Source organism: Peromyscus leucopus, chromosome 9 (genome assembly GCF_004664715.2).
Source record: "Peromyscus leucopus breed LL Stock chromosome 9, UCI_PerLeu_2.1, whole genome shotgun sequence".
Classification (NCBI taxonomy): Eukaryota; Metazoa; Chordata; class Mammalia; order Rodentia; family Cricetidae; genus Peromyscus; species Peromyscus leucopus.
The window spans coordinates 75,841,186-76,067,473 of NC_051070.1; the positions used below are offsets into that span (position 1 = coordinate 75,841,186).

The window sequence follows — 226,288 nt, forward strand, 5'->3', positions numbered from 1 at the left end:
CTGAAGCTGCCCTCTGACCTCGGCCACATGAGTGCCGTAGCACATACAACACCCCCCCCACACACACACACACACTTACATACATACACCAAAAATAAATGAATGTATAAGTCACAATAATAATAAAATCAGTATTTTCTGAAGTATATTTGTCTCAGAAATTTAATTAGCGTCTTACAACTGAACATGTATTCATGTTGCTTAGGCAAATGGAATCACTGTAAGCATCTATATGAGCAGGAATTTCGCCTTATTTTGAAATGGGAGCTTTTTGTTTACAAGTTTATTTAAAAAACTAAAAATTTTCTGTAGAAAGAAATAAGAAAGGAAAGAAGAAGAGCAACCCTCTCAAAAGTTACCTTTTCATTCCCAGAAAGTGGGGGAGGGGGGCAATCTCACTGGGCGAACACAACGTGACGCAGGTTGAAGAGATCCAATGCAAGAAAGTAGCAACAATGTCAGAAACACAGTGTCAGGGCGACCGATGACTTTTGAAACAAAACTATTGCTCCAAAGCCATTGAAAGCCACATCTTACTCTCACTGAAGAACTTTATGGGCTCGATTGCCCTCTCCCTGATTCTAATTAGCAGCCTCAACTTTTATGTGTCTCAGGACTGCATCCTGGGCCAGCCCTTGATGATTATAATCCCGTGCTCAAGCCCGTGGTGCTACCTTTCAGATCACCTGGCCTTGTACAATACGTGAAGGAGCAGCACCTTTCAACACTGGTGGTAATGTGCCCTCTAAGGTTTCCTGAACCTGAAGATGCTGGGAACCAGGGAGGACGAGGATTTCATCCTTGCGGAGAAGAGCAGCTTTGTCCCCAGCAGGGAGATGCCTGGGGACCTTTAATTTTCTTGTCACATTGAGCTTCTCCCTGCCCAAGCTCTTGTCATTCCCTGTGAGAAGAGCTGGACCTTGGAAATTTAAGCAGAAACTTCTGTGTGGAGAGTGTTGGTGTCTTCGTTTACTACTAATCTGATTGTCCTGACTTATAAATATTCCCTGGGTTACAGGTCAACAGAAGAGTGGTTCCCCCAAAGGGGAGTCCTGGGTGGCTAGGAGCAAAGGATGCAAAGCTTCTCAGGCTAGAGCCTTTCAGAAGGGAATCCTTGGCATCTCCTCTGGATAAACTGTTCCAGCTTACTCCTGTCCCTTCCAAGGGGGAAAACTTTACCAAATAGAAAAAAACAAGCAGACAGAAACCAGCCAAACATACACCATTTCCCAATTGGCTCCATATTCAAAGGAAAACAAATATCTGGAAACATTGTCTCAGAGCTGAAGGGCCCTGAGTTTTCCCGAAAAGGTTGATCAGTTTAAGAAGGACCACCTTTTAAGTTCAAAGCAGAGGTGGTGGGGGAGCCTGGAAGCTCTGGCCATGCGTTCCTCCCTCTGAACTCTGCGTCCCCTGACTGGTCCAAATGCATCATAGAAACCAAAGAACTTCAGCTGCTCAACACGGTTTTGCTAGTGCCTGGGAATAGACAACACTTGTTCAGCAAGTGACTCTAGGTGGCAAGTGCCATGAAGGCCATACTCGAGGATGGAGGTTTGGAGTGAGATGGTGGTTGAGAAAGGTCTCCGCCGGAAGGTGGCGTTAAAACAGAAATGTGAATGCCCAGAAAGAGCCAATCATGCCAATATCTGGGGAATGTGACATTCCAGGCAGAGGCTATCAAACGTGATCCTAGACAGGAAGGGAAGTGAGCATGGGATGGCAAAGCCCTTGAAGGGGGAGATGAGAGGTGAAGACCAAACCATGGACAGCCAGTAAACACCGAGTCTTGTGGAGCAGAGAAAGGACTTGGGCGTTCAGTTTCTCTGGCTCTCTGCTCTCTGAACAGATTATGTGTATCTGTGGTCAGAATGTGTTCCCTGGGGTCCATTAATAAAAGCATAATAGCAACACACTGGGCCATTGTCACCAGGTAATGGCTTCCATCGGTGGGAGCAATGCATTTATTTTTCCACACCAAAGCAATTGATCATCCTGGCAGCATTCAGGAGCACTGATGGCCTTTGCACTGGGCCCCATGATTAATGCAGATTTAATCAGCTTATCTGATGGATATTAGGGCAGAGCTGTGACAGCGTCTCACAGGACCACACCACATGGACTAGTGTGCACAGCAGAATGATTGTTTGGCTCAGGCAAACAAGAACCAGAGAAGTCCATCCCCCAGGCCCTGCGCTGCTATGAATAAGCAGCCTGCTCACTGGTTAACAGAGACGAGACTGCTAATTAATTTTGCCAGTGGATAAAGTTTATCTCCGTTGATCAGATTCAATCAGTTGGCCTGAAACACATGCCATTTAACAACACCACGTTGCTTGGGAATATTCCTGGCCTGACCTGACATGTGGCAGGCAGAGGCTAAAATGAGCCTTCTCTGCCAAGACTCTGACCAAAAAAAAAGTCAAATTAATGCAGAACAGTGGAGGGTTCGCCAGACACAGCAGCTGCTATCTGCCTGCCCTAGCACATTGCCATTCATCTCTGAAAACTGCGTCCCATCAATTATGACAAGGGAGTTTGCTGAAATGCCCGCTGTGCATGAAGACAGGAAGTCTCGCCTCTAGCTCTCGGGCCACCTTCCGTTGGGAGACATTGTATTCTATGTGTTAAGGATTCCTTCTGCCTCCGGCCTTCTGAAATTTGACCAGATGAAGTCATCCACAGTCGTATGGTTAAAAAAAAAAACGGGGGCGGAGTTTACCACATACACTCACACAAACTACCAAAGCTTAGTAGGTGTTTCCCATTCATGTCACAAATTTAGACCTACCACTAGTAAAGTGTGAGCATGCTAAAGGAAACCGTGCCTCATTAAGAAAGAGATATAAATAATTTGTTTCACCGGTGGGCACTCCTGGTAGAAGCTTATCGGTTTCTGTGTCACAGGGGACCTCGTTATGAAACAAGCGCTGTCTGGAGTGCTCACACATAGGGGACTGACCCCATTTTCTATGCTCTGGGTGGGGGGTGGTGAAGAAACCTAGAATGCTCTAGTGGCAAGCAGCTAGAACTGAAAGAAAGCTGAAGAGACAATGGTAACCCAGCCAGCTGCTATTTGTAAGATCTAAGTGATTCATAAATATATGTGTGTGTATGTGTGCATACTCATATATGAGTATAGCAGACATGCATATACTCATATGCACATATTTTAGGCATACTTGTACATATATCATAATATATACACATATACATACACACACTGATTCAGCACCACGTAACCCTTTTCCAGAAGACTGACCTTTCCCAGGTCTTCTCCCCTTTAGAGCAGAACCTTGACCTGCTTCCTCTCATCACGGTTTTGCAAACACTGATTCCATCACCGACACAAGTATGACAGTTTTGCCACGGGTCTTGATTTGAAGCGGAGAAATGATGGTGCCGCGTGTGACTCAGGAAGCTGACTTTGAACTTTCACGAGGCAGCCCCGTTTTCACAGCCAGGTGCCTCGCCCACAGAGGCATAACCTCCAGCCCATAACACTCAAAACACGTGAGCACACTGTCATCTTGGTGACTCCACATCCCATGAGGGAAGCCGAGGGCAGGGCCTCAGCGTCCCTGGAACACGGTTTAGAAGGCTGATCTCTGTCTCAGTTCAGGGGTCGGAGCTGCTGCTTCTCTTTTCTCTCAGGGACTCTTTTAAATATCCTCCTCTTCTAGCTTCCTTGAGGATTTGAGCACATCCCTCAATGATAAAATGGGGTGTAGGAACTTGGGAGGGGAAGCTTTACCTTGTGCAAGATAGGTTTCCTTGGCAAATAAGGGCCAAGAAAGAAATCTGAATCCCCTGGGTCAGGGACACAGTAAAGAAACTAATAGACTGCTGGCAATGGCCAAGAGACAGCCGGGACTGACCTACTCTGGTGATGGGATGGCCAAGCACCCTAATAGTCATGCCAGAAACCCCACCCAAGGACTGAGGAATCTGGATGCAGAGATCCACGGCTAGGCCCCGAGTGGAGCTCTGGGAGTCCAATTAGTGAGAAAGAGGAGGGTTTATATGAACAAGAATTGTTGAAACCAAGGTTGGAAAAAGCACAGGGACAAATAGCCAAACGAATGGAAATGCATGAACTATGAACCAAAGGCTGAGGGGCCCCCAACTGGATCAGGCCCTCTGAATAGATCTCTGAAGTATTCGAAGGCCACCTGGCCAAACATCCCAATTGTCATGCTAGAAACCCCATCCAATGACTGAGGGAACCGGATGCAGAGATCCACTGTCAGGCCCCAGGTGGAGCTCCAGGAGTCCAATTGGTGAGAAAGAGAAGGGTTTGTATGATCGAGAATTGTTGAGATCAAGGTTGGAAAAAGCACAGGGACAAATATACAAATGAAAGGAAACACATGAACTATGAACCAATAGTTGAGGAGCCCCCAACTGGATCAGGCCCTCCGGATAAATAAGACAGTTGATTAGCTTGATCTGCTTGGGAGGCATCCAGACAGTGGGACCAGGTCCTGTCCCTAGTGCATGAACTGGCAGTTTGGAACCTGGGGCTTATACAGGGACACTTGGCTCAGCCTGGGAGGAGGGGACTGGACCTGCCTGGACTGAATCTACCAGGTTGAACTCAATCCTCGGGGGAGTCTTTGCCCTGGAGGAGATGGGAATGGGGGGTGGGCTGGGGGAAGGTGGAGGGGGGCTGGGGGTGGGGGTGGGAGGGGGGAGAAAAGGGAATCTGTGGCTGATATGTAAAATTAAATTTAATAAATAAATTTAAAAAATGAAAAAAAAAAAAAAGAAAGAAACTACCAACATGACCCCTCCATTGTTAGGAGGAAGGTTTTTGTTGTAAGAGAGAAAATATATCCAGAGGCAGCTGGAAGATTCCAGGGCAGAGAAAAAGAAGTGGACTGGACCTGGCCAGGGTGCAAGTGTGGTCTTAGAAATGTATAAAAGGTACTTGTGGGTAGGGACTGAGGGAGCCTGGAGGTCAGCATGGCCTTTGATAGGCAACCACAGGTAGCCATATGTTCTTTCTGTCAGAGGTAAGGAACCGACTCCCTCTGGGGGTCTCAGGGCGGGAGGGGGAGTGCTGGGGGTGTTCTTCACAAGTTCCTGAGGAGAGCTAACTAGCTTTTCTCTAACCAAGAGAAATCCTTCTATAGTTGGCTTGAGCTCGTTTCTGGATAGGACTTCCTGAGACCCAACTTAGACCAGATGGTAAAGAGCAATCCGCAAATCACTGTGTGTCCTGAGAACGACAGCAACAAGCCCAGAGCACAAACTATCACTAGTCCAGTCCCCTGGGAAAGAGAGGAGCTGCAGCCAGGGAGCACGGGCAGCCCTCAGTACTGGGGAGGCACCTGCCGGAGGTAATTCAAAGACAGGGTCAAAGGGCACCCCAAAGCCCTGGAGCACAGCTCTCCAGGATGTCGGCAGGACCACAGTGTTTTTGAGTGACAGGCAAACTTTCCAGGATTTCAAGGAGAAGCCAAATTGCTTTCTTTTCCTTGGTTAGTTAAAGGAACACTAGAGTAGGTCTCACTCTGAATTTCACAGAGCACCCAGGGATGGAAAATGCTAACTCCAGTGGGTAATTATCTGTTACAGAACATGGTTAATGATTATGTTCAGAAGATGTTAACAATCAGGCTTAGGGAAAGATTACAAGGGCTTCAAAGGGGTCCCTTTCCAGATCATGTGACTGTAATGTGGCCTGAGGAGCCGACTCTTAATGCAAATGCTTGTTGTCATGGTGACACAATAGCACCCCCTCTGTTCCCTGGCACCACACACAAAAGTCCCCTATTTGGGCACAAAAAAGCTTTTAGCTCAAGATAGACTTCACAAGTAACCAAGTATGGCCAATAATATCCTACATGATCTTATCCAGCCCTGTGAGAACCCAAAGTTCTAAGTGTGAATCTAATCCCAGGAACAGTGGGGCACAGAGAAGAAACAAGACCCTAAAATCTCACTCCGCTCCCCATTTTCTGCAATCCAACAGTTATTGCTAGCAGAACTACCTCTAAAACACATCATCATTGACTTCTTATTTCTCCTATTTCATTGAAAATAAAGGAAATAGCATTTTAAATATTTGGGGATGCTGGAGAGATAAATGTTCAGCCAAGGTGAGGGATGATTTATGAGAGTCAAGTCATAAAGAATAGGAATTTCATTTATTTTATTGCCTGTTTACCTCCTCGGGGAAGAGGCAGCTGGTAAATCATTTTGTGAGTTAGTAAACTGGGAGGCCTTTGTTGGGTCCAGGAAGGACTCACTAGATAGAAAAGAATCCAGAGGGTGTCTCCCAGGCCCACCCCCTCTGAGCAGGGTGTCATGAAGAGATCAGAAGATGCTATGACCTTTTCTTTTTAGAAACTCCAGCTTTCAAATTTTAAAAACAAAAGCCAAAGAAAGCTTTGACTCTTTAATCCTTCTGAGCTCAAAATCCTCACTGTGCCTACCTAGAGTTCCCTGGCTCCTTCTTGCCAGTTCTGTCCAGCCTAGATCACAGCTCGTCTAGATTCTACCAGAGGCTGGATTTCTGGTTAGCTCCTGAAGGAACCCCGGAGCATCTTTGTAAGGGACCCCCAGCCAGTCCTTGGGGAAGACAGGGACCTTTGTGTCTTCCTAGCAAGCTCACCATGTTCTTTCACCACTTCATGCTACCTTGGAGCTCAGCACTCAACAAGGCGACCTCATCTTCTCCGTGATCCAGGAAGGACAAAGGGCTGTGTTATTTTGGAACTCTACCGCTTTACCAGATCCTATTAAGGCCCACTACCTCCTTGCCCTTCATCTACCTGCTCTGTGAGGAGCTCTGGCTGATGTGAGGAGAGCTACCACTCAGGAAGAGCGGCCATCTCTATCCCACATCTCGGGTGAGTCATTTTGTAGGTCAACTACCAGGAACATGTTTGCCAACTGATGTGTAAGTGTTCATGTGTTTAATGGGCCACAACAGAATTTTAATTTTTAAAATAGTTGGTGGCAATGTTTCGTAAACAGGAACTTTCCCTGAGCTTAGATTTCAGGTGCTTCTTGAGAGATAATGAAGATGTTTGGATGACTGTCTCTATAGCCCAGAGAAGACAGACGTTTCTCACTGCGGGCTCCTCCTCCCCTGAGTGGGGCCTTCCTAATCTATTTTTCTCAAGTTCTCAGCAGGCCCCACTGCCTCAGACCCTGCCGCTTAGGCTTAGCTCAGGGTATCACCCCTGACCGTTGGCTCATTTCTTTATTGTAGCTCGGGACGTGCTCTCACAGCCTGCTGACATCAGCCTTCTAAATGGAATCTTCATTTCTCTGTGTTGTCGAGCCTAGGGTCTACTCATTCCCAAGAACAGGCATCGTCTACACTGCCCAGTGCCTCTCTCCACTGGCCCCTAATGAATACACAGGTTTGGGAAAGCCTTTTCTCCTGTGACGGCCTCTTGGATCCTCACTGTGCTCGCAGGCTCTGTTCTAGCCAGTGGCCAAGGACCCATGGCTCAGCAGAGAGCGGATAAGACCCTTGAGATGATCACTTCAGAGGCTCCCTCTCCTCTTTTCTCCCATAGCTCATTGAAGGGTACTAGGCCTACAGAGCTGTTGGAAAATGAAAACATTACAAGAGCCCCCAGGAAGAAACTGAACAATTGGTTAGAGCTCTAGAGAGAAGAAGCGTCCTTGGGACCATGCAAGAACTTCCAACAAGCCTTGAAACACATGCGCACCAGTGAGCCGAAGCCCTCACGTGGCAAGAGAGTCCCTGCTTCCTCCTGTGAAAGCACTGACTACTTGTGGTCTGTCACAGCCCAGGCTCCCTGACAAGCATGTCCTGAGTGGCCTAAAGGTGGGTGCTGATTTCCTGGAATCTGGAATTTGAGCTGGTTCTGTGACTTGTTGAAGAGGTAACGCGGGCTGCCGTCCCCCAAGCTTGTTCTTGGGACAAGTGTTCTTGGAATGCTCCCTCTTGGAAGGCAGCCACCATGCTGTGCTGTGAAACACCAGGGGATAGGAGAGGCCATGAAGACAAAAGCCAAGGCCCCCCAGATGAGCTTCCCGCAGACAGCCAGCACCAACTGTCGGCCATGTGAGAGACAGAGAGGACTAGAGCAGAAGACCTGCCCAGCTGTTACTGATTTAAGCTCCTAAATTGGGGTGATCTGTCACGTGACAGTAGGTGATTAATGAGAACAGCTCCTTGAGCCAGTGATGATTCAATGGATGAAAGTGCTTGCTCTACAAACCTGATGGCGTGAGTCGGATCCTTGGATCACATGGTGGACAGTGGGCTGGCTCCCTCTGACCTCCAGACGTGCATCATCTATGTAACTTACCACATTTACAGACTAATAAAACTAGCTCCCAAACTCCTATCTGTCTGGCTCAAAGACCATCTTCTCAACCTATCTCAGGGAGTCTGAAGTTTATCAGAGTCCACCACAAGAGGCAAACAAGTAACCAGCGTCAGAACCCATCTATAGGGACAACTCTGTTCCAAGTCCGGACAATCACTCAAGAGCTGAGAAATGGCTTTACCTCTGACTAACTGAAAAGAAAGAAAGAAATCAACTTTTGCCTGATTTTAAAAAGACACGTGAGCCAGGCGGTGGTGGCACATGCCTTTCATCCTAGCACTTGGGAGGCTGAGGCAGGTAGATCTCTGAGTTTGAGGTCAGCCTGGTCTACAGAGTTCCAGGACAGCCTGTGCTACACAAAGAAACCCTGTCTTGGAAAAAAAAATATGGAGGTAACCCTAATCTGATTCTGACCACATCAAACTTCCTGTTACTCTAAGGAATAAAAAGATAAAAAACCGTAGCCTGGGGTGGGATCAAGGGATCTCCTGTACTCAGAATCTGTCATTGTGAATAAAGTTTTATTGTCACACAGCCATGTTTATTCATTTACATGTCTTGTGTAATATGCTCCCAACACTTGGCAGAGTTGAGTAGTTGAGACAGAGATAGGTAGACCTACAAGGCTTAAAAGGAAGCTGGCCAAGCCTTACTCTAAGGCAGCGGTCTTCAGACAGTAGCATTATCAGGATTTCCTGGAAGGCTTGTCAGAGCACACACGTAAGTGCCTAGTTCTAGAGTTTCTCTTTCAATAGGTCTGGGATGGAGCCCACTGGTTGGCATATCTAACAAATTCCCAGGAATGACGGGTGCCCCCTAAGATGACCAGCAATCCACACTTCCTCCTGGTATTTACACAGATATGGAACACTCTCCTGAGCGAAGGCTGGACTGCTACCTGCTTCTAACACCTACTTACTACGTGACAGAAGTGGTGGGTTTTGGTGGCACACAAAGCTCTGTAGTGTGACTTCCCCTCCCCCCTCCCCAAGGGAACATCTGCTGCCATGTTATAAAATGAAGAAGCTTGTGTGACAATGGACTGAGACTTGGAAGTGAATCCTGGTCTGGCAGTGCACTCCCACACCAAGTAAAGCTGTCAGATGGGACCACAACCCTGCAGACAGCTTGACTGCAACCTCATGAGACATCTTGAGCCTGAGGTTTCCAGATGAGCCGCATCCAGATTTTTATGAGCTCAGAAATATTTGCTGTTTGAAGTCACTAGTTTTGAAGTGGATTTCTAATTAGCAGCATAGAACTACTACTGGCTGGGATAGGGATGCGGGTCAATGAAACTATGCTTTGAAAACACTGACTCACTCTAGAAGCTGGAGAGGTGGCTCAGTAATAAAGAGCACTGCCTGCTCTTAAGGAAGACCTGAGTTCAATTCCCACCATCCACATGGCAGCTCACCTCCATCTGTAACTCCAGTTCCAAGGAACCCAATGCCCTCCTCTGGCCTCTGAGGGCACTGCATGTATATGGTTCATAGAGGTATGTAAAGGTAAAACACGCATCTGTATAAAATAAAAATGAGTAAATCTTTAAATGAGAAAATACTGGCTACTAGAACAGCTTTTATGATCTTCTGACATAGTTAGGCAGGATAACACTGGTCTTTGATATCTGTGAGTTCTACAATGTTCTAAGAGTGTCCTTCTAGACTCCCTCTACTATCGTGCTGGCAGAAATAAACTGAACACATGGGCCCAGTCACTAAAGAGCCTTACCTTTTCTTGCAGCTGCTGGCAAGTGTCAGGACATTGGAGTTCCTGACTTTAAAAGATGCAGTCACCACAAACATCAAGTCTTTGTGTTTCTTCCTAGCTCTCTCCTGCTAGGCAGCCTTGGGGATCTGCCCTGTACCTGGCACTTTCAGAGCTAACAGAAGGAAGGTATGGGTACGTGCCATCCTGTCCCTCTGCACAACCCACAAGGGCAAAGATCTTCCTTCACCTGTCTGGTTCCTAGAGCCACGACTGACATGCAGAAAGGGCTGTGTGATAATGACCGAACTTAAGACCCACCCCCACCCCAAAGGCAGCCTCCTATAGACCAGAGCAGGAGTTCAACCGAAGACCCACCCCCCAGAGTGACTTCCCATAAGCCAGAACTGGCATCTCCCCTGTCCTTCTTCCGAGCTCAGGTAAACCGGGAAGGACTCAGCTTAGTCAAATCCCTAGCACTGTGGAGATGGGGGCTGGCACAAGAGCAACCCTCCGTTGGACTACCCTGTGCTACCAAGACAGGGACTGCTGTTTGTGCCTCAGCAAAGAAACAGACACATGGAGACTCCATGAGACATCCCTGTATACGCTTCAAGCCAAAGGCCTCCAATATGGACCATCTTGGATCAAGATCCAGCAGGGGACTGGAAACAGTGAGGCTCTTTGGTGCCCGGCAGCAGGAACCCCCACCATACAATATGGTATGTTTTGTACATGCAGCAGCTGACCTAGGGCCTCATTCTACAATTCCAGAGGACAATAAGCAGTGTTTGTTTAACGGACTCCGTGGAAGAATGCCCTGGCACTCTGCCTGACACCCAGTCAGCACTTAATAAATATTTATTGAATGAATAAACAAGGCCTTAAGCGCAGCCATGTATTTCTTGGCAGCAAGTAGAAAAAAGTAAAAATCTTACTTGTGAATCTCTGCGCCACATCCCCCTCCCCCAGCCATCATCCCATTGCCCCACGACACAACAGAGCAGAAGGAAAGCATAGGAAGGTGCCGTCATGCTTTGTGACTTGAATCAAAACATTTAACCTCTCTGGGCTAAAGCAATTCACAGCGCCCTGTCCTGAAGCCTATGGACGGGGCTTGCCCGCAGGAGTGCCCGTCAGCCTTTCCCCGGGCAGGCGCCACTAAAAAGGGCCATCATTCAGATCATGGAAGTGACTGTTTCTGCAACCTCCGGCTTTGGGCAAAGAGACTAGACACCTATTTGAACCTAGCATGTCTTCATCAGAGCTGGTTCATAGAAGCATGGGGAAGAGGTTGAGGATAAGAGAGTTCTGGTGGGAAATCTCCCCTTTGGGGAGTTAGAACTGTGCTCACAGCAGCAGAAACACGCTAAACTTGGAGAGCAATGGAGGTACAGCGGGCAGCCAGGATTCTACCCTGTAGAACTATCCACCTCTGGCTACTGGGGATGAAACTTCTGACATAAGGAAGGGGAAAGGGCCAGCCAGCCATCTGACCCCTGACCTTGTCTATCCAATCATGCAGAGAGTAAAAACTATCATTTAAATTTAAAAAAAAAAAAAAAGAAGAAGAAGAAGAAGTCAGGAGGTGTGGTGGTTTGAAAGAAAATGGCCCCCAAAGGAAGTGGCACTATTACAAGGTGTGACCTTGTTGAAGTAAGTGTAACCTTGTTGGAGGAAGTATGTCACTGGGGGGGGGGCTTTGAGGTCTCTTTTGCTCAAGCTTCCCTTAGTGTGACTTTCAGTCCATTTCCTGTTGCCTGCAAGATGTAGGACTCTCAGCTATTTCTTCAGCACCATGTCTGCCTGCTCACCACCATGCTCCCTGTCATGATGATAATAGACTGAACCTCTGAACTGTGAGCGAGGCCCCCTCAATTGAATGTTTTCCTTATAAGAGTTGCTGTGGTTACGGCATCTCTTCACAGCAACAAAAATCCTGACTAAGACAGGAGGGAATGGGTGGAAGCGAACTATTAATGAGCTATATATGTATTGGAAAGATGATTCTACAATTAGGATCACTTACTGCTCTTGCAAAGGACCCACCCTGGGTTCCCAGTGCCCACATCAAGCAGCTCACAACTGTTAGCATTCTGAACCCCTTCTTGGGACCCGCCCAGTGTCCCGACGTCATCTTATGTGAAGTCCCCTTTAAGAAAACACTCCTCGCCCTTCGCTCTCTCTTCTCCTTCCTCCCTTTCTTGCCTTGAGGTGTGCACACCTCCACTTTTCCTCTTTCCCCTCCTTTTTCTTTCCCCCCATCTCTCTATTATAATAGACTTCCACATGAATGCTGTGCCTGGGGTGTGACACGCCCCCACACATACACCACATCTGCATGGCATGTCTCCCTCAAGCACCCGGGCACCTTGGCCTGCCAAAGCCTCCTGTGTGCCATATCATTACAACAACCACCTGTAACTGTTTCCCAGGAGATTCCACATCCTCTCCACGCCCTGTGAGCACCCATCACAGACACACGTATACACTCACATTTAAAAAATAAAAGAAAGAAGCTATGTGTTTGTGCAAATAAAGTACTCATTCCCATCTCCTGCAGGATGTGTGGCCAAGGCCTTGTTGAATGAGCAGAAGGCAAACAAATCAGAACTGAAGCCAGGGGATTGACAGGATGTTAATAATAGAAATCACAAGAGGAAATAATTCTTACTCAAATTTGTTCAGGAAATCATTTCTCATGTGACATCTTGGGGGCCTTTAGTAATAATGATGGACACTGTGACTTCCTTCCCCTGGACAACAGAGCTTCCAGAAGACCTCTGGGGACCACTGTCTTAAGGATAATATCTCGCTCCTCATATTTGGAGGCAAATCATGCGAAACAAAAATCAAATTGCCAGCTATAATTTCACGAGGCAAAACAAGATCAACACAGGTTTCAGATGATCCCTTTGAGAGAGTGGGACTGAAACGTTTGTTTCCATATTGAACCTTTGCGTTGACCTTAGAGGCCAGAAGACCTCAGACTGACGAGCTGAAGCCCTCACATTGAAAGCAGCCATCCCCAGCTTAAGATTCCACATTAAGGGAGATGGACTAAGGATCTGAAACACAAAGTGAGGACCACCATGGTAGAACCTGTACTGTTCGACGACTCTACATGGATACACAGAGAGATCAATTAATGCTGTCTGTAGAGTACTTATTTTTATACATATTTATGTTTATTTTTCTATTTAATCCTTATTTCGTGTGGGGAACTATAGTTAGAGTTGTTTGTCTATAAGACAACTTAAGTTGAGAACATTACTTACCTAAGGTTATGCATATAGTTAATCTCTCAGCTGGGGTTCACAGGCAATAAGACAAACTGCCAAGCCCCCTTCCTCACAATGGCACCACACTGTCCCCTGCAAGTCCTTGGGCATTGGCTGTACTGACACGGACCCAAGGAGCGTCAGTGCAGGACAGATATGCTTTACATGACTTCCAAGTATTGCCTGAACTTTTCCTGTTGTGGTCTGAATAAAAATGGCTTCCATAGGCTCTTATATTTGAAAGCTGAGTCACCAGGGAGTGGCACTGTTTGAAAGGATTAGAAGGTGTGGCCTTAGCTGGGTGGTCGTGGCGCACGCCTTTAATCCCAGCACTCGGGAGGCAGAGCCAGGCAGATCTCTGTGAGTTCGAGGCCAGCCTGGGCTATACAGTGAGTTCCAGGAAAGGCACAAAGCTACACAAAGAAACCCTGTCTCGAAAAAACAAAAACAAAAACAAACAAAAAAAAAAGAATGTGTGGCCTTATTGGAGAAAGTGTGTCACTAGGGGTGAGCTTTGAGCTTTCAAAAGCCCACGCTAGGCCCAGAGTCTCTCTCTACCTGCAGATCAGGGTGTAGCTCTCAGCTACTGCTCCAGTGCCTGCCTGCCTGTGTGCCACCACGCTCCCCACCATGATGATGATGGACTGAGCCTCTGAAACTGTAAGCCAGCCTCGGTTAAATGTTTCCTGTCATTAGAGTTGCCTTGGTCATGGTGTCTCTTCACAGCAATGAAACAGTGACCAAGACACCTGTATGGACACCTGTACGGACATTCGCTCCCCTGCCAGGTAGGAATATAGCACCAGAGAGGGACCAAACAGTTCCACCCAGGTCTAGTCACGAGCCGATGAGTATGTGATGTGTTAAGCTTACTGACAGGAGCGTGTGTGACATCAAAACAGCCAGATTACCAAAACATTTCACCCCTGTGGGGATGACGTCTTCCCCATAGGACCGCGGGTGGAGTCCCTCGGTTAATCTTCCACCCTCCTAGAATCTCCAACAGCACTTAAGGCCATGTGCAACTGGGAAGTACTGAGTACAGCTTGGAAAGAGGTCTAGAAGGGAGGGACAGGAATCTAATGACCTGCCCTACACCTTCTTATGGGGGGGGGGCGCATGAAAACAATCACAGGCGCTCTAATTGGGACAGTGATGCTGGTGTGGGCGTGGTGGCAGCTGCCTTTAGTCTCAACGCAGAGGCAGGCAGATCTCTGCATGTTCGAGAGCACTCTGGTGTATGTGGTGAGTTCCGGGCCATCCGGGGTTACATAGCATGACTCTGTCTCAAAAAAAAAAAAAAAAAAAGAGTTCCACTACAACACCATTGTTTCTAGTTTTCCAAGAATATACATAGACTATAAAAACCTTGAACTTACTTTTCAAAAATTTACTGACAGATATGTGCCTTGTATTTTAAAGGAAGGAGTCAAAACTATTGAGGATGTTTCTGTCCTCCAGAAGCTTATGGTCCCCTCTCTGAGGTGACATAAAGTTGGTTCCCAGGCTCTGTAAGTCTACAAGCCTGCACTGCTAGCAAGTGGGTCAGACCTCAGTTGCTAGTGCACCTGAAGGGCCCATCTGTGGGCCTGCACTGGATACAGCGCACTGGATACGGTGCAGACCCCTTCCTATTGGCACGCCTCCCCAAGGCCTTATGATGGCTGTTGGTCATGCTGTCTAGCTTCTCAAGTCTCTTTTCTGTTTTCTCTGAACAGCAGTTTAAAAGAAAAAAAGGGAGGGAGAGAGGTAATGAGAGAGAGAGAAGAGAAAGGAAGGAAGGAAGGAAGGGAGGGAGGGAGGGAGGGAGGGAGGAAGGAAGGAAGGAAGGAAGGAAGGAAGGGAGGAAGGAAGGAAGGAAGGAAGGAAGGAAGGAAGGAAGGAAGGAAGGAAGAGACAGCATGTGATGTCAGACCTCTGGCTGGCAGCTTCTATGACTCAGCCTTTGGGTTCTCATGACCCATTGTGCTCCCACAACTCACAGGACAAGCAGGGAGATCTGAGGAATGTCACTTCACCACCCTCCCTCTATGTAGCGACCCTCAGCCAATGTCTGTCAACCTTGCTCTCTTGCCCCTCGGTGGGACATCTGAGGTTCGTGATCTGCATTGTCTTCCAGGATTCCCCAGAAGAATCACACTGTAGTCACTCACAGGTAACTGGTCTGATAACAGCCCTTCACTGCTTCGTTTCCTTCCCTGAGCTCCCCATCCTATCACCAGTGTTCTCTTGCATTGTCTCCTGATAACTTCTGCTCGAAACCTCACTCCAAGGTTGCTTCTGGGGGACCCAACCTGAGACCACTTGATCTCCTGGCAACTGGGGCCTACAACTTGAGCCTGCTAAACTTAACATGTTTCCATTCCAGCTAGCAGAGAATTCGGAACAGTCTAGATTGCAAACTAGGGCCATCAAGAAGGTTCTCCCAGTGACCAGTGAGGTGGTAGCCTAGGCACCAGCTGCCCAATCTGATGGGCAACATAAGAACGGCAGTGACGCCGGGTGGTGGTGGCGCACGTCTTTAATCCCAGCACTCGGGAGGCAGAGCCAGGCGGATCTCTGTGAGTTCGAGGCCAGCCTGGGCTACCAAGTGAGTCCCAGGAAAGGCACAAAGCTACACAGAGAAACCCTGTCTCGAAAAGTCAAAAAAAAAAAAAAAAAAAAAAAAAAAGAACGGCAGTGACTTCTCACCAGGCCGTCCCTCGGGCATGATGTTGACCGAGATCTCTCTAATACGTTCCAATAATTCTTTCATTTCCTTCTATTATCCAGAAGTAGATTATCCTGCTGTTATCAGTATTAACAAGAATCTATTTTACAGGGTGTGTCTGAGCCTATGCCTTATAAGAGACCAAACAATTTTAGAGTCCAATTTTTATCCCTAGACTTTTAGGTTCGGAGAGGACATTTGAGGACATGCAGTTCAGTCTCTTGATTTATGGATGAGAAACTGAGGCCCAGCAGAGGTGAGAGTTGCAGAAGAAGAGGAACGAGGCAGATACTCTTACCGTAGCAGTTGAGAGCAGTTGGAAACCCGAAGACAGGCGTCTGGGTGTAAAGCCCCAGGTGCTGCTTGTATGGCCTGGGAAAAGTTACTCCAACTCTGTAAGTTCACATTTTCTCAATAAGAAGCTCTAAGAGCCAAGTGACATGGTCTTAGTATTTAGTATGGCCTTTAGTAGAGTGCATTTGGCTCAAGTAACATAAGACCCAACTAAAAATATCACCAAAATATATATGTGATGAATTTGCTGTCTCCAGAGGACAGGAAGTTCCAGGGCTGTTGAGCAGATTCGGTTTTATTTTGAGACAGCATATAACTATATAACTGAGGTTGGCCTCGAACTCATGATCCTCCCGCCTTAGGCTCTTAAATACTGGGATAACAGGCATATGCCATCACACCCAGCTTCGTAAAGTGTTTTAATGTTCCCGAGGCTGAAGAAACTCTCATTCTCTTTTTCCATCTTCAATTGCATCCTTGCTGGATGCAGGGTGGTAGAGCAGAAGCATGTCACGTGGCAGCCAGCAAGGAAGCAGAGATGCAGATTTTCCCCCCAAGAGACCGTCTGCTCTTGTCTGTCCCTCTGAGGAGTACTGGCCACTTCGAGACCTAAACCAAACCCTGCACAGAAGAATCCACATACGATTGAATTAGACCAAGGCAACAAGCACCTCTCTCACAGTGGGGCACAGAATGTGGAGCCAACAGGGACATCAGTGCTCCACCAGCGTGGAGGTGGCGTGGACTGACTGCTGAGTAAGGAAAGAGCAAAGTCAGCCATGGTTCCTGAGTGATCAAAAGATGCTAAATAAATGCTGTAGTGTGCTCTTGTTTGTGAAAAAAATGCAGCTCTTTCTTTGGTTTAAGGCCACTTGTTCTGAGAAAGATTATGTGGGGGAGTAACACCCTGTGTTAAGAATAATTTTTACCTTTCATCCAGTAACTGATGGAAGCAGATGCGGAGATCTACAGCCAAGCACCAGGCCAAACTCCAGGAGTCCAGTCAAAGAGAGAGAAGAGGGATTCTATGAGCAAGTGCATCAGGATCATGATGGGGAAATCTACAAAGACAACTGTATCTGGTGAGTTTCTCTCCAGGTCCCACCAAGTCCCTACAGTCCCCAAGTCCACTTATAAAATAATCACGCAGACACTTATATTACTTATAAACTGTATGGCCATGGCAGGCTTCTTGCTATCTAGTTCTTATATCTTAAATTAACCCATTTCTATAAATCTATACCTTGCCACGTGGCTCGTAGCTTACCGGTATCTTAACATCTCCTTTGCATGGTGGCAGCGGCTGGCAGCATCTCCTGACTCAGCCTTCCTCTCCCCAGAATTCTCCTCTCTGTTTGTCCCACCTATACTATACTTCCTGCCTGGCTACTGGCCAATTGGTGCTTTATTTATCAATCTATCATAGCAACACATTTTTACAGCATACAGAACATCCCACAGAAGACAACCAAACCAAGCTAGTGGGAACTCATGAACTTTAGATTAACAGCTGTAGAGCTTCCATGGGACTGGACTAGACCCTCTGCATAGGCAAGACAGTTGTATAGCTTGATCTGCTTAAGGAGGCCCCTGGCAGTAGGATCAGGATCCAACCCTGGTGCATGAGCTGGCTTTTTGGAGCCCACTACCTATGATGGGACACCTTGCACAGCCTTGATGCAGGGGGAGGAGCTTGGACCTGCCTCTACTGAATGGATCAGGCTCTGCTGACTCTCCATGGGAGGCCTTACTGTTGTGAGATATCTTCCTGTACACTGTGAATATGTGTTGCTCTGATTGGTTGATAAATAAAACTGCATTGGCCCTGTGGCAGGGCAGGATGGAGCCAGGCAGGAAAATCCAAGAGAGATAGTGAGAGGAGAAAGGAGAATAAAGGGAGATGGCAGCCTGCCACCCCAGGAGCAACATGCCAGCAGACCGGTAACACCATGGCCATGTGGCAATACATAGATTAATAAAAATGGGTTAATTTAAGATGACAGAGCTAGCTAGCAAGAATTCTTAGCCATAGGCCATACAGTATGTAAATAATATAAGCCTCTGTGTGTTTACTTGGAACCAAGCAGCTGTGGGACATGGGTAGGAGAGGTTTGTCCCCACCACGGGCTGGTTGGGACACAGGAAATCTTTCAGCCACACCTTACCTTGCCAGAGGAAGGAATGAGGGAGTGGGTTGTGGGGGGAAGGCTGGAGGTGTGGGAGGAGGGAAGAGAGGGGGACTGTGGTTGGTTGGTATGTAAAATGAATAAAAAAATCTTAATAATAAATTAAAATATTATTTCCCAATTTAAAAAAAAAAAAGAACCATTTTTACTTCAGTACAGAGGAAAATGTTGTGGAAGGGAAAGGTGGCTGGGGGAATAAATGGAAGCATAAAGGAAGAAGGAAAGAGGGAGACAACCCTGTCACAAGCTTCATGGACATCATGGCTGCCCCCAGCTGGGCTTTCAAGAACGGATTTTTCTTTCATTCTTCTTCCTGACCCCCAAATTCCCACTTGTACCAAAAGACTTCTAAGTAGACAGCTAGTCAGAGAACATCCTGCTTGAGGCTCTTGGCCCCTTGTGACTGGAGGTTGCAGGCTGAGGACTTGTCTGACTGGTTTAGTCTGCCGGGGTTTAGGCAGCCCTTCAGAAAAGAATCAGGACAGAAATTGGCTCTCCAGACTCACTGGGTTCTATGTTATCCCAATTCCATTGTGTCCACTTGACACAAGCCAAAGCCATCTGGGAAAGGTACCTTCAGCTGAGAAGATGCCTCCATCACATGGCCAGGAGGCAAGTCTGTCGGGCACTTTCTTGACTAATGATGAATGTTAAAGGGTGGTACCTTTTGATCACTGTGGGTGGTACCAACCCTGGACAGGGAGGTGGTACTGGGTGCATAAGAAATAGGCTGAGGGAGTCATGGAAAGTAAGCCAGTAAGCAGCCTTCCTCCATGGCCTCTGCTTCAGTTCCTGCCCTGACTGCCCTTCGAGATGGACTGTGAAACACACCTTTTCTCCCTGAGCTGCTTTTGGCCATGGCGTTTATCACAGCAATAGAAAGCAATTGGAGGTGTGTCCTGAATGCAAATCCTGACCCTTAACAAACATTTCTGTGTATTAATCCCTTGTTATTTCCGCATCATATCCCTGTAGCTATATTTATATACACCACAGCCTGAGAAAACCTTCTAGATTTGTGTATGTTCTATGATGCTCACCCAACAGTACACTTCCCAGAATGTGTCTCTATTATAAAACCATACGTGGCTGTGGCTGGCCTGGTGACCCAGTGCCCCATGAGACCTCTCTGTACCTGCCCAGAGGACTCCTCCAGGTCATAAAGAGACAGGCACCTTCCTAGACACCAGGCCTGGTCAGCCACAAGTATCCTTGAACTCCAACTCATCATGGCCCAGAACAGTTTGCTCCAGGTTACATCTGTCCCTGAGACCCCTGAGTGGGATCCCTGTGCCTTTTATCTCACTGTGTCCTTGGCTGTCTTCTCTGTCCCCTCCTTCCTACAGAGGACAAAAACGGGTCAGTGCTCCCCCTTATCACATCACTATCAAGAAGGGGACATCACCATCCTGCAGATAGGAACATCTGGAATTACCCAGGGTAAGCCACGACTTTGCCACCCATTTTCCTCAGCGAGCCTAGGAGTTCAGAACCCCAGATGAGCGTTCCCAGCCCCTGGGTGAGGTAAGACTGCAGATACCCCCGAGAAAGTGCTGGCATGCTCACCCTCTTCAAAACCTGAACGAGGTAAGGCTTCAAAAGTGGCAAGGGGAGGGGCCTTGTTCCCACAGCCAATTTCCTGCAGGAAGAGGTGGAGAAGACAACTTTGAGACGTGGTGCTCAGCTGCTACCTCTTCCCAAGTTGTCTTAGGCCCAGGTGGCCAGACTCCTTCAGAAGTACCAACAAGGACTCCTGGGCTGTGGGCCGTGTGGCCTGAGCAGGACAATTTTGCTTCATCTTCCACTCCTTCATCCTCATCACCCAAGAAGACTGCGAGTTGAATATCCCGCGATACAACACTGTGAGGTACCCGCTCTGGACTCCACATGTAGTACATGCTAAGGACACAGCCTTCTGAACACGGCTGTCATCATCTCATCAGCCCCCGGCCAGTGTGCCCAATGTAGCCAGGGCCACCACAGAGCGGAGTCAACCGTTTCAGCCTAAGAGCTGGCTTTGCTTGGGTAGCGGCTCTGAGATTCCTAGGCCAGTGCCCACGCTGTGTACCTAAGCTCACTCAGCTCTACTGACCTTCTAGACTGGGTGACTTGTTAGTTCTAGTGGCGGCCCTGTGCCTTTGGGAATGTTTAGCAGCATTCCTAGTTTCTAAGCATAAGACAGCAGTCGCCTCCTCTCTAGTTGTGACAGTTAAAAATATCTCCAGGTGTTGCCAAGTGTCCTCCGGGAGGCAAGACCAGGCCAAGCTGAGAAACCCCTGTCTAATGAAATGTTCATAATGGATTTCGTAGGCAGCATCCAAGAAGCCACTCAGAACTTCTGGTTAGAATCCAACTGCCCTGTTTCCACACATTTCATAAGCCTTGTGGGGTAGGGGTGCTGGGAAACATAATTGAACATTTGCATTTATTTATATGAGTACTTCGCTCTATAATAACGTGTCCTGGCTACTGACTTCTGTTTGATAAAATGCCAGTGGGGACACTCAGGGAGGACGGGCTATGCCTTGGACACAGACCAGATGTTCACAGGATCCCCTTGCCCTGGGCCAGCATGCTCACAAGGGCCAGCAGACACAGACAGCACTATTCTTTCCAAAGCTATTTATTAATCCCTAGATCAACACAGCCGACACACCATCCCCTCATCTGCAAGGGCCCTTTCAAAGGAGAGTAAATTACCACGATAAGTGAGCAGAAGAATGGCCAGCACGCAGGCTGTTCCAGTCACCTTCAGCTGACCTGTGTGACCCTGACTACCGAGGGTTGAGGCCCCACATCAACTACCCATTCCTCGTTTGAAAGGGATTGGGAGGGGAGGGGTCACAGAGACACAGAGCTGGCCAGGCATGTGTTAGCTCACTGCTGACTTTAGGAGGAGACCCTTTTAAAAGTTCCAGAATCCCTTGGTGTCTCAGAAACCGGGCCCACAAGACAGAAGCTAGGTGTGTCCATTGTAAAGCTCACACGGTTTGCACACCAGGGTTCTCAGCCCAGCTACTCGGTTAAATCACCTGAGAAGCTATAGGAAAATGTGCCACTGGTGCCACCAATTGAATGGAAATCCCGGTGGTGAAGCATCCTACAACACACCCCAAATGTCAGCAGCTCCAAGGAGACACCCTGCTATAAGGGGCAATCATTTACAGGAGGCAGACACGAAACCTTGCGGATCACTTTCTCCCTTTAGAAAGCTGCCCCTGACTAGCCTTTTTCAGAGTCACTGAAGCAGGGTGAGGCTGTAGAGACATCCAGTCTGCCAAAGGCCTTGCCAGGTTTTCAAGACTCTCCTAGAACAAAGCCACATAATATTTACAGAAATCACATTATAAGAGCTTGCTGGCTTGACTTCCAGCCTCAGCCGGGCACAGTAGCAACATGCCAAAACCTGATATTCCCCGCTGAAAATTCTTAGTCCCTGACTTGACAAATATTCGTTAAGTACCTGGTAAAGCTCAGGAAACGGTACCCAATTTCCAAAATGAACTCGTTGCGCACTGTGAGATGGGCCCCTTTGTACTGAAGCCATCTAGACAAGAGTCCCCGGCTCAGAGCCCTGAAAAAAAAAAAATCACCCCCTGCTGAGACACGATGACTTTATTGCTTTCTGGCTCATTGGGTAACTTGACCACCTGGGAGCAGATCGGCACAGAACCAAGGAAGCGCATCCAAGCAGGGGCTGCAGAAGGACCCAAAGGCAGATTCTAGACATTCCTCCCATCCTTGGCCAGGCCTGGCTCCAGCCACCGCCACCTACATTAGGCTAAAGGGCAACGAATTCCACCCACGACATAGCCAGGCGGCCTCCCTCACCTCCTCTCCAAGCCATTGCCCTGTTTCAGAGGATAAAATGTACTCTATTGTAACTTGCCACTGAAATTGAAACTGCTCAGGGGGAAGAAATTGGGAACATTTTGTGCTCTGGGGGCCACAAAAGATTTAAAAGTCATTCTTCCGACTGGAGGTCTCATTTAGACAAGGCAGAAACAACAACAAAATAAACTCCTGTCAAATGGATTGTGAAATACGGAGCCATGCTGAAGAGGCAAACCCCGAGGACCCGGAGGAAAGGAACAGGAAGCAGTTTCCATTTGAGAGAAACTGAGGCAGGCTCAAAGCGCTGGTGGCGCTGGCTGGAGGGGGGATGGGGAAGAGTCCTCCCTGCTTCCCAGCTCCCGAGACAGCACTCCTCTGCACATCAAGGAACACGTGACTGCCCAAATCAAAACTCCGGCGTGTCTGTGTGCCTGAGACCACGAGGGAAGATAGGCCAGCGGTACAGTGGCAGGACCTGTAATCACCCCCATCTTTTCACACGACTTCCTCCTGAGTCTTCAGAATTCTGAGAGTCATTCCTCAGGGGAGTTTCCTCTAACCCCAGACTCATTCATTCACCCAGCAAATACTGACGGATGTGTATTACTGAATGGTACCCAAGTGTTACATGCCTGTACTGGCATCTCCCCTAGCTAATCTCGTTTACCTTTTAACACCGAATGATTGTGATCCATTAGCTACCCGAGGAGCTATTTCTCACGGTTTGTTCCCATCTGTCCTTCTAGGCTATTGAGCCACTTGAGAAGAGCAGACGAATCTGACTGGATAAACGTTTGGCTGAAATCTCCACCTCCACCCCAGTTCTCTGTCTCCAAACTCCACCCTCTCAGAAAAGCCTCTGGGAGTCCAGTTCCTCATTGCTGGTGTGGGTGGCAGCTCCTCCCCCAGGCTGCTAGCTGCTCAAGACCCCGCCTACCATGATGGGACACAAACCTGGGTTGTAGAGGACAGGTCGTCGCCCCCCCACACACACAGCCCTTCCTCCGCACACCCCTCTCCCCCAGGATATTTAAGCCTCTCCTTCAGAGCACCCTCCACCCCACCCTCGTCTCTGGGGGCTGGAGGACTCACCTGGGAGCGCTTTGCCCAAATATACCGGGTCTTTTACACTTTTAATTGTCTTGATCTAGTTTACTGCGACGGTTTCTCCTATTATTGGGGTACAGAAAACCTATCAATAACAGCTGTGCCGTCAGAGTCTAGATACTGCTGGCATTTACTAAAGGCTAGGACAGGTTGTGTGAAGGGAGGAGCAACAAAAGGAACAAATTGTCTAGACCAGGGGCTGGAGAGATGGCTCAGAGGTTAAGAGCACTGGCTGCTCTTCCAGAGGTCCTGAGTTCAATTCCCAGCACCCACATGGTGGCTCACAACCATCTGTAATGAGATCTGGTGCCCTCTTCTGGCATAAAGGTGTACATGCAGATAGAGCATTCATACATAAAATAAATAAAACTTTAAAAAGAAAAAGTTGTCCAAACCAGTGCCACTCAACGAAAATGCTAGCCACAAACTCAAACCACACTTATTTTTAAATTTTCTAAAATTACATTTTAAAATTTAGAGAGGGAGAAAAAAAGCCAAGTGTAATAGAATCTCAGTTACTCAAGAGGCTGAGACAGGAATGTCCCTTGATCCCCTGAGCTCAAGACTCACTTGAAACAGGGAGAAATGAAGAGAAAGAAAAGAGGAAAGAGGAGAGGGAAGAGGAGGGGAGAAGGAATTAATTGCAAATTATATGTTATTTATCTTAATACACAGATGCTCCTCCACATATGCTAGGGCTATATTCCAATCACCCATTGGAGGTTGACAATGATAAGTTGAAGTTGGTTGACTGCCCCTAACCTTCGGAGCATGCTAGGCACAGAACACTGTGGAGTCTCAGTTCCTTGCCCTGTGACCTTGTGGTTACTAGAAGCTGCAGCTTAATACTGCTGCCCAGCCCCAGTATCAACATTCCAAGCAGAATTCCTGCTGAGGGTGTACTACTTGACAGACTTATAAAAGGCTTACTTATTGGTTTTATTCTATGGGTATGAGTGTTTTCTGATTTTTCTGCACTTAAATGCACCATATGCTTGCAGACAGGGCATTAAAACTGCAACTGTAGTTTACAGATGGTTGTGAGCCCCCGTGTGGATGCTGGGAACCGAACCCCAGTCATTTGCAAAAGCAACAAATACTCTTAACTCTTGAGCCATCTCACCAGCCCCCAAAATTCCATGACCTTCTATTCTTTTATTTATTTTCTCTTGAGACAAGTTCTCACTATGTAGCCCTGGCTGGCCAGAACTCTCTGTTTAGACCAAGCTAGCCTCAAAATCACAGAGCTTCCCTGATTCTCAAGTGCTGTGGTTAAAGATGTGTGCCACTGTGCCCTACTGGCACAGATTTTTAAAGGTGAGAAATTGTAAATGGAACCATCATAAATCAGGGACAAACTATCTTAGTCAGTGTCTTATTGCTATGAAGGGACACTATGACCACGGCAATTCTTATAAGGGAAAGCATTTAACTGGGCCTTGCTTACAGTTCCAGACATGTAATCCATTATCGTCAGGGATCACGGCAGGGAGCCTGAGAGCACACAAGCAGACCTGGTAGCTGAGAGTTCTACATCTAGATTAGCAGGCAGCAGGAAGAGAGAAAGACACTGGGCCTGGCTTGGGTCCTCAAAACCTCAAAGTCCAACCCCAGTGACACACTTCCTCCAACAAGGCCACACCTCCTAATCCCTCCCAAGTAGTGCCACTCTCTAATGACCAAGCATTCAAATTATGGGGGCCATTTTCATTCAAACCACCACACAGATAATACCTAAAAATTATTATTTAGTTAGCCATCAGGGTTCTAGCCTGTTCTTTTAGCACTAGGAATGCTTGGTCAGGAAGAAGCCTTCACAAGAGGCAGCCTGGGCTACGTGGTAAGATTGTCAAAAAAGAAAAACGAAAAGGTAAAAGTTCTTCATTTCTGAACATGGCGGCAGGATTTCCCATGAAGTGGAGGAAGAGCAGTTTTCAGCTCCACCCCGTCAGCACGGCTTTGCACATTACTGAGCACTCTAAGTCTTGGTTTCTTTATTCTGTCATGTAGACAGCAATGATTCCTACATTGTAGAGCTGTTGTGGAAATTAAACAAGGGTAATGTATGCCAAAAGCCTGGCACAGTTCCCAATGATCATTATTATTGTTATTATTGGCAATTTAAAAATAAGGGCATGCAATTAACCAGGCATAGACTTGCATTATTGCAAAACCCCAAACCCTAGCTCATTACTTGAAAATTGAGCTTCCCAGAGCCCTTAGAATACTGGGAAGACTTCAGGTGAGACTTTCGGGGGACCAGATGGCAGACCACTGAGCCTCATCACGCTCTCCTTCAGCTGTCTGAGGGGAGCAGCTCCTGTGGCTGAGACTTCCAAATGACTTATCTTCCTCATAAGAAGTGTGAAAATATTAGTCAGTTTGCCTAATGTCTTTGTGGCCAGATCATTTGAATGCCCATACCAAAGTCTGTAGTCATTTTATCACACAACAAACAAAAAGAAGACAATGAATTGTTTGTCAAGATGACTGACGGCACCCAGCTCCTAAGATGACTCTACCTTTGAACATGCCCGGAGTCTGGGACCTGTGTCAAAAGTACCTGCCGCACTCTTGGGGCTCTGGCCTCTTCATCTACAAATACACCATGTATTTAAGTGAGTACCATAAGTCATAGCGCTTGGTCTAAAGTAGCTGATGACTACTTCCTTGGGGAAACAATCTGATGTCTATGCCTTATGAATGACGTCATGGTGGTCTCGTTTGAAAAGTCTTTTTTTTTTCCTATTAAAGCTAAAGATGTGTTCTAAGTCTGCCCTAATTTGATCATATAGTGACCTCAAATATATAAGGGTGACCTCTAGTGTCTTCCCCACAATACTTCTTTTCCAGACAAATATTCCAAGTTCCTCCAAAAAAGAAAAAATTTGACACCTCTGAAATAACTGTAAAGTCTGGGTGTCTGGTGGAACGAGGAGCACAACAACATCAATATCATATTTGGAGACTCCAGGTTTGGTCTTGCAAACTACCCATGATATTCACCGCTTGATTGATTAGCTTACTGCCTTCTCCATCAGGCAAAACTCAAAGCCAGCTCCCAGCACCATTAACAAGTACTGTTCTGTTTGAAGGGGGTTGTTGTAAGATTAGTACGTTCCTCAGAGTTGAAAATCAGTTCCTGGCCTTTGAAGTGACATTTACTGCAGTCTTAGGGAAGGTTCAGTGGAGGTGAGCATCTGCAGCTGAGGGTGATAAATCAGTTTAAGAGCAAACGAATCCCCCAGTCAGCCAGTTCCAGCACCTTATGGGTGGGTGGGTGGAGGTGTCACATCAATGGTGACAGGCTGTTGAATAGGGACAGTCTCTGCTAAGATGACCCTCCAGCTTCCATCCTCCGCTTAAACTGGATACTTTAAGCTACTGGCTGAAGGGGGGGGTCCCATTAGCCAAGACATTTCTGACTGACTAGAATCACAAAGCCTTCCCTAGATGGCATTTGAATGTCTGTTTTTCCACTTCCTTGTCTCAGGAGCCGCCTCAGGCAGTGCCGAGTCAGGAGGAGGCTGACATTGCTGGGTCCACACAGTGGCTGCGGCGCACCAGCCACAGGAGGCCACTGAGCACGTGAAATCTGGCTATTTCAAGTCAGGATTGCTCTATGTGTCAGATCATACAGGATTTCAAAGATTTCTCACAAAGATTCTCTTTTAATAATCTTTTAGGATATGATGGGGTTAGGAGGAGGCTCAGAGGTAGAGTACTTGCCTAGTACAGAGTGGGGCTCTGGCTTTGATCCTCAGCACCACAAAAGGAAAAAATTGTCTAGTAATCTTTTACCTTGACTAGATAGTTGGAATACATTAAAATGAACTAATCACACACTGAAAGTAATTTCACTGATTCTTTTGTATTATCGTTGTTTTTAATTTTTATCTGTGTGGATACTTTGCCTGTATGTGTATGTGCTGTGTGCAGAGGCCAGTAGAGGGTGCTGGAGCCACAGTCCTCGTGGTCATGAGCCGGGTGTGGGTGCTGGGAACTGAACCGGGTCCTCTCTCGGTAAAGCAGCCAGTGCTTTTAACCGCTGAGTCGTCTCTCTAGTCCCAACCTGGGAAGGCAGAGACACACAGATCTCTGGAGCTTGCAGGCCAGGCAGACTAGCCAAATTAATGAGCTCCAAGTTCAGTGAGAGACCCTGTGTCAAAATTAAGAGGAGAACATAAAAACAAAACAAAAAAACATGAAGTAGGGACCTGTTGGGAATAAAAAAGGATTCACTGGGAGGTGAGTGGGAGGGAATAACCGGAGGGTGAAACTGACCAGAATACATGATATTCATGTACAAAATTGTCACACACACACACACACACACACACACACACACACACACACACAAAAACGTTTTTAAAAACCAAGACAGGGAGAAATAGAGGAGTGTCTGACACCAGCCTCTGGCCTCCACATTCACTCCAGCATGTGCAGGTACATGCACGCACGCACGCACGCACGCACGCACGAACGCACACACACACATACATATACACACTCATATGCACACACACACACACACACACGCGCGCGCGTGCGCGCGCGCATGCACACACACATATACACACACTCATATGCACACACACATACACACATATGCATACATACACATATACACATATGCACACATATACACATACAAACACACATATGCACACTCATATACACACATATATGAACATACACACACACAGCATTATCCTTGACGCTCTCAAAGCCTGACTGGGGGCCAGAAACTGAACCTATAATTTTATCAGCAGTGGTAGCCAATTTTGGTTGATAGTACCACTCCTGTGTTAGTCAAGCACTTTCAAGCACTCAACCTGCCAGAGACACAGATGTTTCTCGGCCTGTGGTGGGGTTCCGTCCCAGTGAACCCACTGGAGGTTGAAAACACCCTGTTGTTGTATAGGCCTCGCCTGCTGACCATCCTAACGTCGTCATCGGCGGCGGCATCTCTCCCTGTGATGTGGTGGCTGACCCGGAAGTGCTGTCGCTGTCGGGGACTGTACCACCGTCACCACCAACCTGGGGAAGATCAGATCGGCTATGGCTTCTGAACCTTTAGAAATTCAAACACTCCACGCCAGGCTGTCATAACTTGGGAGTCGTCTTGCTGAGAAATGATACTTACCCAAATGTAAGTCACAGACTAAACATTAGTGATGGTTCTTTTTACATCAGAAAATAAAGAACACGTGGCGTTTTCTTTCTACCTCCCAGTAAATCATCTTCAGCCCATGGAGGACCCTCACTGAACTACAAATTACACTTGTGTTTGCATCCTCCCCCTCCGCACTCAGAAGAAGCCTATTTATTTTCAGGCTTCAGCTCATGAATCTTCTTTGGGCGGCTCTTCCAGACCCACCTCCCTCAGGTGGAGCTGAAGGCTGAGCCCCAATCTGAGCACGCCACACAGATGTTACTGCTATTGACTTACCATGATGAATTGCAAATGTTTGTTTAACCTGTCAGCTCCCAAATCCTGGAGACCCTTTATCCATTCCACCTGTGCCTTGCAGACGGCTCCCGGAGCACAGTATGAATATTGTTTTAGTGTTTGGGGGGGAAAAAAATGAGCAAACTCATGCATGCAGTTAATCAATACTTTAAGGGAGCCATTGCCTTCTCTGTGGAAGCAGATTCATCCCACTGCCTCACGGGAAATAACCCACACAGAAAAATGCAGTGCAAAAAGCCGTAGACAGCCATGTGGACTTTACATTTGCGTTTACACCAATCCTAATTTACAGCAGAGCTAGAGCTGGAAGCCAGTGAACAGCCTAAACAATCAACAGCAGAGAGAACAGAGTGTGTGTGTGTCGGGGGGGACCTTTTTAACTGAACTTTTTAATTATTCAATTGTCTTATAATCAGGACCCTTTGGCCAAGTGATAATGGGTGGTCTCTGAGGGCTTGGTGAGTTGTTATGAGGCAGGACAAAGGTGGGCAGAGACAGGAAGGTTCGAGAGTATTACAGTCAAAGACTAGCTCTACTCAGGTCTAGTTAAGAATCACCTAATGGAAGCGCCAGGAATTATGTGGCTATAAAAAGAAACTTTGGGAAGCATGGGTCGGACATACGGTATGTGATAGCAAGTGTCTGCCCTTTGTGAAGTTCAGGTTGCCTGGTATCTTAGGCACTTTTCCCTCAGCTCCATCAGACACACTGTGATCTTTCCCCAGCTGTCTCCTAGGCAAGGCCACCCTGACCGGAAGAACCCACAAGGTGTGTCCTTCCAAGCAGTAGGGTCCAAGCGGATGAAATAAATGTCACGTGGCCTCCTTGTTGACACAGAAGCTTCCCCTCCGAAACGAAGTTATGCATGATAGGTTTAACGTCTCAGAGCCAGTTAGCAGAATTGGCCCTGTGGTTTGTTAGAAAGTAAAATACCAGTCTGCACTTTTTTGTTTGGTTTTTGTTGCTTTTTTGTTATTTGGGGTAATGGATGAGTAGCAGTAGCAAGAAGAAAGATCTGATGTTGTTCCCTAAGAGGACTACTGTCAAAGTTAGCTGATAAAAGTACAGAATGCCCAGCTAAATAAGAATGTTACACAGACAATGATAATTTATTACTGTACCTAATAACTGAAATACTGCACACACCCTCATCTGGCAAACATCTCAACAAGAAGAGGCTCCTTGGGCTCCTATGGGAAGAATTCCTCCCGTGTCTTTGCAAAAATAGCTGAGGTTATATTAACGAAACTCTAAGCCTGAGAATGGAGATGTCTGAGTTCTCTTCTAGCACACTCACTAATGGCTTTATCATTTTGCATTCTGAATATTTCCTGCCCATCACTGTGTGCCAGGTTCTGGGTTCACTACTGAGGACTCAAAGTGGAGGAGAAAGGCATAGTCTCTGTCCCTGGCCCTCTTTGGCCTCATGATCACTCCATGAAATATATTAGTTGACTCTTTAGGGACTGTCCTTTGTATGGTGTCATCTAAGCTAATAAATATCTTACCAAAGGAATTTGATGGTCAGAAAATAGTACACTTAAAGTCAACATTTTGCTTTAAGGTTTTTGGCTTTTTTTTTTTTTTTTTTTTTTTTGTTTTTCGAGACAGGGTTTCTCTATGTAGCTTTGCACCTTTCCTGGAACTCGCTTTGTAGACCAGGCTGGCCTCGAACTCACAGAGATCCGCCTGCCTCTGCCTCCCGAGTGCTGGGATTCAAGGCGTGTGCCACCACCACCCGGCGGTTTTTGGCACTTAATGTGCTCACTCACTGCCCTTGTTCTCCAAATGCCATCACACTCTGGAGCTGTCTCTCCAAGAGCATTCTGGGAATGAGAGTGCTGAGGAACAGACTTGGGGAAGTTTCATAAATCTGGCCTCACATGATTCTGTGTTTGACTGTTTTCCCTTCTCTGTCTAAACTCTCCTTCATCCTCAAAGACCCTTCCAATGTCCCCTGCTCTGTGATACTGTCTCTTACAGCATCTCTCCATTTCTACTCCTGTTCCTCACACCCTCCACAGCCAAGCAAGGATGACACCCACTTCTGCATCCCAGCACTGAGCCCCAGGCATGAATTATGTCAGTGAATTTACTTGTTAAGGAATGACTGTCTAATCAGCTAACAAATTCTGCCAATGGGACTTGGGCCTTTACCTTCTCATCACATTCTTGTGTTGTTGTTGTTGTGAGACAATTGTTTCTTCAATACTGGAAATCTTTTGAGAACAGTGAAGAAATATTATGAATAAGGCATGCCCAGGATATAAATCCTAGCACATGATTTGCTCTGTGTAATCAACAATAAATTGCACTGATATCTTACTCTATAACACACACCCACAAATTATTTTATATAGGCCTCATGACAATATCATAAAAGGTATTATATATAGCCCTGTGGATTGGCTCACACATCCCCTGTTCTGGAAAGCTAACAACCATGTATGCCAGCTGCCTGTGGAGGTGAGATTTTGCAAGCAAGCTGGGTTTCACCCATCAAAAGCATTTCATAGGCTTAGGAAGGTATGAGAGGTAGAGACCACTGCTTATCCTGTTTCATTCTGGGAAGCATGGAAAGATGGGGTTCTCTGCAGTGGAATAGCAGCCTTTCTCCTGCTTCCTGGGCACTTGAAGCAGAAGTCATGACAATACATTTCTGCTGCATGTTCTTGACCCGACTTTCCCCTGATGGTGGCTTCAGAGGCAGTAGTTGTCCTGAAAGTCAGTTATGGGAAAGGAAGCAGCTCTGAGACGTGGGCTCGAGCGATGGTTCCCCCAGCTGTTTCAACAACTGTGCAACTCATTTCTACACCAGACCCCTTTCTGCGGACACACTGAAGAAATTACTATTGCGAAGCCCCTCTCCAGAAGAGAAAACTAAAAGCACAGAGAGATCAACTTAACTCCCCAGAGTCCCAGTGCATTAAGTGACAGGCGAGACTCCTAGACAAGATTGCCAGGGCAGAGCTGATAGGAGAACCCAAGAAGAAAAGTCTGGCTTTATTTATCAATTAACAGCCACTCAAGGTGCCTAGTAAAATAAAAACTGGCTGCAAGAAACATAACATAGTCACAGGATGGCAAATTACACAGCATTAAAAAGAACAGTATACAAAACAATAATAACCAGAGGAGATGATATAGAGTTCTGTAAGACAAATTGCTAAATTCTTATTAATAAAAAAAAAAAGCCCAGAGCCAGATATTGAGGTTAAAACTGAGAGATCAGAGGAATATGACAAGCCATAGCCAACCTCACCTTACCAACCCTCAACCTCCAAAGAGATCTACTTCCTGTATACTCACGCACTTCCTGTATACTCATGCCTGTATGCCTTTCTGTCCCTGCCATCTCACTTCCTCTCTCCACCCAGCTGCATCACTTCCTCTTTCTGCTCAGCTTTATCACTTCCTATCTGTCTGTACAGACCTCCAGACTGCTGTGGATATCGCTCTGTATAAATAAAATGCTGATTGGCCAGTAGCCAGGCAGGAAGTAAAGGCAGGACAAGCAGAGAAGAGAATTCTGGGAACAGGAAGGCTGAGTCAGGAGATGCTGCCAGCTGCCACCATAAGTACCAACATGTAAGATACTGGTAAGCCATGAGCCATGTGGCAAGGTATAGATTTATAGAAATGGGTTAATTTAAGATAGAAGAACTAGATAACAAGAAGCCTACTGTGGCCATACAGTTTGTAAGCAATATAAGTCTCTGTGTATTTACTCCATTGGGTCTGAGAGGCTACAGGACTGGCGGGTGAGAGAGATTTATTCTGACCATGGGCCAGATAGGACTGGAGAAAACTCCAGCTACAAATGGTGCCCATGTTGGGCACCAGATATAGCATGAATCTTAAAAGTTCTTATTAATAAAATCAAACCTGAAGCCAGGTATTGGGCTGAATGAAGATCAGAGAAGCAGAACAAGCCACAGCCACCTCACCTTGCCAATTCCTCAGCTGATCCTGTTTCATCAGACTGGAAGCCTCTGAGTCCTTATCCAGAATGAATCTCAGCTGAACTGCTGCTAGAAGCCTAAAAGCTTAACCAGCTCTAGTTACTGGTCTTCACACCTTAAATACCTTTCTGCTTTCTGCCATCACTTCTTGGGATTAAAGGCGTGTGTCACCATGCCTGGCTGTTTCCAGTGTAGCCTTAAACTCACAGAGATCCAGACGGATTTCTGCCTCTGGAATGCTAGGATTAAAGGCGTGTGTGCCACCATTTTCTAGCCTCTGTATCTAGTGGCTGTTCTGTTCTCTGACCCCAGATAAGTTTATTAGGGTGCACAATATTTTGGGGAACACAATATCACCACATCAGACCTTTATGGTTAACAAGTATTAGAATTTAAGGCGTGTGTCACCATGTCTGGCTCTGTTTCCAGTGTGGCCTTGAACTCACAGAGATCTGGATGGATCTCTGCTTCCTGAATGCTAGGATTAAGGGTGTGTGCTACCATTGCCTGACTTCTATATTTAATATAGCAGCTGGCTTTTTCTTTTGATCCTCAGATAATCTTTATTAGGGGACACAATACATCACCACAGAGTTCTAGGTAAATTCAAGTAATTTAAGTGAAAGAAGCCACTGAGAAAAACAATCACTTCCCCTTTCATATGCAGAAACTATATCTTACAAATATATGTATGCCATGGAAGAAAGAAGGGGGGACTCAGCAGAGGGAGCAGAGAAGAACAAGAAAGGGTGCTGGGGGGAAAGAAGACAAATATTCTATGTCTTCCCATACACACACAAAATGGGGGAAGGGTGAGGGGGCAACAATGGAGAGTAAGTGTAAACAAAATATAATATACACACATACACATGAAAATGTCAGGATGGAACTCATTTTGTACACTAAGCAAAAAAAAGTGTGTGTGAACCTGTGTGTGCAATCCTGTGTGTGTGATCCTGTGTGTAATTGTGAGTACCAATCAGATATCAACCACAGCATCACTCCTCAGAGATTGGCCATCTTGTTTTTTGAGTCAAGGCTTCTCACTTGGCCTGGAACTCAACAATCATGCTGGACTGCCTGGCCAATGAAGACCAGGGATCCATCTCTCTCCAGGGCTGGGATTACAAATTCATGTCACCTTTGTGGTGGCTGATGCACTTAGCCGAGAGAGAGAGAGAGAGAGAGAGAGAGAGAGAGAGAGAGAGAGAGAGAGAGAGAGAGGTGTTAGCAACTATAAAGCTCAGCATCAGCCATTATTCTGGTTTCTACGATGAACCAACATGATGCCAGCTAAAATCCTCAATGACCTAAGCTTCCTCTCTAGATCTGTGCCAGTCACAGCCTGATAATCAGCACAGTCGTGACCTGGGGAACGTTAATCTTGTTCCCTTCACACTCTGTTAGCCTAGCTTTCCCCTAGCCCATCTTCCAGCAACTCCTGGCTCCTGGCCTCCTCAGGACCAAGTTCTCAGGCTGGCCAGGTAGATACATAAAGCATGTTTGCTTTATAACATAACAGCTTTCCAAAGATGAAATGTCTTCCTTCATAGGTGCAGAAACGGCAAAGAGATTTGAGCTAATAGTGTGCTTTCATGTGACTTTCTGACCCAGCTGGGCCCTTCGAAGCTTGTAGTTCCCACCACTGCCTGTGCTTAAAGGCCCTTCTGCATCTGCCTGGAGCCGGCTTGTTGTTCATTTACAGATTGAGGAGAAAAGGGCACTACAATGTGGAATGGAGCGATCTCAGGGAAAGACCTCACTCAGCTAAGCTTCCAATCTGTGGAAAGAAATTAAAGAACAGCTTAGGTTCAGGCTGGTGGTACACACCTTTAATCCCAGCACTCAGGAGACAGAGGCAAGCAGATCTCTGCATTCAAGGCTAGCCTGGTCTACAGAGCAAGTTCCAGGACATCCAAGTTTAGGCAGTAAAGGAAATCATCAAAACCAGAAAGCTGATGAAGGTGTAATTGAACAAGGAGGCCATGCTCCAGCCACAGCCAGCAGTAAACTTGGCAGCTTTAGCCACATGGTTCTGGCTTTAGAATCAAGGATAGAAGAAAGGGGTTATGGAACCGATGACTAAGGAAAGCCACTGAGGCCAGATGTGTGGCAGGGATGTCCCTGCATGGAGGCCCAGAGAGGCCGTTGTGTGAAGCTGTGAAGTTGAAGTCTAGATTTCCTTTGGAGACTCCAAGACGTTAGAGATGCCAGAGCTGTGGGATGTCTGCCAAGGAAAGCTGGTAACAGGAAATGGAACCAGCCTAAGAGAAAGAAGTATGTTGCAGTCAACAAAGCTAAAAGGAGTTGGAGATCTGAAGAGCGTTTTGACATCAGACATGGAGATGAAGAGTTTGGAGTTTGCCCAGCTGTTTTTAAGTCTTGCTTTGGTCTAGTATTTCCTCACTATCCTTCCTTATAGAATGGTAATGTATATCCTGTGCCATTGTATGTTGGAAGTATGTGATTTTTTTTTATTTTGATTTTACAGGGGATTACAATTAAGAGACTGCATGAATCTCACTTTTTAAAAAAAAGATTTATTATGTATACAGTGTTCTCTGCCTGCATGCCAGAAGAGGGCGCCAGATCTCATTACAGATGGTTGTGAGCCACCATGTGGTTGCTGGGAATTGAACTCAGGACCTCTGGAAGAACAGCCAGTCCTCTTAACCACTGAGCCATCTCTCCAGCCCTGTGAATCTCACTTTTAAACATTGTTGAGACTGTGATAGACTATTGGAACTTTTGAAGATGGACTAAATGCACTTTGCATTATGGTATGGCTACAAGCCTATGAAGGCCAGGAAATATAATGTGGTGTTTTGAATAGGTATGGCCCTCATAGACTCATGTACTTGATTGCTTAGCCTATAGAGAGTGGCACTGTTAGGAGATGTGGACTTGTTAGAGAAGGTATGTTACTGTGGAGCCAAGCTTTGAAGTCTCATATGTTCAGGCTACATCCACTGTGGCACATAGTCTCCTTCTGCTCCCTGCAGATCAAGATCTAGAACTCTCAGCTCCTTCTCCAGCACCATGTCTGCCTGCACGCTGCCATGTTTCCTGCCATGATGATGATGGACCAAACCTCTAAAACTGTAAGCCAGCCCCAATTAAATGTTTTCTTTATAGGAGTTGCCATGGTCATGGTGTCTTTTAACAGTAATAGAAACCCTAACTAAGACATCCATCTTCATGTTCTAATTGGTAAGACCGAACTCATAGCCCCCCTGGGCATAATGCTTCAGGGTTCTACTAGAGTTCCCTTAACACACTTTGCTAACTGCTGGTTTTGAGTGAAACTTAAAAAAGAGAAGTAGGTTACTACTTTGAAAAGAAGATGCTGGGATTACAGGAAGTTACATCCTAAATATTGAGCTAAATGGCAGTAGAAAACCCAGTGTCTACTTCAGAGAACTTACAATTGATTTTGTGTGCAGTGGTGGGTTATACTGCATCACTGTTCAAAACACTTGCTGTCTGTCTTACCACACGCTTCTTGCTGAGCTTTCATGGACACACTCTCATTGGAAGATTAAACTCTCCCCAAATCCTTATGTTTGGTCATCTGACTCACTGGCTTGCGGCATGGGAAACAATGACAAATGGCACTTCTGGGCAAAGAGCCGCTGTGTAATAGTTTCCTCCAAGATGGAAGTGTTCCATCCTTCAGGGAAGCTCCTTAAGTAGGGGGGTAAACAACTCAGAATAGCTTCAGGAAGTCCCTGAAACTGCCCAGATTCTCTAGACCGTGGGAGCTAAAGATGACTGTGTAAAGGTGACAACAGACAACCTGATAGAGTATCGTGTCCAATAAAGGCTGTTTTCCCTTCATCTTTCCCACCCTCCCTAAGAGTTGGGGTTCTAATCTTGGCTCTATGTAGTAGGTTTTCAGTTCCTTTTATAAAATTTAGTATACATCTTGCACTCATCAAATGGTTATTGAATGCCATTATCCATATTTTACAAATAAGAGATTCAATGAGAGACTTAATAACTTTCACAGGTCCTAATATTGGTACATATGTATTTATCTCATTTTCAATGTTTGACAATATTCAACAATATTGACATATTACAACTTACCTTGACATTCCCATTTTGATGACTATTTCCAAGTTATGTTTATATCTTTACCACAAACAAGAAACACCCTCATAAAACTATCTTTATACATTCCAAAGTCTGACTACATCTGTAGGATAATTTCTTGGCATTGGATTGCAAGGTCAAAGAGAATAGCAATTCAAATTACGGTAGGTACTATCCAAAAGTCTCTGCAGATGTATCCTCCTGCCCCCACGATGTGACGTTGGTTACCCCTTCCCCAGGGCTCCCTCCCCACACAGTTGTGGAACGTCCCTAGCTTGTGCTTCCAGATCGGTGTTCATGAAACCAAGTTCCCTGGCATAGTCCACGGGGCCCTGCCTTGACCAGGCTACTAAGCAGATGGCTGGTTGGTTTTGTCCCTGCTGAGTTAAAAACTTCTTTCTCCGCTTCTACACATGGTGCTCTGGAGGAAGCAGCTGGAAGTGGGCTTTGCCCTGCTCTGAACTACCCAGGAATAATTCATCTATCTCAAACGGAACTTGTATATTGATCCAGAAACATTGCAGTAATGTAGCTGTTTCATTGATTATTTGATAATGGGTTATTTCATTTTTATCTACTCCAACCTCTCTAACTCAGACTTAAAAAAAAAAAAAAGTAGGTAACTCTGAGCACATAATTCATCTCATTGGAAAGCATTTTGCTTGCCAATTCACATTAGCTCACAGGATGACCCTATGAACCTCCAGTTCATTCACAATAACACAATGCAGGGATGGCTCCTCTAACCTGCCTCATTTTTGTTTAATATTTGGGTAAGAAACTAAAGGAGTACTTGATTTGAAGTAAATTGCTTCTCATATCATCTTGGAATAAGGCAAAATCAAGTCTGCAGCATCTTCCAATGGAGCAAATGCACATGGACTTGCTGCCTGGGTCTCTTAGCCAGCTTACCACAGCAGTCATTGAATTAATAACGATCATCTGGGACTCAGAAAGGCCTAACAGCCAGGGCGCCATTCTGGGGCTGCTGGCCTGATGTTTAAATATTTATTGATGATAATTGGGTGACAGATAGGCATGAGCTGAGCCAGAAAGAAATTCAATCTGCCTTTGCAAGCAAAGTCACATCCTCAGCAGGATCTCCCTTAGGCCATAGGGCCATAGTACAAAAGACTTCAGAGGAACGTGGCAGTAAAGAAGTTAGGTCGTAATTATTTTTCTGGTTAGAAAGACAAACAGTTTTACATCATGTGCTTTTGTCTGCCTGTTTTATCAGATTATCATCAAAGAGAAGAGAATTTGGAATTCAACCCTCTGCTTCCTCACGTTCTGCATCAACCTCCTACTTCTATAAATAGCCAAGCACTACCATGCACCAGGTGTTTGATTGGTCTACAAGTCGTTAAGATTTGGAATTCAAGATCTGCCAGGCTCACAAGAGACATATAGATCAAGGGAATAGAATAAAGGACTCCAAATAAGCCTTCACAGCTATAGCCACTATATTTTTGATATCAGTATCAAACACATACAATGGATTAAAAAAAACCTCTTCAACAAATAGTGCAGGAGATTACTGGAATCCACATGCAGAAGAACAAAACTAGATCCACATCTCTCACCTTGCATAAAAATCAGTTCAGCCAGGCGATGGTGGTGCACACCTTTAATCCCAGCACTCGGGAGGCAGAGCCAGGCAAATCTCTGTGAGTTCGAGGCCAGCCTGGGCTACCAAGTGAGTTCCAGGAAAGGCGCAAAGCTACACAGAGAAACCCTGACTCGAAAAAACAAAACAAAAAAAATCAGTTCAAGGGAATAGGCACAGGCGAGGATTTTCTGAACAATAATCTAGTAGCACTGACTAATAGGATTATACTAAATTAAAAAGCTTCAACACAGTGAACGAAATAATCAAGCGGAGAGGTAGCCAATAGAATGGTAAAAAAGGTCATTATTAGCTATACATCAGATAGGAGATTACTATCTAGGGCACATAAAGAAATGCAAAAAAAAAATGGACACCAAAAATCCAAAGCTGCTTATTTATGAACAGGTTAATGCACTGAGAACTGTCTAGTTTTCAAAAGAAGAAATACAAATGGCCAACCAATATTTTTGAAAATGTTCATTAGGGAAATGCAAATTGAAAGTACCTTGAGTTCCCATCTCATCCTTGACAAAACGGCCATCAAGAAAACAAATGGCAACAAATACTGGCAAAGGATGTTGGGAAAGAGTAACCCACATACCCTCCTTCTTTGGTAGAGGTATAAACTGGGGAACCAGTGTGGAAGTTTCTCAAAAACTAGAACTGCCATGTGACCCAACTATATCACTGCTGGGCACACGCCCAGAGGACTCTAAGTCCCACCATAGTGACACCTGCACAACCATTGCTCACTCCTGCTCTAGTCACAATAGCTAAGAAATGGAACCAGTCTAGATATCAATAGAATGGATAATGAAAATGTGGTGCAAATACATAATGGAAATTTATTTCGCCATAAAGAAATCATGACATTTGCAGGAAAATGGGTTGAAACAGGAAATCATATTAAACAAAATGGCCAGACTCAGAAAGACAGTTTCCCTCATATGCAGAACCTAGATTAAAATTAAATCTAGAAGCTAGATTTAAATTAGTGTGTGTGTGTGTGTGTGTGTGTGTATGTGTGTGTGTGTGTGTGTGTGTGTGTGTGTGTGTGTGTGTGTGTGTGCGCGCGCGTGCTGATGAAATGAGAAAGGAAACCATGGCAGGGTAAAGGAGGGATGGAGAGGGAATAATGGAATATGTGTGACAGGAAACAGACACAAAGGGGTTAAATGTTGGAATGAGAGGACCAGCCAAGTGCCCGGAGCCAGGGAAGGGGTTGAGGGAGGGAGACAAACTAGAACAAAGTATAAACGGAAATGCCACAGTGACACCTATTACTTTGTGTGCTAACTTCAAACAAATTATTTAAAAAATACTTAAAAACTAACAAAAAAAATTTTCCAAGTTATGCTGCAGTAACAACTCCAACATCTTACGGAGTGAAATCACAAAGGTTTCTGTCATGCTCTGTAGGTCTGTCTCAGGCATGGCTCTCAGTCAAGGAAGCAGTCTGATGTAAAAGCCTGTCAGGGCAGCAGAGGGAGGAGGAATGCTCTGCAGACTGACATCCTGTCAGCAACAAGGTGTTCTGGCCTGGAAGTCTACAGTGCTGCTGAGTGCCTCTGAGTCTGACTAAGGGTAGATCTGGTTTGTAATTCCCCTGCTACTCACCAGCCTTATGAACTTGAACTGGCCACTAAAATCCTTGGAGGCTGATTCCTATCTAAAAAAAAAAAAAAAAAATGGGAATAATATAATTTACTGATTCACTTACCAAGTTGCCCTGAAGAATAAATGATATAATAAATATATAGATCCAAGCACATAGTCTCAGTAAGTAATAAGACTTGGCTTTGTGCTATGTTAAAAGTTCCATGGAAGTTGAGCCTAGTGGTATATACCTTTGTCCCAACACTCTGGAGACAGATGAAGGAGGATCTCTGTGAGTTTGAGGCCAGCCCGGTCTACAGAGCGAGTTCCAGGACAGCCAGGGCTACATAGTGAGAGCCTGTTTCGAAACAAAAAAATAGAAAAGCTTCCACGGAGCACAGTGGGCTGAAGAGGACTCTGCTTTTACTTACGTCTCCTACATTTCACACAATATTCCTGCAAGTGTGCATGGACTGTGCGCACATGCACCTCAACTCGCTCACTGCCAGGGCTGTGCTTTCTACATAGGGAAGGTAACCCACAAGTGACTGGTGAATTAACGCCAAGGTTGCTCCTCAGTTCTGAAGATGCAGCATCCAGCTCTGGCATCCACCACGATCCTCCAGAGCATTCTGTATGAGAGGAAAGAAGGAAGGAGAGTGTGCTGTGCCCAGCACCCATCTCTGCCGGCTTTTAGACAAGAACCAGCACGTTAGCAGCTAGATCTGGTGGCAGACACTTGTAATCCCAGCTCTCCAAAGGCTGAGGCAGGAAGCTGAGAACCTGAGGCCAGCCTGGACTGCATACTGAGACCCTTTCTGAAAGGGTGGCGGGGTGGGCAGTATTAGTTCTTTTCTCACTGTTGTGATAAACACCTAAGAGCAATGTAAAGATATTGGGTGTACTTTATCCCAGTTTGGGGGTACAGTCCATCATAGCAGGGGAGTCATGGCAGCAGGAGGCAGCTGCTCACACTCTGTCAGCAGTCGGGAAGCAGAGGCAGGGGGATGCCATTGTCCCTCCCACTCCCTTTATTCAGTACAGGTTCCCAGTCCATGGTGTGATGCCATCCCCATCTGGGTAGATCTTCCCTCCATCAAACCACTCTGAAAACACCCTCACTGACATGCCCACGGGGGTGTTTCCGCGGTCATTCCAAATTCAGCTGTTGCCAAAATTCCTCCCCAGGAGGAAATGTAAGCAGGGTCTTCCCCTCCTCCTACGGTCCCAGTGGCAAACCAAGGCAAAATTCTACCAAAGTTTATTCTGAGGAGCCAATGACTTTTGGGGGCTTTCTTACAGAGCACAGTTGAGGGGTTGCCTACAGAAATGTGGTGCTCCTCCCACAAAAGGTCACACCAGAAAGCCTTTACCAACAGGGATGAGTCTTCCCCAGGGCTGCATAGCCTCCACTCCCTACTCTTCCCGGGCCTGTATACTCCAAGCCCTCCCCAAGGCCACATGCAGGTAAAACAGAGTCTCAAACAGTAGGTGGTAAGGAGCAGGAGTGACTGGATACTCAGGTGAGGGTCTTGTGGTCCCCCCACTCCTCCCTGAGTGGACATAAACAGTCAACAAGCCCAACTGGGATGATCCTCTTGCAAGAAAGCGCAACTGAAATACTCAAGATGGTGGTTGCTTGGCTCAGAGGAGCGGCACCACCAGCAGGCTGACAATGAAGAACCATCATCGCCTAGGGGTGTCTTAGGGTTCCTGTTGCTGTGGAGAGACACCATGACCACAACAACTCTTATAAAGGGAAACATTTCCTTGGAGCTGGCTTACAGTGTCAGAGGTTTGTCCATTGTCGTCATGGCGGGACAAGGCAGCGTGCAGGCAGACATGGTGCTAGAGAAGGAGCTGAGAGCGCTACATCTTGATCCTCAGGCAGCAGAAGGAGACAATGTACCACACTGGGAGTAGCTTGTGCATAGGAGAACTCAATGCCTACCTCCAACAAAGCCACACCTCCTCCAACAAGGTCACACCTCCTCCAACAAGGCCACACCTCCAAATAGTGCCACTCCCTATGGGCCAAGCATTCACACACATGAGTCTACGTGGGCCATTCCTATTCAAACCATCACAAGGGGTATTGGCATTTATATGTAGTAATAACTGTGCACAAATGCATGACTATCTTGATAACTGAGGAAAGTTAGAGATTCAAAAATGATTATGATTACAACTACAAGAACCATATTAAAGGTTGGTGTGCTAGATAGTTTTGTATCAACTTGACACAAGCTAGGGTTATTTGAAAGGAGGGAACTTCAACTGAAAACATGCCTTGGTAAGATCAGGTTGTAGGCAAGCCTGTAAGGCATTTTCTTAGTTAGTGATTAATGGGGGAGGGCCCAGCCCCCAGCCCATTGTAGGCCACCCCTGGGCTGGTGATCCTGGGATCTATAATAAAGCAGGCTGAGCAAGCCATGGGGAGCAAGTCAGTAAGCAGCTCCCCTCCATGGTCTCTCATCAGCTCCTGTCTCCAGGTTCCAGCCCTGCTTGAGTTCCTGTCCTGACTTCCTTCAGTGATGAACAGTGATGTGGAAGTGTAAGCTGAATAGACCCTTTCCTCCCCGAGTTGCCTTGGCCATGGTATTTTACCACAGCAATAGTAATCCTGACTAGGACAGCTGGCTAACATTCTGTATGCTTTTGAAGGATCATCTCATCTGAGCCTCTGTTGTGGAATAATCTTTTTGTACACTGTGAAGATGTGTCACTGATTGGTTTCATAAAATAGCTGAACAGCTAATAGCTAGGTAGGATTTCCAGGCACAGAGGACTCTGGGAAGAAGAAAGGCAGAGACGCCAGGAAAGGCAGAGCAAGTGGGATGGGCAGTACGGAGATGAGGTGATAAAGTCACAAGGCAGAAAAAAGGCAAATTAATAGAATGGGTTAATTTAAGTTATAAGAGCTAGTTAGAAGCAAGCCTAAGCTACTGATCAAGTTTTCATAATTAATAATGTCTCTGTGACATTATTGGGGAGCTTATGGTCCCAACCAAAAAAGTCTGCCTACAAGCCTCATGTTTTAGGAGAAAGAACCATGGCATCATGAGCTCAAGATTTCCTATACATTCCAGGGACAGTGGGAGAGGACAACACCGGACAGAAAGTCCTCCATCTTGTGTTCATGCTGAGGTCATTCCAGCTTTAACTAGAATCTGATCTCCTTGGTGGAGAATCCCATGGAAAATTACCTGCTCTACTCTAGGACCCAAAGGTCAGGATGTCCTAGCTAACCTAGCTTCTGTTGAAACCATCTGTGCAGAAGCCCCTCCTCACCACCCCCAATCATTTGCCTTATTAGCTTCTATGAAAATCCCTTACATCTGTGAAGCCCCCTGCAGCTGCTGAGGGAGATGCCAGGATGTGGTTTCTGCCTTTAAAGCCCCTATGTTCTGGATACTTAAGACTATATACCCAGGTCCCTGAACACTTGGGTGAGGTCCCACCTGACTGGAATAAAGACGTTCTATTGGCTATACACTGTAGCTGAGTGGTCCTCTCTGGTGGGCTCCCTATAACAGCAGAATCAGAATTGAAGCCAGACTGTTTTATCTGGAAGCTTGTGTTCTTAGCCTCCTCAATATGACTTTCACATACAGGCAGTATTTTGAAATCTTAGTGAATGGGAAAGGCACATGAGTAAATGCAATTGGTCCACTGTTTAAGATTGTCCTAGGAACTGTATGCTCACTCACACATACTGTTTTACTCCCATCCAGGATCACACCCAGCATCTCTCTAGCAATAAACAATTAACTCACAGGTACACACTTGAGCAAGTAAAGACAGACCAGAAAAGTGGGGTAGATTCTAACCCATAGACTGCCATTTGATGTTTATTGAATGGATGAATGGCAAACCACCACCAGTTGAAAGTGGTGGTTAACAACATTCCTTTCATCACGAGGTTCATTGTCCCATGTCAACCCTTTAACACAAGACACTCCTGCCAGACCCCACATCTCGAACCTCATTACAGCACTGCCTTCTTCGGGACCCAGGATCGGTTTGGATGAGAATGTTAGAGAAATGTCCATGTAGAAGCAAAGCAGGGGGTGTTGGGGACCCCACAGATGGGGCAGTGGACTCTATCCAGTCCCACATTTACTATCAGTGTTAAAGGACCAAGGAATGGAAGACACAACTGAGTATGTCTTATTTTAACACACACAAAAGAAATATTTGAATTCTATATTTATGTATTTGTCAAGTAGGACCCAGTAGCTTACACAAACCCCAAGATGTCACAGCTATACTCTGTTAAACAAAACAAATCTCTTTATAGGTGAAAAATACATTTAATGTAATTCTCTGTGTGTTTTAGATGCATAACCATTAACAGTTACTCAAGGATGAAGTAATAGAACTTGCTGGGTTTCCCTTCCTGAATTCTCAGAAATATTTGCAGTGAAATGGGATGGAATTTATTAGAGTAAGCCCATGAGCCATTTCTAAGTCCATAGCTTTATTTTTTTTCTCTCACATGATAACATGAGCTGAAAGTTATAATTTTGTGATCATAAAGAATGGTCACTACTTTCAAGTGAAGGCTGAAGATACAGTAGCAGCTTTCCAGAGTAGGTTAGTTTATTAGTCCCTTTGCTATTGCTCAAATAAATACTTGAGGCTGAAAAGAAAAGAGGTTTGTACAGTTCATGGTTTTAGAGATTGACAGTCCATTTGGCCTCTGGTAAAGGCCCACACAGTATCATGGCAGATGGCATCACGGTGGGAATGGGTGTAAAAATGAGATACCACTGTGAGATGGGAAGCCAGAGATGCTAGGAAGGGGCCATGTTGCCCCTTTATAACGGCCCAAGAGCTTTCAAGACTGACTCAGTGCCTGTCCAAGGTGGTACCCCCATCACCCATCTGTCTTGCACTGAGGCCCTCCTTTTAAAGGCTCCAGCACATCTCACATTGTCACACTAGAGTGGAAGCTTCCTATGCATTAGTATCCAAGACAGACTATAAACCATAGCAGTGAGAATCCCACACAGGCTCGTCGGTCACAACAACATGTGACACAGCCGCTCCCCGGCTCCTTAGCTATGTTTATAGAGAAAGCCTCAGCAACCAGCGTGCTTGGGGAGTAGTCTGCGGACCCACGAGGACTGTGAATTGAAAACTCCGGGAGACAGAACTGTTGGGGGAAGTTGAGACATATCTAAACACATACGCTCTAAAACAATTATGTAAGTTGTCAAAGCTACCACTTTGCTGTCAATGCCCTTCATGGCATCCCCTGTGACACCACGGAGCTCCTATGGCTTTTGATTGTTACAGATCTTTGGTTCAGAAGAAGTGATGGGCAAAACTTCTCTCTTTGCACTCGGAGCAGACTTGTAGCTTCCAAGAAGTCATCCTTATGCTTCTGTGGTATTCTGAGCTGGGACACAGAGGCTGTGGTGGAAATGGGTGCCTCTATCACCACTGTCCACATCTCTACATGCCCTTTATAGAACACAACTTGTCACTTTCTTCTAGGGAGCAACTAGCTCTAAGTATCAAATGGCTTTGTAGAGACTAGCACTGGTGTTGGTGACACACTCACACGCTTTGGTGAAACCAGAGATCTCTACCTAGCCTTAAACAGTGTCATGATCTGGAAAATGTCTTCCACGTTTCCAAGCACAGTTCGAGCTTTCCACCGTTCTGCAGGTGTCAGGTGCTGCGGAAGGGCCTGTGGAGCGCTGCCAAGAGAAAGGGGACAGAAAAACGTCAAAAGGCTGGAAAACCTGCACACCCCCGTCCCTCCATCTTCTCTGTTGAATGTACAGGGCTGTTTGAAAATCACTGTTCCAGGAGGTGCCTGCGAGTTGAAGAGATCAGCTTGTATCGAGTGTGACCTAAGACAGAGAAGCAGCTCCCTTACAGAAATGTCTTGAGTGTCATTTGTGAAGGACTTTCCCGTCTCAGCACTGACCCTTGGTACCCCATCAGCACCCCAGCTCTCCTGGGTGCCTTGATAGCCTAACAGAACCCTTACTCATTCACCTACCTGAAAAGGAAAGGAAATGCAGGAAAGAAGTCAGGGAGAAAAGAGAACACACAAGTCAGAAAACCACCAAAATTGGGACACCATAAAAAATGCTGTCTTGTCCCTTGCTTTCTGAAACTTACCCAGTCTCCTCTACAGGGATGGCCTGACCCAGCTATCACCAATACACACAGAGGGGAGCAAAGCAGGAGAAAGCGGCTGAGGAGATGCTGTGTCTGCATTTAGAAGGCCTTTGGGGACCATCAGCTCATAGTCCTACTGTCTACCGAGACAGAGAAACCAGACCCAGGCTGAGTAATCTGTAGTTAATTCTGGACGCAGCTCCCAACGAAACAGCAGCCAGACTCCCTGGCACCAGAGATATGACCAAGAAAATGTTGAGGACACGTCTCTGTTTACAAGTCTGTGGTCCCCAAAGAACCCTTTAATAAAAAGTCTTCGATTCCAGATACTTCAGTCTGCCTTAACCTTGGTTGTCCCTGGAAATAGACATGTGCCTTTCTTATGTTCATCCCTTAAGCAAAGTAGTATCTACCATGGAGGAAGGGGATTCTCCTTCCAAAAAAACCCAGACTCCTGAACCTAAAAGGATCCTTTTGATCCTAGAAGCCCCTACATGGGAACCATTCTGTCCACATGGCTCCTAAATTTATCCTGTCTCCTTTAGAAACCAGACAAAGGGAGTTAAACAACCCAGAGAGGTAAATCTGCATTAGAGTTGGCAGTAGATGGAGAAAGAGACCCAGGGCTTGGGCAGTGGGGCCTTGGAACTCAGCCTGCCTCTAATTTTTTTTTTTTTCATGTGGAAACAGGTTTAAATCTCAGACATCCTGGGACATCACCCTGTTTCCCATCCCCCATTACACCCCCTGCAGTTCTAGTAAATGCTTCTCAGACTGGGGCTCCTTAGGAGACTCCACAGAGGTCACAGCTTCAGGAGATGCTCCTAGCTCTGTTCAGAGGGCCTGGTTCCCACCCAGCTTCTCTGAGCTGACTGCCTGAGATTTTCAGGTGGATTGTGTACTGTGGCTCGCTTGCTCTGACCATCAAGGACCTTTTCCATCTTGCTTCTGATGGTCATTTTCCATCTTTCTCTGATCATTGAAGACCTGTTCCCACCCAGCCTGAGGGACCCCAAAGTCGTAGACTAATCCTTCTTCTTCCCCAAATAAAGCAACTTCTATCATTGCAAAGGCTCAGAGTGGAGGCTCCACAGCTTGGAGACAGAAGGCTCTTCTCCGTGTTTTCACTGTAATATCTCAGAAAAACTTGGGGCTATTTTCTAAACTCCAAAGGCATGTACTGGGATTTCAAGATTCATGAGCTCATAAAATCCTAGGTTATGTCATTGCTGTTCATAAGCCAATTGGAAGAGATCTGAAATATACATCTCTACTAACCCCACGGCTCTTCACAATGAGACTGCTCCATAGTAGGGCCAGTGCGTGACCAAATGTCGAGGTAAGAAAAGGGCAGTGTCCTTGTATGGTTCACTCTCAGCACCCCTAACCCAGTAGACTCAAAGTTCCAATTTTCATTTCTGTCTGTTGACAAAAACACTCATCTGTCTGGAACTCATCTGTGAAGGATCTTTCGGGAACTTGGCAGTCACATCAGAGCAGAGGAACTCATTCAGGGTGATTAGAATGGAAAGTTACGACCATAACTTTCTAATACCACCAATTCACAGCAGGGACCTGAGATCCCGGGGGACTGAGTCACCATTTTACATATTAGGATGGAAAAACACAAAGCTCAGCCAAAGGAATTTGGATCCTCTTGACGCAATGCCATGTGAAGGCTGAGGGCATGCCTCCAAGTGCGCAAAGAAGAAAAAGTGAGGCTACCAAACCAGCACTGGGTAAGCAAGGAATGAAAGACAGTAGCCAATGTCACGGTTTTCACCATCCCACTCAAACTTGCCGTGAAGACAGTGGAAATAAGGGCCCGTGCAGAGATCATTCCTTCCACATCAGAGGTACTGGGCTCTGCTTCTTCGACAGCTTGACATTAAAACAGAAAGGTATAGGACAGAAGTCTTGAATAGAGTTCAGACAAAACTTCACTCTGAACACTAAAGCCCATGCCGATGACTCCCCACTCTGGATTTCTTTAAAACGTAGGGGAGCCAATGCTTTAGGATATAAAATGAGTGACAATGAAAGGGAAGGGAGTGGGGGAGTCGGGCAAGGTAGGGAGTTTGATGTTTCATTGTGCTGTCTGCCATTTCCCAACAAGCCTTAAGGAGATGCAGCTATTTCTTGGTGAGTACACCTGCTTAGTCACACACGTCATCGCTGGCCAGACTATAGAGAAGGAAAAGGCAGCATCAGACTGTCCATCCAAGGGAAGACTGGAGAGAGGATGTATTTACCCATCCTCAATCTTGTTGGGTAATTTCTGAGTTGCATCAAATGTCCCATTGTCCTAGAGAAGCCAAGATCCCGCACCCTGTGGCACGATGCTCATTCATGTCCAGAAGGTAGCAGAAGCAGAGACTCAGAGCATTAGCTTCAGGCATCAGCTTTATATCAGAGCTTTACCAGAATCAATCTTCATGACCGAGACAGTGCAATCCTTGGAGAACTGAGAGGCAGCAGATATAACGACAGGACACTTGGCAAAAGGAAACCATTTACCCTCAATCCCAGACAGCTATTGTCAACATAACTGTTTTCATCTTTTAACCCGTCACCCAGATGGACAGAGTCTGAAGATTGGTGAGCAAAGGCTCCTTGTGTGTCTACCTCTCTAGGCTGATGCTTGCTTTCCTGTTGCCATGGTAAACACCGACTTAGGGGACAAAGAGGTTTACTTCAGCTTCCGATTCCATTACTGACAGACATCGGAGCAGGAACTCAAGGCAGGAACCTAAAGCAGAAACCATGGTCTTTGTCATCACCATCATCTGTTAGCTCAGACTATTAGGTACAGACTGAGGCTCGATCATGAGGTGAAGATGGAAAAGGAGCCACTGTAAATCACTCTCTATCCTTGTCTTCAATAGGCATCCAGGAGAACAGGGCAAAAATAAAGGGCGAGTCTCACAATCCTGAGAAACCAAGCAACCCAAGCAGGCAAAAGCACCTTGGCCTGAGTGTTGGCATTTTGACTTCAGACTCTCTTATCCGCAGGGTGAAATATAGTTCAGGTTTCCCAGCTCCCCTACAGCTTGGGAACCTTCCAATGGCTGATCCACCTCCTCCTTAAACCATAGAAATAGTCGTCATACATCTTTAGTTCTTTAGAAACATCATGGCCATTCCTAACCACAGAAGGAACAAATGGATCTGATTGGTCGGACTGAAAGGCTTGCACTGTATCTCTAAATCTTGATTGGTGAAAATTGTAACCATAACTTGACAACAAATGTTTGTGATGTTTGTGCTTATAAACCCCAATTCTGCTCCTGCTGGGGCTGTCAGGAGAAACAAGGCTCCTGAGTTTTTGTCCTGCAGCCCTGATCGATCAGTGACCTGCTTATGTGGTGAATTATTAAAATCTTTGGAACCCATAAGTGTTGTCTCTCAATAACTATTGAGGGCTAGGGGTAACAACATACATAATTATTTTTTCTTTTTAATTTTTCCTTTATTAACCAAACTGTAATTTTGAGCATGGATATACTACTACAATTTACTCAGTTTTCCTTACACTGTTCTTCTGATAATGGCTCAGACAATAGTTATTTGCTAATCTCTTGTAATCTGGGGCAGCTTTTGTCCTTTATACCACTGACTTTTTTGTGATCATAATACAATTAGATCATTTCTCCCTTCCCTTTTCTCCCTCCAAACCCTCCCATATATCCCTCTTTGCTCTTTCAAATTCAAGGCCTCTTTTTTTATTTATTGTGGCTATATGCATAAATGTGTATATATATTCCTATATATACAGTCTGTATAACTGTACGTTGTGTGTATGTTCTGGACCGTCTGGTGGTGGGTAACCAATTGGTGTGTTCCTCCGCGAGGAAGACTGTTTCTCCCATGCCCAGCATTCACTCCTTAGGCACCTGTAGTTCTTTGTGCGGGGTCTACCCACTTTTATCTACTTTGACAAGTCTGTTGTTGTCTTTGTTCAGCTCATGTTTGAGCAGTCGTGTGGTTGAAACATGGTGGGTGTGGCTTCTGATATTACTAGGAGACACAATCTCACAGCAAACTCACTGATCCTCTGACACAATCTCTCCGCCCCCTCTTCCTGAGTGTTCCCTGAGCCTCGGGTGTGGGAGTGTTCTGTAGATGTATCCATTGGGACTGTGGCCCACAATTCTGCATTTTGATTGGCTGTGGGTTTACCCATGACTTTTTGAAATGTCTAAGTCAACTGTTATTTTTCAGAATATCCCTTGATTTAGATTTATGTAATTGTTTCTTCTTGATTCGGTTCAGATTTGTCATTTGGGGCAGGAATCTTCTGCAGGAAGTGTTGTGTCCTCACATGCCACACCAGAGGTGTGGACTTAGCCACCACTGAAACAAAGTCTGGTCATTTAAGTAAACGGTATCTGCCAGATTTCAACACCACAAAGGGCACCTTTTCTTGTGTAGTTAGTAAGTTATCTACTAGGCAGTACTTTGAGACAGAATATGCTGTTCCGAACAATCTTTCACTCAATGACTTTAGCATCTATTAAAAATTCCTCTCCTGAATTATTATAATGATGATTGGTGTTTTTCAATTCTACCATTCCTTTGTATCATTAACTGCCATTCCTCTACCAAAGGGGGGGGGGAGTGCTTTTCAGGGGCTGAAGAGCTGGCTCAGTGGCTAAGAGCACTGGCTGCTCTTACAGAGGACCAAAATCCAGTTCCCAGTACCTACAAGGTGGTTCACAATGGCCTGGAATTATAGTTCCAGGGGATCCAGCACCCTCTGCTGGCTTCTGTGAACACTGCATGCACCTGGTGCACAAAAATATAATTCTTTATTTTAAGGAGGTGTTCCCTTCTCTCTTCCCCTTTTATTTGGTATAAGTATAGACTGATAGTTTTGTTTGCTTGGCTAAAAGAACTCCTTCAAGCTAATCCTACACCCTTCAGTTTTGAGCACATTATAGTGGTACTTAAAATAAAAGCAAGAGCTTGAAGGACCATGAAGAACTGACAACATAAGAAGCTATAAAAATACCAACAGGGACTCATCCTTGGCCAGAACCATGAAGACAGGCCTGACCGTGGTCTGCATGCATGCAAAGTATCTATAGGTAGGCTTAAAAATGCTATTTGCTTGGCAAATAGTCCAGAAGGCTATGGGAAGGTATGACCTGCTGTAGCGGAAGTGGGAAGCAGGCACAACTACTGGATCCTTACTTGTCATTCTGACTTCTTTTCTGTTGCTGATAAAAACACTGACCAAAAGCAACAGGGAGAGAAGGGTTCATTTCAGTTACAGTCTGTCACTGAAGGAAGCCAAGGCACGCAAACAGGAACCTGGGTACAGGAGCCACAGGAACACTGCCTGCTGGTTCACTCGGGCTCCTGCCCAGCTATTTCTTTTTTTTCTACAGCCCAGGACCACAGGCTCAGGAAAGGGTACCACCCACAGTGGGAAGGGCTCTCCTTCTTCTTCAACAGTCCCCTAAAGACATGCCCACAGGCCAATCTGATTTAGGCAGTTTCTCAAATAAGGCTGTCTTAGTTAGGGTTACTATTGCTGTGATGAAACACCATGCCTAAAAGCAAGGTGGGGAAGAAAGGGTTTATTTGGCTTACACTTCCACATCACTGTTGACCACTGAAGAAGTCAAGACAGGAACTCAAGCAGGACAGGAACCTGGAGGCAGGAACTGATGCAGAGGCCATGGAGGGGTGCTGCTTACTGGCCTCCTCAGCCTGCTTTCTTATAGAACCTAGGACCATCAGCCCATGGATAGCACCACCCACAATGGGCTGGGCACCACCCCAACAATCACTAATTTAAAAAATGCCCTACAGTGTGATCTTATGGGGGTATTTTCTCAACAGATGACTCTAGCTTGTGTCATGTGAACATAGGACTAAAAGCACCCCTCTCAGGTGCTGTGGGAGGTCTTTCTGTACACTGTAAATATGTGCTGCTCTGATTGGTTGATAAATAAAGCTGTTTAGCCAATGGTGAGGCAGAATAAGGTTAGGCAGTGCATTCCAACTGGAGAGAGAGGAGAAGGAGAGTGAGGTAGATGCTTCGAGCCGCCACCAGGAGAAGCAAGATGTGAAAGTACCAGTAAGCCACGAAGCCACGTGGCAATGCATAGATGAATAGAAATGGGCTGAGTTAAGTTGTAAGAGCTACCTAGCGAGGAGTCTGAGCCAATAGGCCACAGACCTGGTAATTAATACAAGCCTCTGTGTAATTATTTTATAAGCAGCTGCAGGACCCCAGGCCTGGGTGGGACTGAGAGACGCCCTCACTGTGGGGACGGCTACACTCAGGGGACTCCCGGCTTTGTCTAATTGACAATTAACCTAACTAGGACAATTGTCTGGGGAGAGCAGGTTGTCAAGGCAAAGATCTGGGGCCACTATGCAAGGTTACCTCTGCTAGCCCTGAGGTGAGAAAGGCAACCAAGAGGAAGCTGAGCCCTGCAGTTCATGAAGGCTGGAGCAAAACTGAGTCCCTTCATTAAAAAATTTAAAAAACCACTCTTCCCTCGGGTGGAGCAGCCTGTTAAGGATTGGATATCAGTGTCCCCCAAATTCTAAGCCCCCAGTGTTAGGCCTTGGGCTGGGTATGGTATCACACATCTTTAATTCCAGCACTTGGGAGGCAGAGGCAGATGGACCTCTGAGTCTGAGGCCAGCCTGGTCTACATAGCAAGTTCCAGGACAGCTAGGACTACATAGAAAGAACCTGTCCGAAATAACAAAACAAAAACAAATCAAAGGAGAGGTGTGGGCCCTGGGAGATGAGCACATCCTGAAAGCTGAGCCCTCATCAGTGGGATTGGTACCCCTGTAAAAGGGGCCAAGTGTTCTCTTACTTTCTTTTCAGCACATGAAGAGAAGTGGTCTGGGACACCCATCTTCATGGACACGAAGCAGGCCATCTGCAACCCAAAAGAGGTCCTCACCAGAACCTAACCACGCCTGCCCCAATCTCAGACTTCTCACATCCAAAATGGTAGGGAATACACTCCTGGTGTTTACGTCTGTCTACAGAATTGTGTTGATAGCAGACCTAATAGACCAGGAATGCTGTGATTTTCGCTCAGGAAAACCACAGAGGAATCCATTGAGGCTGGGGTTGGGGGGAGGTCACACGTATCTGGGGGAGCAGAGCAGTCCCCACAGTGAGGGCGTTATTCACAGAAGAACTTTGGAACTGGCCTCAGGAAACCCTTGAGGAACGGAGGAAACAGAATGTGGCCAACCACAGTGCTACAAAGTAAACAGCCTTTTACTTACAGGCCGACAGGTTACCTGAAGTTACGACCTCTCCAAGAAAGGCATGGCAGGGGTCTGCCGACCTCGAGGCCAACTAGGCACTCACTGGTTGGTATTACAGACCTGAAACATGGTCTGGCAATTCTTTCCACCAGGCAGAATGGAAATGAAGACAGATGGAATCTCAGAATAATGGAAAGAGAGAAGAACAAATTCCCATAAGAAGAAAAGTGGGGATGAGATGAACTAGAAATATCCAGCATAGTATGCAAAGTATCCGAACAGGCCAACCTCAGAGGCCCCCAGGGGAGTCACATGGAACTTTGCAGGCCAGTTGCAGGCTCAGATGGCAATGGGATGGGATGGAGAGGGCGAGGCACCCCAGAGGAAACAGAAACCACCACAGGTAGAGCCCCACAGGGGAGCTAGGCAAGAAGTCAGAGTAGAAAAAGGCTGTTGAGCCGACATACTGGTGACAGAGGAAGCTGCCTTTGTGTGACCAAAGCTCTAACCTCGATGAGGAGGGCAGCCAGCCCTGAAAACAAACCTCTGTTTACCTATGCTAAGTCCCCAAGCATCACTTGAAAAAAAAGACTTTCCTTCCAGGACTGAGTTTGCTTATATGCATTGTCTATTACCTCCCCCTAGTGACTGAATATGTGAATGTGTGAGAGGAGCTGGAAGTTAAAGGACCCCATGATGGATGACGATGGTGATGCTGATCATGATTGTGGTGGTGGTAGTGGTGGCCGCGGGGCAGTGGTGGTGAGACTTCTTTTTGCTCCTGTGCTGTGGCAGACCCCTCGGTGTGCTTCTGCAGGTAAGCTCGTGCATCTGGACAGCTCTGGAGAACAGGATACACTCTCCCACCAACACATCTCACTCGGGCACTGCTTTAGACTCGGGCTTCTTCAGCCTTTTGATATCAGAAGTCAATATTCTCATCTACAAATTCACACTTGAGAACTGTGCAGTCAAGCTCCAAGGGAAAAAAAAATCACAAACATGGGCTGGAGAGATGGCTTGGTCATCTAAGGGCACTTTCTACTTAGAGAGGACCCGTTTGGTTCCCAAGACCTGCATCAGGTGACTGCTCCAACTCCAAGGGATCTGTGGCCCTGCCTGGCCTCCAAGGATCATACATGTACATGGTATACAAACATACTGTGGTAGTATGAATGTAACTGACCCCCATAAACTCATAGGGAGTGGCACTAATAGTAGGTGTGGCCTTGGAGTAACTACATCACTGTGTGATAGGCTATGAGGTCTCCCTTGCTCAAGCTTCGCTCAGTGTGACAGTTCACCTCCTGTTGCCTTGGGATCAAGACGTAGACTCCTCAACTCCTTCTGCAGCACCATGTCTGCCATGTCCCACCATGATGATAAAGGACTAGGCCTCCAAACTGTAAGCCACCCCAATTAAATGTTTTCCTTTTTAAGAGTTGCCATGGTCATGGTGTCCCTTCACAGCAATATAAACCTTAACTAAGATACATACACTTAGGCACATACACATAGAATACATTTTTTTAAATTATTTATTTATTTTTATTTTATGTGCATTAGTATTTTGCCTGCCTGTATGTCTGTGTTGGGTCTCCCGAAACTGGAGTTACAGACAGTTGTGAGCTACCATGTGGGTGCTGGGAATTGAACCCGGGTCCTCAGGAAGAACAGTCAGTGCTCTTAACCGCTGAGCCATCTCTCCAGCCCCTACATTTTTAAAATATTTTAAATTGCAAACAAAACCTCTTAATGTTTGCATGTGTATATGGTGTGATGTGTGTACTTGCTACTTTTAGAGTGTGCAGGTGTGTGTGGGTGCACGTGGAGGCCAGCGGTGGGCATCAGATGTCTGATCCTTTTTTATCACTCTCCACCTTTTTTGTTGTGGCTGTTATAATGTGAATGGGTGTTTTGCCTGTATGTGTAGCTGCACCATGTGAGTGCCTGGTGCCCTTGAAGGCCAGAGAAGGACAATGAGTTACAGACAGTTGTGAACCACCAATGTGAGTGCTGAGACTTGAACCTGGGTCCTCTGGAAGAGCAGCCAGTGCTCTGAACCAGAACCAGCTCCCCAGTTCCTCCATCTATAATTATTTTTATCTTTTTTTATATTTTTTATTTTTATATTTTATTATTTCTTATTAAGATATTTTCTATTCATTTTACATACCAACCACAGATTCCCCTTTCCTCCCTCCTCCTGCCCCCCAGCCTTCCCCCTCAACCCACCCCCCATTCCCACCTCCTCCAAGGCAAGGTCTCCCATGGAGAGTCAGCAGAGCCTGGTACATTCAGTTGCGGCAGGTCCAAGCCTCCCCCGCACCCCAAAGCTGCACAAAGTGTCCCACCATAGGTAATGGGCTCCAAAAAGCCAGCTCATGCACCAGGGATGGGTCCTGATCCCACTGTCTGGGGGCCCCCTAAAGAGTTCAAGCTAAACAACTGCCATCTATAATTTTTGAGACAGGTCCTCTCACTGAATGTGAGCCTCACCAAGTCACCTAGGCTGGTATAGTGCTTTTGTTTTTTTTTAACTTTTTACTGTTTGTGAATTTCCCACCATTCACCCCAATCCTACTCATCTCCCCAGCCCTCCATATCTTCCCCTGCCCTTGCAACCTCTCCCCAAAGTAAACAAAAACAAAATCAGTTAATTAAAATTAAATTAAAACAGACAAAAATCTCGCCATGGAAGCTGGGGTGTCCCAGTGTGTCACACAGTATAACTTTTCGGCCAAACAGCTTTACTTGCAAATGTTCACTGCAGAGTCATTGGTCTGATTTGAGGCCTCTGGCTTCTGCTACACCATCAACACTGGATCCTTCCCGGGACTCCTCTCAGAGGTCCTGTTGGTGCCTCGTGTCTTGGAGACCCTGCAGCTTTGGTTCTGCAGGACCAGCCCCTTCACTCACTCCAGCAGTTCTTAGATGGGGTAGATGTTGGGATGGGCCAACTCAAAGCCCTGGATCTGGGCCCTGGTAAGGGGCAAGACCAGTTCACCCGAATACCAAAGCTGGCAAGTGGGGGGCATCTCTCCTGTGCCCCACACCCCCACCCAGCTGATAAGGGGCGGGGCCAGCTCTGCACAGTCCTCGGACATCAACATGGCCCCGGGTTGCAGCCCAGACCAGGGACATCCACATGGCCTTTGGTGGTAACGTGGGCCACGGACATTGACCCAGACCTCCCCTGCTGCAGGGCCATGGACCCAGACATGGCCCTCGGCAGCAGCACAAGTTGGGACATCTCCATGGCCTCAGGTGGCAGTACAGGCTATCACATCAGGCTGTTCCTCGCCACCTCTACGCTCCAGTTCCACTTCTCTTCATAGTGCACAAACTGGTCCACTTCTTCCTCTCCCATCTCTCAACACATACTTGCTCATCGTAGCGGCACCATGAGCCATATGGAAGCAGAGGGCCTCTCTGGTGTCGTCTTCTGCTCTGCCCAAGCCAGGTGGCTGCAGGTGGGGACATCTCAGGTGGTGTAGTAGTTTTGATGACAATGGCCCATAGGCTCATATATTTGAATACTTGGTTCCTAGTTGGTAGAACTGATTGGAAAGGATTAGGAGGTGTGGCCTTGGAGTTGGTGTCGCTTGGGGCAGTCTTTGAGACAGCGTAGCTCTCTTTCTCTGCCTGTGCCTGTCGATTAAGACATGAGCCCTCAGCTATGGTTCCAGTGCCAGGCCGACCTGTGTGCTGCCAAGCTCCCCACCTCGATGTTCACAGACTGGTCCTCTGAAATAGTGAGACCCAAACTGAATGCTTTGTTTTATAAATCTCCTTGGTCGTGGTATCTTATCACCACAACAGAACAGTGACTAAGCCAGAAGTTGATACCAGGGAGTGGGCTACTGCTGCGACAGGCCGGACCATGCTGGCTTTTGGAGAAAGAAATTTTGTTGTAAGAAACTTTGGACTAGAAAAACAGCTGAATACTGTAAGCTGGGCTTACCAGGCCAACCTGATAGGAACTTATAAAACAACAGTGCCAAGAGGAGTGTGAACTATGGAGGCCAGCTCAGGAGCTTTCAGAGGGCAACAATGTTAGTAGTTATTCTAGAGACCATTTCTGTGATATTTTGGCAAAGAATTTAGCTGTTTTTTTTTTTTCTCTAAGAATCCGTATGAGGCTAAAATTTTAAAGTTTTGGATTAATGTTGTTGACAAAGGAGACATCTCTATACTTAATATTGACCATGTCGCATGGCTGTTATCACAATAGAAAAATAACTAAGGCAGCAGGGTAGCCAATGAGGTTCAAAGATCCACATTTCTCTTTGTTCCACCTCATCCCTCAGCATTAGGGATACAGGAATGGACCAAGTTGCCTGGAATTTTTTACATGGGTGCTTGGGATTCAAACTCAGATCCTCATGCCTGCATGGCAGGCACTTCACCAACTGAGTTAACTCCCCAATCCTCCCATAATGTTTTCAGTAAGTTAACTATTTTAATGTCTTGAGCTACATTCTAACCATCTTCTCCCATGTTTAGCCTATGAGCCCACAGGTTGCACATGCTGGTTACAGCCTACCAATCAAAATGGGAGAAGGGAAAGCACCCTGGGGTTTGAAGCCCTTCTGGTACCCGAAGCATGGTGAATTGCTGATAAATCCTGGGCCCTGCAGGGTGAGGCCACAAGCTGGAGATCCAGGAAGATCTCCAGTGTTTGAACTTCAAGAAGGCAGGGAAATACAGTGTCCTCATTCATCACCAGGCAATAGGAATTCCTTCCTATTGGAGAAAGCTGTCCTTCCTCTGGTCAAGCTTTCAACCATGTGTGGAACCCACTCTCACTAGTGTGGAGTGTTAAGGCAAACAGTCCACCAACTTCAATGTTTGTCTCACCTGGACTCAGCCTGACAGCAACACCCAGAATAACACACCCCATGTTCTAGCCTCATGTGCAGTAGGCTTTCCTCACTAAGCTATGCCTCTGAGCTCCTCCTGGCTTCCTTGTCTTCAGCTCAGGACAGCAGCCATGATGCTCTGTTCCTTCTGATTACCAGGCTTCCAGATTGAGGGTGAGGCAAGAAGGTCCTTCTGTAATCAGATGCACAGACTGTCCAGATGAACGTCTGTGCAGCCACACTATGTACTGGAACACAGGAAGAGGAAATGGATACATCTGGTGGCCACATGCACCAGAATTCTGATTCTACCTCCTCCTGGCTGGTAGGCGTTAATCTAATCCTTAAAAATGAGCATCATAATCCGTCCACCTACAAAAGGGAAATCAAGACCAAAGCAAAACCCTTGACCCTCCGAGGACCTCAGTAAAGAGAAGCTTTGTCACTGTCCCCAGTAATCCTGTTAGGGGCCTCTGATGTCAGCCTTCAGGAGCGGCCTCCCCTGGCTGTGTCACCTGCCTGGCCCTGCAGCACCCACCCTTTGCTGCCTTGTGGCTAATGGCCCTCCATCATCACTCTTGTTATCTAGCGGCTGAGCTTCATTAATTGTAGAAATCTGCTAGGCACAACCCTCTCGAGACTTCTACCGTGCCACAGAATGGCGTGCAATTCTTCATATTAAAACTGAATGTGCCTGACTCTTCTTTTCCTACCCCAAGCCTCCTGGGACACATGAAACTATAATCAAAGCAGTATAAGCAGTTGGCACAAGCCAACTAAAGACAGGCTGCCTCTAATCCTGTTTCTCTTAAGCTTGCTAAAAGGCTTCGGCTCACTTTAAATGAAGTCTTTCTTTCCACAGATGGAGAGGGATGCTTAACATCCTGAAGTTACTCTGCCGGCTCCCCTGAGCTGGGCTCCCTGCTTCTGTGCATGTTCACCCTCCTTTCCATAACCTGCACACTTCCCTACTATCTTGCCCTAAGTAGGCGTGTGTTGAGTGTGAGCATGTGTGGGTTGTGGGGGGGAGGGCTGTTAACATACCGAAAACTTGCTGTGTCCCAGGCACAGGACAAGCATTCTGTACACAGTGCATTCTCCTGCCATTCACTCTGCAGAGAGGAGACAGAGGAACTCACATGGCTGAAGAGCTTGCCCTAGTCATAAACTGCTGGATGCCCAAACCTACCTCATTTTCAGGATCTGCCAGCTATCTCCACCCTGTCGATTCCTTTACCGGCCTCATCCCACCCGTCTCTCTCATGGTGGAGGCTGGTTCTCTATGGCCTGGGCTCACTGACACCAGTGCCCCTCCCCCATCTCCTCGATGTCCTCCACAGGACCACATTTACTCACTCCACAGAGCACTAGTAAGTTGCTGGTCTGCTCTTCCAGTCCAGTCACAGTAGTAGACTTTTTGGGGGTCACCAAAATGAGTAAGATTGTCCTCGGTGCCAAGGCACTCACAGAATCGGGAACTCGGTGACGTTCAGTGACAGGGATGGAAAGCTGCATCCGTGAAGATTAGGCAGACCGGAAGGACTGGAGTCCCCCAGTGCGGCACGGCAGGACCGGGTGGGGAGAAACCAGGGCTGGAGTCCCCCAGTGCGGCACGGCAGGACTGAGTAGGGCGGAAATCACTATGGTCTTTGTGTTTTGTTTTGTTTTTTTTTAATTTTTTTCTTTTGCATACCCTAATGTCTGGAGGTGAGACAAGTTTCTAAGCTGGGACATTTTCAATGACTTATTCTGCAGATTTGGGCCCTTTCCTTCAGGGACACTGGATAGCTACTGCATCCATATCTAGTGGCCCTTCTTTCTTCAAAGTCCTCATCTGGAACTTTCCAGTTCCTTCTGTTGTCACTTAACTGTCTTTGAATTCCCCTCCCTCTTTCTACATTTAAAGGACTCCTGTGATTTCACTGCTCACCTCACCCCTGCCTCCTAAGAATCCAGAATCATCTGTCAATCATCTTAATTCTACCTACAACTTGACTTCCCCCTTGACATTTCACAGGTTTTAGAGATTAGAACACACATATCTCTGGGGTCATTATTGTCTGCTCTACAGGAAGTCAAGAGATACTCTTCTACCTCTGAGCTGGCAGTTAGGTGAGGAAGTTTACCAATGGGAAGCCTACCATCCCCTGGGCTGGGAGCGGACACTCAACACTAGTGAGCACCAGTGTACGCCTCCCACACATGCTGCTGAGAGCTGCCGTCCAGGAGCGAGGAGATGGACGACACCAGAACTAAGAGAAGGCGCTCCCAGGCCACCTGCCTCCTGCTTTGTGCTGACACAGCTTAGTCAGGGCTACGGCTTCGGAGGAGGCTTTGGAAGACCCAGCTCTACCTTTCAGTGAGCAATGGAAGGTATACACAGAACTAACATGTAATAAAAGTGGCACCAGGGGCCTAGCATTTGGGGAGTAGGCAGGGATGGTGCTCCGTGAAGCTGGTGAGCTCACCGCTCTGAGTGTCCAGAACTCTGGAGTAGTTGCGACAGAGCTGGAGGCTTTGACAGTGTGCAGCTGATCTAGCCACCCTGTGTGGATGTATCATCTGGTGCATCATAGTCTAAGCCATACCCAGTCAAACCAGAACCAAAGATTTGTTAGGCTGGGTTCTGGGGAGCAGCAAAGGCCAGACTTGTGAATCACACCTAATTCACTAAGGACTTTCCCCAACACTTAAAGATCCTAACGCATCAAATTACACTCGTTCTCACTCCTAGACTCTAGCCCATGTGGACCCATTTAGTCCAAGCAACAATCACCAGGAAATGCACTGGTTCTATTCTGGCACACAAGAGTCGTAACCGCAAATCCTCATGCTCATCTTACAAGCTAACTCAGGTTTCACCTAAATGCTGTAGTCAGGAGTCCTTTGACCAGCCCTAGAAGCAGAAGAAGGTAAATATGATCCCGTTAGACAGGCTGGGAGCCAGGTGAGCTCATCAAGTGTGTTAGGACACAGATCACTCAAATACTTCAAATGAAAGACTATGGCTGCCATGAAGATGGTGGAAACAGAATCGGCCATCCTTTCCTTCTGAATGAGGTAAAGGACTCCGCGTTGGCCCAACTGTGCCTGCCGTCAACATTCCCGGGCTGTTCTGTCCATTACTTAGGCTTCTTTAGGAAGGGTGCGTTCCCCCTCGAGGCTCTGTGCCTGGCATCTGACAAACAGTCAGGCTCAGAGGAACTATACTGAAAACCTGCTGTAGCCGGTCCTACCATGGTCAAGGAAGTGGGTGCTGGGATCTGAAGTAGGAAAGGGAGCAGAAACGACACCTTAGTGCACAGGCCTGTGAGGCAGGCGAGCCTGGGGGCTCAGCTGCCCGGCCGCTGCCTGCCTTAAGCTCCAGACACACCCTCCCAATAATGCACTCAACAACCTGGGACTCCACCGGAGGGGAGCTACCTGCACACGCCCTCTCCAACCAAGCAATCGGGTCACTCCAAGCCTTTTTGTGGTCAAACAAAGCCTGAAACATTCTAAAACTAGGGGTAGTGAGCCAGTGCAGACTGGTTTGGGGTGCATGCACAATAAGGCAAAATGAACTTTAAGAGAAAGCCTATTTAGCATCTTATGCCTATGTATAATGGGCCATGAATATGATTAAAAGCAGATGCATCATGGGAGAAGATGTGTACAGTGAACCAAGGTTTAGGTGACCCAAACCTGTCAATAAAAACAGACTACCACCAACACTCTTTCCCTACTAATCTACTTCTCTACTAATCTACTTCTCCTCCTGAATCCACAAAAACCAGCTCCGGGCAGCAACCACAACTCTTGCATAAATCAGAGGCCCCTGCTCTCTTACAGAAAGCATATCAGTCCTAAATGCTTGCCTTGCTCCTCTGATACTCACATGTATTTCAATTCTTTGACATCAGGTCCAGACAGACCATCAGTAATGCTGCTAACTTTCTCCTGGTTCAGAATCCTGCCCTTCTCCAACCCCACCCCTCCCAAGCAGGATAAGGATTCTTATCTTTTACCCTGGGTTTAAACAGGTACTACAAGAGCACTAGGAACAAAACTAATACGCCCTGAAGGGCGACTCTAGACATTTCATGAAAGCTTAGTGCTGGGTTGTACCTACTTAGTTATACATAAGTCTCATCTATAAATGCACTAGCTTTCTCTGTAACAGCCCAGCCTGGGAGGAGAGAACCTCAATTGAGTAAATAAGTTCATTAGTTTGTCCTGTAAGCAAGTCTAATGTAGGAGGGTCCAGGTCCCCATGGCCAGTGCCACCTCTGGGCACGTGATCCTATGAGGTATAAGAAAGGTAGCTGAGCAATGAGCCTGATCAAGTCAGTAAGCAGTGTTCCTCCAGGCCTCCTGCCTCTGCTCCTGTTTGAGTTCACACCCTGAATGCCGTCAATGATGGCCTGTGATCAGGACATGTAAGCCAAATAAGCCCTTTACACTCATGCTGGGTTTGGTCATGTGTTTATTACAGCAACAGAAAGCAAATTAGAACATAGTCAAACCTTTATTCCCAGAGGGAATAAGCTCATTATAATAAACAGTATATACAGTACCATACACTCAGAAATATAAAGAACTATGTTTATTACTCTGAGTCAAAGGAGCCAGACAAAAGCTGTACCTGCTATATATTCCACTTATATATTAAATACAAGAAATTTCAAAGTAATCTGAAGTGACAGAAAACATATGAGCTGCCTGGGAACAAGGAAGTAGACACACAGAAATGCTTTGCAGTTAATGGTTTTGTTCATTTTCATAGGTATACAGCAGAATGTGTCCAAGTGTAACATGGACTACACAGAGCACTGTTGAACTCGAACCACAGGCGTCTCAGCGCACTCCCACTGTACTGACAAGAGTACTCTAGATCAAGCATGGGAGAACAAGGGAGCTCCTGCTCACTGTCTGCAGTGTGAACTAACACTCCACAAGCCATCTGACGGTCTTAACAGAACTGAGCAAATGCTCACTCTACAAACCGAGAGTTCCATTTCTAGGCATGGAGCCTTAAATCTACCGCTAACCTAAGCGAACGGCAGAATGGCTTAGCATTTTGAAGGCATACAAAACATTTGTTAAGTAAGAGTATGTACATAGTTATGTGGCTACATGACAACATAAACAACACATTCAACTTCACCCTCGGTGCAAGGGCTATATCCTAGCCAAGGGGGAGACGGGGCCAGAAGGTCACACAAGACAGTCCAACCACAGGTTGGTTGTGGAAGTCAGGCAAACATGTTAATAACTGATAAATGACAAAAGCTGATTGCCTCTTATTTCCTACAGGCTTGAAATATTTTAATATATTCCAAGATAACAAATCCCTATGCATAAAAATCTGTAACAAAGTAATCCAGAGGAAAACTTACAGCCTAAAATGAATTTATTGAAAACAAATTTTACACAAAAGTTGTCAAAGAGCAAAATGGAAATTATAAAAATATAAAATAAGATGTATTTTTTTAAAGTGTGGATAATTGCCAGATGTCATTATAAACTACAGGAAAGAAACAGTAGGCAGAAATAGTGACTCTCCAATTTTTGGTCTCAGAATTCCTTTAGATTTAAAAATCTTTGCTATTTCTATCAATATATAATGTACTAAAATTAAAACTAAGAAAAAAAATTATTAAAAACTTTTTAACATATCTGATTGTGCTTTCCCCTTTCCCAAAGGCCTCCCAATCCTCCCCATCTCTCCATGCACCCAACTTCATACCCTCTTTAAAAAAAAAAGTACCACAGACACACACACACACAAAAAAGCCCCACAAGAAACAGAAGCCAAAGTATGCAAGCAAAAGATCAGTAGGACACAAAAATGCCCAAACAGAAGTAAAATGAGATAGAAATTCTACAAAAATATCACTGGGCCCATTTTATGCTGGTCAAATACTCCTGGGCATGGAGCCTGCCCTGAAGTGAGGTTTTTATACCCAGTTAGACTCCACTGGAGAAAAGCAATCTTCCCTTTGCCAGTGGGTATCAAGTGCAGATTGCTTCTTGGTTAGGGGTGGGAGCCTGTGTCCACTTCCCCCTAGCAGTGCTGGGACTCCATCTGGCATCAACTTGTGCATGCCGCCAGGCTCTGTGAGTTTATATGTGCATCGGTCCTGTTGGGTCTGGAAGACACTGTTTTCCTGGAGTAGCACAAATGTCAACACAGTGAAAAAGGCAGATGGTATCTTATCAAAGTGGTTTTGACCTTCAAGACCCCTAGAAATCAAGGGTCATGGGGTGCCAAGTGGTCTGAATGTCATACTTCTGAGAACCACTCAGGAGACAGTCCCTTAGAAACTATCAAGAGAAGACAAGAAAGGCACAGTGGTAACAGAACAAAACCATTTTTAAATTACTCTTTTCTACACAATCTTAAACTTTTCTCTAGCTACAATTACATACACATCATTACACAGATGTATATGTAGGCATGTGTGTGCTCACATGTCCGCCACAGGCCAGATGGCTTAGGCTGAGGACTGGCTCTCCTGAGTAGCCAAGACAGGTTTTCACATCTACAGTGGAGAAGATGACAGAAGTATATCCCTTCCCTACCTCAATATAATCTAGTGAAGAGTCAAATGTCCAAACCAAGTAAATGCGTTTAAGCTAGTTAGCAAATGATGAATTGTGCGTGATATTATTACATAACAGAATTCTACCAATGAACTTGAAATGGTCTACGTTTCTAGGGAAGCATAAAAAGCAAAACTTGAGTGAAATGAGACACACCGACCTGAACTCAGTCCTCTTTGCCGGTCGCTCCCCACGTTGCCTGGTGCAGCTTCCTCTTGTCTTATGTAAAGCCTGCCCAGCCCCCACAGCTGCAGTGCTCTAACCAAGAGACTGTCTGTCCTTCCTCCACTGTCTTGTCTTGGGGGGGGGGGAGCCTGAGAATGGAATCTCTGGGTGGAGGGGTGCTCCTGGCAGCCTTCTCCTGGTGGTCTCTGCTCCTCCCAACCACAACCACCACCTTCCATTGCTGGACCTCACAAAATCCACTGGTTTCAGTCCATTACTGGCTGACTTCACTGCTTGGGGCCTTACAGAGCATCATGCCCGGGTTGAGTGTACGGTGCAGGCCAGAACCCTTATACACAATCACCAGGGCCACCAGCTGCAGAGGAGTCCAACACAAACCTTGGGAGCAGGGAAATTGTGTTTCATATCCGTAACACATACCATCTAGGGGAGTCCTCATAGCATTGGCCCCAAAGCTCCAATTCTGTGGGAAACACAACTGTTCCTCTCACTTGTAGCTCGAAAACTCAAGACAGCTGAAGCCTAGTCTTTTAGACAGTATCACTGACTTCTAGGAAACGGATGAGCTTTCTCACACCAAGAGAAATGGGCTGCTTCATGGGCATTCCCATCCCACCTCTTCATTCTCTTTGAGTATCAAGTCCCCTTTCCAAATATGTACATTGTTAAGACAGTGGAAAGATGAGCATCGGGACCAAAAGGCGAAGTGTCTAGCAAGGCCTTTCACTATTTGTATGACTGAAGCTCTAGGAATATTTAATCTAACGGCAGAGACTGAGAGCACAGAGCTACAACTGTCCAACTGAACCATCACTGAATGGGAGTATGGTTACCTTTCCCTATGTTACTCCAGAGTGGAGAGGCTGGCTAGACTGACAGACCAGGGACAAAACTTCTAATGTGATTTCATACAGGAAGTCATTAAAAATTACTCATGTCTCAAATAGGGATGAGCAGTACTGCGAATGTCCCACTACTTCAGAGGCAAAAGACGCTTGAATGTTTGGTTATGACATTGAGGAATGGGCACAAAAATAACAGGGATTGAGCTGACATTTAAAACAAAAGAGGCCATTGTTGTTTTGTAATTGAGTCTTGCTTTGTAACCCAGGCTAGCTTCTAATTCATGATCCCCTTGTCTCTACTGACCAGCTGAAGTCTCATGAGTGCTATGGTGTTTTGAATTGGTAAGGCCCCCATAGACTCATGTGTTTGAATGCTTGGCCCTTAGGGAGTGGCACTATTAGGAGGTAGGGCCTTGCTGGAGGAAGTGTGTCACTGTGGGGGCGGGCTTTGAGGTCTCATACGTGCTCAAGCTACTCCCAGTACACGGTCCACTTCCTGCTGCCTGCAGATCAAGATGTAGAAGTCTCAGCTTCTTCTCCAGTACCATGTCTGCCTAAATGCCACCATGATGACAAAGGACTAAACCTCTAAAACTGTAAGCCCCAATTAGATGCTTTCCTTTATAAGAGTTTGTCACGGTCATGGTGTCTCTTCACAGCAACAAAAACCCTAACTAAGACATATGTATACCACTAGACCTACTTCAAAAATAAAACAGCTCTAGACAGAAGGAATACAAAGTGTAAAACCTTTGTGTGGTAGGAGCATGAATTTGTCCAAGAAATATCAATAAGGGCAGGAGAGACACCTCAGTGGTTAAGAGAACTTCTGCTCTTCCAGGAGACCTGGGCTGGATTCTCAGCAACCACACGGCAGCTCACAAGTCTTTAAAGTCCAGCTCTAGGAGATTCAGTGGACACTATACGTATGTGTTTCACATCATATGCATACAAGCAAATCACTAATGCACAAAAAATAAAAAGAAACACCAATAATACTAAAAGGTACTTTAATACTTAGTGGTACAAGATACTTGTCAGTTGTTATTGCCATTTGAAGAAAACAGTGACACCTTCCCCAAGCGCGCGCGTGTACACACACACACACACACACACACACACACACACACACACACACACACACTTTTCAACAGAAAAGAGAATGTATACAACACAGTCTCTGGACAGGAAAACTTAACAATAGTAATAATAGTAAAAAGAAAGCAGAGCCCTCCTCATGATGGAGGGAACCAAACGCCTGCAGGATCCTTGCCGCCCATGTCATAGTACCTGACACAGCCCTGACCCACAGAGGACACAAGGTCTAGTCAGGAGGTTGCAGGAGCAACAAGACTTTTGGTGGTTGCAACTAGAACCTGCATTCTAAATGATCTGAATGCTGATGACACCTGTTCAAACTCAATGAGAAGTAGAGTGACTCGTGTTTGAATAATAAGTGTCCCTTTATTTGCTGATTACATTAGCAACAAAAGTGTTTCCTTGAGTTGATGTCAGAGGCAGTTACTTCCCAAGTGTTAAGTAAAGCAGTGTACAACATCAGTATTAAAATGTTAAATTTCACGTTGTCTACACCACTTTGATCTTCTGAACAATTTAATTGACCAAAATAAGGTAAAAGATTACATTTATTTGATATTTAGGAATGTAAAGGTCTAATTATTCAAACAGTTTTATTATAAAACTAAACTCTGGAGGTGTCTACAGAGTTGGCTTTTTAAAGTGTTTTTAAGTCAGTAGTCTAACAAGGGTTAGAAAAGACAAAACTGTTCAGTGTCTGACAAAGTAGAAAGGGTAAAACATAAATAAGGCTTTAATTTGGCAAAATATAATACAACGCCTTCTGTTAACTTCTAACGAGTAATTTCCCAATTACTTCACTCTGTAAAAGATAAGAAAGCAATCCATTTAGAACAAAGTAAGAAAGGTACCCTGAGTGCTGTATCCCACACATACTTCATGAGATCACCCTGGCACTTTCAGGGGCACCCAGAGCAATATGTTCTGATGGTCATCAACATGAAAAGAGTCTCAACATTCAGAAGAAGATTTCAAGGACATATTTTAAAAAGAGAACAACCCTGAGAAGTCATTCTTATTAGTGTTGCTCAGGATATGTAAACCTAAGGTGCCAGTGCTGAACAGACTGAATTTACAAACCCCACCACTAATAAGCACAAACAAGGTCTGAAGCCAGCAGGAAGTAGCCAATCATCTCAGGACTTGTTTAAAGCTCTCTAATAATTAAGCCCTTTTCATAGCACCAAGTCGGCATACTTGGCGTATTTTGTCCAGACTTCCAGTACCTATGCCATTCACTGTATGCAAAGAAAAGCTTCAGTAAATCATTAATGATGTTGGCAAAACAGTTTTAGACAGACATTATTCTAGAGTAGACAGAAATTACAGCAAGGAAAGAAAAAAACACACTGAGAAAAATGTCTTCTTGGGAACACTTGTTAAAAAGTAAAATAAAAACTTAGACTGGTGAGGCAACGGTGGCGCACACCTTTAATCCCAGGACTCGGGAGACATAGGCAGGCGAATCTGTGTGAGTTTGAGGCCAGCCTGGGCTACAGAGTGAGTTCCAGGACAGCCAGAGAAAGCCTGTCTTTTGTTTGTAACAAACAAACAAAAATTTAAAAAAAAAAAAAAAAAAAAAAAGTTTAAAACAAACAAAATACTTAGACTGACAACATGCAGGAAAAACAAGATTAAAGGAAGGGTCGGGCCATGCTCACAAGACAGGAAAAAAAATGTCAGGCTGAAGCTACAGAAAGAAGTGAAATGCAAGAAATTCTCTATGAACAGAAAGCAAAGCTGTCTGCCATTTGGAAAAGCCAAGTGCCAGAAACATGACTTCAGGAAATGGGGAAAGGAACTTATACTGGAGAGCAAGTCAAGACTGAGATGGGTTCACTGTGCCCAGTCTTCTGAGGGGAGGTTAGCATTTGTAAGAGCACGAGCTCAGGGAGGCTAAAGGAGACGTATCATAAACACAAAGTGTGACACTACATGCCTGCCACATGACAAGAGAAGCCTGTCAACCTTGCCACAGACTTCCTAACCTATCCCTGGGGCCTTTGATACGGGTTCTGAATGGCAGTTTCAGGTGTCCCTTTGTGCCGACAGGGTATCACCATTATTTTGGAGCAAACAGCCTCAAAAGGTGAATATCCGAAATATTCTGTGTATACTCAAATGTTCTACAGGTAGTATGCTTTAAGTCATTTATAGAAAGCAAAACATAGATAACAAAGCCTCCATTCAGCAGCAGGAACACAAGGCATTTTTAAATGCTGCTAATGCTGAGCTTTCTATAGTCATGTAGGCAACAAGAGCTCACAGCATGATCTAATGATGAATTTGTTATTTCTCCTAAAGCACAACTCGCACTTCAAGCATAAAAAATTAAACTTTTTAGATTATCTACAAAAGCAAACTCAAACAAAACACCAACTTGGTATGGTGGTGCCTCTGTAATTCTAGCACAATGGAGGCCTCGCCTACCACTACCTGAGCAAGTCACCACAAAACAAGAAACAGGCAAAACAAAATGCCAAGCCAGCTTCCAATCTACAGCAATGGTGTTAATCTAATACTCCTCCCATCTTTAGATAGACAATAAACGTTGTATACCTGTTTCATGTTACAAAGTTATGATGGTTTCATTTTCAGTCTGGCATTGATAAAACAAAGGCAAAAGCATAAAGGGAAGGAAAATGTCACATAGACACTTGCCCTGAACTAGGATCAGAATCAACTAATGGGCAGCTGAAGACATCATGCCAACAGACCAACCCAGGCAGGCAGTCAAGTCACAAAGCATCTGCCCAACAGAGGCTGAAGTAACCACACCAAGATGCTCTTCCTCTAGACCAAGGACTGCAAAATATGCGCAGGCAGGAGAGAAACCAAGCAAGAAAAGTCAGCTATGGAAAACTGGGAGAGGGATGAAAAGGTAATCTTTTCTACAGTGAAATGAAAAGTGACCTATCTTACGGCGAGTATGTATTTTATATGTACTTCTCCCCGACTATGTTACGGATAAAGAAACAGCAGTACTTGGTGTCCCTACCCCGCAGCCAGAATCACTTCTCCTTCATGAGTTGCTGATTTACTTCCTGAAGCAACTGCTGTAACTGTGTCACAGTCTGATTGAGACTCACAGACATTGTCTCTTTCTCAGGAGACCCCTGAAAAGAAGGTGGAAGGGATAAATAATTTCAAAAACCTCCAAACACAAAGACCAAGAATGTGCAACCAAAAAGGGAAACTGATGTTTTTAAAATTGTAAAAGAGGAAAATCTGAACATTCATTAAAAAATATTAGCAACGGTAAAATGTTTGCTGAGAGCAGCACAAACTGGCACGAAAAGAAATGCTGCATAAAATGCTGGCCACAGAGGGGAAATCCAGTCTGTGGACATGGTAAATAATGTGTTGTTTTCCTTTCAGAAGACAAAAAATGACTATATTAAAAAAAAAAGGCTTGTCCAGCAAAGGAGAGCATACCTCCAAGAGTCCCAGGCACAGGTGCCACCCACAGGGTTCTTAGTGGGTGCCAGAGCTGCCCTCTCTTCAAGGTATTTTACAGGGCACTCAGTTGTTCCTCTGACAACCCAGGACAGGAGTTATTACCATTTTCTTTTATTGAAGCAGAGCAACTAGGTAATTTCCCTTAGACCACACATGAAGTTAATAAGCAGCACTACTCTATCCTCAAGTCGGTCCCCTTCCCCAGACATGGAAGCACAGATTGGAGCCAAAGACCGGTCTTGCACATGCTTGTTCTTCAAAAAGTTTACAGGGCAATTAGCCTAGAATCTTGCGGGTCAAGGAAATACACACCGTTTCTGAGGAAACAGCACTGTTCTCAATAACAGTAGAGTCTCCAGCAGCTTTTAGTGAAATTCTTGAATGGATGAAGTTCAGTGACTGTTGAGCCTGTACCAAAAGCAACAAGGAGCAAATACATCAAAACACACAAAAGAAATAACTTGAGTATGTATTTTGCACAATGTACAACTTTTGTCACCAAAATGAAAATAGCTACATCTCCCACGGTGTTCACACTGTGTTTGAATTATTGAAAGTATCTACACTTTCAATAATTCAAACACAGGAACTGTATAAAGAAATTAAAACTAGGAATGATCACACTGATATTTAAGTTTTAGTCTAGATTACAAGTTTGCCAAATCCCACCCACAATCTGCCTTTTACAGCTCACATTTAAGAATAGGTTTTATGTTTTTAATTAATTTTAAGATAGCCTGATAGCTCAGATTGGCTTTGGACTCATTAAGTAGACAAGGGTTATGTTGAACTAACGATCCTCTGGCCCTGCTGCCCAAGTAGTTGTATTATAGGCATGTGCCACCACACTTGGACTTTCTAGTTTTGTTTTTGAATGAAACACATAAGAATATCACACTCAGACCACTGAGTTTGCTGACTACTATTCTGAATGCTTCTAGGAACATAAAACACATTTAGAGAAAACTAGCAGAAACTTTGATATGAATGGGCTCCAACAACATACTTTAGTTTTACACTCCAGGTTTTACAAAATGTTGTGTTAAAACACTTTCAGTCCATAAATATTTACGTGCATTTCCAATCCCAATCAAGTACTCCTATAACATAAAGGTAGGTGACTGGCACCTATCCTTGCCATTTCCGCCATCACACTTACCATGGCCTATCTACATTTTTAAAATCCTGAAAGTACTGTCTGAGAAATTGCATTGCCAGGCTAAAATTACATCTTTTATATTTTGATTCATGGGCCAAAATTTAAAATAACATACCAAATTAAAGTAAGAGTTTGTACTCTCTCTGGGCATGGTGGCACACACCTTTAATCCTAGCTCAGGAGGCAGCTTGAGGCAAGCTGGTCTACATAGAGAATTACAGGCCAACCAAGGCTACATAGTGGGACCCTGTCTCAAAATAAAACAAAAAAGAGTTTGTACTCTAACATAAACTTCCTGAATTCTCATTTAACATTTCATCTGCATTTAAATAATCTGAAATTTTTCAAGCGTTTTTTAATTCTTAGTTTTCTGTATTAATAACAATAAGCTTTAAGTTTGAAAAGAAAAATACTTTTCATATTCTTAAGAAATGATATGGCATGATATTTAAATGATAAATTTTTAAAAGATCTGTTAGCATATTAATATTTAAATGTTTAGTAGTACCCAGTAATTGGTACAGGCATCAAAATTTAAGCTGTGCAAACCCTTGATTCTGCAATTCCAACAGAGTGACATATGTAATTTTTCTGATTAAAAAAACCTTCATAAATACTAGCATAGTTCTAAGCCAACTTTGCTTTCAAGAATGCAAGAACAACTACAAACACAGCACATCAGACTGGTAAATAACCTGTTAAACAAATGCGGAGTAATAAACACAATCCTAACAAATCATCAATTTGAATGTGAGAATAAGAAAAACATTTGTGGTCCGCATGGTGGCACACACCTGCAATCCAGCAGTCAGGAGGCTAAGTCACTGAGTTCAAGGCCAGCCTGGGCTACATAGTGAGGCCCTGTCTCAGAAGAAAGAACAGGGTGAGAGAGGAGGGGAGGAGAAGAAACAAACACTGGTACAAAGAACTGAATGAAAGGAACGAACTTCTAAAACTACAGGTATTTCCACACTCTTCCTTTCCATCAACAAAAAGAAAGGCACTTTATAAATGACAATGGCAAATCTTATTGTAAAACTTGAGAGTGCTGGAGAGGTGGATCAGTAGCTAATGGCGTGGCTGCTCTTCCAAAGGACCTGAGTCCAACTACAGCACCCACATGTAGCTCATAAGCATCTGCAACTCCAGTTACAGGGAGTCCAAAGCCCCCTTGAAGTCTCCAGAGGTACTAAGTACCCATGTGGTATACGACATACATGCCAACAAAATATCCATACACATCAAATAATAATTTTAAAGAATTTTCAAAAGTAAAGAAATAAAAAGTAAAAACTTTAACTCTAAATGGGGAAGCAAGTGAAAATTTTTGTCCCAGCAATCAGCAGCCTACACTTCTAAGGACCCAAAAGGACAAGAGCAGTTTTACAGTGTGTCTACTCAGGACGCGTGCACAGCACAGGTTGGGGATACTGTCTCCAAGCCAAGCAGCATCTTACCTTATGCAAATCATCAGCTACCTTCTTTCTCTCACTTTGTTCATTTTGAAGTTTTGTGAGTGTTTCATTTAATTGTGTCTTCAACTGTAGAAACACAGGAACAGAATGATTAACTTCATTTGCATGCCTATTTGCTAATGCAGCATGAACATAGAATGAGCTCTTAACAGCCAATATACACAGTGGATTAGCTAAGAGCTGGCCAGAGGTATAGAGGAGCTGGCAGCAGAAGTCCCATCTGCAGAGCAGAACCGAAGAGAAGCTACAGAATGAAGAGAGTTTAGTGTAGAAACTGTCAACCCCAAACCAGAGTCAAATGCTAGCAAAGTGCCTTTGAAAGTTACTCTTCATAGTTATTGAAATTATTCCAAATCAAAAGGAAAATAGAAATTTTCCAACCAGCTTTAAAACACTCCTTTAATCTAGAGTTCTCTTAAAAACTCTATTTTGGGGGGGCTGGAGAGATGGCTCAGAGGTTAAGAGAACTGGCTGTTCTTCCAAAGGTCCTGAGTTCAATTTCCAGCAACCACATGGTAGCTCACTACCATCTGTAATGAGATCTGGTGCCCTCTTCTGGCCTGCAGGGATGTGTGCAGGCAGAACACTGTATACATAATAAATAAATAAATCTTAAAAAACAAAAAAAAAACCCAACAACTCTATTGTGGAATAATCGTTTTGTACACTGTGAAGATGTGTCAAGATGTGTTACTCAGATAGGTTTAATAAAAAGCTGAATGGCCAATAGCTAGTCGGGATTTTCAGGGCACAGAGGAGCTGGGAAGAAGCAGGGTGAAGTTGCCAGCCAGAGGCAGAAGAAGCAGGAGGAGAGATAACAGCCACAAGCTAGGTAGCTGGACATACGTTTAAAAAAAATGGGTTAATATAAGTTATAAGAGCTAGTTAGAAACAAGCCTAAGCTATCGGCTGAGCTCTCACAATTAATAAGTCTCCATGTCATTATTGAGAAGCCGAGGAGGGTCCTGATGAAGAAGTCTGACTACAAATGGTATCCAACGTGGGGACATGTATTTCCACACAAGACCTAAAAACGTTCTAAAAAAGGTTCCAAACAAACAAAAATGGAGCCAACAAAGCTTCCGAGTCCCACAGTTCTCCCGAGGCTGCAGTACAGAGCACATCTCCCACCCACTGCCTGTAGGCAGCGCACCATGAGCTAAGCTGCATGGTGGTTTAAGATTTTGATCATGCAAACAGAAAAGGTTTCAAATAAAAGCAGGGTCAGACAGAAAAACACTCTAAACGGGTTACAGTGTGTTGAAACTGTGTGTGGGCTAAAAAAAAAAGAAAAGAAAATGGGTGTAGATAGTTACATAAACAAATAGTTTATAAATAATAAGATAAAGTCTTTAAAGAAAAAAAATACAAAAAATACATGTAGAGGTGAAAAATGCACAGTCTGGATCTTGTATGGTGTTGTGTTGACTTTACATTTTTTGATTGCTGCTGAGCAAACAATAGCTGCTGAGTGACATTGGATTATAAAAGCTACTATTTTTAAAATGTCTTAACTTCAAAATGGAAGTCAAAAAATACGTTATGTTGGGGAAGAGGTTATGCTTGTCTCCACAGAAAACAAAAGGCTATGGATTCATTCAAGGCTGATAGAGATCAGGTTTGATCAGGGGAGACACCTGAAAATCCTGGCTATAAACAAAGAAACATAAAAAAACTACAAGACAGGTGACATATATTTTACCTGCTCAAACATAGAAAAATCATCTTTAACTGACTTGTGTTCACTGCACATTCCATACTTGTGTTAATGCAGATATGCATGTTACTTTTGAAAGTTTATGGGTTTTCAGAGCAAAGGGACCAGACACCAATGAAAATGGGTGGCCCAGGTGATCCAGCCTCTCAGATGCCTCTGTTGCAGTTTCCTCAGAGTTCTGCATCCAAAACAGCTTCAAGGCTGCTGGCTGAGATGGCCTAGCCTCACAGACTATAATAGCCAGGACTTGACCACTATCCTAATTTTCTCAGGGTTCCTCAAAGATGCTAGTGCCCAGCCAACAAGAAGCAGACTAGAGAACAAAACGCCCACATTCCCAAGAGATCAGGTGGGTAGTTTTGGTCATTTGGTGGGTTATGGATGTTTGTCATTGTTTAGGGGGAGGGGAACCAGTTACAAATTATTATTGGTCATGATGAAGGAGATTAGATTCAGGGATCTCTTTATGAAAAGAAAAGAGAAGAGAAATATTTTATATTGCTATGGATTTTTGTATATTGATACAAATATAAGGTTATTTTTGTCAGAACATACTATACACACATTTCTTCTCTTGTTTAAGGTAGTGTAACTATGCATCTCATTTAATGGAAATTTCTAGTCCTTGAAAGTTATTATTACAAACTATTTAGGATAATAAAGAAATGCAGGTTAGTAGTTAGTCATCTATAACTTGTAGTCATGTTAGGTATATTTTCAAGGTCAAACATAGATGTTTTAGATACATGGTCTTCAAACATTTCAAAGACTGATAGACTATGGCATTTAAAATATTTTTAATAACATAAGCCTTTTCATGACAGTTAGACTCGTCTGCTCCTGGCAGTGCCAATTTACTTCAAAATAGGATGATGGGCATTGAAAATACTCCATATGGATTTTGCTTTCAATGTGGCAAAACTAGCCATTTGGGCAAGAAACTGCTCTTGTCCTGACTGCTGATAGTACACTACACAAACTGGACAAGCAAGACACAAAGGAAAAAGACCATTGAACTTTGCCAAGATAAGGCAGGATCATCCTTAAAAATTCCTGTTTCATAGAAAATTCTGCCAGACATTTTGCAGGACATACAGGAAAGTGACTACCAAACTTTGGTGAAACAAGGTGGGACAGTCCTTCAAAATTCTTGCTTCACAGAAAAGTCTGTCAGATATTCTATGCCTACAAGCCGAAGATGGTGCTCCAACATTGCAGAGGAACCTTGGAGTGACAGTCCAGGAGGCTAGATGTTTCTGTCATTTCTTAGTCTTGGAAGTGGCTTATTCTGCACTTTCTGTTTACTCAGGTAATATATCCTTCTCGGGTCTTTCATGGAGTTGAAGACGATGTAGGTTATAGTTGCAATTTTCCTTAGTTATGATAGAAGGTAAATTAGGCACACAGCTTTAGACTCATTAAGATAGAATAATGGAATATTTTCTCCTAATATGCCAAATGGAATGGACATTGTAAACGTAATTCTTACTTGATAATTATTCTTATTTTATATAGTTTCAATACCTTCCCTTTCTATTTAGACAATGCCTAATAATTGTTCTTACTGTATATAGTTTTACTATGTTACTATGTTAGACTTAAAACCTTTCCTTTTTATTTACACAAAAAGGGGGAAATGTTGTGGAATAATTTTTTTTGTACACTGTGAAGATATGTCACAGAGACTGGTTTAATAAAAAGCTGAATGGCCAATAGCTAGGCAGGACTTTTGGGGCACACAGGATGCTGGGAAAAGCAGGGTGGAGTTGCCAACCAGATGCAGAGGAAGCAGGATGTGCAGGAGGAGAGATAACAGCCATGAGCCATGTGGCAGGTCATAGATTAATAGAAATGGGTTAATATAAATCAGAAGAGCTAGTTAGAAACAAGTCTAAGCTATAGGTCAAGTTTTCATAATTAACACTAAGTCTCCATGTCATTATTGGGGAGCCGATGGTCCCAATGGAAAAGTTCGACTACAAAAGTCAGTTGGGGTACTGAAGAGTTGGCTATGTTTAAGAGCACTTGTTCTTGGAGAGGACATTGGTTTTGAAGCTCAGCACCCACATATGCTGTGGGATGTCTTTCTGTATGCTGTGAATATGTACTGCTCCCACTGGCTAAAAAATAAAGCTGTTTTGGCCTATGGCAAGGCAGCTTAGAAACAGGTAGGAAATCTAAGCAGAGATACCGAGAGAAGAAAAGAGAGGAGGGAGATGCCAGCCGCGACCCAAGGAGCAACAAGATACCAGAATGGTAACCCCATGGCCACGTGGCAAAACATAAATTAATAGAAATGGGTTAATTTAAGATGAAAGAGCTAGCAAGAAGCCTGTCATAGGCCATACAGTTTGTAAATAATATTAAGCCTCTGAGTGATTATAAGCCGCTGCAGGACCGGGGGCCGGGTGGGACCGTGGGGCCAGGCAGGAAAGGAGAAACTTACTACTACACTACACACGTGCTGTCTTTAACTCCAGTTCTAGGGGATACAATGCCTCTTCTGGTCTCTGCAGGTACCAGACATGCATGTGGTGCAAAAACATACAGATAGGCAAAATACCCATACACATAAAATAATAAATCTAAATTTTTTTAAGAGAGAAAACTGCTTATCACTTTAAGACAATGAATAGTTTAAGTAATTTTGAAAACAGCTATGTAAGGTCACTCTAGCCTGAACTGCACCATTAAGAAATGCTAAGATAGAATTCTCAATAGTCAACTTGTCAAAAACAGGTTGTATATAAACCCAGTATCCATGTATAATAACTCTTTTCTTACAACTGTTTCAATTAGATAGAAAGGAAATTGTCCACATTACCTAAAGAGTTAATGTTAGGCATGGTGACATACACCTTTAATCCCAGCACCTGGGAGGCAGAGGCAGGCAGATCTCTGAGTTTGAGGGCACCCTGGTCAACAGAATGAGTTTCAAGACAGCCAGGGCTACACTGAAATCCCATCTCAAAAAATGGAAAGAAAAAAAAAAATTACTGATTTTGCCTCCCAGCCACAGGCATGACCTTCCAAACACTTTTAGAGACTTAACAGGAGTAACAAGTAAACAAACAAATACACTAACATTTAAAAGGGGATGGAGAATCCCCACTAGGACAATTTATTTGGAGAACTACATTTAAATGCCTAAAGCTTTTGCTTTTTGTAAAACTTAACTGAGAGTTTTGTAAAGCTTTGGCAGAGAGGGTCATCTTTTGGCACAAGAACACAACAGTGTGTGTATGGCCAAGCAAATTCATTTTATTTTAAAATAAAGCAACTATTACAATCACTTCAAATGTTCTCCTGATAGCAGAAGGAACCTTCTAAAAACATACTACAGGCTAACAAGGGTGGCATACCACATGCCTGACAGGTGCAGTAATATAGCAAATACATGCACAAAACTCGTCTTATACTGCACTGGAGATGGGTCTACTTAAAACAAAGCATTGGCCAATGAAACAAGATTATGAAGAACAGTTTGTATGTGTGTGTGTGTGTGTGTGTGCGCGTGCGCGCACGCGCGCGTGCATGTGTACACATACATACAATACTCTTTATTTCTCCTCATACAACTCTAAAAACTAATTCTCATAAATCACTGTCATAATGGGCATCATGGTGCACACCTGTAAATCTCAACAAACTGCAATACTCTGCAAGCTGAAGCAGGAAGACTGCTGCCAGTTCAAGGCTAGCCTGGATTATATAACCAAGGACGCCAACTAGGACAAATCCAACTAGGCAGAGGGAACAGGAAGACAGGGAAGGTGGGGAGGAAGGGAATGCTGAGATACATGCATGAAGATGCTTGATGAAGTATTGCATGTTAACCTAAAAAATGCTTTAACACTAGAGCAAAAACTCCAGATTTAATAAACATAACTGCTGTAAGAAAGAGTGATCAGAAATGAGAATAAATAAGTAAGTTCTCCTTGTACATGTGCAGTGCTAAATGAAACAACTCTCAACTAGCAGGACTGATTTGGAGTAAGGAAAAACTTACTGTCTTCTTCCTAAAGTATGCTCAGATACTTAAAAAAAGTTAATCTGTAACATTTTAAATCACAAGAAGTTAAGATGATTAGTGTATAAAACAGAACAAGACAGCTGTATCTGTTCAACAGCTCAGCATGTCAACAATCCACATAAATCCCTAAAAAAAACGACAAGAACAGGAATGCAAGAGGTCATGTCTTAAAACATGTAGCTGCAGCTAGGCCTGGTGGTGCAGTCCCCGCTCCTTGGACAGCCTGGGCTCTAAAAACTCACAGCTACCTTAGGCAATTTAGAAAGACCCGTTATCAAAACTAAAGGGAAAGGCTGAGGATATAATTCAGAGAAAGAATGCTTACCCATTATGCATTCCATCCTAGGTTTAACTCCTAGGACCATGAGGGAAGGAGGGAGGGGGGAGGGAGGAAGTCAGGAAGTCAGTCAGTCAGTCGGTCAGTCGGTCAGTCAGCAGTCATTTTGGGTTATTATGTGTTAGGTAATATATTGACAATAAACACTGGCTCATATCTGTAATCCCAGCCAAAAGACAGAGACAGAAGGATTACTGAGTTTGAGATCAGCCTATGTAACAAACAGACCCTGTCTCAAAAGAACAAACAGAAAGGAAATTACTTTAAAAAGTTCTGAAATTTACTTTTAGAAAGACTAGTGAGAAGCTCTGGTTGGGTCACTCCCTTGAATGAAAACCATGTGTGTAAGCGTCAACAAGCTTCCTCCAGGTTACAAACTTAGTCAACTATGAGAGTTCGAGAAAATAATCCTTAAAACTCCACCAATCTTTTGCTTCTTTGTTCACCAAAAGTAGCACTGTTCAAGAAATTAGGCTGTAAAAGGCAGAAAACATTGAAACAGCTGGAAGTCAAACATGCCATTATTAGGAGAAAAGAAGAACCATCCTCGGAGACCTCAGGAAAGGAAGGCTGGCTCTAACCGAACCAAAGTGCCAAGCTGAAGGGTTGGTTAGCCAGGGGAAGCCTGGTGGGCCTGTGCGCCAGCACACGTGGCTCCAGACAGGAAACTCAGTGGAGGGCAGGCCGCTTACCAAGTTAAGCTCCTCATTCTGTCTTACTGCTTCAGAATATGAGTCATCAAGTTTTTTCTGCAATTCAGTCAACAGATCTTTCAGCTGCAATGAAGTTTAAAGTTTAAGATTGATCTCCACGATGACCCATACTTGGTAGCTACTGGGAAGCTCTTCTACAAACAACTTCAACGGAAATACTTTAACACTGTTGCAACTGAATGTGAACTGGAAAGCAAGACCTTCTGTCATGAGTACCTCTCTGACTTCTGTCACGTAAGTTGATCGTTCCATCTCTGCCTTCTCCAGCTCCATCTCCAAGTGTTCTCGTTCCCGCCTCAGCTGTCAGCACAAAACAAGGAATCAATACACTGAAATGTCCTGTCCATGGTTTTTCCATAATGGAAAGTTAGGAGTTTAAACTATTAACTCAAACTACTCAAGAAAATAAAAACATAATTAGATCATTAGACATAAAAGTAACATAATGCTAAAAGCAAGTTACAAGTGTAGCCATCAGATAGCATACATTTTCCATATCTTTGTTCTCTCTTCTCAGTCGCTCCAGCTCTTGCTCTGAGGATGTGAAGGAGGACTGCATCTGAAACGTGAGACAGCAGAGAAGAGAACACTGAGGACAGGCATTCAACCTGCAGAGAGGACGGCAAGACACGCTCTACCCTCATGGTGGCCTGGCTGCTCCACTGTGACATGCACGATATACAGATGTTTGGGCCACATTCACCTCTGTCTTAGACCACATTCACCTCTGTCCTAGGCCACAGGCTAGAAATTCACCTTAAGAGATTTTTCTAGTTCTGCTTTTTAAATTTTTACTTATTTTATTCGGGGGAAGGGCAAATACAAGCCCCTGTACATCTGAGGTCAGAGAACAACTTGCAGGAGTCAGTTCTCTCCTTCCATGTGGAATCCTGAGGATGGAATCAGGTTGTCAGGTCTTGGCAGATGCCTTTATCTGCAAGCCTTTCATCAGTCCTGCTCAGAGGTTTCAAAGCTGTATACCATCCTGAACTGTCAATTAAAGCTCTCAAAAGCTCACATGTAACTTCATTCCAATAATGCTCAGAACCTACCCATTTGTATGATCCTCTATTAAAAGTCAGCTAGAATCACTTGATTTCTGGTGACATGAACAGATAATCACTATATTTAATCACCAAAGGTATTAACACAGAACACAACTAGCAACCTACAGCCTGCATGCACACACTGGCACAAAAAATAAAAAATATCCCATGCAGCCGGGCGGTGGTGGCGGCGCACATCTTTAATCCCAGCACTCAAGAGGCAAAGGCAGGTGGATCTCTGTGAGTTCGAGGCCAGCCCAGTCTACAAAGTGAGTTCCAGGACAGCCAGAGCTGTAACACAGAGAAACTCTTGTCTCGAAAAACCACAAAAAAAAAAAAAAAAATCCACCCCATGCATCTCTTCCCCACATCCATGAAAATGGCAGGAAAAAAAAAAAAAAAAAAAACAAGATGAACAGAATGACTTAGCTTTTTCTTGACTGAAAACTAATTCTGAACCTGGGGTTCTCGACCTTGTTATCATATGTGGGATTATCACTTTCAAAGCACTGGGCCTGCTATCCTACCCATCGGTCACTCCGATGGGTGGTTTTCAAATGGGTGAACATCAGAATCACCCAGGCTCCTTCACACAACCCACTTCCCCTGCACACGTGTAAGACACAGGTGATGTATCACTGGTGTACCCCAGACGGCACTAGAGGGGATCACATGCTCAGTACAGCTGCTCTAAGCACTTCCTTAAATACCTGCTTAATAGTCCTTCGTGACTCGTCAGCTTTAATCTTCCATTTACTTTCTTCTTGTTCCACACTGCGCTGCAGCTTCTGTAAAATCCCTTCCTAGAGGCAAAGGCAGAACTATTCTGAAAAATCTGTATTCTGATGTCAAGATAAAATCACTTAGGCCAGGAAGAAATAAGTCAATGATTTAAAAACAAAACAAAACAAAACAAAAAACCCGAAATGTAAACTCAGTCATTCCCTACTGTTTCTGCAAGGACGGCTTTGTATTTTTCACACTCTAGCTGTAGCAGTGTGTGCACCTCGTCAGCCTCTTTCAATCTGTGTTCCAAAACCTGTGGTGACAAAATGACAAAGAGGAGGGTTGCAGTTTCTATTAGTTCAACCTCGAGTGACATAATAAACAGACAGAAATGACTTAGGACGGAACATTACATCTCAACCTTCCTAAGCAGCAATGCAGTCCGATGGCCTTTTGGTCACATGGTGTCCATTTGTGACACTCTTTTAAGTCCATCACACATTTACAGCAAGGATGTTACTCTTTATACACGAGGCAACATCTAAGGAGGCCCATAAATACACGTTACAATGCTTAAGCCACACAGAAGGAAGGAAGATTTTATTCCTGCCGCCTAGGATTCAGAACAATCATGGGTCTGCACACTCATGGTGGTCAAGGGTAAGAAGGAAGCTAGTTCCAGAGTGCTGCTGAAATTATCTGGGGGTGCTTCAGCAAGCCAGAGAGACCAGCTACATATCTTAGCTGAGCTTTACTTTGAAAACTTAAGCTATAAAGAGATGAGAGTAACTAAATTAAACATTTGGTTTTTAAAATGCAGGCACCATATTCTTTTCACTACCCAACTAATAATATATCCTTTTATCAGTCAATGTTCCTGAGAACAAGTTCTGATTTGCTCCACTTCACAGTTTGTTTAAATACATAGTTCATTTCCTGAACTAACCTTGACTGTCTCTGCATCCGAAGCTCCAGCTACACATGCTTTTGCCTTCTTTTCAAAGCCACGTAACCATTCAGTGTAAGTCTGTAGAGGAGAAAAGTCCAAGGCAAAGATTTTTTTAAAAGTCTGAATAGTAAAAGAAATAATCAAACATTTAAAAGCACCAAATCAGATAATATAAAAAACAACAACAAAACAAAACAAAAAACCCTACATACATTGTCATTATACTTTCAGAATTTCAGAGGAAGATATAACTTTCACAGACTGAACATGATCCAGTTTTAAAAAACAAACAAACAAACAAACAAACAAACAAAAAAAAAACCACTACAAGCCAAATGATGCTACCTGCCTATAGCTACACAGCCTAGGAAGCATGAACAGGAAGATACTGAGTTCAAGGCCAACCTGGGTTTACATGTGAGTTTCAGGCCACCCACCCTAGGCTATATAGGGAGACTATCATTTAAAATAAAATAAAATCAAAAATCAAAAAAAAAAAAAAACCTGAGACAAGGCTTCACTATGTAGCCTGGCCTTGAACTAAAAGAAATCCTCCTGCCTCTGCCTCCCAATTACTGGGATTAAAGACAAATGGCACCATGGCCAGCAATAAATAAGTAAATAATTTAATGTACATTAAAAATTAAATATACACACATTACTATCAAAATAAGATACTTTTTAATTCATATCAAATTATTTGCAACTGAATTTTGGACTCCAAGACAGTAGACCTCAGCTCAAACTTCACATTCTAATGCCATGAGACGTACTCATGAGTAACAGGCTACTAAGCTCAATCTGTGAAAAACTCAAAATCTAGATGAGCAGCTTTTTCAAAAACCTTTCCAGGTAAAACAATTCTTAAAATGAAGTAGAATTCAAACATTCAAAGACTAACTGAGGGGGTTCTGTTCAGAGGATTTCAAATTCTTTGAAGGTACTCCAAAGTTCCTGAAAATACTTCACAAATTAAAAGACAAAACATGTATTATAAGCACATTTTAAATCATAATGGGGGATGATACACACATATTTATTTAACTCCAACACAAAACTGGTTTCTGTTTACAGGTCAAGTAAAGAAAACAATACATGTTTTAGCCATTATCTGGAACTTTAGAATAAATTACAGATTTTTGAAGCTTCTTAATAGAACTTTAAACTGTGGTAACAGTGTCTAATATTTTAAAATCAAGTTTCTTCTTACACTTTTGGTTTAGTTTAATTGATAAAGAAAGTGGATAAATGTTTACTAACTCTATAATGTAAAGCTTCTGACTTATGTAGCTGGATCAGGATGTCTTACAAGTACCGCATGAGAAGAGTGAGTGATGCTGAGTCATGAGTCACCTCACGGCACAGCGTTCAATGTCGTGCTAGTGTTCAAAGCCTCTATCCATTTAAAAAGAACGGCATCCTCACAACACATGCGCAAACCACATCTCTGCACACTACTAGACTACTCTAGGCTCAAATACCGGAATCCAACATAATTAAAACCCGATGAAAAGTTCCTGTCTGGATCTGCTTTACACAGTGGCAACAGCAAGCACTGAAAAGCTCCGCACAAAAGCCCCTTCGTGTTTGATCGTGACGTTCATTTATCCTGATAAGAATGAGGCTTAAGTTAACTTGGTGCTCTTTTTCTCTTGTATGTAGTCCTCGCTAGTCTGTTACAGAGACCAGCATGGCCCACCTCTGCCTCCCTAGTGCTGGGATTAAAGGTGTGCACCACCATGCCTGGCTAAATTAAGAAATTCTTTTAAAAATCTAGAATACTGCCAGGCGGTGGTGGCGCACGCCATTAATCCCAGCACTCGGGAGGCAGAGCCAGGTGGATCTCTGTGAGTTCAAGGCCAGCCTGGGCTACCAAGTGAGTTCCAGGAAAGGCGCAAAGCTACACAGAGAAACCCTGTCTCGAAAAACCAAAAAAAAAAACAAAAACAAAAACTAGAATACTAATCTCTTAACTAGCACATGAAAAGTTTAAGACAACATGATGCAACATTCAACAAGTACGTGAACAAAACACAAAGAATATTGTCATGTCTTATGGTGATTTACAAATTTTTACAGAGCCTTGAAGATTTAGTTTTTGAAGGTCAACAGTAATGCCATTAAGAATAAATTTAACCAGGCATGGTGGCACACACTTGTTTGTAATCTCAAGCCAGGATTCGGAGGCAGAAGAATCAGGAATTCAAGGTCAGCCTGAGCCACATGGCAAGACTATATCCCCAAACAAATGAGCAAGTAATAATAAGATAATCAATAGATCTGTTACATTAAAAGAAAAACTGGGGGCTCAAGAGATGGCTCAGTGGTTAAGAGCACTGGATGTTCTACCAGAAGCCCTAGGTTCAATTCCCAGCACCTACATGGCAGCTCACAGCTGTCTGTTACTCCAGTTCCAGGGTACCTGACACCCTCATACAGATATACATGCAGGCAAAACACCAACGCACATAAATACTTTTTTTTTTAATTAGAAAAAAGAAAAAGAAAAAACAAAAAACAAAAACAAAAAACAAAGAAAGAAAAAACTGGCAATTTTCTACAATCTTTGAAGAACAGAAACTAGATATCTTCAGCACTCTTGGCTCATAAATACTGTCAAATAAATAAATCCACCAATAAAACATACAGTAGAAACAAAACCAGATTATGACCACAGAAGAAAAGGACATGAATGTATTAACACCCTTCCCTCTAGGTTATCTCTCTGTCTAATATAAGACATTTTTCCAGTTCAGATGGCAGTAACACCTGCTATTCAAGCCTGTGTACCCTCCTCACAGCTACAAAGGAAACAGGAACCTTCCCTCCTTACTTGAATTAACAGTAGGTGCCTGTCTCCATAACCTGAAGAGAAAAAGCAGCTGACCCTCTACATCTCATACAGTACACTCTGCCCCTGCACCCACACCTAGAGGAAGGAGCCGGTCCATGCTTGAAGCTTTGACTGTATCCAATAAATCAGGAACATCTTGTTACAGCACAAGGCACAAGCGCTACCAAAGGCCATCGCAGCCAGCCTGAAGAAGCTCCAGGGAACCACACAAGCAGATACCATAGGCCTCAGTACCCACCACCATCCACCTTGAAATACTGACCCTGAGTCAGGTAAGCCTCTAATGGGTACTGATTTATGAGTTATACTAAGGACAGGGAACACATCGGCACTAGGAATGCAGTCAGCTAAATCCAAACTATCAGAAACTGCAACAGGACACACTTCTAGGCTTCAAATGGGAGAGGAGGAAAACAGATGGGATGCAGCACACTTGCAGGGATTTAGCAGACTGAAAACACCAATCACTTGTTGATTTTATTTGGGTTCTAATTATAAAATAAAATACCTCATTATTTAATTGGCATGAGCACTGTATATGGAAATTAGGGGAACAACTAAATATGTGTAATTAAAGATGTACTATTTAAAATAAAATAATTCTTATCTCTTTAGGATTATGTGTTAAAATATTTACAGATAAAATGCCCAGATGTCTGAGTTCCTTCTGGGTGATCTAATACAGAGGTTCTCAACCTGTGGGTCATAACCCCTCAGCCAAATTTTTATCTCCAAAAATATTTACATTACAATTCACAGCAGTAGCAAAACTACTGTTATGAAGTAGCAACAAAATAATTTTATGGTTGGAGGTCACCACAGCATGAGGAACTGTAGTAAAGGGTCGAAGCATTAGGAAGTTTGAGAACTAATGGGATGGGAAGTATAAAGCCATTTATATATTAACATAAGCACACATGGTGATTCCCAAAATGGGTCCCGTGATCATTATTCCACCGCCTACTTTTGAGTATATATACATTTGTTTTGTTCAAAATTTAAGAAGGCCTATTTGTACATTTCAGGAACTTCAAGGGCATTCCCTCAACGTTTAAGGGACACTCCCTGGTATGTGTCCTCAAACACTTGCTGCTATCTGAGCTGGTCATCTTTCTGTCCTACAAGAACCACGTTCCCCCTCATTCCCTGGGGTGAAAAGGAAATGAAACTCATGGTTTTCAAATATAAAAGACCCTAGTGCGTAGCATGGAATACATTAAAGGATTGATGTTAAAACTAAGAAGTAATCACTTAAATTATTATTGGTTTTATTACCATTCAGAAAAACCTCTTTTCCAAACACATCTACAAGCCATTCAATTTGATAGAATACAACGAAAGTTTCAGGTACAGAGCTTTGGACCAACTTACTCAGAAGCACACCTGCCTTGTTAAATGGCAGGGACACATTAACAACTCAAATTCAGAAATCAAATGCTGCTACAGACAACTTCCTACATAAGTCAGGTGAAATGTGAAAAAGCCAGAGAGTCATCTTACCAAATTAGAAGGAACAGACACCATTGGAAATAATCTTTTGAGAAGTTCTTTGGACTCTAACTCAACAGCTTCCACATGTTGTTGTCTTTCCTAAAGCAAAAGACATACCAAATCAAACTTAAAAGGTTATACAATTTTGAAAGGAAAAAAAAAAAGCTATGGCCTTTGAAACTTTAATAGAGAAAAAAGTCAATTTTTAAAACTTAAAATTGAAAAATACCATTTTTCTTACTTTAAGGCATTAAAGGATACTTGCTTAAAGACAAGATCTCTAATGCATCCTAAATAGCAAATAATACCTTGAGTTAATCAAGGAAAAGCAGTAACTGACAATACAGATCTTTGTCATTAGAAACAAAGCGATTTGCCTCTCCAGGAACACTTCAAACATACATCCCTTCCTATCATTAAAACCTCACAGACGACTTTACCAAGAAACATGCATCTGGGTGGGATAAATGAGGCTTACTGACCAGTAATGGTTTACAAAAAAAAAGCAGTGATACTTTCCTATTCTGTTAAACAAAAGGGACATATAAATTGGGGTGGAAGTAAAGGGGGAGGGGCGAGCTGACCACTGCACCAATGCCAGACATCAGTAAGAGTATACAGTGGGCTGTCAAGTTCAACTGATATTTAATCTAAAGTTGTTGATTTCTAACTCCAACTCCAATTATAAACTCAGAACCAGGGTTTGTCAAAATTAGGGAAACAATTTGACCACAAACACATATCCCCTCAAATCTAACGCTCAAACTATTTCTATAAGATTTAAAAAAAAAAAAAAAAAAAAAAAAAAAAAGACACCTCTAAAAACGTACACCAAAACCATTTCACACGCTACTGAGTCCAGCAAGCAACAGCAGGGGACTAGCAGAACCTCGAGCTCCGCTCAGCTCTTTGAAACCTGTCACTGATTTAAGACACATACACTTCAATTTAAGGAAACATTAATCACATGAAAATCTAAATGTACACAACAGAAACTAGAAACTGTATTCTATGCACTAAAACGTGCTATATTATTAAAGACTAGTGGCAATATTTTACCACTAATAGCCGTTTTACCCAGTATTTTCAATAATTTAGTCAAGTCCACGAACTTGTATGTATATACCTAACTGCACAAAGCAGGGTATATTCACTTGAAGGAAACAACTGTTACTTCAGAGATGATCAAGAGGAGATTGTTCTCATTTGCCTACAGACAGCATAGAACAGAACCATCCTGAGACCACAGAGGGAGAAAACGTAGCTCATCATCAACAGCCACCAAGCAAACTACTTTATTCTACAGAGAATTTGGTGGTAAACAATTTCCATTCAACACTTAAAATAGATCTAATTTTAGAAATTGAATTATTTCCTTAGTTCCAGCATTGATTAGAATATGCAAAGTACCTTTTATGTAAGTCTGTCATTTATAGTTTCTTACAAGTATTTACTACTTTACAAGTAACTCCAGGCTAGGTTTGGGGGCTCACACTTTTACCCAGTAGAGACAGAGGCAGAGGTAGGCAGATCTCTAGGAGTTTGAAGCTATCCTGGTCTAACTAGCTAGTTTCAGGCCAGCCAAAGCTACTCTGTAGTGAGACCCTGTCTCAAAAGAAAAAATAAATAAATAAGCAAAGCTCCAGAAGCTGGTATGGTGGCACACGCCTGTAACCCCAGACCTGGGAAGCTGAAGCAGGAGGATCTCAAGAGTCAGGCCAGCATGGACTATGTACTGAGAGCCAACCACACACAAAAGAAAAAGAAAAATCTAGTTAATAAAAACTAAACATTTACAGCCAGGGATACACAAAGAAGCCCTGTTTCAAAAAAAAAAAAATCAATAAATAAACATCTAAGAACAGTATGCTACCCTTTATTTTGACTTTATTTCTAGCACCTAAAAACACTAAAGGTGCTTTACGTAGTCACATCACAATTTGTGGCACTTAGTAAATCAACATCCTTTACACCCATGCTGTGAAAGGATTCTCAATTCTGTTAAGGGAAGACTGGAGTCTATTCCCTATAAATCATATAGCTATCAAGCCATCATGCACATACTGGAGCTCCCTTTGTCCATTAGAGGACGCAACAATGCCTTGTACAGGAAAGGTTAGAAGAACACCTTAGTTCTCAACAGTCCAAAGCCCACACTAGAAGTCTCCTTTGTGACAGGTGACTCACAACAGGAACCCTTCACAATTAAACACTGCCTGTGTGGCTAGAGCCTCAGTCTCTGGCTGAAATCCCCCTGGCAGTAATAGCTGCCAACTGTCTCAACTTAATGAAAATTTTTACCAGGTTAAGTACTGCAGTAAGTATAAATCTACTGCACTAAAGGAAATATAACTGTACACATGATATTAGCAAATCTTAAAATTGTATCTACTAAAAAACTGTTTCCAATGTCCTTAAGACTGTAATTAAAATGCAATAGATTACCTTGGCACACAAACATTTTCAGAATGTGGAATTAATCATACGGGGCATTCATTAACCTGGCTTCAAAAACCAATATTCCTGTTGCATTCATGCTCAGTTGTCCCACTATATAGTTTATGCCTCTATTCTGACCCTTTCCCCTAGTGGACAGACAGGCTCAAGAAGAATGCCCTTTGTTGTTTTGAAGATAAAGGGAACATATTTGTCAGAAGTATTTTATATAGTCATCAAGAGAATTCTCCATTCATACTAATATTACATACTTCACAGGACACGTGTGCCGCAACTGTCCAGCCACTTCAAAATAGAAAGTTTAAGTCTCTCTCTTCTGAGGAATCATCCCCAGTAGCAAACTTTGAACTGAAACTTTTTCTGTACTATTTTAAGATTTTGCTGTTTTCCTACCTTGTCTGAATCCTCCTGGTATGCTCTAGAAACCCCACTTTACCATGCATCACAGATACATGCTAGGTTTTCAAACCTGTTCCATTAATTCACATTGATTTCTCTGATTTAGAGACTTCATCGAAGTTCTCTTAACTATGCCATTGGCACACACCATCTGACAAGGAGAGACCTGAACACACAGTGTTAAGTCTGAGCCTCTCCCACCTACAGCTGTGCTCACCAAAACACCACCACCAAGGTCATCCCAAAGATCAGAGTGCCCAAAAGTCTCCAGGAGCAGACAGATGAAGAAGCAGAGATGATGGAGAAGATAAATGGGGGTGACAAAGAGACACTATATTTAAACTGCAGTGACAGGAAATGCTTTAGTCTGATCTGACAAGCTGCTGACTCTCTGTGCATGGTGTTTCTGGAGTTAATTACAACCTTGGAAGTCTTGTTCACTTTGTCCTGCAGCATTTTTTCAGTTGATGCCAATGCCTCCATTGCTTCCCAGTTTTTCTCCCGAAGGTCCTAATCATTTTTAGAAAGAATGATTTCAGTTTATCCATTATTAAAAGATTTCTCCTTTAACTTCATCAATATTTTGCACTGCATTTAAATGCTGGTTACTGCAAAATTATTTCAGTGGGAAAATGTGTATATTAGCCAAAAAGGTAATGTTTAGAAGTTTGAATGAGGAAATAAAGATGCCCACTTCTCACATTTTAGTACGCACACCAAATATGCCAGTTTTTACAGACAATCAACTGTACAAATGTGACAAAGAGGAAAGCATTCGAAGGTAAACATGCCAACCGGAATTACAGTTAGGACTTCAAGTTCATCATTAGAGCTGCGAACAGCAAATGCACAGTACTGCAAAAAACGCTTCTCTGTGATTGTAAAAGGATGCCCAACATCACCCTCCCAGGACTTTATACTGCCGCATAACATTTTTTTTCTCTAATCCTATTTTAAATAAAATTAGTACATTTCCGGGGTTGAGGATTTAGCTTAGTGGTAAAGCGCTTGCCTAGCAAGCACAAGGCCCTGGGTTCGGTCCTCAGCTCCAGAAAATTTAAAAAAAAAAAAAAAAAAAATCAGTACATTTCCACTCTTCCTAGGAAAGGCAAACAAAGTAACCCTCTGTGTTCTGTATCTTAACATGGTTGAAATGGACACCACAAGCAATCAGACACAACTGTGCTAGCCAGTTGACTGAAGCAAATAAAGCAGAGAAATGATAAAACACTTTTCATTAAGGAGAAACAGAGGCCATTTCAAAGCAAGCTCTGAAAGAAAGCAATTCCTTACCAAATACAAATAAAAACAATATGCTAAATTTCATCTTCAGAATCAGGAATAAACATAAAAAAAACCCTAAAAGCCAATAATTACCATTTATTGCAAGTTTACATGCCAAATACTGTATTTAGCATTCCACAAATTCTCATTAATCCTTACAACAATTTATGATCTTTTATTCCCACTTTATAGATGGGAAACCACAGCTGAAAGTTAAGAAATCTGGCGAAATGTGTGGAACAAATGAGTGGCAGAGCTGGACTGGGCTGACGCTGCACCCTGCTGGCCTCCACTGCCCTGGCTTTTCCCAGGCTTGAAATCAAGACCTGCAGGGCTGCTGCTGCTGCTGCTATGGTGAATGAATTAAACTCCACTATTGTGCCTTCCTTATCTCAGAATCCCAGGAACAAAACACAGTTACAATGTTAGAAATATATTGAAACACTCATGCCAAATTTTGTGGCTAAGTAATGCTGTTAGTAATTAACATTACATAACACACAAAGAGCAGTTCATATACCTAATTTTGACAAACTCGGGGTATAAGAAAATGCCAACTTGTTAGTTAGCAATTTAACACAAACTTTCAAAGATTTAACTTACATTGAAAAATACACATCTATTTATTATCAATATTCTCCTATCACTTAATAACATTTTGATCTTGCTCATAATTAGCAAGCACACTTTTGTGTGAAAAAGACATCTTCGGGCAAGAATACTTAAGACTACTAGTTACTTACTACCTTTTAGTAAGAGAGAATTTATGAAATTCAACTGCATCTACTATTTGCTTGGTAAAAGCACTAGGATTTAGAATTCTTAAAGAACTAATCATTTCCATTTTAGCAAACATATTCAAGTTCGAAGACTACTAGTAAATTTAATTACCATATTTTTTACTGTCTCTCATTTGAAAAAAGCAGAGTTACAGAAGGTTTTGCAAGCTTAATTACAAAGATTGAAACTGATATGTCTTTTAGTACATCAGAAAAAAAAAGGAACACAAAAATAACAAAAACTTAGCCCTGTTTAAATAAAAGGAAATGCCTTTGTTTTTAAAATAACAAGTCTGAAAGGCTTATTTTTCTAAACCAAAGTTTTAACAAAAAGTCAATCATATTTTTGGTTTTTTTTAAAGCTTTTTTTGAAATAGCTCAATACCAGTATTTTTTGGTATAAAAATTCATCTTTTTACTATTAAAACTGCTTTCCAATAAAATGATGACTCTAGTAACATCCTCAAAGACAGGAAGAAATCAAAAGTGCTCTCACACAAAGATCAAAAATTCTAAAGCAAAAATAGACACACACACACACACACACACACACACACACACACACACACACACACAAAATCCCTGCCCATGTTTCAACTCTAATGCTCTACAATGGAAAAGTCTGTTTTTCATGAATAGTGGCTTACATTGTTTTTCTTCCTCTGATGTTCAACAGCATTCTTCAAAGAATCTAATTCATTGCGAAGATTAGTTAATTCTTTTTCTTTTTCTGAAATTCTAAATCAGAATGTGAATATATTTTAGGTAAACAGCATCTAAAATAAACAATACTATAACTTACATATTAGATAAACAGTAATACCATCCAGATACCTACATTTCAATATTTTTAATACAAAATAAAAACAGGTGAAGCTGTGAAAATGTAACACTAGATCAACTACTGTTTAGCATAAAGAGCCTGTCCTATGAATTCTTGATTTCAAAAGTGATTTCTGGGGCAAGAGCTGTACCTCCCCAGTCGGTAGAGTGCTTGCACCTAAGATGCACAAAACCCTGGTTTCAATTCCCAGCCTCTGAGTCCCATGTGTGACTGCACAGCTCACAATACTAACACTTGCATAGTGGAGCCACGAAGAGTGGCAGTTCAAGGTCACCCTCACTATACAGTGAGCTGAAGGCCAGCCTAAGTTATGTAACTGTCTAAATGGGGCTTGGGGGTGAGTTTGATACAAAGGCAGTCTTTAAAAGTGTTTTATTTTAAGGCAATGAAATCAGTTATGACTAATTGGCTCATTAAACCAACAACATTATATTAAAGTAACCTGGTAGTCTATTGTTCTTTTTACCCAATCTTAGGATTCATGGTTTTGATTTTTGTTCGATTTTCTCCTGGTCCTGTCCAATGTCTTAGTTGTTTCCCAGAAATGCAGAAAGCAAAGAAAGGCAAATTTTCAGAATTCATTTGTGTTATACTTGAGCAGAATGTCCCATCACAAACAGCTTTCTTAAGACTAAAGGGCTGCCCAACAACCAATCTGGTCCTTGAGCTTAAAAACTGTTTGCTGTACAACATGAAGTCTTCTCAAAAAGACTCATGTGATGGGAGTCTGGCCCCACATGGTGCTGCTATTTTGAAAGGGTCTGATAGGACCCATACGGAAAAAGTGTATCACTAGCAGTGATCACTGAAAAGTATCTTGTTCCCAGTCCAGATCCTCTGGGGTGGGGTTCCTAATCCTCTGTTCTCCCCGTTACAGCCCAGTGTCAGTAGAGCTCAGGACAGTGGGCTGCCAAGCATCTCGGTCAATCACAAGTCTGATTAACACAGTAATTAATACTTTTAGTTTCACTTTGGGGGTGTTTTTTTCTTTTCAGAGGAGGGGTTGCTATGAGACAGAATCTATGTTGCCAAGGTTGGTCCAACAATCACTGCTCAGGGAATCCACCTGCCTCCTCATGCCAAATAGCTGGGATTACGGGTGTGCACCACTGTGCCAGTGTCCTGCTTCCACAGTTTTAAATGTTTAAAAAACTAAAATAGGAGCCAGGCGGTGGTGGCGCACGCCTTTAATCCCATCACTCGGGAGGCAGAGCCAGGCAGATCTCTATGAGATCGAGGCCAGCCTGGGCTACAGAGTGAGATCCAGGACAGGCACCAAAACTACACAGAGAAACCCTGTCTTGAAAAAACCAAAACAAAAAAAAAAAACCTAGGGGCTGGAGTGCTACTCAGTGGTTAAGAGAACTGCTCCTCTTGCCATGGACACAGCTGCTCCAGTTCCCAGCACCCACATCTGGACACTCACAACCACTTTCAACTCCAGGTTCAGGAAATCCAATATCCTCTTCTGACCTCTATGGGCGGTGGTGGCGCACGCCTTTCATCCCAGCACTCAGGAGACAGAGGCAGGTGGATCTCTGTGAGTTCAAGGCCAGCCTGGTCTACAAAGAGTTCCAGGAAAGGCACAAAGCTACACAGAGAAACCCTGTCTCAAAACACAAAACCCTACATGTACACAAAACAGAGTAACAATAGGAAACTTGGACTGCTATGGTCCCTGAGGCTTAAAGTACTGTCAGCTCATTACAGAAAATGTCTGCAGACTCTTTCCTTCATACAGCTGACCTCAGGACTCAGTTAAAACAACTAACAACCTGAGCCTACTAAATGGCCAGCTTCACAAATAGGCCAGGATGGGAGAACATTTAGACTCTTGTGTACTGACAGATGTAATATGGTTGGCATTTAGCATTTCGAAACATACTGTAAGCAGAAATGACTCTCATTTAGTAGCCTCTTAGAGAAATCAAAGGCCAACAACAACAACAGAAAAAAAAAATCAAAGAGAACTGTAACAACTCTAAGTTTCATAAAAATGCAGTAGTCAAACCAAAGTCTGCACCACGGGCCCAGAGTGGGACCCGAGCAAGAGCAAGCAGTGGAGCTGAGGCTGTGCTAACTGAGGAAAAGCTCCAATGTGCAGCTCCACCCCCAACCTCCCCATCTGAGTTCTCTGACCGTCTACAGAAGACAGGAGTAAGAAAGAAAAGCCCAAACATCTCCCTCAACCAAAGAATGGAAGGGACAGACGTGCCTCAAGAGGTGCTTCAGTCAGCAAAAGCACAACTGCTCACTGGCCTGCAGTCCAGAGCATTCACTGATAACTACTCAATTTAGACCACCATTCGAAATTACAGTAAATTCCCCATCTGAGGGTAACTCAGCACTTAACTTACAACACACCAAACTTTGAATCAATGCATTACTTACACTGTTTGTAATTCTTCCTGAGAGGGAAAAGATGCCTATTGAAAGAGTTAAATATTAGTTCAAAATAAAGCTCTCTAGAACATAACAAAATTAAATTCTTCTTGGAGATAAATAAACACCAAAGTGAAAAATATTATATACTTTATTATGCCAGCACTCTGATTAAGCAGTTTTAATAAAAACATATTCAAATTTATAAAATGTACTTAGTGGTAAGTCCAATTTTCACTATCACTCCATAAAGTGTTTACTTTGTATAGCACCGAGGTACTTTTCATATTGGCTCCTAAAACTATCTAAATAAAATCAACAACAAAAAAAATTAAGAAAAGCTGATTTTCTCACATCCAAAAAAAGTGATTTTATATAGTATGCAAAGGTATACATAGAGCTTTCACATTTGGATACATAGTATGATGACCACCAAAAGCTGTTTGTCAGCAGGGACTCTCAAGTGTCTCATAAATGCATTCTGATCTACCCATACATGTTCATAAAAACGATGGGTACACATATTTGGTAGGGCTTACAACTCTGCTCAGTGGTAGAGCACTTGGCTGGCATGCACAAGGCCCCTAGGTTCACCTCCAGAATGCCAAAAACTGTGTGTATATCATATATACATATATATCTTCTTAAACACCTTATGCTTACTTTACCAAGCAGAAATATATATTAAGGGGCATGTTAATGCTAGCCTATTGCTTATAACATCTATCTTACATATCTGTTAGTTTCTTTCCAATTACTGATTGTTTGTTTAAGAGGAGAAGAAGGGTGTGCATTTAGATTTAAACAGACCTCTGCTAAGACATTAGCTGACTTCCTAAGAAAAGCATTCTGTAAGACTGGGACATATGCAGGCACATTAGCACGTGTGTATATAATAGAGCTGGAACACTGATCAGAGCACACACGTGTATATATAATAGAGCTGGAACACTGATCAGAGCACGCATGTATATACAATAGAGCTGGAACACTGATCAGAGCACACATGTATATATAATAGAGCTGGAACACTGATCAGAGCACACATGTATATATAATAGAGCTGGAACACTGATCAGAGCACACATGTATATATATAATAGAGCTGCAACACTGATCAGAGCACACATGTATATATAATAGAGCTGGAACACTGATCAGAGCACACACATGTGTATATAATAGAGCTGGAACACTGGTCAGAGAACACATGTATATATATAATAGAGCTGGAACACTGATCAGAGCACACACACGTGTATATAATAGAGCTGGAACACTGGTCAGAGAAATCAGAGAACACACGTATATATAATAGAGCTGGAACACAGATCAGAGCACACACATACACACACACACACACACATAAAATAGAGCTGGAACACTGATCAGAGCACACACACGTGTATATAAGAGAGCTGGAACACTGGTCAGCACACACACACACACACACACACACACACACACACACGTGCGTATATAGTAGAGCTGGAGCACTGATTAAGGCACACACAAGTATATGTATGTAATCAACCTGGAACACTGGCACTAAGACTACTTGTACATATTTTATAAGTTACACTGTATTTTTATCTTAGACACGGCACAGTAAATTGCTTTTATAGGAAATTTAAAGAATAAAAGAACCATCACTTTACTCTCCGTGAACATGTAAAAAGGACAAGAGCAAGTGTAAACAGCTATCACTGTAGATAAAGGAGAGACATGGAATAGAACCTACCTGTTGGTGATTCTGCTGACTAAGCTGTTCAACTTGGGATTTAAATAATTTATTTTCATCTTGTACCTCCTATCAACAAAAGTTAAACATGAATACCTAGACAGAGATTATGACTTTTCTATATAAGCTTTTAAAATGTCATACGGTTGAGGAAATTTCCAAAATAGTAACAATTTTAAAAAGATGGAAAGGGCCACATTAAAACATGCTACTAAATTTCAGTAATTATGTTTAGTTCTAGTCTTGGAAGGGATGTTTCAGTGGAGTGAACTGACCCAACACGGTTAAGAATCTAGTGGAGGGTGGCATGCATCTGGCAAGCAGGGTTCAAGCTTCACACCGCAGCCTTGGTCTAGGCTCCTCCATCATCTAGTAATATGAACAGGCTCAGCGACAACCTGAGGTGGCTGCTCCTACTATTAAATAAACACCCTGGGGAGCACAGCATCCTGACAGGGATTAACAGCACAGTTGACTTCCTCTCCTGAGGTTAGAATGCTATTCTCACCACTCAGTGAGGTAAATTACATATGAACTAAAAATATATAAATAAGATTAAACTTATTAAAAGGAAATACAAAAGTGTTTATAATCACAAAATGAGAGGACTTTCTTCTTGTGACTTAAAACAGGAAACTGCTTATATTGAATATACAAAATTCTCAATTTTTGGAAGAGGGGGTGAGAATCAGAGAAAATGTAACCATACATAATAACAAAACATTCATTTTCCATATTAAAGATCCTAAAAATGTTTTTTTTTAAAGTCATCCCAAAGAAAAACTGTACAACAAAATTTAAAGAGCACTGAGTATACAAATGGCTTAAACATACTAAGAAATCTCAACTTCTCTGTATAAAGCAATTTAAAATGATCCCTCTTCTCAGATAGGACATCACATCTACACCTTCTGCCAACTTTGAACATGAAGGGGAAACAGTGCTGTCAGCAAGAGCAGATCAAGTAAGAACACGGACAAGGAGCGCTTCAGCATGGCCTAAGAAAACTAAACCTAAGTCTCCTGAGGAGAGAGGGGGTGACAGAACAAAGGCTCGCCCTAGAGCGTGAAGCAGGCGCTTCAAGGTACTCCAGGCTGCTATACATTTGCTGCCCTTCAGACTAATGTCCTGAATGAATTACACTGAATAGTAATTACATGAAAGGTGAGAACTGAGCTTCTCTTTAAACTATGAATCTCTCTGAAAACAAAGCAAACTTGCTTAAGCCATTAACACAAATTTTTACTTCTAGAAAGTATAAGACAAATAGTATTCAAAATCTGTATGCAAAGATAGCCACTAAAGTATAGTTTGTAACAGGAGAACAACCCTCAACTCCAGGTACCCTTATCAGCTGGGATTGCTTATACAGTACAATACATAAACCCATTAAAGGTCAAGGGCAGCTGGGCATGGTGACCCACACCGTTAATTCCAACACTCCAGCTCAGATGCAGGAGGACTACAAGTCAGAGGTAGCAATTGCAAGGCCAGGCTGAGATACATAACTTGACGCTGTCTCAAAAAACTTTAAAAATCAAAAGCTAGTGATGTAGGTAAGCGATAGAGCATTTGTCTTGCATGTACAAAGCCTTAGATTCCTTGGATTTGATCAACACAAAACAAAACAAACTGTTAAAAAGCAGAGGAAGGCACTCTATGAAACCGAGAACTTTCTCAAAAGACAGAACCAGCCCCCAGAGCACTCAGCTTTGATGGACAAGCCACACAACCTGAACAACCAAAAATAATAACACACACTTACCTGTAACAGTTTTGATTTGTTGGAAAGAGCACTCTCTGTGTCTTTTAATATAGCTTCTATTCTCTTAATTTCATTTTCCTTTTCTTTCAAACTAGAATTTTTACAAAGATCTTACGTTAGTAATGTACATGGAAAAGAAAAAACAGATTCTGCTGTCACCCCTGAGAAAATGCAAACAATGCCTACCAGCCACTGCTTTCTGTACCCTATCTACTTACAGTTTGTTTTAAAGATGGTATTTCCAAGCTCATTCTACTTCCTAGTCAAGAACAATCTAAAACAACATATTTAATTCTAACACTTCTTAAGTAAATATGGCATTACATAAGAGAAAGCTAAAATAAATGCTAAGTGCAAAACAGCATTTCAGCTACTTACTATAAAAACTACTACTTAAAAAAAAAAAAATGAAAGGAATTTTGCTTCCAGAAATCTTAGCCATAATTCATTAAATCTCAAAGTTAAAAAACACTCCTTGTACTAAAGATATGTGCATAGTATTTAATTTAGTATTTCCTTACCCAAATTTTCTTCTACTTTTTTAAACTTTTTAGTACATTTATGCGGGTAGGGGATAGGTATATAGCTGCCATGGTGCACACTGAAGCTCAGAAAACAATTTATATGAGTAAATTCTCTTCTACCGCGTGTGTGTGTGTGTGTGTGTGTGTGTGTGTGTGTGTGTGTGTGTGTGTGTGGTCTTGTGTGCCTACTGCCACAGTATGAAGAAGTCAGTTTTCTCTCTTAATCAACGGATCCTAGGAATTGGAACTCAGGTAACTGGGCTTGGGAGCAAGCACCTTTACCCAGTGAGCCTTCCCTTGCACACATAAGGCTTCAATCTAGCCCAAGACAATTCCAACTGCCCTTGCCATTCTAAGCAACAGTGTTCTCTCAACACCTAACACTACTAAATGATTTGTCGGTCTGTATTCTCAGGGCTAGAACTTATTCTTTATTTATTTTGGCATCCCCAATGTCTGAAGACATACAAGGCTCATCAAGTATTTGCTGAGCAGAACACTACTTTTATCCTTCCTTAATTTAGAAAGTGTCAAGACATTTATAGATACTTATAAAAAATAATACAATAGCATACATAAAGAGTAAACTGAAAAAAAAATAGAGAGAAAGCCAGACATATTGGTATATGCATGCATTCAAGAAGCTAGGTAGGAAGAGTACAGTGTATTCAAGGCCTGCCTGGACTACAGAGAAAACCTTGTTTCCTGAATGGGAAAAAAAGAAAAAAAAAAAAAGGTGGAGAACAAGAAGAGGAGAGGGATGGATAAAAAGAAAGTAAGCAAGAGAAAGAAAAAAAATACATAGAGAAAGACAGGGCAAGTCTTAGATGTATACCCCTAAGTGAAGTCAATCTAAAAAGGCTGTGTACTGTATGGCTCCAACTAGAACACTCTGGAAAAGGTAAAACACAGAGGAAGACAGTCAGTGGCCGCCAGGCTTTCATGGAGATACTGGTTGGAGAGTGAATAGAGAGGGATGAAAAGGTTAACAAGAGAGATTTCAGTAGGAGAGTGAAAGTATCCTGCATGACACTGTGGGATGCATTGTTCTTAAACATTTGCTAAGAAAGACCTAATGGAAAACATGGTGTTCGGTTGCTAACAACTGTAGAGCTATTTGTTCATCTGTGGTGATGTCGTGCATCAATACTGACGTGTTAGTAACAGGAGAAAAGGGAGTAGTGATACAGAAACTCTATTTCTCAACTTTTTCTGTAGATCTGATAGTGCTTCCCCAAAAATAAAGTCTATTAATTTACTAAAGAAAAGGTCAAGAGCTAGGTACAGTGCACACACCTTTAGTCCCAACACTCAGGAGGCAAAGGCAGGGAGATATTCTGAGTCCCAGGCCAGCCAGGCTACAGAGTAAGACCCTGTCTTAAAAAAGAAAATGACAGGACAGGACAAGAAAAATTAAGGATAGAAATAAGCCTAAAACTATATACTTTAGTGATTATATACCTACTGCAAGACACCATAAATGTATCTCTAAGCTACAAAGAGAAACTGTCTCAAAAAACCAAAAAGAGAAAGAAAAGAAAGGGGGGGGTTGGGGGGGGCAGAAACAGAGACAGAGAAAGAAAATCAACTTTTGCTGGGCATGGTGGCTCATACCTATATTCCCAGCAGTTGGGAAAAGAAAGTAATGGCAAGTTTGAGGCCAGCCTGATCTACCTAGTAAGTTTCAAGCCAGCCTGAGCAACAAAGTGAGACTCCATCTCAAAAAATAATGACTTTTGCAGGATAAAAAAAATACTGTTCTGGTATTAACACCTAAGAAGGCAGATGGCAGATTTCTATAATCTAACTGGTGGTGATATTTTTATTATTCAGCATGGAACTAGCTTGGCAAGATCCATTCTTCCTATAAGGAAGTACAATTATGATATGCCCATAATCTGTTATGGCTAAGATTACCTCCTGATTTAAATGAAAATCAATTGATTTCCTCTTTATAATAATTGAATGATTTGTTTGTGAGAAAAAAAATCTAAATTTGCAGAAATAATATTGGAGAAAATGGGCACGTCTTCAGACATTCTAAAACATTTAAAAGATCTCTTTACCAGTCATCAGGCAGAAATTTCTGTCTCTAGACTATAATTAATACTTGACCATGAAATCAATGGCCTTTCAGAGACCCCTAAATATTTAATTTTATGTACATTCTGGTACACATCATCAAAATACTAGCTAAAAGCATACTTACATATTTTCAAGTTCTTCAAATCGTGCTGTCGAACATACCTAAGAAACAGATTCACCTTTTTAATGTTAATATCAAAACAAATCAGTTATTACATTATACATGCCAAACCACCCAAGTATAAAATAAAATTAACCATGTGTTAAATTTAAGGTTAGATTGTTTATTAAAAAGAAAAGAAAAGAAACGCTTTTTTTCCCTTTCCATCATTTTTTGGAACAGGAGCTCACTATGTAACCCATGCTGGTCTCAAGCCCACAGTGATCCTTTTACTTCAGCCGTCCAAGAGATGGGATCACAGGTATGAGCCAACAAGCCTGGAGAGAATGAGTTTTCCTCATCATACTTACTTTCTAAAAGGGATTTTTCTAAGCCAGGCTGTGGCAGTGCATGCCTTTAATCCCAGCACTTGGGAGGCAGAGGCAGGAGGATCTCTCAGTTTGAGGCCAGCCTGGTCTACAGAGTGAGATCCAAGACCACCAGGGCTACACAGAGAAACCTTGTCTCAAAACACCAAAAAAAAAGGGGGGGGGATGTTTTCTAAAGGATCACATAGTAGTATGCCAAAGGAGCACAATTAAGCACAAGCCAAGAGCACATGTTGGACAAAGGAAGGGGAAGAAGCATTTAGGCTACTAGCCGGACACGAGGGCAGCCAGCCTTGGCTGGAGAGCAGTAAAGTAAGCGAGAGCAGTAAGTAAACTATGACGCACCCCAGAAACCGAGAGTGTGTGTCTTCTTATCTCTAGAGCCTTACACAGAAGCGCACACTGCTCACGAAGCACACTGCAGGGTTTATACTGTACCTGTGGCGAATCGGGCTGTGCTGCCTCGTGAACATGAGCCTTCAGAGATTCGTTTTCTTCTTGAAGATCCTTAAAAAGAATAGATGGGAATTGATACTCAAATATCAGCAAAGGGCTCTTGTCCCTTATGTTTTTAACTCCTCACCTGTATCCACTTCCCTCTATCCATCAGGTCTTTGTCCTTGTCTTCCAAAGCAGCCTTCATGGTGTTCACCTGTTCTTCCTTGCCTCTTAACCTGGCAAGTTAGGAAGAGAGAGAAATAAAAATTTTTCATGATCTTAAAAAGCAAAAGTATTGAAGACTGTTAGTGTTTTTGTAGTCCAGATCCACTGGACTATTGTAGAAATAAGTATTTTTATAAACCATTAATATAAATGAATACAAGATTTGAGACACCAAATTGAAAAGAGTAAGATAATGAAAGAAAGTCACGTTATCACTGAATAAACAAGGTGGATACACGAATGTAGCTCTGCTCTTACCCTGCGTCCTCCCATCTAGTCAGCATCAGTAAATTCACAGCTTAGCAAACTGGGGTAGGCATCAATTACACAGCCGCTTTCACCTGGCCACTACACTATGCAAGAAGCAACATCTCCATTTAAGGTATACTCTGATTATGACTCCAAAGAATAAGAGTCCTCACACTACCACCTCCTTCCCACAAAAAACTAGTAGCTGTTAAAATATGAGAACCAAAAATACTTTTAAAAAAAAAAAACAACCCTAAAGTGTTTTGAAAAACCTTAGTATTTTCCAGAACACTGAAGTCAAATGATAAAAAAGCTATATTTTTCATTAAATTTAACTTGTAGGAAAGAGGTATTTATAGGAAAATGAGACAAACATTACTTACAAGTTCTGAAGCTCCTGAACTTGAGAAGAGACAGACAACTAAAACACAAAGGACAGAAAAAGCAATTCAAAATCCTTTCCTTCCCCTGATCAAGCTTTATGTTATAATCTTTACAATGTATACACTTCAAAATATCAAAGTCCAAGCTAAATTGTCCACCATGCCAAATTAAGATGTGTTCACATTTCACCCCTCTTGTTCCAGGGAAAGGGACAGTAAAACCCTAACAGGAAGGACGGGGTCAAATAAGGAAGGTGACTATAAAGAGCACACTTGCATAAGGAGGTATTGTTACAGTTGAGAACACAAGTCTTTACCATGCCACACACCACCATACAGTACCAGAATTCTCCAGCCCAGTCTTCAAGAACATGCTCTACAGGGCTCTGTGACTTCCTTAATTTCCTGTTTATTTATCGATGTATTTATTTATGATTTTCTGTGTGCTGAATGTGTGCACATGCACATGCAAATGTGCAAAGAGGCCAGGTCAACACTGTGAATCTAGACTCCTGTAGTGCTCTTCACACCGTGCTCTCAAACGGTCTCTTAACTGAACTGACGCTCTCTGATTGGGTTCACCTAACTGGCCAGTGAGGCCCCGGGACCTTCCTGTCTCTCCTCCAGTGCTCAGGTTATAGCTGTGGGCTGCCATGCGGGGCCTGGGCACAGGAGCTGGACACCTCAGCTCCGGTCCTCGCGCTGGCACAAGCAGCATGTAACCCACTGAGCTGTCTCCCCAGCCCTGGTGTCTTTTCTAGTCAGTCACAGGCAATGTAATGTTTTATCCCATGCCCTCTCAGCCTTGATTCAGATGTCAGCTCTTCAGAAGGAGCCTCTCCTCAAGTCTCAGTCACAAAAACTATCTCCAATCCTAGCACAGGGCTTTGACGATGGATGAACGAATCATCTCGTCCATACAATCGCACCATTTTAATGACGACTTATCAGATTCAATTTCATAAAACCATCTACCAAGTAAAAATGTCTACTTCTAGAATCTCCAAGGAAATTCCTTTTTTTTTTCTTCTACATTCAGAGGATGAATACACATTCTAGTCCATGTAGTTTGTTTTATCAGAGTGTTCTGTATTTGCATGTTTTAAACTGACTAAAATGAAACATTAATACAGAGAATTTGTTCTAGAAGAGTGCCTTAGTAAAAGGTTTTAAAAAGCAATATAAATAAATATACTTGTAGCAAAATATTAAAGGACTTTTTCTGAATAGCAAGAGGTACAAAATTTAAAAGTAGCTCACAAATAACATAAACACTAATAAGTCTGTCATGCTGTGGCTCTGGGAGTTTTACCTGGTGAGCCTTTTCAAGCTGGGCATTTCCTATTTCTTCTTTTAGAACCTCTATTTCCTGTTTCAAAGCCTTGACAATGATAAAACAGACAAGATTGGACAATGGAAAACACACTGAAGTTGACAAAGAAATGCAACATACAAACACATGAAATCAAATGGTATTAACTCGACGTGATAAACAGAAAGGCCAGACACTGCTCTCTCTCCTAATACCTGAACAGTTTTCTCCTTATTAGCAACTTTGAGAAGTTCAACTTCTAGAAGCTCTTCCACAGACTTGATCTGTCCATCTTTCTCATGGATCCTTAAACAAACAAATCAAGTATTAACCTGACTAGAAATCACTGCAATCCACCAACTAAGCATAAAAACAGCACCACATCATGAGAAGCCTTTCCAAGCCAACTCCTTCATTTAAAGTGAAACAGTAACTCGACTTCACAGACAAAAAGCAGAGGAAATACCTAAAGCTCCTTTTCAGTAAGAATTTAATCAGCAACTACTAAGATCTATGCATACGAGAAGTTGGTGGTTTACTTCAAAAATACACAGAAATCTGTTTGTACCATGAAGAATACCAACACCAGGGAGAATCAAATTCCATTCAGTGACACTGGATTATAGGATTTTGAGCTTACTACACAATATGGCATTAAAACTGATAGGTACCTCGCAAGGGGAATGAATACATGCATGGAACTATCTCTCTGTGCAACATAAACTCATCTGTAATATCCTCTGCTAAACACGGAAAATTAACAATTGATGTTACAAAAAAAAGAATCAATTATGAAAATGAATTTTAAAAAAGATAAAAATCTTTGAATTTGGGTAGCACAGCTAATCTCCCTTAGTCCACAGATGAGAAATTCTAGAATGAAGATTCAACTGAGCCAGGTGTGGTGGTATACTCAGGAAGTGAGAGGGAGGAGCGTCAGGAATGAAGACACCATCCCAAGTATGTAGTGAACCCTGGCCAGACTGGACTAGAAAGGGAGAGAGGGTGAGGAGGAGGTAGAAGAGGGAGAAGCAGGGGAGTAATGTATGTCAATTCTAGACAGATAGATTAGATGACTGACTGATTTTTAGAGAGAGAGATAGAGACAGAGATAGATAGATGTAATAATGTATGTCAACTCTCCCAAATAAACAAAACTCCATTTAATAGCATTAAGAAAACAAGTCAAAAGAAAAAGACCTTTATAACAATGTTATCACTTACGATTTCCTAAGTTCTTCAATTAGAGACACAAAAGAAACCTAGAAATAGAAAGTTGCATAATTTAGTAACTTTTAAAATTGTGAGTCAGAAATAGAAATACATAATCCCTAAATTTGTTATTATACAAATAAAAACCAAAAGGAAAAAGGAAACCAAGAAATTCTTTCTAGATTTGCTTAACGTCATAATGGTGAAAAGGAGTATCATTTTGAGACTACTAAGTACAGCCTAGAAGAATAATCATTAGATAAATGCTTAATTAGTTAATTAGTAATTCTAACCAGGGGAGAAATTACACCTAAGAAATGGCCTCATTTCATGTAGCCTTTGTTGCCATTATTAGAGACTCGAGTTCTGTGTGTAGTCAAAACCTGTATTGCTGTATTAAAGAGAAAATAACCAGCAAGACGGCTCAGAGGATAAGTGCTCAGATAAGTGCTCGTCATGCAAGCCTGATGATGATGTACACAAATGTGGAAGGAGAGAGCGAGCACGTCCTAAGTGGTCCTGTGACATAGGTACCTTCATATATCCTACACACAGCGACAACAACAATAATAAAGTTTTTAGATAAAGAAAGTTGGGCTGGAGAGACGGCTGAAAAGCGGAAAGCACGTGTACTCTTGCAGAGGACCCAGCTTCTCCACCCAGCACCCACACAGCAGCTCACAATCCTTTCAGACTCCAGACACATGCAATTCGGTGCCCTCTTCAGACCTCTGTGGGCACTGCCTGCGTGTGGTGCACGGGCATACATACAAGCAAAATACTCAATCACATAAAATATAAGTAACTATAACTAAAGAGAAGAAAAAGAGGAAATCCTATTTGGAGTAGTTCACAGAATGCCTACCTAGCATGCAGACAGTTTTCAATAAATTACATCTTCTATTACTACTCAAGTCACTAATGATTCATTGATGAAAAGTTTAATTGAAAAATTCAGCCTTGAGGCCGGGCGGTGGTGGCGCACACCTTTAATCCCAGCACTCGGGAGGCAGAGCCAGGCGGATCTTTGTGAGTTCGAGGACAGCCTGGGCTACCAAGTGAGCTCCAGGAAAGGCGCAAAACTACGCAGAGAAACCCTGTCTCAAAAAACCAAAAAAAAAAAAAAAAAAAAAAAAAAAAAGAAAAATTCAGCCTTGGAAAAAAAACAACTTGGGTGTTACATTTCACGCGCCAGCTGTGTCTACTGAAGGGGAATGTGGGGGTCAAAGTGTGCATTACCTGATCACTCTGCTTGGCCTTTAACTCTTGAACTTCTTTCGTCAGGGTTGAGTTTTCCGTTCTTATGGCCTGTTTTCAAAACCATAAGCACAATATACGTTTTTATTCTTGAACCACTAACTAGTTCCAAATAATCTATCCCACTCTGTCATCCTTCCTCTTCTACCCTTTCCCTATAACCTTCATAGTTAGTCAACCATTTCGTAATTCAATTATCACCATATACATTTCAACTGAAATGCTGGCCTCCTCAAAGACAGTGTGCCACTTTTCAGTTAAGCCACGGACGGCAGTCATAAATTCAATTACACCTTTTAATTTTCTTCCCCAAAGGTCCATGTTAATGTAGTAAGGGCTACCAGTGAGCACAGAGCAGCTGTACTTGTTCTCAAGTCTCATCCCAAAGCCACTCACAGACTTAGGACGTCTGCTAGGGACCGCTGGTTAGAATCTGAACGTACATACTACAAACCACAGTGACAAGATCTACCTAACTGAGGTGAACACTACCATCATCTACACATTTTTAATTTCTAGAGAAATATCGTGTAAATTCAATGACATTTTTTATGAACTTGTAACATGTAGTACAGAGCTTCGGGAAAACAATTACAACGAAACCCCTTTGCACTGACTGAATCAAGCCAAGGAAAACAATCCAGAAAATGTCTCACATTCAGCTCCTCCTCCTTGGTGGCCACCTGAATGAGTCCAGTTTCAAGTAATTCTTCTACCGTCTTCAACTTCTCATCTTTTTCTTGAATGCTGAAATTATAAATTTAAAACATACATATGAACTATTAGGTCAAGGTAAATATCATTCCTAAGTATTTTACATAGATCAACTCCTCTATTCCTTATTCATTATGAACTTTTAATTCTAGAAAGATTTCTGAGGATTTCAATTATGGTGTTAAGGTGAACTCTTCACTAACAAGGAAAATGTGCTCAGGGAATGTATGGACTAACAGTCTGAACAAGTCAATCAATATCACATGACACCCACAAGATACCATAAGGGAACCCAGCTAATCCACAACCCAGAACATTCTTTTCTACCACAAGATAGTACTTTAAAAATCTAGATGATTACTATGATTATTATTATGATTATTATTATTATTAGCTAACAATTCTGTCACCACAAATTTGGTAGGAATGAGTGACCAAAGGATGAGAAGTTAAACTCTTACCATTTTTCCATTTGTTCCACAACATCTTTATTAGGCTAAAAACAAAAACATCAGAAAAGGCTTCAATTCTACCAAGTTTGCATAAGATAAAATTAGTTCAGAAAAAGACTCTGTGGAAATAACTTAGGATTCTAAGTAATTCCAAAGTGTAGTCCTTATTTGAGGACTGCTCACAATTATAAATTTTTTTCTTCAAAACAGTAGGAAAGAGACCTCTAGATACAGGATACAGAAGGAGGGGCATGGCGCTGGCAAAAGGAACTCAGAACTTAAGGATACCTTTTAGTCACTAAGAAGGATAATTAATGGGAAGATCTCCTCAAGACAAAATTTAGGCCTGTAAGGCTGAAGTCACAAGAGGCCTTTTCCTTCTGTCAGCTGTTATTTCCCTATACTGTAGATAACATAAATGCAACTGCACAGACCTTGTCACAGTCCAATGGTTTCTGAACATGTAGAGAGAAATCATGAAAATGTTACCAGACCGAAATAGAGACTCTAAAGTGCTTGCACAAACGCATCTCCCCAGAAAGCACAGAAAACATGACATTACAACTGACCCTAGGCCCTTGACCCTCAGTCCTAGAACCCCACTGTGTGCTCACAGACACAAATTCCCAGAGTCACCAGTGTGTGTCTGGAAGCAAAGCTTTCTCCCTCCATGTTCTCAGACACTCAGCAATTTAGTAGTCTGGCAAACAGGTCGGGGGTTTTCTGTCCACATCTCATGAAACAATCTCCTAATCCTGTTATTTTCTGATTTTTTAAACTATCTCATTATACTCATTTTCAAAAATAAAACTAAAGTTTCCTTTGCCAAATCTGAGGCCTAAGATTCCACCTCTTCTATATTTCTAAATTAGTCCCTTCAGTGCCTACACTCAGGTCCTCATCTTTACTCATCTTGAACATCATAATGCCCAAATTCTGTCTGTAGTTCATAAGGACTGCTTTGTTAGATCCAAAGGAAGAGTGCCCCAATGAGGAAAATTTGTTCCTACCCTAAAAAAGGACAGAGGAATTTGCTAAAGTACATTATACCAATCTGACAGTATAGAAACAACTCTTAGAGAAGTTGCTTTTTATAAACTTAACACTCTCATGAAGTCAGTTTTTAATCCATATTTGTTTCAATGAATCCCATCTTCCAAGAGAGACAACACTCTGAAGACCAGCTTTGCTGTGCCTAATTATTTAGGTGTCCTATGCGCTCACTCTACCCTACTGCTTTTCTGACTCCCGGCTTCAGAGGCCTCACTTCTGCCACTGTGACTTCTCTCACACGTAGAGGAAATGTTTATCCACCCTTGCAATGCTCTTCAGGGTTGCATCGGGTTCACAGCCTTATACAATGAACCAAGGTTTCCTAATTACACCCTAGCAAGTCTGTCTCTAGCCCCTACAGCCTATTCTCTACACAAGATCTCAGCCTGCTCTCAATGTATGGCAATTCTGTTGCACACCACCATGCTGTTGAAAAGTTTTCTCTCAGCCTCAACTGCCCCTCACTGTTCAGCAAATTCTTGGCTAAGTTATCCCATGTTACCTTCAAACAAACTCTTACTGTACACCTAGACACAGTTCAAGAATTTAACTCACCACATTTTCCTTCTATACACAGCTATCTGCATATTAAGTCATATTCTCAAGGCAAGAATCATGTCTCATTCACCTCCAGAGCCTCAGCATAGAAATAAATACCTAGTGTATACTCAACTAAACAAATACTCAATGAACTCAATTTCTCTTAATGAAATAATATTTAGTTAAGTATTCTGGTTCTTCAGCTCAAATACTGACCAACATTTTACTTTACTACACACTTTATCAACCTAATCCAATCCTATTACTTCCTGCAGGATGATTAACCTAAATCTTCTATAATTCAGTATGATCATGAAGAGGTGGAAGGCAAAGAAAAACAATTTCCCATGATTTCTACTTAACACTGATCACAGACTCTTAAAAGCCTACGGGAGCAAGGATGAAGGCATGCCGCTGCTCAGCTATCACTCCAGCAAGCACACCCAGCCACGATGACAAGCAGAGCTTGCCTGTCTTCCCTAGGCATTAGCTAGTGACCGGCAAACATGCACACCGCCAGCCTGCCTTTCCTCGGTGTCTAAGCACATTCCCATAGCTGAGGCCTCTGGCCTTCGCTCCTCCTACACCTGCAGAAACACCAGTATGGCAACATGACCAGCTTCTCCTGCACTCAGTTCAACTTCTTCCTCCAGAATAAAACCATCGGGCAAGAGAGCCGAAAGTTTCACATCACAAACTTGTTCTCTTAACTGTCACTTGGAATTCTAATTGCTACATAGGAAGGAGGAGGTTAAGCAAAGTTTTTATCTCTTATTTCACAATCAGTAACAATGAAAGGTGACCTCAGGAGGAGCCACAGAGTGAAGCTGGCAAGATGGCTGAGGAAAGAGAGGAGCCTGTAGTCAAGCCTGACGACCAGAGTTCACCACGGGCGGTCCACGTGGTGGAGGGAGAACTGATTCCTGAACTACACTGCAAGCTGTTCTCGGAACGCCCTACAATGGATGCACACAATAAGTCAATGTTTAAAGAAAAGTACGTCTTCTTTACTAAGACAAAAGGGCTCAGGTACATATCAAATTTTAAAATAAACATACATGTCACTCATGTACCTTCTAACTTATTTTTTATAAAACCAGAGAACATATTTAAGAATTACCTAATAGCAGATCTAAATTAGTCTCATAAAATGAGGTTCCATCTCCTTGATTCTTTTGAATAAATACAAATTTGTGGCTACAAAAAATGTGTTCAGAGAACATGAGAACACTCCACCTCACACTAACAGAATACCTCAAGTGTACATCATGTCAGATAGAAAGCTGAGTTGGTAATAAAAGAATGAGAAATTTTTGTTCAAAATAGTCATTTCCACAACTGCGGTTTAAACTTCTGTGTAAAACAATAGAAAGCCGTGTTTTCAAAGCATCATGGGATCTGGAGGTTCCTGTTAAATAGGCTGCGAATATCAGTTTGGCAAAGAACAGAAGTTTACAAGGTTGTTTCTATTTTTTTCCTATTTACAAATATTTTATGAAAATGTTAAGTATGTCTGACAAACATAAGAAAAGGCATTCATTTTCATTTCCTTACTGACATTTTCAGCCCCCATGAGTTAAAAGGGGTCTTAAAGTCTCAGGATTCCCAGCTATCAGGAAGGCTTGACAGGTAAAGTGTGAGTTTAATCCACAGAACCCATAGATGCAGGAGAGAGAGTACATACCAACATACAACTCACACACAGACACATGCATGTGCTCACTCTCTCATATACATACCCTACATAAATTAATAAATAAGTGTTTTTAAAAATAGAATGGAAAAAAGATTCAGGCTTTCTTTTCAAATGCAGGCCCTCTTTTTGGCTTGGTTTGGTTTTTCTAGACAAGGCTTCTCTGTGTAACTTTGGCTGTCTTGCAACTCACTACATAGACCAAGCCTGGCCTGGAACTCAAGAGATTCACCTGCCTCTGCCTCCAAAGTGCTGGGATTAAAGGTATGTGCCACCACTGCCTGGCTACCAAGTTTATATTCTAATGTAGCATGAAATAGCAAGAGTTTCTAGACTACTTTGTTGCTAAATTTTTCATATATTTGTTTGTTTGTTGAGATGCGTGCACGTGAATATGTGTGCGTGCGTGCGTGCGTGCGTGCGTGCGTGCGTGCGTGCATGTGTGCGTATCTCATGGCTCACATGTGGAGGTCAAAAAACAACTAGTGGGCGGTGGTCCTCTCCTTCCACCTTGTAGTTCCCAGAAATCAAACTGAGGTCCTCAGGATTGGTAGGAAATACCTTCAGCTTCTCAGCTGTCTGGCCAGCTCCTAGAATACTTTCTGGAAGTATAACCTGAAGGGTTTATGTGAGGAAAGCAGGAAAGCAACACTATGGAAGCACCAGAGAAAGACACCATTGGACGCTGGCTTATGAAGAAGCAGAGCCACTCATACAGAAAGACAGAGAGTGGGGAAGTGGGTGATAAGGAATATCTATGTTCTTTTAAAGAATATATATGTGTGTGTATTGTAAAAGGGACCGTGTGTGTGTGTGTGTGTGTGTGTGTGTGTGTGTGTGGTGTGTGTGTGTATTCCTCATCATCCACCTTACCACTATATGTGTGTGTGTGTATACACACACACATATTTTTAAAATGTAACGATTTAGATAGATGTGACCTATATGCAAATTATGAGACTAAACAATATATTTAAGCTTTGCCATTCAAATCTAAATCATTTAGTATAACTTTGGTGTGAAAGACTGAGTAAAAGGTCTCAGAAACGTTATGCAATTTCAAGGTACTCGTAAGTTGCAAACCCACTCTCCTTTTGAGAAACTATAAAGCCTGTATGAAAAGGTTAAGGCTCCAAAAACAGATTTCTTTTTCTTTCCTTTTTTTGCAAAATATTTATGAAAAGATTGACATTTGCTTCATCTCAGAGACACAAAACTTTAATTTTGAAACCTGGTAAGCACAAAATGAGCATGGTGCATTTAACAGACACATCTAACTTTAAGCATGCTTTCTCAATCAGTTGTTTCTCACTAGACCTTCTTACACTCGGGCTGTCCCACACTACTGCATGAAAAGCCTCACCTGCTGAGAAATGACGATCTGCAGCTTCTGAACTTCCAGCTGTAATGCTTTGTTCTGGTCGTTCAGAATCTGGAAAAATGAAGCCCAGTTTACTTTTTAAGAGAGGGAAAGGCAGTAACTGTATGAATCGAGCTTCAGAACAAGCAACCCCATACTGCTGCTTCAGGTGTTCAGAGCAATGCTGCAGTTCCATGCAGACATAAAATCCAGGGTTCAACGGAGATTAGCGCTGCAGCATCAGTGCAGACAGCAAAACCCACACAATGTGAAATACTCATTTCAAGATGCCAAGGCATGCTGGGGGCGGAATAGATGTCAAACATTTGATTTAAGATACGATAAAATACATCCAGGCAAAAAGCCTATTAAAAATTCACTATTCACATAAGCTACCAAATAAATTAAGGAAACAATGTTTCCAAATGACTGTATTAAAAAATAGCATTTTTATAGCCAAATGAATGGAAACACATGAACTATGAACCAAAGGCTGAGGGGGCCCCAGCTGGATCAGGCCCTCTGAATAGGAGACAGTTGAATAGCTTGATCAGTTTGGGAGGCAACTAGGCAGTGGGACCAAGTCCTGTGCTCATTGCATGAGTTGGCTGTTTGAAACCTGGAGCTTATGCAGGGACACTTGGCTCAGTCTGGGAGGAAGGGACTGGACCTGCCTGGACTGAGTCTACCAGATTGATTGCAGTCCTCGGGGGAGGATTTGCCCTGGAGGAGGTGGGAATGGGGGGTAAACTGGGGGTAAGGGAAAGGTGTGGGAGGGGGAGAATAGGGGAACCCGTGGCTGATATGTAGAACTGAATGGTATTGTAAAATAAAATTAAAAAAAAAATAGCATTTTTAGAGTCATTATAACTAAACTTATATGAAGTTATTCTGAGAAAGCTGAGTACACAAGATTAATCACACACCTTAAATTCTTCCATTTTGCTTGCAATTTCATGCTGCAGCTGCTCTTCAAGCAATCTTATTTTATCGTCCTTGACCTGAATACTATGAGAAGAAACGTATCAATTAAAACTCGTTCATTCAAGGTTTTCAGGGGCTCTCTATGTAAGACGCCTCAGTTGGAAGCAGCACTGCCCATGACAGAGAATGTGCCAGTCAGTGTCTGCACAGGACACAGTGCTTACCTTTTCTGCGCCTTTTCTACCGCATGGACTGCAGCAGCCTGTAGTCAGAATAAAACCAAAATCTCATCACTTCTTAGGAAACAATAGAACTAGTCACTTATCCATATAAAACTTGTATTTCCATACATTTGGATTAAAGCTATAACAAAACTACATACTTCGGTGTTTTATTGTCCATTATTTTTTACTTCTCAGAGGAAATTTTCCCTGATTAAAAAGTTTGCCTTTTGTACATTAGAAGAAAAGGGATGAAACGAGCAGCAGATTAAGACTGTCTGAACAATCTCCTCTATCTCAGAAACAATTAATTCATTGTATCCAATTCATAGTTCCAATAGGAATAGGTAAATAAGAAAAGGCAAATCAAAATTCTTCAGAGGAAAATAGACAAAAATCATGTACCTGTTCATTAGCCAGGGCCTGCAATTTCTGCACTTCAGCTTTTAATAAGAAATTCATATTCTGTATATCCTAGAGCAATAAAAAGTGTACATGGCATTAAAAGTATTTCATAAAATTTACTTTACAATATATCTGTTCTACTTTAAGAGTTAAAGCTGGGCGTTGGTGGCGCACACCTTTAATCCCAGCACTCGGGAGGCAGAGCCAGGCGGATCTCTGTGAGTTCGAGGCCAGCCTGGGCTACCAAGTGAGTCCTAGGAAAGGCGCAAAGCTACACAGAGAAACCCTGTCTCGAAAAACCAAAAAAAAAAAAAAAAAAAAAAAAAAAAAGAGTTAGTTAAAGGTCTCAAATTACAAATTTCCTAAATCAAAAAAAAAAACATCATCTATTTCTATTACTTGCCAAACTTCTGAAATTGTTATGAAATGCATCCTCTGAGTAAAAACCTTTTGGTGAGTTCCAAAGTATGTCATCCTTCATGGAACACATACTAACTATAATCTTCAACTCTGAGTCCTATCAAATACCGCAGCAGCAAGCTGTAGGAATCACTGTACCTTAAGCTCCTCCTCTTTGCTTGCTAAGTGGTCGTGTTCACTTGCTAAAGAATCTTCAGTCTGCTTTAGCTGCTTGTCCTTTTCTGCAATCCTTCAAAAAGGAAATACAATTGTGCTTTTAATAAGCATTTACAAACCAAAGAATTGAGTCTTATCTGGAAAGGATAATCTTAACTAAGTTTCATATAACTGTACTTTCTCTTTCAACAGACTCTATTTAGTCTACTAGTAACTGTCATACATAATACACTAAAATATCATTCGTGTGTGTGTGTGTGTGTGTGTGTGTGTGTGTGTGTGTGTGAGAGAGAGAGAGAGAGAGAGAGAGAGAGAGAGAGAGAGAGAGAGAGAGAGAGAGAGAGAGAGAGAGAGAACAACTTGCAAAAGTCTGTTCCCTCCTTCTAGCATGTGAGACCAGGAGATAAAATTTGGGTCATCAGGCTGGACAATGAGAGCCTTTTCTACTAAGGCATTTCTCCAGCCCAAAATATCCCCTATTTTATGGCAAGATGGTGGCTCAAACCTGTACTCAAGAAGCTAAGGCAGGAGGATCACCACAAATTAAAGGCCAGCCTGGGTTACAGAATGAGACCTCAAATCATAGATAGATACAAAGATGGAAAGACAGACAGATCCATTGTTTAAAACTTGAGTCAAAGAAGTTAGTTTACATTAAGAAGTCTGACATCGGGGCTGGAGAGATGGCTCAGAGGTTAAGAGCACCAACTGTTCTTCCAGAGGTCCTGAGTTCAATTCCCAGCACCCACATGGTGGCTCACAACCATTTGTAATGAGATCTGGCACCCTCTTCTGTATACATAATAAATAAATAAATCTTTAAAAAAAAAAAAAAGTCTGACATCAAAACCAGATTATAGGACATCTGTAAACACAACCCATATCGTATAGTTATCCAACACGAAACAACGCAAATGGACTTTGAGTGTACAGCCTACTGTCACAGGGCTAGACACAGAAGAGCCACAGGTACAAAGCAAACACAAGCACTAATTCCTTCCACTACTCTGGAAACAGAACTGCCTCTTCTACCTAATGACCAATTTCCCACATGAAGGAAAGCTTGCCCAGCTCTTTACAATAACAAAAAACAGCATGTAATGTTTGGGGACTAAACAGAAACAGGCTAAAAGAAAAGAGCAAAATAGAGTTTAGAGTAATTTTTCAAACAGATCAGAGTATGCAGTTAATTGTATATTGTATCAAATGACTATCTGTTAGTGGTTATAACACAACTGTAAGAGAAGTATAGAATGGCAGGCTATAGAGTTTAGAGTAATTTTTCAAACAGATCAGAGTATGCAGTTAATTGTATATTGTATCAAATGACTATCTGTTAGTGGTTATAACACAATTGTAAGAGAAGTATAGAATGGCAGGCTTACACTTTATGTAATTCTTCTGCTAGAACTGAAGCGGAGGTCTGAGAAAGAAAAACATTATCAACATAAGAGCATTTGAGAAAAAGCTTAAAAGCTGTACAATAATAATCACAACGGAGCTTTAAAAAAACAAAAACAAAAACGAGAAATTAACATACACCAAGTTGTTAAAGACATATCTGGCCTATGGTGAGTTGCCATCATTCTGAAAGCACATCTGATCACCAACAGCCAGTATTAGGAAATTACATACACATCACGTCACAGAATAGTAAGACTTAAGCAAGTGGGCAGGCCTGGGGACTATAAAACTGACAAGATACAAGTATGTAAGGGGCAGGTCCATCTCTTCCTCAACACAATCTTCTGAAATGATCCTCTTCACGATTAAGACAACAGGGAGAACGCAAGTGCCACCTTTCCACTATTAAAGGTGTTCTCAGCACCCTCTAAGGCATTTCTGACCAAGTCTGTCCGCTGATGATAAAGATATCAATCCAATCTGAGTTGGTAACTCATAAATCTACAGCTCCATTCTGCTATATTAAGTAGTTCTCCCTCAATTAATTTTAAAGTATCATCTACAAGAAAGCAATTAGGAAAAAACATTTATGTGCATCAAGCTTTGGGAGTTTGAACTCTAAAGTATACTTACAATGTTAAAATCACTTTTTACATAAATCAATTTTCCTTTTTAAAGATTGATTTTTATTTTGAATATGTGTAAGTGTTGTTGGGGGCATAGGCACATGAGTGCAGATGATGGAGGCGGCCATTAGACCCCTGAATTGCCTGGTCCAGATACTGGGAATTGAACTCTGGTTCTCTGGAACAGGAGCAGGCACACTTTACTACTGAGCCACCTCTCCAGCCCAAGAGTCAAATTTCTAGTACTTGTTGCTACAAATAATTTTTATAATTTGAAAGTTGAACTGAAATTGAAATTTGTACTATGAATATTTGTGGAAACTTTCTCTTTTTCTGAACATTTTATCATATATATTCCAAAGCCAATCTATCAATCAATCAAAGTGCAGGGCAATGGTATCAAACATCAAGTTTTATCATACCGGTTTTTAAAATTCTGCAATGTTTATTATTAACTAAACTGAAACACACACTTCAAATTGAGTCCTCTGCAAATAACACCTTGGAAGCTGTGGTTGACACAGCTACCTCTATGCATGTGAGAGATTCCTAAGGGTAAGTCGTTATTCTGTGACAGTGCACCAATCACTACATTAGTCCCTATCCTAAGATCTGCTTGGCTATCCTTCTGTTTTGTGACAGAGCTTGGAGCATTTCTCCCAGAGGTGAGTGCTCTCACCTAACTCTTCTAATTATACAGATTTGGGTTCGTGGTACTTCCCAAGTATTACACATAATATTTAGTGTTTGAAACTTGGGGCCACTACATACTAATTCTCTGACTAGTCTCCCAACGACTGAAGTCTGGTAATACACAGGCATTCAGATAATTGTTCAAACAGCTAGAAAGCTACGATTAATGGTAAGCAATTAAAAATGCACCATTACCTGGGCAGCTATCTGGGAATGGAATTGTTGAATCTGAGCTTTCAAAGCCTCATTTTGTTCCAAAATATCCTTTTCATCAACATAAAACAAAAGAGAGGGGACAAATGTATTATTAATGTATATCCACATGTACATGAACTCAATGATTTACATGTTCTTGGTTTATCTTTAAATTGTCTTTATTTAAAGTAGTTAAGCATTTTATTTTGAGTTAATTTATAAGGCAGACATTTAGGCTGTTTTACTGTCCCTGATCCTACTATAAGAAGTCCTAAGGAAGTAGGTTAATTCATCTTTTAACAAGTTCTCAAAGATTAAATGTTAATTATTTACCACTATTAAGAATTAAGACATACATACCACACTTATCTCAATTCCTTTTTCTTAATGATTTAGAATTGAAATGGAAATTTATTTGAACGTAATATATTTACATAGACATAGTTTTTAAATTTTTTGCAATTTTTAAATTAAAATATAATTATACCACCCTCCCCAATATCTCCAATGGCCCTTCTCCCACTCTCTCAAATTCATGATCTTTCTTTAATTATTATTGTTACACATATAAACACATAAATACAACCCCTTATTTTTAAAGAAAGAAAAATAATACCTGAACTTGAATTTGCAAAGACTCTTCTTTGCTCGCCCTCTTCTGCTCTGACTCCATTAACTGCATTAGTCTTTGCTCCAACTGCTGTTTCGATACCAATGTGTCTGTGAGCTTACTATGCAGACTCTGGACTTCATTTTCTTTGGCCACAAATTTACTTTGTAAGTCTGTAGCAAACAAAAACACTCCATCTTATCAAATGCCTCATCTTTCCCCCTTCCACCCATAGTGTAGGCGTCAGCTTCTCGAGAACCCTTCCACGATGTCTCTGCCCTTCTGCAGCCTCCGCGTCATCCTTCCCTATAATACCCTCTCTAATTCCTGCTGGCCTAAGAGTGAGTTCTTCTGGGTCAGAGATTATCTTGGCACAATACTCAAAAAACATTAAGTAAATGGGATACAAAACTTTTAAATGGTTCTACCATTTCCTGAAAGGACTCTTTATTTCCCCAAAGATACATTAATAATTATGTTAGCAAATTTCATGTAAATTCCTTGAACTCTGCTACAAAGAAAGATGCCAAGAAAATCTATTATGTAAAAGCTGACATTTAAAATGCCATTTAATTAATTTGAAATGAAGGGTAACTTTTCTGTTTGTCTTTCTTCTTTCCTACAGATAACACCCGAAGAGGATATATCAGAAAAAGTATAAACCATCTTAACTCAAAAATCACAATAAATGAAGACAAAATGAATTTAAAGACAACCACTAACTTGGCAGAAAAGAGGAAGGGGAACACCCTAAATCAAAATGATTAATGACAGGAGATATCAGGCAGCATGAGAACCATGGCCCTGTCCCATACCATGAACAAGTCCATACATAGGTCAGAGTGAACCCATTACCACAGACAGAAACAAGCTATGCTTGAGCACCTGTCTCCAAAGAAAGATAAATTTTCACATCTATAAAACAATACAACTCAGAAAGAAATCCTAAAAATTAAATATATAATGGACATGTCTGGGATTAAAACTCAAGAAGCATAATATTTACTACCAAAAGTTAAAGCATTAAGTTTATGATGTCAAAATTCTGTAGAGGAAATTATTGATGACTTACAACTCAACCTCCAGTCAAACCAATCTACAATGGTAAAGATGTGAGCAGATTACTTAAGGCCTCCACAAATACACTTCCAGGAATACTCATATACAGCTAGTGAAAACCAAGCTTTAGTCAACGAAGGAAGGGGACCGTGGCAGTGACAGAGACTCCAAACAGAATGATAGAGAGGAAGCGAATCTTAGGAACCTAGAAAGTCACATGCACCAGAGCATCAACAGTGACCTCAGGGAGGGACCATGAGGAAAATCTAACACAACCCCCTGCCTCTCGCACCTAAGATGTTGAGGGGAGGTGAATTAAGAAACGTTTAACATTAGGCAAAAATTTTAAAATAAAATGCATCAAGCAAGGGCAAAATAAAGTAACAATAACCTTCAGGAAATAAACAGAGCAAAGGAACAAATCAGTTGTAACATATATCCTGGATTACCATTCCATTATAGTCATGCTGACAAAAAAATGAACTGATGTAATGAAAATACATCAACAGTTCAGGACAATGAGATTCAAGTGGAAGGAATGAGATTAAGACTACTTTCTGGCCAGGCGGTGGTGGCAAAGGCCTTTAATCCCAGCACTCGGGAGGCAGAGCCAGGTGGATCTCTGTGAGTTCGAGGCCAGCCTGGTCTACAGAGCAAGATCCAGGACAGGCACCAAAGCTACATAGAGAAACCCTGGGGGGGGTGGGGGTTGACTTTCCTTTCTGTAACAGGAAATCAGTTTCTACCCAGGGGAAGCACTTCTTTATGGCTGCTTTGCTAACAACAGCAAAGAATCAAAATCAACCCAGATGTTCATCAACAGATGAACAGATAATGAAAATGTGGTACACACAAGTGCCTGTCTACGTGCGTGTGTGCATGCATATAGAATACTGCCCAGCTCTAAAGAAAAATGTAATCACAAAATTTGGAGAAAATAGATTTAGTGAGGTCACAAAATTTCAGAAAGAAAGAAACCCTGCATTTATTCTTTTATGTGGACTCCAGACAATAATAGACGCATATACGTAAACAAATGTACATGTGGAGACACTATAACATAAGAAAAAGAACAAGAAATGTTAATTATAAGGGCACAAGGAAGGACTGGACACAGGTGACAGACACAAGTTATGAAAAGGGATATAAAATCAGTTGCTCCTCTAGTTAAACTCTGCTGTGGATTTTCTATTTTTGGTGGTGAATAAATACAGGTATATTTGATAGTGAAAATGTAAACTTTAATGTGAAGCCCCTCAGCTCTGGAATAACTACTCTGAGTGAACAACTCATTGAGATTATAAAATTGGGTTTGACTTACAAGGTTTTTTTTATAATAAAGTTTATTTTTAAAAAAGAAACACTAAGTATCAGTATTATATTTGCTTAGAAATAGGAAGTAAAATACTGAAGCTGTAATGTCAGGATCCAAGCACAGCAGTTAAACAGAAATACGAGGTAAGTCACAAAAGGCCGGCGGTAGAAGAGCAAGTCACAGGTGAGGTGATGGCTCAGGAGTGAAGAGCACTGCGGCTCGTACAAGGACCCAGCTTTGGTTCCTAGCACCCACATAGCAGCTCACAACCATTGAACTCCAGTTCCAGGGGATCCCATGCCTTCTTCTGACCTCTTTGGGCACCAGGCATACATGCACATGATACACATACATACATTCATCCAAAACACTCATATAGGTAAAATAAAATAAAAAAAACCTAAGCAAATGTTTACATAAAAAGAGTGCCATTTTACTCTCTATAGCTACTTGGTTTATACCGATAGTCCTTCCTCTCAAGACTCCTGTGTTTCACTGATAAAATGTTCAATTTTTCAATAACTATCTTCACAGAAATACCAACTTTATATAAAAGTAGAAGTCTTAAAGTAGCTTGTGTACATTTTGGTGTTGACCAGAGATAATTAGAGGAAAACAGAGCGCTGACAAGTCCAAACTCTTGTCTACCCTATGCAGAGCCACACTTGAGTAAGAAGATGTGCTAGCTAGTTTTCATGCCATTCTGACAAAGGTGGGATCATCGAGGAAGAGGCAATCTTAATTAAGCAACTGTCTCCAGAAGACTGGCCTGTGGACGAACCCATGGGGCCTTTTCTTAACTGACAACTGATGTGGGAGAGCCCAGGGTGGTGGCCCCATTAGGCTAGTGGTTCTGGGTGCTATAAGAAGGTAGACTAAGACCAGATGGTGGTGGCACACACCTTTAATCCCAGCACTCAGGAGGAAGAGGCAGGCCAGCCTGGTCTACAGAGCAAGTTCCAGGATAGCCAGGCCTACACAGAAAAACCCTGTCTTGAAAAACCAAAAACAAAGAAGAAAAAGAAGTCAGGCTGAGCAAGCCATGAAGAGAAAGTCAGTAAGCAGCACTCTTCCATGGCCTCTGCATCAGTTCCTGCGATGAGTTCCTACCCTGACTGCCCCACATGATAGACTACAAGCCCTAAGACTAACTAAATAAACCATTTCCTCCCCAAATACTTTATGACTTTGGTCATAGTATTTATCCAAACAATAGACGCCCTGACAAAGACAAAAGGGGGCAGTATGGATAAAAACAGCGCACAGGAATGCATCAAATTATGGATAAATGAGTAGACAAAGCTAACATTTATTAAGATAGACAGATTCAAGTAAGCAACTTGTTTCATCACAAGACTAAGAATACTGACAAGCCGAAATGCAGGCAGAGCACAGAAGAAGACAATGTCACAACCACGCTCTTCTGCCTGGCAGGTGTGATTCGCCTGCAGCTGACATTACGGCAGAAGGCTACCAAGGCCCATTATCTTCAAACTCCTAGCAAATATTGGAGAACGACGACAATCCAAACAGACAAAACCTGATTTTATTTGGCTCTACTAAGTGCCAATCATCTTCCTCTGCAGACAGAGGCTGCAGTCGCTTGGCCTGCACAGCACCTCTGCCTTTACCTTGCTGCGCAGCCTCGTGCTCTGCTGTTCTCTTCCTGATGTAGCTCTGAACTTCCTCCCACCTCCTCTCCGCTTCCTGTAGTTGAACCTTGACATTTAAGGAGAGAAAGAAAACAAGTAAAAACAACAAAAAAAGACCAACGGACAAGATTTCAATTGTAAAAAAAGGGCACATCCACCCTTCTCCTCCACCAGTGCAGAAACTCAATCACGTGCAATCTTGGATCAAGACAGCCAGCTGCTGCGGCATCCTCACCTCATCCACCAGCTATGACCTACTGTTCACCAACCATTCTTAAGTCCATAAGCTTTGGAGTGACAAGACAGTACCTTTACTGCTAAATCTCAGCAAGTACTTAAAATTCGTATTTTGAAATATACATACTGCAAAACACTAAGATTATTAATTATGTCACTTATTATTTATTCATATCTATAGAGAACACATTTCCACATCCATGTCAGCAGTTAATCTCCCAGAGAATCCAGTATTAAAGGAGAGACGTTGACATCACTTTCACAAAGGATTCATCAAAACTTGGGGGAAAAAAGATCAAGTTATACATTATCTAACGGCAACTGTAAAACTGTCTGGAAATAGCCTCAAGGTATACTGTATATCAATATGGATGAGAATCTTACAGTGAGACTTCTCAGTAAAAGGAGGGACAGGTACCTATCACTCCTCAGAACAAAACAAGTTCCAGAGTTCATGTAATCTGAGAGAGTAATAACTCTGCTCCTCCTTCAGGCAGCCAGAGCAACCCTCCACATCCCCTGAACACATAAGTGCCTCACCACACAAGCTATCATTCCAGAATCTGAAAACAGATTTTTCTACACAATGGGCTCAAGTGCAAGCCACTGGAGTACTTTGGTGTTATATTCAAAAGAAGAAAGAAAAAAACCTATTCCAATGCCAGGAGGGGTTCTATTGGACTTGAGGAATTTAAGTTATAAATGATAAAAGTAATGTTAAAGGTCCGTTCCTAAAATAATTTTTGCCTTACATGTGTGGATTCTAACCACCATATATAAACAAAATTCCATCCTTACTTGTCAACCACTTGGTTTGATTTTTCATATCTTCAGTCTTTAGTGTCAAATCCAGGCCTACATTCAATTCTTTCATCAAAATATAACTTTAAAAAGGCAGAACCCAGCCAGGTGGTGGTGACTCATGCCTTTAATCTCAGCACTCGGGAGGCAGAGCCAGGTGGATCTCTGTGAGTTCGAGCCCAGCCTGGGCTACAGAGTGAGTTCCAGGAAAGGCGCAAAGCTACACAGAGAAACCCTGTCTCAAAAAAAAAAAAAAGGCAGAACCCTTACAGTGTGGGTCTTATTAAACTTCCCACTCCATTCCTCAACCGTACATACACGTTTAGGTCATGACGCTGGACATCAATAACACTGACAAATGACACAAAGAGGAGGGTGGGGTCACCTTCAACTGTGCAGCTGCTTGCTCAGCGTTCTTCTTCTGGACTCCCTCCTGCTGCAGCTTCCCTGTCTTCTCGTTCAGCTCACTCACCAGCCTCCCACAGTCCTGGCGCAGTTTAGTTAGCTCTGCAGTCTGCCTGGAAACAGAGACTAGATTGGGTTTTGCACTGTTACACACATAAAGAACTCACAAGCACAGCGTGTTCTGGGTTCGTTGTGCTGAGCTAGTAACACCACTCACAGGCAAACGGAAAGGAACATGACTAAGCAGTAATACTGTTCCCCTAAGTATAATAGTGTACCCTAAATAAAAAGCACACTATAGGGCTGAATGGAGAGCCAGGAAGGTAAAAGCATCCCCAGATCCCATGGTGGCAGGAGAGGGCTGACTCCCCAAAGCTGTTGTGTATCCTCTAGATACAGTCCATGGAACACAGGACAGGAAACACAGACTGTGGCATATACTCAGTAATAAAATAATTTTAAATTTGAAAATCACTATAAAATATTTTTTAAAAAAAAAGGATAACCAAAAAACTCAGGAGCATACAAAGTTGCCATTAAACTGATCTAAAAGCCTCCTAGTACGGAGGTTAGAGAGAAAGCCCAGTGGTCAAGAGCACTTGTTGCTTCTGAAGAAGGCCCAGGTTCAGTTCCCATCACCCACATATCGCTCAGAACCATCCTTAATTCTAGTTCTAGGAATCCAACACCCTTTTCTGGTCTCCTATAGGCACCAGGCATACATGTGGTGCACAGAGGCAAACACATAAACTAAAATCTTTAAAAAAACCAACACCTTCCTAATACCAATATCACTGTAACAGGATCTGCCCTATTATCCAGAGGAAGAGAGCATTTTTAATTCTAATGAATAAGTTTTTACTTCATTATTGAAAGAAAAAAATAACCAGTTAAAATGCTTACTTTATGCAAGACTACTAGCCTCTCTAAGGTATGGTTTCTCAAATGGCCATGAACCACCTAGGCTCCACTTTTGGGCCCTTGGATCACAGTCTGTATGGAGGTAGGAGGACCAAGACTATGCTTTAAGTTAGCATGACAGGTGCTATTGAGAAGACTGAAATAGAAGTGCTGGCCTGGAGACAGACAGCCGGCTTCAGTACATGTGTGCTACCCCACCAGCAACAGCGCTGCCCAAGGGCTTTAGTCTGCAAACTACTAGAGCTAAAGAGCCAGAGGTCTTCCCGCAAAGAAAACAGCTGTCCTGAGGACAAGATCAGAAGCGAAAGTCTAACAAGTTCCTATCAAGCACCCTTTTGATGACAGAAGAAAACAGCCTGCCGTTTAGTTGAGAATGAAGAATTTGGAGACATACTTGCTTTCCAGCTGGTTTGTAGTGTTGCTGACAGCATCTCTCAGTATACCGTTTTCCTGCTTCAAATGAGCTATCTCTGCTTCCATTTGTTCCCGAACTTGCTGAAACTATTTTTAAAATATATAAGATTCAGTAAACAAAGATCAGCAAAGAGAAAATCCAAACCATACTTTTCAGTCAATATGAAGACACCTAAAGAAAGAACTGCTCAGTTGTGAATGGAAAGTCACTACAAACTGCCCAGCTCAAAACCCAATCAGATCGAAGCTACTCTCACATCTCAGATAAGAAACAAGCACGCGTCAGGTTTCAGAACTAAGGTATGATTTGGGACTTCTCATACCCAACACAGAAGTAGTCCTGTCCTGAACCCACAAAAGGTCAACATTACTTTAACAATATTTTTAAAGTTGTAAATTGGATGAGATGGCACACATCTTTAATTCCAGCACATGGGGGGCAGAAACAGGTAGATTTCTGTGAGTTTTAAAGCCGGCCTGGTCTACACAGCAAGTTCCAGACCACCCAGGAAACAAATGGAGGACCACCCCCGCATCTTTAAAACAAAAAAAACAAAATGTTTTAGTCAAAGTTTAAACATAAATATGCATAAACACATTTATAAAGTTATAAATTAAGCATAACTAACAGACATCACAAAATCTATTTGAAAAACATTCAAGACTGAGGTTTTTTTTTTTACTGTTCTAAATAACAAATAGTAAATGATATAAAATGTACTATCTTAGCCATTTTCTTTAATTCCACTATTTGGTGTGTGCATATGTATGCTGTGTGTGAGTGTGTATGTGTCTGTGTTCAGAGGACACATTAGGGCATTAATTCTCTCTACCACTTTAGTCCCCGGGACTGAACTCACATCATCAGGCTTAGCCGCAAGTTCCTTTGCCCACTGAGCCACATCGCTAACTCCACCATTTTCATGTGTACAAAGAACAATGATATTAAAACTACCATTCTGCTATATAACCATCATTACCATTCATACACATGACTCCTAAGTAACTCCTATTCACCCTCAACCCCTACAACCACTCACTACTCTTACATTCCTTTGACCTCTAATTGTTTAATTTCAGAATTATAAAACCAGACAATAAAGAACATTGATTCTTACAGTCATATAAGGACATGTCTTCACTATATAAATTATTCCATTAAAATGAACACCTGTTGACAATTCTTACTAACAATTCAGCTAGTAAAAGTGAAAGTATCGATTTCTAGTTTTCAAAAGATTTCTATAGACTCCATACGTGGATTTATATAACCTGACCTCTACCAGCCATCAAGCAGAAGCAGAGTGAGGGAATTCCATTAACCTTTCACCTTCAATAGGAAAGGCTGCTCTAACAGCTGTCTGGCTTTCACATAAGCTGTAAATAGTAACCAAGAAAAAATCACTGGGCTGGAGAGACGGCTCAGTGTTAGGAGCACTTGTTGCTCCTGTAGAGGATCCAAGTTAATCCCCAGCTCCCACATGGCAGTTCTCAACCATCTGCAATTCCAGGGGATCTCATGCTCTCTTCTGACCTCTGAGGGCACTAGGCATGCATATGGTACAAAAACATTAAATGCAGGCAAACATTCATACACATAAAATAATAAAATATTTTTTAATATTAAAAAAATCATTTAAAAAACTGATGAGAGAGAATGTCTCAAATGACTAAGGACTAAGAAAACAAACATTAGAAACAATGGACAGCAACAACTTAACAATGCCATTTATTTCTGTTATTGGTATTTGATATTTCTGTGGGAATCACTGAACTTTGTTAGCCGTGAAGAATAATTTTAAAACTGGAACCAATTATAGGTTAGAATACAAAGAAAAACATACTGGTAAGGGGCTAAATTGTGCACACGAACACACATTCTAAGCTAAGCACTGAACTCAAGAATACTCTATTACTAGGGTTACTGTCTGAACTAGATGTTTCCAGGTTCTTGCCATCTTATTCAAAAACCTGACAAAGTGCACACAGATTTCAAACGGGCCAGGAAACCATACGGAAGTAACACTAAATCACAGGTCAGATGTGCTGGAAATACGCAGTGGCTTCTTCAGCTAGGGCACTCAAATATCCCTGGCTATTGTCTGGGCCATTGTTTATGGGTACCAGGAGAAGGAATTGATTGCTAAAGGCAAATATGGGCAGTTTTGTTTTGATTGACAGGCTTGGATTATGTAAACCTTTGCTCACCATAGCTGTCCCTTCCTGTGACATATCTGATTTTAATATATGCACACCCAATTATACAAGGCTATAAGAAGGTAGGTTAAATAGAGATTTTCTCCTATTTACTCTGAGGACAGAGTTTCTCTTACCACTCATGCATCCAAAACTAGGTCATCCTAGATGGAGCTACTGCGTCCTGTACCTGGATATGTCCCAAAATATGTTTACTAGAAACTAACCACAACAAGGTTGTTAGAGAAGGAGAAATCTACTCCACTGTTTAAGATAAAGTGGGACAACCATGCACTTCACCGCAGGTAGGGATTCCAAGGTTGTTAGGTGCACTCTTAGGAGAGAGAGATATATGGATAGCCTCAACCAAGCTCAGACTCTTCCCTTGTAAAAGCTGTTCTTACATTCACCTGCCTCAACTCTTTATAAAGTATCTGTAAGATTCAGACCAATTTGTAAACTGAGCATTAAAGACAAGGGATTCACTGTAAGGAAAATGTCTTAAACTATTGGAAAATAAAACAACTTGATCAGTAAGAATCTGATATTAGTTATGTTAAATCTCAGGTCTATACATTCTTTTAGAACTAAAGCATCAGCCAGCAAATGAAAGGAATAATTTGGAAGAGTTCCATTATGGATAATATTAAAACCTGAACTAAACAAATCCAAGTCTTGTTCTGCAAGAGCTAGGAGAAAGAAGTGAGGAGGGGAGTAAGAATTCATTGACCAGACTTAACTGCAATCTTGATAATGAATGATACATGGAAAACATCCTAAGAACCAGACCTCTGGAGACTGGTGAAAAGTGTACAAACACCAGGACACAGCAGTCTCTTTCACTACCCTCTGGGAATCATCACCCCTTACCATCCCTCTCCTCCAATGTAATGCCAAGGCCATCCAGCTCTCTGGATCAGACCAGCTCATCTTCTCATTGCCAGCACCTGGTTTCTCTCTGGCCGTTCTGACTTGATTCCTGCAAACTTTTCCAACTGCCCCCATTTCACTTTCCACACTGCTGCCAGAGTGACCACTGAAAATAACCATGAATCACACTGCTAGCTCCCCTAAATTCATTCACTGGCTGTCCAATCTTCAGGCATAGACCTTTTAAATGGGCCCATACTTATTTCTATATCTTTTCTTCATTCCAACCTTGGCTCTCAACTCTTAAAACATTTATTGTATTTCTCACAAAGTTCTGGACTCCCACAATACAGCCAGTGGCCCACTATCTACAGAGATGGGAATAAAGAACTACACCAAGTAATTCTTACAGCCTAGCCCATTCCTTCAGTCTCCCTTGACAATGTTGACTCAGAATGTCCAACACAGTCTGAATACGGTGTCTAACAACTCTTCTATCTACTACCAATCCTCTTTCCCACCTTCCTAACTCTTCTATTGTAAAGCACACGATGCTTACCTCTACTGGCATGGTGTTACCTTCATATTAGCTTCCAGCCCTCCTACCTTATCCCAACACAGAACACTTATTTACTTTGGAATGATGAGGAGTGAGTTTAACTAGCCACTATAGGTCAATGGACCAACCTATACAAGGCACTTAAAGGTTTGTTAACTAAATGAATAGACATATTTCATCTTCCTTTCCAAGACTTCAAACATACCTTCATCTGCATCTGCTGCGTCTCCTGGTAGCTGACATGCATCTTGTTCTGAAACACATTATGTTCCTTCTCTAGTGTCCCAATCCGATCTTTCATTCTTGCTATAACTACACTGCTTCTTTCTTTCTCTGTCATCATTTCCTAGAAGAGTAACCAGAAAATCAATTTATGAAAAACTTGTTATGAAAAAGGTATTATAACACTATCAAAGCAAGCCAATGTTTTAACAGGAACACAATTGTGAATGTTCACTCAGGGCTTGGGTACAAAGCAAAGCTAGGGATTAAAAACAAGAAACCAAGGGACTTCTACATCTCCCCACTCTTCACAATTCCCTTCATAGTACAAACATTCACCAGTTTGATTCTATTTTAAATGCACTTCTTATTTAATCATCAAAGACTGTGTGCCCGAAATAAATCCTACATTTTGATGCAATTGATCGTAAGAAAAAATATTTTAAGGCAAAACAGTGATTGTTTCTTACTCTTCTTGGAGTTCAGGGAAAAGATTGGGGAAGGTGCTAGAATGGGAGACAAAGGGAGGCCTGTCTTTTAACAGGCATTTTTATAGCAAAAAAGAAATCTGAAAACAGCTAAGTCAGAAAACAAAAGCAATTTTAGTTATCTGAAGGTATGAACACATTCCTGCTTTAACAAACTGTGACAAAACTTAAGTTTTTATGTAATTTATAAGGTTATTTATATACTTCTACTTCATATTTTATATTTATATTTGAAAGTTGTTATATTGATATACAATACACTTCACAATTTCTTTTTAAAGAATTACACTAAGCCAGGTGATGGCACACGCCTTTATTCTCAACACTCAGAAGGCAGAGGCAGGCAGATCTCTGTGAGTTCAAGGCCAGCCTGGTCTACAAATCAAGTTCCAGAACAGCCAGAGCTGTTAAACAGAGAAACCCTATCTCAAAAAACAACAAAAAGAATGACACTAAATACATTTTACAAAATACTAAAGCACACACCTATAATTCCAGCACCTGGAGATGGAGGCAGGAGGATCAGGAGTTCAAGGTCACCCTCAGCTACACAGCCCATTTTAGATCAGCCTGGGCTAAATAAAACTGTCCCAAAATAAAACAGAAAACAAGCACTGCACTTTATTTAACTCCATACAAAATATGGTGTTCAAAAGCATTAATAAGTTTTATTTGAAGATAACTAAGTCAGATTGTTTTTATGCAGCCACTTAACTTAGTTACCAAGTATACACAAACCCAGTATACAGGACGATGAGTTATTAAAATTTAGTGGGCTGGAGAAATAATTAGCCATTAAAGGCTAGGCTCATAACCAAAACATCCAAAAGTAACTTATCTATTTTTTTAAACTTCAAAAAACATATTAAACAACAGTCACATCAAGCTATATCAAAGTTAACTCTAAGGAAGCCGGCGGATGGATTCTGTGCTGCCACTGACTCTTCTCATCAGTCAAAAGCATACAAAGATTTACAGTACTGCCATGGGGTGAAGACAAGGCCTACGAGCTTGTCTATACTACTCCACCTGATGAAGGGTTCAGGAAACCACATTCCCTCTGGAGTTTCAATTCTCTTTTCTTATTCTACACAGCATTTTAAAAACGTTTGTCTGGGTTTACATTTTACCCCTCGGACTAAAATATCTTAGGTTTTAAAGAAGTTGATTTTAGAAGTATGAATATTTATCACAAGACTTTCCATATATAAGTAATATAAAAGCTTCACACGTATCACATAATTGGATGTTATACTTCTATGAAGAACAGACACATCAGATCCATTTCAAACAAACTCTGATGCTCTGAGCACAGTGGCTCTGCTATTCTGGTTAGACTGTCCAATAAATATCTTCATCTGTTACATCCGGAAAGACTGCAAGTCTTCCATATCAAACTCCTACAAGGAGAGGACTTTTGTTGTGTGTAAGTTTTGACGCACGAATTACATCAAGGAGCTCCCTGCTTCTGACTCAGGACACACACCCTTAACCCAAGAATGTCTTCACCTGTGTCAACTGCTTACAGCGCTCCTTTGTGGCAGTGGCCTCCTCCTTCACAGCAGAGAGCAGCCTTTCCTTTTCCTGAAGCTGATGCAAAAGGGCACTCAATTCTCCTTTATTCGACTGTAATTGGAAGTCAATACAGAATGAGCAAGTTAACACGATCCACTGAAAACTGGGAGAGTCAACTATCTATCATCAGGAGCCCTTGGGTCAATGGGGAACACAACGCCTAAAACAAAACGACTGCTAAATATTAGTCAGCCAAATAAAACCAAGTAAGTCAATCCAACAGTGTGGCATATCCTAAAATTAGAGGAGTAGAAACATATTTCAACAAAGAAGTATAGGACTAACACGTACAAGCCCAAAGTCAAAAACAGTTAACTTTTTTTGTGACCTCTCACCAATATGCAATCATGTGTAATTCCAAAGCACAATACAGAAAAGACAAGACAGAGCAGTAAAAAAAACACAGTGCTCAACAACTCTGTTACAACATGCCCAGATGCCACCACTGCCCAATTCTCTGATGTCAACGGGCATCATTCCCAAATAGAAAAAGTCCAAAACAACACCACGAAGTCCCACTTGACATGAGGAACAAATGTAAAGTTTCAGGCAAGACCTTTCTTGGAAGACAGCTATAAAGGATATATGAGGGCTAGAGAACACAATAGAGAAATGGTACTTTTCTAAGTAACCAACTTCACTAAGAGCACAGCAAGCAGGCATTTGGGGGTCTCTATGGGAGGACCCAACAGAAGGGCTCACTGCCTACACAGCCCCAAGGAGGACAAATGCACCATTATCCACTCCCAACAAAGACTGGTCAAGAAAGGAGCCCTCTTAGGAGAGGGCCACTCCACACTGGATCCATCAGAACAATGAACTTCCCTTCTTTTCCCTTCCTCTCCCGACCTCAATGACAGCATTTCTGTTTGCCACGTGTACCTTAGAATTCCCACCTGCCTCACACTTTCAGTCTTGGCTCCGTGGTTTGAAGGTGGCCCAGGCCTTGGCTGTTCCACCATACTTCTTCAAACCTCTCAGCTACAGCTGTGTTTCTATGAGTCTCCAAGATGGTTCTGTGGAAACTTTACTGCCAAGATTCTGTCACATTAAGATTCTGCTTTGGGGCGCTGGAGAGATGGCTCAATGGCTAAAAGTACTGACTGCTCTTCCAGAAACCTGAGTTCAATTCCCAGCACTCACATAGCAGCTCACAACTGTCTGTTACTTCAGTTGAAGGGGACCTAAAACCCATGGCAAAACACTAATGCACATAAAATAAAATTTAAAAAATTAAAAATATTCTGCTTTGTTAATTTTGGACTTGAACAACAGTTTAGTGAGATTAAACATTACTTGCCCTGAGTTTCACTCTCTTTCCTTGAATTTAATTACTTGTCATTATTTTCCACATAAACAGATCTGGGGGTGGCCTGCCTGAATTTCACATGCTTGCCAGAGTCCCATCAAATCGCACTCCCACAACAGAACCATTCTTTAAATAACAAGCTGTGTTTATCTACTGGTTCACCTGTTCCCTGCACTGGTAGCCATTAGGGGGCTTGGTTAGTGGGAAGTTCAGCAGTACTTCTATTATAATGTGGTGCTGTGGAATAATCCTTCTGTATACCATGTGAATATGTCGTTATGATTGGTTTATAAACAAGCTGACTGGCCAATAGCTGAACAGGATAAAGCTAGGTAGGAAAGCCAAACTGAGAACGATGGGATGAAGAAGGGCAGAATCTGGAGATGCCAGCCAGCTGCTGAGGAAGCAGAATGTGTAGAAAATGAGGTAACAAACTATGAGCCACATGGCAAAGCCTAGATAAGAAATACGGGTTAATTTGAATGTAAGCTAGTTAGTAATAAGCCTGAGCTATTGGCCGAGCATTAAAATTAATCTAAGTCTCTGTGTGGTAATTTGGAAATGACTCCCAAACCATGAAAACTCCAACTACAATGTGAAAACACCACACCTTTCAACCATTATTTTCAAGTTAATTACTAGAAAATTACTAATTTTCCATAATGTCCTTGAAAGCACCAAAATCATTTGTGTCAAGCAACGTTAGCTCTCCACTGCCTGTCTTCCTATTGTATCTTAGTCCTTTAAAAAAAAAAAAAAATGTGTAAATGAGAAAAAAACATTACTAACACTGAACAAAAGGTCCTAGAGTCTTTCTAATGTGAAATCTTGGATCACAAAAGTAGTATCTGTGTTTTCTATCTAGAAATCACCTGACATTGACTTCATCTGGACTTCTAGTTAAAGCAAAGCAGGATCCAACTTAGTTAAGAGCACTAGTTAAGGGGCTGGAGAGATGGCTCAGAGGTTAAGGGCACTGACTGCTCTTCCAGAGGTCCTGCGTTCAATTCCCAGCACCCACATGGTGGCTCACAACCGTCTATAATGAGATCTGGTGCCCTCTTCTGGCCTGCAGGCATACATGCTGTATACATAATAAATAAATCTTTATTTAAAAAAAAAAGAGCACTAGTTAAAGCAAAGCAGGAATCAACTTAGTTAAGAGCCAAATGACTTCAAAGCCATAAAAACCTTGCCTATTTTAAACTGGCTTTTGTCAAAGCACCAGATGACTCAAAGGATGTTTGACTAAACAAGTACATAAATTAGCATAGATATATGAAATGATTTCTAAAGTATTCCTGACTATAATGGCATTAAAAACAAAAATATCAATAATAATAATAATAATTTAATATTTGGACAAGCACCTCTCATTTGGAAAACTCTTAATAACTGTTCACAACTGTGCCATAATCAAAAACTATGCTTACCTTCTTTAAAGCATCTTTTATCACACCAGACTTCTCCTTCAGCAGGTCTACAACACAAAGAGCCTCATCTTCAGAAAACATCATAGTCTTCAAGGACATAAGGAAATCTTTAAACTTCACTTCAGCATTTTCTTAATTAAAAAACAAAAGGAGGAAAAAGTTAGCAGTAGAGACCCAAGCAATAATTTGAGCAAAGGTAAACATAAAATATCCAGACCGAGAAAGTCAGTAACCACAAGAAAAAAGACTTTTCAAGTCAAGTAACAATAGATAACTTGAGTCAAGAGGGAAAGCATGTGGTTAGCATCTGTACTGCAGAAAAGTTACGGTAGCTGGAAGTTTTCCCAGACTGCAGGATACTAAAGTCCCAGTATGCTATGCTCTCACTTTTGATTTCATCTATATATTTGTTTGTTTATTTAGGGGGGGAGCATACATGTTCAATTCAGGGGATAACCTGCCTCAGAGTCTATCCTTCTGCCATGTTTGAGGCCCAAGGCTTGAATTCAGGGCATCAGGCTTGGCAGCAAATGCCTTTATCTACTCAGGCATTCCACTAGGCCTGCCTCACTTTTAAAACCACTTCAACATTTAGTGTATGTTAGCATCTGCACCAGGTATATCCACAGTATCCTCATTTAACTTTAATAATCCTGACTTTGTAAACCAGACTCCACTGATGAAATTTAAGTCTAGGATAATTATAACAATGCAATCTGCTTCTAAAAAGAGCAAATATATACAAATATATATTAAAACACTGTATGCAGAAACACCTCCTGGATTCACCTATTCTAATTCCCCTAGGACTCCCTGTTAAGCAACAAATTCCCTTTCTTCAAGAAAGTACTACCCCCAAGGCCCGAAGCAGGCAGCCTAAGCTGACAGTATCACTTCATGTAGTCCCAGTTGGTCTTAAACTTAGAATCCTCATTCTCATTCTCACTCTCCAAAGCATTGGAAGTACAGGAATGTGCCCAGCTAAAACAATCTATTTAGGGGCTGGAGAGATGGCTCAGTAGTTAAGAGCAATGGCTACTCTTCCAGAGGACCCAGGGTCAATTCCCAGTACCCACATGTAGGCTCACAGCCATCTCTAACTCCAGTTCCAGATCACATACCCTCTTCTGACTTCTACCTTCCATATCACAGTCTATCACTGAAGGAAGTCAGGGCAGGAGGTCAGCACAAATGTTGCTTACTGTCTTGTTCCCTATGGCTTGCTCAGCCTGCTTTCTTAAATAACCTAGGACCAACTGCCTGGAGTGTCACTGCCCACAGAAAGCTAGGCCTGCCAACATCCATCAAGAAAATGCCCTACAGCCTACAGGCCAATCTGATGGAGGAGATATCATCTCAACTGAGGATCCCTCTTCCTAAATGGCCCTGATTTGTACCCAATTGCCAAATAAACAGACAGACAGAGCACAGCAGAGTGCCTGAAATAAACTGCAATGTCTTTACAGTACACACCAATTCCTCTGCTCTTTAGAAACAATGGTTTAATGACAGAAATGATGAACTTGTGTTTTCCAACTGTCATTTCTCAGTGTATTCTCTAGATTGTGTTGTTAGAATGTTTGATTTTTTAAATGCTGTCTCAGTTACTGAGGTTTTTGTTTTTGTTTTCTAATGCTAAATGAATTTTGGCTTAGAATTTGGACAGAATTTCCAACAATTTCTGAAATGGTCCTAAACATACTTCTGTCATTTTGTACTGCATATTTATATACGGCAACATTCTTGGCATAGAGGATTTTAAAATCAAAATGTCAACCAATTCAGAAAGATACAGATGTCCTGCAATACCAAACACTTAATCAACATGTAATTCTTTATACAAAAATAAATAAGCATATCCATCTCCTTAGAGTGCAAATTTGCTTTCAACTTTAACAAATGGTAAAATTATATATATATACCAAAGAATTGTTTTGAAACAAATTCCTTTGACTTATTAACAGTAAATGTTTTGTTGGCATACCATTTTATACACCTAGGATTTCATAATAATTTCTCAAGCAAAAAATGGTCAAGTGTTGAAAAGTTCAGAAGGTCTGAATTAGACAGAAGTCTTTTACTTCAAGGGTGTCAGTCTTTTCCAATTCATTGATCCTGTAAGAAAATGTGCGCCAGTCCAAGACTCAAAAATCATAATTTTATAATGTAAGAGATCACAACATTTTGTATACTACCTTTGTCAGTTTCAATCTTCAGCTTTTTAGCTCCAGATTTATGGATCCCATCTACATGGTCAGGTTTAATCATATCAATAATTTCTCTCTTATCCATCACAAGATTTGAGTTAGCATTATCCATCAAAGGAATGTAAGTAGTTGCATGAATAAGGGGCTCATCTACCAAGACTGCAATTTAAGTAACAAGATCATAATTACTAAGTTGTTACAACAGAGTAATTAAACAATATACAGGCACACTTAATTACCAATGCAGTGATTCTAAAATCTCTATTAGCTCAATTTAGTTTCAAATTTCTACTTCATCATTTAACATGATTTCTAGAGTATCAGTTTAATATTCTTAAGTCACTCAAGTCATCTTAAAATGGGGTATATCTTCTCTAATAGAAAACATCTTACATCTACCCTTTAGCTAACTCTTATTTAATCTTTAAGAGGTTGTCTTCTGTTTCTGAGATGAGATTTCACTGTGTAGCCCAGGATAACCCTGAATGCAGGATCCTCCATGCCTCAACCTTCTAAGAGATGAAATTCTAGGTGTGCTACAACACCAAGCTACTTCTCTATCTGAGCAGAAAATAACCCTTTTCATCTCATTAGTGCTCTTAAGAAGCTGATTTCTATTTATGGTAATGAATTACTCTTATGTCGCACTGAACTCACTACACAGCCCAGGATGACTCTAATGATTCCCTAGGTGGTATGCACCTCTATGCCTGGTTTTAGCAGTGCTGGGGATTAAACCCATAGCTCTCTGCATGCTTGCCAACCCGTAAGTGATCATTTGAAATGATCTCTTTTCTATGCTAGGTACAAAATCAGTCATTTTTGCTTGCAGATAGCTTCTCATTTTAATAGTCATGCCTTTAATTTCTATGGCATACCCTACTATGCGCATCAAGAATGGAGGAAAGGCCAGATGTGGCGTGCATGCCTTTAATCCCAGCACTCAGGAGGCAGAGACAGGTGATCTCTTGAGTTTGAGGCCAGCTGGTCTACATAATGAGTTCCAGGAAAGACAAGGTTATATATATAGGGAGAGAGACCCTGTCTTGGAGAGGCAAAAAATGGAATGGAGGGTAACCTGCAGATTTTGCTTCCAATTTTAATGTGAGAAACTCTACAAAGAATTTGAGTAACAGTATCTTGTTTAAAGAAAACAAATATCTATATTACCCCAATGAAAATCTTACTGCATTCCTTTACAATCAGACTGCCAGTCACGGGGCTACAGCTCAGTGGCAATGCACTTGCCTAGCATACGTAAGCCCTGCATTTGATCTTGTACTGCTTCCCCACGAGCACTTCTGTGTTAATAATTCCTATCTCCTACTTCAAGTTGGTGAAGTTTAACTGTTATCAAAAATGTCCAGGTAATACGGTCTGATAACTTATGTCTGACACACCATAATATTAACATAAATAAAATTTTACCATTTCTTTCCAAATAATGTTTTCTAGCACTAAGTAATATAACAGCCCAACACCATTTGTAAACATTGCTGTTTAATCTCCAAAAACCTTACAGTCAAGCTTTCTCTGAAAAAATCTGAAATATAGGATTGCTTTGCCACTTCTAACTGGATGTCTACCATAAACACATGCAAATTTGTAGGACTTAATAAAAAATGCAGGGTATTGCTAGGTCTAAGAAATGTGAATTATAATTTTCAAATGGTATTAAAAAGCATGAATATTGCATGTATTCTCTCATTTGTAAAAAACTAACTTGAAAACAGAAGCATGACTATGAAGGAAGAGGAGACCGTGAAGGAAGGAGGAGGGGCATTAAGGAAGGAAGGATGGTAAGAGGGTGGATAAGATCAAAAGGACACATCTATATGAACATCTCACAGAGAACATGTCACATTACAGCCCATTACTGGAGTTGGGGATGCAGCTCAGTTGGCAGAGTGTTCATCTAGCATGCAATAGCCCTGGGTTCAATCCTCAGCATCACACACAATCTGGACCAACCAGGTAAACCTAGCACTGGGGAGCTGTAGGCAGGAAAATCAGAAGTTCAAAGTCATCCTCAACTACATGGTGAGTTAGAAAACAGGCTGGGCATGAGACAATCTCAAAACACCTAAGTAAATAACTTCTTAAAAATTATTAGTGTGTCCAATTAACAGGTTAATAAATGTAATAAAAATAAAATGTTTGGGACAATTTTAAGTATTAACATTTGGAGAACATTTTTACTCTATATAGCTTGTACATACTGTTAATTATTTTTCAAAATCAAGAATGACTATTTAAACACAAGCAGTCTTAGAATTTTAGACTTGCACTAGACTTCCAGTGGTTACGGCACACACGGTCTCCAGAGCTTCCGCCTGCATCTTTCTACAATCAGCATTCAGAAGGCGTGCATCCCCATCTCACCATTTTCTGTCTTCTGCTTCTTTGACAGACCTTTCTTCTTTCCCAGGCCACCTTCCTGTTTAGTCTCTTGATGGAGGAGTGACATGTCTTGCTTTTTTAAAGGTGCCATCAGCATTTCCACCTTTTTATCTTGGTCATCTTTATTAAATATAAGTGGGAGAAAAATCATCATAGCAAACAATGAACACACCAGAAAACAAGAAATTATTAATAAATAACTCCCAGCATGCTTTACCACAACAAAGCTTAGTCTCATATTCAATCTCTTACCAGCACCTTTTCCTCTGGCTTTCTTACACTACAATATCAAACCTTTAATGTACTTGGCCCTTTTTCCCTCCTTTCAGAGCCATTCCCAGCACCATTCAGGCCACAGTATGGTCAACTATCATTTTATAGATAAAAACCTTCCCTACCGCTGCCAATTCCCACCTTCCACATCCACCCCCATGGATAAAACAATAGCCTGTGCTTTCTTTTCTATAGACCACTAACTATAGCCTAATTTTTATCTCTCCCACTCCAATTAAGGATTAACTCAGCCAGGCAGTGGTGGACCACACCTTTAATCCCAGCACTCAGGAGGCAGAGCCAGGTGGATCTCCGTGAGCTCCAGGCCAGCCTGGGCTACAGAGCGAGTTCCAGGAAAGGCACAAAGCTAAACATAGAGAAACCCTGTCTCAAAAAAAAAAAAAAAAAAAAAAAAAAAAAAAAGATTAACTCAAATCTGAGTCCCAAATTTTATTAAAATTAAAAAAATTAAGCTCCCCAACTCTCTTCTCACATCCCTTTCGAGTGTCCTTTGTGAGCTGCTTCTAAGGAAAACCTCACGTTGGCATTCGCCACAATGAATGACTACAGCCACGACTTCAACTACTGCCTTCACACTTCCGGCTTCTAAGCCTACACTGTACCCTGGCCCTCACACAGATGTAATCGGCTGCACCCTCAGTTGCTATCTATGTGAATGGCACCCACAGGCACCTGAGACACAAACTGGAAGCATTCTCCTCTCTTCTTGCATTCAGTCTCTCCGACATTCCTGACCTTAGTGCTGACAAACATGCACCAATCACAGACTGGAAATGTGTCTTTATTCTGAAGGCCAGAGAATAAATGCTTCATTCAGCCTTGCAGGCCACCACATGCTCCGCCACAACCATCCAAGTCCACTATCGACCACTGTGAAGACTGGTCACAAATGTACACAAGTGACTGTGCTCAAAACTAATGATGGACACGGAAGCCTAACTGATAATTTCTACATTTCTCCAAGTATTATTCTTCTTCTACTGTTTTCCACAATCATTTAAAACGTAAAATCTATTCTTGGCAACGAAAGTCAAGATGACTTACTCACTGACTGAAGTCTCCAAACCCATCCTAACTTAGGATCCCCACCAGCTCTGACCTCACTTCTCTGCCACCACACTCCAGTCTGAGGTTGGGGTTCCTAACGTGTGCCCTCCTCTCCCTCCCTCCTTTGGCACCACCATAGCCTGACCCCATGACCTAACTCTGCAGTACTGGTGAACCATCTTTATGCCTATGTGAAAATGTCATGGAATCTGTTCTCATAAATTCTGTCCAAGAACTCTCTAAAATATAGATCTAATCAGGGACTGGAGAGATGGCTCAGCAGTTATGAGTACTTTCTACTCTTGCAGAGGACCTGGGTTCAGTACCCAGGACCTACATGGTAGCTCACAATCACCTGTAAAACTCTAGTTCCAGAAAATATGACACACTTAAGGCACCAGGAATGTAAGTGGTACACAAATATACTTGTAGGCAAATACTCATATACATATACACATAAAATAAAGATAAATCCTTAAAATATATATTAAAATATGTATTTACATATATGTAAATCAAATGCAATCCAACATTGCTCAATTCACTGTTCCCCTACAATGTACTCAATAAATTGATTAGATAGATAGATAGATAGATAGATAGATAGATAGATAGATAGACAGATAGACAGACAGTGGAAGGAAGGAAGGAAGGAAGGAAGGAAGGAAGGAAGGAAGGAAGGAAGGAAGGAAGGAAGGAAGGAAGGACAAACTATATTAACCTGACTGAAAGCTCTAACAGTAACTAATATAAGCCCCAATTCCTGGGGTGTTTACAAAAACCATCATGACCTAGGTACTATGACCTTTTCAGGTGTCCCGTCCCCATCCCGTCCCCCGTTCCCCCGTCCCATCCCCCCCCCCCCCCCCGGCAGGGTTTCTGTGTAGCCTTGGCTGTCCTGGAATTTGCTCTGTAGACCAGGCTGGCCTCAAACTCAGAGATCCACCTGCCTCTGCCTCTGCCTCTGCCTCATGAGTGCTGGGATTAAACTGTTCACTGCACTCTTACCAATACTCTATACTCATGTATCTCTCCTGTGCCCTGACAAGCAGCTTTCTGTCAGTGTAGGGTGAGACCCACTATTGACTTGGTAAAGTGACTTAGCCCTAAAGACAGCTTAGGCAATGCCTCCTCTGGAAACCCTTAAATTAAATTCCATTAATTATTGTTGCTTTGGTTTCTATATTTCTTCTCTATCATCTCTTCTATATTTTTACATAAATCACCTTTTGTCACTGGCTTACACATTCTCCTTCCTAAGGTATGCCGTGCTTACTATTATTTCTCTAGTACCATATGTGGCCATAGCTGCAAGAAAGACCTTTAAGTTCAACATAACCGCTAACAATATAAATAAGGATACACAAAGAATTTCAGTCTCTTCATATACTGCCGACATTCTGAAGCTGTACACATCAGTTGCCATTTCTCAGCAACTTTCCACTGTACACTCCTTCTCTGACACCCATGGGGGAAACAGATTCTAGAAAGCAACACCAATATCAAAGCCTGAGAATGCTCAACTCCCTTACAGCAAATGACACTGTATTTCAATACAACCCATGTACTTCTTTATACTTTAAACATCTCTAGATTATTTATAATAGATTATAAAAAGTGAATGTTATGTAAACAGTTGTTGTACCATATTGTCTGGGAAACAATGGCAATTTTAAATGACTGCCCATATTGAAAACGGACTCTCTTTCAAATATTTTCACAGACAATCCTTTTTCAAGTATTTTCAATCCAATGTTTATTATATGTACATACGTGCATGCATGCATGCGTGTGTGTGTGTGTGTGTGTGTGTGTGTGTGTGTGTGTACACGAGATATACACACACATATATATTTACATACACAATCACAACTAGCCAGCACTTTCTCAAGCTTTAAAATTAATGCCTGGCACTGCATGTTCCAAGGAACCCACCTTAACAGCCCTGAGACCTGGGTCATCTGATCTTTTCTACCATCGTGACCTGTTATTCCAGTGTCTACAGCTGGCAAATGACTCATCCCCCGAGGCCCAGGGCCTCCAGATAGGTGACTGTTTGAAAACTGAATCAAAAGGGAGGAACATTTCCCCTTTTCAACTCCGATACACTGATTACAATGTGTTCACTGAAATGTCACTATCAGTAACTGCAAGCCCTTAAGCCACCAAAATCAGGTTAAATTTCCAATGAGTCTTTTACATAGTTATGGATGAGTTTAAAGTGTTTCTTTAACCATTGCTAATTTCTATCAGCAATTCCTGTTAACCAGAGCAAACAGTGAGGTGAACAATTGTTTCAGATTACTACATAGAATCATGCAATGAGTTAAAAGATTATGTACCGCTGCCATTTTTAGACTTCTTCTGGCCTGCTTTCTTCTTCAAGGCAGCTGCTTCAGGAGGTGGGGCCGGCTGCTTTGTAACTAGGACAGGCTCCACTTTTTTGCCTGGAATCTTTGATGTATCACTTTCTTTGATGGTCTGCTCTTCAGGTGAAGGCTTTTGTTTCTTTTCCTTCTTCTTTCTTTCCTTAACACTGCTGGAAGTTTCAAACACATTCAATGGAGCAGGTACAAACTGTTCCTCCTCCATGGCCGAAGCATCAGATAATTTAAAGTCCCGAGGTAGATTCTCAGAATCAGATTCATGAATGGCCCCATTCTGGACTTCTTTCTTTTTGTTCTTTTTCTTTTCTGCCTTCTTTTTATCTGTTTTTGTAGAAATCAGCTTTTGTTCTCTTTTTTGTTTTGCAAGAACTTCATCATATAATGTTTCTTTCATGAAAAGCCAGAAGAAAAGGAAAATGACGGTAATCACTACTGAAGGGATAAGGACAACAAAATATGTTGACTCATAAAACTCCATGGTGCTTTTCTTAACGTGAGCCTATGAAATCTAAATAGAGGAGGCAAAAAAGACAAAGAAAAACTCCAGTCAGTTATAAAACACTACTTATAACACCCTGCCCTTTCAATTATCCAATCTACAAGCATAGCCCAAAACTAGCTAGCTGTTTAAAACATGGGTTCTACAAGTGAACGATGCTGTGAAAGGGAAATGGCTGGTAACTAAGGAGTGTGGCATATCCTTTCCTTCTCAAACCACATGAAAAGACCCTAAAAGGGGCAGGTGGGGGAGGGTAGATCTTCTCCACTGCCCTCCCTTTTTTGACAAGGTAGGAGTTGAAAAGTAATACTGCTAGAAATTAAACTCAGAACATCCCAAACATAATATACAATACACTGCTGTGGAATAATCCTTTTGTACACTGTGAGGATGTGTTGCTCCACTGCTTTAATAAAGAGCTAAGTGGCCAAAAGCTAGGGAGGAAGAGGCTAAATGGGAGAGCCAGACTGAGAGAACGCTGTTCCAGAAAAAGAAGGGCAGAGTCACCAGCCAGGCACAGAGGAAGCAGGACATATACAAGATGAGGTAGCAAGCCATGAGCCACGTGGCAGCATGTAAATTAATAAATGTGTTAATTTAAGTTGTAAGAGCTTGTTAGTAACAAGCATAAGCTATCGGCCAAGCATTTATAATTAATAAGTCTCTGTGTGGCTATTTGGGAGCTAACAGGCACGACAGAATATTCCACCTACAATACACTATTCCTCCAGCCTCATTTTTGGTACTTACTTTAATACTTAGTTTCCCCCATTTTAGTATATAACATATACTACTTACTACATGTGAAAATAGAGACATATTAGCAATTACCAACATACTAATGTCATTAAAGTACCAAACTTTAGAGTCTGGCCATGGTAGCACACACCTTTAATCCCAGGATTCTGGAGGCAGAGGCAGATGGATCTTGAGGCCAGCCTAGTCTACAGAGTGAGTTCCAAGACAGCCAGAGCTACACAGAGAAACCCTGTCTCAAAGAAATTTAAAAAAAAAAAAATGTAAAAGGAAAAAAATAGGGATGGTTAAGACAATTGCTAGCAAATTCCATTCCTCTAACAACCAGCCTCATGATGTAATGGGATACAGCAAGAATAAGGAAACAGAAGTAAAAAAATCACAATGATTTGATATGGCATTTGACATTACAAACACAAAGTAGATGCTTTTCTTAAATCCTCTGATCTTCGTGTATATAACAATTCACTGTGCACTGCCATCACTGTCTTCTCCAAGGCTCTACCACAGCAGCACCCAATATCCACTATCTGAAGACTCAATGCTGCCTGAAGGTGTAATCTCATTATCTGGTCACATCTGCCTGTCTGAACACAGACACCATATGCCTCACCTCCAGGAGTTTTTAGGGAACTTAAAGAAAAAGTGATTTGGGAGTTTAGATTCTAGACATTAGTATTCCTACATAGATGTCTATGCTACGTGTATTCTTATGTTATCTCCAATATGTTGTGGAAAAGGACAGTATGCATAACACAAGATGTAATTATATCCTATGACACACTTGTAATAAAGCAAATTGAAGCAAGTTAATTAACTTTTGTACCTTTTTAAGGATTGTATTTATTATGTGTATGTATGTGTATGCACGTACATGTGCACTTGAATGTAGGTGTCCTCAAAGTCCAGAAGCATCAGAATTCCTGGAGCTAGGATTACAGGTCTGCCACCTGACACAGGAATCAAACACAAATCCTCAGCAAGAACAGTACATGTCCTTAACCACTAAGTACCAACTTTTGCACAATTAATGTAGAATAAATTTAAGAATATTTAAGGTTTTTAATTAGTGCTCTTGAGATGATTAAAGCAGCCAAATTCTGAGGCTGAGGATGAATCTACTAGTAGGCCTATCAGTCACAAAGCAGTCACAGAGCTCCAGCACCTCATAAAAACCAAGCGTGGTAGTACAAGCCCCTAATCTCAGCACTCTAAAGGGAGAGCAGGAGCATTTTACATCCTAGGTTATTGAAGCATTAATCTAATTAATCTTTATCAATAAAAAATTGGGAGTCAAATATTGGGGTAAGAACCTGAAAGATCAAAGAACCGGGAGCTGCCACCAGTTGCTTCCTACCTCTTCCATTCCTCCATCCAAAAGGCCAAGATCCTCTCTCAGCCCCGCCTTACCACTTCCTGTCTCCTCTCTGTCTACAGTCCTCCAAACCTCTATGGTCAGCTAGTGGCTAGCTCCACCTTTTGACTCCAAGCAAACTTTATTTTTCAGAACACAATCAGAATATCACAGAACATTTCCCCCATTTTGCCTAAATAAAAAGTAAAGGTTTTAGCTAACATAGTAAAACTATATACAATACAATAACTATATACAAATATATACACGCAATAATTATATTAACAATGTCTAGTCCATTTGCATTTGTCCCTGTCATAGGTAACATTTCACTCTTCTGGGGTCTTTGATGTACATGAAGACTAAATAGTTATAATTACAGTTTTCCTTAGTTATAATAGAAAGTAAATTAGATACAAAACTTTAGACTCACCAAGATAAGATAAATAGTATTTTCTCTAATTTTCTCAAATGCAAATGGATTGGATATTGCCATTGTAATTCTTACTTAATAACTTTTGTTGTATATAGTTTTACTATATTAACACTAAAACCTTCCTTTTTGGTTAGACAAAAGGGGGTAAATGCTATGGAATAATACTTTTCTACACTATGAATATGTATTACTTTCACTGGTTAATAAAAAGCTGACAGGCGGAGGCTTTGCCCTGGAGGAGGTGGGAATGGGGGGTGGACTGGGGGTAAGGGGAGGGGGTGGGAGGGGGGAGAACAGGGGAACCCATGGCTGATATGTAGAACTGAATGGTATTGTAAAATAAAATAAAAGGAAAAAAAAAAGCTGATAGGCCAGTAGCTGGGCAGGAAGTTAGGTGGAAAAGCCAAAATGAGAATGATGAGAAAGAGGAGGGCAGAGTCAGAAAGTCACCAGCAAACATAGAGAAAAGAGATGAGAGCGCCATACTGAGAAAATGTACCAAGCCACATGGCTAAACATAGATGAGAATTATGGGTTAATTTAAGTATAAGAGCTAGTCAGTAATAAGCCTGAGATATCGGCTGAGCATTTATAATTAATATAAGCCTCTGTGTGGTAATTTGGGAAGCGGCTGCTGGATATCTGGGAACAGGCACTTGGGACAGGAAACGTCCGTCCCCAACTATATAGTGAACTCAAAACCAGCCTATTATACATGTGATCTTTTTATTAATTGAGGCAATCAATGAATATGTAAATAGTGTTGTTTAGAGGATGGTCTGAGGATATAAACAGTTGATAGAGTGCTTGCTTACCATACATGAAGTTTGATTCCCAACACCTCATAAACCTAGGTATAGTGACACATGATTCTAGAATCCCAGCAGTCAAGAGGTGGAGGCAGGATAGTAAGAAGTTCAAGCACCCTCACACCAAGTCAGGCCAAAGTGTGAGACCCTAACTAAAAGAAAAAAAAAAAAAAAATGAACAAATTCTTCCTAAATGTGGAATTATTGTTCTTATAGTTATTTTAGAACTTTGCTTTACCAGAAGTATTTTTACAAAGTTAAATATTACAAGACAAAATAAAGGTACTGGGGACAGTGTGCTGGCTCAGGCCTGCAATCCCAGCATGTAGAAGAGTTAAAACCCAACCTGAGCCACATGAGATCCTCCCTGAATATAGATGTTAGTAAAGGAGTCATTTATATTTATTTGTCTGTGTTAACTGCCAAGCCAAACAGAATGACTGTATATGGTAATCATAAACAGCTTTAAGCTTATTAAAATCAACTCTGTCTTTCAATTAATTTATAGCTCATTTTAAAACCAGAGCATTCTTAATTTAAGTTACACCAGCAATGACCCACATCTAAAATTGAAACAGAACCTGAAAACAAAATAGTTCAATAGGCACAAGATTAATCTTTCTGACTAAAAGTCACATTTCCACAAGCAATTTACTACAGTAAGATCACACAAGTTCAAGGGGGGAAGGAATCACATGCTAACTGTTTAAAATTGTTCCTCCCTGACAACTCATCTCATTTGTGAGTCAATTAAACACAATTTGCTTTGTCTGCCTGTTAGCTACTGTTCAACTGAAATGCTTTTAAAGATGAGTGTTTTGTGTTCAATTTTTTTTTTTTTTTTTGAAGCATCCACAGGATATACAGCTGTGCTGGGCCATTGAGAGAAGAAAAATGAATTGGTACACATTTCAAAGTTTTGCTTAGCAGCAGACAGAGAAGCTACACGAGTACGCCAAATCCATACACCTATACACACCTACGTAGGCTTCCAGAATCTTCCTCTGTGATCATACTAACCAAGTTCATCCAAACAAAAAGCAAAAGCAGCAAACACTGACGGCAGAGACCCAACGCCAGAGCACAGAGGTCTGAAACACTATCCTCACATTAGGCTCACTTTCTATGTCCATTTTCAGGTCCCACAGATCTGAAGGAATGGTGCAGCCTTCCTCTGGATTTTCATGGAATTCCCTCAAGACTTTTGCTTGAACTCACAGATCTCAACTGTATGTGGAGGAACCTAACCACAATGTCAGGACACAGAGCAGCATCACATACAAACTGAAGACATAAAACACTCAGCTTCAAGATCAACTCAGAGTATAGCTATTAAACTTACAAGTACTTGGGGTTGCTTAGTTCACAGAGTGCTTGCTAGCACAAGATTCAATCTTAGAACCATTTAAACTGCATGTGCTAGTACACATTCAAAGCCAGCTTGAATAACATAAGACTCTATTTTAAAAAAATAAAATAAACAATAACTATAAATACTATGGTTATGATTAAATTCAATTCTACTAAAGTCAAAAATCACACTTTTAATCTCTTTGGGAGGCAGAGGCAGGGGGGTCTCTGTAAGTTCGAGGCCAGCCTGGTCTAAAGAACTACACAGAGAAACCCTGTCTCGAAGAAAGAGAAGGGGGGGGCTGTTATATAAGCCAGGTATAGTGGCACATGCCTTGAATCCTAGCACTCAGGAGTCAGAGGCAGGTGGATCTTGAGTTCAAGGCCTGGTCTACATAATGAGTTCCAGGATAGCCAGGGCTACACAGTGAAACCCTGTCTTGGAGCAGGGGGGTAGGGTGGAGGATATGTTACATATAAAAAACGCAATAATTAAAGTTTAAAAAAGTCATAATTTTATATAATTAAGACATGTTATATATAATAAATTCAATAACTAAAAATAGGGATATAGCACTGTCAGAATCACTTGCCTTAAAATGTTAAGCTTTGACTTTAAAAATATTACAAAATGTTCAATTCCATATTTGTTACAGGTAAAATTAGGTGCTTAGTAAAGAAGCATGTATTATATCTATTAGTACACCTTAAATTCACTTTATAGCTACAGGTAACAGGGTTATACATTGAGGGGAAAGGATGGCATTGATGACCTAGGAACAAAATAAAAGGGAACTAAAAAAAAAAAAAAAAAAAGGCGGTGGTGGCGCACGCCTTTAATCCCAATACTTGGGAGGCAGAGGCAGGCATATAGATCTCTGTGAGTTCAAGGCCAGCCTAGGCTACAGAGTGAGTTCCAGGACAGGCTCCAAAGCTACACAGAGAAACCCCATCTCAGGAAGGAAAAAAGACGAGCTAAGGAATTTACCAGGTAGAGGTAATGGGAAAGGGGAGGAAAAGGGTTGAGACAAAGTTATCTGTAGTTGATGGAAACTCCATCATTAACATTTTCTAAGCCCTTAAAATGCAATTCATTGTGTTTGTTGAATTGGTAACAGAGACCAGGTAGACTTGGCAAAAGTGACCTTTGTTAATTTCCCCTTATCAGGCATGAAGCATTAATTACCTTTTCAACCTAACCATATGCAAATTTTAATGGATTCTAATCTGAATGTTGGAAACAGCCAATAATGGCAAATGAAATTTCTGTTAAGTAAATCAAGAGCGAAATTTGCACAGGACACAAGAAATCAAGCCCAAACTTTGCTCAAAGCACAGTCCACACAATAGTCTCTTTTCTATTTTACTCGGGAGTAAACTCTTCAAGAAATTAATGAGGCCAGGCAGTGGTGGTGGTGCATGCCTTTAATCCCAGCACTCGGGAGGCAGAGCCAGGCGGATCTCTGTGAGCTCAAGGCCAGCCTAGTCTACAGAGCAAAATCCAGGACAGACACCAAAACTACACAGAAAAACCCTGTCTTGAAAAACAAAAAAATAAAATAAATTAATGAAATATACTATTTCTTTACTACAAACAAAGAAAAGAAAAAGTATACCCACTAATGTTTACAAATAATTCCCAGATTCTCTCAAGGGAAAACATACATCTTTGCACAAAAACCTTGTTCTAAAATAAGAATCAAAGAGTTCAACCCTGCAGTGCAGTACATTTAAAGAATTTCAAAAATATTAACAATATAGGGGACAGGATTACTCAATGGTAAAGCACATGCCTGGCATGCATGACTCCCATAGCACTACAAAACCAAGAAAAAATATGGAGAAATAAGATTCATATGCTGTATTTCAGAGTATTTATTATTAATGGTAATCATCTTGCTTTTAAATTCTATTTACTTATCCTCTTAAAATTTATACATTTTCTTATAAAAAAAATTGAGCTATATCACTGAGTTAAAATGAGTTGTATAAATCTCTTAGAAGGCACAAAAGCCAGTTCATATTAAGATACGTGTAGCTGGGCGTTGGTGGCGCACGCCTTTAATCCCAGCACTCGGGAGGCAGAGCCAGGCGGATCTCTGTGAGTTCGAGGCCAGCCTGGACTACCAAGTGAGTCCCAGGAAAGGCGCAAAGCTACACAGAGAAACCCTGTCTCGAAAAACCAAAAAAAAAAAAAAAAAAAAGATATGTGTAATATAAAATTTTCATGGTATGAGACATGTGGCAAGTTGTACTTGCAAACTGAAGCAGGAAGACCACCAGTGAGACCTGTCTCAAAGATATTTAAGTCTAAAAATAATTTTAAGAATTTCAATCAAACTACTTAACTAGTAAAAGTATATGTGTCTATATACAGAGAGATGGATTTCACTGTTTTTAATGGGAAAACAAATAATTTCAATGTGGAACATCTACAGAAATATTATACAACAGTTAAGACTACAATATAGAAAAATATATAAAAGAGCACTTATATTGAACATAACAGTTACATAAACTGAGACTATACATAAAAAAACAAAAATCATTACATTTTTAAAAAGAATGAGATCACAAATAATTAAATCTCTTTCACATTAAAATAGATATTTAAGGAACCATTTTTTCATTGTTTGTTTTTTGAGACAAAGTTTTTCCCTGTGTAGCTCTGGCTGTCCTGGAACTAGTTCTGTAGACTAGGCCAGCCTCACACTCAAGAGATTCACCTGCCTGCTTCTGCCTCCTGAGTGATGGTTCTTAAAGCAGTAGTGTTGGGGGATGTCTTTCTGTGCACTGTAAATATATGTCGTTCCCATTGGTTAATAAATAAGCTACTTTGCCCTATGGTAAGGCATCTTAAAAGTAGGCAGAAAATCCAAGGAGACAGGAAAGAGAAAGGCGGAGTCTGAGAGACTGCGCCGCCCAAGGAGCAACATGCCAGCAGACTGCTAACGCCACAGCCATGTGGCAAAACACAGATTAATAGAAATGGGTTAATTTAAGATGACAGAGCTAGCTAGCAAGAAACTTAAGCCATTGGCCATACAGTTTGTAAATAATATTAAGCCTTCTAATGATTATTTTATAAGCAGCTGGGGGACCACAGGGCCAAGCAGGACCAGAAAAACCTTCCAGCTACACAGTGGTTAAAGTGCTCTTAAAGCAGTGCTCTCAACCTGTGGGTTACGACTCCTTTAGGGTTAGACGACCCTTCCAAAGGGGTCACATATCAGATATTTACATTATAATTCATAACAGCAGCAAAATTATAGTTATGAAGTAGAAACAAAAATAATTTTATGGTTGGAGGTCACCACAATACAAGGAACTGTATTAAAGCAAGTTGAGACCCACAAGATTAAGGCATATGCCACCATGCTCCACTAGGAACCTTTTTTTTTTCCTAAGCATTGGTGTTTTGTCTATATTCATGCCTTCGTGACAATGTTAGATCCCCTGGAACTGTAGTTACAGTGTGAGCTACCATGTGGGTGCTGGGAATTAAACCTACGTCTTCTAGAAGAGCAGTCAGTGATCTTAACCATCTCTTGAGCCATCTCTCCAGCCTGGAACCATTCTTAATGCACAATATTATTTTTTTAAATAGATATGGTCTTACTAGGTAGCTCAGGCTGGCCTCATACTCCCAAATACAGAATTGAAGGTGTAAATCACCACACTCAGTTACATTATACTTTTAGAAGTAAAAACAGAAATAAAAATTGTCTCCTTGCATAGAGGAAAACTGAAGCAATATCATCATATACTATTAAATTTCAAATAAATAAAAGAAACTTGGAATTCTATTTTCTTCTTACTGGGATGTTCACTTATTCTCACATCTACTAACATTTTCTTCAAACTAAGCCTTAAAAAAATGAAAGTGATATACACACATACACACACACACACACACACACATACACACACACACACATATATACACACACACACACACACACACACCCTACTTTTAAATGTTTTCTGTACTTGAACAAAATTACCTAAGCTGGATGACTTAAAAGAACAACTGGAAGCTAGGCAGTGGTGGCGCACGCCTTTAATCCCAGTTCTCAGGAGGCAGAGGCAAGCGGATCTCTGAATTCAAGGCCAGCCTGGTCTACAGGGCATATTCCAGAACAAAGAAACCCTGTATCAAAAAAAAAAAAAAAAAACCAATTGGGGGGAAATTATCGAAACACAAGACTAAGCAAACTAAAAGTGGTTCTCACCCCCATTCATATACAGTCACCAAAAACACAAGCCAACAGACACATCCAAGAAAACAAGACTATGTAGTTCTCAACCTAGGAACTTAAAATTCCTTAACTATAAAACAAGGAAATGGGACAACTAAATGAATCCACCTTTAAAAGAAGCACATGTTCATGAGTTAGCCCATAAGCATGCTATTCAATGGACAAGAATAGCTGTAAGGTCACACTGAGCAAGCAAGTTTATTACATCTTGGTAAAATAATCTGTAATCTCATCACTGAGCCTCAGAACAGACCACCATTGTACCATGTTTCCTGTCCTTTAAGCCTATAATACCTAATTTTATGTTGCCTTTTTTTAAGCCAAATGCATTTTTTTTTAAAAAAATGGTTCATTTATAGGCAGTATGCGATAGTGATAAGCAATTATCTATTACTGGTAGTCAAAATGTCCAAAAGCAATACTCAGCAAAAGGAACATTACTAGAGCTACCACAGTGCCTGGTTTCAGTTTAAACTACTGAGCCCCAGTAACAAATACAGCATGGCACTGACATAAAGATAACCCCAGAGCTGGTTTAAGGACTCAGAAACAAACCCAAGCATGTATGGCCAACCATCGACAAAGGTGCGAAACACGAGAGAGAGAAGGCAGCCTCTTTCTGTGCTGGGAAAGCCAGGCATCCACACGGAGAAGACTGAGACTAGAGCCGTCTCTCTCGCCTACCTCAAAATCCACGGAAAGCAAGTCAAGAGCCTGTAGCCCTGAAACTGCCAGCAGAGAAGACGTTAAGATAGAGGCACAGGCAATGACTAGACATTATCCTCACAGCTCAGGAAGGCCTAGTAAATGACGGATGAGACTGCACCAAACAAACTGATTCTGCACTGAGAAGGAAAGAGTGAAAAAGTCAGCTAAAAAACAAGGAATCTCTACAGACTACTCATTGGACAGAGAATTAATATCCAGGACTTAATCAAAACTTTGAAAAAAAAAAACTTAAACCAAAAGATCGTGGTGGGGGTAGTAATGTATACTGTTAGAAATGTTGTGCAACCACTTTGGAAATCTGTATGAGGGACTCTAAAAATCGAAAAATAAAACTATCATATGATCCTGCTATACCACTCCCTAAGTAAATATTAAAGGAATCAAAAACAGCATATAGTAAAGATGCTTACACATCCATGTTTATTGCAACAGCCAAGTTTATGGAATCAACTCAGGTGTCTATCAACTAAGAGAATGTAGTATATGCCAGTAGAGAATTCATTCAGCCACAAAGAAGAAAATCCTCTCATTTACAGGACACAGACAGAACTAGAGACAATCATGTTGGGGGGGGGGGGGGGGGGAGACAAGCATCAGCGATTTTCTCCTATGTAGAATACAGGAAGAAACACATGAAAGTAGAAAGGGCACTCCAGGGAAGGACAGAGGGATGGACAGATAAGGTAACAGAGGCATGAATATGATCAAAATATGCTATATGCATGCATGAATATGTCACATTCATTAATATTGTGCAGGCTAGTGTTATGTAAAATTTGATAAACTCTATAGAGTCATTATGGAAAAAAGAACCTCAACTGAGAAAACACCCCCACCAGATAGGCCTGTGGGCAAGCCCATCCCAGGGCTGTGAACATGCATGCAATCAAGAAGGCAGGCTAGACAAACCATGAGGAGCAAGCCAGTGGGCAGCACTCCTCCAGGGCCTCTCCATCAATCCTTGCCTCCAGGCGCCTGCCTGAATTTCTGATCTGATTTCTCTGGATGATGGACTATAACCTATAAAATGGAATTGTTGGGTCCCAAAGAAACCTGGGACAAGTCTCACTCAGTACCTGCGGCTCCTCCCAGCACTTCTGACCCCACCCTCTACCCTAAACTTCTCCAACCCAGGTGGCTGGGCTTCACTTCCCTTCCCCCAGCCTCTGACTGCTGTGTAACTCAGCCATTTTGGCTACATGCCTTCTTGGTTCCCATGTGCTCTCTTGGCCTCTAGGTTCCTCTCTCTTCTCCCTCACTCTCCTTCCTCTCTCTCTTCTCATAGCCTGGTTCAGTCTGCTGGCCATGCTCAATCTGCACCCTTCCAGATGCCTCTGGCTGTTTGTTCTCTCCATAATATCTACAATAAAAAAAAAAAAAACTTCCTCATCCATACCTGGGAGAGGTCATGTCCTCATTTTCATTCAAAACACACAGAGTTTAGTCATGATATTTTATTACAGCAATAGAAACCCTAACTAAAACAAATACTAACAAAAAGCAGTCAATATAAAGAAGTGACTAAACAAATATGAATTGGGATTTCTGCAAAATAAAAGTAAAAAGCAATCAAATTTTTTTTCATTTCTTTTTTTTATATATATTTTTTTATTTTACAATACTATTCAGTTCTACATAATAGCCACAGATTCCCTTGTTCTCTCCCTTCCTGCCCCCCTCCCCTTCCCCCCCACCCCCCCCCCCATCCCTACCTCCTCCAGATCAAGGTCTCCCCGAGGACTGGGATCGACCTGATAGATTCAGTCCAGGCAGGTCCAGTCCCCTCCTCCCAGATTGAGCCAATCGTCCCTGCATAAGTCCCAGGTTTCAAACAGCTAACTCATGCAATGAGCCCAGGACCTGGTACCACTGCCTAGATGCCTCCCAAACAGATCAAGCCAATCAACTGTCTCACCTATTCAGAGGGCCTGATCCAGCTGGGGGCCCCTCAACTAATAAATGACAAAAATAGGTTCAAGGGCCTAGGTATGGTGGTGCATGCCTATCACACCAACACTTGGAGGGCTAATGCAGGAGGATAGGGAATTTGAGGGCAGCCTGGACTAGAGAGAGATACTGTCTCAAAGGACATCCATTAACAGGCCTTCAGTTAGATTAGAGGAGAAACTCAAGCCAATACAGACACAAGACACAAGTACTGGAGTGCAACCACTTACAAGACAAGGTAACTTTGTAAATTAAGGAGCCCAAAATAACTGTATTTTGCAAGAGTCCATAAATGGAAAAAAAAAAATCACTTTACATAGACACACAAAGAGTACTAATTTCTTTTAATAATTAAAGGAAAAAACAACTAACCCGGGAGCACTCATTTAACTCCAGTGCTCAAGGCACAGACAGGCTCATCTCTGTAAGTTCAAGGCCTACATATGAGTTTTAGATCAGCTAGGACTACACTGTGAGACCCTGTCTCACAAAACTAACTAACTCAAGGAAACCCAAATAGATTGCCCAAAGTTATTTCAAATCAGTAGAGCAAAGACAAGATCATTTACATCAAACAAAAACATCCAGAGCCAGAGAGATGTCTTCACCAGGACCGAAGCCTGCTGCTGTCTCTGGTGGTTCAATGAGACGCGTCCCTGACAGGCTCACATATCTAGAGTGCTGCTGAAGGGTAGGAACCCAGGGCCGCGCCAGCTTCCCGCTCCTGCCGCTGCACCTCCCCTCCACAGCCCACTCCACCTTTCCTCCCCTAACTTGTTTTTTGTCTAGGTGTCTTATCCATACAAAAGTAACTGACAACCACCCAAGCCTGCCAACATGAAGTCTGGCCCCTGGACCCTCTGGTGGAAGGCCAGATAATTCCAGGAGACTGTGTTCTGAACTCTGCTCATACACTGTGGCAGATGGGTACCCACACACATACACCATCATAAACACACACCATAATGTTTTATATAAATAATCCAAAGTTTTATTCATAGAAAACAAAGTACTTAAAACCTGAAAAATAGTGAATTCCCTTTATACAAGCTAAAGGTTTACAAATCCACTACATTTGTCAGTAAGAGATCTTAAAAACAAGCTTGATATAAATAAATTTGCAAAAGATAAACAATATGAGCTGGAGAGATGGCGCAGTGGTTAAAAGCACTGACTGCTCTTCCAGAGGACCCAGGTTCAATTCCCATCACCCACATGGCAGCTCACAACTGTAACTCCAAGATCTAACACCCTCACACAGACATACATGTAGGCAAAACATCAATGCAAATAAAAAATAAATTATTTTTTAAAAAGAGATAAATAACACAAAAGAAAATAAAGACAAAGCATTAACCTTTCCTGAAATGACCATCAAAATGCAAAATTTCACCTAAAATCATATTCTAGTCAAATCACCATGCTGGTCAGGTTGTTAACTTGACTTAAACCTAGACATGTCTAGCAAGAGGGAATCTCCACTGAGGAGAAAATGCCTCCACCAGACTGGCTTGTAGGCATTTTTTTTCTTTTTTTTTCTCCCCCTCTTGGTTTCTGCCATAGGGTTTCAGGCTAATGCCACCACGCTCACCCACATGTATTTTCAAAGCAACCTCGGTAACATTAAAGATACACAAACTGAAATACTGTAACATCTCTTTTCAGTTAGGCAACCAGGACAAGAGAGTAATGGATTACTAAGAAAACCAAGAAACTGCGACAGGAGTACAAGGTCAGTGCCTTGAGAATGGTAACACTTCACCAGTGCAGTAACACTTTAAACAATGGGGCTTAGTCTATGCTAGATTTCATGAAACCATCGGAAAATTACATTTGGAAATTACATCGGAAAAATACGTGTATACACACACACACACACACACACACACACACACAGAGTAAGTACAAAAATAGTGCATCCTCTTCAACAGAGAAAATTCCTTTCTTGGTGGTTTATGCTATGGACACACATTCTCAGACGGGCACACTCGAGGGTGCTCACTGATTCTTGTTTCTAAAACCTTACTATCTAATCTGTAGTCTAAACTTTAATTTTGACTTTAATGTCACTCCACAAGCAAATTCCTAACCGCCCGTTTAAGGGAAAGCAGAGAGAGATGGAAAGCCTACACAAGGGGGGGGGGGGGAGATACGGGACGGGACACGAGAGAGACGAGAGCAGAGAGCACTGCCGGAGAGCTGAGAGCTTACTCAGGAGAGCTGAGAGCTTACTCAGTCGAGCACTCACCAGCTGGACAGGAAGGAACCGGTCCTCACAGCACTGACTCAGGCAGCAAGCACTGACAAATTAAGAAAACCACAGCGAACACAGGCCTGGTCTGAGAGGCTTACAGGCCCATTTCCTATGGGCGTTGGGTTTGATATTTCAAAGAATATAACTATCCTCACTTTTTTTTAATGACTCCTACATAATCAATAAAGCAAAACACAGATACAATCCTTAAAACAACCCTATTTTGTAGGAAACTACTGAGGAATCTAGTAAACAAACACATCTTAGCCCTGAAAAACTGGAACCTTGACACAATGCAGAGCTGGCAGAAAAAGAAACAATCACATAAAGAAGAATTACAAAGTCAACTTCAGGAACAAAACTGAGGCAGCATAGAAGCTTTCTAAGAAATAGGCAGGAACATTCTCATAATCTTGATCTTAATACAATCTCAGGATACAATGTATAAATCACTGAGGAAAATAATGATAAATTAAAACTAAACTAGTTTTAATATAGTCAACATAAAAAATGACAACAAACCATAATGTAGCAGAAGTTATTTGTAATACATAACTGACTGTAAATGAGTATTCAGGTCATACAAATAACTCCTAGCAGCCAAAAAGAAAGATATATAACCCAACAGAAAAATCAACAGCCATGTGTTAAGAAAAGGAGACAAGAATGTCCAGCAACACACAGAAAGCTACACACAGGCACAATGAATGATGCAGCTGCTTTCTAAAGTCAGCACTGGGGGCAAACAGCGAGGTCCTGAGTTCAAGGTCAGTCTGGCCAAACCTGTCTCAGAAAAAAAAACAACAATCATACAAAAATCTGTGTGGCAAAAAAATAAGTACCATGACTACAAAGTTTGAATGGAAAAAGGGAAGTTTCAAATAAATTCATACAAAAAGAGTCCTGCTTACAGAGTTCAAAAGGAACAAAACAAACAAAAAAATGGCTTAGGAACAAAATATACATGCAAGTTTGAAAAAAAGCAAAGAGCAATGAGTTCGAGGTAACTGCTGTAGTTGGCCATGGCCAGGTGGCACTAACCAGCAAGGTGACTCAAAGCAAAGCTCTTCAGACTGCCTAACACTCACTGTCCCTAACGCAGACACATGAATGTACGTAATTAAGAACTGGAAGGTAAAGAACTTACAGAAAACCTTAGCGTTAATAGGGCCTAAGACCTGCAAGTTTCAACTTCTAGCTTATTGCTGTTTACTTGGCAACTCAGCTGGTTCCTGTGTAACAATAAAGAATTGTCCCACATTTTTCAATGAGCATGTAACATAACAATGTGTCCTAATAAACAATGTACTCACTGAATCTCAAAAAATTACTGATAATTACAAATTTATTCAGATCAAAACAAAGAAATGGATGGGGGCTGTAACTCAATGATAGAGCACTTTCCCAAGCTTACATAAGTCCCTAGATTCAATCACCAGTAACCCCTCTGAAAAAAGAAAAGGAAAACAGTAAAATAAAGAAATGTGGGCAAAGGGCATTCTCCTTAGCAGTAGGGACTGCTAAGACCCTAGAGCTACTATGACGTTTACTCAAAATGGTGCTGTCTTGGCCTCTCCCTGAAGGCACTAGCGTGTCTCTCTTATATATGACTAATGTCTGCCAAAAGCTAAATGTAGGGAAATAAATCAAGACCTTTTGAAGGGCTGGGAAACTCCAGGATTTTGAATTCCTCACTATCAACATTTTCATTCATTTAAAGAAACCAATATTACAAGTTTTAGACATTCAGGTGGTGGTACATGAGGCAGGCAGAGCTCTGTAAGTTCGAGGCCAGCCTGGGCTACAGAGTGAGTTTGGGGATCTAAAGCTATACAGAGAAACCCTGTCTCAAAAAAACCAAAAGGGGGGGGGGCAGCTAAAGAGATGGCTCTGTGGTTAAGAGCACTGGCTCTTAACCAGAGGACCTGGGTTCAATTCCCAGAAACCACATGGCAGCTTACAACTGTATGTAAAACTCTAGTTCCAGGGGATCTGACACCTCCACACCAATGTACGTAAAATAAATTTTTAAAAATGTTAGAAACAATGAAGTTATAGACAATGCTTTTAGAATACAATCTATGGAAGGAAAATCAGAAGACCCCCTATTCTAAGAAAATTGATTATTCTAAATAAAAAGATATACATATAAATTAATGTTAAATGCTTTGAGTACAAATATTTAATGTGTCTTGGTTTGGTTTGGGATATTTTTTCAAGACAGGATCTCGTTACATAGCTCTGGCTGTCCTCGAACTCACTATGTAGACCAGGCTGGCCTTGAACTCACAGAAATCCACCTGCCTGTTCTCCCCCACACCACTCAAGTGCTGGAATTAAAGGCACATATCACTTCACCTGACTAAAGTACCTATGTATTTTAAGTCCTTGTTTTAACCAATTTTTTTAAATTAACCAATAGTCTTAATTATATGGAGTGGGTAACTCATATAATTAACACACTCCCTGCCACTCCTTTCTGTTCTCTGAAAGTTCTTAAGAACTGTCTAAGAAACAAACTAAAAGCTACAGGATACAGAAGGCAGTATCCACAAAAGACAGGAGCTGCAGGACACAGGCTTAATTAATTCATGTGACCAATTCTTTCTTAGCACCTATCATGAGCCAGGCAATGCCTTAAATACTTAGGTTAAACAAAGAAGTGTGAGTTGTAACTGCATGTATTCATAATCCCATACTGGGAAGGAGAAGGCAGAAAGGTTGAAAATTCAAACCAACCTGGGTTACATAGCCTGGACTACCTAGCAAATTCAAGGACAGAAAACCTCAGCTATATGAGAAGACTCTCTCTCAAAACAAATACATAAATAAAGAAGCAAAACAAATAAAATGCCTGTTCTCTTAAAAGTTGTATTATAGTATGTGTTTGAGTATAGAAGAAATAATAAACCCAATTAACAGGAATATTATCAGGTATGCTAAAAGGCACAAGTGCTAAAAGAGAAAATGGAGCATGGTACAGAGACAAGAACACAGTACAGAGACTAGAAGTAGAGGTATAGTTTTAAACAAAACAGGCATAAAAATGACCCCTGAATAACAATACTTTACGAGGGAAGTGATAGAAGAAGGGTAACAAATAACCTGGGTGGGGTCAGCAGCTAAACTGAGGCCAGGAGAGCTAGAGATGCCCAGAGTGTGTATGGCCTTCCAGGCTGTAAGGACTACTTCTGAGAAGCGGTATGATCTGGCTGCTGTGGTGTACGAAATCTTAATTAGTCTTAACAATAAAAACCTGGAGTCAGATATCAAGAGTGAAAGCTGAAAGATCAGAGAAGGAGAGCAGCCAGCCACCAGGGACTTATCTCTATGAACTCTCAGACCGAAGAGGGGCTCCAGTCTCTACTACTGAATGGAGGTGGAGATCCTGTCTCCACCTCCCTACTGCTGGGATTAAAGGCGTGCACCCACCCCGGCTCTGTTTCTCTTTCAGACTGGTTCAATCTTGTGTAGCCCAGGGTGGCCTTAAACTCCACAATTTCCTGCTTACTCCTCCCAAGTGCTGGGATTAAAGGCACATGCCACCACTGCCTGGCCTCTCTGGTTACCTAGTGGCTAGCTCTGATCTCCAGGTGAGCTTTATTTGTCAGACACAAACTATCACACAACAGTGGGGAGTCAGGACTGAAGCAAGGAGACCATGAGGAGGACAATTTCACATGTCTAAGCAAGAGTGAGAGGGCCTTGGACCAGGCCGTTAGCAGTGCCAAGTGTTTGGATTCTCATCATGTTATTAGGACAAGAAAAATCAGAGTGTCAACCATCAAACAGGTAAGTCAGAAATAACTCCAACCATTTTTGCCAGACTGTTGGGTGGATGGCATCAGCTATAAATGGGTTCAGCAGCATCAGAAGAAGTGGTGGAGGAGAAACAGGGAAGCTTAGTTTGAGTGGAAAGACCTAACATTGTCTAAAGTGCAGAGGGAAACCAGACTAGACATTTAAGTAGATATTTGAGCCATGACACTGGATGAAACTGCCAGAAGAATATAAAGAGAAAGTGAATCAAGGATTGAGCACATCAACTTTTACAGGATGACCAATAAAGAAAAAGAGCCAATAAGTGAGGATGGAACCCAATATGCAGAGAATCCTGGAAGAAAAAGGAGTACAAACAATTGCTACAATTAGTAACAAATCACTTTGCTGAAAGCCGACTTAAAGAGTTCAAAGTTCTCAGTCCCCTGTAGTAGTTAAGATGATAGAGAGCTAGGTACCTAGGTGAACAACACACCACTCGCCTACCATAGGGAAGGACTGGAGGGGGGAGGGGGGAAATGACATGTACAGTAGCAGAACACAACTTTTTAAAGAGCTTTTCCTGGGAATGTTGTATTTCCCATCGGAATCTCTACCAAAAAAAAAATTTTATTGAAAGTTTGTCTTGCTTCTCTGTCTATAAAAGCAAATAAAAGCCCACAGGAGTCAGGTGTACTGCTCAAGAGGCAGCTGCAGAGACAGAGATCTCTGTGAGCTGAAGGCCAGTCAAGGCTATAGAGTGAGCCCCTTTCTTTTTTCTGTATTTTAGCCTTTGTTCTCTTACCTTATTATATGGACCTACATGTACACTGTTGTACATATAGAGAAATTATAGGCTAGACTCCACTTACAAGAGACAACATTCAGTTATTCCTTTCTGAGATTGTGTGACCTTGATTACTAGTATATATTCCACTTTCTATCCACTTTCCTGCAAATTTTTTGACCTAATTTTTCCTTAGAGCTAGGTAGTATTCTGTTTTATATACAGACCTAATTTTCATTATCCACTCATCTGCTGATGGACAACTAGGTTGACTCCAATCCTTTGCTACAGTGAATAAACATGGGAGTACAAATGTCTCTATAGTAGAGTAGAGACCAGACCCTTTCTTTTAAAGGTGGGTGAGGGGATTGTTTAGTTAAATTTTTAGTAAAGCTTTTTAGTTAAAAGCTAAAGCTCAAGCCAGGCACCTTTAATCCCAGCACTCAGGAGGCAGAGCCAGGTGGATCTCTGTGAGTTAGAGGCCAGCCTGGGCTACAGAGTAAGATCCAGGACAAGCACCAAAACTACAGAGAAACCCTATCTTGAAAAACAACAAAAAAAAAGCTAAAGCTTGAATCTTTATTTTTATTTTGGAATCAAGGTCTTCACTATGTGACCTTAGCTGTCCTGGAACTGACAGAGACCCACTTGCCTCTGGCTCAGGAGTACTGTACTGGGTTTAAAACACCATTGCGCCCAACAGTATTTTTTGGGGTTTTTTTTGGTCCCCATCCTCCCAGCTAAGGACCGAACCCAGGGCCTTGCACTTGCCTAGCGCTCTACTACTGAGCTAAATCCCAAGTATTTTTTAGAAGTCCAAAGGCTTAAAAACAATTTAACACTGTCACTTTTTTCAAAGACACTGTAAACACCAATTCATTCACCTGACAAACACTTATAAAACATTACTTTTCTCTTCTAGACTTTTAGAGACAGCTTTAAGTTAAACTCTTTGGTTCATGGCACCTTGTTTTTCTCCTTAAATTCCTATTTACAGGGAAAATACAGTTCATATTCTTAGACCAATTTCCCCTATCCACTTACACATAAACTACATCTTTTTTATCAGAACACCCCAAATTATGTTCCTAAAAATGGAAGCAGCATGAAATGAAATGCAGTCTGTTTATGAATACGAGGTAGTCACTGTCTCCTCTAGACAGTGGCTTCTAGTCTCTATGGACACTCAGGATTTGCCTTCAAAGTACTCTGAAACCACACACAAGCACCCAAAAGGTTACTCTCCAATACCTGAATGTTTATGTAAAGCTTTTTTCCCTGCATTTTCTAAACCAAACTCTCCTGGAACCATTAAGTTCACTAAATTTTAATTTTTACTAAGTATTGAAAATCTTTTTAATTAAAATTTTGCTATAAAAAAAGCATACAAATAGCAATACATATCCCAGGGCTAGAGGTGTCCCTCTAAAGCACAGAGTTGGTTGGGCATTCTCAAGATTCTTGGTTCATCCCAATGTGCCCCTCCCTGGAAAAACAATACATCCTCCAAATAGTTCAAGTAAAATTCCAGCTAAAAACTGACCAACAACCAATCTTAACATGGTCCTTTACAAGTTAAGCCTCAGAACAAGAACTGTTTAGTCTTTAGAAAAAACGTAACAAAAGAAAATGAAAACTTAGAAACTAGCAAGCCTGTGAGCTGCTTGAGGTGAGAGGATTTTGGATAGATTTATTGGATTCTGTTTGTTTAAGGGGAAACTACACAACAGACTGCTAATACTTAGGGAGGACACAGAAATATCCCAATGCAATAAAAAAAAAAAAACCTAATGCCTCTTCATAATGCTGACTATGAATCAAGAAAAGGATAAACTGAGTAGCCTTTACGATATTTAAGTTTTTAATACATTTGAGGAATTTTTTCCAATAGGTCCTGTTATATTTTAAGTTTCAGTCAGTGTGTGTCTCAGTAAAGTAGAACACCTTATTCTCTAAACGCACCTGATAATTAAGACACTTATGTCTACTGAGGGCTACAAAATTAAAAGGGACGTTTCGAACTCAAGGTAGGCATGAGAAAGAAACCTACATAATTAAGCCCAGCTATTTCTTGTACGGTCCGGAAAAGGAATGGGGGAGGGGCTGATTTATCCAGCAATATGTCAAATATGAACGGCCACTGCGGGACATACAAAATACAGGTCAGCCGGAGTGCTCCAGCTCAGCTCATGGGAAGGAAGATTAGCTCAAGTCTCAAGCCACACCGGGGCCCGCTGTTGCACTGCTCACTAATGCGGGCAAAAACTCAAATCACCCCAAGTCACCTGCTACACATCGCAGTGTTTACTTCACCTTTGGGGTGCTCCTCTTTACCTGGGTAAGGGGTGTACATTTCTCAGAACACCCTACAACTCTGAACGGTTCAGCCGTAAGCGTCTGGAGCTAGGTTTAAGCTGCTCCGGAATCCGTGTCTAGTAAAGACCCCTGCTGTGAGAACCCCGGTTTCCTCCTCCCCCAGAAGGTCCGGCTGACACTAGAACCAGCCCACTTTTTAACCTCATCGAGGTGCACGCCGGACAAAGGAGAGGACGCTGCTCCCCTCGCGTCCCGGTCTCGGGTGGCCGGACTCTGCTCCCCCACTCCCGAACGGGACCAGATCCCGGACGCCCCAAATCCCATTGTTGGGCAAGGAGGCGGACACACCCCTGGGAGGGAGGGAGGGAGAACTTCGCGGATTTCCCCGAACTCTGCGCACCGGGCGGTGGGAGGGGCCGCGCTCCGGGACCAGCGAGAGGCGAGCGGCTCCAGCATGGCGCACGCGTGGCCCAGCCGCGGTCCAGGGCGCCCCGGGCCAGGCGCTCCCTCCGTCCACCCTCCTCGGAGCCTTAATCCACCCTCCCTCCCGCGGGCCCGGCTAAAAATAGGCTCCACGGTCACCCCGCGGCCCGAGCGGGCCGACCTCGCCCTCGGGAGCCGGCCCCGGAGCTCCGGCCACCGGCGAGAGCAAGGGTCGGGCCTGGCGGCCCGGCAGAGGCCGAGGCGGCGCCCGGGAGCCGGAACCCGCAGGCGGATCCTCAGAGCGGGCCAGCGGCGGCGCGGCCTGGGCGGACGCTGCAGACTGCGACCCCCGGGGCCGAGGCCTACCCGGAGAACGCGCCCCGCGCCCGAGCGCAAGGAAGCCGCCGCCCCCCTACCCCAACCCACCCCCGGAGGCCCGGCTCCTCACCCTGGTGCGCAGCCGGGAACCAGGCCGGGACGACGCGGCGGCGCGGGCTCCACAGCCGGCTCGGCGCGCTCGCTCCCAGGCCCCCGCCGCAGTAGCTCAGGTGCCGTCGCGCCGCCCCGCAGGAAACGGGCGGCTTCGGGGCGGGGCGGCTCCGCACGTCCGGGCGTCGCGGCCAGAGGGGCCCGGAGACCGGCCCCTTAAAGGGACAGGCCCGCGCGCCCGGCGGCCTCCAGATGCCCCCGCGGCCCTGCGGGGACGTCACCCCCTCAGCCTGGAAGTCTCTACGGAGTCCCTTCAGCGACTCAACTCTACTCTGACTCCCCATCCCGCGGCCTTGGTCTCACGTGACCCTCGCACCAGAGTACCACTTGGCACCGGACACCGGATAATTCTTCTGAGCCATACTCAGAGTTGCTAGACATCACACACACGCACACACACACACACACACACACACACACACACACACACACACACACACACGCTCAGCAGAGATTCCTCTGAAATTTAAAAGCAAAAAACAAAAACGAGCTCCCTTTGCTGAGTAGCTAGAGTTCTCTCTGAATTCTCCTGGGAGCCATCCCAGCTACAAACCGAGAGAGATTAAACACCGACCTAAATAAATTGTGCAAATACTATGAGGCTGCAGTGTCTGCTGGCTGGTGGCCATTCCTTAAACCAGGGTAAATAACGAGAAACGGCAGCGCAAAGAGGGATTGGCCTCAATCCCTTGCTTCTCTTTGCTCTCCGCTGCGAGGATGGAAGCGGTGTGTCCGGTGTTAATTTTTTAGTGATTAATTTGTATTATTCTCTCAAAGAATGCCGGTCACTGCCCAGAACGCAGTTTCAAAATACTCAAAGCTCTTCTCAAAAGTTACCCCGCTTCAGGAGTGCGGGTAGAGATACAGGACTCGCTGCCACCCACATCCTGACTAGGGACATCCTTAAGGATTTGAGCTGCAGATAGGTCTTAACATTAACAGAATGTCTGTTACAAGAATACTGTGCACCTGGATTCAGATGATTTCTGGCCCAGCTCTCCAGAGCATCTCCAAAGCAGAAATGGAAACTGAAGCAGATGCCCCAGCAGCCTGATGAGGTGTTGAGAATTCTGCCAGCAACTAGTCACCACTTTCTCCACCGCGACTTTCTATCAGATTTTAACTCAGGGAGCCTGCTCTTCTTTTTCCTTCTCATAAGCATTACTCAGCCCTCAGCGGCTCCAAGGCCAGCAAAACGCTGTTGCTGAGCGGCTGTCTCCTGAGCCTGTGAATGCCAGAAGAGCCGGCTTTGTTGGGAAGTGAAACCATTAATGGCTTAATACAAAGTGGAGCTGTATCATTTCTGTAATGGAATTTAAAGGTTCTTGAATAGCTTACAAACAACTCTAATTACCTCCCCCCCCCAAAAAAAAAGGGAAGAAGAAGAAAGACACGGTTTCCAGTTAGAATTAATTTTTTCTATCTGACTTTAGGAAAAGGACACCATCATTTTACACACAAATAATACTTAGGTGCATTTGTTAGACAGTAAAATGGTCTTTAGGGAACCAGTTCTTTAAATGTACTGCTGCTTGTAGTCGATAAAGAAGTATAAATGCATCGCTACTTCATCTTTTCTGGATGAATTTGACTCTTCAAAGGGAAGTGACTGGATGCTTCATTATATATAAACTTTCCAATGGCTCACATCAAAACAAAAAGATTTACTAGAAATGTTACAGGTGGCAAGCCCTATTGGGGTGTAAGATCGACCCTCGAAGTTTTTAAGTATAGTAAAATATAACATAATTAACTGTAATTAACACATATAATTAACCTAAGTTATAACTAAAGTTATAGTAGCTTTGCTGCTTACTACCCACCCATGTTGCTGGGACCCACAACTAACTTGCTAAAAAGCATTAGCACTCAGCATTAAAATAACCAAGAAATTAAACCTTCTTGAAACTGTAAGCTATAACGTAGCTACCTAAAGAGTATTTCTCCTCTCCCTCTCATTTGACAAAAGTGCAATTTACTGCTTTTAGCATGTAGCAATTTCCATCTTCCTGGATTTTAAAAAAGATTTAAAGACATGGAATATACAGATAGATGAGGGAGAAGCCTACCTATTCCTGCAACATATGAGTAAGAGATTGTATCTCCTAACTCCTCCAGCTCAGGGAAGGCAGAGATGGCAGCACACAGAACTGGAAGTGGGGATTTCAGGACCACCTTCACTTGAATAACAAATAAGAAGGTGACCAGCTCTTAAACAAAACAGTTGAGCCAGGCAGTGATGCCCCATGCCTTTAATCCCAGCACTTGGCAGACAGGGGCAGGAGTATCTCTGTGAGTTTGAAGCCAGCCTCATCTGCAAAGTGAGTTCCAGAAAAGCCAGGGCTCCACAGAGAAACCCTGTCTGGAGAAAAGAAAACAAAGGAGCTGATGCACAGAAGGGAGTCTGTGCTGTGCCCCTTTCGTAGGTAATCTTTTCAAACATGTGGCATGCAAGGGCTTGTATAACAATAAGGGTCACAAGTCATCTGTCACTCAGGATGTGTGTCCTCATTCTTGAATCTGGGAGGGCTCTGTGATAGCTATGACCAATCCAATGCGGCAGAATTACCATTATGCCAAGTTTCAGGCCCACATCATTTCACTAACTGCTTCTTGGAACCACTCATCTTTGAGCTCTAAATTGCCTCTTAAGAAATCCCACTCCAGCAGACCTCAAGGTCCTTGTTGCTCCTTTGTCGGGTCCTTGCGCTTTGCCGGAATGCTATCTGGAGCATATGACACTCGTCACTCAGGTCTTGTATTGTGGAGCTTGAGGCTACAAGCCCAATTATCTCCAGCTCAAGGAGAAACTAGAACATGAGTTTCCTGGATGCCTGGACATTTGTGGTGAGGGGACTCCCCAGGTCACGGAATTCTTTGAAGTGACAGTAGCTGGGGGGTGGGTTCACTCCCAGAAGAGAGGTGATGGCTACGTGGATACCGAGAACAAGTGTCGGAAACTGGTGACCACCCTCAGAGCTGCCCTGGCTCAGTGCCAGTGACCCCTGGAGGTGGGGTCCTGAGACCCCCTGGCAGTCGCCTTATGACAGCAAGAATGAAATGTCTCAAAGACCACAGGTCTTCGATGTTCCTGCAGCCACCAAGTCAAGCCAGAGGGCGCCTCTGTGCGGGGGTGTGCTTCCCCAGAATCCACCTGTGCAGGAGCCCTGCCCTGCCCTTCCGCCCTCTTCCTCACCTCTCCCTGAATTCTTCCATGTCTCCCATCCACCCTCCTGCCTTGGTTTCTCTTCTCCAGCTCAGACTGCAAGAGGATAAGCAGGCATGTTGCCAGCTGTTCCCAGTTGAATAAAAGTTGGATGAGGCCACTTTAAAAAATAAAAATAAAAAAGAAAGAAAGAAAAGAAATCCCACTCCATTACTGAGGAGACCACATAGAGAGACCCTGAGACTAGACGGAGAGGAAAAAGAGGCTCAACTGGACCCCCAGTCTTTCAAGTAACTGTCCCGTCCAGGATGCCACATCGATGAATCAATCTTCCAACTGCCACCATGCCCAGCTGGTTGAACAGTTTTTAAAAGCTACTTTTTGGTACTTCTATATATTGTTTAGGAAATGTCAGACTTTTGAGAAGAAGTAAGCAGAGTCCAAGCTCTGTTTCAAGTCACTATTCTGTGAAGGCTACAGAATAATTTTTCTGGATCACAAGTCCCATGACCCAGAGCTCTCTGGCTGTCAGCCCTCTGGCATCCTGAGGGGCCTCACTCCATCAGTAATGCTCTCCTGGCTCTCCTGTTCATAGGCTCTCACTCTCTAGCTCTCCCTGACTGTCAGTAATGTGAGAGGTGCTCACCTGACAGTGTATCCTCTCTACCCATTTGATACTCATCCTACGACAATTTGCTTCTGTACCCACAGCTAGATCCTGCAGGACTCCTTAGCATAGTGGCCAGTGACATTCCACGCAGCGTCTTACACTTCATCTGGTAGACCCTATCTGTCATGTGACACCACAAACTGTTTCTTGCAAAGCTCCTCTTTCTTTGCTTCAGTCACGAGGTCTTTCTGAAATACAAGATGCCCTGGCTTCTGAGATGCGAACCCATTTCCCATCAGGAAGATTCATGCCACAGCGAGGGCCTGAAGTATTTCCCAGAAGTAGCTGACATGATAGAGTGGTGGGAAATGACTATTAAAGTTCGGGTGATGAGCAAGAGAGATGATGGCTTGTAACACTGCAGTGTTGCTCTAATAGGAGCAAGATAAGCTCTAAAGAGATGCCAACTGCAGTCAGAACACGAAAGAGCACAGACCTCTAAAGTGCATTGTGGGAGCAGAAACAGAGAAGGAAGGGAGATGGCTCTTCACAATGTGCTCTCTCTCTCTCTCTCTCTCTCTCTCTCTCTCTCTCACACACACACACACACACACACACACACACACACACACAATTGCCTCCTAATATCTGCAGATTTCAATGAGAGGAAGGCACCTATCGAGAGACATCTACCTACTTGAACAGAAATTTGAGACCTCCATCTTGCCTGTTTTTTTTTTTTTTTTTTTTGGTTTTTCGAGACAGGGTTTCTCTGCGTAGCTTTGCGCCTTTCCTGGAGCTCACTTGGTAGCCCAGGCTGGCCTTGAACTCACAGAGATCCGCCTGCCTCTGCCTCCCGAGTGCTGGGATTAAAGGCGTGTGCCACCACCGCCCGGCTGCCTTTTTTTGTTTCTAAAACCAACAAACCACACAGGAGGGGTGTGCTCTTCTGACTTGGGTGTCATAGGTCTCTGTTAGCAAGACCTAACTTCTGATCAGGTCTCTCATATCAAAGTGTTGGTGGTGTCTGAGACTTCTTCAGCTTTATCATGGACTCACATCCTAGAGAATCCCTCAATCCTAGGAAAACTGGAACAGTTGATCATTCGTCTTCTTTTCCCTGAGCATCAAAACTATGCAATACATTTGCTTTAGAGTGGATCTTACATATGTCAGGCAGAATCTGCCCCTACATTTCAAAGTTTATCCTTGATGACACTCAGACTTCTTTTGCAGTCCAGGGAGAAAATGTTCGAAGATGAAATAGGATTGCCCCTTCACTCGGTCACTCTGTTCACAGACATCTTTAGTGGCTTGAATTCATTTCATTACAACAATGCTTCTTTGGCGGCAACTTGATGGAAAAGTGCTGAAGGATACACACTTCAGGTCATTTCAACTCTACCTCTCCCTTCTCTCTCTCTCTCTCTCTCTCTCTCTCTCTCTCTCTCTCTCTCTCTCGTGTGTGTGTGTGTGTGTGTGTGTGTGTGTGTGTGTGTGTGTGTGTGTGTGCTGGGGTAGAAGATATATATTTAGCCACACAGGTACATGTGGAGGCCAGAGAATGTTCTCAGGATGACTTTGTCCATCATGTCTCCACCTTATTTTTTGAGGCAAGCTCTCTCACTGAACCTAGAGCTTACGCTTTGGCTAGACTGGCTGGTTGACATTCCCAGAATTCATCTGTTTGGGTCCCCTCAATCCTGGGGTCACAGGTATGTGCAACTACACCCAGCTTTTATGTGAGTTCTGGAGATCCAAACTCAGGACCTCACACTTATGTTGTAAACACTAACCACTGAACCATTCTCCCAGTCCCAACATCCTCCAGTACCGTCATGATCTTGACCTTTTTGTGTATATTTTCTTAATCTAACTTTTCCACTATGGGATTGTAGAGATCATCCCAAACTCAGACACTGCAGGTTCATTTGTAATTACTCCGTTCTTAAACTCCATTACTTTTCTTTTAGTTTACAATCTGTTGTGGTTCTCAGGCATTCTGACAGATACAGCAACAATACACTCGAATTTCTCATTCAGCAGGTCATTGATTTCTGCTTGTACCGTGCTGGTGACCTCTGACTTTCAAAACCTCTGTGTTCTTCTCTAGCATCTTACTAACAATCAGTTTTCAGCGAGAGCTTGTTCGAAAGGGGCTTCGAGTTCGCACCTCAGTGTCGTTCTCTGCTGTGCCCTGGCAAAGACAGCTGTGATTATCAAAAGATACACTTCCATGTGGACTCGGTTTACTGCGCCAACCACAGATTAGAACTCAAAAACCAAGAGTAAGTTTCGGTTCATTTGAGGGGAGAAGCAACTGGGTTAGAACAGTACCTTCCCGCCAAACCTCCGATGGTGATGCCCTCAAGCAAACGATGGCTTACGTAAACCACTCATCTTGAGATCTGTTCTTACGAATCAGTTCTTTAATTTTTCTAGGACAACAATAAAGAACAGCAGGTCCTGCAGAAACAATTGGCTGTCCTTTTTGTCTGTGCTAACCAAGAAATATCCAGTGTGCTTAGAGACTCACTCCAGTTTGTTAGAGTCTGTCTCCAAAGGACCTGGGGGAAAAGAGCTAGCTCATGATTTTTTTTAAATTTTTATTAAAAATCTTATTATTTTATATGTTTAGCCTCTTATTTGTGGGCAGTGGGGTGGCCATGAGGCAGGCCAGCTCCTACTGGTTCCTGGCTTTGCATAGACACTGAGATTATAGAAGCATAAAGGCTAACAGCAACAATGTCCTCTTCAGTTTCTGACTAGACAATGGAGAACAGAAAGGAAAACTGCTCAGCAGAAGCGCTAACGCTGACTCTCCGAGAGAGCGTTCTAGGAATACTCATGCTGGAAATCACTTAGTGTGGAGAAGGGGAAAGAACAGAAAGAAACAAATGTTTCCATTGAAAAGGCTTTTGTTATTGTTTTGCTTTGAATCACCTGCTGAAAGCTTCCCAAAAAACCTTCATGTTTAAATGGTCCTTGACATTTTCCAGCTTCTTTTCGCATTCTCTTACTTGATCCTATCTCACCATCTTGTGAGTCTGTTACAGGTAACAAGAAACCTTCAAGGACTTTGGAGCAAAATGGAAGTCCAGAGTAGAGTTATAAGAGCTGATTAAAGCCGGGCGGTGGTGGCGCACGCCTTTAATCCCAGCACTCGGGAGGCAGAGCCAGGCGGATCTCTGTGAGTTCGAGGCCAGCCTGGGCTACCAAGTGAGTCCCAGGAAAGGCGCAAAGCTACACAGAGAAACCCTGTCTCGAAAAAACAAAACAAAACAAAACAAAAAAGAGCTGATTAAGAAGTCAGGAGAGGGGTTAAGAGGGGCTGCTCTTCAAGAGGACCCAGGTTCAATTCCCAGCACCAGCACAGTAGCTCACATGGCCTCTGCTGACCACCAGGCACACATCTTGTGCACAGATATAAATGTAAGTCTAGAGATGATTCAGTCTGTAAATGATTCAGTCTGTAAAGTCTGTACCCAGGTGTAAGCTGGGTATGCTGGTAAAATCCCAGCACTCAAGAGGCAGAGGCAGACAGATCTCTGTGAGTTCAAGGCCATCCTGGTCTACAACAGTGAGTTCCAGGACAGCCAGAGCTATGGAGATAGACTTCGGGTATAGTGACACACACTCATAATATGAACCCCACTCCAGGCCGTGGATAGCACCTGAGGAATCACACTTACGCACATGAGAACATGCGCCACACATCAGGAGAAATTAGGGTGGAGTCTCACAGACACTTGAAGACAGGAAGTCTTAGAAGGTGTTAAATGCATCTTGCATCCTCTCTCTTAAAAAGCAGTATGTTTAAGAATTTAAAGCCACGTCCAGCAACAGGGAGTCCAAGATGGATAAAAGCTTATCCAAAGAGATGCTTCGACTTGGCCTTTATATAGTAGATTATTAGCTGACACTCAGTTTCGCAGCAGAGGCAGTGGAACCTGATGGATTGCCAGCTCTGCCCAAGGTGTGATTCATGGGTTGCAGGGCAGGGTGAGGATGAGAGGCATTTCTACAAATCAGTTGTTTTTTCTCTCTCTCTCTTTGGGAAACGGCCTCACTATGAACTCTGGTTGGCCTTGAATTTGCGATCCCATGTGTTGGCCCCCGAGTGCTGGTGTTACGAGTGTGTGCCACACTTTTTAAAGGCTGCTATTCACCTCAAACAGAGCTACTCATTCCATTCCTCAATAGGCACAAGCTACTACTCTACCAGGCTGGAATACCACCATCATTTGCTCCTCACGTGATCCCATCTGTTCTTCAGAAAACAGTGATAGATCAATTAGACAAAGACAACATGCATATCCTGCATCCCATAAGCACAAAAAAATCAAACACTTGAATGTGAAAAATAAAACAATTCCTTTAGAAAAAATATACAAGTCGGGTGGTGGTGACGCATGCCTTTAATCCCAGCACTCAAAAGGCAGAGCCAGGCAGATCTCTGTGAGTTCGAGGCCAGCCTGGGCTACCAAGTGAGTTCCAGGGAAGGCGCAAAGCTACACAGAGAAACCCTGTCTCAAAAAAAAAAAAAAAAAGGAAGAAAGAAAGAAATACATAAGAAAGTATGTCCAAAATCTTAAAGTGGACATCTAGCCAATGAGAGGCAATATATATATCATAAAATATTAAAAATCATACTAAAGCTAAGAATCTTTCTCCTTTCCTCAGCAGTGGAGACAAAGACTGTCATTTAATCCAGAAGGGAAAAGTTACTCTGGTTCTAGTCACAGATGGCATGAGCTTGTAGACAAAAATCCCATCGGGTCTGCAAAAGATATTAGAAATGACACATAAATTCAGCAGACTTATAGGATGCAGTGTCAACACATAAAAATCACCTATGTTTCTATACACTCGCTCTATACAATCCTACAACAGCATTCATTTATAATAACAGAATAATAAAACATTTAGAAATAAATTTAATTCAAGAGAATTTGCACTGAACACTGCAAAACACTGATTTAAAAAAAAAATTAAAGCCTTGTCAGGGGTTGGTGGCGCACACCTTTAATCCCAGCACTGGGGAGGCAGAGGCAGGGGCATTTTTGAGTTTGAAGCCAGCCTGGTTTACAGAGCGAGTACCAGGATAGCCAGGGCTACACAGATAAACCTGTCTCGAAAAACCAAAAAAAAAGAAAAAGAAAAAAGTTAAAGCCCCAAATCAAAGAAAACATAGAAAGACAACTTTTGTTTTGTTTTCTGAGGCAGGGTCTTACTATGTAGACCAGGCTGGCTTTGAACTCTCGAGAGATATGATTGCTTCCTGCCGTCTGAGTACTGGGATTGAAGTTGTGTATTCCACTACTTGGGACCCTGGAAAGAAATCTTTCGTTCATTGCTGCATCCTACTTGGTCCTGGGACACTGATTGGGGGTGGCCAGGGAATGAAGAAAGGACAGAGACACAGACACGCCTAGGGGAAAGTTGGGATCTGGTGGGGTGTGTGGCACTCTGATGGAGCCGCATTTACTACTTCCTTAATCAGTCCATGTGATGTGCACAGCACCCGGGAGAAGAAGTCCACCTCAGCATGAGGTCTCTGTAGGGGAGCAGTCTGAGGCTCTAAGCATCCTGGAGGAGGAAGTTGCTGTTACTTGGTTTCTTATGCACTGATGGATGGGTCCTGGATCTCGGAGGAGAGCTTCACCACTCCAATGGAGCTGAGGCCTTGGTGGTTGCCATGGCTGTGCCCATGTCAATAACACACATCCACTCAGTGCTTCACTCACTAGGGGCTTCCTCTACTCCCTACAGTTCAGGCTGTGGATACAGCTCAGTAATAGAGTACTAGCATGCACAAGACCCTTAGTTCAATCTTCAGCACCAGAAAAGAAGAAAAAAAAAAAAAGAAGTCATTTCAACATAAATTATGGGGGACACACAAGCATTCAGATCAGAGCAGCCCCACACAACACTGAACTCAAAATAAATAAATCAAAATGAGCCTATCAAAATCTTTGTCTCAGAGTTTCTGTTGCTGTGACGAAACACAATGACCAAAAAAGCGAGTTGGGGAGGAAAGGATTGATTTGGCTTACACTTCCATGTCACTGTTCATCACTGAAGGGAGTCAGGGCAGGAACTCAAGCAGGGCAGGAACTCAAGCTGAGACTCCTTCCTCCCATATGAGTCTTGCTTGTGTCAAATCGACACACATAACCAGACAGTACAACCCTTTGAAAGACCCCCCCCCCGCTCCATTATGAGGACATGGGGCGTTGGGCCGATGAAATGTCCCCCCCACCAATAACTTAGCCTAAGAAACGCCATTCTGAAGGAATCAGAAAAACAAGAGTTCACAGCCGTAGCCAGCCACCCGGCCTTGAGAGAGATAACTATGGCCAGCCATCCGGCCTTGGGAGAGAGAGATAACTGTGGTCGGCGGCCTTGGGAGAAAGACAGTTGAGTCAAATCAGGATATTTTATGGCTGGCCCCCTGGCCTTGAGGAATAAGCAGCTGGCCTGGGCAAGGCCAAATCAGCCACACACATACGACCCCAAGTTCACCCTGGCCTTCTTTGAAACAACCAATAGGGACCCTGTAACTATGCTTCTTGCTTCTGTAACCGCGCCTCTGCCCTGGAATCCCATAAAAAGTCCCCTTTGCCCTAGGAAGGCGCGCAAGTCCTCCGAGAGACTTCACCCCGGGTACCCGTGTATCTAATAAACCCTCTTGCTTTTGCATCTGATCGGTGGTTTCGGTGTGTTCCTTGGGTTTGGGGTCTCTCCTGAAGGAAGATCTCCCCTGGGGGTTCTTTCATTTGGTGGCCCGTACGGGGAAAGAGACCCCTCCCTGGGACCACCGACCCACCGTCAGGAGGTAAGCCGGCCGGCCTTGGTGTATGTCATCTCTGTCCTGTCTGAGTGTTGTCTGTTTGTCTGAATGTTGAATGTTGTCTGTTTGCGCGCCTGAATCTGTCTGTGTCAGTGGATCTGAAGGAGCCGACAGGCTCGGACTTCGCCACTGCGACCCTGGAAGACGTTCCACGGGGAGTCTGAAGTCCCCTCTGGGGCACGGTCTGAAGTCGCCTCTGGGGCACGGTCTTTCTGAAGTCCCCTCTGGGGCACGGTCTTTCTGGTTTTGCTTTCGGTTTGGAACCGAAGCCGCGCAGCGTGTGTTAGTCTCATTTGTGTTTGTCTGTCGTTTTTTGTTTTCTGTTTAACCGTTCTCCTCCTAGAAACAGTCATAGGAAGCCGGATCAGCGGATCTCTCCCGCTCCCCGTTCCTCCTGACCCCTCCACCAGCGTGTTGTTTCCTCTCCCCGCGTTCCGCCGCTCTGGCGGCGGCGGCGGCGGCGGGCGCCGGTGCGCCCCGTGCCTCCTCCCGTCCCCGCGGCCGCGCCGCGGCCGCGGGGGTCCGGGGCAGCACTGGGGGGGGCCTCCCCTCCTCGCTCCCCGCTCTCCCCGGCCGTCCGCGTCTCCCGCGCGGGCGGAGGGTCGAGGCTTCGCCAGTCTTTCCCCGCCGGGTCCGCCCGCCGGGCCGCGGTTTTCCGCGCGCGGCGGCTCGCCTCGGCCGGCACCTAGCAGCCAACTTAGAACTGGTGCGGACCAGGGGAATCTGATCGCGAAGGCCCACTGCGCAGGCAGGCGCGGGATGTGGCAGGGGCGCGCAGGCGGGGCCAGGGATGGGGTCGGCGGGGGACTGCCCCCGGCCAGCGACAGCCGCCGAGGGCAATTTCACCTTGGCAGCGCGCCACGCGCCGCGCGACCGGGAGGGCTGAGAGGGCCCGGTGTGGGGAAGGTGGCTCGGGGGCGGCGTCACCCGTGGACGCCGAGTCACCCCGCCCCGAGTGTTACAGCCCCCCCTGACAGCGCCGGAGGGACCGGCGGCTCCTGCAGCGGCCCCCGAACAGCGGAGGATGAGGCTCCTGCTCCCTCCCCAATTGCCGGTCGCCTACGAGGAAGGCGGGACAAACCAGCCAAAGACAGCGAGCCTTCCTGGAGGCTCGGAAGCAGGTTCCAGGAGACGATGGAAGACCCACCCAATTGCCTAATGCAGCCTTTCCCTTCACCCGCCTGAACTGGGACTCCGCGACCCCAGAGGGTAGGGAGCGCCTATGTCTCTCGCCAGTTGCTCTTAGCGGGTCTCCGAGGAGCCACTAGGCCCCCTACCAATTCGGCTCAGGTAAGTCATGATCCAGAAAAAAAAAGAGACGCCGGCAGCGTTTTTGGGAAGACTTAGAGAGGCAGAGAAAGTGTTTAATAAAAGAGACAAAAAAAAAAGTCCTGGCCACTGTAATGTCCCAGGGACAGGTCAGAGAGGGGGTTAGGATAAAAGATCAAAAAAAAAAAAAGACACTACTTGACAAAGACCAGTGTGCTTACTGTAAACAGAGAGGACATTGGGCTCGTGACTGATCAAAAAAAAAAAAGCCTCAAGGGTCTTAGAGAACTAAGCCAAGGGCCACGGACCTCCTCAATCTGGAGGATTAGGGAGGTCAAGGCCAGGAGGCCCCCCCCAGCCTAGGATAACTCTCAAGATTGGGGGACAGCCAGTGACCTTCCTAGTGGACACCGGGGCTCAACATTCAGTCCTGACCCATACCGGAGGCTCTCTCAGTGACCGCACAGCTTTGGTCCAGGGGGCCACAGGTAGCAGGAGGTATCGATGGACCACCGAGAGAAAGGTTCACCTGGCATCTGGACAGGACCCAAAGGGACCCCCCTACAAGTCCTAGCCCTCTAAACTGTTCGTGGATGAGAAGTCAGGCTTTGCAAAAGAAATGCTGGTACAGAGACTGGGGCCATGGAAGCCCGGTAGCTGCAGGATGGCCCCCCTGTCTGAGCATGGTAGCCGCCATTGCTGTTTTGCTCAAGGATGCAGGGAAACTGACTTTGGAACAGCCATTAACTGTGTTATCCTCCCATGCGGTGGAAGCTCTGGTCCAGCAGCCCCCAGATCGAGTGGTGTTCAGACCAGTTGTCTCCCTCAACCCCGCAACCCTGCTGCCCTTGCCAGACCCATCCAAGGAGCACAATTGCCTCCAGATTCTGGCAGAGGCCCATGGCACCCGCTCCGACCTAACAGATTTTATCTGGTTCACGGATGGGAGCAGCTTCCTCCAAGAAGAAAATATGAGGGCCGGAGCAGCCGTCACCACCGAATCAGAGATATTTTGGGCCTCACCGCTGCCACCTGGAACATCGGCCCAAAAGGCAGAGCTGATCGCGCTGACCCAGGCCCTCCGGATGGCGGAAGCCCGGAGGACCAGGAACTAACAAAGAAAATGGGGGCGGAATGGAGCCCCGAGCGACAAGCTTACATCATGGATGGACAGAGGCCTTCCTTACCAAGAAAAAGACCGCTAACGTGGTAACCAAGAAACTCCTGGATGACATCTTTCCCAGGTATGGAATGCCCCAGATATTGGGGTCAGACAATGGGCCCGCCTTCGTCTCCCAGGTAAGTCAGAAGGTGGCCAGGCTACTGGGGATTGATTGAAAACTTCATTGTGCATACTGCCCCCAGAGCTCAGAACAGGCAGAACGTGCAAATAGAACCATTAAGGAGACTTTAACCAAATTAACGCTTGCAACTGGCACTAGAGATTGGGTGCTCCTACTCCCCCTAGCCCTTTACCGAGCCCGGAACACTCCTGGGCCTCATGGCCTAAACCCGTTTGAGATCATGTATGGGGCTCCCCCACCAATTGTAAATTTCCTTCACCCTGATATCTCCTCTTTTGCCACTAGCCCTACCCTAGAGGCGCACCTCCAAGCCCTCCAATTGGTGCAAAAGACGGTGTGGAAACCCCTGCCTACCGGGAGCAACTGAACCGCCCGGTGGTGCCTCACCCATTCAAGATTGGGGACTCTGTCTGGGTCCGACGCCATCAATCCAGGAACCTAGAACCGAGGTAAAAAAGACCATACACCGTCCTGTTAACTGCTCCCACCGCACTCAAGGTTGACGGGATAGCGGCTTGGGTCCACGCGTCGCATGTAAAGGCTGCCAAGGAACCCGATGAAGCTGAGGGCACCGAGACATCTAGTTCAACGCTCTCCAAACCCACTAAAGATAAGACTCACCCGGGGACCCCTTAATCCCCCTCATAGTCCTCCTGACATTAGGAGGGGTATCACCAGAGAGCCTGTTTCCCTGACGCTGGCCCTGTTACTGGGAGGAATTACCATGGGCGGAATAGCTGCCGGGGTAGATACAGGGACTGCAGCCCTTATGGAGACCGGCCAATTCAGACAGCTCCAAGTAGCCATGCTCAACAGAGATGGTTTAAAGGATGGTTCCAAAGGTCACCATGGTTTACGACCCTTGTCTCCACCATTATGGGCTCCCTAATCATCCTCCTGCTCCTTTTATTGTTCGGGCCATGTATCCTCAATAGATTGGTGCAATTCATCAAGGATAGGGTTTCTGTTGTCCAGGCCTTGATCCTAACCCAGCAATATCAGAGGCTCAGACAGTCAGAGATGGAGCTGACCCCTTATTCTCCATCCTAAAATGAAAGAGTCCATTTGGTACAAAAGAAAATGGGGGAATGAAAGACCCCCGCTCCATTATGAGGACATGGGGCGTTGGGCCGATGAAATGTCCCCCCCCAATAACTTAGCCTAAGAAACGCCATTCTGAAGGAATCAGAAAAACAAGAGTTCACAGCCGTAGCCAGCCACCCGGCCTTGAGAGAGATAACTATGGCCAGCCATCCGGCCTTGGAGAGAGAGATAACTGTGGTCGGCGGCCTTGGGAGAAAGACAGTTGAGTCAAATCAGGATATTTTATGGCTGGCCCCCTGGCCTTGAGGAATAAGCAGCTGGCCTGGGCAAGACCAAATCAGCCACACACATACGACCCCAAGTTCACCCTGGCCTTCTTTGAAACAACCAATAGGGACCCTGTAACTATGCTTCTTGCTTCTGTAACCGCGCCTCTGCCCTGGAATCCCATAAAAAGTCCCCTTTGCCCTAGGAAGGCGCGCAAGTCCTCCGAGAGACTTCGCCCCGGGTACCCGTGTATCTAATAAACCCTCTTGCTTTTGCATCTGATCGGTGGTTTCGGTGTGTTCCTTGGGTTTGGGGTCTCTCCTGAAGGAAGATCTCCCCTGGGGGTTCTTTCACCTTATGGCCCCTCTTCCCCTAGAAGTGAAAAGCCAATCCTAAAGTTTGTATGGAATTCAAGGGACCTCAAATCAAACAATCTTTTAAAAAGATCAAAGTCAGAGGACTCCCGTGTTCAATTTTTAAACCCACCACAAAGCTACAGCGATCAAAACTGTGTAGGGCCTGGCGTAGCTGCCATCCACAAGCATTTGGTGACTGATCTCAGTGTTCTGTTGCTTTGGGCCTTTTCACCTGAAGGACAGTTTCTAGAGCAGAGCCTGTTTAATTTAACAAAGACAGTAAATACCAACAATGAACATTTGACTTTGTGTGACACCAAGGGGAACCCCAGGGGCCAAGATGAATCCTGCAATTTTTTCCTCTGAAAAGTTATTGGGGGCAGTAAGGAAGGGGAAGTCAAAAGCCTCCACATGCCTTTAGAATCTTAAAATCAACCTCAGGAACTACAGTCCTCTCTCTAGTAAAAGTAATACATGATATAAGGAACCTGAATGCCGAAACATTAACTTCAGGACTGATAGGACAGACTAGGACTTCTGACCTGGAAGACCAGAACAGACCACCCTCAGAGGCAGGGTCTCTGGGGGAAAGACAGAAAAGCAGAACAGAAAAAGCCAGGTAGAGCCTGTTACTCTGCCTTCCCAAGGGCAGAAAGGGGCTGAGTCTAGTCTGTCAAGGCCAGGAAGAGGGAAAGATGAGCCCCTCCTCCTAAACTAAAAAGTCTTACTGTGTCGTCTCTGATATTTCTGCCAAGTCTACAATTGTGGGATTCTATAAATCTTGAGGCCCATAGTAAATCATCTAAGAGCTGATAGTATCTGACGTAGAAAGGAAATTAAAACTCTTTTGCACCTAGCTCTAAAACTGCTTTTGCGAATGACAGGCTGTTGTGACTTGAATTACAATGTTGTTTTGAGGGTTGACTTTATGAAAATCTTTAGGAACTTTGAAATTTTCATAAAATTCTTTCCACTGACTTTGAGCATCTCTTTGAAGTCTTAATTTATAACCCGGAATAAACAGAATCTAGCCATGAAGCGCCTTCCACCTGTGATTTGGGCAATCAGATCCAGACCCAGACAGCGTGGAAACGGGCAACCTCCTGACCATTCAGGATCCAATATTGCATGCCCACTGGGTTCTCTCCTGGCCCCAGTGAGTCCAGAGCTCTGGCTCTGGCTCCTTGCGCTTGACTTTGAGGTGTGTCTTAAGGGGGAAAGGCCACAACACTCTGCGCATGCTCACAAGCACTTCAGACATTCCAGAACCGCCTAGTCACGAAATTCCACAGAAGCATTTGTTCCCAGATCAGCTCAGGTATGCCCTGTAGGTCTCAAGCTTAAAGCCTCTCCTGCCAATTCCTCCCTGGGCTTTCGGCCTCCTAGCCTTGTACTTTATCATATGGAAAAATGCATTCGGCTCACTGGAAAGTCATGTTCCCGAGAGTGCGCGTGTGGTTGGAAAGATGAGAGAACAGTGTTCTCTAACAGTGTTTGTGTTCGGGTTTGTGGCTCTGGTCATAGCGTGCCTTCCTGCCTCTCAAGCTGTCCATTTCAATTCAAATTAATCAGTGCCTCCAGGTCGTCCATGCCAACATGCCAGCGGAAGCACGGCTGCCCTCCATCCATCACTGCCTGGCTTATCCAAGTTCCAGGTCAGTATTCCCTGATTACATTCCATGGCCCCGTTGTGCTTCCAGCTGCTGCTTCTAGCCATTCATCACACAATTGTTGCTGTTAGCTGTCTTTCTCACATGACGAGTCATGCAAAGTATGCTAGAGAGGAATGCCACAGGGGCTGGCTGCACGCCAGGCTGCTGCCCAGGATTCATAAGTGACCTTACATGTCATAGGTGGAGGCCACCAATAGAAAATGATCTACGCTGGAATTATGTGCGGTACTCAAGTCAGGCTCTTTCTCTGGGAAGTTAGAAAGCATCGTTGATTCCTGTTGTGAGCTGTGGTGTGGCAACCCACAGGCTCCTGAGTCATGGGTCAGGAGCTGCTGCATGCTTGAGAAATTACTGTAGCTTTGTTCAATTATAAATGTATAAACCATTGATGACTGAGGAGTTGATAAGGTAAGAGGTGGTAGCTGCGGCTTGTTCCTTTGTCTCTCTGATCTTTCAGCATTTACCCCAATATCTGACCCTGGGATTTTTTTAAAGACCATTTAACATTCGAGTTACAGGACCAACCTGTAGATGTAATTCTGAATGGTCTTATTAAACAAGAAACACAGGGCCAAACTCAGAGTTAAAAGCCCAGAGATCGAGCAGCAACCAAGAGCTAAAACCACCTTCTTACCCCTCCATGTCGATGTCCTTCCCCTCAGAAAGAGACCTACTTCCTGTTTGTCTGCATTTTTATTGCCTTTCTGTTCTGCCTTCTCATTGGTTATAAACTCAACCACATGACCTCCTCATCACTGCCTGTCTATACAGACCTCCAAGTCTCTATGGTTGGTATTGAGATGAAAGGCGTGTGTCTCCAATGCTGGCTGTATCCTTGAACACTCAGAGACTCTGCCTGCCATGTGATTGGATTAAGGGTGTGTGCTACCACTGCCAGACTTCTGCTAAATGGCTTGCTCTTAACTCTGACCCCCAGGCAACTTTATTTATTAACATATAAATAAAATCACATTTCAGCACAAATAAAATATCACCATACCAACCAGAAGCCAGGTGGCAAAAGAACCAATGAACATAATTCTGGTCTGCCAAGAACAGAGATGAGAGTGGAAAGTGAACATTGGGGAGTCAACGATCGCTTTAAAAAGATGCTTACTGGAGCCCTATTTATACAACCACAACATTGGAGTGAACCTACATGACCCAAACTACAGGGAAATTTTAATAATGTAAAGACTCCAAGTGATGTGAGTCCAGTGGAATGCCGTGCTGCCATGCTGATGCAGAAAAGCTCACAAAATCTGCATAAATCGATTTCCCGGTCTTTTAAAAAGCATGCATGCACAGGTATGTGGTTTGCATACACACACACACAGAGACACATAGACACACACAGAGAGAATAAATAAATAAATGTAATATTTTTAAACATATAAAATAAACAAACAACAACAAAAAAGACAAGAGCCATTAAGCAAAGAGAACACTGAGGAGTTTTAAGGGCAGCTGGAAGGAGCAGCCACAATCTCCTCAAATCTAACGAAGAAAAAACAAGGAAGAAGCTTCCAGAAGAGGAGAAATGGAGACCCTGCTGAGGAGGGTGTGGCACCCAGGTCCTGGTGCTGCATGGTTGTGGGAACCTGCCTTCAGGCTGCTGTGGAGGATGCCACGTGAAGCAGTCTTCAGGGAGGGGCCTCTCTGGAGACGCTGTGCTTGGGAGCCAACCGAGCAGTCAGGAAGGGTGTTGGGAAAGCTGCTGATTGCAGAACCTGCCAAGGCAGGCCCCGGGAAACCCTGCTCCTTCTACAGTGCTAGATCCCTAGGCTGACAGGGAGAAGCACAAGGACCAGATGGCGGAGGGAAAGAGCACACGCCATTCTGCTCCACTTCTCAGAGCAGACAATGAAACTGGTCACAGAGAGGCAGCAAACTGATAAGCAATTAATCTAGTATCTTGAGCACTACACAGGAATATGTGTATGCTTCTATAAACTTTCTATTGCATTATTATGCAACATAATTGCTATATTAAACATTTTACACAACAAAAATCATTATACATTAATATTTTTATTATTGACTATTACATTACACATTCAATGTCCCCCCCCCCCGACAGGGTTTCTCTGGCTGTCCTGGAATAATATCTTATTCTTACTATTAAAATGTATCCCTTTTATACTATTATGAACAGTGCTACATTGAACATCTTTAAATGATTATTTTTTCATACTAAATTACAGAAAGTTGACTTGTAGGAGCAATGATTCTGTTAAATTGATAAGGGTACCTGCCTTGTGCGCTATTTGGCAACTTTTGTTCTCATGAGAAAAACATTTTGGCACATGCTCTCACACCCACACACCCACACAAATGTGTACAAGCAAGTACACGCACACAAAAAGCATTTTTGCTTTGTGCATTTCTCAACAATGCATGAAAAAGGTTGTTCTTTAGGCATCTGATCTGATATTGAAGTCAAACAAGGTCAGATACCACAATGGTTCCAGGAAGAATTTTTCTGAAAGGCAGGTGGCCCAGCCAGGGAACTGCCTGCAAAAGATGCTATCTACCTAGAACATTTTCATTAAAACAGCATATAGGATTTGGGGATTAGCAAACTTTCTTTGCAGAACAGTGTTAGGCTTACAGAAAATTTAAGTCAAAGCCCAGAGTTCCCATGTTCCTCTTGTCTCCACATATACAACCCTCCTCACTATCATCATTGTTAAATGATGACATCATCACTCTTGTTAAAGCTGGGGCACTTCACGGTTCACAGCACAGTTACCTGGCTTTGGATTTTATACTATCAAAAAAAGAGAAAAGGTAAAGATGCATGCATTTATTCCCTCTGCTCTTGCTTGTGGATGCGAGCAGCCGCTTCAAGTCCCTATTGCCTTGACTTCCCCGCCTTGGTGGACTTGAACCTGCACTCGGATCTTCCTCCCCTGGGTTGTTTCTGTCAAGGAATTTTTATCAAAGCAATAGGAAATAAAATTTAGACAGAATAAAATTGTATGCTGAGATTGCTGAGACCTAAGGCAAGAAACAAATCCATCTACAAAAATTATGAAGAAGAAAAAGAAAAGAAATTCTGGCTAGCTTTACAGACACAAACTACCAAGGCTGAAAGTAGCAGGGGAGATGAGTGATTGGTTACGATGGACACAGTCTTCACAGAGGAGAAAGCAACCCATGCAGAAAGAGGACTCGGCAGGATCTGTGATTTCACGTGCCCCCTGTGGTCCTGAACTGACCCTCCCCACACATTTATAACCAAGCACTTCACTGCTGCTGTAACTGAAAAGACTGCTGTCTTTCATCAGTTAGGAATAAGAAGAAACAGGGTAAGGAGCTAGCTCAGTGTGATAAAGCACTTGCCACTTGAGTATGAGGATTGGCGTGCAGATCTCCGGCACCCGCATAGAGCCAGGCAGGTGTAGCAGCCTACCAATAGCCCCAGTGCCCCAGAAATGGAGATGGGGGATCCCAGAGGTAAGCTGGATAGCTAAGACTTGCCAATTGGCAAATTCCAGGTTCAGTAACAGACCCGGTCTCAATAAATGAAGTGGGGAGCAATTGAGGAAGATACTTGTATATATCAGGGTTCTCTAGAGTAACAGAACTTAACAGAACACACATACACACACACATATATATTATATTATGTTTATTATGTTATATTATATGCATTATATATCTTTTCCTTCTTCGATGTCCTTTATATAGGCTGCCCACCAGATGGCAAGGTCAAGATTAAAGATGGATCTTCCCACCACGAAGATCCAGATTACAAGCAGGTCTTCCCACTTCACAAGACTTAATCAAGAAAAAATTCCTCACAGGTGTGCACAGTCATTTGGCAGTCAGGTTGTAGTTCAGTTGATAAACCAAGAATAGTCATCCCAGCGCTCAACATCAACTCTGGCCTCCACATGCACATACACACCCACAAGCACGTGGGCATGATGGTTGTGCCCAGGCAGATGAATGAGACCCCGTATGTGAGAAAAAGAAAATAAAGGAGGAGAGTGCTCAGTCGTGGAACACATGGCTGGGTTTGTTGGAGGCTTTGGGTCTGAAACCCAACACCACACCAAAAAGACAAAAGGTATTTACCTGTGATGTTCCCAGAAGAGCCACGTTCATGTTAAACATCCTACAAAGTCTGAGGAATTAGGGTTGGGAGCCAAATCAGCTTGGGTAATCTTTAGTTCCCTTCACAACCATTTATTGCCCACCTCTGCATGGGAACTAACTTCCTTCTGACATTAGATAAAGGCCTTTGAAATGTTCAGACCCCCCAGCTCCCAGCAAACCAAAGGCTAAGAATGTCATGGGATAAAGTCAGAAACTTATCACAGAGGTTTTCCTGCTTGCTGTGGCCACCTGCTCGATGCCCCCACCAAAATATTTTAAAAGTGCCTTGGCTTATGACTTTCTTGTTTTAGTACAAGAGCTTCATGAAACGCACCACATTGGACATGGTATTTGGCCAGCCTAGATCTATGTTCTCTGACACTCATATTTGGCATCAGAGTAGACTAGCTCTGACTCTTTTTGAGGGGAGAGCTGAGTTCCTGTCAGCAACCTTCACTGACTCATTCCTTGGCATGCATCCTCCCTGGGTGCAGATCTAAGCCAATGACCTGTCCTTCTCTCTGATATTTTGTTTCAGTGTTTCTTTTTTTTTTTTTTTTCCGGTTTTTCGAGACATGGTTTCTCTGTGTAGCTTTGCGCCTTTCCTGGAGCTCACTTGGTAGCCCAGGCTGGCCTCGAACTCACAGAGATCCACTTGGCTCTGCCTCCCGAGTGCTGGGATTAAAGGCGTGCGCCACCACTGCCCGGCTGTTTCAGCGTTTCTTACAAGGTGGTTCCCTGGCACCAAATGTCAATATTATTAGCATGTCTGAGTGTCAACCCCCAATCCCTTTTTGAGACAGACTCTCACTACACAGTCCTGCCTGTCCTGGAACTTATTATGTAGACCAGGCTGGCCTTGAACTCACAGAGATGCCCCTGCCCCTGCCTCCTGAGTGCTGGGATTAAGGCGTGTCCCACGACGCTTGGCTGCATTTCCCTTCTTGATGTCCCCTGAGCTTCCTGGATCTGTGGTTTGGGGTTTTGATATTAACTCGGAATCACTACTACTATTAATCTGTTTCCTCCTCTCCTTCTTCTAATATTCCTGTCACCCATCTGTCCAATCTCCTGTACTCGTCCCACAGTTGTTAGTATTCTTCTCCCTTTCCTGAGTTTTTTCTTCTATTCCTTCAGTTTTACAAGTTTCTGATGTGTGTCTGTCTGTGCATGTGTGTGCATGTGTAAGTGTGAGCTTGCATACAAACGTGTGTGGTGTATGTGTTTCACGGGTATGTGCATGTGTACATGTTGGTGTGTGGGTGGAGACCAGAGGTCCATTTTGGGTGTCATGCTCCTCTTGATCCTTTGACACAGGGTGTCTCCTTGAGCCTAGAGCTCCCTGATTTGGCTAGATGGCTGACCAATGAGCTTCAGGCTCCGCTGGTCTCTGTCCCTCTGCACTAGGGTTATAGGCATGCATCTCCATGTGAATGGTGGGGATTCAAAGTCAAGTCCTTATGCTTGCACAGCAGATACTTCACCCACTGAACCATCTCCCCAGCCTCAAGTCTACAAGCTTCTACTGTCGTAGCCTCGATCTCAGATACCCTTCCTCTGTTTCCCATCTACTAATGAGCCCAAAAGATGGGGATTTTCACCTTGGTGACAATAATTTTTTTTTATTTTTTTCCTATTTCCTGGTTCTTTTTTATTCTCTTAGAGTTTCCATCTCTCTACATACATTATTCATCTGTTCTGCAATATGTCTACATTTATCATTTAAGTCCTTAGCATATCAGTTATAGTTTTAAAAATTCCTAGGTTGATAATTCTTATTCCATCTTCAAACTGTGCTCCTTTGGGTGTGGCTTATAAGTATTTGTAGACAGGTGGACATGACCCGGCAAAGGACCTGCTGAACACAGGCCATTAGTGATATAATGGAGAGACGGAGTGGGGGCACACGGGGTGGGGGGGGGCAGTAGTGCTGGATAGTCGTGAGGTCTCTATGTTTTTGGGATCCTGTGCCCTTGGAATGTGAAGTTTAGCAATGCTTTTCGATTTTCCCCCTTTTGGTAGGTCATGAGTGAAGCTGGGTTGCTCACCGCCGGAAAGCCAGGCTCAAAGGTCTACTGAAGAAGGTTGTGCTAAGTGGAAATGCTCTGGCACATCACTCCTTTCCAGGACACTGTGGGGACTGTGGAGCTCCTGGGGGGAGCTCCCTGAGGCATAGGGCTGTCTCTGTGACTGGTGTTCCCATAGTTAGATCTCAGAGGTGTCACCCTGAGCACCCATCAAGGTGTGTGCCACCACTGCCCCGCCCCGCCCCCCCTGCCCCGCCTGAGCAGCAACTTCTAAGTTCCTTACATGCCAGACAAAAACCCAGAAGTCCCATCTGCTCAGAATAGAAACTTGCCAAAAAATATGTTATTTATTGTAAACAAACACATACTACTTAAAGTAAAAGGAAAGAAACACACACACACACACACACACACACACACCTTTACATACAATTCCTATCTCTGTGAAGTGTGAGTCTGAGGCTTCTAAGGTCTTTTGGGAAATGGTTTGTCAGTTCTGCCCATGCTTCACAATGGCTTTGAAACTGGTGCTTGTTACCTTCTGACCACAAGACAGCTGCTGCCATCTCAGACATCACATCCAAGTTCACGGCAGGAAGAGGGAAGCAACATCCGCTCCATCTAGCTTCTTTGTTAAGAAATCAGTCTCACTCAGGTCAGCTGGACCGGGTCTGTGCAGGGGTGTGTGCCTCAGCTACTCGGAACTGAGGGAAACAGGCCTGTGCGTGAGAATGGGGCAGGGAGGGGAGGGTGGAGCAAGCTGCCGGATTTGGCAATCCTTCATGACTTTGGGATATTTGAAAACATTATTAACCAGTCTTTGGCAGTACCAATTATTCTTTCTCTACAGACAAGACTTGGGTTGCATCTAAGCTTTTGAGTTTAATGCAACGCTGTTGGATCTGAGTGATCACTCAAAATCTGTACCTGAATGATGATCCCTGGAGTCAAAACTGAGAAAGACGTGTGTGTGTGTGTGTGTGTGTGTGTGTGTGTGTGTGTGTGTGTGTGTGTGTGTTGGGGGTTTGAGTCCTCAAGTCCTTTGCACTTTTTGTTTCAGAGAGGTTCTCTTATTGGCCTGGAACTTTGCCAAGCAGGTAAGGCTCTCGGGCCTGACAGTTTCTAAGGATCCATCTCTCTCCATCCTTTCCCCCACCTCACTGCTGCTGGCATTACAGGCCTGTACTGGGGTGCCTGGCTTTTTATGGAGGCTTAGGGGAGCTGGAATCAAGCACTTTACCAACTAAGCTATTCCCTTAGCCTGAAATGGACAATTAATTTTTTATTTTATGTGTATGAGTGTTTTGCCTGCATGTCTGTGAGCCATGTCCTTTCCTGGTACTGTGAGAGCCAAAGTTACATTTTAAGTTTTAATTACTATGCCTTAGAGATCCAGGAAACAAAAATGCCTCTAATCTGCAAGCCCATAGTTCCTGAAATGCTGGAGGCTATTGCTTATGAGAGATAACAAGCCACAGGTTTTCACTCCCCTAAACAAGTTGTTTGATCCATCTGCACCGGATGTACTTGATCCCATATGGATAGGAAGTATGTAGGCAGGATATTTGCTTGCCGCTGATTGGACTGATGGGAAATGCAATGATTTATGGTTTTTCCTTTTTTTAAAGTAACTCAGAAAAATGCCTTTATTAAGCAACACAGCTTATGAATTGATAGAATTCCCACTGCGTGATGTCACCCCCCCCCCTTTTTTTTTAAGATTTGTTATGTATACAGTGAGTGTTCGGCCTGCAGGCCAGAAGAGGGCACCAGATCTCATTGCAGATGGTTGTGAGCCACCATGTGGTTGCTGGGAATTGAACTCAGGACCTCTGGAAGAACAGCCAGTGCTCTTAACCTTTGAACCATCTCTCCAGCCTAGTTTTTCCTTAAGTCCTTGCCATATTTGATTCTGGGACATTTCCCGGGAACCTGGGTATGAACCTGGCCAGAGCCCATTCATTCACCTGGCCAGTATTTATTTAAAGCTTGCTTCAAATTTGGCTTTAAACTATGGTAGTGGTCTTCTTCTCCATCTGTGGGGTTAACACTACCTTCAGAGGTCAAAGGAGGGCATTGGATCCCCATGCTGGAGTTAACAGATGATTGTGAACTGCCAGGTGAGTGCTGGGACTCAAACTTGAGTCCTTTGGAAGAGTAGCCCTAAGAAAGACAATTTTTCTTTTTAACAGGGTTTCTTTGTGTAGCCTTGGCTATCCTAGAATTAGCTCTGTAGACCAGGCTGGCCTCAAATTCACAGAAATCAAAGGCTTGTGCCACCACTACCCAGCTGTGAAGGACAATCTTTAATTAGATAACTAAAATTTCCATAAAATCAGGATAAACCAGGATTATTTAAGTCTTCTTCTCCAATATTTCCCCATTAGCAGGCCTTTTAATTATGTCTGAATTCCTCTACATGATCTCCATGTCCACTGAGTAGTTTTTCTCTTGCAACCCTATCCTGGCCCCTGGAGTCTTCATTAAATTCTCATCATTCACTGTTCCTCCCTTACTGTAAAAGGTAAATGTTATGCCTGTGTCAGGAGCCCCCCAGAGACCACCAGGAGTCTGAGTCTGTATGCAAAGCAAAGAGCCTTTATTGCAAGCTGAGCTTTGGGCTCTCTGTTCCAACACAGTGGTTGGATCAGGGAGAGCACTGAGCTCAGTTATGGCAGGGTTTTTAAGGAGTAAAAGATAGGGGGAAGGGGATTTCAGATTCAGATGGGGGCTGAACTCCTGATTGGGCAGGAGTGAGGTAACAGAAGTCTTGTCAAACAGGGATTGGTACTGGCGTTGCTTTAAGGAAATTAGCAACCTGTATACAGATTATGTGAGCTATCCTTTATGTTTTAGAGCATCTAGTACTTGTTTGTCTCAATTCCGATTGGTTTCACGAAGGGTACAGTTTGTGGTTTTTCCTGGTTGTTGTAATGTTTAGGCCTAGTCCCAGTATTGTTAGTCTGCAGCCTGTCATGGCTTCACTAATGTTAAGTTAGGCCTCTTCATCCCCCCCCTCTACAAGTAACTAGAGAGGACATAATCACGTGTCCTGTTTGTCTGGGGGTTTTAGGGGATGATGATTTTGTCCACCTAAAGAGTAGTTGGGGAAGAGCTGGACCATCATACAGTACCCCTTTCCTGCATTTAGGACCATACCATAAATGCATGAGGTTAACTCAGTGTTGCAGGCCCATCATCCAGATGGGGCTGTGTAATACGTTCCATTCTGCATGGTCAAAGTTTTACTTTTGCTGGACTTTTTCAGAATGATTGACATGTAAGCAACAGGTTTCCCCTCAAAGGGAATATGCCTTTGACTTAGCACTTTAATCTTGTTAAGGGGACAGGGATGATATACTCTCTTCTGTAGCTGCTCCAGCTGAAATTGGGGTGTTGATTGTCAGAGCCCAGGAAAGCTGAAAGGCTAGTCAAAGGCTGGGCAATGGGGCATTTATCAGGAGCATCTGGTTAGCTGTTCCTGGTGGAAGGGACAGGGAACAATTACATGGGCTGGATTGGTTCACATCAGCTTTCAGCAAGTCCAGAGCTCAGCAGTTTGCAGTCCATAGGTCCTCCCTGGATGGTGTCTGTTAAATCTGTTGAAACAGATAGATACTAAGGACAAAAGTTAAAATTTAGGAGCTTAAAAGAAAATCTTACATTTGAAACTTTTATTTATCTAGAGTCCATTTGACCTGTGACAGGTGGATTTAAGCCTTATGACCTTTTTGACTCTTTGCAACAAGTGTCTGTAAAACAGCTGGAACAGATTCACATTTGAAACCTGTGTATTCTTTAATATGAAGCTTGTGAGCAAGGCAAACCTATTTGCCTTTTTAAAATAAGAGACCTGGTAGCTTTAACTAATTAACGAACTGACTAATGAACAAACAAATAGTGGCAGCCTTGAGGGAAGGAGCTGATTGCCTGTTGTCTCGCTGACAAAGCTATAGTTAGCGTAGCCGTCAATGTCAGAGATCTGAAAAAGATTAGCCAAAATGGCAGAGGCTAGTTTATAGTCTTTACCTAGACAAATATCTCAGGTTCCTATGGACTCTATGGCGATGAGGGCAGGGTTATCAGGACAGCAGTCTTGGCTGCCAGGCCTAGAGGATGAGAGGCTTTCCTGGGGAGGAGGAACATAGGGAGATTGGCCTCATCTTGTCCAGGTAAAGTGGGGTATCAATTCTCCAGTGCCCTGCTTGTCCACAGTTTGGGCTGAGCCTTGGCAGAAGGTGAGGCATTGGGGCAGTCTTGCCCAGTGGTCAGCTGGTTGACATTACTGTAGTCCAGGTGGAGTTGCCCGTTGCTGTGCCCATTTTCTTTTTGGGGACCCTGGGAGTCACTGCTAGGATCTGAGAGTCTTTGTCTGTCATATAAATTTAAATATCTTAAATGCCATCTTCAGCAAATCTCTGACAGTTTGAGGACTTGAACCAAACAACTCCTGTTTGTTTTTAGTTATTTGGTTTAGGCGATACCTTGAAAACACATCGACAAAAACAGTCAGAAGCAGAACTAAAGGAGTTAAAAAGCAAGGTAAGCACATCTGAATATTTGCCCAGAGCTACAGACATTGATGGATTAGATCTTTGTTTTAAGGCTACCCATGTAGCCTTCTTATTATTATTAACCCCATGTTAAAGTTTTAAGTAAACAAGTTTGTTATAAGTATTGTAGATTATTATCTATGTCCAATAAATTTATAAACCAATATTGGTTGTTTGTCCTGCTCTTGTTCTTTCCGCCTGCCAATTTTTGACCTTGGACATAGAGACTTTAAAAGCAAGTCTGGGTCTGAAAAATGGTGGGCCATAACCCAATTTCAGAGCCAGCTTTTTAATAAAACAGAACAGTATAAACAAATTTTACACAGGGTGTACTTCTAACAGTCAGAACGCCCAGAGATAAATTCTGAGCCCAGGTGGCTGGCTGCAACAGTAACAGCTGAGTTGTAACTAAGACACACAGAAGATAGTGAGCTCATACATTCAAGACCAGTCAGACAGAAACATGCAGTGGCCACATTCATGCATCCAAACATTAAAACAAAAAGACAAAACTTTTCGTATTTCCTCCAGCTGAAATTTCAAGGAAGGGTGCCTTGCTAACTGTTGGAGCCAATTCTCATCTGTACCGGAAAGCTGCCCACAAACCCAAGTATTACACTCTGCAACCATACGCTGCCATTGCATTATTTCGGGTTGCAGCTCTGTGCAGTGGTGATACTCGGTTTAAAGGAGCTGGAGGTGCAGGGCTCCCATAGCAGAGCCAACTTATCAGTTTCTGTAAAAGAGCTGTTTTTTTAAAAAATATTAAATATAGAGCAACAATTAAGCAATTAAACAAAACTACAGACAGACTGACAGACATGGACAGACTGCTGCTCTAGTCTTAAACTCCTGAAAACGGTTAAGAATGAGAGTCAAGGGAGTGGGAGTACTTGGCTTTTGTCCCATAACGTCAGCCTCGAGTGTCAGACATAAAACAGTCCAAAAGCAAACAAATTTAAAACGTAACACGAATTGCTAAAATGGTCTTTTAATAAAAACCCTGGAGCCTGATATTGGGGTAAATGCTGAAAGATCAGAGAGACAAAGAACGAGCCACTGCCACCTCTTACCTCTAGGACTCCTCAGCCTGAAAAGGCTTTCAGCCGAAAAGGGCTTCTGCCGGAAAAAGCTTTGCTCAGCCGAAGGGGCTCTCTAGCAGAAAAGCTTTAGTTCCTGTCTCTTCACGCCTTAAAATACCTTTCTCAGCCCAGCCATCACTTCCTGGGATTAAAGGCGTGTGTGCTTCCCAAGCAAAGGCATGAGATCTCAAGTACTGGGATTAAAGGTGTGTGCCACCACTGCCTGGCTCTGTGTCTCTCCTAGATTGAGTCAATATCATGTAGTCCAGGGTCACTTTGAACTCACAGAGATCCAGATAGATCTTTGTCTCCCAAGTGCTAGGATTAAAAGCATGTAACACCACTGCCCGACCTCTATGTTTAAACTAGTGGCTTGTTCTGTTCTCTGATCTTCAGGCAAATTTTATTATGGTACACAATATATAACCACTCTCCCCCTTTTTTTGTCTAAAATGATAAAAGAAGGTTACAAAAACTATATACAATAAGTATATACAATATATATAGTTATTAACAATGTCCAGTCCATTAATATTTGATAGATTCAGAGAAAATACTCCATTGTTTAATCCTATTTTGGTGAATCCAAAGTGAAGTACCTAATTCACTTTCTATCCTAACTTGTATTACCAACTGAAAACTATCTTTTGGTGTCTTTCAAACTTACACACTTTACACCTCTTTAGTGAGTTTCTTTTCTGAATTTGTTAACAAGGAAAACTATAACTATAACTATCTAGACTTCAACTCCCTCAGAGACCCGAGAACGAAATAATATTTACTGAGTAAGCAGGAAGTGCAAATAAATGACTTCCAAAAAAAAATGTGAGAATTGACAGAAACAGCTGCCTGCCTGGACAGTCACCCAAGCTTCCTCTGCAATGCTGGGGCATCCATCTTCCACTTATAGGCTTAGCATATCTGATAGACATTTCTGTGAAGCAAGATATTCTGAAGGGCCTTCCTTCCTTTACTTTGTGTCCTGCTTGCCTCATTTACACAGCATACTGTCAGCAGTCGAGGTAAGGGCACTTTCTTGCTCAGTGGCTAACTTTTGCCACAAAGAAAGTAAACTCTGGGTGCTGGAGAGATAGTACAGTGGTTAAGAGCACTGACTGCTCTTCCAGAGGACCAGGGTTCTACTCCCAGCAACCACATGGCAGCTCAGAGCTATCTGTGACTCCAGTTCCAGAGAACCCAACACCCATGGCAAAACGCCAATGCATACAAAATAAAAATAAAAAAAAATTTAAAAAAGAAAGAAAGAAAGTAAACCCCATATGGAGTTTCTTCAATGCCCATGATTTTCTCTGAAGTAGATTGGTACTGCCGGGAGAAGACATGTCTCATAGTCATAAAAAAAAATCTATGTTATCAAAACATTTTAAATGCCATATTCTATAGATCTCTGAAGTATTTGAAGATGACCTGTCTATCTAAAATATATCTGTTTGACCTTGACAACATACCTAATATGACTACAAGTTTGGTTGTAATGACTAACTACTAACTTTCATTTCTTTATATCCTAATTGGTTGGTAATAATAACTTTCAAGGACTAGCAATTTGCATACATTGTTAAATGAGCTGTTTAGGTACAATACCTTGAACAAGATTAGAAATATATGTACAGATTGTTCTAACAAAATTAGTCTCAACTTTGTATCTATATACAAAATTTGTATACAATATACAAAAATCCAATCCAATGTAAAATATTTAAAACTAGTAGTTGCTTTCTAAAAGTAGACTCAATAATCTACCCTTTTATCCTATTATTTCTATATCTCTTTTTTTCAGAGCAGATTTAATAATCTACTCTTTTATTCTATCATTTCTGGATAATACATTTCTATATCATATACCCCTTTCTTCTTTTAGAAAGAGATTGACCAAAGGAAAACTGAAACCGAGATAATGGCTTGTCGATGATTGGTGGGCTGTGACTCCGCCTTTCCTATTCAAAGAAACTGGGAAGATCCAAGAACCAATGTCATACAGAAGGGTCCCTAAATATCTCCCAGTTCCCATACCTGCAGTCTTTCACACCTGTCCACCCAGACCTTTTGTAGGCAACTTGGAAATGTGCCCAGCCAAAGTACAATGTAAGACAGAAACAAAGTGAAACCAAATAAGACAAACAGAAAGACACTCACCAGCTTGTCAAAGGCTCCATGGGTCGGAGTCCTGCTGGATCTGAGGGGATCCCAGACAAGCCCCCAAATGTTATGCCCACATCATGAGAACCCCAGAGATCACCAAGAGTCTGAGTCTGTATGCAAAGTAAAAAGCCTTTATTGCAAGCTGAGCTTGGGCTCTCTGTCCCAACACAGTAGTTGGATCAGTGAGAGCACTGAACTCAGTTATGGCAGGGTTTTTAAGGAGTAAGGATGGGGGAGTAGGGAATTTCAGATTCAGATGGGGGTTGAACTCCTGATTGAGCAAGAGTGAGATAACAGAAATCTTGTGAAACAGGGATGGGTACTGGCACTGCTGCAAGAAAATTAGCAACCTATATCAGATTATGTGAGCTGTCCTTTATGTTCTAGAGCATCTAGTACTTGTTTGTCTCAATTCCGATTGGTTCCCCGCAGGGCACAGTTTGTGGCTTTTCCTGGTTATTGTAATGTTGAGGCCTAGTTCCAGTATTGTTAGCCTGTAGCCTGTCATGGCTTCACTAATGTTAAGTTAGGCCTCTTCAGTAAATAAATGCTTTACTCAATCAGTTCTTAGACTCCTGTCTGCATGATTGCAATGCAAACTTCATCAAGGTTTGTCTTACCTGTCCAACACTGACCTGGACTCTCACATAATGTTTGTTCAATGAATAGATACATGTATACCCTTTCCAATCTCCACCACAAAACTTCAAGATATATATTATACTATATTTATCACACAAGGTGGCATCAGGAAACTGAATCTGCTCAGATTTTTTTTTTGTTTTGTTTTGTTTTGGTTTTAGGATTTTTTTCAAGATAGGGTTCCTCTGTGTAACACTCCTAGCTTTCCTGGAACCTGATTTGTATATCAGGCTGGCCTCGAACTCACAGAGATCCACCTGCCTATGATTCCTGGGTGCTGAGATTGAAGGTGTGTGCCACCATCACCTGCAGCTCCACTCATATTTTTTAAAACAGTGGGAACTTCATGCAGTGAACTGATGGAGACAGAGAAAAGGCTTCAGGAAATGCATGGCATCTGGGCATTGGAAACACTAGAGCTCATGGGAGCCTCAGGTTGGAAGGACAGTAAGAACCTATATTTGCATAGCCTCCAAGGTCACAGAAAAGAAGGAGAAAAGGCATCAAGGGCCAGCCACTCAGCTACACAGTCAACCACGGAGTGAGAAGTAAAAAAAGATATACAGAATAGAGAAAGATAAAATCCCAGAGGCAAAAGGTAGACAGGATAATTTAAGAAAAGCAGGCTAGAAATAAGCCAAATTAAGGCCAGGCATTTATAGGAAAGAATAAGCTTCCATGTGTTTATTTGGGAGCTGGGTGATGCTATGGAATAATCCTTTTGCACACTGTGAAGATTTGCTGCTGTAATTGGTTTAATAAAGAAGCTGACTGGCCAATAGCTGAACAGGATAAGGTTAGGCAGTAGAGCCAAACTGAGAATGCTGGGAGGAAGAGGGGTGGAGTCTGGAGTAGTGAACAGACACAGAGAGAGACAAGATGGACATGCTGTACTGAGAAAGGTACCAAGTCATGTAGCAAATATAAAAACATGGGTTCATTGAAAATGTAAGAGTTAGCTGGAAACAAGCCTGAGCTATTGGCTGATTATTTATAATTATTATTAAGCCTCTGTGTCAGTTACTTTGGAAATGGCTGTCAGGACAGGAAAACTCAGCCTACAGGGTGAGGTCCCCCAAAAGAGCAAAGAATAGGAAACAATGAATAACACACAGTGTGTAGGACAGGAGTCCAAGTGCAGTGTGGCTCATCTGAGTCCATCATTTACAGTCTGGTAAGGCCAAACTCAAGTTGTGAGGGTTCCATTCCTTTCTAGAGACTAGAGGAAGGAACCCATTTTCAGCTCATTCAGGCTGTTGGTAGAATTCAGCTCCATGCAGACTCCAGGTGAGATCTCTGTCTCCCTGACGACTGTCCATCAAGATTGATTTATTTGTCTAGAGTTTGTCTATAGGATTTGCTTCACCAAGCTCTACCTCCATCTCCAAAGCCAGCCAGTGTTTCTCATGCTTCTGATCTCTTGACTCTTCAGCCCAAGACAGTTCTCCACTTAGAAGGCTCAAGTGAGTAGAGCGGGTTCACTTGCATAGCCCAAGATCATCTCCTTAATGCAAGGTCCCTGACCTTAATGCATCTACAAAGCACGAAGTCTCTCTCCCCTCTGTGCCTCATAAGTTACAGTTATGGTATTTACAGATGTTTTCATCCTTCTCAGAGGGTCGTTGTTAGTAACCATCTTCTATGATGGAGACTGCTTCTCATTAACAGCCCCATACAGCAACATTACTCCTATTAATTTGACTTCAAACCTGGTGAAGCGACAAAAGAACTATTGAGGGGCCTGGAGAGAAGACCCAGTAGTTAAGAGCACTTACTGGTCATGCAGAGGATCCCAGTTCTGGTCCCAGCATCCACATCAGATGGTTCTGAAGAGGCCTAGCTTAATATTAGTGCAGCCATAACAGGTTGCAAACTAACAATACTGTACCCACGTGGGACCAATCAGAATTGAGACAAACAAGATTCTCCAAGACATAAAGGATAGCTTGCATCACCTGTATATAGGTTGCCAATTTCCTTGCAGCAGTGCCAGGACCAATCCCTGTTTGACAAAACTTGTTATCTCACTCGTGCCCAATCAGGAGCTCAACCCCCTTCTGAATCTGGAATTCCCCTACCACCCCACCCTTTACTCCTTAAAAACCCTACCATAACTGAGTTCAGTGCTCTCCCTAATCCAACCACTGTGTCAGAATGGATGGGAAGTCCAAGCTTGAGCTTGCAATAAAGGCCCTTTGCTCTTGCACATGAACTCAGATTCCTGGTGATCTCTGGGGAACTCCTGACATGGACATAACAGTTCACAGCCTTTGCAACTCCAGTTCCAGGTGATTCATCACATCTGGTCTCCTCTTGCACCTAAAGTTAGGTGTACATACCCACACAAGACACACAATTAAAATTTAAATATATATATATATATATATATGTGTGTGTGTGTGTGTGTGTGTATACATATATATAAATTTAAATATATATATTCTAAGTCTGTGATTGCTTAAAACTCACCTTAAGTGTAGTTTCTGAAGAAATGTGTTCCCGCCGGGCGGTGGTGGCGCACGCCTTTAATCCCAGCACTCGGGAGGCAGAGGCAGGCGGATCTCTGTGAGTTCGAGGCCAGCCTGGGCTACCAAGTGAGCTCCAGGAAAGGCGCAAAGCTACACAGAGAAACCCTGTCTCGAAAAACCAAAAAAAAAAAAAAAAAAAAAAAAAAAAAAAAAAAAAAAAAAAAAAAAAAAAAAAAAAAAAAAAAAGAAATGTGTTCCCTTCAACACCCCCTACAAAGGCAAGCTTCTCTATCTGAGTGCTTCAGGCTCTCATTCTTTTCTAACAGTTCCGTTTCTCTCTAATGTAAGGCGTTTGTGTTCTTGCTCGGGTCTCCTGTAACGCTATGTTGAAGGGCAACCTTGGTTGTCAGCTTGACTGGATTAAATGGTGCATATGTGGTTAGTAAAGTTCACTTCTGGGTGTCCCTGTGAGGCTGTTTCCAGGGATGGTTGAATCACGAGGCCCTGCTGTAAGAATCCATCTCTTGATAGACTCTTCATACGATGGCATTTTTTTGGAAGGTGGTGAGAGAGGTAGGTTCCAGGGCTAAGTTGATGGAAGTAGGTCAGTGGGAGTGTGTCCTTGGGGACTCCATAGGGCCCTGGTTCCTTCCTTATGCTCTCTTCTCTGCTTCTTGGCTGCAATGAGGTGAAATGCTTTCCTCTGCCACAGCCTCCCTGCCATGATGGATGAAATCCCCGACACTGTAAGACAAAATAAACCTTTCCTCTCCTTGAGTTGTTTCCGTCAGGTATTTTGTTACAGTCCTGTGAAACTAACAAACACAGACAAGCAAGGGTGCCACCCTTGCTTCGTATATGTTGTCAACCACCAAAGAGTTAACTTCTCCTCTGAAGGAAACAGACATTCTCTGACTGACATCTGTGCTTTAAAAAAAAAAATCATTGCTTTTTAGAGCAGGACTTGCTTCATACCTTTTTTGAAGTTTAACATGTCCATTATGATGAATACTCAGATACTTTTAAAATTTTATTTTTAAATGCACACATGGTAAAAGAGTACCCTCTTTGATGTCCGGTTTGTTGGCCTGGGCAGATGAAGTGTATATACCATCACTATCATCGAGGACCAGAATGGTTTATCTCACCACTCCTCCGAAAATATTCATGGGTCTGTCATTGGTGACCATGCCCACTTCCGGCATCCTCTGCCTCCTTTAGAATGCCATGTAAATGAAATTGTATAACATGCCCTTTCCAGTTCGGTTTCTTCCACTAAACTGGATGCATCTGAGATTCATCCAAATTGTTATGTATATTGATAATTCATTCCTTTTGATCACCAAGTACTATTCTACTGTGTGGGATATTAATTTTATACGATTTCTATAACAAATTACTACAAATTTAGTGGCTTAAAGCAACCGAAAATTATCCTCTCAAAGTTCTCAAGGCTGCAAATTTAAAATCAGTATTAATGGACCCCAAACAGGGCCTCTGGAGGCTCTAGAGATGAACCTATTTCCCACTTCTTTAGCTACCGGGGGCTGCTAGCATTCCGTGGCTATGGCCACATCACTCCAGTGTCTGCCTCTGTAGCCAGTGCCTCCTCTTCTCTCCGGAGTCCCTTTGCCTTTCTTTATAAAGACGCCTGTGCGTGTCTCTTACCTCAAGACCCTTAATCATGTTGGCAGTCTATTTTTATTTGCCTTTTGCAATAAGTTAACACTCCCAGGTCCCAGGCACTAGCACACGGTTGCTGTCTGGGGCCGTTACTCAGCCTTCCGCTGGATATGCCATACGTTATTCATTCATCCACCCCTTGAAGGATATTTTGATGTGCTAGTTTGGGATCCTTAAGTATTGAACTGCTGTAAGGCTGGAAGGATGGCTCAGCAGCAAGTACACTGCCTCCCACTGAGCCCGAGGACCCGATTTCGGCCCTCAATGGCCCAAAGGTAGAAGGAGAGAACTGACCCCTGCAGTTGTCCCACAAGCGCACACACACACACACACACACACACACACACACAATAAATATAAGTTAAAGGAAGAAAGGAAGGAAGGAAGCAAGCAAGCAAGCAAGCAAGCCAGACTGTCCTAAAGGGTGACTCCATTCTGCATGCCCATTAGCACTGGGAGTGTCCCTCCCCACCTTTCTGTCCCCAACCGTCTGGCCACTTTTCCACTGTCAGTCACTCCAGTGGATGTGCAGCATGGAGACCTGTGCACTATCTGTATGACCAAGACCACACCAGATCCTTCCTGAAGCCCTTCAGATGGAACATGTAGTGTATGAGTGCAGTACCTAAGTGGCCAGCAGAGGCCACCAGATCCCCTGGTGCTGCAGTTACAGGCAGTTGTGAAGAGCTCGGTGGGGGTGTTGGGAACTGAGCTAGGGTCCTTTGCAAGTGCAGCAAAGCTCTTAATGGCTGAGGGGCCTCTCCAGCCCCAGAGCCAGTATGTCACTTTGAAAGACCCCCAGGGGAGATCTTCCCTCAGGAGAGACCCCAAGCCCAAGGAACACACCGAAACCACAGATCAGATGCAAACAGCAAGAGGGTTTATTTTGATACACAGGTACCTGGGGCGAAGTCTCTCGGAGGACTTGCGCGCCTTCCTAGGGCAAGGGGGACTTTTTAATGGGATCCCAGGGGCAGAGGCGCGGTTACAGAAGCAAGAAGCATAGTTACAGGGCTCCTATTGGTTGTTTCAAAGAAGGCCAGGGTGAACTTGGGGTCGTATTCTTTTTTTTTTTTTTTTTTTTTTTTTGGTTTTTTTGAGACAGGGTTTCTCTGTGTAGCTTTGCGCCTTTCCTGGGACTCACTTGGTAGCCCAGGCTGGCCTCGAACTCACAGAGATCTGCCTGGCTCTGCCTCCTGAGTGCTGGGATTAAAGGCGTGCGCCACCACCGCCCGGCCATAAGACGCTTTTTTTGTTTGTTTTGTTTTTCAAGACAGGGTTTCTCTGCGTAGTTTTGCGCCTTTCCTGGAGCTCACTTGGTAGCCCAGGCTGGCCTCGAACTCACAGAGATCAGCCTGGCTCTGCCTCCCAAGTGCTGGGATTAAAGGTGTGCGCCACCCCACCCCCCCCCACCCCACCCCCACCCCCGGCTTGGGGTCGTATTCTTAATTCTCAGAAATTTGATGTGTGGCTGACTTGGCCTTGCCCAGGGTTTGGTAGATGTTTTTCCAGCCCAGCTGCTTATTCCTCAAGGCCAGGGGGCCAGCCATAAAATATCCTGATTTGACTCAACTGTTTTTCTCCCAAGGCCGCCGACCACAGTTATCTCTCTCCCAAGGCCGGATGGCTGGCCATAGTTATGTCTCTCCCAAGGCCGGATGGCTATCCAGCCACAGCTGTGAACTCCTGTTTTTCTGATTCCTTCAGAATGGCGTTTCTTAGGCTAAGTTATTGGGACGGGGGGGGGGGGGCATTACATCGGCCCAACGCCCCAGGTCCTCATAATGGAGTGGGGGTCTTTCAACTTACATATGATGGCTTGTGCAATGGTTCTTCTATTAAAAAACATTTTCACTGTTATGCAAAGTGTTCATTTGTATTTATCCCTGAAGGAAGACTTACATATCCAGTGACTAAGTTTCTACCCCACACCTCCACCCTCTCTCGGGCTTGGACATACACATTGGACATGTCTTCCTGGAAGAACCTAAAACCAAACATGTCTGAACCTGATCTCCACACCACACCCCGGCAAGTCTCTTATTTTTCTTACATTCCCTTGCTTTGGGATTGGCCCCACCACCCACTCAGCAACACAAGAAGCTGGGAATCCTCTGGGTTCTACTCTCTTCCTTCCTTCCCGTGACCCAGCAATCACTTCACCTGCTTCCTTTATCACGTGGCTTCCTCACTCCTGCTGCCCCCCCCCACCTTAGTCCATGCCTGTCACCTCTTTCCTGACTTATCAGCGGCCCCCAGATCTCTATCTCTGAGCTACACCGCAATCAGAGGGCCCTTCTTTCTTTGCTCAGGCAAGAGTACACTTTCAGAGCCAAGTTTAATTTTTAAAACTCTTATTGAAATATATTCAAAATAATTCGCAGTTGAGTGTAGAGAATAATAAAGACTGTGATTTCATTTAGTAAAACTTGTTCTATCTTTTAGATCTGTTTATTTTACTTTATGAATGTGTTTGCCTATGTATTAACCACATGCCTGCTTTGTCGGAGTCCCTGGGACTGGTAGTTGTGAGCCGCCAGGTGGGTGCTGGGAATCGAACCCGGGTCCTCTGCAAGAGCAACCAGTTCCCTTAACTACTGAGCCATCTCTCCAGCCCCGTAAAACTCTTAACATTATCATATTTGCAGTTTTACTTAAGGAACTCTCTTCGTGTTATGTAATGTGTGTGTGTGTGTGTGTGTGTGTGTGTGTGTGTGTGTGTGTGTAGCAAATCCTTGTCCTCCATCTTTCCCCCAGGAGACTTTCATGAAATGACTATTACTGTTTCATATTATAGACATTTGAAAACACATAAACATCAGTAAGCGTTGCTACACAGGATTTTAACTTTGCTAAAATGATACCATGCTATACTAACCTCTGCAACCTGCTTCCCTCGCTTACTTTATTATTTTTCCCATTGACACATGTTGCTCTTGTTCATTCGTTTCCTCCACCGTATGGAATTTTGTTATGAGCCTGTACAATGGTTTATTGATTTGCTCTCTGCTGAAGGACTTTTAGGAGTCTTGCTCCCACAAACTGTGCAGCGTGGCTCTCGGAGCGGATGTTTGAGAGTTCTCTAGACTGTATTCTCAGGAGTGGCATTACTTTGCAGCTCTCCTGAGCCAGGGAGAGAAATGGTTTCCAGGCTGCTTTTCTCTAATCTATGCAGCTGCTGCAGAAGGCCTTTCTAGGAAACGCACATCCAGTCCTGCCACACCCGGTCAAGTGCCTTCAGAGAAGCAAGCCTACTGTTCCTCAGAGACACACGGGGGCCAGTCACTCTTCCCCCTCAACTCTCCGCACTATGCTTCACCCGGAGCCCCATCCTTCAGAACTGCCCCGTGGACGCTAGATGCTGCCTCTAGCCTCTTGGTATTCTTTTTTCTTTCCAGGAACTCCCTGAGCTCTCTCTGCGCCTCCACACCCACTACCTGGAATGGACTCACTGTTCTTCCAGGTCCTCCGATGACTTTGCCTCAGCTGAAGGAGGTCACTGATTTCAACCCATCTGTACCACTTACTAACTTGAACCAATCTGGAAACTTCTCTGAAAACAGCTTCCTCAACTGTAGTAATAATGCTGGCTTCATGTGCTATCACCAGGCTAGCTCTAATTTCTCATATGGACTTTGATGATTGAATTTGACCCTTGGCCTCCATTTCTATCGTATGGCTCTGCATTTTACAGTCATAAAATCATATTATTTCTATAGTTCTCTATGCTTTATACATAAAATATACTGCTCTATAATGCGGCTTATGTAGAGAAGAAAGGCATATCACATTTTATGTAGTGTTTAGCAATAATCTTTTGTTTTTCTGTGTTGCAGAGGACAATCAAAGAAAGAGGGTCACACCGAGACGTATTTCTGGCTCTGAGGCAGCAGGGAGGGATAATTTTGAGGAACTGAACCTCAAACAGCCGTGGAGAAGAATATTTATTGATTGTTACACAAAGGTTGTTTTGGAGTAAAACAAGTTCCTCATATCAAAGCCCCCGGTCTAATCTATATGTTTTCTGAAGGAAAACATCACAGCCCTGCCACTTTAGTCCTTAGCGTGTCCTGTTCACAGTACCCAATAATTATCCAGGTGTGCCAGGACCGTCTTGTGACCGAAGTCACGCAAAGGCTGTAAAGCTCCTTCAGGAAAAACAACTCTATCTATAAATCACTGTTCTCTATAATGATTTCAAGGTCTCAGTACCTCCAACTAGCAACTAGTGTTTGCCCTACATGCAGTGACTCCACTAATTTTTCCTTCTACAGTAATTACTAGGATATTATTCATTTATCTATTAAAGGATTGATCACAGGTCCAGAGAGATGGTTCCATGGTTAAGAGCACTTGCCGCTCTTGCGAAAGATCCTGGTTCGGTTCCCAGGAGCCACACCAGGTGGCTCACAACCACCACCTGTAACTCCAGGTCCGGGGGCTCTGATGTGCTCTTTTGGCCTCCACAGATGCTGCATGTCCACAGTGCCCTTGTAGACAAGCAGGCATACACACTCATGAATAAAGATAAATCAAAGTGTTTTTAAAAGGGTCTTATTAGAATGATTTCTTTTTGTTGTCAGCTATTTCTTAACATGGCTCTTTCCCTCTACTAGCAAAAAATATTCCAAGTCTCAGACCTCAGCTAGTTCACCAATTCATCACCAGCACAGGGCCAGGAATAGAAAAGGTCCGTTTTAATAATGAATGCTGAGTGAATAAATGGATGTTCCTTGGGATGCTCTGATACAAGGGATAGATGAAAGGATAAAGGAGGAAAGGAGAGAGGGAGGAAAGAAGGCTGGGGGGAGTGGAGCCGGAAGTTCCTGTGGCTGCTTATAAAATAGTCACTCAGAGGCTTACTATTAATTGCAAATTATATGGCCTATGGCTCAGGCTTCTTACTAGCAACCTCTTATAACTTAACTCGACCCATAACTATTTATGTATCGCCCGCCACATGTTCTGTGGCTTTACCTACGTCCCATCACACGTTGCTCCTTGGACGGTGGGGCGTCTCCTTGACTCCACCCTCTTCCTCTTGTCTTCGGTTTGAATGTACCACCTAACCTTATCCTGGCCTGCCATAGGCCAGTGCAGCTTTATTGATCAACCAATCAGAGCAACACATATTCACAGCAGACAGAAAGACATCCCCACAACGCCCCCCCCCAGCAGGGGAGGTGACAGGGAAGGGAGGGAGAAAGAAAAGAATGAAGAACGTTGGCGGTGTGGCTCAGTGGCGGAGCACTCACCCGTCCTGTGCAAGGACCTGCGTTTGATCTCCAGTACTAGAAACCATAAAAATAAATTCATGCTTTGTCACACATAGTATTATATTGCCACCGAAAGAGGAAACTGCTGGTGAAATGGCTTTTGTTCTTCTTTTGCTGTCAAAACTTTGCTACGGTGGTTTTATTTCTTGGAGTCGGTCGTGGTTTATGCAAGCCTGTCTAGAAATAGTGCTAAAAGAATGTATTTTGTCACTTGTTTGTGGCCTGGGGAAAGGGTTTGCTTAACAAAACAAGCGATCGTGGTTCATTTGGCTTTGTTGTGGACTTAGAATCTTAGCGAGGCCTGACTTAGTACACCGAGTCTCGATGAAACCAAACGTGCAGTTCCTGAAATCAGAAGGGTGAAGATCCGCTGGGAAATAGCACAAACAAATGCTTCTGACCTGGAAGGCCCAGTGCCCGGACCCGAGGTCTAGGTTCAGAGTACTGGGGCCATCTTCTTTTAGCCCCCTTCCCTTTGTCTTATTCTTCCTTGGGAGACCTTGGCCTAAACCTCAAGCCCGGGCCTTGCAGGGACCTCACAAACTGTGAGCCACCAGCCGGGCCCGGATCTCCCCTTGTCCCAGGCCTGGTGACTTTACCCAGTCTTGCTGTCACACAGCAGGCCTTTCCGATCCCCTGGCAGTCGGGAAACTGCTCTCCTTGAGCTCTGGCATCTGGATCCATCCTCTCAGGGCCTGCCTTGGAGAGCCCCACCTCCCACCCCACCCCCACGTGTCTCTGCAGCCCAGTGTCTGAAGTCTGACTTCTGAGACAGCTGCCTCCTCCAGCAGTTGAGTTGATAACTTCTTCCACCGATGAACACCCAGGGTCCTGGGTCTGGTGGTGTGAGCCGATGGAGTCCGCCGAGCACATTCTGGGCTCTACACTCTTGTCAAGCCGGCCACTTCCTTCCTTCAACGTTTCTCTATGTGTTTAAAGGACAGAATGGGATGGTATAGGATGGAGTGGAGGAGATAAGATCAGGCAGAGGGTGGGTGAGAAGCCTCAGTGGCTATCAGCACTTGCACCCAACGACCCAAGTTCGATGTTGGGGCCCCACGTGGTGGCGGAAGAAAATAGAGTCCTGAAAGTTTTTCTCTCTGACCTACATGTATAAGCCATGGCACATCATATCCCTCCACCAATGAAATAAAATGGGATTAAAAATTATTTTTAAAGAACTGAAACTTAAAAAAAAATAGCGCCAGTGGTGGCGCACGCCTTTAATGCCAGCACTCGGGAGGCAGAGGCAGGCGGATCTCTAAATTCAAGACCAGCCTGGTCTGCACAGGGATCCAGGACAGCCAGAACAGTGGGGATGGAGAAAAAGCTCAGTGGTTAAGAGCATTTGCTGCTTTCCCAGAGGACTTGGGTTCGGTTCTCAGAACCCACATGGTGGGTCACAACTATCTGTAACTCCAGTTTCAGGGGATCCTGTACCCTTTTCTGACACCAGGCAGACACCTTGTAGATACACATACATATATGCAGGCAAAACACTGGTGTGTGTGTTTGTGTGTGTGTGTGTGTGTGTATGTGTGTGTGTGTATGTGTGTGTGTGAATGTAAATCTAAAAAAAAATTTTTAATGGATAGGAAAGAATAGAATCCATGTCTGATTTTTTTTTCCCTTTTTTCGAGACAGGGTTTCTCTGTGTAGCTTTGGAGCCTGTCTTGGAACTCACTCTGTAGACCAGGCTGGCCTCGAACTCAGACTCTATCGTCCTGGATGGCTTCAAAGTCACTGTGTAGTTTATACCAGCCTTAGGTTGTGCAATCCTCCTGCTTCAGCCTCCTGAGTGCTAGGATTCTGAGCCAGAATAGGCTAGGCCATGGCCCTTCTGCTAATATGCTTTGTGAGTTATTTCCCCACAGATTTTCATTGCTTAAGAATCTGTGGTGGAAACATGCTGAGTTTTGAGTTGGAAATCTATCCATATATATCTTCCCCAGATGTCTTTCACATCATTTTTTTCAATTGGGCTCTCTCTAAGTCCCTGACCATACAGCAAATCCATCAGCTACAGCTTGCAGTGATACATTGTGTAGCCTAATAAACTTGCCTGGGCATCAGAGGACAAAGCCAGCCACTAGATTAGACATAGAGGCCAGACAGTGGTGGCACATGCCCTTAATCCTATCACTTGGGAGGCAGAGATCCATCTGAATCTTTGTGAGTTCAAGGCCACACTGGAAACAGAGCCAGGCAATGGTGGCACGCACCTTTAAGCCCAGGACTGGGAAGCACACAAGCCATTAATCCCAGAAAGCGACAGCAGCGTGGAGAAAGGTATATAAGATGTGAGGAAACAGGAACTAAGGCAGTTCAGCTGAGGTCCTTTCGGGTGAGGACTCAGAGGCTTTCAGTCAGAGGATTGGCAGAGCTGGTGAGATTGGCTGTGGCTTGCTCTGCTTCTCTGATCCTCAAGCAAGCTTTATTAGGGTACACAATATATCACCCATGAGCCCACGAGCAATTTCACATCTGGACATTTGTCCTTCCAAACAAAATGTATGACCATGTGCTCTGCACACTGTGAAGATTTCCCTTCTCCAGTATCTTTCAGGGCTGTCCCAGAAAGGGACTGTCACGCCTCAGCTGTCCACTTCTGAGGGGTGCCTGTGTAACATGGAAAGCCATCGGTAAACCCAGCCCCAGTCTTCTCTTCCTCAGTCAACGGATCATAGGGCACACCCCATGAGATTGGCACCAGATGGCACCACAGCAGGAGTAGAAACCATAGGTATTTGGTTTAAGTAAACCATGGTTATTTGGGCAACTTTTTCATGTAACTTGCTTGTGTCTTCAGGACCTGCTTGGACCTAACCACGTATATACTACTTCCATTTGTTAATAGATTCCTGCTGTCCAAGTCCTACTTTTATGCTTGGTGGGTCATGTAATATTCAGCTCATGATGGGCAGCTCAGGTCACGTGGTAACTTGGTGGCCCATTGTCGAATATCGGTTTCCATGAAGGCTTAATTGCAGTCTGAGAGCTGTCTCTCAAAGGGAGAATAGTTGTCTGCAGATGTCTCTAGAGAGTTATAAAAGATGTTCACTGTTGAACTGAAGGCTGGCATCACCCCTCCAGACCACCCTCAGGAACCCACCACCATCTACCCCTGCCGAGCTCTGTCCTGCATGCTACACCTTATGGAACTCTTGCTATTAGAGTTGTGAAATTGCTTTCTGCAAGACAAATTCCTCAGGGCCTTTTCCTTCTCCCAGCATAAGATTCCAGGGGAGAAATTCCAGTTCCCTGGAGTGCCTAGTTTCCCAGTCTGATAGCCAAGTGGGAGGGGTGTAGTGTCTCTTCAGAGCGTCTTCATCCCTGCCAGGCGGGTTACACAATGGGGAATGTGGACTTTCCTCCCCACAACTGCAAAAGTGAAAATGACCTCATAGTTGCCACATTATAAACCCTTCACACGTGAGTCACCAACCGCAGTCTAGAAGTTGATTTCTGTACTAAGTGTAAATGTGACTTGAGCCTATCAGAACTAGAGTTCTATGCTAATTCCTGAGGGGAGGAGAAGACCATGCAGGGGAGTCAGGTCTCACTCAGAGCCCTGGCAAGAGCTGCTGTCTGCGATGAGATTTCCCTGGATGTGCTGAGCCTGGGCAATGCAATAGCAACTCTCTCCTACCCTAATCTGATGATTGATGTGGCTGTGTCTCCACCCATAGTAGCCAAAACTATGCTGACAAATAGCACTTCCCAGTTATAATACACTTTCAAAACAAGGCCTTCTTCATTGTAGCAACTCTCTCAGATGTTCACACAGAAGGAAAACCACAGCAATAGTCCAAAGGGAAAAAAAAAAGCGGGACTTGTGAAATTTTAGTTCTTGTCTTTAGTTTTACATGACATCAAGCCATTTTCCTGGGGAAATTCAAATTCATCAAGTCTGTATGGCCAGTGTGCACATCCACCTGCACAGTCCTGCCTGAAAGCTGTGGGGTTTGGAGGGAGGAAGGAAGTACCATCATGACTCAGGGTTTTCAGTGGACTGGGGTAGAGGGCCAAGGCTGTGCCAAACCAAGCACATGCTCCTTCCCTGTGCCCCAGGTCTGCCCAGTCACCAAAAAGGGGGAAACGTGGATTCCTAGGCAGCAGGGAAGTTGACCTTAAGCGATTATTGAAAGGACAAGAATTTGGTGAATCTCGATCTCAAAAACACCTTCAGGCAATGTGTAAATCTACCTCCATAGTCTTGTTGTGAAATCCCTGTCTGGAAACGGACAGCTCAGTGCAGACTACATCACAGCCATGTTGTTGCCTCCCAGGGAAAAATCAGGGCTGCCCCCAAGCAAACTGCCACCAAATCCAAAACTGTCCCATCCCTGTGGCCCTACGAGCCCAGGTTAGCTGAGTGTGGGACCCTCCTCCTCATACTGGGTCGCCTTGCCCAGCCTTAATACGTGGAGGGGTGCTCAGTCTTACTGCAATTTGATATGCCGTGTTTTTTAATGCTCATGGGAGACCTGCCCTTCCCTGGATGGAAAGGGAAGACGAGGGGATTGGAGGGTGGGATGGGGGAGAGGAGCTGCGGCCGTGATATAAAATAAATAGATGAATTAGAAAAAGAAAAAAAGAAAAGAAAACAGTCCTATTTAACGTGGCCTCAGAGGCCTCACCTCATTCATGCACATTCTTGGTTTTCAGGTACTTCCTAGGCCCCCAAACCAGCCTCCACCGTTTAACTGTCAACAATCACACTACAAACACTTCCGGGTCAGCTGCTGTAAACCGAACCTGCCAGGATAAAGTGCACAGACATATCTGTATTAACTAGTGCAGTCACTAATCCGATGTATTTGAGGAAGCATCCTGTGGACTTCTGCTCTGACCCCCAAACCTGTTTGCTCCCCAAATGAGCGCTTCTTTCCACGGAGAGGAAGGAGCGCCCCCTAGTGAAACAGTCTCTCCCAACATTCCTTCACCATGCAGTTCTACCTAGGGTTCTTTCGTTGTTGACTTCTGGTGAACAGTTCTTCGGATTTATAGGGAGCCATATGATGTTCTGATACATGTATATATTGTATAATGATCAAATAATTGTATTGAACATGGTCATCACCTCAAACATTCATCATTTATTTCTGGTGAAACATTTACAGTCTTTTAGAATTTTGAAATGCCTGTGATTGTCAGCTAGTTACCCCAGGGTACAGTAAAATAACAGAACTTATTCCTATTTATTTGTAATTTTGAACTTGTTAAGTAGGCATTTCTATTTTTCTTGCCAGAGCCCAGGCCTAAAAGTGATATGACTGTACTTGAGAGGCTGAGGCCTAGTGCCCAGGACCTAGAAGTTTTAAGCTATTGCTTAAGGAGCTGAAAAAAACAAAAAAACAAAAAAACAAAAAAACAAACTACTGGATCTAGGGTTTTTATTTGCATATGTGTGAGTGTGTGTGTGTGTGTGTGTGTTCATGGGGAGGTGCTGGTGCAGGTATGTATGCATCTGGAAGCCAGAGGTTGATGTCAGTGTTTTCCTCTACTGCTCTTCACTGTTTTTTGAGACAGAGTCTCTCTGTAACCTGCAACTCCCAGATTCAGCTAGCCTGATCAGCAGACACTGGTGCTCCTCCTGTTCCTACCTCCCTTGTGCCAGGATGACAGGGGCACTCTTGTCTTTTACATTGGTATTGGGAACTGAGTTCAAGTCCTCACGCTTGTGTAACAAGCACCTTACAGACCGCACCATCTACCCACCCACCCCCAAAATTTTAAATTTTCACTGAAATTAGTAAATTTGACTAAATGTTTCCAACATATCAACTCATTGTGTATTAGTTATTTTTCTGCTGCTGTGATAAGACACCACGACTAAGGGAACATCTAGAAGAAAGAGTTTACTGGGACTTATAGTTCCAGAGGGTTAGCGTCCAGGATCATTGTGATGGGGAGCATGGCAGCAGGCAGGCAGGCATGGGGCTGGAGCAGTAGCTGAGAGCTTACATCTGATCCACAAGCAGGAAGCAGAGAGAGAGAGAGAGAGAGAGAGAGAGAGAGAGAGAGAGAGAGAGAGAGAGAGAGAGAGAGAGAGAGAGAGAGAGACAGAGAGAGACAGAGAGAGAGAGAGAGACAGAGAGACAGAGAGAGAGACAGAGAGAGAGAGAGTCAGAGAGAAAGACACACACAAAGAGAGATAGAGACAGAGATTGGGAATGATGTAGGCTTTTGAAACCTCAAAGCCTACCTCCAGTGTCATACTTGCTCCAACAAGACCACATCTCCTAATTCCTCTCAAACAAACAGTTAAACAGTTCTTCCAACTGGGGACCATATGTTCAAATATATGAGCCTTTGGAGGCCATTCTCATTCAAACCACTACTAGTTGCAAGTAAGCAATAGTTATTTATATGGAAATTATATTTAATGTGGGCTATGACCCATTTAAATGTATTTTATAATTTATCATTTACATATACATTCCGTTTATGAACTAAAGACACACACACACACACACACACACACACACACACACATCTTTATTTATTGAGACTAGGTCTTATTATGTAGCCTGAATGACTAATATGGAATTCACTCTATAGACCAGGCTGGCCTTGAATTCACAGAGATCAGCCTGCTAATACCTCCCAAGTACTGCAATTAAAGGCATGTGTCATTTTACCTGGTCCATATTTTCTATTTTTAAAGATTTTATTTATTTATTTGTGTGTGTGTGTGTGTGTGTGTGTGTGTGTGTGTGTGTGTGTGATGTGTATACAGGTACCCATGGATGCTAGGAGAGGGTGTCAGTTCTCTGGAACCTGGAGTTACAGGCAGTTGTAAGTAGCCCAACGTGGGTACTGGGATCTGAACTCAGATCCTCTGGAAGAACAGTAAGCACTCTTTACTGCCATTTCATCTCTCTGTTCCTTAAAGGGAAGCTAGAGAGACAGGTTTTGATGAGGTGGGTGCTGGGAAATGAACTTGTGACCTTTAGAAGATAAGTGTAAGCCTTATCTCTGAACTATCTCTCCAGACCTCACATTTTCCAGAGTTTACTTCTCCTAAAAAACGTCTATAGCTAGGTGTGGTGGGACCTGCCTGCACCTCCAAGAGCCAGTCCTGAAGCAGTGGGTCACTAAACAAAAATCCCAGTGCTGTCTGTGGGATAACTAAGTAGCCATTGATCATGGAGGCTGCAGAAGTCCCCAGAACAATACAGCCTCTTGCCATTCCTCTTGCCCACCAGAATCAGTTGGTCAGACTGTTGCTGGACTGGAGAGATGGCTCAATGGTTAAGAGCATGGACTGCTCTTCCAGAGGACCCAGGTTCAATTCCCAGCAACCACATGGTGACTCACAACCATCTGTAACTCCAGTTCCAGGGGATCTAACATTCTGTAGCCTCTATGGGCACCAGACACACACACACACACACAGTGTACATATGTACACGGAGACAAAAGAAATGTATATAAACTTTAAAAATGTATTTATTTATTTATCATTTTATTGTTTATTTACATTTTGAGACAGGGTATCACTCTGTAGCTCTGTCTGTCCTGGAGCTCACTATGGAGACCAGGCTGACCTCGAACTCACAGAGATCTACCTGCCCCTATTCCCCAATTTCTGGGATTAAAGGCATGTGCTACCATGCTTGACTCAAAACGTTTTTTAAAATACCCTATTGATGAAGATTCCACTCACCTTGAACCCAAGATATGGAGAATCAGACTAGAACTGAGCTGTCAGTTTGGTTCAGGCTGGCTGGCTCCCACAGTGTTGGAAGGTGTCAATCAGGCTACTGTGAGGGAGGGAGGGAGGGAGGGAGGGAGGGAGGGAGGGGGGAGGGAGGGAGGGGAGGGGGGAGAGAGAGAAAGATAAAGGAATTGATGGTCTCACCCAACTGTGAAACCTGCAAACTATTTATCAACTCAACAGGCAAGATGTGCATTGATACATTAGTGATGCGACCATCATGGGGCACCCAAGCACTCCTTGATTGGATCTATGGCCCACTCAACAAGAGGGAACCCAGGACACTGTGAACTCAGCACCCAATCCATGACTGCAGAGGTCTTGGTCCTTAGCAGAAGCCTACAACTTCTGCTTAGCTGAACTGACAGACCATCAAACCACCTTCTAAGTAACTATGACTATATCCACATACTTACAGCCTTAAATAGGGAAGTCTCCTGGCAGTAAACACAGAGACCCATGGCTGTACAACATGCTGAAGCCAAAGGACAGTCAAGGGCTCCTCTCTAAACAAGACGTTTATATCACATCCTCATAACTGGAGGAACATAGTGGAAGAGGAGGTAGATGGACTTAAGAGCCAGAGGCTAGGGCTTGATCATGCCATCTTCTAAGCATGACATGGCAGGGGACTCATGGCAGCGGTGCCCACTAGCACTGGGTCCACATAAGTCCCGTTCTCCTGAAAGTCAGCTACGGAGCGGGGAGGGGCTCACTGGGCCCTACCCCTTACTGCTGATGTATTAGCAACTAGTAGATTCAAGGAGAAGGGGAGGCATAGTACCCATGTGTGGACCCCCCGGGGAGCCTGCTGGGCTCTGATGTTCAGTCCAAACTCAGGGTGACACAGGCCCCAGTTAAACTCTCCGGGACTCAAACAAAACTAGTCCATATGGGAAGGAGAAGGGTGGTGGAGAGGAGAGCTGGCAGGGGTGGGAGGGGGTGAGGGGTGGTAGATGCGGGCGAGGAACCAGGATGCACTGTAGCAGACATGAAATCATCAAAGAGCAAAGTTTATTAATAAACTAACCAAAAATAAGTAAGATAAGAAAGATCCTTAAAAAACCAGTGACTTAATTCTTGGATAAGGTTTCCCTATTGTTTATATTTCCCTTATTGTTCATTATTTTTCTGGTTTTTTTTTCCATCTTCTTCCTGGCAAAGTGAAAATGGAGACCAGGAGAGTATTATAAATTCTCAAACAAAAATAAGCTAGATTCAAACCAGATAAAGGCACAGTACCAATCTGAAATGGTGTACATAGAGCATCGATGATGGACCGTGTGGAGAGTGTGGATCTGGTAACAGATGCTTTGAGTAGGAGTTATAGCCTGGGACAGGCTCAGTATACTCAGTTACTGAATGGGGCATACTCAGTTACTGAATGGGGGGTATACTCAGTTACTGAATGGGGGGTTATATACTCAGTTACTGAATGGAGGTATACTCAGTTACTGAATGGAGGTATACTCAGTTACTGAATGGGGGGTATACTCAGTCACTGAATGGGGGTATACTCAGTTACTGAATGGGGGTTATACTCAGTCACTGAATGGGGGGTATACTCAGTCACTGAATGGGTGTGTGTGTACTCAGTTACTGAATGGGGGGTATACTCAGTTACTGAATGGGGGTATACTCAGTCAATGAATGGGGGTATACTCAGTCACTGAATGGGGGGTATACTAAGCTACTGAATGGGGGGTATACTCAGTTACTGAATGGGGGTGTGTGTATTCAGTTACTGAATGGGGGGGTGTATACTCAGTTACTGAATGGAAATAGCAAGAATGCTTACCAGCTCGGGTTGTAGCTCAGTGACAGAATGCTTGCCTGGCATGCACGAGGCCATGGGTTCCGCCCACAGCACTGCAGAGTTTGGGGAGAGGACTTAACTCCCAGCTTTGTTGTGACGCTTTAATGACACTTAGTCTAGAGTATGAAACCTACTAAGGATGCTAGCAACTAGCTCTTATTCCATGGAACTCCTTCATCCCTAGCAACAGACAACTTAAGGTTTTAGATAATCTGTTATTCACCAAAACAACTGAAAGTTACTGGCCCACTCAGCACGTACACACACACACATGCACACACGCGCACACGCACACACACACACTCACACGCACACACACACACTCACACGCATGTACACACACACATACACACACATACATACACACACACACACACACACACACACACACACACACAAAGATAGTAGCTAACCTTTTCTTTCTTTCTTTTTTAAGATTTATTTATTTTTATGTGCATTGGTATTTGCCTGCACGTATGTCTATGTGAGGGTGTCGGAACCCTGAACTACAGTTACAGACAATTGTGAGCTGCCACGTGGGTGCTGGGAATTGAACCTGGGTCCTCTGGAAGAGTGGCCAGCGCTCTTACCCCTGAGCCAGCTCCCTAACTTTTCTTTTGAAATGATTTCAAACGTAGAAAAAGTTACAAAGATCAAAGTAGAAGGACCTTCACTTACTAAGTTTTTGCCCAGATTTGCTTAACATTCACATTGTATCCCTTTGCTTCGTCATGTGAGCTGCAGAGCAGTGCAAAGTGGTCTCTGCTTATTACTGATAAGTATTTTTGCTTGTTTCAGGGTGTTGAGACTGGGTATCATGTAGCCCAGGCTGGTCTTGAGTTTGCTATGTAGCTGAGGCTGGCCTTTAATTGACCCTCTTGCCTCTTGCCAAGTGCTGGGATTGCAGGCTGGGCCACAATGCCTAGATTATTCATAACTCATGATTTACTCATTTTCCATTGCCAAGCAACAAATTACCCTACATTTATTAATCTACAACACTGTCAGCTCTTAAGCTCTCATTTGCATAGAGCCCAGATTTGAGACAATGTAACTAGGATACTTGCTAAAGGTAAAAATCAAAGACAGGCCTTTCTAACCACAGAAGGAAATGTTCAAGGACCACCTTAGCATCAGGGAAACACAAAGGTGTGGTGTCACATACCTTTAAAGTCAACAGAGGCAGGTGGATTGCTCTGAGTTCCATGTCAGCCTAGTCTACATACTAAGTTCCAAGTCAGCTGGAGCTACATAGTGTGACCCTGTCTCAAACAAACAGCAAACAAAATCCAACTAGCTTGAGATTTCACCTCACCTTGTCAGAATGGCTATAATTAGAAAAACAAGCAACAGGGGCTGGAGGGGTGGCTCAGGGGTTAAGAGCATCAGCAGCTCTTCCAGAGGTCCTGAGTTCAATTCCCAGCAACCACAGGGTGGCTCATAGCCATCTATAAAAGGATCTGATGCCCTCTTCTGGCACGCAAGTGTATACGCAGAAGATAGAGCACCATACACATAATAAATATTTTAAAAAAGAAAAGCGCCGGGCGTTGGTGGCGCACGCCTTTAATCCCAGCACTCGGGAGGCAGAGCCAGGCGGATCTCTGTGAGTTCGAGGCCAGCCTGGGCTACCAAGTGAGCTCCAGGAAAGGCGCAAAGCTACACAGAGAAACCCTGTCTCGAAAAACCAAAAAAAAAAAAAAAAAAAAGAAAAGCAAGCAACAAATGCTGCTAAGGGTTCTTGGATGTGGGTTATATATCATTGGTGAGAATGTAAATTGATTCAGTCGCTATGGAAATCAATATGGAGTCCTCAGAAAATTAACAATAGACTTCACACATGATCCAGCTATAGCATTCCTGTGCTCGACCCTGAAGAAACAGCGGCACCAGATGACAGAAATACCTGCATATTCATGCAGTATTCACAGCAGCCAGGTTATAGCATCAGCCTGTGCGGTGGTTTGAAAGAAATTGGCCCCAATAGGGAGTGGTACTGTTAGGAGGCGTGGCCAGTTGGAGTGGATGTGGCCTTTGTTGGAGGAAGTGTGTCACTGTGAGAGTGGGCTTGGAGGTCTCTGTTGAAGCTATGCTCCGTGTAGTACACCGGTGCTTCTGCTGCCTGTGGATCGAGATATAGAAGTCTCAGCTCGCTCCTTCTCCAGCACCATGTCTGCCTGCATGCCACCACGCTTCCTGCCAGTATGATAACGGACTAAACCTCTGGACTTTAAGGCAGCCCCAGTGAAATGTTTTCCTTTAGAAGAGTTGCCATGGTTATGGTGTCTCTTTACAGTGATATAAACACTAACTAAAACAGTCTAGTTGCCTGCCAATGATAATCAATAGAGAAACACACACACACACACACACACACACACACACACACACACACACACACTGGGGCAGCATTTGGCTACAAAGAAGAACAAAATCATTTTATATGTAGAACTGGAGATGATCACATTAAGTCTAGTAATCTAGTTGTCAAATCTCTATTCAAACAGGGAAGGCACTGAGAGACCTAAGAACTGCATAGAACTGGCATCAGACCAGGCTCATTAGATTCTGCAAGGGGGAAAATTTTCAAATTACTGAACCAATACATTTACGGGGGTTACTTATAGAAGTGTGTGTGACTCAAAGGCAGCTACCTCTCCAGGAGGTCTCCTGGGCAACTTCCGGGCAGCTACATCCCTGAAGAGTCCAACCTGCAGCCTGGAGGACTTGTGAAAAGCTGTCAAGTTGGCAGCGGTCATACCAAGCCTGGAGAAGTCAGCCGTACAACAAAAGCAGGCACAGAAGCACAAGTCTGACCTGTTTCTTGTCATGCACGGAGCCTCGGAATCAGAAATAACAGGAAAGTGGAAGGAGACGATAGCAAGGGAGAGGAAAGCAGGTGGGGAGGGGTATGTGGGGTTACTTTGCGATCGAAGACTATCATATGTGTGTATCAAAATGTCTTAATGAAGATGTCTTAGTCAGTGTCCTATTGCTGTGAAGAGACACCATGACCACCCCAGCTCTTGTGAAGGAAAGCATGTAACTGGGGCTGGCTTGCGGGTTCAGTCCTTGATCATCATGGTGGGGAGCATGGTGGCATGTAGGCAGAGCTGGTGCTGGAGAAGTTGCTAAGAATTCTCCATCTAGATCCACAGCAGCAGGAAGAGAGAGCTACTAGACCTGGCTTGAGCTTCTGAGCCCTCGAAGCCCTCTCCCAGTGATGGAATTCCTCCAACCAGGCCACGCCTCCTCATCCTTCTAAATAGAGCCACTCCCTAGCATCCAAATCTATGAGCCTAAGGGAGCCATTCTTTTTCAAACCACTCCAGAAACCCAGCATTTTGTACAGTTAATGTGGACTAGACAATAACACAGAGAGATTAGAGATTGGTCTTTCTAGGAGCTCTAGAAAGAAGCCACTTCAAAGATCATCCCTTATTGATGGACAAATTTAATTCCTTGTAACCATAGAGCAGAGATGCCCCATTTCTTTATCAGCTATCAAATGTGGTCCACTCTCAGGCCCTGGAAATTACCCAGATTTCCTGTACCAAGGTCCCATCTATCTTCAAAGTCAGCAGTGAAGAATCTTCCCATGTCAAGGTCACCTCACACTCTGAAATCTCTCCCAAAGAGCAACCAGTTCCTCCGCAGCAGCTCAGCAGAATGGCCAGGCTTAGCCGGAATACTCTCTTTTCTAACAATGGACTTGGAATTTTAATTACATCTGCCAACCCCAAGAGCACCTGGATTTGGGTTTTGATAACTGGGAGATGTATAAATGTTTGGTTCACTAGGAGAAGAATTTGGGGAGCCCTCTCAGCCTCCTGCCTCCCATATAAGATGTGACATAATTATAAATCTATTTTAGAGGCTGGAGAGATGGCTCAGCTGTTAAGAGTGCTTGCTGCTCTTTCAGAGGATCGGGTTCTGGTTCCCAGCACCCACATGGAGACTTAACAATCACCTGTAATTTCAGTTCCAAAGGATCTAATGCCCTCTTCCAGACTCCTCAGACACCCACAGGTGCAGGCACACATACACGTGTACACACACAGACATAGACACAGACACAGACTCAGACACACACACACACACACACACACACACACACACACACACACACACACGGCAGGGGGCCAGTATATAAATAAAATAAAATAAATATAATCTGTTTTAGTTAGTTTGGGATGCGGTAATAAAATACCGGGCAGTTTGAACAACAGACATTTCCTGCTTCACAGTTCTGGGTTGGTCTCTCCTGAGGTGGCTCTCTCTCCTATCCTTGTGGCCCCTCTCAGGGCTTTCTCTCTGTCCGAGCACCATTCTGGTGTCTCCATGCGTCCTAGCTTGCTCTTCGTATGAAGATAACAGATATATTGAATTGAAGCTTACAACTGTGACCTTTGGGGGACGAGCAGCCTAAGTGCAATTATGAACACAATGGTTACTGATCTGCCAGACTGGTACTGAACCTGCCACTCAGCAGGCTGTCTCATTTAGCATACACTGTTAAATTAAATCACACACCATTACATAAAATTCCAGCTTTGTCAAAAGGCTCCCTTTATCCTGATTAGAAAATAAGATGCTTAAAGCTGTCTGCTTCTAGTACATGTTTCCCAGACTCCATTCTTAGGATAGATTGTTTCATTAACCAAGATCTATTGAGCAAATGAACTTGGTACAAGGATGAATAATTAAAGTTTCTTCTCTGAAGCGATAGAATCAAGTAGGAAAGATATTATTTTAAATCTCCGAGTACATTTTGAAATATCTTACATAAATGTATCTGTATATAGAACCATTCAGCACAGTTAAGTTCTTAGGAAAGCCAAGGCATTGGAATCAACGATTTCAAGAAAGAGAAATCTTCTCTGGATATTTGCTTTTGAATTATCTTCTTGAGTCGTCTGGACCCTAACTGTGGGGCAACACAGTACTGTGTGTGTCTGTAGATAAATTCTCTGTTATTGATGAAAACCTCCCTGGGGCGTGAAGGTGTAAAAATAGTCACAGAAATATCACATCTGGGTGGGCGAGATGGTTCAGTGGGTAGAGCCACTTGCCACCAAGCCTGACAAGCTGAGTTTGATCCCTGAGTTATTTCCATGTGCTGGAAAGAGAGAAACCACTCTCAGAAATTGTCCTTTGGCCATCACATGTGCTCTGTAGTGTGCACACGTCCGTGGACACTCCCATGAACATAATAAGTATAATAAGAAACATGTCACCTGAGAATCTGGGTATGGCAGTGAACCCTGTAATGCCAGCACCCAGGGGCTGGAGGATGCGCAGTTGGAGGCCAGCCTGAGCTACATGAGAAGGGAGAAAAGGAAGGGGGAGGAACGAAGGGAGAAAAGGAAAGGAAAAAGAGAAATGGAGAGAGAAAAAGCATTCTTTTTCTCACTGCTCATCACTGCCAGTCTCTGTCGCCCTGTGTAGCCAGGTGCATCTGTCCTGGCTCGTCAGCTCACCAGACTGGCCCTGCCTGGCTGTGCTGCCTCTACCTGATAATGGCCTTTGCAATCTGCGCAGGGCTGGCTCCATCCAAGCTCCTCCAACTTGCCCTGTGATATCCATAGTGCCACGACACCAACGAACCCTGTTTCATTCACTATGCTCTGGAACTGTGCCTCAACTACAGTAAGTGTGCTTGTTTTTAAAGTGAGGGATGCTTCTGGGGGGAATAGCTTGTGTTTTAAACAGGACAACTAATTTCAGATAATGGTATAGAGAGAAGGATTTCAAATTGCCTCATTCTTTTGAAGTTCTTGATGGATTATAACTAATGACAGTCTGCTTACCTATAAAAGGAAGCATCGATTCTTGGTCCCCTAAGAGGAAGCTCAAGATTAACAAACACACTCTTGAAGGCTTGTGTTGTTTATACCAGAGTGCTGAAACTGTTAAAAATGGTACTTAGGGCTGGGTAAACACAAAAAGATATAAAATTGAGTTTGATTTGCAAACTCCTTTGGATTTTGGTTTCTGTTTCAAGACAGTGTTTTTATGTTTTAAAATTTAACTTTAGTTGTGAAATGTTAAAAAATGTTGTTTTAGCACAGTGAGGTTTACAGTTACTCGGGACCATGTTACTTTACATTTCACACTGAGAATTTTCCCCCTAGCAAGTTGCTAAGGCAAAGCCTATGAAACACATTAAGAAATTGATGTTGAAATTATTTATGGTGTTATAATTTTCTGATTTGACTTGTTTGCTCAAGTAGTTTCCACTGCAAATCTGGCTTGTAGACTGGACCTGTGGAAAATAGCTCTGAATGCCAATAACGCAGAACATGACCCAAAGGTGAGATTCCTCAGAGTCCTTTCAACCATTACATCCTCACATTTATTTCCCACCATATGATTAGGACATTGGCCCATTTCCTTTTTTTTTTTTCTTTTTATTTATTCTTCTCTCATACAATCCATTTCCTCATTCTCTAAAAAACAAATTTAGTTAAAAGCTTTGTTAACTCAGAAGGTTAACTACCTCATTTTTTATTTTGGAGTTATAAAAATATTCATTCTCAGTGCTGAAAAGCAATGATTGAACAATCCTAAAACTAGATTTTTCCTTATCATTCACGAATATTTTTTTTATGATCCCTATTTCAACCTAGTAGAATACTAACTTTCTTGAATTGTCATCATAGCTCTAAAAATGTGTGTGTGTGTGTGTTTTTTAGACAAGGTCTCACTAGATAGCCCAGGCTACACTTGAACTTGGAATTCTCCTGCCTCAGCTTCCCAAGTGCTGGGATTATAGGTCTGTGTCACCATGCCTTGTTGGAAATACTTTTTTTCCTAAATGCTGATACTTGTCTGTTTTCCATTGACAGTTTCTTTTTATCCAAAAAACCCAGCTTGCCCCAAAGCTTAATAAAAATCTGTTCCCTGTGGTGTCTCGCCAAGGGCAAGCATGCCGTGTTCATTGGCTTTGTTGGCTTATAGGATTTAGATTGGTTAATCCAATCAGCATTTAATGGTTTGTCAGGGTTTTGTACTTTTAGAGAAGAAAGCAGGGCTTGAAGCTCAGCTCTGTATTAGATGATGAGTCCAACCCGGCTCCTACTGGTGAACAGGTGCCTGGATTCAGCGGTGGAAGATATTGGTGGATTCAAACGAAGACTATCTTGAGAGTAGCGGAGACAGCGTGCATCCCGTACTCGCTTTTGCTGACATCCAAACTGAGTGTCACTTGTTACGGAACAGCTTCCCCTCTTACGTCGCACAATCCCCGGCTAGAGTGTGGCTAGAAGTGCAGTGGCGAGGCTGGGCAGCGGCATGCACACCTTCCTTAATCCCAGCACCTGGGAGGCAGAGGCAGGTACACCTGTGTGAGTTTGAGGCCAACCTGGTCTACACAGTGAGTTCTAGGCAAACCAGCGCTACATAGTGAGACCATGTTTCAACACCTCCCTCCCCGCAAAAGGAAAAGTAAAGAAATACAGCGATGAGCTAGAATTCTTATCGGAAAGAGGATGATTTTATGCATATTGTATTATCTCCGATCTTCAGTTCCCCACTCCTCTTTTTGTGGTAGAGTATGTATAGGATCTGTCTGGAATTGTATTCAACACACAAGTTCTGTCTTGGTGCTTAAGGTACCTTTAATTTTCTCTGTGTAGCTTTGAGCCTTTCCTGGAACTCACTCTGTAGCCCAGGCCGGCCTGGAACTCACAAAGATCCACCTGTCTCTGCCTCCCAAATGCTGGGATTAAAGGCGTGCACCACCACCTGGCCCTTAAAATTTTTTTAAACAAATTCAGGATAAGAATAAAATAACAAAATTAATGGGCATTGTGGCCCATGCCTTTAATCCTAAAGCTTGGAAAGCAGAGGCAGGTGGATTTCTGTGAGTTCAAAGCCAAGGCCAGCCTGGTCTACAGAGAGAATTGTAAGCCAGCCAGGGAGACATAGTGGGTGTCAAAACAAAACAAACAAACAAAAAAAACCCCAGAGTGTCTCAAAAAAAAAAAAAACCCAACAACAAAACCAAAACAACCAAAAGAAACAAATTGATGGTGTGTTCACCTGTAATCCCAGCACTCAAGAGGCAGGGATAGGATTATGAGACTGTTTGCCTGGAATATATATATATATATATATATATATATATATATATATATATATATATGTGTGTGTGTGTGTGTGTGTGTGTGTGTGTGTGTGTGTGTAATTTGTACACATACACACATATAGAGTTGAATGAATACCAGGTGAAGGTGATACATTTTAGTATGCACCTCAAAAGCATTAATGAGAACTTATCAGCCTGCTGTGGTCACTCAGGGTTCTTTCAGTGTTAATAGTTCAAATTGCAATTGCTTGTCGGAGCTTAAATTGATCCGTGACCTTTTGGAGTAGCCCGCCCCCACAAGAGGTTGTCTTGCATGGGGCCCAGTCCAGTTTCTTTACCAGCTTAATGGGGAAAGGAAAGTTGGAGAAGAAGGCGCATAGGTTCAGTAGGAGGAGCCCATCATTTAATGCCATGTCAATGTGATGGGCTGGCTGGTTTCAAATGCCTTAGCATCATTTACCAATGAGCTGTCCTGGGACCACACATAGAGAAGGACTGTGAAGGCAGGAACTTGATGAAACAAATTTTCCCTTCATCTTCAGAGCGCCTGTCATTGCGTATATTGTTTTCTATATTTTAGGTGGCTTGATACATTCCTGAATCTTGACAAGAGCCTGCATAATAACATATTGCTCTTCTCTGTGATGGGTTAATGATTTTGTATTGAAATAGGACCTAGCTATGTATCTTAGGGTGTTCTTAAACTTGGACTCCTCCATGCCAGGCAGTGGTGGTGCACACCTTTAATCCCAGCACTTGGGAGGCAGAGCCAGGAGGATCTTTGTGAGTTTGAGGCCAGCTTGGTCAACAGAGCGAGATCCAGGACAGGCACCAAAACTACATGGAGAAACCCTGTCTCGAAAAATCAAAAATCCTCCTGCCTCAGTCTTCCAAGTGCTGGGATTGTAGGCATGTGCCACATCAGAGTCCTGTTTTTTGCTTTGAGATCGGATCTCACGTATTCCAAACTGGCTTCCAACTTTCTATGCAGAAGGATTACCTTGTATTTTCTATTTTCCTGTCTCCACCTCCAGAGTTCTGGGATTACAGGTGCGCACCACCAAGCCTGGTCTCTTCCTGAGAATCGAACCCAGGGCTTCATGTGCACTAGGCAAGCACTCTACCAACAGAGCTGCATCCTCAGCTCTTCAACTCTAGTCACTCCTACTTTTCAAAGGATTTTGTAAGAGAAAAATTAAGTATATCAGTGTAAATTTAACTAACAGAGGTTTTATATTCTATCTTTACCAAGTTCTGGTAACGTTGGAAGCTAAACACTTAATTTCTTAGGTATTAAATAAAGACAACAATGAACTTGTTAGTCTTATTATGAATATAAATGAGAGAAAACCTAGAAAGTTCTTAGTATTGGATCTGAAACATAATAGGCACTCTAATTTTAGCTGTTACTTTGAAAGTAGCTGTAAAATAACATCTCAGAATTATAATCTTTGTTAATGTAGGGAGACTAAACCCAGATGCAGTTTGGTTTTTCCCATCCTATTTCAGTTTTTTTTTTTTTAAAAAAGACTACTTTCTTTCTTTCAAGATTTATTTAATTTAATATGTATACAATGTTCTGCCTGCATGTATGCCTGCAGGCCAGGAGAGGGCACCAGATCTCATTACAGATGGTTGTGAGCCACCATGTGGTTGCTGGGAATTGAACTCAGGACCTCTGGAAGAGCAGCCAGCGTTCTTAACCTCTGAGCCATTTCTCTAGCCCCCAAATTATTTTCATACCCAGCCCAGCCTTCCAACTAGGCTAGTGTTAAATCCCAGTAAATCCAGTTGGCTTTGATGTGCAGAGGGGTGCTGCAGTTGTAATGATGATCTGAGAGGCCATAACAGCAGCCCTCATATTTAGCCAAAAAGTATGAAGATGAAGTTTCCATGCTACCCCACAGACAATTCACTATGTAAGAAAAGAACATTTGTGTGAAAGCTCCTACTAGGAGCAACATATTGTTCTTTGCCAAAGAGACTAACACACAATACTGAGGTATATTCCACACTTCATAGTCAAAGTGTTAGGATAAAGTTCAAGGAACTTAAACTATCAGAATTTGTTTTTAAACTTCATTAAAAACAACAACAACAAAAACCAAACAAACCTCTGCAGTCATGACAAGATGTCATAAGCCTAGGGACATTATTGTGAGCTTCTCTCTGTGCAGATAAGAGTGTAGATGGGACATTTCTGGATTTGCTCAGAAAGTATCTCTGCAAAGATTCCTCTTTTCTGGATCTCCTGCAGAGGAAGCCCTGGCCTGATATTGGCTCTTTCACCATAAAGCTGGTAGGAGAGTTGGTGCTCTCTTTTTGTCAGACAGAGAGCAAGTGCCCTTATGAAAGGCAATACCAATTTCTCAAAAAAAAAAAAAAAAAAACAAAAAAAAACAAAACAGTAATTGGACATGACATGATCTTTTAGCATTAAGAAAATGTTGGCACTGTTCTTGGCAGTTTCCTTAGAGGTGCCAAAGATCGTCCTGAGATCTAAGAAGCATTTGAAAACCTGTGTACTATTCTAAAAGGTTTTAAGAAAGCTTGAGTATATCACTGGGCTCCTCAAATCATTGTGGTTTGGATATGTGCACAGTACAGAAAGAGTGGGTTTCTTCCTCACATTACAGTGGTAGTTACCCATGTTTTCTATCGGCCACCAGCGTCTGTTCTTTTCTGTTATTATGCTAATAGGATTGTGGGGGAGGGGGTTGTGCCATGTCTCTGAAACAGGGTCTGCTGTGTAGCCCAAAGCACACGTGTGGTTCTGTGTGAACAACCAAACTGAAAAAATGGAAATTTCCTGCTCAAAATGACTCATGTATTATTTAAAAAAAAAAAAAAGAACAAACAAACTTATTTCAGAATTTGAAATATTTCAGGCCTTGCAAGATTGAGGCATTAAATCAATGCTTTATTTTTAAACATGGAATGCATTAAAAAGTGTTCTCTGAAGACAGCAATACAGAAGAAATTCCAAGTAACTGCATATCTGGATACTATCTGTAATATCACAGCTCTCAGTAGAAATCATGCATAATATTTTTCCTTTTGAAATCTAGAAGAGGCAGCATGCCAACCATTTGGTAACATATATTGTGAAGGTCGCCTTGGGAGAGCCAATGAAATATCCCAAACCTTGAAATGACCATATAAAAGTGTTTGTTTTAAAGTCTTAAACTTTCAGGAACCATTCAAGTTTAGGGAAGGCTATTTGGAAAACGATATAGGGGATTTGATTTTTTATTTTTATTTACTATTTTTCTAATCCTACCTAGTTGTATTTAAACAGACCCTGGAGAAGGACCAAAGAGCTCAGACCAAAGATGTACCTAGGTTGTTGTCACCAACATTTGAGGACTAGCATGGGAATGACAGGTAAGGGACTCATGTGATTCAAGCTCTAGGCAGACTTCAGTTCCAAAGTGGAGTGTAAGGAAAACATAATCTGATGCTTAGGAGGCAGCTCTGAGAGCTGGGATGTGTGACCTGGGGGAGAAAGCCCAGCTGGAGAGAATTCAGAGCTTTCCAGCAGTGGACAGCCAGCTGCTGAAGCCAGCCCTGAAATCATTGGTCCAACTGGACCTACAGCCTCACGGCTCTGTTCCCCTCTGGTTTAGAGGCACACCCAACACTCTGATAGAAACCTCCTCTCTCTGAAGAAACTCGGAGCAAATCCTGACTAATGAGCTCAAATTCTGTTAGAGCATGGCCCAGCGGGTAGGGAATGACAAGACCCATTAGAATACAGTTTCCGGGCTGCGCTGAT

The 226,288-nt window shown here is 43.1% G+C and overlaps 1 protein-coding gene and 1 pseudogene across 17 annotated transcripts; one reads left to right on the top strand and one right to left on the bottom strand.

Moving 5' to 3' along the window:
* Window positions 1–44,638: 44,638 nt before the first annotated feature.
* Ktn1 (kinectin 1) lies at window positions 44,639–164,447 on the bottom strand. Of its 17 annotated transcripts, XM_028873561.2 has the most exons (45): window positions 164,305–164,425; window positions 146,039–146,184; window positions 142,134–142,686; window positions 138,433–138,570; window positions 136,039–136,209; window positions 133,844–133,974; window positions 131,036–131,152; window positions 129,022–129,162; window positions 125,172–125,278; window positions 123,837–123,969; window positions 122,393–122,480; window positions 118,394–118,560; window positions 117,778–117,846; window positions 116,245–116,282; window positions 114,842–114,932; window positions 114,284–114,352; window positions 113,882–113,919; window positions 113,660–113,741; window positions 112,737–112,805; window positions 108,097–108,131; window positions 107,578–107,668; window positions 106,904–106,972; window positions 105,677–105,714; window positions 104,668–104,758; window positions 104,453–104,521; window positions 103,141–103,178; window positions 102,429–102,519; window positions 102,284–102,352; window positions 101,481–101,518; window positions 98,748–98,838; window positions 96,983–97,051; window positions 95,251–95,285; window positions 92,663–92,753; window positions 90,376–90,462; window positions 87,106–87,195; window positions 82,749–82,829; window positions 82,026–82,115; window positions 81,787–81,879; window positions 80,518–80,589; window positions 80,247–80,330; window positions 80,010–80,093; window positions 73,213–73,296; window positions 70,909–71,004; window positions 70,136–70,253; window positions 67,033–67,939 (listed from the first exon to the last, which is right to left on the bottom strand). In XM_028873561.2, exons 3-44 carry the CDS (start codon window positions 142,654–142,656, stop codon window positions 70,149–70,151), a joined length of 4,053 nt encoding a protein of 1,350 aa, XP_028729394.1. In that variant the 5' UTR covers window positions 142,657–142,686; window positions 146,039–146,184; window positions 164,305–164,425; the 3' UTR covers window positions 67,033–67,939; window positions 70,136–70,148. The 17 variants fall into 17 exon arrangements, with proteins under 17 accessions (XP_037064480.1, XP_028729394.1, XP_028729393.1 ...); XM_037208585.1 differs by lacking the exons at window positions 67,033–67,939; window positions 146,039–146,184 and adding an exon at window positions 44,639–45,883 and having other exon boundaries at window positions 164,305–164,447; XM_028873560.2 differs by lacking the exon at window positions 146,039–146,184 and having other exon boundaries at window positions 164,305–164,447.
* Window positions 164,448–167,080: 2,633 nt separating this feature from the next.
* LOC114696000 lies at window positions 167,081–167,347 on the top strand (annotated as a pseudogene).
* The last annotated feature ends 58,941 nt before the right edge of the window (window positions 167,348–226,288 follow it).

Bases quoted from the DNA above. Each gene is read 5' to 3' on its own strand.
- Ktn1 (XM_037208585.1), bottom strand. From the start codon at position 142,656: ATGGAGTTTTATGAGTCAACATATTTTGTTGTCCTTATCCCTTCAGTA. The intron at 122,481-123,836 runs GTGACCCCACCC...TTAAATGTCAAG, and splicing joins AAGCAGCTGCACAGTTGAAG to GTTCAACTACAGGAAGCGGA. The intron at 92,754-95,250 runs GTAAGTAATGCA...ATTCTGATTTAG, and splicing joins CAGGAAGAATTACAAACAGT to AATTTCAGAAAAAGAAAAAG.